At 51.7% G+C, this 246,125-nt stretch overlaps 2 protein-coding genes across 5 annotated transcripts; one reads left to right on the plus strand and one right to left on the minus strand.

The window, feature by feature from the left end:
• Positions 1 to 6,535: 6,535 nt before the first annotated feature.
• Positions 6,536 to 192,304, plus strand: EPHB2 (EPH receptor B2; the record flags this gene model as incomplete). Of its 4 annotated transcripts, XM_079698729.1 has the most annotated exons (17): positions 6,536 to 6,596; positions 70,745 to 70,809; positions 74,022 to 74,706; positions 150,135 to 150,290; positions 151,443 to 151,778; positions 166,470 to 166,594; positions 174,330 to 174,492; positions 177,029 to 177,137; positions 178,252 to 178,316; positions 185,323 to 185,445; positions 186,043 to 186,290; positions 187,251 to 187,466; positions 188,361 to 188,510; positions 189,564 to 189,757; positions 191,238 to 191,393; positions 191,943 to 192,045; positions 192,137 to 192,304. In XM_079698729.1, 17 exons carry the CDS (start codon positions 6,536 to 6,538, stop codon positions 192,302 to 192,304), a joined length of 3,123 nt encoding a protein of 1,040 aa, XP_079554855.1. The 4 variants fall into 4 exon arrangements, with proteins under 4 accessions (XP_079554855.1, XP_079554856.1, XP_079554857.1 ...); XM_079698730.1 differs by lacking the exon at positions 192,137 to 192,304 and having other exon boundaries at positions 178,249 to 178,316; positions 191,943 to 192,051; XM_079698731.1 differs by lacking the exon at positions 192,137 to 192,304 and having other exon boundaries at positions 191,943 to 192,051.
• Positions 192,305 to 211,445: 19,141 nt separating this feature from the next.
• LACTBL1 (lactamase beta like 1) lies at positions 211,446 to 231,875 on the minus strand (the record flags this gene model as incomplete). The annotated part of the gene is made up of 7 exons (XM_079720149.1): positions 211,446 to 212,427; positions 214,488 to 214,593; positions 218,914 to 219,152; positions 220,172 to 220,329; positions 222,378 to 222,487; positions 223,694 to 223,829; positions 231,855 to 231,875. The coding sequence occupies 7 exons, from the start codon at positions 231,873 to 231,875 to the stop codon at positions 211,446 to 211,448; spliced, it is 1,752 nt and encodes a 583-aa protein (XP_079576275.1).
• Positions 231,876 to 246,125: the final 14,250 nt, after the last annotated feature.

The raw sequence follows: 246,125 nt of genomic DNA on the forward strand, positions 1-246,125 counted from the left end.
CAAGATGAAGGAAATTGACATGTGTGCCATCAGCATGCTGTGGAGCTTTGGAGTGGGGGAGTAGATCTATGGCAGGATTCCTGGAGGAGGTGGTATGTGATGAGCTCTTTGGAGGATGGGGAAAATGTGGTCCAAAGTGAAGGTGAGTATGACAGGAGCGTGGAGGTGGGAAAATGGAGGATGCCCCTGGAGTCTTGAGGACAACGGTTTGGCTGGAGCAAAGGGGACCTGAAGGTGAAAAATGGGAGACAAGACTGGGTAGGTGAGCTGGGTCCTGTTCCCGAGGACCTTGAATGCCAGGCTAGGGCATTTGTATTTATTGCAAGGAGCAGCGTGGAGCTACCGAAGACTTTTGGGCAGGAAAGTAGCTCAATTGGAGATTTCGAGTTTCAGGAAAACCTTCCAGGGGTTGGAAAGTTAATAGCAGAGATCTAGAGAAAGGGGATGAGACTAAATAAGATCCACCCTCTATACTTTGCATTTAGTTTCCCTCTGACATCAAATAATTAAAACATCGAGCACTTACTGTGGTGGATAGACTATTATTATCCCATGTTACAGATAAGGAAACTGAGGCACAGAAAAATGGAGTGGCTACCCAAGGTCACAAGACTCCTAAAAAGTAGAGCTGGATTTGAACCTGGGCAGTCTTTCTCCAAAGCTACAACCCTTCAGAATGAGAGCAGGAAGGAAGCCCTACTCCAGAATAAAAATTCAGATGCCCTCCACTGCAGAAGGCTGGTCACAGAGTGGTGTAGAGACCAGGGGTCAAAAGTGCAAACCCAGGGGACTTCCCTGGTGGCCAGTGGTTAAGAATCTGCCTGCCAATGCAGGGGACGCGGGTTCGAGCCCTGGTCCGGGAAGATCCCACATGCTCGTGGAGCAACTAAGCCCGTGAGCCACAACTACTGAGCCCGAGTGCCACAAGTACTGAAGTCCGCGTGCCTAGAGCCCATGCTCCGTAACAACAGAAGCCACCACAATGAGAAGCCCACGCACCGCAATGAAGAGTAGCCCTCACGCAGCAATGAACACCCAAAGCAGCCAAAATGAATAGGTAAATAAAATAAATTTATATATATATATTAAAAAAAGTGGAAACCCAGGACCCCGGCACCTCCTGACACAGGCCACCTGGGTGGTGCTGCGCTCCTGGAGGGTGCATTCACTTCCAGGACCGCCAGGTGGCAGTGGGGAGACTGGCTGCTCGGAGCTGCAGCCCAGCCCAGCCTTCTCCAGTTCCAAGCCACAAAAGCCCAGGACTGGCAGTGAGGAATGAGGCACAGCATGGCTTTCAGGGCATCTGACCCTCCTGGTTGCTCCTTGCACCAATCCCCGCATCCTCTGTTCAGAGGGGCATCCAAAGCGGAGCTGGGATTGCAGGCACCCTTAGGTGAAGCAGGAAGGCACAAAGGTTTTATGGCCAGTCCTTACCTGGAATAGTACATAGCCAATAGCAATAGTGTTGCATGAGAGTCTTTAACAACCCAGGGAGATGCTCGCTCTACAGTGCTAGGTGGGGAAAAAAAAATAGGACACAGCACTGTGCATACAGCAAGATTATAGTTATATGCAAAATACTTGTGCCTAAAAAAATGCCTGAAAGGAAATGGATTGAAACATTAACAATGCCTCTCAGGCTGGAGAAATTATGGTAGTTTTTGTTTCCCTTCTTAACTCTTCTGTATCTTCTTTACTTTTACCAATGAGCATGGGCTACTTTTATCATAAGGTAGAAAAACTTTTCTTAAAAGGGATAGGAAAGATATTAGCCGTCAATAAGATTTTTTTGTCTTTCAACTGTCACCTCCTCCAGGAAGCATTCCATCTTTCTCCAGGCAGAGGTAGTGATTCCCTTCTCTGCGCCCCTGAAAGGTTTGAACAGTCTTTATAAAAGAGCACTTTTCACTCCGTTTGGTAATTATTGATGTCAATGTCTAAATCTATGCTATTCAATATGGTAGCCACTAGCCACTTACCACATGTGACTATTGAGCATTTGAAATGTGGCGGGGGTAAACTGAGAGATGCAGAAATATAAAATACACGCCAGACTTCAAAGACTTAGTATGAAAAAAGAAAGTAAAATAGTTCATTAATTACATGTTGAAACAATAATATTGTGGATATATTGGGTTAAATAAATATATTAAAATTAACTTCACCTGGTTCTTTTTATGTTTTTAATGTGGCTGCTAGAAAATTAACAATTACATATGGGGCTTGTATTGTATTCTATTGGACAGTGCTGGGCCCTGAGCTTCATGAGGGTAGATCTGTGACTGCCAGCACAGGCCCAGAGAGGGGAAGGGCCCTGTCTGAAGTCATACAACAAACTAGTGGCAGAACTAGAACTTGAGCCAAGTCTCTACTAAGAAACTCCCCCTGGCCTGGCACTGGCTCCAGGTGGGTCTGACCTACAATTGGCCATGTGCCTGCATCAGTCCTGCACCTGGGCAGGGAAGGGGCATTGGGACAGGAGTCAGAGACCTAGGTACACTGAAAGGTGACCTCTGTTCTCTCCAGGCTGTCACTCAGCATAATGCACTTCCCTTTCAGAAGCCCCTCCACCTTCCCCCTCTGGAGGAAAGTCTCAGGGAAAGTTGAGGGGACCCAGAACACATTAGCATCCCCTGGTATGGCTGAGATGAGGACACAGGTCCTGCTGTCCCCACTGAATCCGCAACACTGAGGGAGTCAGGACTGAAAGTGGCTTCCGAGAAACCACCTTGGCCAATGCCTGCATTTTCATTTGTAGCAAGTGGGGCTCAGAGAGGGTGGGTGCCCTGCCCAAGCTCACACAGCAAGTTAGAGAAGGGCATGGACATACCCTGGAGTCTCCGTCTAGGGGTATAGAGGCCCGGCCAGCCCCCTAGACCAGGAGGATGGTGGCATGGATTAGCACCCAGGCTGCCCGCGGGCCCTGCTGAACCACGCTCATACTGCTTCCTCTACCTCAGATCAGTTCATTCTCTGCTTATAATCCTTGATGGCTCCCCACTGTGTTTAAAATACAATCATGTTCCTCCTCCACCACCTAATCTCCTCCACACTCCCATTGTTTGCCATGCTTCAGCTGCTATTCCTAGAAGGTACCCTGTATATTCCCACCCCAGGGCCTTTGCATTTGCAGTTCCTTCTACCTGGAACTCTTTTTCCGCACTCTTACATGATGGACTCCCCGTCATCCAGCTTTCAGCTCTCATGTTCCCTCTTCAGAGATGCCTTCTCTGATCTCCCTGGCTAGAATAGCCCCCTCCTCTCAGTCACCAACTGTCCCATCGCCTGTTGTCTTCCTAGCACTTATCCTTATCTTAATTATCTTGTCCATATATAGGTCTTACACAGCAGAATGTAGGTTCTAAAAGAGCAGGGGCTTGTCAGGCAGGTCCACAGCTGTGTCCCTGCCTCCCCAGTAACTGGCCTGTAGGAAGTGCCCCATTAATGTTTATTCATCAAATTTGATTTAAAGCTGTCAGATCACTGAAGGCCTAGTTCCAGCTGCACCCCAAATTTGCCGTATGTCCTTGGGCAAGTACTCTTTTCCCTCTCTGAGCCCCAGTTTCCCCTTCTGAAAAGTGGAGCTCCCACTGCTGCCAGGCTGGCTGGCAGGATAGGCTGGTTGAATTAGCATCAGTCGAGTTGATGGGTGTGAACACTGCTTTGTAAACTGTTAAAGCGTGATTGCAAATGCCAGTAGCTGTTGTCATTAGACAAATGAAGCTTAAGCCGCCTCTTCCTCTGCTGAGGAGGGGATTGGGTCAGATGCTCTCTGGGGCCTCCCGCCCTGGGAGTATATTGTTCAGAGTCCCTGCACTGCCTGCAGGCAGCTCCCAGTCTGAAGGGGTGGTAGAGATAAGATGCAAATTAGAAACAAACAATCTGAGACACCAGCAATGGGCTGCTGTGCATGGGGCTAACCATCTCTCAGGAAACAGATAACAAGTGCAAACAGTCTGAGGGGGTGAGGCCAATGTCAATTAAAACTCTTGGTGGTGGTGGTGGTGGTGGGGGCAAATCCAAGCCATTAGCGTGGAGAGGACAACCAGGTGGAGTGCACAGCTGGGACAAAGGCACAGCTGAAGGCAGTTGCCACAGAGACCAGTGAGGAGGGGCCTCGCCAGACTGCAAAACCCAGCCACACTATGGGCTCCCAAATGGGGAATAAAATAATGTGTGGGGAGAAAAAGATGGGAGAGAAGGGGGCTTTATTTGATTATTATCACTATTTTCCTTTTTAGCCAGTTAACTGCCCTGGATTGATGTCCATTTAATTATATAATGTTGAGTGAGTCACTTCCGTCTTTAGGCCTCAGCTTCCTTACCTGTGAAAAGGGGATGTGGGAAATCGACAAATGACTCCCTGAGCTCTTTGTGTCCATGAAAGGCACAAGGGGGGATGAGTGTTGGGGTCAGACAGGCCTGGGGTTAAATCCCAGCTCTGACTTGCTGTGGGACCTTGGACAAATTGGTCCTCAATTTCATCAACTGAAAAGGTGAGCACCTACCTCATAGGGTTGAAAGATTAAGGGGAACATTGTATAAACAAAGCTTAGCCCAGCGCCTGGTACGAGGTCCTTAATAAATGCCACTGCTATTCTTATTTGGAATCAAAGAGGGAAATACCAATGGGGTGGGGAAATGGGGACAAGGGCCCCAGGGGATAGAAACACAACAGAAGTGCTGCATCCCCCCAGCACATTACAGGTGCTCACAAAATATTTCTTGAATTGGGAAAAGGTGGGGCACCTGGATGTTGGCACTGATGAGTGCAATAGTTTGGAGCCTCTCTGCCCAGGAGAGGGAGTCTTGCCCCAGGATGGGTCAAGCTCAGGGTCTCCCAAACCCTGGGTTCCCTGAAAAGTCTGAGAAGTAGGGACTAAAAATAAAGGCCAGCCACACCCCAGTGGATTTTGACCCTGGCCAAGGAGGAGTCTGAAGCTTAACAGGGGGCAACCCCCCACCTCATTTCCTATCTCTGCTCACTTCTGCTCTGTCTGCTTCCCAGGCAGTCTCTCCCAGCTTTCCTGGCCCACTTCCTCCTGGGGACCTTCCAGGTTGATGCCCATTTCAGTTGGACCCTTGAAGCTTCTAAAGATGACCCACTTTTCCAAACCTCAAGTGGGGTCTCAGAGTCTGTGGTGTCCTTTTCTTGGTGTGAACTGTAGGGTGGGCCTGAAGGGAGGGTATTGCTGGGACGTTTTGATAGTTTGTGGGACAAAGGGATGGGAGAGGTCTGGGTGGCATCGATTGAATTTAAACCGTCTGTTCCTCCACTGGGCACTGACACCCACTCCACAGGGCAGGAAGCTCCTGGTTAAGTCTTGTTTGTCAGGAGTGTGGCTACCAAAGGCAAGAGGCCCCGACTGGGTGATTCCTGTAGCCCCCCTGCAGCTCGGCCACCATCAGCCTCAGCAAAGCCCTTAATGATGATGGTGATGAAGACTGTCAGAGCAGGGATGGAACAAGGGGTTGTGTCCTCCCTGAAGGGACAGCCACAGCACAAAACCATGGCTGCACAGACAGGTCCATTCCATGGGGGCGGGGGTGGCTTCCCGAGACACCCCCCCATCTGCACCACCCCCAAACTGCATTGGGAACAAGATGAACAGAGAGAGAGAAATCCAGTGTACAGACAGAAGGGGCTACAGGGAGGGGCTGGTGGGCTCGCTCAGAACAAGGCAGGGAGGGTAGGCCTGGGGTCTGCCTGCCAGGGCCCGGCCCGCCCCTGCCAGAGTGACCCCCCCACCCCAGGCCCCAGTGTTAGCGCCAAGGCCCACTCTCCCAGGCGGAGGCCCCAGCCCAGCCCCAGCGCCTGGGAAAGACGCCTGTTTTGTTCCCATCTCCACACCACCCCCCCTTCTTTTTTTCATTCATTGCAGTTCGGTCCCTTTCGGAGCTGCAGGGACCCGGGTGGCAGGGCTGAGGCGAGGGGGGTGGCACTCCCGGCCCTGACAGGTAGAGCCCGCCCCGCTTTGGGCAGCCCCTTCCCCCGCCCTCCCCCAGGGTCCCCTTTCCCTGCCCCTGTCAGCCGCGCCAGACGCTCTCCGGCTTTGCAGCATTCAATAAAAATTCAGAAACATTTGGGCTGAAATCGCTGCTTTATCTGGAGGAGCCACAGCGCCGGGAGAGACCACTGCTGCGCGGGGGGAGCCCGGCGTCTCAGTCGCCGGAGCGCGCGACAGCTCCGTGCTCCAGCGCCCGCAAGGCCCCCGGGTGGCCCCGAGGACGCGGAGGGCTGGGGCTCCAGGAGCGCGCGCGGCCAGCTGGGGTCCCGGGCGCGCGCGGGGAGCGGCGGCCCGGCCGGGCTCCCCCCGCGCCCGCGGCTCAGGTGGGCCGCGCCCAGCGCTGGCGGAGCCCGGGTCCCCGTTCTGCCCGGGCTGGATGGCTCATTCTGCTGGCTGCGCGGTGGCGGCGGCTGTCTGTGCGCCGCGCCTCGCCGCTCCCCCCGGCCCCCCGAGCCCGGGGCGCGCGCTCCCGCCCGGGCCGCCCGGGCCCCGCGGCGCCGCGGCCCGAGGCCCCGGGAAGCGCAGCCATGGCCCTGCGGAGGCTGGGGGCCGCGCTGCTGCTGTTGCCGCTGCTCGCCGCCGTGGAAGGTGAGCGGGCGGGCGGGTGATGGGGGCGGGGAGCGGCCGGGCATGAGCGGCCGCCGGCGCCCACCTCCGCCCGGCGGCCCGCAAAGTTTGCCCCGGGGCTCGCGCCGGGCGCAGGTGGCCGCGGGGAGGTGTGTCCGGCCGCGCCGGGAGGCGCGGGCCCCACGGGCGCCCGGGAACGGCGGGCGCTGATTGACTGTGCCAGGAGGAGGCGAAGGGACCATCTTGCGGAGGCTTTGTAGCCAGCCCGGCGAGCGCCGCCCAGGGCCGGGGACTGCCCACGCGCGCTCGCCGCCCCCGGCCCGGCCGCCCCCTGCGCGCGGGCCTGGCCTTGCTCGGCACGGGGTGGAGGGGCGCTGGCCGCGGGGCCCGGCGCGCAGTTGGGGCTGGAAAGTTTGGCAGGGAGCGGAGGGAGGAAGGCACCGCGACTGGCTGGGGTGGGGGCTCCCGGTCCGCGCCCCCGGGATGGGGTCGGAGCCCCGAAGAGCGGGGACTGGCAGAGTGGAAGTGAGCGCGCCAGCACCCCGCTCTGGTGCCTGCCCATCGCCCGCGGCTTACAATGGGGTCCCCTCCCCTGGAGGACTACGGGGGGGGGGATGGGTCCGTGGGCATCTCTTGGCTGCGCGGGGTCTCCGGGCACCCCTGCCGGCCACCGCCCCGCTGGCGGCAGAGCTCAGAGTGGCCGCTGGAGCCCCGGGAACTCTCCAGCTGCCGCCAGGGCCGGACCAGATGCTCTTGCCATGTGTTGGCCTTGGCCAGGGTCTCTGGGCCGTCTCCCCATAGCCTCGTGTGTTGGTCCCACCCGACCCTCAAGGGGTCAGGGTGTCTGCCAAGTCTCCTGAGCCAGCTTGCTCTGGAGGGAAAGTTAGTGGGGTCTGGGTGTGTCCACCAGAAATGGACGAGCCTGTAGGGCAAGAAAGGAATATGGATAATGGTTCTCATGTGTACAGCTCTTTACAGTTTTCAAACCGCTTTACAGTTTATGAAGTACTTTGCACTATATGCAAAGTACTGTGGTTTACAACGTGCTGCACAGTTGACAAGGTACTTTAAGCTTTACAAAGTGCTTTCCCACCCACAGTTTTGTTGGATTCCCCAAAATAAGTCTTCCACGAAAGTCAGGTGGGTATGAATCTTACTTCCTTCTAGTAGAAAGGGAAACTAAGGCTCAGAAAAGTCAGTGTCTCACCCTGTGGTCGCTGGGTGATAAAAATAGAATGGGGATCTCAAGTCTCTGAAGCTTGTGCTCTGTTCATTTTGCTGGGTCTTCTTGTCCCTAAACAGGGTGACCTCTTCCAGGATTCTGCCACCATAGGACTGAGGGGTATCTTCATCTCGGGCCATTTGGGGATGATGTGAAGCCCCTTTCCTTCTTGCAGCTCAAAAACCCCAAAAATACAAAAACAAAAAAAACCTGATCGGACCAGGCATGGAGGCTGCAGCCTCTGGGAAAGGCGCAATGGGGGATACCGTGCTATAACTTTAGTTTCTCAGTAATGAGTGCTTTAGTGACCGCAGTTCAGGGGGTGGAGGGGTGTCCCTGGATGGCAGCCATAGTTTCTGGCACAGAGACAGCTGTCCTCTGGCTCCTGGAGGATTTGGCGGCTGCCTGAGGTTTCCCGGAGTGGGGCCACTGGGGCACCAAGGGTGCCACGGGCCCTGGGTGTGGAGTGCAGCCCTGAGGCCCGGTGCTGGTGGGAGCTCCCTGGAATATGGCTGAGGTACCACTTATTAGCTCTGGCTTTGGGGAAATGACTCATGCGTTGGCCCGCTATACATTGGGATGTTTACAGTATTATGGGGAGCTTGGCATAAATATTGCTATTCGGATTGTAGTCAGCGGTGCTGGAGGGGAAGAAAATTGGCCCCTCTCGTGTTGGAAAAGGCTTGGGTGTGTTTTTAATTACCGTGGGGTAGATGGAAGGGCCATGTCTGTCTGGTCATGGCCCTGGGAGGCAGTGGTCGGAATCTGGTGGGCTCTGGCCAGACTCGACCCAGGGCCCTGGACCCTGGACCCTGGACACAGGGCTGATCGGGTGCTGACGTCACAGGAGGGCATGGCTGCTTGGGCTGCCACTTGGGGGCAGGCTGGGAGGAGGGCTGTGGTCGGCACCCCAGACCTCGCTTCAGGCTCTTCCTTTGCCCCCTGGACACTAAGGAGTCTAATCCATTAGGGGTTAAGAAGGAGCTGGCCTAATGGAGAGGAAGGTCGTGCGAGGTGGAGGTCAGAGGCCCCACTTCTCATTTACTATGGGACCCTGGGCCGGCTCCCTTCCCTATAAGGGGGCTCAGCTTCTCTGGGTCTAAAATGTTCAACCTAATCTAGGATTCCATCATATGCACCCTACCTCCCTTCCCTGAGCTTCAGTTTTCTCATCTGTCAAGTGAGGGTAATCATGCCAATGATTAGGCGTGTTTGTGAGATTCAGACCAGATAATGGATGGCAAAAAGTCACCTTGAAGAACTGTGTGGCCTCTGGGGGATGGAAGATAGGGATGGAAGATGGGGATAGGCAGTGCTGTTCCTGACACAACCAGAAGAGACAGGATCCTCCCAGGAGCAGCACAGTCTGTAAAAACAGATCTGAAGCTTGGAGTGATGAGAGGGCAGCCCCTGGGGCTCCCAGTACCCAGAGACGTGTGGCCACCACTCCTGGCCCTTCCCCCTCCTCGTGCCCTGTAGTAACAAGGCTGTCCTGAGTGTTAAGGTCTAGGAAATCCCCAGCCTCTGAGAGAGGAGAGAGGGTGTGTGGTTTTTTTTTAGGGGGGGAGGGTCCCTGTGTCAGGATGGTGACTTCAGTATCTCTATCTCCCCCAAACCATGAGACCCTCCAAAGGAAACACAAGTCTGGAGCATCTGGCATGGGCACTTGGAGAGGATGGAAGTGCGCTAGGGACATGTCCAACAGAAGACCAGCCACTAGATGGAATCCAAAAGTTGAAGTCTAGAGAAAACCGATCTCCTCTGTACATTTGTTCTTTTGGTTTCCAAATATTTATGGAGCTTGTTCTCTAGCTGGTGTGGTGCTGGCTCCTGGCGCGGGCAGGGAGATAGGGGACAAACTGATGGGGAAACAGTTGGCAAGATATAATGTGGTATGTGTATCCCAAGTGCTGCCAGGAGGAAGTTGTAAACCACCTGGGAAAGCAGAGGCCGTTGATGGAAGCCGGTTACTTTGTCATTTATGGCTTTATTCTTTGCCTCATTTTCTTACTTCCCATTCTCTCTGCAACAGAACTTTGTCAGCCACCTGTCACATTAATGAACAGTGTTCCCAAAAGTTAAGGAGGTTATAACTTTGGGACTAAGAGGAGGCAAATTCTTTGCCTGGAAACAGCGTGTGTAGAGACACAGAGGCATGATGATTGGGTACTTACTTGGGTGTATCTGAGGGAGATGGGTGTTGAGGGCAGCAAAGGGGGATGAGGCTGAGAATGGAGAGCAGGGCTCGGATGGAAGGCTGAGGAGTTTGGACTTGATGCTGAGGGCAGTGGGGAGCCATTGAACGTTCTTGAGACATTGAGGGACCTGGCCAGATTTGTTTTTGGAAAGATCACTGGCTTCAGTGTGTGGGATATTCAGGTGAGCCAGACCCTGTCCTACACAGTCAAGAAAAGGCCAGCTTGTCTCTTCCTTGCTAGACTCTGAGCTCCCTGAGGGAGCTCATCTGGCTCATTTTTGTGTCCACAGTTGTGGTAAAAAGAGCTCCGTTCAAATGCCACCTCCCAGAGGCCTTCCCTGATTACCTCATCTAAAACAGGCTCAGTTCAGACACTTTCAATCTCTCCTGCTTTGTTTTACTTCAGAATACCCACTGCCATCTGAAATGGTATCAGAGATTTGTTGGTTTCCTTGTTTAGTGTCCATCTTGCCCACTAGACTGTAAACTCCAGGAGGGAAGAGGTTTTTGTCTGCCATGTTTGCTACGGCAGCCCAGTGCCTTGAACTGAGCCCAGTCACATAGCGCCCAGTAACGGAAAGACGTAATCAGCTAAGGAACGTTGAATGAATGAATGAAGGTTGAGTGAACAAATGAATGAACATATTATACTGTGTTATACAGTATGTATCCGGAGAATGATACAGAGATGGAGCAGAGAGTCATCTGGCTGGGGAGATGAAGGAAATCTTCCAGGAGGGAGAAGCATAGGGATGATGTGAGCAGGGGTCCAGAATGCAGGAAAATGGGGATAATGAAGAGATCAGTTCAGCCAGAGCTAAGGATTCAAATGGACCAGCAGCAGCTACGTGCTAGGTAAGTCCCCCTTCTTACAGGGGTTGAGGGAGCCTGCCTGCCCCTCCCCCTGCCATACACCTCTTGTCTCTCCCACTCCCAGCCCAGCCCTCTGCTTAGGCATTACCTATCTAAGACCCAGCGACCTTCAGTGGATTAATTTAGAATTGGTTTTTCTTTTATGTTTATTTCTCCTGCTTCTCATTTTTAAAGGAGGCTGCTTTCATGTATTCGTCTTAGCCAGGAAATCAGGGCTTAGATTTAAAGCCCGAATTCAAAAGCAAGTTGACTTCTTCATTCCTCCATCCATCTATATATTTTAAAAGAGTCACCAGGCACCTCCTTCATGTCAGGTGCTGGGTGGGAGAAGGGATTCCAGCTTTGGTGGGAAACAAGGCTGGTCAACTTCACTGACTGTGGAGTAGAGAAAAGGCACAGCCTTCTGGGCAGTCAGACCTGGGTTCAAATCCCAGCACTGCACACTGTGTGCCCTGGGCAAGGAGCTGGACACTGTGTCCTCAGGGGTTCTTGTGGACACCCACATAAAATGTCAGGCACGTGGCTATGTACAGTAGAGGCTGTTCTCAGCCCCACCAGGACCCTTTTCCTTGGAGTGCCTGTGGGTGTGGTCAGTGATGGCTGTGTCCTAATTTGCGCCGCCCCCGCTTTTTGGCATTTAGATTGTTCAGGCAACGAATCAGCCCTCTGTGTCTCCCCCAGCCCATCGCACAGGCTCCTAACTGCTCCTCAGCCTTGGGATGGTGACCCCGCAAGTGTGGGCAGGCCCGGAGCCCCATCTCTGCCTCCTTCTTCAGGGCCCTGTTGGGGGCAAATACTTGGTTCTTACAATGGCAGGGAACTGGGCGGGGGGGCTCTCAACTGGAGTCCACAGGCCTTCTTAGTTGTGGGGCTCTGGGGTCACCCTGAAATTATAATAGAACGTTGGATGTTAATGTGGATTTTCCAAGGAAGAGGGGCCTTAGCTTTCAGAAGATTCTCAAAACAGTTGTGAAAACACAAGCCTATACCCAGGCTCACAGTAGGGGGCTTGAGTCCTAGGTTGGCCCCGTGGCCCTGCTGCCAGCCCCCCTGCCCTGCTGCGGCCCCAGTCCCTCCCAGGGCATTGTCCTTCCTGGTGCCTTTGGCCCCCGCCACTTCATCAAGGTTTTGCATCAGCCCCAAAGCCAGGATGGGGGCAGGTTCTCTGGGCAGCTATGCTGGGTACTCAGCAAGGCCCAGGGTACCAGCTTGTCATCTCTGCCTGCCCAGAGCTCACCTGTGAGCTGGAGGTCAAACCCCTGCAGGCAGAGAGACCCCTAAAGGAAGGAGCAGATGGAGTTGGCTGGTGACAGGCCTGGGCTGGACAAGGCAGGGGGGCTGTGCTCCCTCAGAGGGTGGAGGGGTGAGACCAGGATGGCCTCCTGGCAGAGGTGGACCTGGCCTGCACCTCTGACCGAGGCCCCGTCCCATCTCGTGGCCTGGCCTGCTCGCCTGACTTAGCTGGAGATTAGGTAGATCCGGATCGAGGCCAGGGATCTGTATTTTTAACTTACTCCCCAGGTCTTTCCATTGGGCAGGCAGATTTGCCTCCCCCCCGACCCAGTGCCCTAAGATAAAACACAGGACTCCTGGGAAAGAGGAAGAGAAGCCTCAGCAGGAAACTGGAAAAGACTGAAATGCAGTGAAATCAATCAGTTAGTGCCCACCAGCCCAGGCTGCCTGCCTGCTGGTGAACGGAGGGAGGCTTGGCTGGGGGAGGGCAGGGCAGGGAAGAATGTTTGCACACCTCTCAGGGGTGGAGTGGGCCGTTGATCGTGACAGCACCTGGAAGCTTCCTGATTGGGATGAGCTGTCTGATAAGGCTGCCTTGAAAGCATTTTAGGGTTTTAGGGCCTTTTAAAGCAGGTGCCTTCCGGAGGGTGGAGAGGGGACACCTGTCTCCCCAGTGCTCCTGTGTCACCTGGGGGGCTTGCCTAGACCACCTCAGCCTGGGCCGTGAGCTTCCTGGAGCCATCTGCAGCCCCGCTGCAGTCCCCTGGGGGTAGGGGTATCCTCAGGGAAGAGACCTTGTCTGCTCTGTGGCCTCGAGCAAGTGATGTACTCTTTGAGCCTCAGTTTCCTGATCTGTCAACGGGAGATACTGCCTGTCAGAGGCTCGTGGTGAGGGTTAAATGAGGTCCTGTATACAGTGGCCAGCAGAGCAGCCTGACCCGCGGCTGTGCCCGTATTCATCAGTTGTCATTACTATGAAATGCCAGCACCCTTACTCCTTGCCGGAGTACTTGCTCCTTTCTCTGAAATCCCAGAGCCCTTCAGGCAAGCCCTGACCACTCTCTCCCTTGTTCCATAAACAGCATAGCCTGGGGGTTACAAGGATGTCTGGAGTCAGACTGTCCTTTACTTTGTGTCCTCTGGTCAGTTTACTTAACCTCTCTGAGCCCTGGTTCCGTCACTTCCAAAATGGGGATAATAATAGTTCTTGAGGTGGTGGTGAGGAACGAATGGGTTAATCCATGAAAGATGAAGCTGACAGACTGAATGTGTCCCTCATGTGTGATGAGCACGCAGTAAATATTAACGGGGGCTATTATTTTTCGAAACCAGTGGGAAACCGGATTCAGAGTAGGGGGACGTGGGTGCTGTTTTACTAGGGGACTCTCTCTCCAGCTCTCCCCCTCTTCACTTAACCCCAGGAAAAAGCCAAAGGTTCAGAGTTAAGTTCTGAGTCTATGTAACTTTTGCTGAGTAGTTGAAAGGCCCCTCTAGCCTGCCTCTCTGGTTCCCATCCAGGTTTTCCTCAAGGGTCCATCCCCACCCCAATTCAGCCTCCCTAATCCTAGGAAAGGGACAAGGTCTTCTATAGCTGTGCCCTCCTTCTTGGCCCTATCTGTGCCTGCCAGGCACCAACTTCCATACATGATAATGATAACAGCTCTTAGCTCTGCTAAGGGCATTGTATATGTCATCTCATGCAGTTGCCCCAACAGCCTACCCAGTGCTTTTACTATTATGCCCACTTTACAGATGTGGAAACTGAAGCTCAGAAAGTGACTAGCCCAAGGACACATAACTAGGGAGTGGGAAGCAGGGATTTGAACCCAGGTCTGGAGGACTTTGAAGCTCATGCTCTTCACCGCCCTTCAAGTGGCCTCTGGAATGTATCTCCTGGCTCAGAGGAAATGCTTGGCTCTGGCGAGGGTCTCCAAGGCAGCTATCCAGCTCTGACTCCATCAACATCCTGAGATAATGCAAGCGGGAGGGTTCTGGAACTCACAAACCTGCCATAAAAATGCAATCTCTGTCATAATGGTCAGAATAATGTTGTTCTAACTTAGACAAATCGGGTGTTAACTCATTACATTGTAAGGGGTGCCTCCACAGAGAACTGAGGCTGTGGAACGGTCACAGGGCCATTCGTAGCTTGTATTTCTAAACCCGTTAGCTCATCGGGTTTTCACAGCAACCCAGTAAGTCGGCAGGAGCCATGGGGCCCATTTTAGAGATGGGGAAACTAAGGCCCGGGGGGATAACACGACTTGCACAAGGTCAGTGGCCAGAGCAAACTTGAAGCCCAAGGCCAGTCTCAAGGCCCAGAGAGCGTCAATCCAATTTGAATTCTTAGCCAACATTTAAAAATCAAGAGAGTTTACAGAGAAATCCTGTTTCTGGCTTTGTGAAAAGTCAGACAATCTGGCTTCCCTAGGCCCACATTCCCACATGGCCACAGTTGGCTGGAGCCGAATAGTGGCTGCCTCTTCAGATAGAACACGTGAACATGGGGGGTAGCTCACCACCACCTTGCGTCACACATTTGTGCTACTTGCCTGGCTCCTGTAGGGTTCAAGTTTGCCTCCTAGCTCTGACCCTGTCTCTCTTGTGATCTGGGGTAAATTGCCTCTCCTCCCCGGGCTTCAGCTACCTCCTCTCTAAAATGAGGAAGTGGGACTCAGTGGTTTTGGAGGCGCCTTCCAGCTCTGGGATTCAATGCCCAGTACCAGGCTCCAAGCAAGGGAGGAGAGAGCTGGAGAAAGGACAGGGCTCTGCCCCTGGGAAGTGTATCAGTTATCCATTGCTGCCTAATAAGCCACCGCAAAACGTACTGTCTCAAAACAACAGTGATTTAGTATTTCTCCTGGTTCCGTGGATTGGCTGGGTGAGGCTGGGCATTTATTCTGCTCCATGTGGTGTCAGCTGGGAGCACTCCTGAGCTTGCCCTCAGCGAGGCTGTGCCGGAAGGTCTGCCGTGGCCTCACCCACATCTCTGAGGCCCTGGTAGGGAAGGCTGGAAGACCGGGCTCCCTCTCTCCCTCCTCAAGATCTCTCACTGCTCAGTAGTCTACACTGAGCCTTCCCTGGCGGATGGCTCCTAAGAGGGTAAAGCAGAAACCGTAAGACTTCTTGAGGCCTGGGCTATAATGTCACAAAACATCACCCCTGCGGTCAAAGCAGGTCACAAAGCCATCTCAGATTCATCCCAGGCTTCCTCATCCAGTTCAGGGAGAGGGGAAATACACTGGGCTTGATTTTCTGTTCCATCGTTAAAGGGAAGCGCCATTTCCTGCTAACGGTTTAACACACAGCATTTGCCTGTGCGTTGCCCATAGTCTTCAGAGCGTCTTTGGAGGTGATGTTCAGTGCCCCCTGCCCCCCGCCCACTCCACCATGTGCACACATCTCCTTGTGCTGTGGGCCAACCTGTGGTCCAGACTTAGCTGTAGGCCCCCTTCACGGGAGGCGGCTTTGTGTTTAGCGACGGCAGGTATAGTTGGTGGCCGCATGGGAGACAGTCTACCACCGGGACCGAGAGGGCAGGGACTCTCCACTTCACCTCGTCCCCTGCTCCGCCCAAGGCCTGGTGCATGATAGGCGCTAAAGAGATGTTTGTGCAGCAAAGGAACCTACAAATTAATTACAAATAATAACCCAAGTCATAGCTATTCAAGACCAGGCATGAGGAGGAGGCCCTGGGCTGGTGGGATTGAATTTGGAGGATGGGACCAAGGTGCCCTTGTGGCTTGGAGCAGGTCACATCGCCCCTCTGGGCCTCAGTTTTCTCCTTGGTAAATAGGGGATCATGATTTAACCACCTCAGAAGGCTGTTCCAGGGAGCAGCTGTGTTCTTCATTCAACCGTAAAAGAACCTGTAATGATGTGACTGTGGTTTGTCACTCCTGCCTTGGCCAGGGGCCACTATAGGAGCAGGGAAGCACTGGAGGAAACCTGAATGTCTAAAGGCATTGGTTGACCACTTGCTGTTAAACCTAAGTCTGGACTACAGGTTGGCTGAGAGCACGTGGAGATGTGTGCACATGGTGAAGTGGGTGGGGACCCAGCTCTGAGCAGTGCCTTCAAAGATGTGTTGAAGACCGTGGGCAACACATAGACAACTTTTATTGTCAAACCATTAAGCAGGAAACAGGGCTTCTGTTTGCTGACTGAACAGGAATCAAGCCTACACAGATAATATATTTTGTTCACTTTTCCTTTTAATTATATGTGGGGAAGGGGCATTTTATTTTATTTTATTTTTTAAAATATTTATTTTATTTATTTTGGCTGCGCCACATCTTAGTTGCAGCATGCGGGATCTTTAGTTGCGGCACGCGGGATCTTTAGGTGCGGCATGCGGACTCTTAGTTGCGGCATGCATGCGGGATCTAGTTCCCTGACCAGGGATCGAACCTGGGTCCCCTGCATTGGGAGCACGGAGTCTTACCCACTGGACAACCAAGGAAGTCCCTACACAGATAATATAAACACATAATAAATCATAAGAGTCCTTCTGATACACCTTAGCCTATCTTTTATTTTTAGAAACACTAAAAATATGTTTGGGTATGTTTCTTGTTTGCACAAGGGGAGCTGAATTATTATTTGGGGTCTAGTTTTGTTACCCAAAGTCTAAGTCTTATTCTTTTAGTAAGTGAGTTAAGACTGCTCATGTTTTTTGTTTTTTGTTATTTTTATATAAATTTATTTATTTTCATTTTGGCTGCGTTGGGTCTTCGTTGCTGCGCATGGGCTTTTCTCTAGTTGCAGCGAGCGGGGGCTACTCGTCGTTGCGGTGCACGGGCTTCTCATTGCGGTGGCTTCTCTTGTTGTGGAGCACGGGCTCTAGGCACGCGGGCTCAGTAGCTGTGGCTCATGGGCTCTAGGGCACAGGCTCAGTAGTTGTGGTGCACAAGCTTAGTTGCTCTGCGGCATGTGGGATCTTCTTGGACCAGGGCTCAAACCCATGTGCCCTGCAGTGGCAGGCGGATTCTTAACCACTGCACCACCAGGGAAGCCCCTGCTCATGTTTATTGATGTAACTGATATGTTTGGTCTCAACTCTGTTGTGATATTTTATAATATTGTGTATTTTATTTGCTGTGCTTCTTTTTCTACAAGATGTGAATTCTTTACTCTGGTTTATTTAAATACGTTTGGTATTTAGGAAGGTTTTTGATTTTGTTCTGGTGGTAACCTTTGTACTTATTCCTTCTTTCTTCTGCAGTGTCTAACCTGCTCTTATAGCATCCAGTGTGTTTCTTCTCTCTAGAATTTCCATTTGTGTCTTTTTTATATCTTTCTTGTCTCTACTGAACAGATTCAGTCTTTTCCTTCTTAAACATATTAAACAGTTATATTAAAATAAATAAATAAATAAATCCCAAGAGTCCTGGCCGGAGACCCCAGACTCACAAGCTGTCTGGGTTGTGAATGAGTGAGGTGAGCTGGGCGTTCAACAAACAGCAGTGCCCCTGGGAGAACGCATATCTTGTCTAAAGAAGGCAGGTGCTACCCACTCTTGACCGTGTTGCTGTGCCGGGATTGGGGCTCAATTTTGCCAGATCTTCTGGTTTGTAAAAAAATTTTTTTAATTAATTAATTTATTTTATTTTATTTTTGGCTGTGTTGGGTCTTCGTTGCTGCGCGCGGGCTTTTCTGTAGTTGTGGCGAGCGCGGGCTACTCTTTCTTGCGGTGCATGGGCTTCTCATTGCAGTGGCTTCTCTTGTTGCGGAGCCAGGCTCTAGTTGCGCAGGCTTCAGTAGCTGTGGTTCACGGGCTCAGTAGTTGTGGCTCGTGGGCTCTAGAGCACAGGCTCAGTAGTTTTGGCACACGGGCTTAGTTGCTCTGCGGCATGTGGGATCTTCCCGGACCAGGGCTCAAACCCGTGTCCCCTGCATCGGCAGGTGGTTCTTAACCACTGCGCCACCAGGGAAGCCCTGGTTTGCAAAATTCTGATGTTTATGGAAAAACTGGTTTTTAAATGTTTGCTCAGTTTATTCTAAAATATAGTCCTGGCCAAACCAATTCATGTTTGCTGGCTGGATTTGGCTCCCTGGCTGGCAGTTTACAAGCTCTAGTTGAGGTGTTGCGGGGAGAGAAGTAGTAAGGGTGTTGTTACACTCCATTTTACAGATGGAGAATTTGAGGTTCAGAGAGCTGAAGTGACTTGCCTAAGGTCAGTGAAGGTGTCAGAAATGCTGGTAGGCAGTGAAGGTGTCAGAAATGCCTCATAACCTTGGACTGGGGAGTCTTTTTTCCTGGAATTTCCCTCCATGGTTTCTGTTTCCCACCTTCCAGAACAATCCAGGTGCAGAAGCCCCTTCTTGCAGGCATCTGCCATGTTTGAAGGCAGAGAGCATGTCTTCCTTCAATTTCTTCTTTGAGGGCAGAGTTGGTGGAATGGAAGGCTCGTGGTCTTGGAGTAGAACCATGCCAGGTTGGACCTCTGGCTCTGATACTTACAAACAGCCTGACCTTGGCCCTTTTAACTTACCTCTTTGCACCTCAGTTTCTTCCATGGTAAAATGGGGTTAGGAAAGCTTCCTAGAAGAGGTGACTTCTAAGATGCTTAATAAGGAAGAGCCAGGCGAAGAAGTGGCAAGGCAGGCATTCCAGGCAATGGGACATCAACAAAGATCCGAATGGGAAGCCCGTGAGTGTGTGATGTATTTGGGGAGCTGGGAAGGGCCCTGTGTGGCTGAGAACAGGGCATGCCAAGCATTGGGGCGGGGTACAAGCTGCCTGGCCCCAGCAGGGAGAGAGTGTGGGGTCAACATTCCCATTATGGCGACGACATATGTCCACAGCACCAACTTGTCACTTGGCCTGAGTCCATGGGAAGCCGGAAAGACAAAAAGCATCTGAAACGTGTAAGTGGGGAGAAAGCGGCTTAGCGCACAGTGGGATGCGTCCGCCTGAATGGGGCTTCTCCACCTCTCACGGGGAGGCAGAGCCTGGGAACAGCCCTGGCCAGAACCCGTGGGGCCTTTCTGGAACCCACGAAAGGCTGTGGCCCAGGGAGTCTGTTCGAGTTGGGGCCCCGGCTGGTACGTCCTCTCCCCTGTCCCCATCAGTGTCAGCTGTCACTCCCCACGGCCTCAGATGGCAGCTCCTGCGGCTCTCGGGAGAACAGTCGAAAGCGCTCCTGAGATGCCAAGGAGGCCCTGATGCTGGGTGTCCCCTAGCCGCCCGGAAGCCCAGCCACGCCAGCAAAGTTCAGGACTCCCTTCTGACTGGCGCCTTCTGGAGTTGAAAGGGTTCCGATGAGGCCGGGCCCCTTGGCCTGGGTCCAGGGACATAGGCAAGGCAGGAGACGGCTGGGGCAAGATCCTGGACTTTGGAGACAGTCAGACTGTTTAAATCCTGGCTTCTCCACGCACCAGCTGTGTCACCTTGGGTAGGTCATTTCCTCCTTGGCCTTAGTTTCATCTGGAAAATGAGGATAATATCACCGATAAAAGAGATAATGTATGAAAAGCAGGTGTTTACCCAACCTCTCCTAGCCTCAGTTTCTCAGTGGTTTAGTGATTTATAAGAGTAGTGGTAATAATAACAGTAGCAACAAGCATTTATTGAGGGCTTGCTAGAGACCAGGAACTGGGTTTAGTGTTATTATTGCCTGCATCCTATAGATGAAAAAATTAAGGCTTAGAGAAGGTAAATAATTTGCCCACCGTCATTCAGCCAGTAATGGTGGAGCTGGAATCTAAATCCAGGCAGCCTGGGCTTCCCTGGTGGCACAGTGGTTAAGAATCCGCCTGCCAATGCAGGGGACGTGGGTTCGAGCCCTGGTCCGGGAAGATCCCACATGCCGTGGAGCAACTAAGCCCGTGCACCACAACTACTGAGCCTGCTCTCTAGAGCCCACCAGCCACAACTACTGAAGCCCGCGTGCCTAGAGCCCATGCTCCACAAGAAGAGAAGCTACTGCGATGAGAAGCCCGTGCACTGCAACGAAGAGTAGCCCCCGCTTGCCGCAACTAGAGAAAGCCCGTGTGCAGCAACGAAGACCAAAAATAAATAAATAAAATAAATAAGTTAAAAAATAATAATAATAAATAAATAAATTCAGGCAGCCTGACTTCAAGATAGATTGACAAAGAGCTGATTTCTTTTCTTTCCTCCTTTTTTTTTTTTTTTTTGGCTGCGCTGGGTCTTCATTGCTGCACGCAGGCTTTTCTCTAGTTGTGACGAGTGGGGGCTACTCTTTGTTGCGGTGCACGGGCTTCTCTCATTGCATGGCTTCTCTTATTGTGGACACGGGCTGTAGGCGCGCAGGCTTCAGTAGTTGTGGCTGGTGGGCTTCAGTAGTTGCGGCTCACGGGCTCTAGAGCACAGGCTCAGTAGTTGTGGCGCATGGGCTCAGTTACTCCGCTGCATGTGGGATCTTCCCCGACCAGGGATCAAACCCGTGTCCCCTGCATTGGCAGGCAGATTCTTAACCACTGTGCCACCAGAGAAGTCCCTCTTTTCTTCTTTTTGGTATTTCAAACATACAGAAAAATTTTAAGTAAAATAAACACCCATATATCCTTCACCTAGATTCAACATTTGTGACCATTTTGCCACATTTGCATCCCTCTTTGTATGGGTGTATGTGTATGTATGTGTATATTTTTTTCTGAACCATTTGAACATAAATTGCTGACATGGACAAAGAACTAATGTTGACTGGGAAGTGATCCATGTATGTCTAAGATCACTTTGCCTGGCACACAGGAGGGCTTGAATATTGGCAGCAGTTAGGAAGAATAGAATACCTACAGCCGACCAAGGGATCCCCCTGTTTTACCTTATTCAGTGCTCGATGTGGCCTAGGAGGGAACCGTTAGCGGTGTCTTCATTTTCAGAAGAAGGAAGAAAGACTCAAAGGTTAAGTAACTTACAGCAAAATGTGAGGTTGTGATTTACACCTGTGTCTACTTGACAGCAAAACCTGTCCCACAAAACTTTGGGGGCCCACTTTTCTCCCCATCAGGTTTACCTCTATTGTAGCCACCAGAGCACAAGCCAGGGCAGCATGTGGCAGCTTTGCTCCCAGCTGTAGTTGGACATGGCCCTTTCTCTCTGGGGATCGAGGGGAAATTATAGAGGCAGATGGACTTGGAAAAGTTGGGGACTGGCCCAGTGTTCACAGTTAATCAAGTGGTTATGAGGACTCAGGCCTTGGGACTTCTAGAATACACCATTTTTTGTTTGTTTGTTTTTTGGGTTTTTGTTTTTTTTTGCGGTACTAGGGCCTCTCACTGTTGTGACCTCTTCCATTGCGGAGCGCAGGCTCTAGATGCACAGGCTCAGCGGCCATGGCTCACGGGCCCAGCCACTCCACGGCATGTGGGATCTTCCCAGACCGGGGCACGAACCCGTGTCCCCTGCATAGGCAGGCGGACTCTCAACCACTGCACCACCAGGGAAGCCCCACCATGCTGTTTTATGTTGCCCCCTTGCCTGGGTACCCTTCTCACCTTCTTCCTCTGGCTAATTCTTGCTGCGTATTAAGACCAAGTTTGAGTGTCTCCTATTTGAAGCCTGCCCTGACCTCTCTGACCCCTCCCGCTTCTATGTGTAGTGTTGGACTGTCCTTGGTGACTTCTGTGTTCTTGGTGGCACTTTGTATGTACCTGTTTTATATTGCCTAGGTTAGATCATACTGGATACTGTGTCAGCATGTCTGGTTTACCCCCAACCATACTGAGAGATCCTCAATCATCCTGGTTGAATAGAGTACAGTTGGAGAACTAAATAGCTGAGCAGTTGGATGGTAGCTTGAGTGATTGATGGCTGGATGGATAGAGAATGAGGGCATGGATTGCATGGTTGGATGAATGATGGGCAGGTTGATAGGTGGATAAATGGATAGTGATAGAGAGATAGAGAGATAGATAGAGAAAAGGATGGTTTGATGGAGATTGCATGGATTGGATGGATGGAGGGATGGTTGGATGGTTGAATGGGTGGAGGGATCATTGGATGGATGGATGGATGGATAATGGCAGATAGTTGGTTGGATAAATGGATGGAAGATTGAACAAACACAAAAAACCAGAGCACATTTCTCAGATTCCCTTTGGCATCTAGACTGTGATATTTCCTTATTCTACACTTTCTGGACTTAGAAAGAGCTGGCAAACAGCACACTCCCCAGGTTTGGAGAAACCTTCTGAGACATTGACTGTGGTTTTGCCAAAGTTGCTGCACTGGGGAGTTCCAGAAAAGTTGGCCCCCAAAGTGAATTTCTGTAAAGTAAATCCTATTTTCCCATTGACTTGTCTCACAGTTTTGGAGCTGTGTTCCTGCTGTCAGGAGCTGGTACTCTCAGAGGCTGGTGGCAGGTGGGGGAAGAGCTTGAACCCCCAGGGGCATCAGCTGCTCTGAGCTTCCACTCACTCAACCTTGAGAGCAGCCTGATGCTGGCCAGGAGCACAGGAGCTTAGAGCCAGGGGAACAGATTTGGCATCTGGTCCCAGAAGCCTCAACTTCCAGTAGGATGCTATGCTGCTAGGCTCCTAGGGTAGCACACTCAGTCTCCTCCAGGCATATCTGTTTCCATTCATCTGTCCATACATCCTTCCTTCTTTCCCATAATCCTAGCTTCCTTCCTTCTCGCCATTCATCCATCCTTTTATTCTGTCTATCCATTCAACCATCATTTATGAAAGCCTCCAGGGTGCTGGGGGACATAGAGGGGAATGAATCAGAATTGACTTTCTCCTGTTAAGTTATATCCCAGCAGAGGGATGGGCGATGTCTCCTTCCTCTTCCTCCTTTTCCATCTCTTTCCCTTCCCCTTCTCTTCTCTTTCTCCTATTTCTCTTCCATTATCAACATCATCATCATAGCAGCCTCTCACCACTGAGTCCCTATTAAGTACTGGGTACCATACTAGCTGCTTTTCTGACACTTTCTCATTCCCCTCAATAACCCTGCATCATAGTTATTATCACTGATTTTGCCAATAAAAAAGCAGGTTCAGAGACGTTTGGTGAAGTGATAAATACTTGGGTGTAATGGAATTTGTTGAGTGCAAAGGGGAAATGTCTTCCATCCTGGGCTGGTGGAAGGCATATTTAGCCCAGTAGGATTTTTGACCCATGGTAAATGGAATGGAGGGCATTCTTAGCAGAGGGGACAGCTTGAGCAAAGGCCGAGAGGGATGGGTTTGTAGAAGCCACAGTGAATGAAACTGTGTGAAAGAAGGAAAAGGGAGATGAGGCTGGGGGAGAAGGTTTGAGCCAGGTAAGAGAGGCCTTGAGTAACAAGGCCTCTCTTGTGTTTGAACTTGATACTGGGAAGTTCCCTGCTGGGAAGCAGGGAAGGGTTCACGAAGATGGCCATGGGGGCTAGTGTGGGGGGAGGATCCAGAGCGGGGAGGGGCAGGCTGGGAGGGGTGTGTGTGGTCTGGCCCGGATTAAACCAGACCCTGGGTGCAGGCTAATCCTGCCCAGCCAGCTCCTCTGGTCATGGGAGGGGACAGGATGTAGGGAACATACTGAGGGGGGACCAGAATGGTGGGGACCATGGCAGAGTGAACATGTCAGGGAGGGCAGCTGCCTGGCCCATTGCTTCCCTCCTGGAAGCCCTCCAGCTTCTCCAGAGAGCTCCTGGGAGCCTGTCCGACCCCACCCGCTTCACCCCTTGGTGCCAGGGAAAGGTTGTAGACACCTTGCTGGGGCTCAGCAATTCCACAGAGCCTAGCCAACCCAGGCAGCACACCAGGAACGATCCCAGAATGCAAAATACTAGAGCCGGACTTGTGGGGAAACTGAGGCCCAGAAGGGGACAGCACCTGCCCGAGGTCACACAGGGCTGGTTGCAGGCCTGGAACTAGGTCTGCACCCGCTAAAAATCTTTCCAAGGGAGATAAAACCTTTAAAACCAGTGGCTCCCTTTTCTAGCTGTAGAGACTTGGATAAATTATTTAACATCTGCCTCTAGCCCTTTTGAGAATAAGATGGGATAAAAATAAATAATGGGCATCTAAAAAATGACTTAACCATTCTGACTTTCAGCTTGTCCTTCTGTAAAATGGCAATAATAATAACGACAAAAACAAAACATCATTTAGTCATTGTCCTCCCCGTAAGAATGTAAGCTTCATGAAGGCAGGGATTTTTGTCTCTTGTTTACAAGTGTCCGGCATGGTGCCTGGGACATAGTAGGTGCTCAGTAATCCATGAATGAATGAATGAATGAAGGAGGACTAGCCATCATGTATGGGCTCCCTACAGTGTGCCAGGCACACAGCCCTTTACATGTCGAATCCTGCTTAATCCTCACAACAACCCCATGGAGTAGGTATGATTATCCCCACTTTACAGATGGGGAAACTGAGGCTCATATGACTTGCCCATGGTCACAGGGTTCCTGGGCGATGGAGCTGAGATTAAAGCCCTGCTCTCTGTGGCCCTGCAGGCTGCAGGGCTGCACAGCTGCCGCAGAGCTGAGTGAACGCCGTGGTGTTTCTGGCACCTGTTTCAGAGCCTGGCCCAAAGCAGAGGCTGGATGTATGGTGTCCCTTGCCCCGTTCTCCCTGGTCCCCTTCCCTGGACCTCAGTTTTCCCATCTGGAAAGCTCCATGGATGGACTCTTACCTTCTCAGGGTGCTTGCACATGGACCACCCACACTAGGGAGGATGCTCCCACAGCTAATAACTCTAGATTGTCCAGGTGATTGTGACCAACCCCCATCCCAAAGGGAAAAGACCTGGAGGTTTCTCCACATTCCCTCCCCCTCCTGGGACTGCAGCACCTCCCTGGTCTCTTCGCTAGCTTCCCGAGGGGCCCCGAACTGGAGGCCAGACGGATCCGCCTGGATGGCAGCACCCGGAGGCCTTTTGGGAGGGGCGTGTTCCCCGCTGCCTGGCGGCGTCCGTCCCAAGGTGCGAGGCTCCAGCTGCACGCGGCAGGCCAGGCTGCTGCTCTGTCTGGAGCACTGCTCAGAGAAACAAACACAGCTGTGTTTATTCCAGAAATTACACATCCTGATAATCTGCTCACTCGGGATAATGCCTCCCAGTTAGGATCACAGGGGGAGCCATGCCGAGTTTCCTGAATTTCTGGGCAGATTTTAATTCTCTGTGACAACTGTGCTGTTGGGCCGACCTTGGCCAGCGGGTAGACCTCAGCCAGCGGGCACCAAGACACCTTTGGAATGTCCTGTCTTGAGGATGGTCGGCATTCTCACCTGGGCATGAGATGCTGGGAGGAGAGGACCTTTTGCCTTGACATCTCCAAATTGGGAGACTTGAGCCTGACCCGCCCCCACCCCCCACCCACCAAACCCTGGCCACCCTGGGACAAAGAGACACACAGACCTATTTTAGGAGAACATGACCTGGGATTGGATTTTGAATCTAATCATGCTATTTCTCTAAAACATTTCATGACTTCCTGTTGCTTTCAGTATAAAGACCCATCCTCCCCATAACCCAGAGGCCCTGCTTAGTCTGGCTGCTGCCCATTTTCTGGCTTATCTCCATCACCCACCTTGGTCTAGCAGTTCTACCCACTCTGGCCTTTCAATTCCTTACACTCCCTAGGCTTCTTCCCACCACAGGGCCTTTGCACTGGCTGATTCCTCTAGGCTGATTGCTTTGCTTGTCACCTGGACAACTCTCACCCATCCTCCACTTTTTCAGAGAAATTTTCCGTAAGCTCTCAATAGTTCCACAGGCGGATCTTTTACAGCAAGGGTCCCCAACCCCTGGCCATGGAAAAATTGTCTTCCACGAAACCGGTCCCTGGTGCCAAAAAGGTTGGGGACCGCTGTTTTACAGCATTTGTCAAAGTCATAATTGTAAAATAATTAATGTTGTTTCTTTGATCGTCTCTCTTTCTCTCCTACCCAATAATACACTCCATAAGAGGAGGAACCATGATTCAATTGCTTCATCGCTAGATTCCCGGGCCTGCCATAGAGCCTGGCCCATAGTAGGTGCTCAATAGCTATGTATTGATTGGAAGACCGAAGGAAGGAAGGAAGGGAGGAGGGTGGGTGGGTTCTCGGGATAACTGAAAGGAGGATACGCTTCTGTTTGTTCTTCTGGGTGACAGTTGGCAAAGTGCTGTGACATCCATCATCTCCCTTTAATTGAAGAGACTGGTATTGAAGTCCGCGGGGGCTTGGCAAGCCCCAGGGTGGGGGTGGGGATCCGAAGTGAATCAGACATCATGGGTCTTGCCCTCGGAGCTCGCACACTGGATGTGCACAGCCCCCTGGGAGGAAGGCCCACTGGGATTGTTCTTCTAGATGGACGGATGAGGCTTCTGCTACTCAGAAAGGGGGAAGTAACTTGGTGGGGCCACTCACTCAGTGGGTAAGTGGGGACAGACGTACACTCATCTGGTGGACTTCAAGTCTACTGACCCTTCCCCTCTTCTCTCTGGCACTCCGATGGGTGGTACCAAGGGGTCCCTGGCCTCTGGGGGCCTGCAGCCTGGTGCCTTGACATCCAAGCCTCTAACCAGCTGTGTGACTGTGGACGAATTACAGTGGGCCATGCAGACTGTCCTGCCCCGTGGAGCTTTCCTTCTAGTGGGAAAGACTGGAGATAGTATCTAGTGAGCAGGTTAGGTGTTGGTGATGCTAAGGAGAAAAATGAAGGGAAGGGGAGCCACGGTCCGGACTTGGCTTCTACCTTGAGCAAGATTCCAGCAGCTCAGGGTTTTGAGGAGGTGACAGGATCTGACTTGTGTTTAGAAAGCATTGCTCCGGCTGTGGTGAAGGGAAGAGACTGCGGGGGCACGAGCAAAAGCAGGGGACAGGGAGGAGCCTCTGCACAGGCCAGGCAGGTGGTAGTGCTCGGACTGAGGTGGTGGGAGTGGGAACCAGTCAGTAGATGGCCCTGGCTTTGCTGGTTTGTGGGAAGGTGCAGGGGTGAGGAAGCACCCTGCATCTCTCCTCGTCCTGACCCTTCACCCCCTCCTCCTACCCCAGGAGGCTCTGTTGGTGTTTGTGATGTGGAAGCATCTGTCTTGTTTCTAACATAAATTAATAAGTTATTGACAACTCAATCTCCTGGCAGCTGTGTTGGCAACTGAGGCATGTGCTGGACGGTTCTGGCTGGGGCTGGAAGGCAAGGGGGAGGGGGAGGGCCTGGCCTGGGTCCAGGTCCAGCCTTTGTCAAGACCCTCTGGGTGACTTTGCTCAAGTCCCTTCACCTCCTGGGGCGATGGTTCGTCCATCTGTAAAACGGGAGGATGAGACTTGGCACCTTCTGCCCTGGCCGCCATAACCTCATGGCCAGCTCCTTGGATCTACATATATTAAGCGCCTACTGTGTGCTGGTCTCCTTAGGGCAATACAGAGAGGACTGTGCCTTTTTGCCATCCTCAAGGAGGTCAGAGTCAAAGTGAGAAGACTGGGTTAAACAAAAGCCATGTGTTGGGCCCAGGATGATTAAATAATGCACAGCCACGGGCAGCCGACCAAGGGGCTCTGCAAACACACTTGCTGGGTTCAAGTCTTGGTGTCAGCTCTTACTAGATGTGACTGCCCTGGAGCCCCAGTTTCTGTATCCGTAAAATGGGGATAATAATAGTCCTATTGAGGTTGTGGCACATAGTAAGTGCTCAGTAAATGATCATCATTGTGTAGAGGGCAGGCACAGAAGGCAGAGCTGGGAATGCCTTTGTCCAGACTGTGCCCCTGACCCAGTCCACATCCAAGGAGATTGCCTGATCCTCGGTTCCAGCAGTCCTAGGGTTCACCCCTGGGTCTCAGGACCTACAGCACTGGGTAGCAGTGACCCCGGGAGACAGTGCCCTCTAAAAGAAAGGACTCGGCTCCAGGGTGCAATAGACCATTCGCAGGCTGTGTGACCTCAGGCTGGGACACAGCCTCTCTGAGCTCCAGAGGTGATAAGTGTCCCCATCTGTGCCTCCCAGGGTTGCTTAGGGATGAAACAAGAGCCCATTTGGAAAGGGCTCAGAGGGTGGGGCTCAGCTTCCTTCTGCCCAGATGCCAGTTGCCTCCCAGGTGTGCGAGCCAAGAGCTGCAGGGGCCTAGGGAAGGTGAGGGATGGGGGCGTGGATAAGGTGGTGCGCAGGCGCCTGGAGGTGGGAGGGAGAAGGATTTGGAGGAGGGGCTGGGAGGGGCAGAGGGCAGCTCTAACAGTTCTCTTTAATTTTTGAGAAAACCTTTCCCCCATCCTCATATAATTAAGAGTATTTTTTAAATGCTGTGTTGAAACAAAAATAGTCCGTTTCCATATGACCTCATTTCATTCCACGCCCCCCACGCAAACACACACACACACACACACACACACACACACACACGACTAGATTTTTAAAGCTGCCTTTAGTGCCTCTGCTAAAGGGTCCTTATTTTTGTGTAACAGGTAAATATTTAGGGACCCTCTCCACCCCTTTATGTTCTGATTTGTAGTTCGGGGCCTTTGACAGTAGCTGACATCACAGCTCTTTGCAGTTTACAAGGTGTGTTCTCAGGCACTATCTCAGTTGCTTCTCCCGTGGTCCTAAGGAGGGAGTGCATGTCCTCATGATCCACCACTTGAAGGTAGGACCATGCCAACTTTATCTTTTTATCAGCATTGTCTGGCCCAGGACGAGGCACGTTCCACATTCAAATTCAGTTGATGTCAGTTGAATACAGATAAAGAATGAGACCCATAGTACAGAGGAGGAAACTGAGGCTCAGAGAGGTGAAAGGATTTGCCCAGGTGGATTTTTCTTCAGATTCAAACGCAGGACTGTCCACATTCTCTGTGTGTTCCCCTGCTCAGCTGTCTTTCTAGTCAGCCCCTGCATTTTGAGGCTGGGAGACTAAGCGCCAAAGAGGACAGAGGACCTGTGCTGGGTCACACAGGGATCACGTGACCCACAAAAGTGTTAACACAAAGTAGGTTCACATCCTAGTGATTAGCATACCTGCAGCCTCACTCTGTGCTAATTACATTGCCTTGTTGAATCTATCACTTCAAGGCAAGACTGTTATTGTCTCGTTTTCAAGATAAGAGAACCTCTGAGAGGTTTAGTAACTTGCCCAAGGCCACACAGCCAGTAAGTGGCAGAACTGGGATTTGCATCCAGCATCTTCTGACTAAAACCCATGCTCAAGGCAACTACATCAGGCTGGCTGGACTTGGTGGGGACAGAGCCAGGAACCCAGGACTCTAGACTCTTGGCCTCTTGGCCTCCAAAACCAAAATTATAGCCAAGAAGCCATCCCCATGGGGAGCTCCTGCCCTGGGCCCCCCGAATCAGAGGCCAGCCTAGGGTGGGACAGGGGTCTGGTGTCTCTCTCAGGCCTCTCTGTGTAGGGGCTGGAGGCAGCCACTGCTGTGGCCTGGCCCATAGGGAGCCAGCCCTGCTGCCTCTTTAGCAGGGTAAGGTACCCCTGCCTTCTCACACAGCCCTGTACACTGTCACCTTTCACCTCCACAGTCCCGATTGAGCCCTGAAACATCCTCGTGAGACAGGCAAGGCAGGGAGAAACTTCAGTTTGAGAAACCGAGTCCCAGAGATATGTACACCCCAAGAGAGTGCTACAGGAACGTCAGTGTTCTTTGGCTGTGGTTCTTAACTTTTTTGGGGCCGTGAAGAGCCTGGAGAAGCTGACAAAACCTATGAACTCCCCACCCTCCCGGGAAATTGGAGACACACCTACACATACTTTTGTATATAATTCCAGGGGGCTCACAGTTTAAAAGCGTCTGTGGTTTTACTCTGGGATGCCGATGATGATGACATGCTACTTTGTGGCAGGCCGGGTATTTAATGCTTCACATACTTCATTGACTCCTCATAGCATCCCTGCAAGGTAGGGAAACTGAGGCTCAGAGACGGTAGCACTCCCTAAGCCTGTCCAGCAGGGATCTGAACCATTTCGGCCCAACCCTGAAGGTTGTGCTCTGGCCTGGGGGCATGGTGTTGCCGCATCCTTCAGAGGCTATTACCCAGAGAACCAGGGGCTCTGAGGAAGTTCAAAGTCCCTAGTTAATTTCTGCCTCTGGGAAAGGAGTGCTGGCTCACCCCCAGGGCCTGAGAGCAGGGATAGGCACCAAGACCAGCTTTTTGAGCCCCCCCAGGAGCTCCCACTTGGGTGCCCTTCTTCCACTTCCTAGGGGTTTGATTGGAGGGCCTTGCGGGGAGCCCCTCTCTTGGTTCTGTAGGACTGAAAAAATCTTCAGTTTAAACTGGACTCATTTGGCTTAAATTATGGGAGTTTATTTTCCCTGAAACTGCCACTCCCACCCCTGGATAGCCTCATAACTGTCGTAGGGAACTCAGAACTCTTTGGAACTGAGTCTGCGCTGAGGGCTGGGGGTGATGAGGTCACTAAACTTGGAGCAGAGCCTCTAGGCCTGTTTGCGCTTCATTAACAGCCTTGTGTGTGGTTAAGAGTATGGGCTCTGGGGTCTGATGGACTTGGGTTTGAATCCTGGTTTAGCCACTTACATGCTCTGTGACTTAGGCCGCCTTCCCTCTCTGAGCCTCAGTTACCCATCAGTAAAATGAAGATGATAAGATTGTCCAAAGAGGCACATTGCACGATGCCTGGGACAGAGGAAGTGCTTGATAAGGACAGCGATGGTTGGTCATAATTACTATTACCATTAGCAGGGCCTGTGTGTGTGTGTGTGTGTGTGTGTGTGTGTGTGTTTAAGGGAACACATTGCCCAACCTCCAAAGGTGTGCGTAGACGGGTCTGCAGGAGGCTGGCCAATGTTAGGCCTCCACTTCCTCCTTGGCAAGACTGTACTTGGAGGGGGGTTGGGTGAGGAACGAGCAAGCTGGTGGAGGTGGTGGTGGGTTGGGGGAGGCTGGAGACAGGGAGGCCCCTCTTGCTTGGTTGGTGTGGGGAATGGGGCCCAGGGGCTGGGCCCGGAGACACAAAAGCCTCTCCCCTTTAACTTTCCTCTCAAATAATTCTGGAGGCTGGACAAACAGTTCCTTGGGGCCCCTTCCCAGTACCTAAGCAGGGGCTCGGTTTAGCTGCCCCCCACCTTGGTCCAAACCCACCTAGGTCACGATGCTGGCCAGAGCATGATTCCTCGGGGGGGTGGGAAGGGGCCTGGGAGCATCAGTGAGGCCTGCAGGCCACAGTCTGGTTCCCATAGGCCCCCGGAGGAGGCCCCTTCACAGCTTCAGCACGAGGCCCTTCGGGGGAGGGGCAACCTCTGCAGCCCGAAGTGTCTTTGCGGCTGACACTGTGGCAGGGTCACCGTGCATAAAGGCGCTGCCCAGACCCCGGGCCCAGCCTGGAAAGGGGCTTTCTTGTCAGAGAGGAGCTTTTCTTCCCAGTGCACTGTGGGGCGGCGGCAGGGGGTCACCCGGCCTTGGAGGATAATGGAACTTCGCTGATGGAGACACAGGGCCCAGCCTGCTCCTCGTCCCCACCCCCCATCAGAGCTGGGGGGGAAGGGGAGGTTGGGGAGGCTGGTTGGCTCAGAAATCCTGGCTGCCACCTTGGCAATGGCTCTCTGGGCGGATTCTGAAGGGGAGACACAACCGAGAACTTGGGACTCCCCCCAGAGGCCTCCGGGTATCTGTGAATCCAGCCATTAGCCTGACTAGGAATCTGGGCCAGTCATTCCGTGCTTCAGGTTCCTAGTCTGGCTGCCTTGTGGATGTGGGGAGAGAGTATTCCGACCAGAGGCAGCATAGTCCTTTTCATCTGTGCTTCCCTTTCTCCCTGACCATTCCAGTTGCTCCCTGACTCTCTATTTCTACAGCCTGCACCTGACCTCAAGGCCTTACCCTTCCTCTCCTGGACCATCTCAGTGACCTCTGGACCCCACAGAGCCTCACCACTGAGTCTTCAAAACTGCAGCTCAGATCATATTACTCCCCTGCTCAGACCTTGGGCTCCTTGTCATCTAAAAAATCAAAGTCAAACCCCTTCCCCTGGCTTACTAGCCCACCTGCTTGGTGGCCCTGGCCCCTGTTGACCTCCCTGCCTGCCCTTGTCATTCTCATCCATAAACTCTTAGGTTTCATACATATATGTCATAAACGCCTGGGCCCCCAGCTTTTGTTCAGGCCCTAGTTGCCTATGATGAATGCCCTTCTCTCACTTTTCTGCCTAGTGAACTCTTGGTCATTCTTCAAGGCCCAACTCAAATGTCCCCTCCCTAGTATATCCTGCTCCTAGTATATCCCTAGTAGCCACCCTCAGCCCTTTAGCCACAATTTTTTTTTTTTAATTTGGCTGCACCTCTCAACTTTTGGGGTCTTAGCTCCCCGACCAGGGATCAAACCCGAGCCCCAGCAGTGGAAGCGCCACATCCTAACCACTGGACTGCCAGGGAATTCCCCATCAGCCACAATTCTTTTATAGATGACTTCAGAACACCAGTTATGGCTAATCTTGTTCACATCAGCTTCCCTCACTAGACTGGAATGTGGACTTTCTGATCTTATTTATCGTTGGGTCTCCAGTGCCTAGCTCAGAGCCTCTTACCGGCGGGCTCTCAAACCGATGTTTAATGAATGAGAGAATGAATGAATACACCGCCTGCCCATAAAAATAACTTCTTCCTCTATCCTAGAAGCTTTTACAACTCAGCGCGACACCCTCTCAAGACCTTGGAAGTGGGAGGAAGTGATCGTAATACACAGGCTGTTCCGATGCTTCTAAAACTAGGTAGAAACTGGAGGGAGATGGGAGTTGGGTCTCGGGCCAGAACAAGGTGGCTCTGTTATTGGCCCAGCCTTGAAGAGGTCTTTGAGTTCATGCCCTGCCTTGAGGCAGGACCTAACGAAACCATTTACAGGTGAAAAACACCAACTCACCTCAGAGATGAGAAATCCCCACTTTGGGGCTGGAAGGCTTCGTGGGGGCCCAGCCTGGCTCAGCCCCGTCTTTGTGAATGATTTACACGGATGGCTTTATTCACTTGGGAGTCTGGTCTTAGCTTCCTTCCCTCTTTCCCTTATCATTTTCTTTTTCCTGAATATGCCTGGCTCTGTCCATGTCTGTGTTGATGATCTTTCCAAAGCCAGGAAACCTCAAATGTTTTTGGGCCCAAGCCCTCAAGCATCAATTGTAAATAATGACCATGGTCATGAGAGTAACAGTTTCCATCTCTGAGCCTGCCCGGGTGCCAGGTGCTATGCCAAGCTCTCCTGGCACCTTACTCCATTGCATCTCCCTAACAGCTCCTTGCGGTGGGTGCTGCCGTTACCCATATTGCACGTGAGAATACCACGGGCTCCCAAAAGCTAAGGAATTTCCCTGAAGTCACCCAGCTAGTAAGTGGCAGGGCCAGGATTCAAATCTCCATGCGAGGTCCTGGTGCTTTCCTGTTCTAGGACCACACTGCCGCCATCCATCCGCTCGTTTATTCATTCAGTAGCCATTTATGGAGTGCATCTACTATTATGAGTCCTTTTGATCATTCCCAGCATTCAGTAAATGTCTATTGAGGGCCTACTATGTGCCAGCGCTCTGCTGTAGAGGTTTCCAGGGGAGATGAGACTTGGGGTTGTTAGAGAGGAGGAGAGGTGTTCTCAGGCTGTGATGGAGGAACCCCTAGGGCTGAGGTGCCCCCACAGTCCTGGAAAGGTTGGACCTGTGGCCTCGAGGTCCTGCCGTTTGCCAGGTTGGGGATAGTGCCATGGGGGCATCGGCAGTGAGCCAGCACGCTCGGGGGTCTTGGCTGGAATACTGAGGCACGCTTAGGGTTTTGGAGCCGGCCCCTAGAGCTGCTTGTCTTAGCTGCCACGTTTTCCTTTCTGCCACATCACCCCTCCCAGAGCCTCATTTCTGAAGTGGGCTGACCGGCCCTAGCCCAGCTGGTTATTCCGAGGCCTCAAGGAACGCGGTCGATCGGACGTAACCTAGTCTGGGCATTTCTAGTGTCACATATCAATGACCCTTGAGGCAGAGTCAGGAGAAACTGGTCCGAGCCCACCTGGCACAGCAGCCCAGCGCCCAGAGCTGGGAGAGGAACGCAGGCCACCCTCCCCCCCCCGCGCCCAGCCTGGCCTGGAATCAGACTCGGATTTGATGAGTGATTCATAACCTGACGCTGCAGAAAGTTGTGCCGGGCCGCAGAAGGGCTGCCCAGGGTTTGTGGTTTTGAACGCAGGGAAGAATTCCCTCGCCGTCTCAGGGTAGGATAACTTACTTGTTGAGAGAAACATTTTCACAAAATAAATCCTTGGAGAAACCAGGCGCTGAGGCAGGGAGGCCTGAGGAGGGATTATCTAAATAAACCCCGTTTTTGAAGCTTCAGGCCCAAATGATTTGCCTGAGCCTCTTGTTGCTTCCTTGTACTCAGCCTGTGGTCCCCAGTGACCCTGAGATCTTTTTCAGTGGTACCAGTGCAGCCAGGTCCTTTCCATCCGGGTGATGTCCCCATCATCTGGCCTTATTGGAATTCCCTTCAAAAGGTGGAATTCCCACCCCCTTTTGGGGGTGGGTGTCATGATTAGTCTAATCTACCTTTATTTTTTTAAACAAGGTTTCTCTCCATATTTTGCTCAGGATAGTTCTTCCTTTTGTGGGACTGTCCTGCCCATTGTGGTATATTTAGCACCCCGGTCTCTAGAACGTGAAATGCCAACAGCATCCCTCTCCCCCATGGTCGTTGTGCCTCCACAGTTCTCAGATGGTTGGACCCATGGTCCAGTCTAGCGGGTTTCCGTGGCACTGCTGTGGTGTCAGCAGGGAGCATGTGTGCCCGTGAGTCTCTGTTGTCATTAAAACAACCAAAACCGCCTCTACACGTTTCTGAATGCCCACTTGGGGGCACGGTGCCCAGCTGAGACCCACTGCTCTCACCACAGCCTGTGTCTTCCACACTCAATATCTTGCTGTTCCTTGCACTCACCCTGCTTCTTCTTACCGCCCGCCTTTGCTCCTGCTGTTTCCCGGCCTGGAGTGCCCTTCCTCACCCCTCCATTCTCGTCCGGAGGCCCACCCCCTGCCACTGCTTACCCAGGAAGCCCTCTGTCAAGAGCAGGCAGCACTCTGCTGGCTCCTCTGCCCTTGCTGCTGTGTGGCCTGGGACTGTTCCTGCAGCTCTCTGAGCCTCATTTTCCTCATCAGTAAGAGGAAGCACAGAACAAAACTTTCCTCCCCTCATTGTGGGGTGGTTCGTGCAAAGCTCTTAACTTGGCGCTCGGTCAAGTGTGAGCCGCCCCGCCGTGGCCAAGCCTTCCCCAGTTGTGCACGCAGCTGCTTTGCACCCAGCTCTGCTCCCCATGCCCCCAGCGCCACCCCCCCAGCTGGTGGAGGGGGCGGTCCCATCCTCCATGGGCCTCCTACTCAGCAACAGTGGCCTGGTTACAGTGGTGAGGAGGGTGCCCCGTGGACCAGTGGGTGCCGGCTAAAGGTGGCCGGTGGGGCTGGCTCTGGCTTGGACAGCCCCCCTCCCCGTGCCATCCTGTTACTCCATCTAATGTCTCCTGGGGATCTTCCTCCAGCGGCAGCCTTGGGAGACATCTCCTCTCTCACCCTGGGCCCGCTGGGACTTGTCTTCCTAACCTGACACCTCGAGTCCCCTCCACTTTATCCTCCTTCTAAGTAAAACCCCTGAAAACCGCGTTCCTGGAGCCGTCTGCTTTCCCTCCCTCCTGACACCTGGCTGCTCTCCCCCCAGCCCGCGCACCCCAGTCTCCTTCTTATCTAAATCCCAAGCCGGCTTGTCTCTCCTGGGGAGATAAGGGGATTCCCTCTCTGCACCCCGCCCCCACCCCTGCAGATACCATAGTTACACGTGACGCGCTCCTTGCCTGACACTTAGAATTTCTAACGCCTGGCGCATAGTAGGCACCTGAATACTTGTTGAGTAGATGAGTGGACTGTGTGGCCCATCTGGTCCTCCGTTTTGGAGATTTAGAATTAAATCTAAAAGCCTCAGGGAAGGCAGGATGTATTCGCTCTGAGAGCCTGGTTTTCTTCCCAGCAAGAAAACCCAGTCAATTTCTCACGTCCCTCTGTGGCTCAGCGTAGTAACAGCAACTACAAGAGAAACAAGAATGGTTAACCTGCATGAGAGCTTAAAACTTACCACGCCTTCCACGCCCATCTCAGGTGGGCTCCGTTTTTCTCCCTGAAGCTCTGTGTTGGTTGAGGCACCTGCCCCACTTTGTGGGGGGCAGGGGAGAGAGGTAGACTTAGGATTCAAACCTGGTCTGGGCCTTCAAGGCCCACACACATCATCACCATCCCACACCTTCTCTGCACATTTTATTTTCCTCGTAAACTCGTCCTATTACAGGTAGGAAAACTGAGGATCAGAGAGAAGGACTTGCCCAAAGCCTCCAGGTGAGTGGGAGGGCAGGGCCAGACCCGGGGCCCCTCCTTCTGGGGTCCGTGCACATCATCCTCCTGAAGGCTCGTGTGAGCCCAGGGGCCATAATGGTCTTGCAACAAAAGCTCAGCTCATGGTGTGGGCAAGTCACAGAGTCTCTGACATCGAGGCTGCCCAGCTGATCTAGGAGGATGCCCAGGAGACAGGCTGGAGTCAGACAACGTTTCTGCATTCAGGGTGGGCATAGGACAGGTCAGGAGTAATGGAGGGAATGTTGGTGGAAAGGGTCGGGGAAGTGACACTGGGAGCTGGAGCTCCACGTGCTATTCCCAGTTCCTGGGCCTCACTCAGATCTGAAGGGAAATGGGGTTTATTGACTCTCTATTCCAAGTGCTTTGAGGTTGTCTTTCTGGGCAGAGAGGATCAGCCCCCAGGTTTGCCCCAGGATCCTTCTGGGCAGAGAGGATCAGCCCCCAGGTTTGCCCCAGGGTCCTTGTTCTTTTTTTTTTTTTTTTTTTTTTTTTTTCTGGCTGCGCTACATGGCTTGTTGAGATCTTACTTCCCCAACCAAGGATTGAACCCGCGCCCTTGGTAGTGAAAGCATCGAGTCCTCTCGGGGGCGGGGCGGGTGGTTCTTGTTCCATTCCTGCTTTGACTTTAGCTACACTCACTTGGCTGTTCAGTTGCCAACAAGCCTTGATTGAGCACAGACTCTGTGCTAGGCATCATACTCTTGGGGATGCATTGGCTGTTAATGGTCACATAACCCACAGCTCACTAACCCATCCCTCTGCCCTGATAGGCTACTGACCTCCAATACCAGGAGACTACTCTTTCCATACACTTACTTCCTGTGAGACCCAGGCCAAAGTGCCTTCCCTTCTGAGCCTCAGTTTCCTCTTCTGTAAAATGGGATAGTCATTACTGCTTCACAATACATTTAGGAGGATTAAAGGAGATGGAAATAAAAAAGCTCTGAGTACAGTTCCTGGCACGTAGTAGGCCTCTTCCTACACCTCCACAAATGGTAATTACATCTGTTTCTGGACTGGGAGCCTGGAGTCCGGGTCAGTTATTAACAGAGCCACATTTATCTGAACCCCCAGATTGCCCATAGGAGGTCTGACAAAGGGTTTATAATTGATTTGTGAATTTGTTTCTAATAGAAATCACCCAGTAGTATTAAAAAGAATCAAATCACATTTCATTATTAACCAATAAATCACCTCTATCGAAAATATTAAAATCACCCCACGTCATGATTTCCCTAAGAAAAGACTGGGGCAGTGATGTGAATAAAAGCAGTCACATAACCCCTTTGGAAAACTGTTTTGCAGTTTCTGCTACAGCTAAACATATGCCTCTCCCATGGCCCAGCAGTTCCACTCCCTGTGAAGTATGTACTTAAATGAAGTGAGTACACATGTTCATCAAGGCAGGTCCCAGACTAGAATGTTTATAGAAGCTCTGCTCTTAATAGTCCCGAACTGGAAAAGGCCCAGATGCCCATCAGCAAAGACCAGGCACATACATTGTGGTGGATTCACACAATGGAATACCACACTGCAGTAAAAAAAGCACAAACTGCTGATAACATGAAGCACGATGGATCAATCTCAACATCATGACGCTGAGTGAAAGAGGCCAGGCACCAGACAGTACATACTGAATGGTTCCCTTTCAAAACTTCAAAACCAGGCAGAACTCGTCAATGGTGATGGAAATCAGGATAGTGATTGCATGTGGTGAAGGGGGTTAGTGATGAGGAAAGGACACGAGGAACTTTCTGGGTGGTAGTTACTTGGGTATATCCAGCTGAGAAATTCATCGAGCTGAACATTGACAATCCTGTCCACTTTACAGTATGTACATCACAGTTCAGTTAAAAAATAAAGAATCCAGGCTTCCCTGGTGGCACAGTGGTTGAGAGTCCGCCTGCCGATGCAGGGGACACGGGTTCATGCCCCGGTCCGGGAGGATCCCACATGCCGCGGAGCAGCTGGGCCCACGAGCCATGGCCGCTGAGCCTGTGCGTCCGGTGCCTGTGCTCCGCAGTGGGAGAGGCCACGACAGTGAGAGGCCCGCCTACTGCAAAAATAAATAAATAAATAAAGAATCCAAGCCACACCCCTCTCCACTTTGTAATAGTGTGGCCTTGAGTGACTGACTTCACCTCTCTGAGCCTCAGTTTCCTTCATCTCTTGAAGAGGGTGACAATCCCCACATTATGGGGTTGTGAGAATTTAATGAGTAACTACAGCCTGTTCCATACACTTACCTGTGCAGCGCCTGGCAGACATCGGGGGCTGGGCAGTGGGGGCCTCTGTTGACGTTGTCCAGTGGGGCCCAGGCTGGGTCTCAGACGGGTCAGCGGCTGTGAGCATAGGAGGAGCCTGGCGTCTGTGCGCCGGATGTGACTGGGGTGTCTAGCTGGCACTCGTCTGGTTTCTGTGACCATCTCCAGCTTATCTTCCAAAGCATGTCTCCCCTTCTCTACCCCTGCAAGCAGCCTGCAAAGTGGGACAAAGCAGGATCAGTTTAACTTCTCTGTATGTTACCAAGGCTTGGTGAGAGAGACCTCTAATCCTGTAATCATCCACTCTGCTCAAAATCTAGCAGTGACCAAGTGCCTGCTGTGGGCTGAGCCAGGGGCCAGGGTACAGCCATGGGAAGACCGTGCAAGATGCCTGCCCTCAAGGAATTTAGAGCCTGGTGGCAGAGCAGACAGTCATCCAAGAACGTCATAGACATGGGGCCACCACATCTTAGACGGCTACTCCGGCAGAAGTCGTAAGGGAGGATTGGATCTGGTAAGGAGGCCAGGGAAGGCTTCCTGGAGGAAGTGACACACAGTATAGCCTGAAAGATGAGTTGGGAGCTGACCTGGCTCAAAGAGAAGGGAGGGTGCACCAAGCAGAGGGAACAGCGAGAGCAAAGACCCAGCAGGAGTGTGGACTCCTGGTGGCTGAAAGGACATAGAGTGGCTGGAACTGAGAGGTGGGGAGGGAGAGGGGTGGCTGAGACCAGAAGGGCCTGTGGGTCAAGCCCCACCCTGTATCACCTCATACTTGGAGCAACAGGAAGCCCGCCCTTCCAGAGTTTTCTGCAGGGGAAAGATGAGATGATGAAATTGGCCTTTTTTGAAGAATAGCAAAACGACCTGATTGACCACCTACCGTGGGCCATGGTCCGCGCTAGGCCCTCCGGCCACACTCCTGATCCTGATGCCTCCTGCAGGGGTCTGCTCCCACCTTTCAAGATGGAGAAAGCAGGTCAGGAAGGTGTTAAGTGTTTTCTTCATGCCCTTCCAGCTGGGAGCGGAGGAGCTGGGATCCAGACCCAGCTCTGTCTGAGGCCGAGTCCACATGCTTCCCGCTGCGTCCTTCTGATCTACAACAGCCTCCGGGTGTAAAGCCCTTCCCTTCTCAGCCTTGCTTTCCTCATTTCTGGAAAGGGGTTAGGACCAGCCCTGTGTCCTTCCTAGGGGGCGTTGCCAAGTCAGATGAAATAAAGGATGAAGTGACACGTGGTCAGAGTGGGTGAGCTCCTCAGTCCAAGCCTCTTATAGAAGGGGAAACTGAGGCCCAGAAAGGAAGACTGGCTGGCCCCAGCTCACACAGCCATTAGAGGCAGGGCTGGGATTGCAGCTTGGGTTTTTGCACCAGCTGCTGCACACCAGGAACCCAGGTGGAGCAGTGGATCAGGCAGAACTGCCTTTTTGCTATGACCTCAGTCACTGGGCTGGAGCCCCCGTAAGGCAGGCTCGTGTCAGTCCATTCCTGGTCAGAGTGGCTGTGGCCCACAGATAGGCCCAAGCCAGGTTAATTGTATTAGTAATACCTAGATTATTAAGCACGTTAGATGCGCCAGACATTGCGCTAAAAGCTTTTACTGCGTGATGTTATTTAGTCCTTGACTTTGCCCCCCTGCTGATGAAGTGACTTGCCCAAGATCAGACTCAATCAAGGTCTGTTGACTCTGGACCAACCAGACTCTTCCAGGAACTCTTTGTTATCCTGGCAGGGCAAAGCAAGAGGGGCTTGGGATCCTGCAAATCCCATCTGTCCACACCTTCACGCGGGCCCAGCCAAGGGGTGGGGGCTCTGAGTGACTCACCCACTCGGGGGCAAAGCAAACACCACAGAGTGGCATGTGGCTTGTGAGCTGGCATTGCTAGACCCCCAGTCATCGGGGACCTCTGCCAGCAGGGGCGGCCTGCGGCAGAGTGGGCAGGTGAGCCGTCAGGATTCCCCTGCTTTCAGGGGACTCGGTGTGGCCTGTCTCGTCCCCCGGAATGAACTCTTTGCTTCCTTTTGTTAGTGGCATGTGCTGTGGAGCTGAACCTGTCTGCCAGAGGGGAAGCACAGAGAGGTTGGGCAGGCCCCTGTCTGCTACAGACGGGCTGTGTAACTCTGGGCAAGTCACTCCACCTCTCTGTGCCTCTGTTATGTCACTTGGCAAATGAAGGTAATAATTCCACGTGGTAGAGCTGTGCAAAGCCAACGAGAAAGCACGCATAAAGGGCCTAGCAGAATGGCATGGTGGCTAAGTGCTGGTGTGACTCTGGACCCAAATTTCCTAGTTCGTATCTTGGCTCCACTGTTCGCTGGCTACTTGAGCAAGAGACTTATCCTCTCGTGTCTTAGTTCCCTCATGTGTAAAATGAGGCAGATAATCTTATGTATTTCACTGGGTTACTTACTGTGAACGTTCAATGTGTTTCCACACATAAAGCTTTAATGCCTGGCCCAGAGTAAGCACTCAATAAGTTTTGCCTCTTCTTCTTATTTTCCTTCATCTTCCCCTCTCAACCTGCTTCCTTTCTCACTTAGGCTGCTGGGAAGCTCAAAGCAAACGTGGTTTCCTGATAACAGTCATTATCTTATCCCAGATTCATGGGACGGTTCTCTTTCCCTCACCTCTAGTGGCTTTCTGGATGCTCTTTTTACATAAATGTGATTCAAATGTCAAATATATTTTAAATTACAAACTTCCCTCCAATTCTTTCTGGAGCTAGCAGAGTATATAGTATTTTATGAAAACCAACAGGGTAGGCTACACATGTCATGGAGCCTCTTGTCTGTGAGCTCCTGCCTTCAGAGCCTGTCCCATTCCTTTGTACCTCTGACTTTGCTGGATATCAGCATATATTGGTACCCTGGAGAAAAGGAATGGAGGGCAGGGGCTGGGACATGTGTGTTTTCTTTGGAATCTTCCTCCCTCACACTGCCTAGCCCAGGGCTGGGCACGTCATAAACATCCAGCAGAGACCTGGTAGTGAACAGAGGGATACAAGGTGTTCAATTCAATTCCACGGGTAACCACAGAAGGTGTTTTTTGGTTGTCTGACGTCACAGATCCAGGCTGGCATCAACTCCCACTGAGGAAAGTGGTCCCTCCTGGTTCCTCTTGGAGAGGAAGCTGAGGGTTTGGGGCCCCAGATGGAGAGGGGAAGGGACACTACCTCCTCCCTGTCTCAGGTGGCTTAGGTCCCCTTGAGCCATTTCTGCATTCATTCATTCATTCAACAAACACTTTTTCAGCTGGACCTGCATGGGGCTCCAGCCCTCCACTGCAGGCTGAGGGTACTGACCGGAGTCCGTGGGTCCTTGCCCTCATGAACACCAAGAAAGACAGACAGAAGGATGGATAAGGCGAGAATGCATGAAGTGCTCTAATTACTGTAATCAAGACACATGGTTTAACAGAGGACTTTCCTTCAAATTTTGAATTTATTTATAACAACAACTATCCTTTATTAAGTGCTAGCTATGGGCCCAGAGCTGTGCTAAGCCCTTAACCTGAATTATCATGTTGACCCCCCCCACCCGTGGTAGGTAGTTTTCTCCTCATTTGGCAGATGAAGAAATGGAACAGACAGGGATGTGAGTTGCCCAAGGCAGGTCAGAAATGGAATTTAAAGTTCAGAATCTTGACTCTTAACCTTGACCATTTCCCACTTCCCTATGCAAAGAAATGGAGTGAGATAGTTTAAATTGGAGCCAACGGAGCAAATCCAGGCCAGGTGGTGGCTGAAGCAGTAGGAGGGTTCTCAGCAGGTAAGGGGCGGGAGAACAAAGGGGTGAGGGCAGAAGGGGTGCCGTGGACCGACCCTTCCATCGCATCAGAGCTCCACTCTCTTCCGGGAGTCCAAGGTCATCAGAGCCAGACTTTTGTATGTGCTTTAGTCCCGTGTTTACCAGGGTGTCCGACAGAGCAGACTCTGGGAGGAACACAGAAATGACATTAAATAACACTGAATCATACGGTAAGAAGGTTCCCCTTCCCTTCTCCTCCACGCCTGCTGATTACTCACAGTGAAAGTCTCTGTTTCCTGCCAACATGTCTCTAACACCTTTCTGACAGCCCCTAATCTCCCTTTTCAATAGGAAAAAGCAAGCCTCAGGCTTAGCCCCGACTAGGGAGCTGGAATGCCAGGGCACCATCTCACTTTCATTGTGCATAGTTTGCTTATGTATTTTTATTTAACAAACATATATATAGCACTTACAGAGTGCCAGTGCTTTGCAGGTATGAACTCCTTTCATCCTCATAATAACTTTATGAGATAGGCACCATTATTATCTTTATCTTACTGATGAGTAAGCTGAGGCACAGAGAGGTTAAGTAACTTGCCCGAGGTCACACAGTTTCAGAGCAAGGATTATGAACCCAGGCAGCTGGCTCCACAGCCCCTGTGTCTAAGCACCTTGCCAAACTACTTCTGGTACAGGAATCAGAGCTGGCTTTCTTCTAGTTACAGTAGCAGCTTGATTTTTCCTTTACTAATGAATTTATTTCAGTAAAAATAGGTGAGTCAATTTAAAAGTGAGGTGCAGTTCAAGTGGTTACATGCATACGGCCAAAGTCCTAAAAATACTTTAAGAATAATGGAAGTTTGAGAATTTCTGGTCCAGCCTAAGCTCTTTATACGCCAGATGGAAAGGTGGAGCCCGGAGGAGGATGGGACCTGCCCAGCGTCACACAGCAAGTGAGTCTGTAAGCTGCCTTGGCAGATGGGGCTGAGCTGTCACCTGCAGCCCAGACCCATCTCCTTCCTGCACTCAGGGCTGATGGGCACCAGACGGCAGGAGTCCTGAGGTATGCTCACCTGCCCAGAGGTGTCCGGTGCTGTAACAGGATCCCCGTTATCTCTGCTGTTCCCGGCACAGGTAGGCCCTCACCCTGAGGCCCAAGCCCACCTCAGCATTTAGGCCATGGCTGAGCTGACTTCCGTTACATTCTCTACCTGCTCTCCCAGCTCTCATTGCAGCCTGGGCAGGGAGCTGTCCTCATCCTGCTACTCACCTTCATACCTTTTCAGAAGGTTCCACACCTCTGCCTTGCAGAGACATGAGCTGACCTGCACTCAAATCCTGGCTCTGCCACATACCCACCTTCAGCAGGATGCTTAGCTCCTCTGAGCTTTGCTGTCCCCATGTGTAAAGCAAGGCTGAACAAGATCAAGGACATTGGCTGAAGGATGCATGAGGGGCGGTGTGTCTTCTGCACAGGAAGGCAGGAGCAGATGTCACCGCTCAGCTCCTTTTGGAGTCACCAAGCTGCAGGGCCACCTCTTTGTCCTGGAGGGAATAAGGCCCCATTGAAGAGAATGAGTTGGGGTTATCGTCCCCATCATAGAGATGAGAAAACCGAGGCCCCCAAGTGGGGCACCAGCTTCTTCCAAAATCAGGTGCTGGTCTGGAAGTCCACCCTGTGGGCCGTGGCCCCACTCCCAGGCTTTAGACCCTGGCTGACCACTGGCTCCCGTGGCTTTGGGTGGGTCGTTTCTCCCCTCTCGGCCTCAGTTTCCTCATCTGTCAAATGAAACCTACCGCGCAGGGTTAACGTGAGAGTTAAATGTGATGGATGTTCTCAGTAATGTCTGAGGCACTCTACGGATGTTATTTATGACTGTCTTTATTCCTTGTGTAGACAGGAAAATCACTGTGTGACACTCCTACCATGTAGACAGGACGTACACGGGAAGTAAAATCCCCTTTCCAGTAAGAGCCTCTGAAAGGGGCCTGGAGGAGCTGCATCCCCTTCATTCTTCCAGCCAACAATCTTTTTTCGCTCGCTACTAGGTGTGGAGGAGATTGCCTGAGCTCCAATGTGGGGCAGCCCTGGGTTTGCATCCTGGCTGTGTGACCCTAGGCAAGTCGCTTTATGTCTCTGAGCCTCAGGTTCCTCGTCTGTAAAATGGGAGTGATCATAGGACCTGCTTCTCCAGGTTGTCAGGGGGATTAGATGAGTCGATGTATGTGGAATGCTTGGCACACATCCTGGCCCGTGGTGGACGCTGTTCTTGTTGTCATAATTACTACACACAGGGTCCTCCCACCAGGCCCTCGCGGCCAAGTCGGGCAGGTTCGGCAGACGTCCAGGTCAGTCGGTCAGTCCCCATCCTGGTGGAGGAGGCCCAGGTACCACGCCCAGCCTGGGTGGTCAGGGAAGGCTCCCCTGCGCTGGGTGCAGGGGAAGGAGAGGGCACACCAGGCAGAGGGATCAGCACAGGCGAGAGCTCGGCGTCCTGAGAGGGGCCACGCTCTGCCTGTGTGTGGGGGAGAGGCAGGAGATGAGGCTGCTGAGTAGACGGGCCCCCCGGGGACAGTTTGTCGGGGAGCTTGACAAGGTTAAGGATCTTCCCCGAACATCCTTTCACTTCCTCTCAATAACCCGGCACGGATCTATCATCCCTGTATTTATCTAAACCCTTGCTGGACCCATTTATATCCTCAGCCTCTCCAGCTTCGTGGAGTAATGAGCTCCAGATGTGGTGAGGGGGCCCTCCCGAAACCTCTACCTCAAGCCCGGAGGGTGCCGGGATTGGGGGGCCAAGGGGAAGGACTTAGGGCCTGCTCCCCAGCCCTGGCTTCATTCTTACATGGGCCTAAGGCGTGGATTAGGGTGGGCCCCGGGCCCCTAGCGGTTCTGGGCTGCGGCGGGACCCCAGGTCCTGGGCCTGAGTGCTCTGTGTGCCAGGGCATCTACGGGCTCCTCACGGGGTATCCACTCCAGGATAGAGATGGGGCAGCTAGGAAGCTCTTTCAGCCCACAAAGAGACCAGAAAGGTCCCTAAACCAAACCAGAGTGTTCAGGCTTGAAGGGGCTCAGAAACCTTTTGTCCTGTGGTTCCCAGTTGTCAGTCCCAATTTCTGCCATCTCGAGCCAGGTTCTCGCTGTTCTTGAAATGACTCACTTTTCTACTTACTAGAGTGAATGTATTAAGAAGGAAAGCCCATATCCCTGCCATAAATAAAACACCAATATCTACTGACACAAACAGAAGGTAACTGTAACTATAAATACAGCAGAAACAGGACGGGGTGATTATGGTCCAGCTCGAGCCTGACGCTCTGTTAGCTGGGCTCCCGCAGAAGGGAGGGGAGCCTGAGATGGGTTTTAGGGGACCAGAGCGGCACAGGGAAGCAGGCAAAAAGGATGCAAGGGCGAGTTTCGGGGCTGTCACTGCTGTGGGCATCTGGGACTCGGTCTCACCAGGACCTGGTGTGGGGCTCAGGAGATGGACCTCAGCATCGCCACCGCCCTCACCGGTCAGCGTTACTCCTGGGGAGGTATTTCCTTGCCCATCCCTGTTTGCTATTTGCGAGAGGAAGAGGGCCCTGCAGACACTAGGGTGGAAGTGGCAGGGCCAGCGGGTGAGGCGAGGATCATGAGCCCCAGGGGCAGCTCTGCACAGGCCCTGAGCTGAGGCCCACTTGCCACTCTCTGTTAAAAAGACCAGTGCATTTCAGAGAGGTGTTGAAGTCTCAGCAGCCCCCAGTGGAGACTTTCTCTTTGAGGGATCAGGGGATTGAAGAGAACTGAAAAGGTGGAGACATTCTCGATGTACAACATTCTAGGATTCAGCATCCGGTCTCACTAACTCCTCTTGGACTTGCCCCCATGAGAGAACAGGTTCCAAGAAGAGAAAGGGACTTGTCCAAGGCACGTGGGTGCTAGAAAGCTTGGTTCTCCTTTCACTGCACTGACCTTCCTTCCCCAAATTCATTTTCACTCACCCTTACAGTTTTTTTTTGTTTTTTTTTTTTTGGCGTTACGCGGGCCCCTCACTGCTGTGGCCTCTCCCGTTGCGGAGCACAGGCTCCGGACGCGCAGGCTCAGCGGCCATGGCTCACGGGCCCAGACGCTCCGCGGCATGTGGGATCTTCCCAGACCAGGGCACGAACCCGTGTCCCCTGCATCGGCAGGCAGACTCTCAACCACTGCGCCACCAGGGAAGCCCACCCTTACAGTTTTTTAAAAGCAAAGACCAGGAAATATTTTTAGACGGATGCAGGAGAGGGGATCCCCAAAATTGAATGGGCAGGAGGCTACCTTCAGCCAAGCTATGGACTGTGGAAAGAACCAGAGCCTCATAAAGGCCCATCTGTCCCAATGGTCTCCCTTCCTCTCCATGCCGCCCAGTGCCTTCAGGGTGAATCTCTGAATTCTTGTTATTAGAGGAATGACACAGGACAGAGAGGAGAGCTACCTCTCTGGTTTTGAGAGGGCTTCCTGGGAGAGCTAGATGCACTGGGTTCAAATCTTCCTTCTGCCCCCGACTGGTCCCGTGACCTTGGACAATTACTTCTCTGCTCTGTGCCTCCGTTTCCTCGTCTGTAGAATGGGGGGAGAGGGGGAATAATACAGTGCCTATCTCATAGGAGTGTTAAGAAGATTAAATAAGGGGACACATGTAAATGCTTCCAGCTGTCCTGGCACAGCACTGCGTGTGTTTGCTGCTATTATTATTGATATTATTAGGCCTGAGAAGAAAGGAAGGAGACTAACATTTATTTAGTCCTTCTAAAGGGCCAAGCACTGTGCCTGCAATTTGCATAGTTCATTCTATGCAGTCCTCAGGACACCTCTAGGAAGGTATCGGTAGTTCTTTGTCAGGTGAGCAGTTAGGGCTCCGAGAGCATAAGTGATGTCTGGGGTCACACCTCTGTGGGGCTGCAGCCCACGTTCTGTCTGGATGCCTGGATATTCACTGCATGGACTTAGGCAAAGTGGCGGGGTGCGGACATGCAGTAAGAAGAGCTGAACCAGCGCAGCAGAGGGCTCCAGGGTGGGGATGGGAGACAGGCTGGAAGGGACGGCAGGGCTGGCTCAGGAATTCTGGGGGAAGAAGGTTGCACTCTCTCCCACAGGCACTGGGGAGCCACCAGCAGGCCACAGGCAGGGAGTGACATGATAAAAGGGGTGTTTGGGAAGGGTCTGCGCAGCTGCGGTTTCAGGATGGATGGACAGCAGAAGGGTCTGGAGAAGAGGCAGGAAGCTCAGCCCAGCGGCAGGACGGGAAAGGTCCCAGAGACACGCACAGGGCCCCTTAGTCAGACGGACCCCCGGGACCCTGGAGAAGGTCCAGCCGGATCAGGACCCAGGGCCTGAGATGCTGACTGGGCCCCAGAGACCCAACCTTCCTTCCCTTTGCCAGTTTTTGGCTTTATCTGGGAGCCTCCAAAGGGCGTCCCGGCCGCCTGTAGATTTATGAGGTGTGGGGGAAGCAGGAGGGGGTGGCAGCACAGGAGACAGGCCTGGAGGGAGAGGGGAGGATGGATGTTCTCCAGCCTCGGACGTTCTTTGACCCCACTTCCACCCCGTCACTCCGTCACCGTTGCTGAGAGCCTGCCCTGGGCCGGGCCGGGCGCTGGCACCTGCTGCCTCAGTTTCCCATCGCAGACACCCCGGGGGGGAGAGAGGCCACGAACGAGAACCTTCGATGTGAAGAGGCTGTCCCAACTCAATTCCCAAGCCGCCAGGAGCAAGAATGCACCGGCAGCTTCTGTACCAGGTCGGAAGATGTCTTTGAAACGTCAAGAGTAGGTTGTAAACAGTATGTAGATTATAAACAGTATGATTCCGTTTGTGACTTTCACAGGCATAAATGTGCATTTAGGCCTCTCTGAATACATTTTACGCACAGTGAAACGTCTAAATGATATCTAATTGTGACTGCCTCCGGAGAAAGAGCTGTGACTTTTCACTTTTTACTCTTCTGCGATGTTTCACTGTCTTATAATAAGCATATACTTTTTTTTTTTTCCCCACTTAAAAACTGTGTTTTTAAAATTCAGAGTAATGGCAAGGGGGTGATGTCAGGGAGAGAAGGGAGGGTCTTCTCCATGCTCGTGGGTGGTGGATGGGCTTTTCCATGCTCATTGCCAGGGCCTGAGGGCGCTCAGAGCTTGGGTCATTCTCTCTCTGCTGAGAGCCCTGCTCCCCCTCTCCGGAGACCCCAGCTTCAGTGGGGAGACCGTGCCGACCCACATGAAGACATGCTCTAGGGAGCATGGAGGTGAGTTGGGCCAGTCACGGAGGGTTTCCCAAAGGCAGTGGCCCTTGAAGTATGTTAAGATTTGACTAGCTGGGAAAGAAAGCTGAGCCTGAGTTTTCTCATCTGCGTAATGGTGATCCTAGTGTTATTAAAAACCAGACCGTGCTCACTATGTGTAAGCTATTATTTTTAAGGTATGGGGATCCCAAAAGCTGGGGGATGGCCCCCGAGAGCTTGATGTCCAGGACCCCAGCCTGTAAGGCAGAGGGTCAGGGAGGATTGTGTGAAGCAACACGGAGGGGAGATGATTTCTCCTAGGAGGGGGCTTCCTAGGCGGCTGGACAAGGGCAGGGAGACGGCGGCCCCTCGTAAGGACACCAGGCAGCCCTTGGATTGAGGACCCCCAGGTCTGGGTGTCCAGGGGCAGCTGGCACTCCTTTGCATGGGCACTGCCTCCCGAGTGGGGCTCAGGGACATCCACAAAGCAGGACACTATAGTGCCCATCCACTAGTTGGCTAATAAACACACCGGAAAATGGAATTAGACAATGAATGCTCCCTCCTCAGGGCCTTTGCATGTGCTCGCTCTTCTGTGTGGGACATTTTTTCCCCAGGTGCTTTTCCTGGCTCACTTCCTCACCTGCCACGAGGCACCCTGAAGGGCACAGCACAGCCACTAATCACCACCGACCTGAGCAAACCCCTCGGCCTCACTGAACCACAGTTACGTCACCTGTGAGATGACACTGACGCTTGCCTGCGTGCTGTGTGTCCCTGGCGTGCCCCGCACCCCGGCACCCCTTGGGTGTGGTACCTGTTACCCTTTATTGCAGTTAATGGTGGTCTGTCTGCCCATTGTCCTTCCTGTCCCCACCCCCCTCATTATCTGCATTGCCCTGGGGGCTGGAGCTCCTTCCTCTAGTGTGAGGCCGCATGCAGCATATACCACGGGCTCAGTGAAGGCCTGATGAATGGAATAATGCCCACGTTGCAGGACTATTGTAAGAAAAGCATGAGACGATGAAGGAGAAAGTGACGTGCAAACTGTGAAGCACTGTGCTGTCATCTTCGAGGAACCTTGGCCCATGTGGCCCATGGCCACACCAGTCACACCCTCCATGGCTCTGTCTCGGTTACCCTTCTATGTGTCCCTGAGCCTTTGGGCAGAGGATTCAAAGCAGTGCCCCCACCCCCACCCCTGCAGTGGGTTCTGTGACACACTTGAGAGGGGGTGTGAGGAGTTTTGTTCTCACACCTGAGAGGGGGGATTAGCAGTTCACCTTCCTTGGTGACAGTTGCACCCTCTGGAGGGGCCCCCTCACCAAGCCATACTAGGCTGATGGCTCCTGCAGCCCGTAGCCTGCAGAGGTGACTTTGGGCCCAGCTGACAGCAGGCCTGGGGCTGTGTGTAGGAAGGGGGCCTCAAGGATCTGCCCCAAATCCTACCTAGGCAACACTCTCTCTCCCCAGCAGCCAAAGGCTTATGCACTTTACAGTTTTCAAAATGTAGCCACGTCCTCTAATTTGCTAGAGATGCCAAACCTCTGAGGCAGGTGAGACAGATGACCCGACTATCCCATTTTACAGCTAGGAAAACTGAGGCTTAAAGACATTCATGCTTGGCTTATTCAGACAGAGCGTAATCTGACCCAGCCCTGCCCTCCTAGACCCCACAGTTTGGTGGAGGTGGGGCACTCAGAAACAGTTATATCTCAGTGGAGGGAGGGGGGACACACAGAAAGGGGGACTGAGGGAGCCCAGGAGGTGACCTTTGAGCCAGGCCCTGAAGGCTGAGCAGAATTTTGGGAGGTAGTGTGGGCTGGGGGAGGCTTGGGGCTGAGGTCAGTTCTGGGCCTGGTAGTGGGGGCCTGGTTTGTAAGGACAGGAGTGGCTGGTGTATGGAGTACGCGGGGCAGGCAGGAGCTGGGAGGGGAAAGGCAGGAGATTCATCCCGGAAGCCTGGCACATAGTAGGTTCTCAGGAAGTGTTGGTGGAAACGACCACCAGTCTCATTGGGAACTTCACCTGTGGGACAATCTTGAGTGACTTGTACTGTGGAATGGATGCTGCGGGCGGGTAGAGGCAGGGTCCTATTCAACAAACATTATGGATTTGCTTCTCAAAGATCCTCCTGCCCCACCTGTGCCCCTCTTCCCTGGCTCCAGGTGGCTCCCCCCTGTCCTCAGGGGGCAGCTTCTCACCCTTTCCAAAGCCGGAGCCCCCAGGAATCTGCCTCGCCAGCATGTGCCTGTGGTTCACACATGCCCACTGTCCCAGAGGGCCGATAGGACTGGGGGAGATGAGACGGAGGCCAGGCCAGCTGAGCACACCTGAGGGTCTGTGGTGGTCACTCCCCACTTTAGAATCCATTTTTCTCTCTTCTGGGGGCCTCTCCACTGTACCAGCTGCACCCCAGGAAATTGGCCTTAGGACCCTTATGATAGTGGCTTTGGGACAGTTATGACAGCCTTGGGAGGGTAGCAATGTCTCAGGTGAATGTAAGATGCTACTTTTGGCCTTTTCCTCTCATTCTCTTCACAACCCTGCAAAAGAGCATCCATTTTTTCCAGATGAGGAAGCTGCAACTCAGAGAGGTAAATTCACTCACCCAAGGCCACACAGCTCAGCCTGTGGTCAAGTCAGGTGGCTCCTACTGTCTCTGGAGCCTGTGGTCTTGCCAAGTTCAGGTCTGTGGGCTGATCCAGGCTGGCTGCCTCGATGTCACCCGGAAAGCTTGTTGAAAATATAGATTCCCAGCTGCCACTTGCCAGCCCGCTCCCAAGACTGATTCTTTCCATCTTATGGGGGAAGGGATAGCCAGGACTGGTGTTTTTAAAAGGCACTTGAGTCCATTGTAATGCACAGCCAGCTGCTACCCCGTGCCACCACCAAGCGGTATTAAAAGCAACACAAATTATGCAAAGAAAAAAACAAAGAGCTGAAAGAACACACCAGGACGTTAGCAGTGGTTGTGTAGGGGTGGCGGGACGATGGGGGGGAGATGATGATTATTTTGAACTTTACATTTCCTTCTGACTTTCCCACATTTTCCAAATTATCTTTAATGAGCATGTATTGCTTTTATAATGAGAAAAGTAAATAACAGAGCATCTGGACAGGAGCAATTTGGAAAGAGGTGAGAAAGAGAATGGGAGATGTGCTCACACAGACCTGGGTCAGTGGCCCAGCCCCGCCCCTTCCCAGCTACTGCACTCTCGGGCCGGGCACAGGATCTGCTGAGCCTCCGTTTCCTCATCTGTAAAATGGGAGTGGGAAAACCTCAAAGTGTGGCTGGAAGTGTTAAATAAGATAGTCCCTCACGGCCAACAATTGTCCTTCCTCCCTCCCTCTCCTTCACCTCTCTTTCCCTGGCAGTGACGCCCCTTACATGGGATGCCTTTTGCTGCCATGTCCAGTTGGAGCCGCATCCCCTAGTGTGGGCTACACCCTCATAAGCTGTGGGGCTGGCAGAAGCTTTGCGGGGGCCATCTCAGCCAATCCATTTTACAGCTGGGGAAACTGAGGCTCAGAGCAGCCTCAGGGCTTGGCTGCTGCTCCAGCTTCCCAGCCGTGGGAGGGCCGTACACGTGCTCACTGCACATCTCTGTCCCTGTAGGCGCCTTGCTCAGTGTGTGTGAGGGGCAGCAAGTCACCATCTGTGTTTTCCAATAAAAGAAAATGAAAATTGAAGCACATTAAAAATAGCTCAATTGGGATTCCGAGCAGGGCTCGGAGGCCTGCTGTGGCAGAGACGCCCATCCTGCCCCCTCCCACACCTCCCAGCCTGGCAACGATGCCACCAGGAAGTCATCTGAGGCGAATATCTCCTGGGAGGGTCCGGGGTGCAGTTCTGGCTTCCTAGCTGCTGGTGTCCAGGGTCTTGGGGTCCTATTGGAGGCCACAGAAGATGGATCTAGAGCCATATATCACCCTACTGGGCAGACTCTGGACCTAGGCCCCCAGGGACTTCAGCTGGGGCCCCCTGCCTCCTGAGGAGGTCACAGGAGAGATACCCTGTGGCCGAGAGGAAGGTAGGCTCTGGGGCCTGGAGACCTGGGTTCACACAGACACACACACACACACACAGACACACACAGAGTCACACACACACACACACAACCCCTGCACTGACTCACTGGGCCTTGAACAAAAGCCAGGGCCTCTGAGGGCTCATCATCTCCTCGGCCCAGTGAGGATCTCAACAGGCCGAAGGGGTGGCGTGGAAGTGGCCTTCTGAAGCCCCGTGGCTGGTTGCACATGAGGATGATTTAGGAGTTTCCTCATGGGGACGTGTGAGAGGACAGCAAGCTCTTAGCTCTGTGCCCGGCACAGAAGGGTCTCCATGAATGGCCGTGATGATAACTGTTCTCACTGTTATTTTCAGGGAAATGGGGATGTGATGACGAGCTGTAGGAAGCCCAAGAGAGGTCATGCGGATGGGAGAGGGCTTGCTTTGCACCAGATGCAGCTGCTCGCCTTGAGGAAGGCCTGGCATCCATCCAGGAGTGCTGGTTCCATGATTCCCAGAGCAGCTCTTCCTTCTCTGAAGGGTCCAGCTATCTCCAGGGCAACTGTGACCTTAGCTACCATGCTGAGACCTCTGTGAGTCAGACAGAGGGGCCCGATTCTCACCCCCAAGGCCCAGAGAGTGCTGGAGCAGGGGGGTCGCCCCAGGTCCCCCAGCTCAGCCTGCAGCTGAGGTCCACTGCCCAGTAGGTCTGTCAGATCTGAGTGGCCTGGGGTTGGACAGGGCACTCAGGGAGGGCCAGAGCTGCCCATGCTGGGCCTGTGCAAGCAGAAGTCAGACCACATCATGCTGGATGGCTTTGGGCAACTTGCTCTGAGCCTCAGTTTTTTCATCTGCAAAATGGGGCTGATAATAGTTCCCGTGCTTTGGGAAGATTGGGTCCTGGGCAGAGCTTGGCACATGGTAAGCACTAGATAGATGGTAGCCCCAAGAGTAGCCCACCCTCATCCTGCTCTCCTATCCATCCAGAACAGAGACTGTTGATGGACCTATGGGTGCCCAGTTACCTGGGCCCAACATCTGCCCTGCCAGAGCCCCAAGCCTCTCCCAGATGGGCACATGGGCCAGCAGGACAGGAAATGCCAGAGGAGAGGGCTCTCCTCAACCACAGCCATGAACCCCCAAAACTCCCACCACCGCCCTTTCTCAGCAAGGGGCTGGGCTTTTTCTCAGTGTCGGGGAGTGAGCATGTGGCATTCTTGAGGGTGGAGCAATTGCTGGGATGCGGGAGGTGACCGTGCTGGCTTAAAACAGCACAGATTTATTGTTAATGTTACAGTTCTGGAGGTCAGAAGTCTGAAATGGATTTCACTGGCTGAAATCAAGATGGTGGGGTGGGGGGGAGCAGGCTGCACTCTCCAGAGGCTCTAGGAGAGAATCTCTTTCCTTGCCTTTTCCAGCTTCTACAAGCTACCTGCATTCCTTGGCTTGGAACCCCTTCCTCCATCTTCAAAGTGCATCACTGCCACCTCCACCCCCATCCTCACATCTCGGCTCTTACTCTGACCCTCCTGCCTCTCTTAAAAGGATCCTTGTGATTAATTGGACCCACCTGGATAATCCAGGATAATCTCCCCATCTCAAGATCCTTAGTTTAATCTCATTTGCAGTCCCTTTTGCTATGTAAGGTAACATTCACAGGTTCTGGAGGTTAGGATGTGGACATTTTCACAGGGACCATTAGTCTGTCTACCACGGGTGGAAAAGCTGGCATCTGCCTTAGCCTCGACCAGAGGGGCCTAGCTAACGTTGATAATAATGATATCGTAACCTCCATTTATTATTTTTTTAAATAAATTTATTTATTTATTTATTTTCGGCTGTGTTGAGTCTTCGTGGTTGGGTCTTTGTTGCTGTGCACAGGCTTTCTCTAGTTGCGGCGAGCGGGGGCTACTCTTCATTGCGGTGCGTGGGCTTCTCATTTCGGTGGCTTCTCTTGTTGTGGAGCACGGGCTCTAGGTGCGCAGGCTTCAGTAGTTGTGGCACGCAGGCTCAGTAGTTGTGCTCGCGGGCTCTAGAGTGCAGGCTCAGTAGTTGTGGCGCATGGGCTTAGTTGCTCAGCGGCATGTGGGATCTTTCCAGACCAGGGCTCGAACCCGTGTCCCCTGCATTGGCAGGATTCTTAACCACTGCGCCACCAGGGAAGTCCGTAACCTCCATTTATTAAGTGACTACTTTGTGCCAGTTTGTGTAGAAATTTGAGTTATATTAACAATAGATAATATTTTACTGAGCACTGTATTTTGCTGAGCCCATGCACTGGACAGAGCGCTTTCTGGGCATGATCTCATTTATTGTCACGGCCACCTGCAAGGCAGGTACCAATGTGATTCCCATTCCACAGCTCACGGACCTGTGAACTGTCACAGGAAAGGAAGTATCTGGCCTGAGGTCCCTGGATTAGGAAGTGGGGTTCAAATCAAGATCTAACTTCTGAACGTACACTCTGCATTCCCCGTAAACACCACAGCCTATGCTGCTTCCCTGGCATTTGGACCCAGCAACACCTGGGTTCCACCACCGGCTCCCACCACCAGGCTCCCGCTCTCCTGCCCATCTCGTCCCACCGCCCAGCGTCTGCTCCCTGCTCTGGTGGCGGGTACCAGAACTGCTTGCTCAGTGTCAGCCTGGCCAGTCTGTGGTTCCCCCGGCAGGCACTGTGGCTGTAGGTGTGATGTGAGCGAGTGTGCTGAAATCAGAGCAGAGGACATGGGCAGGGGTGTTGAAGACCGCGTGTGGGAGAGCAGAGTGGGTGCGTATGCCTGACTAATCCTGCGTCTCGGTGAGAGGTGGGGGACTGGGAGCCAAACAATCTGGGCACCAGTTCTGGCCACGCCACTGAGTGGCCGATGCACAGGCTGGGCCCAGACCTTCCTTTCTGAGGCTTTTCATCTGTTGCATTCTGTCCCCCGCAAGGCCTTCGTAAGGCACCGGCCCACTGAAAACCCCACATCCACACCTGTGAGCACCGTTACTCTCTGCTCATCCCCGGGGCCCTTCCCCAGTTCTATCTTTCTCCCTCTCAACGAGCTTTCAGGGGCCCTTCTCTAGATCTGTCTCACCCACACACTGCTGCCTTGCCATGGGATCTCAGACCAATCCCCAAGCTGACTCCGTCTTTCCATCTCTACATCTGGTGCTATCTTTGTGCCTCAGCCCTTGGTGTGATCCTTTCACAGCCTCTGCAGGACAAGGAGCCTGCCCACCCTGGGACAGCCCCTCGCAGTCCCCCATGCTGGCCTGGTCCGTTCCCTGGGGCAGGGGCAAAGGGGAGAGAGGCCCCAGAACAGGAAGCCACATGTCCTCCGTGCTCATTCAGTCCCAGGCTCAGGGAGGATTCCTTAGAAACTCCCTGTTCGTGGCATCCCCCATCACGGTCTTCCCACCTCCCTGGAGAGCTCAGTTGTAACCAGAGGGAAATGGGACAGATAATTGCAACTTTAAATAAGGCCAAGTTAACGCTCCCTACCAGGCCCAGCAGGGGGGACTTTCTGAGCTTTAGTGGGAGGCAGCAGGAAGCCTGAGATGATGCTGAGAATCCCAGTGCTGCCACTAACTCCCTGGTGACCCCAAGCGAGTCACTGCCCTTCTCTGAGCCTCAGTTTCCTCATCTGTGAAATGGGGACCAAATGGCATCACCCATGAAAATGAGCTAGCACAGTGCCTGGCACACATAGTAGTGGGTACTCAGCTAGAAGTCAGGATGCAGCTGCCCATCCCACCCCACCCCAGAGGTTTCTCTGGGAGCTGTTCTCAGTCCCACTGGGCTCTGGGTAATGAAAGGTGATAAAAAAAATTGTGGTACTAACCTCTCCTGGGCTAAGCTGACTGTGCCAGGCCTGTGCTAGGAGCTTTGTATCCATACCTATGAGTAAGCCTTGCTGAGTGCTCCCATTCCCCAGAGGAGTTCACTGAGGCTGCAGACCTGGAGTGGGTATGGGGAGGATAGGGCCAGTGGGGAAGGGAGTGGGAGCACCGGTCAGCATGCGGGTACAGGACCACCCACCACACACCTTAACCCCATCAGAGAAGCATCCTATCCCAGTGCAGCGAGATGCTTGAGGTTCCAGATCCAATATCTTAATCAGAGCAGGAATTCCTGAGCTGGCTCCCAGTGTCAGCGTGTCTGCCGGGGCTACCCAAGGCTGCTGCCACCACCACCGGTACCATGGAATTCCTAGTGAACAGGAATCCCAGTGTGGGCCTGGAGAGCTGAGGGCTGATCAGGGCAGGGAGCTGGGCCTGACTGTGGCCAGTGGTCCTGTGGTCTCCAGCTCCCAGGTGGACCAGCTGAGTGGCCCAGCCAGCAGCTTGAGGAGGCTGCTCCTTGGTTCAGTTCTGAGGCAGGGCCGGCCCGTTGTGTTTGTGGTCTTGGCACAGACCACCTGCTTGTCATCTGACATGGCCTCTCCTTGTGCCTGCGGGGAGCTGTCTGCTGGTCACACTGGACACCAGGGGCCACCACGTTCCACCCAGCAGCCAACAGTGCAGGACTCCTGCCCCCATCTAAACACCAGGTTAGGAAAGGGCATCAGATACACTCTGGAAAATTGTTGCCCAGAGAAGGGGCATCTAACCCAGACTGGGAAAGTGGGGGCATGGTGTTGGTCAGGGAAGGCTTCTTGGAAGAAGAGATGCCTGACATAAGTCTTAAGGGTAAAGAGGACTTTTCCAGGTGAAGAAGGTGGGCAGAGGAAGAGGCTTGGGCCGGTAAAGGAGGCAAAAGTTCTAGAATGTTTAAGGGACTCTTCTTTCCTGCCCTGGGCTTCGCTTCTCCTGCTCTGCCTGCCTGCCATGGCCCTGTCTTTTCAGAGAAGGTGTTCCAGGCAGGGGTATAGGCAAGAACAAAGGCTCGACAGTGGAGACAAGAAGGCACGGGCTCTGACAGTGAACAGACTGGCCCCGTGGCATGGAGGGAGTCAGAGGCCAGGGCAGCCCACAGAAAGCCTTGCAAGTCAGGCCAGTCTGGATCGTCCCCTCAGGGCAGGTGATGGAAGAAGCTGCCTGGCCCATCAGCACCTGGTCAGCTTCCTAGGGCAGCACTGGCCTGGAGGCCTATAAAATCACAGGTGAGAAAGCAGGGCTCTGCCCTCCCAGGACTGTGGCTGACTCCCCCTGGAAGCCTTCTGTGACTCCATGGAATGATCTCTCGCACAGGCAAGAAGTCTCCTCTGCCATCCCCTGCACCCTTCCCAACACAGAAGCCCAGAAAAGCCCACTGCAGTTCATGTGACTGTCACAACCCACTTACTGGACCCGGCAGTGCCCTCCTCCTGACACTCCTCAGGCTGCAAAGGCACCCACAGGTTGTGGTGGGAAGAGCACAGGACTGGGTGTCAGGTGGCCTTGTCCCCTGTCCACTCCCCCTCTCTGGGGACAGCCTCCCGCTTCCGGATCAGACCTTGCCTGCTCCCTGATTCCATGCTGCCATGGAAGCTCCCACTTCCCAACCCCACCACCTGCTTCAACCCTCACCTGAGACTGTGGACTCCCAAAAGGCTTCTTAGGGTCATGAAAGGAGTTGGGACACACAGCCCAGAAATCAAACTCTACCTTCCTCACCACCTTGCAGGGGATCTTGGCCCACTAACTTGTCCTCACTGAGCCTCAGTTTACTTGTCTGCAAAATGGAGACTGCATGCCTCTGGAAGGCTTTGGGGAGGCTCAGATAAACTCAGATGCCCTTCTGGATGCCCCTTGCATGGCACAGTGCCTGGCGTAGAGTAGGTGCTCAATAAACAGTCTCCATGGCGATGGAGATGCTGCTGGTGGGGGTCATATTCCCTCGCCTCCTGGCCAGACTCCTCCCTGCCTCTGACTCAGAGAGCCCTTTCCTTAGTGCCTTCTCCACCCTAAGGACCCTTCATTTCAAGTCCTGTTCCTTCTCAGGCCCTTCCACTGTCATGAACCTTCTGTGCCGTCCTGTCATGAGCCCCAGTAGTGAAAAACTCTTGGCCCGCCTGGCTCTTTGTCTGGCATCGCCCCTCAGGATGTCAGGGACGGTAGGGAATGAACGGTAACTGATGATGAAGACATGGAGGCTCTGATCGTGAAAATGATGATGGGGAACAGGGGCACATTAGAAAACGCCCCAGCAGAGCTGTGTCTGCTTAATCACCCGAGGTGCCAGGTGTAGCTGGCAAGTGAGCCCAGGGACTGAGAGGGAGCAGGCGAAGTCTCGCTGAGCAGAGACGGTGCCCTGGGAGTTCTGCCACCGTACTGACGCTGCCACCGAGGGCCACAGGGGCAGAGCTGGAGGGGGAGTATTAGCATAGGAGGGATGCAGGCATTCTGGAAACAGCTCCTCTGAAACAGCAGCTGCTTTCAGAATGAGCGAAGGCTTTGGAGCCATCAGACGTGGGATGGAATCTTTGCCCCTGACCAACTGTGTGACCTGGGGCAGCCCTCTGCACCTCTCTGATCCCAAGGGTGCAATTTCCTCATCTATAAAATGGGTCGGTTACACCAGAGAATGCAGTGACACCTGAATCAGGCCACCCGCCTTCGATGGCTCCCTGCTGCCCTCGGGCTGGTCTTGGCCGTTCAGCCTGGCATCGAGGCTCTTTGTGGTGTCCGTAGTTCTCTTTCTCCCAGGACTTCCTCCTCCCTCTTGCAGCTCCCTGCAGGGGCCATGTTTGTCCTCTCCTCCCAGCCTTTGCACAAGCTGTTCCTTGTGCCCAGAACACCCTTCCTCCTCTCAGTTCTCCCTTTCCCTCATTCCAGCCTGGCTGTCTCCTGCTCAGTACCTTGGAGTTCAGGCCAGGTGTCACACACTGGAGAAGTCTCCATTGACTCCCAGGCAGGGTTAGGGTCCCTCCTCTGCTATGCAGTTATGTCTGTTTATGCTCGGGATCCCCCTTCCACACTGTGCAACAAGGGGTCACAGTTGGAGGTGAGGCTGGATCTGGGCCCGAGTTCTCATTCATTGGGTCCTCTGTGGGGTGCGATGGGCCTCAGCCATATCCATGTCTGATATGATGGGGGAAGCCAGGTCTACAGGCCAAGGGGGTGCCCAAGTGAAGGGCGTTATCTGGAGGCAGAGGGAAACCAGATTCAGAGGCATCAGGACAGAACCCAGGATGTCAGCCTGAGCAAGGGGCCAAATTCAAGGGTAGAATGTGGAACTTGGGAAGTCCTTGGGAATTGGGGGTGGGAACCATTAAGGGTTTAGAGTTTATCCCAAAGCAGCACATTTAGAGGTCAGTCTGTTTTTGATTTTCAGTACTTAGCACAGCCCTGGCACATAGTAGGTGTTCAATAAATGCAGTCTGGATAGATGGGAGGAGATAGATAGGTGGCAGATTTTTAGACATGAGTAAGTGATGTGAATGGCCAGGTAAATGAATGGTCAGGTGGATAGATGAATGAAAAGAGAGAAAGGACTGGTGGGAGGTTGTCTCAGAGGGAAGATGGATGGATGGATGGATGGATGGATGGATGGATGGATGGATGGATGGATGTATAAATGAAGAGATAGGCATGCAAATGGGTAAATAGCTAGATGGCTGGGTGGGTGGATGGCAGGATAGTTTATAGAGGATTATAAGGGCTGCATGGTTGGAAAGATAGATAGATAGATGAGTAGGTGTGTGGGTCAGTGGGTGAATGAATGAACAGTAAAACTACATGTGGCTAAATGCCCGACATCTTGCCCAGAAGCAGAGGTATGGTTTGGGTTCTGGGATTTGAGTTAATTGTCCTTCCCTGGGAGAAACCAGTGCCAGTGAGGCAAAGAGATCTAGTCCCAGCAGGTCTTGCAGCAGGCTTCCTAATTGACTCCAACCTGACAGTCCGCAGCTTGGACTTACAGTGGCCTGTGTCTTATTGATTTGTAATTTATACTCCACACACATCCAAAAGGATTTGAGGTGACGTATAATATTAAACCTGCATGCAACAGGACAGTTAAAAATGAAATGAGGGGGCTTCCCTGGTGGCGCAGTGGTTGAGAGTCCGCCTGCTGATGCAGGGGACACGGGTTCGTGCCCTGGTCCGGGAAGATCCCACATGCCGCGGAGCGGCTGGGCCCGTGAGCCATGGCCGCTGAGCCTGCGCATCCGGAGCCTGTGCCCCGCAATGGGAGAGGCCACAGCAGTGAGAGGCCCGCGTACCGCAAAAAAAAAAAAAAAAAAAAAAAGGAGAAAAAAGTGAGAGGCCACATAGTAGAGTGGTTAAAAGTGTACCTGGTTCAACTGGATCTGCTGCTTACTAGCTATGTGATGTTGGGCAAGTTGCTTAACCTCTCTGAAGCTCATTTCCCCCCATCTATAGGAAGTAAAGGAGCAAGAGATGATGGAAGGAAAGGAAGTTGGTTTAATGGGGGAAATGTATGCCTGATGATTGGATACTTAAGTGGGAAGCTTGGTATATAGGCAGGTAGATGAATGGGTGGTAGGTTATAGGGCGAGTGGAATGGTAGACGGATGGTGTAAGTGAGAGGGTGGATGGATGAATGGATAGTTGGATGGATGATGGGTGGATAGGTAAATGGGGACAATAATCTATCTCATAGCGTGTTACGAGCATCAAAGGAGTGACAGCACAGTCGTTGGCACTAAGTAAGTGCTTTGAATTATATAATATATGGAGCCACCTTGATAACAGTAACCATATTTCCTGGAGGAAAAATCCAGACACCCAGATGGTGTAAGCAGAAAAGAGCATTTGATGTCTGGGTAGGCTGGGGGGTCGGGGTGAGGTGGGGGGTATGTGACTTTAACAGAGGCTGAGGGCTATCACAGTGGTCCAGACTCTGCCCTGCCCATGTTGTACTCACAATCCAGTTGGGCTGATGAGTAAAAGTCTCAGGGCAGGGTGACAAGGGTGACAATGAGAGGTACACATAGGACTGTGGAAACCCCAGTGCTGGGGTCATCAGGAAAGGCTTCTAGGAGGGGGTGACATTTGAGATGGGTCTTGAAGGATGTGTATGAGTGTCCTGGGCAGGTCAGAAGGGTGAGGAATGTTGCAGGGAGAGGAACGCCTTGAGTGCTGGACTGCAGAGTGGGAGGTCTGTCCAAGGGGCAGAGGAGAGGTGCAAAATATTTAGCAACCGCTCAGAAGGGGTGCCTACTGTAAACACCTGGGGTGCCTGGGCTCCTGCCTCCCTTAGCCAGCCCGAGGCGGGTCCCGGAAGTAACTGCCTACCTGAGTGTGTCTCCTCTTCTTTAAAATGGCTATGGCAAGGGGGACTTCCCTGGTGGCGCAGTGATTGAGAATCCACCTGCCAATGCAGGGGACATGGGTTCGAGCCCTGGTCCGGAAAGATCCCACATGCCGCCGAGCAACTAAGCTCATGCGCCACAACTACTGAGCCTGTGCTCTAGAGCCCGCAAGCCACAACTACTGAGCCTGCGTGCCACAACTACTAAAGCCTGCGCGCCTAGAGCCTGTGCTCCACAACAAGAGAAGCCACCGCAATGAGAAACCCGCGCACCACAACAAAGACCGAAAGCAGCCAAAAATAAATATAAATAAATAAATTTATAAAAAAGTTAAAAAGCATTGGACAAATGCTGGCTGTGAGAGGCAGCCTGGTGTATCAGGAAGGCTCAAGGGCAATAGAAGTGAGTTCAATTTCTGACTCGCTGTGTGACCTTGGCCAAGTCACCTAACCTCTCAGAGCTTCAGTTTCCTTCTGTATAAAATGGGACCAGTAAGAGTAACAGGCATCCCTCAGGGTTGTTGTGAGGACTGACTGAGCTCTTCTGTGTGCAGGGCCATTCCCGTCCCCGCTTCCCTTTTTTCCCTTCCCCAGAAAGCCCTGGTGTTCATTTACCGCCCACCCTGCCCCCCAAGCAACCCCTTCCCAGACCCCCATCCATCATCCTGTCCTTTGTGGAGGTTAAGTGGGTCCCCAAGCAGCGAATCCAAACTCTCCCAAAGCCCCGGCCGCACAATGCGGCCTGCTGTTAGCGAGCACCCCGGCTGGCCCGGAGGATTGGGTTTCAGCCAGGCGGCCGGCGCTGGCGGATGCCCAGGCCAGCGGTGGGCAGGCGGGGGACAGCGTGGAGGAGCCGGCGTCGTGGGGACTCCTCCGGCCAGGCCTGAGAAAACAAGAACAGGCTCCAGGCAGGCAACCGAGGCAGAGAAGGGCCTCCGAGCGGCAGGAGCACGAGGAGGGGTATGTGCCGGGAGAGTCGCTGGGCAGAAGGATTTTACATTAGCTGGGTCCCCTTTCCGTGAGCCTGGGGGCGGAGCAGGGGGGCCGAGCCGGAAAAATACCATGCTGCCTCTTGGCAGATTTCACCTTATAAGATCCATAGCCTTCTCAGGGCTGCTCTGGCATCACCACCCCCTACTTGTTTGCTTTGGACCAGTGACCCCAAGACCCTCTTAGCCGCTGTTCCTCACCTGGTTTTCAGAGGAGAGGCCACGGGAAACCCAGTTGGGCTGATGGTTCAAATCCAGCTTTGCTGCTTTTTGGCTGTGTGTCTTTAGGCAGGTCTCTTAGCCTTTCTGAGCTCAGTTTTCTCATCTGTACAATGAGGATAACAGTGCAAGCCTTGCAGGGTGTGCAGAGTGTTTGCTCAAGACCTGGCATTGAGGGCGTGGTACATGAACGCTCTGATTTTTTCCTCTCCCATTTGCGAGGCATCATAGCCTGGTAGTTTCTGGGCTCAGACTGAACAGGTCCCATCCTGCCCTGCCCCTTACTGGCTGTGTGGCCTTGGGGGAGTCCTTGATCTCTCCAAGCCTTGGCTTCTCCATTACTTGCTCTGGGCTGTCAATGAGACAGGGTCAGTGAAGCCCACTGTCTTCCTCTGTGAGTGTTAGTGATTTTCACTGTTGCCTTCGTATGGCCCAGCCTTCGCGTTTTATAAAAACCTTTGCACCCAGTTCCTCCTTGGATCCTCTAAGCAACTCTGTGAGGTACACAGAGTGAGGATGTTGTGATCCCCATTTAATAGATGAAGAGACTGAGGCTCAGAAAGGTGAAGTGACTTTGCCAAATTACCTAGCTTATCAATGGCCTTGAACTTTTATCTGCTGATTCCTGACTGTGGCCGCCTCTTAGAATTCTAATGTGCGTTGTGGAAAGAATGCTCCAACTCCCAGCCATTGATAGCCCAGGTCTGGCCTCCAGGCTGTGGCTAGCATCTCACCAGGCTGTGGTGGGGTAGACGGGCTTGTGTTTGAATCACCTCAGCCTCATTGGCCCCACCAGGGAGCAGCCAGAGCTGCTGGGAAGGGTTCAGAGCAGCATCTGAGGCTTGGGTCATGTGCCAGGCTGATGGGCTGCCTGGGCTGTGGGCTGCTGGCCAGTCTGGGGCAAAGACCCCAGGGAATAGCTACGAGGATCTTCAGGCTCGACCATGTTCTCAGGGCAAACCATGTCACTACTCTCCTCTGGAACCCTCTATAGCTCCCCATTGCCCCATTTTGTATCTTTAGGACAAGATTCAAACTCCTTAGCTCCACATTTGAAGCCTTACAGGTCTGGCCCCATTCCAAGCTACCAGATCCATCCACAAAGCATTTTGCTCCCAATCCATGGGACAGACACTCTAGCATGATGCAGTGGTTAAGAACATGGGCTTTGGTGCAAGGCAGATGCAGCTCCACCACTGCCCAGCCAAGAAAACCTTGAACAATCTCTCCTAACTTTAGTTTTCCCATCTGTAAAGGGAGATTCAGTAAAGTACCTACTTTATCAATAGTTACGATGCCATGAGATAATGAATGGCAAACCCTTAGCCCAGAGCCCTGCATTGAGACCCAGTCCTCAGGTTTTACTGTTGCCCAAACTGCCCCTCAAGTTTCATACCTCCGTGCCTTTGATTCTGTCATGCCCTTTACATGGCATGCCCTTCCCCTCTTCTCCCAGCTCAAATGCCACCTCCTTTGAGATGCCTTCGCTGATTCCCTGGTCAAAGCTAATCCTTTCTTCCCTTGGGTCTCCTGGCTCGCGGCCCGGACCAGCTGTTTCACTCTGCCTCTCCCTGTCGAAAGTTCACATGTCAGGCACTAGTCTGGAAACTCCTTGAGGGAAGGACCTGCTCACCTGTTTCTGTGTCCCCAGTGCTCAGCACAGGGCCTGGCTCACAGGAGATAGAGTAGATGTGTGTTGAATGACCATGATCTTGTTACTTAACCCAGGAGAACTCAGGGACAGCTGCCAGGAAGAAAGAGCCTTTGAGTTAAGTTTTGGAAGAGAAGTTAGCCAGGCTATAAAGCTGGAAGGGCCAGGCATTCCAAGCAGGAAAATTGGGAACAGTCAAGTCACCAAGGCCCAAGGAAACATAGTACCTTCTGCAAGCAGAAGGAAATGCAGGATGGCTGGACACTGCTGGAAGTTAATTAGCTGGCCCAGCCAGCAGGGGCCTTGAATGCATTGTTGAGGAGCTAGCACTTTATCTCGCTGACAGTGGGAGCTCTGAAGGGCATTAAGCTCAGTTAAGACATGATCAGACATGGGCTTTAGAAACCTCACCCAGCTTCCATGTGCAGATCGAATATGTCTACTGTGTATCAGAACCAGTTCTCAGTGCTAAGGTTACAGTGGTGAGGGAAGCAGACACAGAACTCCCCCAGAAGGAGGACCCAGGGAGACTGGAGATCAACAGGACTCACGTACATGATGTCACTTAATTCTCACGTGACCCATTTTACAGATGGGGAAACTGAGGCCCAGAGAGGAGGACGATCTTGCCTGCAGTCACACACTAGAACTTGCCAGAACCAAGGTTCTAGCGTAGACAGTCTGCCCCACTCCCCTGCTGCCCTCCCCCCTCTTTCCCCTCCTGTCCTTACATAGGGCCATATACAGGGAGAGCATACAAAAAGTCCTGGTGTGTGTGTGTGTGTGTGCACGTGTGTATGTGTGTGTGTTTTAAGGCTGTAGCTGCAGCCTCCTAAAAATAACACAGAGGAAGAATGAGACATGTGGGTTCAAATCCTAGCCCTGCCTGTGAGCCTTTGTGCAGGCCGCTTCACCTCTCTGATGTCAGTTTCCACATCTGAAAAATGGGGCTAATAGTGTGTACCCCACTGGTTGCCATGAGCCTGAGGCGATACTTAGAGTGCCCAGCTCATTGCCTGGCACATGGTAGGCATTTAATGAATGTTCCTCCTCGTGTCTTTGGAACTCTCACCTACTGTCATTAGTGCAGATGAACAGTATCTGTGGCCCTAGAGAAGTATGACCCAAGAGGGGGGTCAGACAGAGCTGACCAGGGGTGGGTTGGGGAGCAGAGGGCGACCACCCACCCCAGCCTGAAAACAGAGCCCCGCAAAGCCACCCTCCTGTTGGCCCAACGCTAACAACTTCATTGTGTCTCCCCTTTTAGCTCAAATATTTCTGAAATGCGCACTGCTCATTCACACATAGCCAGAGGGGTCTTCGGGCCTCCCCGGCCTGTGCAATTGGGGCCTCCTGATTGCTTCCTTCTGTGCAGTCTCCAGGAAGCAGAGGGGGTGCGGGAGCAGTGGGGCAAGGGCCAGAGCCGCTCCCAGGGCCCAGACCCTGTTTTCCCATCAAGAAAGGCACTCTGGGCTGGTGGCTGGAGGCCCTGGTTCCAGCTTTCAGCTGGATGCTAAGAATCTTGTCCACAGAGCCTCAGTTTCCTCATCTTTCTACTGGGATTTTTTAATGGTCACTTAGAGCATCCAGGGCTTGGGAACTGGACATTTGCAGGGCTAGCTGGGGTGGGAGTGCCCAGAGGTGAGTGGAAGGGCAGTGTCAGGCAGGATGGGGGGTGTGGATGGCACCAGAGGGGCTGGGAAAGATGTGGGCAGGTGGGTGTGGTCCAGCAAGGGGGCCTCGGAGAGCCGCTAACCTTTACTGGGCGGTTCCTGCTCCAACTCTCCAGCTCAGTCCTCAGCTCCCATCACTCCCTGCCCCCCACACATCTATTCCCACAGACCATGCTGTTGTCTCCTCCGTACCTTTGCCTCTGTTGTCCCTTCTGCCTTGCACAACCTCCCCACTCAGCCTCTCCTAACTCCCTCCTAACTCATTCTTCAAGCCTTTATCCATGTCACTTCCTCCAAGAAGCTGTCCTTGCATTGTTTGTTTTCTTCTCCTTCCGTACCCGATTCCCATCACACACAGTACCCCATACACATTCCCGTTGCGGTCTTTGTCACATCATGTGGTGATTAATCAATCATCTGTGTACAACAAAAATGGCTTCCCCTGCACGCAGGATTGTCATTGTCACAGTGGGGATGGGGATGGGGACATTTCCAGCAGTTCACAGGCAGCTTGGTGGAGCCTAGTGGTCCCCAAACTGTAGGAAGTGAGACGATGTTAGCTAGTTTGCAGACGAACATTTTTAATTGTAATGGTCTTATGTTTATTTTCCTTCCTTTTATGGCCAGTGATATTGGTTTCCCATTTGTAATAATGATAATTTTTTTCCTCTTTAAAATGCACTTAAGAGAAAAAAAAAGAGTCAGAAGAAACTTTGTAATTAAATAACAGTGCAGGCTGTAGGTGGAAACAGCTGAAGCCATGGATGGTGTCCTGATGGAGCATGTGTTCAAGCCCTACAGTTTTAGGGGAGGGAAAGGGATTTCAGCCTTCAACTGAAGACCTACTAAGTGTGAAGCCCTGTGCTGGGTCTTGGGGCAGGTAAAGAAGGTGTAGAAGGGGAGAAGATCAGAAGGAACAGTGTGTGTGAGAGAGTGCCAAAGAGTCTGCAGCTGGAGCACCGCATGTGAATGGAATAGTTGTGTGACCTTGGGCAAGTTCCTAAGCCTTTGTAAGCCTCACTTTTCCCATCTGTAAAATGGGACAGTATCAACTATCCCTTGGCAGCATTGTGAGAATGTTGGTGAGGGTTTCTGGCTCCTAATGGACAGAGTCTCTGTCTCAGTGAACATGAGTTCTCTCCCTCTGTAGATTTTTGAGATCAGAGGAGCAAAGTCTGGGGTGTTACAGGGAGGAGGGAAGTGCTGGTGATGGAAACAGGGCTTGGCTTTTTGAACCCACCCAGGTTCCTGAGGCAAGAACTACTGACCGCAGATTCCCCGGGAAACGAGTTTGACTTTGGGGCCTGGTTTGAGAGGAACAAAGAGGAAACCAGGGCATCCCAGGAAAGCAGCATCAGACGGACCAGGAGGGGCTCCCCAGAGGCTGCGGCCCTTGAGCGAGAGGCTGATGTTTGTCAGATGTTGGCAAGCATGGTCTGGGGTGTGGCGGGAGCTGCTTGGACTCGCCTTCGCTTGCAGGGGCCACCTAATGAGCCCAAAGGAAACGGTGGGTGTGTGCAGGCACTGGGTCGGCCAAAAAGCACCACATTCAATCTAAGAAATAATAACTGCCACTTATTGATGATCTGCTTTGCGCTGGGCTGCAAGCTAATAGACCTTCCGTCTCCTTGCATCCTCCTGTCCACCCTCGGAGGGTATTACGGCCATTCTCCAGGTGAGGAAACTGAGGCTTAGAAAGGTTGCCTGTCGAAGGTTACAAGGCAAGTGGGTGACAGAGCGGGTATTGGAATTGAAGTCTGACCTCCCGACCCCAGTTGGTCTGCTCTGCTTAGCTGCCTCTTTTGCAGAGGGTGGAGGGAGGTGTCGACATGGAAAGGCAAAAGGCCAAGGGGAAGTTGTAGGGAGAACACCCCGGGGTTCCCTCCTGCCACGGCCCCAGGGTAACAGCTTTCCCAGAGGCAGCCTTCAAGGCAGAGCCCAGGATCAGCTTGGTGAGAAGGGAGCCCAGGAGGTGCCAGCCTTCAGTGTCCTTCCCAGGGGACATGCAAGCTGGACCCTCCTCTTAGCCCCTTCTTGCTGTGAACCAGCCTGCCCATGGACTTCCTGTCCTTCTGAGATCCTCCCCTTGCTGGTTCCAGATGTGGTGGGATGCTGAGCCGGGGAGGGCAGTGGAACCCCCAAGCCTGAGCTCCCTGGGAGCCCAGAGTTTGAGGACCAGCCTTTAGTGTGTGACTTTTGGCAAGTCATTTGCCCACTCTGGGCCTGAGTTTCCACCCAGGCGATGAGGATGTCAGTTCACAGGCCCTCCTCTGGGCTGTGGAATCCTCTAGTGCTTGGCCTCTGGGTCAGCCCAAGAATCCAGCCAAGGGGTGGGGCCACCTGCTTGGCGGCTTGCATCCCCCGCCCAACCCCTTTCTGGTCCCAAGCAGAGTCTCCTCTCTCCCTTGTTCCACACGGCTCCCAGCAGCTGTTCCTCGGGCCCAGGCAGAGAGCCCGGCTTGGCGCGTCTCTGGCTGAGGCCGATGAGAGAAAACAGGTTAAAAGTTCAGCCCTTGTTCTCTCCAGGAGGAAAAATCTGTAGCATTCGGAGTGTGAAAAGGAACCCTTTTTTTCAGCTCCAAAGCAGCACAATACAACTTCCCTCCAATTTGCCATCAGAAAGATGCCCTTGGCACTGGACTCCACTGTCCCTGGCACCCTCCTCCCCCCTCACCAGCCCCCAGTGCAAAGGGACACAGTGACCGCAAACACAAGCCACAGGCGGTCATGAGGACACTGCCACATCCTCTCTTGTCAGCTCACAGGTCTGACTGGGGTCGCCTCTGGCTAAACGCTTCCTTCTCTCCCACCCTCCCATCCATACCTCCCCTGCCCTAGTTCAAGACCTTGTTACTCCCATTTCGACCTTCACAGAGGCCTGGACACTGTGTACCCTGCCCCCACCCACTCTCTCTGCCTTAGTTCATCCAGCCCAGGCCATCAAACTAAGTGTCTAGAAGTTTATAGGGTAGGAAGCAGGAGACCCTCACCTCCCACTCTGCCACCAACTCCTGTGTGATCTTTAGGAAGTCTCTTCCCCTCTCTGTGCCTCAGTTGCCCTATTTCTAAAATGAGGCAGTTAGGCTAGACCAGGGATAGCATCTCAAATGGTGGGTGTTAGTTTCCTGGAGCACTGTGGTGAGAAGCATTGTGTAGCCACCGAGTGTGGGGATCGATTAGCGATGTGTCCTGGGCACAGAATTGGAGCATAGCAGCAAGCATGCCTCTCACTCACTCTCGCTGATCTAGGTGGTGTGGAAAGTCCAGCTGTGATCCTCTGGGTCTCTCCGCCTACCCTCGCATAACTATTTGTATTCATACCCCATCTCCACTACCAGACTGTGAACTGCTCCATGGTAGGGCTTTGCTATTCACCATTTTTTCCCTCAGGGTATCCAGTACAGTGCTTGGTACATAATGGGCATCAGGATATATCTGTTGATTGAATACTTGAGTAATTAAATCTTCTCAGTGCATTGCAGTTCAGTTCAAAAAGTATTTTGAATCCCCTGTGGCAGGAAGGGGGTAGAGGGAGGGGTGCTGAGCCTGATCTGGGGGTGATTGGGGATCTCTCTGGCCCTGTGGGTCTCCTTTGTCATTGGCTGTATGATTCTTTTCCTCCAGCTGCTGGAATAAGGGGAGGCAAGTGGGGCCTGGCTGGTTCAGAAGCTGATCTGAGTTTCCTGAACCCCCAGAGGGCAGGTGGTGATCTGGCCCCACTGGACACAGTGCTCACCCCTTAACACCCCTCCATCTCCAGGGCCCTATCCTAGGGGCAGAGTTGGCTGAACCCTAGGGGAGGGGGCCCAGGGATGAGGACACAATGGAGAACCCCAAGTTCCTGGAGAAGGGGGAAAGGTATCCCTCATAGGAGGTGTGGGCCAGAGGGCCAACGTGCGATAACTGATGCGGCTTGGCTGGGACCCAAGGGAGGCCCCTGTAAGGCCAACATTCCAGTTTCTGAGAATTTGATGCAAATGGAAAAGCGAACAGAACCCTAAGTCTGAAGTTAAAATTTGAGATTTCCTGAGGACTCTCTGAAGCCCATCCAGGAGACCCCAGATTAAGACCCTTCCCTACCAGTAAAGGAGCAGAGGGGCAATACCTAGGTTGGAGGGATGTGATTGGCTAAGAGGGTGGGGCATGACCATGTGTGAAAGGGCTGGAGTTGGACCTTAAGGGGTGGAGTCTAGAGGAATAGAATCAGATGATTGGCTGGAGTGTGTGAGTGGGCGGGATTATGGAGTGAGAGGCACGACCTAAAGGGAGGGTAGTCTATAGGGTTAGATCCAGATGATTGTTTGGAGCAATGGAAGTAGCCCTCTGTAGAGAAGGCCCTCAGGAGGTAGGTTCTTGGTGATTGACGGTGCTTCATAGGCAGCTCAGTGATGACTCTTTGCTGTCTCCACAGAAACGCTGATGGACTCAACCACAGCGACGGCGGAGCTGGGCTGGATTGTGCATCCTCCATCAGGGGTGAGTCAGTGGTCCTCAAACCCTGCCTGGTCTCCCAGGATACCTCGGGTTCTGCTGCAGGGCCCAGATGCCCCGCCTCCCCCGCCCCGCTGAATTCCAGCCCCTTCCCCTCCTTCAGGTCCCAGGGCGTGGCCTCTCATTGCCCCACCCTGCTGGTCCCCTACCATTGATGGAGTGCTAGTTACCATGACAACATGCTGGATGCTTTCAGACTAAACGGGAGGCTGAGGGAGTTCCCTGGCGGTCCAGTGGTTAGGACTCTGCGCTTCCACTGCCGAGGGCCTGGGTTTGATCCCTGGTTGGGAAACTAAGATCCCACAGGCCACACAGCGTGGCCAAAAAATAACAAACAAATAAATAAATAAAAGCGAGGCTGAGAAGTGGTACACACACTACCCCCATTTTATAGATGAGGAAGGTGAATTGTCATTTCCTGAGCACCCACTGGGTGTCGTACTATATCAAAGCATCTTTACATACATCATCTCCAGTCCTATGGGGAGGAATCCCCTCCATTTTACAGGTGCAGAAACTGAGGCTCGGAGAGCTATAGCCACCTGGCGGGGACCCTATGGCTAGTAAGTGATGAGGGCTCAGGTTTGCATCCAGGGCTGTGACTGAGTCTTCTGGGTCCCCGTAACACTAGGCTCCCCCTTCCTGAGCTCTTATCATCACACTGCCTTGGGTCCAGTGGTCTGAGCCCATGGAGGCTGTGAGCTTCCCAAGAACAAGATCAGGCACAATTTGAGATTCCTCTTTCTTCCCACAACAACCAGCTCAGCAGTTACATACAGACTGTGGGGTCAGACACTCCTGAAATTCTGTCCCAGTTCCGCCACTCACCAGCTGTGTAATTTGGGACCAGTTCCTTAACCTGTCTGAGCTTTAGTTTCCTCATCTGTAAAATGGTGATAATAATGTCTTCCTCATAGGACTGTTGTGAGGCTCTCCTGCAAAGTGTCTAGCACGGTGCCTGACATAGAGTGGGCTCCCAGTGACAGGTAGCTATAGTAACTCTCACCGTCATCAGTCAGTTCTAGTATCATTCCCTCCTCATCCCCCTGGTCTCTGGGGAGGGCTCTGGGCTCCCACAGCCCTTCCCTTCCCTTCCCCCCATCCCAGCTTCTCTGCTGGGACTCAGCTGCTGCCCCAAGGAGCTGCATCCCCCCACCCCCCTCAGGTCTGTGCTCTCAATAGGCAGGGCCCCAGGGTCAGGCCTCTTTCTGTGGCTCTTTCTTGTCACCAATTTTCCATCTGTGAAGGCGGCTGGGCGCACATCCCCACCCTGCCAGTAATGAGGCCAGGCTGGGCTGCAGGGCCCCCGGACGCAATTATTTGGGGTGTTTAGGCTGCAGGGCCTCTGCATGTTAATTAGAGAGAGGGGAGAAAGGCAGACTGCTCTAATTAAGTGCTCTAATTAAGTTCTGAAGAAGAGCAGTGATTGAAACAAGGGGCTGACTTTATCACATGGTGCCACCAAAAAAAAAAAAAATTAAATGCAACGTAGGGAGCTTCAGAGCCACCACTGAAGGAGTGGCTGGGCCAGCTCAGCCTTCCTCACGCACACTTGCCCTTCACAGCATCAGCCCTCCCTGGGCTGGCAAACACCACCCCGCCCTGTGCAGACTTGGCCTGGAGAATCTGAGAGAGGCAAAAGGACAAAGAACACCCACTTGAGAGTGACACCTCTCCCACCACTTGCCCCCGCCGCCCCCCAAAGTCACATTTGGCAGTTGGGGAAATAGAGGCCCAGAGAGGGGCAGTGACTTGCCTAAGGCCACACATCAAGTTAGCAGAGCTGGGACAAAACCCAGGACTCCTGGGCCACTGTTGGGTCCTCATGTTTCAAGACAGTGTGGGCAAGCATGGGTCTGGATCTGGGTCTGTGTCTGTGTGACCTGGGTCAGGTGACCTCACTTCTCTGGTCTCTACTCCATCATCTAAAGTAGAAATAACCCTACTTACCACATGTGATAATCATGACAAAGAAATGAGATCCTGTTACAGCACCCACCCTTGGCCCAGCATAGGTGAGTGGGGTACACTCTGCTGTTGGGTCTACCCCAGACGAAGCCAGACCAACACCAAGTGGGGCACAGGAGAAGGAGGGGACGGGTGGCCGATCCCAACAAGCTCTCAGTCCCACTGGGGAGACCAGACCAAGAGGGCCAGGAGTGCCCGGCACTTGTCCAGGCAGGTTGTCCCCGAGGGCCCAAGGGAGAGTCGGTGAATGCGAACACTGCAGCTGGAGGGAGAGCCCACGGCAAGAGGTTCCAGGGGATGGACAGAGAGACAAAAGATGCTCGAGGGGCCACAAAAGTGTGAACAGAGGCTCAGCCTGCGAGTGAGCTTGGCCTGTGAGCGTCTGTGGAGGGAACATGGCCTGTGCCCTTCCATTTCCAACTTTCCATGGCCCTGCCCAGCCCCTTCCAGCAGTGGAGCTTGGGAACTCGCAGCTGGGTGAGAGCCCAGGCTGGGGCCCAGTGAAGCGCCGAAGTGCGGACCCCAGGTGGGAAGGTGGGAAGGTGTCCCTCCAGGCACTGTCTTAGCCACTGAAGGCCCCAGAGCAGAGCTGCTCTCATGGGGGAAGGCCTTGTCTTCCTGTTATGGGGGTGAGGGCTCTTCTTCCACTGGACTGGGAATCCCCAAGGCCAAGGACTGTGTCTCCCTGATCAAACAGGGAGCTCCCGGCAGGCAGAAGTCCTGTGTCCCCCATCAGACTGGTAGCTCCCCAAACACAAGCTCTGTCTGCTTTCAGACAGGGTGGGCCTCTCCCTGGTTTCCCTTCCAGGTGGGAGCTTCCCAGGAACAGGGGCCACGTCTTCTTTATCAGATTAGTTACCCCTGGGGGTAAGGGTCACATCTCCCACGTTGACTAGGGCAATACCAAGAGCAGGGTGTGTGCCCTTCCCATCAGATTGGCGTGTCTCCCTCATAGACTAGGGGATTCCTCAGAGCCAAGGCTATGTCTCCCCCTCAGCTTAGAGTTCTCTGATGGTAAGCATCATGTCTCCATCATCAGACTGGAAGATCCCTTAGGTAGGGTCTGTGCCTCCCCCATTAGACTAGGAGGCCTCTGATGGTAGGTGTCCTGTCTACCCCCATCAGACTGGAGGATTCCCTAGGGAAGAGTCTGTGCCTCCCCTCTTAGACAGGGTGTTCCCTGGGGCTAAGCACCTACCTCCCCCACCTGACTAGCATTTCACCCGCAGTGGGAAGAGGTGAGTGGCTACGATGAGAACATGAACACGATCCGCACGTACCAGGTGTGCAATGTGTTTGAATCGAGCCAGAACAACTGGCTACGGACCAAGTTCATCCGGCGCCGTGGTGCCCATCGCATCCACGTAGAGATGAAGTTCTCGGTGCGTGACTGCAGCAGCATCCCCAGCGTGCCTGGCTCCTGCAAAGAGACCTTCAATCTCTATTACTATGAGGCCGATTTTGATTCGGCCACCAAGACCTTCCCCAACTGGATGGAGAACCCGTGGGTGAAGGTCGACACCATTGCCGCCGACGAGAGCTTCTCCCAGGTGGACCTTGGTGGCCGGGTCATGAAGATCAACACCGAGGTGCGGAGCTTCGGGCCCGTGTCCCGCAGTGGCTTCTACCTGGCCTTCCAGGACTATGGCGGCTGCATGTCTCTCATCGCTGTGCGTGTCTTCTACCGCAAGTGCCCCCGCATCATCCAGAACGGCGCCATCTTCCAGGAGACTCTGTCAGGGGCTGAGAGCACATCGCTGGTGGCTGCCCGGGGTAGCTGCATCGCCAACGCGGAGGAGGTGGACGTGCCCATCAAGCTCTACTGTAACGGGGACGGCGAGTGGCTGGTGCCCATCGGGCGCTGCATGTGCAAAGCGGGCTTCGAGGCCGTGGAGAATGGCACTGTTTGCCGAGGTAAGGGCCACAGCGGGGCAGGTGCCCCTGCAAGTGTGTGGAGGTGGTGTTGGCTGCAGACTTGAACCTGGCAGCTGGGAGGGGAGGCTGGTGAGCACAGAGGCCTGGAGCTGACCACGAGGCCCTCTGTGGCCAGGGTTTCCAAATCTACAGCCGTCGTTCAGCTTCTTAGAGGGAGGCATTAAACAGCACTTCTTGAATGGTGGTATGTGCACGTACTACAGGGGGTCTGCAGGCTGATTTTAGTTGAGGATAAATGTTTCTCATTTTAATTATTATGTAATGATGGCAGGTGGCACTTTATTTCTTCATTTACAAAAGTGATATGGTTTCCTTTTTAAGAAAATGTATAAGTCATAGTAAATAACATTTATAAGAGAACCTTCATTGAGCTTTTGCTGTATCAGTCAGTATAGGCCAGGCCACGCTGAAGTGACAAAACAATAAAAGTTTATTTCTCACTTAATGCTACATGTCCATTGTGAGTCAGCTTGGGATTCCTCCCTCTGGGAGCCAAGCAGATGGAGGTGCCACCATTTGGAATGTTGTGATCACCAGGGCAGAAGGAAGGAGCAAGTGACAGATTGTATATGGGATCTAAATCTTCCTCTCCGGAATGGCTCAGACATCACTCCTATGCACGTTTCAGTGGCCAAGGCAAGTGATGTGGTTACTTCCAATTCAAAGAGATGGGGAAGTGCAGCTCCACTGTGAGCCAGCCCTCCTGATTAACATTTTTACTGTGTGCTGAGCACTTTACATGTCTAACTCATTTAATCCTCACAAGAACCCTATGAAGGAAAGTGCCATTTTATAGGAAGAAATCACAGCTCATACACAGTTCATACAGTGAATAAGTGGAGGTAGCACAGAATCTTACCCAGGTAATGTAATTCCAAACTACCCTCTTAACCACTGTGCCCCTTAAGTTAATTTAAAGAAAAATATTAAGTAAACAGTAGTACAGGTAGTATTTGATTATGGCCAAGAGTCACAAAGGTGCTGTGTAAACATAAGAAGTTGTACGAGGTACTGCATGGTGGTGAGAAGGCTGGGAAGGTAGACAGACCTGGGTTCAAATTCCAGCCCTGCCGGTTACTAGTTGGATGTCCTGATCCGAGTTGTGAAACCCTCTTTCATAGGGTAGTTGTGAGGATTCAAGACCTTAAGACATGTAAAGCACTTTTGATGGCTTCTAGTATACAGTAAGAGGTTAATAAATGTTAACTAAATGAGATGCTACATATAAAGCCCAGCGTGGCACAGGTTCTCTGCAATGTGAGCTATGGTGGTGATGGTGGTGACGTAGGAGACTTGAAGCCTGCTTGTGCCACTTCCTCTTGCCTTCCCAATTGGAATTGGGTCCTGGGGTGTTCCAGTTGCCAGGCTACGAGTTTGGACCTTTTCCAGGGGCCTCGAAGAGCCAGTTAAAGTTTAGCCCAGGGTAATTGCAATGATCCTCACCTTTAAGAAATTTTGTCGCATCCACCATCTCCACGGCTCCTCCCTCCAGCCCTCTGAGGCAGCATTTTAAGGGTCCTGGGAGGATAAGTGGGTGTATAAGAGACAGGAGCAGTGGCCTGTGGGGAAGCTGCTGCAGTGATCTCAGGTGGTCATGGCTGCATGGACTGGGCGTCCACAGTGCTGGGGAAGAGGAGGGGTGCAGTCAAGGGATGTTTTGGCAGTGAATCAGATGAGATGTGGAGACAGATTGGAAAGGGAGGAGGGAGAGGAATCAGAGGGAACCAGGAATTCCAGCTTACAGGGCTGTGATGGTCTTGGAAAAGAAATGGGGGCATTGGGAGAAAAGGCTGGTTTCTTAGGGAAGACAACAAATCTGGTTTCCTTTACTTGAGTGTGAAAGCGCATAGCCCTGGGACATGGCAGGGCTGAGACAGGCCATGGGGAACAGAATCAGTCACTCATTGCTTATTGGTTATTCACTCATCAACCCTGTGCCTCCTCTGTGTCAGACCTTGTGCTAAGCACCAGGTAAGACAGAAGAGAATCCAACTATGGCCTTGCCTTCTAGGAGCTCACAGTCTAGCAGAGGAGACCGACTGTAAATGAACAAGGGTGGGAATGCATTAGACTTGTTTTAATAGGAACTGCTCAAGCTGAGGTGGGCACAGAAAAAGGGAAGGCTTCACAGAGGAGGTGACGTTGTAGCTGAGTCTTGGGAGAGGTATACCTTAGCCAGGTGGCCCAGTCCTTCTGGAGGTTGGATCAGCATCAACAGAGACCTGGGGACATGAATCAGTGTGCCTCATTAGGGGGACTGGTCAATTGTTTGGTGTGACTGTGGCTAAGGGTTCAAGGAGAGATGTAAGAAGAACTGTGGCTGGAGTGGTGCCCAGATGAAGAGGTGTATTAGTTATCTATTGCTGCATAACGAGTTAGCCCCAAATTTAGCAGCTTAGAACAACAAGCATGTATTTATTTATTTATTTATCTATCTATTTATTTATTTATTTATGGCTGCATTGGGTCTTCGTTGCTGCACAAGGGCTTTCTCTAGTTGTGGCAAGCAGGGGCTACTCTTCGTTGCAGTGCGCGGACTTCTCATTGCGATGGTTTCTCTTGTGGAGCATGGGCTTCAGTGAACAACAAGCATTTATTATCTCAGTTTCTTAGAGTCAGGAACCAGGCATGGCTTAGATGGGTGCCTTTGGCTCCAGGTCTCTCCTGAGGTTGCAGGCAGGCTGTCGGCTGGGGCTGCAGTTTCATCTGAAGGCTTGACCAGGGAGAGATCCGCTTCCACGTTCCCTCATGTGGTTGTTTGCAGGCCTCAGTCCCTCCCACATGGGCCTCTCACACGTGCAGTGGCTTCCCCCGAGCACATGATCCGAGAGAGGGAGCGTAAAAGAGAGAGCACCCAAGACAGAAGCCACAGTCTTTTTATAATCTCATCTCAGAAGTGACATCTCATTACTTCTGCTATATTCTCTTCATTAAAAGTGAGTCACCAAATTCAGTCCATGCTCCAGGGGAGGGAATTACACAGGGTGTAAATGCCAGGAGGTGGGGGTCCCTGGGGCCATGGCAGAGGTGGCCTGTCATAGGATCAGAGTCTGAGCTGCTTCTTGCAAGGGGTGAGAGTTCGAGGTAATGCTGGGGCAGAGTGTGTCCAGCGCTGGCTTCCCCCCTCCCCCCAACCCCCGGACGAGGACCAGCCCAGCCCAGCTGGCTACTGGATGTAAGTGGAGGCCAGTCAAGGTGTGATTAATGAGCTCAGGGAGCCAGAAGGACACCAGCTGCTGCTGTGGCATGTGTGCAGCCACCCAGATGTGGGGCTGCTTCAGCCCAAGTCCCACAGGCACCGGCCCCGCCAGCCCAGGACGTGTAGGAATGATGATTATTGCTCACATCTGGGTGGTTGGCAAAGTGCTTTCCCCATCTCCAGCTCAGGGATTCTCAGCCTTTACTATGCCTCAGGATCCGCTGGGAAGTTTATTAAAATGCAGATTCCTGGGTCTGGTGCAGACCTCTTCCCCAGGCCTGGTTCTGTGCCTCTGAGGTAGGGCCAAGAATCAACATTTTTAAACAAGCAGCACTGATGCTCCTATACCAGGACTATTAGCTCAGACACACAATGTGTTAACACATCCTTGGCCAGACCAAGCAGGACTCAAGGCCAGCCCCACCACCACCCCAGGGAGCATCCACCCTAAAGGGTGGGAGGGGACATTAGCAGAATCTCTGTGAGGGTGTGGTTTGGAAAGATCCATTTAATCTTGAAACAACATGATGGGAAAAGAATCCATTGCTTTCTCAGAGAAATACAAATTAGAGAAAACTTGACGGTGGGGGTGGGGGACGAGGGGGACTAGGTGAGTCCTCGTGGGGAATGGCAGCGATCCCAGGGGTGGGCAGTGGTGGCTAATGATGGACTGGGTGTTCCCAGTGCACTTGAGTGGTTCATGAAACTATGGACTAAACTGACTCAATCAGACCAACTTCCTCTAGTGCCTGTTTGTTGTGTGCAGGGCACAGTGGGGAGGGGAGGGGCTCGGAAAAGCCAATTAACCCCTCAACAAGCATGTATTGGGTACCCCCTGTGTGCCATTTAGCCCTCTAACAGATATTGATTGAGTTCCTTCTCTGAGCTAGGCACATGCCAGTGCTAGGGAACACAGATGTGAACAAGAGGGACACGTTCACTGCCCTCCCAGAGTTTTGGTCTGAGTGGGTGGATGGGGGAAGTTGGAGGAAATAAAGTTAATAAACAAATAAATAAAGTAGTTATAAACTGTGAGGAGTGAAAAGTAAAACATAGGGTACAACAAAAGAGATCAAAAGGAGGGTCTGCTTTAGCCAGGTGGTTCCGGGAAGGCTTCTTGGAAGAGGTGTCATTTGAGCTGACTGAGGCTGTCCTGGGATGGCTGGAGGAGAGCACCTGAGAGTCACGGTTTGGCTTCAAGTGGCTCCTGGGCAAGCAGAGCATTCAGACACAAGGGAACAAGGCAGAGCATGGTCCTTCCAGAAATGAAGTCTATCCAGGCAAAGTACTTTGAGAATACGAGGAAGAAGGCATCTTTTCCGACTGGGCATCTGGGAGGGCTTCAAGGAGGAGGTGGCATTTGAATTAGGCCTTGAAGAGTGAGTGGGATGTGAATGGGTGAAGGGAGGGGAGGAATTGTAGGTCGAGAAACTGCATGAATAAAGGCCCGAGGTGTGACCGTATAGGGCATGTTTGGTGGGTGTCCAAGGCCCTGGTGGGTGCAGGGCTGGGGCACGACTTTCTCCTTTTCATTCATCTATTCATGGTTCATTGAGTGCCTAATCTGGGGCTGCACTGGTCACTCAGACACCAGGTGGGAGATTCCTGGGACTTCCTTCAGAAGAACTCTGCCCCCTTCCCCTACCCCAGTCCCCAGCCTCCTCAGGATCACAGTTCCCACTGGGGCTTGCCACCAGCTGATTTGCTGGTGGGGGGTGAGGGAGGGGCAGGAGAGTGGCCTTGGAATTCCTCCTCTGCAGCAGCTGCTCCCACCCAAGCCCTGAGTCTGTTTGCCTGACTCTTTCCAGATGTTTATGGAATTGATTGTGAATGTGTCCCTGCCTCAGTTTCTCCAAGTTTGTCTCTGTATCCCTATTCCCCTTGGTCTCTCCTTCCCTACTGAAGCCCCTACTTGCTACTCACTGCCCATCAGTGGGAGCCCCCAGCCCAGCAACCGCGGGGGACCCTGCCCTCCTCTCTCCCCATGGCAGACGTGCGTCTATAACGGATCCAGAGACAGTTCCACAGTGAGCGTGATTGCCGTGATGCTATTGGGGTGTAATGGGATTTTTAATGTTTAGCTTGGACAGGGAGAGGGACTGCAAGCCAGCGGGTTAGGGGGGTGAGGGGGTGGGAGGTGCTTGCACACACATGTTGATCCGCTGGCTCCAACTCAGACTTCCCAGTTCCCAGCTGCCGGGCTTCTCCTCCCAGCCTCTCCCTCTCCTCCCCCTGCCCTGCTTGACAGCCCCTAACCCTGCTCTCTCCCCCCACCCATGGCCTCTCCTTGACCTTGGCCATGGAGACCTGTTTCTTCAAACCCCAGCCCTGCCTCTTGCTAGCTGTGTGACCTTGGGCAAGCAGTGGACCTTCTCCTGGTCTTTGTTTTCTCATCTGCAAAGCAGAGTAAACAGATGCACTGCTGTGCAGAGTAAATGAGAAAATACCTGGAAAAGTGTTAGAAAAATAAGGACTTTTACAAACACTGTCTTTCGCCTGTGGACTTTTTTTTTCTCCTGATGAGCTTTTTTATTTTGAGGAAAAAGCAACTTTTCCTTATCACAAAAGCAATACAGGTTATTTGTAGAATCTTTAGAAATTACTGATAAGCCAAAAGGAGAAAATTAAAATCACACAGAGAGTAACCACTGTTAACAGACTGGTGTGGATCCTTCTAGGTGTATTTAGATGTATTTAAACATATTGATTTTTTTAAAAAGAAAAAATAGATTCCTTCTGAGAATACATGAGGATTTTTGACTTATTAATATTTTGTGGGCATTTTTCCATGTCATGTTGGATCATCATTTGGGAAGGCTCTTAGAATTCCATAATAGATAGACGTACCATAATTTATTTACCAGTTCTCTAGTGATCCACATGTAGATTGCTTGCAGTTTTTCACTATCTTAAATGCTGGCATGGACTTCATTGTCCCTCTGCCTTTTTGCACTGCTGCTGGCATTTGTGTAGGATATGTCTCCAGGCACGGAATTGTAGGGTCAAAGGGTATGTACTTTTTTTGAGCTTTTCATGCACATTGCCAGATTACCCTCCAGAAAGACTGGGCTGAATTACCCGCCTGGCAGCAGTCTTCAAGAGTGTCTGTTTCCCCACATACTCACCAGCATGGGATATTATGCCTGTGGCTTTATTTTCTATTTCACTCCCAGAATCCTGTGCCTCCCCAGCCAAGGTAGGGAGGGGCCAGGGGTCCTCTCTGGGCCCTCAGGGTTGGATCCTGGGCCACCCTCAGGGTGGCCTCCTTCCCACCCTGCTCTCAGCTCCAGCCCTTCCCACAGAGGCCGGACCAGTGGCCCAGATGTGTCTGGCAAGCCTCTGGGGGTGGGTGTGGTCAGTCTCCGGGTGAGGAGGAGGGAGGCATCCAGCTGGCAAGGCCTGTGCTGGCTGGGGAAAGGGGTGTGAGGGTTGGAGTGCTGGGTGGGAGGAACGGCCCAGACCCCCGCACAGAAAGTTCTGCTGCTTCTCTTCAAGGGCAGGGTGGAGACGCCCAGCTTGGGGAGGGGGAAGGGTGATAGATAACCCCTCCAGACCCCCAGGCTCAGGCCAGGGCTGAGACCACACAGGCCAGCCTTCCAAAAAGGGGATTGGATGAGGACCCTGGCCAGTACAGGCTATTCAAGTCTTTGCTCTTAAAAATTAAAAGTACCCCCTCCCCACTTCCCCTTTTCTATATGCTCTCAAAGCATCTATTTTTGTTCACAACTATCTATCCATCTCTCCATCCATTAATCCGTCTGTTTGTCCATCTATCCAGCCAGCTGGCCAGCCAGCCATCAGCCATTCACTGAACTCCAGTTTCTGGTTTTTTGCTTCGTGGAGAGATCAGGTGATATCTTCATAGAGGACCAAGAAGCTAACACACAGTGAATAACACTCCTCAGGCACCTGCTGTGTGCCAGTCCCTGGACCAGGTGTGGGGACTGCAGACATGAGGAAGGCCCTTCTTGCCCTCATGGAGCTTCCAGTCTGGTAGAGGGGAGTTGGCTCCATCTGTAACTGTAGCCTTGGGGCACTTAGGAGGGAGTCAGGAGAGAGCTGGGGAGGCTTCCTGGAGGAGGAGCCATTTTCCCAGGGCTTTGGAGAATGGGAGGAGGTGGAGGCAGGAAAAAGATAGTCAGAAACGATACTGATTTTTTTTTAACCCTGGCCTCTTGCTGACCCCCAGCCATCTGGGGGAGTGGGGTACTGGAGAAGTATTCTTAGCCAGGGGAGAAGGGTAGAGGGCCTGCCAGCACTCTCAAAGGGCTGAATGAGGCAGAGGCTGAAAGGATCCTGAGAGCATTGGAGAAGGCCAGGGCAAAGGGTGAAAGGTACCTCTTGTGTGCCCAGCTCTGTGTTATATACCCTGCTCCACTATCTTATTGAATCTTCCGTTGATACGATTAGGTCCATTTACAGACGATGAGACTGAGGTCCAGAGAGGATCAGTGAGTTTGCCAAGGCCACACAGCCAGTAAGTAGCAGAGGCAGAATATGAACCCAGCTTTCTCCAGCTTGCTGGGACAAGTGATTACCCGGGAGTGAGTGGATATCTGAATATACTCTGCCCTGCCCACCTCCCCATTACCCAGGAGCCCCTGAGATGTAAGAAGAGTTTGACAGATACCCAGCTGAGGGGCTCACGTGTGAGTCTGTGAGACCTCAAAGAAAGGAGGGGGCAACCAGAAGGGCTTCCATGGGGAGGAGGGAGGCTCACGGCTGAGCCTTGGAGGACGCGTTGCTTTCATATCAAGAGATGTAGGGCAGGATGGAGCACAGTCCCAGGGCAAAGGCTCAGGGGTGGGGAAGCCCCCCGTAGGCCTCCTCTCCTCGTGCCAAGCCGTGAGATGGCCTCGGGGAAGGAGGCCCACCCACCCCTGGCTAACCTCCGGCCAGAGAGAAGAGTCCCCCCGGCCCCCACGCGACATTTACCAAGTGCTCACGTCATGCTCCCTTCCTGCCCGGTTACCTTCTGGAATCCCCCCATCAAATTTGAAAACTGAGACTGAGGGCCAACTGTCACACCCCTCATAGTTGGCAGAGGCAGGTGTGCACTCTCGTGCCTCCTTCTGATCTCCTCTGCTTCTTGGAGGTGTCAGAAAGGCTTGGTAGCAGGGCCCCCGTGCTTATTCCTATGGACCAGGCAGCTCCCCACTCAGTGTCTCACTGACTCCCAGTCACCCTCGGGGTTAGGTATCCTCATCCCTATTTTACAGAAGAGGAAACTGAGGCTCTGAGAGGTGAAGCAGCTTGTTTGTCCAAGTTGACACAATTAGGAAGGGATAGGATTTGAACTCAGGTCATCTGACCCTGGAGCCCCAGTGCTGCCCCCTCTCAGCCCCAGACTGGCCTCGGACCCTGAAGGCATCAGGTTGATGGGTTTGGTCGCGGGCTGCCTCCAGAACACTCTGGCAGGACCATAAACAGCTGGGGAAGTTCCCTCCCTCCAGCGGCTGCCTTTTCATCTGGCTGGGCTTCGGGATCTGGCGAGAGAAGCCCGTTTATTGAGGAAGTTTATGCATTTAACAGTTTAAGCCTTTCTAAGCCTGTGGTACAACAGGATTTGGGAGCTGTTAACAATTCTGTGTGGTTAAGAGATTTTCATTGCTCTGCGGCAGCTGGCTCAGGCCCCACAGGCCCTGTTCTGGCCTCCACCCCGCCCTGCTGGGCACCTCCTCCCTAGGACCCTTTGTCCTCTGCCCCCATCCTGCTGCTTCTCCCTGCTCCCCCTACTCCTAGTGTCTAGGTGTGAGCTTTGACCTCAGAGGGGAACCGAGGCCCAGAGAGGGAAAGGGAGCTGCCCAAAGCCACACAGCAGGTAAGAGGCTTGTACTGAAACCTGCCTGGCAAAGCTCGAGTCCCTTCCCACACCCTAGACTGCCTTCCTTGGGTAAGGGGGGTGGTAGGAGGACATTATGTTGCTAATTCTGCACTGGCAGAACTTATAACCCCTCTAAAACCAGCATCTGACCTCTACCGAGGCTTTGGAACAGGCCGGGGGTGGGGTCACTTGCCCAGATTCACTCACCCTGTCAGGTACAGAGCTGGAATCAGACCTCAGGCCTCCCGAAGTCCTAATGAGAATTCTCCACACTATACCAAGCAGGGTTTTTTTTTTTTTTTTCCATAGCCTGGCGGGGGGTGGGAGGGATGCCATTTGTAATTATAATGTCTTACATATGTACAGTATTTATTTACTTACACTCTGCCTCATTCCAGAAAAGATTAGAGGCTGCTTTTGTATAGCATTTGGTCTCGCCCTGTGAGATACTTTGATCTGAATGATACCCACATGAGAGAAGCAAGGCGAAGGTTATTAGCACCATTTTAGAGGCAAGGAAAACTGAAGCCAAGAGGGGACCAGACTCTCCCATGGTCACAGTGTACTTTGGTGGCAGAGCTGGGACTTGAACCCAGTGCTCCGGCCTCCTAGGCCCAGGGTCTTGCTGGGGCCCCTTGTGATGTTCAGTCAGATAGCCCCCGTCCTTTGCCTCCACCTCTGCAGGAACGAGACCCCAGCGTTCCCTGAAACGCCTTAGTCTCCATCCTAGGTGGGGAGAGGTGGCCTGGAGGAGCTCCTGGTAGCCCAGAGGACACACGGTTTGTGTGAAGAGGAAGGTGTGGGTGGGATTGGCAGGATGTGAATCAGCCCCCGACAACCATACAGATAAAGGAGCCCCCCGTGGCTGGCGGCCCAGGGGTCACCCTGAGGGGTGGGCCGCCCTTCGGACTCCTACCCTCTCTGGTTCCTCGGGCTCTTTGCTCCTTCACCAGGCCTTCCCAATCTTTTTCCATGGAGCCCCATCCATGGAGGCTGGATGATGCTGTTGTTTTCATCACTGGGATTTGTTTCCTGATCACGGTAACCCATCTGCCCAACCCGTCGGCCAACCCAGGAGAGGGTCACAAACACGCAAGCACTCCCACGTCACTGGCATCCAGACGCAGCACATGAACTTCATCTCTTGTCCCCTGCTCCCCACCTCACCCCAAACGAAGGGGCCAAGGCCACTGATCACCAACTTCACACTCATAAAAACTGAGGCCCAAAGACGTTAGATGAAATGGCTTATCCAGAGACCCAGCAATCAAACTCAGGGTCCCTGCACCCCACTCCCTGTACCTCCCACTGGACTCCGATTATAAATAACAGAGACCAGAGCCCAGCGAGGTAGGGACGCACATTGGTTGAGTGCCCACTGTGCGCCAGGCCTTATGCCCTAGGCTTGGTGTAGAATACTGGGTCCCTGTAGTCCCCAGAAGTTGGGTACAGTTGTTATTTTCATTTTATAGAGGAGGAAGTGGAGGCTTAAAGAGGTTAAATAACCAGCCCAAGATCACAAAGCTAGTGAATGGTAGAGCCAGCAATGAAATCCAAAACCTGCTGTCTTCTCACTGGAATGTTCGTACGTCTCATTGTGAGTAAAATTTTTTCACAATCCTTATCTCATTTGTTTCTCGACAACCCTAGGAAGTAAGAGAGATATTATCCCTGTTCTTTTTCTTTTTTTTTTTTTATGTTTATTTATTTATTTATCTTTGGCTGCGTCAGGTCTTAGTTGGAGCATGCGGGATCTTTCACTGCTGCTCACGGACTCTTCTTTGCAGCACGCGGGCTTCTCTCTAGTTGTGGAGCACGGGCTCCACAGCACGCGAGCTCAGTAGTTGTGGCGTGCGGACTTAGTTGCTCCGCGGCATGTGGGATCTTAGTTCCCCAACCAGGGATCAAACCCGCGTCCCCTGCACTGGAAGGTGGATTCTTAACCACTAGACCACCAGGAAAGTCCCTATCCCCGTTCTTCCGACAAGGAAATTAAGGCTCAGTGAGGTGAGGTGCGCTGCCCAAGGCTCACCGCTAAGAAGGGTCAGAGCTAAGACTAGAGCTGGGTCACTGGGTCGGTTTGACTCTGACACCCAGGCTGTGACCCTCCCAGCCCCCTTGCTGCTGATTCCTGTTCTGAGACCTCTCTTGAACCCGTTTATATCAGACCTCTGCCCTATCATTCCACTAAATCTGCTCATAATCAAGGCCATGAGTGACACCCATGTCGCCAATTCAGCAGTCAGTTCCCAGGCCTTGGCTTCCCTGAGGAGTGTTTATCAGAGTGACCACTGTCTCCTGGTGTCCCTTGTGCCTTGCCGGGTGCTTCGTGGCCAGTTCCCACTCAACTCCCGCCTCTCTACCTCGGAGGCCCCGGTGCTGAGTCCTTGGCCTCCTCTTCTCCCTCCCTCCCTGGGTAGTTCCATCCAGGCCCTCTCTGGTCCATCTCCAGCCTGGACCTCTTCTCTAAAGTCCAGGTTCACACACCTAACTACCTAGTGGACATCTCCACCATGCTTCCTCCCTGTTCCCTGCCCTGCAGCCAGAGGTCCCTCTAAAATGTAGACCATGGGAATTCCCCTGGTGGTCCAGTGGTTAGAACTCAACGCTTTCACTGCTGGGGCCTGGGTTCGATCCCTGGTCGGGGAACTAAGATCCCACAAACCATACAGTGTGGCCAAAAAAAAAAGTAGGTCATGTCCCACCTCTGCTCAGAACCCCCCGAAGCCCCTCGTCTTACATAAAGCAAAAGCTGAAAGGGCCCACAGAGCCCTCCGTGGTCTGTTCCTCCCCTCTCTCGGACCCGTCTTTTCCCATTTCCTCCTTGCCTTCTCCACTGCAGACCCGCTGACCTCCATGGTGGTTTCTTCTGCCTGGAATGTTCTTTCCTCAAGTATCTACATTGATGGCCCTCTCACCTTCTTCAGGTCCCTGCCCGAACGTCACCTTTTCACCAAGGTCCCCCATTGCCCTAATTTTCCAAAGGGTGCATATATAGTCACACGCACACCTGTGCACATACACACGCACACCTGTGCACATACACACGCGTGCACACAGCCCGTCCCCTTTCCCTGCTTTACTTCTCTCTGTTGCCTTTGCTGCCATCTGACATACTGTTTCTTTGTTCCTTACGTACTTGTCTCCCCAGCTGAAATGCAGGCTCCATGAGGGCAGATGTTTCTGTTTTGTCCACCAGTGTGTCCAGTTTCTAGACTGATGTTTAGCTCATAGAAACTACTCCATAAATGTTAGCTGCAGAGACCCACTCACCCCGGTTTCACACCCTGTACCCTCCCAACCCTGATGTGAGCGATGATGCTAACAGAGGCCCTTGGAGAAGCCGAGGGCTCTTCCGGCTCCAGAGGGACCAACTTAGCCAGGATGCATAGCAGGTCTGTCTGTGGTTGGGACAGGTGTTTCCAGGCATGGATTGAGGGTTCTTTCTTGGGACTCAGCATTTCCTGTAAAAATCTTAAATCCAGGAGCTGGGGACCTCAGAGAGCATCTTTCAGTCTTCCTTGTGTTTTCACATCAACAGACATTATTTCCAGCTCTTGCTCCCTTGCCTGCGCTGGCCCAATGGTGTTTGGACTCCCTGCATGGTCGTCCTAGACCGGGGCCTGCTGGGGGACCCAACTCTCAGTAGGAGCCTGGGGGAGCCCACCACAGGCCCGGGCCTGTGCAGACGCAGAGCAGGAGGAGACACCCAGCCCGCCGAGTCTCTGATCTCAGGTTCAGACCCCAGCCCCATTGCCTGACTTACTTGAGTAGGCCTTTGCTCTGAGCCTCAGTTTCCTCACTGTTAAATGGGGCCTGTAGTCCCAGCCTCACAGGGTTTAGAAGAGGCCCAGAGGAGTCACGGGAGCTCAGAAGATAGGAGAACGGTGGGGAGTGGAGGGGGTGCTCCTGCTTCAGGAAAGAATGTTTCTTGGGTTGGGGGGCGGTCAGCAGGCAGTGCCCTGGCAGTGCACCTAGAGAGCAGAGCGTGTGTACATGATTAAGGGGACCGGGGGTTGGTTGGTAATCCCCTCTCAGTTACAAGCAAGCCTGGGTACACAGCAGGTGCCTAATACATGCTTGTGGCTTGGCATTGTTTTAACCAGACAGGGTGCTTTTATTGAGCAGCACAGAAGCAGCTCCCAGAGTCAGGGTGCCTGGGTCCGAATATCGGCTCTCCCACTCACCCTGGGACCCTGGCAGAGCACCTCCCCACCCCACCCCATCTCTGGGGCTCAATGTCACCAGCTATAGAATGACTCTTAGGCACTAACAGCCTCTGATTCTGTTCTTCCTGGTCCTCACAGTGCCCCTCAAGAGGCCAGCAGGGCAGCTGTGACCAACTGCGACACCAGGACAGTGACCCCAGGTTACCTGCCACACTCTAGCGCCCTCAAGCAGGAAGGTTTAGAGATGTAGGTAAGAGCCAGTTGCCTAGGTTCTAATACTGGCTCTGACATTTACTAGCTCTGTGACTCTGGGCAGGTGACTCACTTCCCAAAGCCTCAACCTCCTCATCTAAATAATGGGTGTAATAATAAATGGAATGTTACAGGTGAGTTGTGAGGACTCAGTGCGATAATCAAAGTAAAGCACTGAACCCAGCACCCAGCATGTGGCATGTGGTCAGTGCTGATCATAGCCTGGAACTTGCTATCTAAATGCTCAGGGTTGTTACCATCCCGTTTTGCAGATGAGGAGACTGAGGTTCAGAGAGAGCAGGTGACTTCCTTTGCTCCAGGCCCCTCAGCAAGTAAGACCCCTTAACCCCTGTTGTCCAGTGGAGCATGAGCAGAGGGCTAGGTGGGACTTGGGGGCCAGTCAGAGCTATTTCCCGCCTCTGGCCCCCGTGTCCCCGGCAAATTCTGGGCCCAAAGCCTCACGTTATGTTGGCTCCTTCCAGGGAACCAGACTCAAGCTTCTTCCCTTAAAGGCGTCACCATCTGATTAGCAACATTTTAAAGACCTGAGAGTGGTCGCTGGCCTTTTTGCGCTGCCTGGGCGGGCCATGAAGCTTTGGGAGCCCCACATCCGTATCCCTGGCAACTGCAGCCCTGGGCTGCCCTCCCCCCACACCCTGCTGTCAGTGCTGTCTGTCTGTGGGAGCTCCCTGGAGGCCTGGGAGGGATGTGCACACACGCGTGTGCTGGGTCAGTGCAGAGCATCCGCGACACATCTGCCTGTGTGTGTGCACTGGCCCCGTTAGACGTGGGAACGTGTGTGCTGGGCCTGCTGGGAGTCTGTGTGCCCGTATGTGTAGAAGTGTGCCCACTGACCCAACATCCATCCACGTGTGTGGTTGGAACATCTCTGGACATAAGAGCATGTGCGTACATTTCAGGGGTGGGGCCTGTACGTGCCCTTGCCCACGCAGTTCACCCTGGACCCCACTGTGAGTCATTACTGCCTTTGTGTTTGTATGTTCCTGTGTCTGTCTGACCTGTCCCAGCACATGTGTGTGCAGGGAGGAGCATACTCATGCAAGTGTTGGATCGCTTGGACTAGTGCCTGTCAAGGGGCATAGGTGCCACAGAATGAGTGTGTGCACCCATCATTGTATAAGGGGATCCCTGTCCTTGGGTGTGTGTGTCCTGGGTCAAGTAGGTGTGTGTATGTTTGTGCATATCCAACCACAAGGAGATCAAGCCAGAGTGTATATGTTCATATATATATTGTACCAAACCAGATGCACATGCACTTGGAAATGAGTATTTGTGAGCCTGCGTATCTGTGGTGCACTGGACCCACCAGTGGAGTATGTGTGTTGGCGGCAGGGGAGGGTGGGGGGGTTACACACATACACACACTCACACACACACTTTCTGGGGGCCAGAATGTCAGGGCCATTGATTTTCTGTCTCTTAGAAATTCTCTTTGAGGTCCTCTTCGTGTCTCTTTCATGAACCAAAGTCAGTGGTTCCAACATCCTTAAAGCAAATCGGGCCCATTTTGCAGCAAGCCTCTATCCTTGGCCTGCCTGCCTTCCCTGCTGGCTGTGTGCACAACACGTACATGCAAAATGTGCTTATGATTTACAGGAAAGCATGGGGGGGCCCTGGAGGGGTGCGGTGATGGTGCTGGCCCGGGGTCAGTTCTTCACCAGGCTCCGATATTTTCTAGTCGGTGGCCTTGGGCATTTCCCTCACTTCCCAGAGCCTCCGGTTTCTCATCTGCCAAAGAGGCCCAGACGGTGGTAGAGACATGACCGCAAGGCCCTGCCCAGGCTGGGATCGTCATTCCTCTCATATCTGTCTGAGGTGTTTTGTTTATGCAGCACTTTTGCCTTCTTCCTGGGGAGAAAGGCTGTGTCTACACGAGACACCAAAGCAGGGCCAGTGGTGGACAGGCCAGCAGGGGAGCCATGGTGCTTCTAGGAGGAAGGGAAGGGGCACACTTGAACTGTGCCGCCCCTCCCCCGTGCACCCCCTCTGTGTTATCCCCACTCCACAGAGGAGGAAACTGAGGCCAGAGAGCTGCAAGGGCCTGCACGAACCTCCCAGGGGGCAGCAGGGGACAAGCCAGCATCGGGACCCAGGTCCAGCCAACTCCTAGGCCTTCCCGAGCATTCGGAGAACGCTTCCTAGAGCAGATGGGAGCGAGAGGTCAGGCCTCGAAGGATGCCCATTCCCCATAGCAGGCTGGATGGCATACAAGCCCAAGGCACTGCATGAGCAGAAGTGAGGAAGCATGAGGCGGGAGGAAAGCAGGCCCTTCAGCCCCCGCCTCCCAGGAGCCTGCTCTGGCTCTCCCCGCCCTCTCCCCGCCCCGCGCCCTCCAGATGGGCAGCCCCTCGCCCGAGGTCCCTTCCCGCCCCTCGCGCTGCAGTCTTTGTGGCCCGGGAAGAATGCCTCTCTTTATCTCCCGGACGCCCCTTCCCTTTGATTCTCCTCTCCCCAGCGTTTCTGCCAACCTCTGCGTGTTGGGAATCCAATTAGAGGAGCGGACAGAGAGAGTGACAGCCGCACCGAATCCCGGCTCGGCCCCTCTGAGCACGCCCGGCGGAGCTGCAGGCAGCACGGGGCCTGCTTGTCATGCTAGGCCCAGCGCTGGGCTTTGTGGGGATTAGCTGCGGGGTGGGGGTGGGGTGACGGCTCTCCCGGGGGGGCTCTCCCCAGATGGGACCAGAAGTGATGCTGGTGAGTGTCACATCCCGGTGAGAGTGGAGGGGGCCACTCTGCTCTGTGTGGAACCCAGCATGGGGAAGAGGGGGGAAGGTGCCAGGAGGCAGGGTGGCCTTGGCCTGGAGTGGACTACCTTGGCCTATAGGGGATGCTTGGGGAAGTGATGGCCCAGCCCAGTCGGGTTGTTTGGTTCCAAAGCTAGACTCAAGCAGAGCTGGCAGCCAACCTCAGGTCTACCTGCTGTCGGGGAGACACCTGAATTTCCACCTAGGAGGGGCCGCAGGGGTTCATGTGCTTGCAGGGCTGGGATATTATCTTGATGCTTCATTTGCAAAATACTTTACATATGATTGGGAGGGGAAACCCCAAGGAATGGAAAGGAATGGAAAGACACCATCACTGCATGATGGTGTCTGAAGAATTGCCCACCACAAGCTACTCCTTGGCCTGGCCGCGAGGTTAAGGCCAAGACCCTGCCCTTACACTCCCACCACCATGAAGTTATCCTCCTGGTTTACTGCCAAGGAAAATGAGGGTCCCAAGGACAGAGGTCCAGTCTGAGGCAGAGCTAGGATTTCTCTAACCCCCTCCTACCCCCGGGTCACCCTGACCCCACCCCCAACTCCTAAGTGGGGAGAGTCCCCGATGCCCCCTCCCCAAGGAGGGATTTGGTGGCTGAAGAAATGGATTTCTGGACCTCAGGGAAAGCAGCAGCCTCATCCCCAGCCCCAGGGGCACCAGGCAGAATATGGGCCAACAAATGCCCCAGTCTCTCCAGAAATGGCTGGAGCCTACAGTGCACTGGGCCTTGTTCTAGGCCCAAGCACAGAGAGGGATTTGCATCCAACGTGGCTTCCGCCTCCAGGAGCTCACAGTGATGGTGTATGTAAAGGGGAAGCTCAGGACCGTGAGGACCCACAAGGGACACGGGGAGGTGGGGATGGGACCACACGCAGCCCAGGTGTCCCAGCGGGCTTCTTAGAGGAAGCTGCACCTGAGCTGAGACCTGGAGGACAAGCAGAAATAGCTTGAGGAGGCTCCGAATATTCTAGGCATGAGAGGCAGGGCAGGTGTGGGGCTTCCTGGGGAGAGGCCCCTGCCCACCCTCATCCCCATCCTCATTCCACAGCTGCCTGGGCTGGGCAGGGCTGACCCACCTCCTACCGCAGAGCCCCAGAGGGGCTGCACAGCTGTGACTACCTCCTGGGCCTGGCAGGGTTGGCAGCTTTGGATGCTCAGCATCTTCAGTAAGAATCATCACGGAGGTGGGACGGGAGAGCCAAGGGAGGCCACGGTGCCTAAGAGCACACGTTAGAGAACCGGGCCTCTTACATACACTGTCTCCTCGGATCCCACATCAACCCAGGGAGCGGGAACCACCACCCGTGAGAAGATGGTTCAGAGAGGCAAAGGGGTTGCCCAGACTCAGAGAGTCTGTTAATTTATGGGACCAGCGTTTAAACTCAGGACCCCCATGGACCTTTCCCAGCACTCTGGGCTGCCACAGCCAGTGCAGATAGGAGTTGGTTGGATTTATGTTTTCGGTTCTCCTGTCCCAGCACAGTGCCTGAGTGGTGGGTGGGTGGGTGGGTGGGTGATGGCTGGCTGGCTGGCGAAAACCAATCAATCAATTGACCAGTTCTTCCTTACGTGTTGCCTTTTTAAAAAATAACAAATTGGCACTCATCCCCATCCTGCCACTAAAGACCATGTTAATTATGAAGTAATCTTTCAGCTCAGTCCTCGTGAATACAAAATGAGGAGGGTGTGTAGACCCAAGAGAGCAAGGAAAGACACCCTGATGTGCTTCCCACACCTGCCTGGGCCTGAAGACTCGCTCAGTCACACGGACCCACTCCCTCCCTCACAGCTGATGACCCCCCCAGGGACCACCCCCTCCCCACTCCCCATCTTTCCACTTCCAGGTGGAGGCCTCTCTGGGCTCAGCCCTGGCCCTGCCCGCATGTATGCGCCCGCCTCTTCCAGCCCCTCTCCTCCCTCCTTCTGTCTCCCTCTCCCCTCCTCCTGTGTTTTCTTTCTTCTTCCGTCTCTTGGTTTCTCTACCTTGATGGGGCTTCAGGTCTCTGTCTCACCCTCCATCTGACTGTCTGTCCTCTGGGTCTTCCCCTCCCCCTCGCCCTTCCTCACCTTTTCCCCTCCGACCCTAAGGAGATCCCTTGCCCGTCTTGGACTCACCCAGGGCCTGGGTGAGCTGTGGGCTGGAAAAGTGAAGCCCTTCTCCTCAACCCAGATACAGGAGTCAAGCTGGGGTCCAAAGGCAGCCCCCCAACCTTCCCCCGTAGAGAGGGGCGTGGTGCACATACCCAGGGCGGCTGCCATAGTCTGCTCACCTGCCGACCCGTGGAGTCACCTGGCCAGGCCGTTTGTTTGCTGCCCACACACCCTGACTGCCCACCCGCACGCCCACCCCCCACCCAGGTGAGGTCGGGGAAAGGCTACAGGTTCACGCAGCCCTGGGTCACATTCCCTCCATGCCCTGAGCAGGTGCCTCCACCTCTGAGTCTCAGTTTTCTCATCTGTAAAAGGGGACAGGAGACTTGGCCTGGAAGGGCTGTGTGAGGCTCGGGTGTTCTGCCCGACACAGTAGGTGCTTGGGAATGGCCGTGGAAGACAAAAGAGAAGAGCAGGCTCTACCCTCAGAGGACTCACAGCCCAGTGGAAGGCAGGTGGCTGGGAGAAGTCACCCCTTCAGGCTCTGGGGAGCTGGTAGAGCCGTGATCAGAGTCCATTTGCCCCTGAGGTCAGTACATGAGGGCAGATGGAGGGGCCAGGGTCAAGGGTCACAGGGAAGAGGTCAGCCTCAGTCCTGAGTGACTCTGGGGCCAGGCCTTAGTGGGAGCCACTGCTGGGGATTCAGCCTAAGGCCTGGTCAGCTTCGAGTTTGTCAGTCAGTCTAGGGGTTCTCGAGCCCCCGTGGTTGGCCCCCCTCCTTCTCGCCAAGGCTAGAATCCTGCAGGCTTGGGATAAGCCACCCACCTCCGGAGCCCACATCATCCACCCATCATCTCTGTCCCATGCTGGCCACAGGGGGCCTGGCCTGTTGATTCTGAAGGGACTTCAGTGGTGCCCCGGTTTAGCATGATCCCATTTGTGTGTCCTTGAGCCACACCCATCCTCTGTGAGCCTCAGTTTCCTCATCAGGGCCTTTGAATAGCTTAAACAAGGGGCTGCGGGCCCAGAGTGGGCTCGGGGTAGCCGTCTCCCAGCCTCCCGCAGTGCTCCCTATGGTGGAAATTCCAGACCTGCCCCTCCCCTTATGGCCCAGCTTGGGCCCTCCCTTTCAGGAGCTGACCTCCCCTCCCACAGCCTGAGAAGTCCGGCCCCAGGACGCTCTCGGCCTCTGCCCGCTCCCGCCACCTCCCCCCCCCCCCCGACCACCCAGCCCAGCCAGCTGGGTGGGAGGGGATCAGAGGCTGTGAGTAGCAACCTCCCTCCCACCCACTGGACCCAGGGTCAGTAAGCCGTCGAGCGTGGGAGGGGGACAGAGACTGAGATTCTTTGGGGTGGGGGTGAGAGTGAGAATAAGGCAGGTGTGTGTGTGCATGCGTGCATGCGTGTGTGTATGTGACTTTGTGTGTGTGTGAGAGAGAGAGAGGGATTGCCAGTGCATATGTGCCTTCTAGGGGGGCTGCAGATGTGTCTGAGGACCCGGGAGGGTGAGCCTGGGGAGAGAACACAAAAGAATGGCGTGAGCTGAAGAAGCTGCCCCTGGGTCGGAGGCTGAGCCTATTTGTATGCAGCGGGAGGGGGAGCCCAGCAAGGCCCGCTCTTCAGAAGAGCCTCAATTCCCAGGATGCTGGAGGGAGCACTGCAGAACCCTCCCTCACACACCATCCTGCCCAGCCCCAATTGTTCAGGTGGGGAAACTGAGGCTGGGGAGCCGCATGGCAAGTGAATGGCACAGCTGGGACTGGAACCCAGCCAGCCTCCCAGACCAGGGTTCTTCCCATCCATTGAGTGCCTCTGGGGGCTGCAGCTAGGTACAGAGTTGGATGTACGAAGGAACGAGTAATGACCGTTGATGTTTGTCAAGTGCGCTGAGCAAACATTTTATGATAACTCAGTGATCCTCACACAACCTGTAAAGTATGTGCCGCTTTTATCATCCCCATTTTACAGATGGGAAGACTGAGGCACAGAAAGGTAAAGTAACTTGCTCCAGATCCTACAGCTAGTAAGCAGCAGAGCCAGGGTTCAATAACACGCCAGCTGGCATCAGAGTCCATGCTTGCAGTCACCGTACCATGCAGCCTCTTTGAACGTAAAGTTCTTGAAACACAGGGACTGTTACGTCTCTGTCCCTCCGGTTCTGAGTGCTGGCCCGGCACATAGCAAGTGCTCAGTGATGCTTACTGAGAGAGTGAATGAGTGAGGGGCTTCACCACGAAGACATCTTCCCAGGCCCCAGGAGCCCAGCTCCCTCAGCACGGTCCTACTGCGTGTGCGTGGCCCCTGCCCCCACCCCCACCAGGCAGGTGTTGGCTGTGCCCTCCTTAGGACCAGGCCCCGCGGGGACAAAGCCGGGGGCGCGCCTGGGCGGCCCAGCCCCAGCTCAGGCTGAAGCTGCTAACAGGCTGGAAATCTCTTTTGTCAAAGCCTGTGCTGCCTCCAACCTCCTTTAATTAAAGACAATTAGTGCTTTCAGCCCCTCTGCACAGCTCAGCTCCCCTGTTTGCAAACACACAGCTGCTGGAGCTTTGTGGGCCCCCCTCACTGCCACCCCCAGCCCTGCTTCCCCAGAGGCACACAGAGGTGCCTTTATTATCAGCACTCAGGCTGCAGCACCAAGAGGCGGGCGCCTCTGCTCAAGGAAAGGGTGGGAGCGCTTCCCAGCAAGGCGGGGGAGCGAGGAAAGCCGAGGACCCTGGGGTGGCCTGGCACACGTGGGCCGTGGGTCTCACTTTTTGAGGAATAGCCTGTGGGTGCCAAGTCCAGCAAGTCCTTGGAGGGACTTGCTGCCTCCTTTTCTCCCCCTCCGCTTCTTAGAATTCGAGCCATCCATGTGTTTTCTCCCAGAACTTTGTGTCTGACTTGGGCACCGCAGGGCACAGATGCTGGCCTGAATTGCTCCCTAAGAAGGAAGGAAAAGGGAGAGAAATGGCTTTTACTGAGCACCTGCTATTTGCTGGGACCCTAGCTAGACTCTGACTGCACAGCATAATTCTATTATAGATGGAGATGCCAAGGCTCAGAATGGCTCAGTCACTTGGCCAAGCACGACTAGGAAACAGCAGAAGCAGCATTCAAGACGAGGCCCTCTGAGCTGAGCATACTGGTTGGATCTAAGTATACTAGGAGCCCAGACTCTCAGAGTTCAAAAGGTCATCTGGTCCAGCTCTCCACCTGCCTTGGCCCCCATGGACTGAGCCTGTGCCACATGCCAGGCAATCTTGGGCCCCTCTGGGTGTCGAAAAGGGCACAGACACAGCCATGCCCTCCAGGAGCTCGTAGTCGAAAGGAAGCTGCCATGAACAGACCCGTGCACAGTGGCAGTGCCCTGTGATAGCAGAGGGCTTTGCAGACTTCTCCGGCAGCGCAGAGGTGGGAGTGGCTGTTTGCAGGGAGAGGTGGAAACATTTGAGCTGGTGCTCAGGGATGAATAGTTATTCTCAAAAAAGAGGACAGTGGACAAGAGCATTCTAGGCAAAGTCCAGGCATAAGAGAAAAGCCAATTTCAAGAAAGGTGAGTAGTTCAGGCAGGAGAGGGATCACTGTGCCTGCTGTGGTTAAGGGGAACAGGAGCCCAGGTGGGCTGAGTGACTAGTCTAAGGTCACACAGCAAAATAGTGCTGGAAAGCGAGCCTGACCGCCCTCTGAATGCAGTACTGCAATCAGCCAATGAAGGTCTTCCCCACTGGACTCTTGACTCTAGTGGGAAACCGTGTCTGTTTTTGCTCACCTTTGTAGTCTGGGGCCTTGCCCAGTCCTGACCCAGGCAGGAGCTTAATAAATATCTGCTGAGCAAATGAAATGTCTCAGGAAAGGCACGTGGGAGGCTTGCTGGCCACCACTCTCCCTTCCCAGGCCCAGGACAGACATCATAAATCCTTCACCACACTTTTCCACTCAGTCCAGAAGGACTGCAGGCAGACTCCTTGGGGCTGGCATGTGTGATGAAATGTATGTGTCACTGAAGAGTCAAGTCCAGGCTCACAATTGCAGCTGAGAATTTCCAAGTAAGATGCTTCCAAATGGAGAGGAAGGTATAATAATAATAGCTAGGGGCTTCCCTGGTGGCGCAGTGGTTGAGAATCTGCCTGCCAATGCAGGGGACACAGATTCGAGCCCTGGTCTGGGAAGATCCCACATGCCGCGGAGCAACTAGGCCCGTGAGCCACAACTCCTGAGACTGCGCGTCTGGAGCCTGTGCTCCGCAACAAGGGAAGCCGCGATAGTGAGAGGCCCGTGCACCGCGATGAAGAGTGGCCCCCGCTTGCCGCAACTAGAGAAAGTCCTCGCACAGAACCGAGGACCCAACACAGCCAAAATAAATAAATAAATTAATTAATTAATTAATTAATTTAAAAAGAATAGCTTAACATTTACTGAGTGATATTCACATACTAGGCACAGTTCTAAGCTCTTAATATGTAAGTCCCACAACACCCCATGACATGGGTATTTTTCTTCTTCTTCTCGTTTTCCAGAGGGGGAAGTTGAGGCACAGGGAAGTTAAGTAACTGACCCTAGAGCACACATCACTAATTTTCGGGGCCAGAATCCAAACCCAAGGAACCTTGCCCCAGAGTCACGCCCTCAGTCGCTATGCCGCACTTCCTCTCCTCCGCTGGCGAGGGACCTCCTGGCCCCCAGAGCTGGCCACCCCGAGGGCTGGTGTGCATCCAGCCTCGCTGTGAGGCCCTGGCTTCCCCCCGCACAGTGGAGACCCAATAGCTTAGAGCCAGCAGGGCCAGGCTGGGCCTGGGATTCATCTGTCTTTCGGCAGCTCTGGGCCCACTTCCTTCAGCCTGGACAGCTTCCCAGTGGTGCCGCTGCAGGCCCTTTCAAGTCCCCTGGCACCCCCATCCCCACTTCCTGCGACCCCTGGCCCTGGCCTGACCCGCTCCACTCAGTTTCCCAAGATGAGTTGCAGAAGCTGCAGGATCTGTGTGCAGAGTCGGGAAAATTAACGAGCTGCTCCCCAGCAATTGGTGGTTTCCAGGCACCAGCTGGCCTGGAGTATTTGCTCGGCACCCTCAGAGCAAGACAATTAAGTGGAGCTTAGGCTGGGGTGCAGAGATGAGTACAGATCAGACGGAAACCCTCCTAAGATGTTTTTCCAAGGGATCAGTGCCTGAGAATGAGTTTCCAGGGAGCTTGGGTCTTTATTCATTATTAGTGTATTATATAGTAATATGTATATATATAACATATATGTATAGTCATTCATTTTTGTCCTTACCTGGGTTACCGTGTTGAATCCTCACCTTTTCTCTGCAAGGTAGACATGGTTATTGTCATTTTACAGATGAAGAGACTGAAGCCCAACAAGGTTAGGGGACATCTCACAGGTCACACAGGGGAGCTGGGATTTGAATTCAGGTCTGACTCCAAACTTCTGCTTCTTGCCATAGAATAGGTCTCTTTCCTGGCCTTTGAATGTACGTAGCACTGTATTAGGCACCAAGCATGAGCCAGGAGCAAGAGCAGATCCAGTATGTGCTGTGTACCTACTCCATGTCAGGCACAGAGAAGAGTAAGAACCTGAGACCCCTTTCCGGCCTTGGGAAGCGCCATGTTAGAGGTATGTGCTGTACAGTGCATGAGCCCAAGAAGATCTGGCCATCTCAAATTGGTTCTGATGATGGGGCAGGGCTTCATGGAGGAAACAAACCTTGTTTGGGGCTTTGAAGACTGAACAGGAGTCTGCCAGGTGAAGATGGGCCAAAGAGCATTCCCAGGGGAGAATTCAGCATGGACACTACAGTGCTTTGTGTGCTAGGGAAGTGTTCAGAGTTCAGTCTGGTGTTTGGTAAGATCGTTGGGTGGGGCAGGAGGCAGAGAAGACAGTTGGGACAAATGACAAAGGACCTTGAAGGTCTGGCCAAGCAGGTTGGACTGGGCAGCTCTTGTGGGGACCTGGGTAGTAGCCAAAGAGAAGAGGCACAGGAGGTGGGAAAGGGAGCCTGATTGCCGATGCCATCCTAGGGCACCCCTCACCCAGTACCACACTGCAGGAGTTCCCCATTCCTCCGGCCCTTTCTCCTGTTCCCTGGGCCTCATTTTGATCTCATGGTGGCTGGCGGGGGGAGCAGCAGCGGGGCCCAAGCTGGTTGCTTGTTCACTGAGCCACCTCCTCCTTGCTGTCTTCCAGGAGCTACAGATCCACCTGTCCTCTCCCAGCCCTCAAGTCAGGCAATTACTCACTCACTCTGCAACCTGAGGCAAGTCACTTCTCTCTGGCCCTCAGTCTCCCCAGAAGTCTAAGACGGAACTAAACCAGAGGTCTCCAATGGCCCTTAACCTCTGCATCCCAGAGTTCCCTGAGAGAATGAATGAGGAAGCTCTGCCTCGTGGATATTTCCCAGTGGATGGGGATGGGGGCAGGAAGTTTGGGGACTTCCCATGATGACTGTCCCCAGCAGAGCTGTCAAGGCAGGAAACTTATCTTCCAGCCTCTCTGCCTCCTGTCCCACCCCCATCCAGGCCCCTTCTTATTCCTTGTCACCCTATCTCCCCTGATGTGTCACTTAGTCCCCGTCATCCCACCTCAAAGCTGGGAAACCTCAAATGGGGGACGTTCAGACATCCTGATGCACCGAAGAGGGTACATATTTGGGCAGGGGCTCTGGCAGCCCCAAGTTCCCTCCCCAAACCCACTCAGTCCACTGACAGCCCCCGAGTGGCCTTTTATTAAAATGCCCTATTCCCTGCCTTTGGGGTGAGGTGACAGGACCTAAATTAGGGAGTCAGAAGAAACAGTGTCTGGCCATAGCTTGAAAACCCACTTGCTGTGTGACGCTGGGTGAGTTCTTTGGCCTCTCTGAGCCTCCGTTCTCTCATCTGTACAGTGGGGGGGTGCGGGAGTAGATGAATGCTTCTTAGCCCCAAGAGTATATGAGAATCACCCGGGCCCCCAGTCCCATTTCTGATGCTGTTGGTCTAAGGAAGGGCCCAGCCATCCTGTGCTTGAACACTGCTAGCCTAGGAGATCCCTGAGGGCCAAGTTCAGCTCCAACACTTGTGAACTCTGCTTTTCCATTTGCCCCACGTCTGACCCCTCGCACCCTGATGACCAGGACCACAGAGCAAGGCAGCGTCAGCCCCATTAGCCCTGCCACACTTGGGATGTCCAGGCCGTAATGTCATCTTTTCCCCTCAGTTTCACTCTCAGCATCCCTGTCCCCAAGCCAGTCTGTCCTTGTGGGTGGCCTGGGTGAGATAGAGGCTAAAAATAACCCAGCCTGGGCACTGGGAGTGGAGGGTAAAAACGTGTCTTTCAGAATCAAGGAAGTTGGGAGCAGGGGCTGTGGAGAGTGACGTGATCATAAAACACATGAGATGGTGTTGCCAGTGAAGGCAGGAGGGGACTTTCAGGGCCAGCCAACAGGAGAGAGGGGTGTGGCACTGAGGTGAGAAAGGTCTTCCAAGTCCCTGGATCGTGGTCTCATCCCCACTGAGCCTCAGTGTGCTCACCTGTAAAATGGGTGGGTGTGAGGATTAAAGGAGGACTGGGGACCAGCCCGGCATCCTTGGGGCTCCATGAACAGAAGCTGATATTGATTTCCATCGTAGGTGGGAGTCATGTTCTCCTCACCCCATCTGAGACTTTGCAAGCACCCTGCACCCAGCAGGAGTTTGATGCGTGTTGGTAGAATGGCCAGATTGATGGATTGGTGGATGGACAGACTTGATGGACAAAGGGATGAGTGAATGGCTGCAGACCGCACTCACTGGGCACAGGCGCTGAAATCTACATTATATGTTTTTCTTCTATCACCCAAAAGCCCCCAGTCAGCTGCTGACATCTAGTACCCTTTTGTTTGATTGTTTGTAATTTATTATCATTAGGCATATATGTTATGTACTTAAGTTATGGTTCAACACTATAATCCATTATAGTTCTTTAATTAAAGTCCATCACCTACCCAGTGCTTTGCTGTTACGAAGCACATCCACGCTCATCAGCTCACCGCCTCATCCTCACAATAACCTGTCAGGCAGGTCCTCTTTTCCAGGAGAGGAAATCCAGGCTCAGAGAGATTCAGTAGCTTGTCAAAGTTACTGACATACATCTTGTAAGTGGTAGGGCCAGAATTCAAACCCTGGGTCTTTTGTGTTCAGGGGCACTGCCTGGTGAAGTAGATCATTCTGGGTAGGGCATTTCAGATAATTTGGAGCCTGGAATGAAGGTTTATTTAAAGGAGGCGTCAGGGGTGGGATCAAGAAAAATGGGTTGAAGTCGGGCATCAAAGATTAGAGACTGGGGGTGGGGACAGCTCGGTGCCAGTTCCAGGGTGCGGCCTGGCTCCTCGTGAGGGCCTGAGGGGCCTGTGCCACAGGAGGGTGACCTCCACTCTGCATTTGAGGTGCGTGCTGGTGAAGAAGAGCGGGAGAGATGGGAGGGCCAGCCGGAAGCAAGGTCAGCAGCAGGCATCATAGGCCTTGGGGGATGGGTGGGCATGCCCAGATTTTCCCAGATGAAGTGCATGAGTGCCGGCATCCCTGTCCCCTGGCCATGTGAGCCCAGCAAGTGAATTCACCCCCCTGAAACTTGATTTCCTCCCCTGCAAAATGGAAGCTTCAATGGGAGAAGTCAGGGAGCCTTCACGTCCAGAGCCCTCCGCAGAGAAGCACACAGGGCACCATGGCTGGTCTCCTGCCAGTTACCAGTCTTCTACTCTACCCTCACAACCTCCACCCCCCACCCTGAAACATGCCCCCTGGCACTCCCTAGACCACACCCCTAGACCTGAGTTTCAGAAGGGATCATCACCACGTTTATTCGTTTGTTCTTATTTATTCATTGAGGACCTGTTGAGTGCCAACCGTGAACTTGGCTCAGTGAAGATAGTAGAGCATAGTGTCAGTTATTCAAGCTTACCTGGGAAATAGGTAAACAGACTGTTGCAGTTCAGGGCGCTGAGTCCTGTAGTGCAGGTGGACATTAGAGGGTGCCGTGGGAGCAGGAGGAAGGGGCCCCTGACGCTGCCAGGAGGAGGTGGCCCTATGCACCTATGCAGGGGTGATGCTGAAAGGCAGGGATAGGGGGCAAGTGGAGGGAAACCAGCACCTACTTTGCACCATGCTGTGCCCTTTCTGTCCATCTCAGTCAGTCCTCCTTGCAGCGCGTCTTTGTAGCCTCCTCACGCCCACTTTAAGGGTGAGGACACTGAGGCTCAGAGAGGTGAGTGCACTTGCTCAGAGTCACACAGCCAAGAAGCTGATTCCAGCGGAGGTGCATCTATTTCCAGAGTTACCATGGTAGGGTAGATGGGCCTGAGTAGGGCCCCTGGATACTGGGAGGAAGCAGAAGCATCAAGCGCAGCAGCCCAGAAACTGTGTTCCCCAGGCCAGCTGAGGCCACTGGCAGCTGTGGTTTACAAGGCATGGGGCTGGCCTGAGATGTTTTGCTTCACAAATGCACGCCGGCTCATCTGGGGTAAGTTTGCGCCTTTATGAGCGTTCTTCAAAAGCCCAGCTCGGCTCTGTGCCCGTCACCATGGAGACGGCTCTGGGTGGCTGAAAGCGGCCGCCCTCTGTGGCCACGCGTGAAGGCTGCCAGGTGCTGGGGCCGGCGCCACGCTGGGTGGGGCACCCACAGAGGCCTTTCCTGAGGAGATAGATGCTTGTTGAGGGCAAGGAGTCAGGGGTTTAAATCCAGCGCCCATGGAAAGTGAAGAGGTCGAGTCCACTTCATTGGCGGCAGAGCTCTGTGGGCTGGGGGCTCCTCTCTCAGCCCCCCCATGTGCCTGCTTCCCACCCCCCTGCCCCACCGCTCTCCCGATGAAGCAGTGATTTTCCCAGCCCACCACCCTTGGAATCTGGACAGCTAAAGCCGGGTGGTGGGAGGGCTGGATTTGCATCCCAAAGATGGGCTGCACACCCACAGCCCTAAAACTCTCACACAGAAATCCCATTTTGTAAATGGCCCAAGGCCCGGCGAAAGGTGATTGGCCCAAGGTCTCCGAACTAGGTAGAGGCCAGGTGAAGCCTGATCGCCCCCTACTCTGAGCCCAGTGCTTATGGGCCACCAGGAGGCAGACCCAAGGTGTGGCTGGGCCCCACTTCAGGCCAAGGCTGGGTGCAGCCAGCCCGCATTTGGAGGAGAGTTTGCGGGCTGGGAAGGCGGCCTGAGCCCTGCCTTGGCCCCAGGCCCTCCTTGGCTCTCAATTTTGGTCCAAGTCTCAAGGGCTGTTTAAAGATTCCAAAGGCATTTGAACATTTTGGAAGCAATTTGTCAGTCCTGGAAGCTGTTTGGAAGCTCCAAAAACTATTTAAAGGTTCCAGAATCTGTTGCGTTTGCAAAGACAGATTTCCAGAGTGGTTTGAGGTCCCGGCTGATGTCCCCGAGGCAGTGTTGGGGCCTGGGGCGGAAGCATGCTGAGAGCCCTGGGTAGCACTGGAGGTGGAGCTCCTGGCAGCATGAGCTCCCAACTTGCTCTCCAAGGACTGAGCCTGGGAAGCCGCCAAGCCCCTCAGGACATCTGCTGTTCTGAGGAGCAGAAGGTGTGTGGGTGTTGGCAGCAGGGGGACGGAGTTTCGAACCCAGCTTCACCACTCACAGGCTGTGGGACCTGAGACCAACTGCTTAACCTCCCTGGGCCTCCTTTTCTGCCATCTTCTGCAGGCCCGATTGTCCCCCTCCCATCTTGTCTCAGGCATTTGTTGGATTAGTCAGAGAACACTCCCGTCTAGGGCTGGTTAACACTTTCCCTACTGCTCCTGGGTGTGGATTTGGGGGTCTGTATCTGGGTGGAAACCTGACCTGCAGTAATTGGCCTGCCAGCCCTCCTCAAACCAGACCATCCTGACCCTGAGGCCCAGCCCTGCCGTGTCTGGTCATGGGGGAGGAGCCATGGGCTGAAGCCCCGGTTGACCAGAATGCCCATACCTGCCTAGGCCCCCGTGGAAAGTTCTCTCTGGTCAAAGTCCAGTCCTGCCTTTGCCCTTTCCATACATCATTGCCGCCCCTGGCATTTTCCCCTCTAGTCTTTATCATTGGCCCAACTACTCTATCCCCACCCACTTGTACCTTTTGTCTCAATTTGCTATTCCCTCTGCCTGGAATGTCTGTACACACACACACACACACACACACACACACACTCTGTACACACACACACACACACACACACACACACACCATTGGCCCTCATGGATCCCCTTGGCTCCTTTCTAGCCCCCATTGCCTTTTTCATGTCGCTGACCAGAGTGGTACAGTCCGGATCTGTCACCTCCTGGGCTAAAACTCTTGCTACCCAGTGACTCCCCATGGCACCTGTATGGGGTTGGCCTGGGGTGAGGAGTCAGACCCCAGGCTCGGCTAGGCCTCTGCCCCATACTGTGACCTGGGGCAGGCTTGTGGCTGAGCCCTCTAAGCCTCAGTTTCCCCCTCCATGAAGTGGGAGTGATAAATCATGCTCTGCCTGACTCCCAGCGTTGTTGTGAGGGTCAAATGAGATGATGCATAGGAACAAGGTATAGAAACTCTAAAGTAAGGGGGCGGATGGTGGCTGAGTGATTTGCCTAAGGTCATCCTGTGGAGTCGGGGGCCAGTAGGACCTTAATCTTCATCCAAGGCTCCTACAAGGGTATTGTTGAGGGCTTCCTCCCATCGGAACCCCAGACCATCCAGGGGGCCCCTCGGAGAAGTTTTACTTTCCTGCAACTCCCTGACCCACTTGCAGAGCTGCAGGCGGGCAGGCTGCCTCCCAGCTGGGACCATCTACCGGCAGCCAACTGATGCGCTAAATGCATCACGCCTTCCTGGGAGACAGGAAGATCGATACCGCTGTGGACCGACAGCTTCGCTCGATGCCATAGCCAGCCCCCAAGGGTGAGAATGGGCCAAGAATAAATAGAACCAGGCCTGCTCCCTCCACAGGGTCAGTCCAGGCCAGACCAGCACGGGTTTGTGTGGCCACCTGTGGCATCATCATCATACCAAGCCATATACATGTGCTGCGCTCTAAGTATTTTTAGCATATGAACTCACTGGATCATCCCAACCACCCTGTAAGGCAGGTGCTGATAGTATCCCCATTTTACAGATGAAATGTGACCCAGAGAGGTTTAGTGACTTGCCCAGGGTCACAGAGCTAGAAAGTATCCCACCAGGATCAGAACTCACACCTGCCTGCCTCAGAGCCCATGCTGTTGGCAAGAATATGCTGCTGCTTTTTTAGTCGTACAGAATGCTCTGCGGCCCACACAACCACAGGCTCCTTCCCTCTCAGAATGCCCACTTGAGGCCTCGTCCCCAGCCCCCTCTGTGCTCTGGGCACTGGGGCTTTGGCTCCTGAGCTGCATTTTCAGGGCTTGGCATGTGCTTTGGCCAGGAGCTCCTTGGCAGGTTGGGGGAGGCGCCTACCCAGCAGGTACCCATGCTCAGCTTCATTCTGCCAGAGCTCAGAGCAGGCAGGTCTAAGGTGGGCCTGGCCCCCACGGTCACTCTGGCCATGGGAGACTCCCTGGCTGGCATGAATCCTCAGGGGGCCTAAACCGTTGGCCTAGAGTGGTCCCAGCCTCACCGCCTGTCGGCCAAAGATGACATACCCATAGCCAAGCATGGGCTGGCCCGAGGTTTGGCCAGCTCCACACCTTACAGGCAAAGCAGGAGAAACCCCAGCCTCAGGTGGGGTTAGGCTGGAAGGTGGGACAGGTGTTCAGGGCACAAGATGTGGAGCTACAAAGTGGGCCCAGGCCTATGATCTTCTCCCTAAAGGGCAGCTTGACTGGTAGGAAATGTGTGGGCCTTGGTAAATCCTGCTGGATGCCTCCTAGCTGTGTGACATTAGATAAGACACTTAACCTCTCTGAGCCTCAGTCTATCACCTCTCTTTCACTTTTCTCCGAACCACGTGGTCCGTCTGCATTCAGGATCATTGTGCTCATCCCTTCTCTCCCTGAAGCCCAGTACACATGGCCAGTCCCCCACTGGCCTCCCTCCAGCCCGCCCCCAAGTCATCCTCCAGCCCTCCCTCACCCTTGTGCCTTCCAGACAATCAGATACCAGATCCTGTCCATTTTCCCTCTAAATATCTGCGTAGTCACTTCACCTTCTGGCCTCACTACCTCCCCGCCCTGGTCTAGGCCTTCTTTCTCCTGAATTTATGCAGCAGCCTCTTAACTGCCCCTTGCCTCCCCCTTCTCCATCAACCCATTCCCCTAAAGCAGTTCCAGAACCATCTTTCTAAAATGGAAATCTGGTCATGTTGTGAGTACCTAAGATGCAGCCTCAGTGCACACAGGATAAACCTTCAACTCCTTCCCATCCTAGAAGGCAGGCCCGTCACCAGCTGGCCCTACCACCTCTTGCCTTAGAAGCCCTGCACCTCCAGTTGTACTGGATGCATGAGCTCGGGCTGACCTCTGAGGCTTTGCACACGCTGTTCTCTTGGCCTAGAATCCCCTCTGTCTTCACCCAACCCCTCACCGTTTGTCTGACACCGTCTATCCTTCAGGTCTCAGTTTTGACAGCACTTCTCTATGAATCCTTCCTTCGCCACGACTTCCCAGGACTGGGATGGTTGGCCACCCTGAGCGCCCACACCCCCGTCATAGCAGCTTTCACTCTGAATTGTCATCATCTATTTACATGTCTCCCGGTCCACTAGTTGGGGGTCCCCATTTCCAGACTCAGAGTTGGCCCCAGTAAGTGAGAGTAAGGGGCCCCCCACCCCAGACCCTCCCGTCCCAGGTAACCTCACCTCTCAGCTCACTGGACAGCTAGGCAAGGTCTAGTCCCCACTTCCCCAGGGCTGCACTGTGAGCCTTCAGGCCAGTGCCTTCCCCTCTCTGTGCCTTAGCTGGCAAGGATCTATAAGAGGCAAGTCTGAGCTAGATGGCTTCTCAGGGCTCTGCCAGCTCTACAATTCCACAGCTCGGCCTCCCAGCAGAGGCCCCTCTCTGCTGATCTTTGTGCCTTTTCATTCTGTCTCAAAACTTCGTCTCCAGCCACCGCTTCTCACAAGCTCTGTTTTGGCCTCTCTGCAACACTTCTCTCCCTCTCTGCCCCCAGACGTCCTGTGAGGACTGAGACCTCCTTTATGCAACTCCAGATCCAGGTCGAAGGGCAGGCCTGGAAGCCGCCCCAGTCCCTTACCCATCCTCCTGTCATGGGACCCGCCATCTGCACAGCCCCAGTAGGGCCATTAACTAACTATGAGTCAAACGAAGCTATAAATAAGTAAAGGGACGAGGGTCCCAGGGGGGCTCAACCCCAGCTGGCTGCCCCGTCTCTGGCCAGGTCTGGGGTCTCAACTGCCCCAGGACGGACTCAGCCTGACAGATCTTGACGTGTCATCACTGTCCCCAGAGAGTGATGCGGAAATCACCAGGCCTCTCCGGCCCCCATTAGTGTCAGTAACTGCCAATCAATTTCCTGGGATCCTGGTGGGGAGAAGGCCCCTGGGTGTCTCTGGTGGGGAAGCCGCCTCTAATGGCTTTTATTTGGATTGTTGCAAATTGATTGGGTTTTTTTTAAATGGAGCTTTGGTTTTTTCCCTTGCATCCTAACTACCCCCTCAAGGCCCCTTAGGCCAAAAGATGAGTGATGGTATGACTTTACTCCCCGGAAGAACTGAGACCAGAGCTGGTCATACCCGCACCATTCATGTATCCTCCATTCAACAGACACTTCCTGAAGCCACAGCCACGGCTCCCATTTCCCTGGTACTAACCCCACCCCACGTCCTTCCCAAGGTTACCAGGTTGAAACCTCACAATAACCCTCATGTGATTAGTATCACCATCTCCAGGAAAAGGTGAGAAATGATGAGGCAGCCTCAAAAAGGTAACACGGCTTGGCTAAACTCACAAAGCTACTAAATGGTGAAGCTGAGATTTGAACCCAGCTCTTTCTGGCATCAAAGCCTTGGTTTTCCTATTCTTACATGTACCTTCCAAAGTGTCACATATAAAGTAATGGTGGTTCCCTTAAAAGCTATAGAGCTACAGGAGTTACAGCTTTCATGGAACTCCTAGGGAAGGGATTAGCTGATGATAATAATAACGGCAACAACAAAAGCAGCTATTATTTACTCAGCCCTTAATTATGAAACAGAGACTATGCCAATAGTTTTAACATCTGTATTTCATTTCCTCCTTAGAACTGCGCTGAGAAGATCATATTATTATAACCATTTCATAGGTAGGGAAGCCGAGACTCTGAGGTCAAGTGACATAACATAAGATCACTCAGACTGTTAGTGGTAGAACTAGGATTCAAACTAGGTGTGTTTTAATCCACAGCATGCATGTTTCACCAACTGTTTCAGTTTGGATTGGAAGTTACACAAAACCAAATAAGAGTGACTTAACCACGATAGGAGTTTATTCCTCTCTCAACTAAATGAAGTCCAGAGGTAAGTAGTCCAAGGCTTCTTTGGCAGCTCCATGATCACAAAGGTCCTAGGCTCCTTCTATCTTGATCTCAGGATCTAATTTGGCTTCTAGAGCTCTAGCCATCACATCCACATTCCAGCCGATTGGAAAAAGGAAAGGATAAACTGACATGCACATTTCTTTTAAGGACACTTCCTAGAAACAGTTCCTACCATTTTGCTAACATCTCATTGGCCAGAACTAAATCACATGACAAAACCAATCTGCAAGACAGGCAGGAAATGTAGACTTAATTCTAGGAGGCTGTGTGCCCAGCTAAAACTCAGGGACTATTATTCAGGAATGAGAGGAGACCAGCTATTGGGACGGTCGTCAGTGACTTCCATTAGCATCACTCTAAGCTGCCCTCCTAGATATATAGAAAGAATTTTCTAGTGCAGTCTAGTAAGTCACCAGCCTGGCTTTCTGGTATCTCAGAGGAGGAGCCTGAGGTCCAGGGAGGGGAGATGAACAAAACCTGGAGGAGAACGAAGTTTAGAAGCCTGTCTTAGTAACAAAACTCACGCTCTTGGCACATCTCTGTCCCACCGACATTCTGAGACCTTTATTCTGGTTCGTGGATTATTCTTCTCACTTTCTCATTTTCCTCTCTCCCTTTTCTGGGCCTCATGTTAGTGGCACTTTGGGGCTTCTTTTAACCCATGGATTGAGTAACAGAGGATCTGATTCCATTCCCAACATCGATACTAAAGTCTGACCTTGGTTGTTTGTATTCTCGTCTGAGGACCTTGAAGGTCTTTCTTGCTCTGACAGTTTATGAGATAACTCGGAAGCTAAGGGTAGCTTTTGCTTAGCAAATGTAACCCTAGTGCCAGTAGAGCCGTATATTCCTTGGCATGTGAGGCTCAGAGGTGACACTTGTGGGAGAACTGGGCACTTGTGGAAGGGGTGATGGACAAGGGATGAGAGGCAATGGATAAGGTCCTTGGATGATGCTAGGAGGAAAGAATAATTTTTTTTTTTTTTTGGCCGTGCCACACAGCATGTGGGATCTTAATTCCCAGACCAGGGATCAAACTGGTGCCCCGTGCAGTGGAAGCACAGACTCTTCACTACTGGACAACCAGGGAAGTCCCAGGAAAGAATCATCTTTGTTAGGCATTTACTCTGCACCAATTACAGTACTAAAATAAATGTGAATACGTTATATCTTCTTATTAAACACAATGACTCTTAGATGAGGTTAAAAATTAGAATAAAGCCAGCTTCCTGCTCTTTAAAAAAGGCACATCTAAAGCAAAATGATGGAGGATTAAAAATAAAGGCATGGGAAAAGGCCTACCAAGCAAGGCTAAAAGTAAATTATTAAATAAAGGCAGGGAATGAAAGCAGAAGTGGCAATACTATTATCGTCTCTATTTCACAGTTGAGGCTCAGATTAGTAAGGTGACTCACTTAAGGTCATGTTGCCCCTAAAAAGACAGAGGTGTGATTTGAACCCAGGTCTTTCTCTCTCCTAAATGTGTGCTCCTCTAGGAATGTCTAGTTGCCTCCAGGGAAGCCAACCAGTGGGGTAACCTTGACCTGATGGGGTACTGAAATGCAGCCGGGTCCCCACCATCATAGAACAAACCTGCAGCAGGCGAGAGTAAAAGGAAGGCTGAGTTGGCCCGTAGTTACTTGCACTGGGCAAGGCACGCACAGCCTCTGCACCAGAGCCTGACTCCTGCCTGCTGTGCACTCTCTGGCCTGATCTCAGCTGGTTCCAGCACAGCTCCAGGCCTAGAGCCCACAGAGGCTTCTGCCCCTCCGTCCCACTTCCCAGCCTCAGATAGCGGCTAGGATGAGGGAGGACCTCTCCCACAGAGCCATGTGGCTGAGGTTCATGTCTGGAAGGGAGCTCCCTCTGCCTGGCAGAGGACAGCAAGCCCAGGGCCCTCAGGAGACAGTCTGGCAACAGTCAGGGCCCAGCCCCAAGCTGAAAGCCCCTGAGGCCTGCTGTACCCCAGCCAGTCCCAGAGGCAGGTCCTCGTTGTTTCATAGGAAGAACAGGGCAGAGGACCTGGATTCAAGTCTTAATTCTATCACATCCACTGAACACAGCAGGATCCAGACATGTATCAGCCAGCCCCATGCACACAGTCCCCAGAAAGCACCCTCATCCGTCTCTCTCCTCTAAGCTTTGTGCACACAACAGATCACGCAAGCAGAGGTTAGCTGGCCTCCCCGCAGCTAACCCTGCCCATCCTTCACAACTCAACTTGGGTATTACCTCCTCCAGGAAGCCTTCACTGGCCCCTCCTCACTTCCGTATTATACTGTACAGAAACACCGGGTTTGGCATTCCATTTTCTTGTGAGACTCTCCAACCATCATCATGAGGAGTGTGGATGGACTTTAAGGAGGTTTGTAAATTCACTAAGATTGTCCACAAACTGTTTTCTGTGTGTGCATGTGTGAATTTGGGGGAATAACAGTAATAACTTCCATCACATTCTCTTGAGGATCACTGCTCTAGACTGTGATGCTCTTATAGTTAAAAACTGTGTCTGTCACTATATCCTTGAGTGTTATGTAATCAGCAGGTGATACAGTAAATATTAATTGAATGCATGTTGGGTGAGTAATTTGATGGATGACCTTAGGAAAGTAACTTCACCTTTTTTGATCCTGGTTTTCTCATTTGTAAAATGGGGTTAGAGCAGAGATTCTGCTCTCTAAGCTTTTCCTCATTTCTGTATTTCTCCTCTACCCTAGTACCCAGCACAGTGGCTGCTGACACATAGTGGGTGTTCAGTAGATAGGTATGCGAGGAATGGACAGATGGGTGATTTGGTAGGTAAATGGAAGAATCATTGTTTTTATGAATGAATGGTGGTGAGTGAGTGAATGGGTGAATGGCTGCTGTATGCTGAGATTCAGCAGACGTATTGGTAGGTTCGTTGGACAGATGGATGACTCAGTGGATAGGAAGATTGGTTGATGGGTGGGTGAATAGAGTGAACAGATGGATGAATGTCTAGATGAATGAATCAGCAAAGGGAAGCACTGATATTTGGGAGGAGGGAGACAAGCAGGTGAGTTTTTGATGAAAGAATCAGTAGATAGATGAAAATGATGAATACATGACTAGATGGATCATAGATGTATTTGTGCGTGAATGGGTAGGTGGATGGATGGATGGGAGGGTGGATGGGTGGATGGATGGATGGAAATTGTACACCAAATCTTTATGTGTGATATAGGGATTATGGGATACTTGGATGGATGAACTGATGGACAGTTGGATGGCTAGACTGATGATTGGATGAACTAAGGGATGGATGGATGAAAATTGTACACAAAATGTGTGTGTGTTTGTGCATATGGGAGGTATAGAATGTGTGGATGGAGGGACTAAAGGGTGGATGGATGTGTGGACAGATGAATGGAAGGAAGGGAGGGAGGGAAGGACAGTGGCCTCCATCTAACCCAGGCCAGAGAGTGATGAGGCAGAGACAGAGGGTTTCCTGTGCATAAGGCTGACTTGCAGAGCAGATACGCCACCTTTCCTCCAAAGCCTCTGTGCGTGGGGCCCCAGCTGAGCTCTTCCTTCCCATGAGTCCAGGGTCTTGCTGGCAGTGCCAGTGCTCAGAAACTGATGTAGGAGGGAGACAAAGGGAGTGGGCAGGTACCAGGGCCAGAGGGAAGGAGGGAGGGAAGATGGGTGGGGGCTGGGGCTGCCATTGGGCAGCCGCCCCTGTTTACTCAGCTCCGGAATGAAGCCCCGGAGAAGGGCTGTTCATATTTCTCTCTTGAACAGGGAGCTGACATTAATGAACAGCTAATTAACATCTTGGAGTGCGATGGTTCCAGTGTCAGTGTCCCTAATTAGTCTTGCGCTAATCTGCTTTAATTAACTGTCCCTGTCGTGGTTTTAATTTAATTTTCAGCTCCAGCCCAGGATGGCAGCCCTGTGAGCATTCTGTCCCAGGGCACCCGTGGCCAGGGCAGGGTGGGCTGGCCGAAGCCGGGTTCCCAGGGGCACTGCCAGGCAGCCCCAGGTTGGGCAGAGCTGGTAACAGAAATCTTGCCTCCTCCCTGGCCCTGGGGGCAGAAAACTTGGGGACAGGACACTTTCCTCCCCATCTCAAGGGAACATTCTCAGGCCACCAGTTGTTCCCAGAACATTCACGAGTCAGGAGAAAAGTCTATGACTGCCCCTTGGGCTCAAACAGCCCCATAAACTGACCACACTTTCTGGACATGGGCTCTGGGTTCAGATGGATTCGTGTCCTAGTTCTGGTGCTTTCTCGCTATGTGGCCTTAGGAAAAACACTTGCTCTCCCTGAGGCCCTGTGAAATGGGGCTGATCATCTAGGTGTGGCACCCTGCCCCGGCCAAGGATGCGGTGAGTTCAGAGTTGATCCGCACGCCCAAGTCCCCCATGGTCGGGGCAGAGCAAACACTGTGACAGCCGCCCTTCAGTCAGGAGTGGAGAGGGCTGCGGGAGAGGGGCGGGTTGCAGGGGGAGCCTGTATCAGGGGGTGAAAAGGGCACGGGACCGGGAGTCAGGATACCCAGGTCCCAGTTCCAGCTCTGCTACTATCTCTAAGTCTCTCAACCAATCTGGGCTTTCTGTCCCATTCCCACGCATAAGGTGGAAGAGGAAGGTGAGCAGAGAACAGGATACTGTCTGAGGGCCACCCCCGCCCATGCTCCGATGGGGATTGGAGAGTGGATGTGCAGGTGGCTCAGAGAACCCAAATCTGGAATATGAGGTCTAAGTGGGAACTGGGCACTGGGGCCAGTCTGGGGGTCAGGTGAGGCCTCTGCATTTTGCAAGGTAAAGTAGGCATTACCAGGGAGGATACAGCTGCCTTGGTTACAGGGTCCTGCTGCAGGTGGGAAACAAATCCACATGCCTGCTCCAAGGCGGGAGCCAGAGAAGCAGCTGTCAAGATAGACAAATGAGGATCGTCTGAGGGGAAGCGGGCTGGCGGCAGAAGATGGGGAGAGGAGAGCCCAGAAGCTGAGTCAGGACCCCTTGTCCAAGAGTGCAGGGAGCTAAGAGTATAGGGCAGGGGTGAGGGCTGAGGCTCGAGGAGTAAAAAGGCCCTCTCTGAGGCATGGATGCCAGCAACCCTGAGGGCACTGGGGAGCCATGGCAGGGTTTTGAGCAGGAGTGTGGCCTGATCCGGTGATTGGCCGCTGGCGGGCAGTGAGTGAGGTGAAGTGAGAAGACAGAAGGCAGGAAGGGCCGTGAGGGGGCTGCCATCTTACTCAAGGTGGTACAGTCTCGCAGAGGTTGAACAGGCTCAGTGAGACTTCCAGAAGCAGTGAGCTAATGTATGTAAAATGTGTGCTCTTTAGAAAAGGGGGGGGGGTGCACCTCCCTTTCCCTATGGCCTTGGGCTTAATGAATATGTTTGGAGTTTCTTTGTGACACCAGCTCCAAGGCTGTATCTCACGCTTTCTTAAACCGGGTCTGCAAACCCCAGGATTTGGGGGGGAGGGCGGTTTCTCAGGTGTATTTTCAGGGCTCCAGGAATTCTGAAAGAATCTACAATTTCTGTGTTTAGATTTTAATGCTGATTCCGAAAAAAAGGAAAAAACAAAACAAAAGTTTGACCACCTCTAAAGCAACACTGATTTCTCAGTGGTTTCACAAAGGGGAGCATCCTTATTTCCCAGCCTGATGTCTGAGGTCTGGAGAGAGCCTCCAAGGTCCGCAAAAGAACGTTTCTCTCTCCAAAGAACCCGAGCCTGAGAAATGCTGTCAGACCCGCCTTCCCCCAGGACGGCGAGCTCTTCCAATATTGGATCCATTTTTGGATCATCTCAGCGTCCCCACTGCCCGACTGAACCCAGGGAAGGTTTGTGAATTGAGGTGAATTCTCTCTCTGGATGCCCCACAGGCCCCCTCCCCCTGCCTTTGACCTTCAGTTGATCTTTGTTTTCAGTCCAGAGGAGCCAAACCAGTTTTTCCTGAAATTCTCAGTTAATTAGTGTGGAATTCAGAGCTCCAGACCACCACCCCCACCCCCAACACACACACACACACCTCCACCCACACACTGGTGCACAAAACTATGAAAGGAGGAAAAACCTCACATTTCTCTACTCCTGTCCCCGCCCCATGACAACCCTGCATAGTTCCCCAGATCCAGTTCAGACCATGCCACTGCCAGAGAGCCCTCCCTGATTTCCCCAGATGAATATATCAGTCAGACCTTGGAGCCCCTGGAGCACATGCCCCGCCCTGGGCCCAGGTCTTCTCTTGCCTTGTGTTCATAATCACAGCCAGGAACTGGACTGCTGGCATCTGTGTCCCCTACTCCCACCCACCCAGTGCCTGGCTCATAGCAAGGGCCTGCAGCAGAGACTTACTCCTCACCCCCAGGCTGGTGGATAGACATGGTCCCTGAGCTGTATTCTCCACAGAAGGGCCAGTGGCCGCCAGCCTGGCCTCTAGCATGGTAGTCGTGGCAGTGGCTTTGCTGTCCATCAAGCCTGGGTTTCAACTGCAGCCCCACCCCTGATCCACTGGTGACTTTGGGCTGCATCTCTTGTCTTACTTTTCTCATCTGGAAAACGGGTAATGATAGCACTTAACCTGTGGGGGCTCTGTGAGGACTTAAGTGAGGGAATCCATGTAAAGTGCCTGGGACATAGTAAGTGCTCAGTAAAATGAGCTGACGCCAGTGATGGCGGTGATGAAGTGCCAGAGCCTTATGCCAGAGCCCCTGCACCCCCCGGCATCTAGGGGCAGAGACGCTCACACAGACACAGCATGGAGTTAAAAGAAGCCTAGTTCTCAGTTTAGGGGTCGGTCCTGTATAAGAACTGCTGACCCTCCTTTTCCCTCTCTCACTCCCACCAGGAAACAGCTAGGCCAGGGCTCAAGCTACCGCAGGGATGACCAGCTGAAAGGTGACCAGACCCCTGGCCTTGTCCCACGGGGCTTCAGCATCCACACACATACAGAGATCCACACACCAGGGACATGCACAGAGATACCCACACATACACATCCATGCGTGTACACACACACACACACACACGCACGCACACACTCATAAGGAGAAGGAGGCCACTTTTGATGACTCCTAGGCAAATGCAAACATTGCAAAGCAGGAGTAGGTGGGGCAGACAACTCTGCTGTGCCGCTTCCCCTGGCTCCCTGGGTGGGTTTCAGCCACACCTGCTCAGTTCCATTAGAGCCAGAGATCTTTGTCTGCGCCCGAGGCGGGGATACCACCAGCGTCTCAGCTCTGTGGGGATTTGGAGGGACTGCACGGTGGTTTGACTGTTTCTGCTTTGGAGCTCATGAAGGGGTGCACATGCCTCTCTGTGCGCCGTGGTGAGATGCAGCAGCAGAGCCTGGGCTGCTCCACATCCCTTCCAACCGTAGGGGCAGAGAAGCAGCCGAGGCATCCAGGAGGCCTCCAGAAGCCCCATGCCTGCCACCCCCACCCCAGAGCTCCCTGGGCCCCTTCTACATCGGCGCCGATGAGCATTTAGTTGCCCCAGTCTGTGCTCTCGCAGGACGAGGCCAGAGGGTCCAGACTCTAAAGAAAACAGAAGGACCCTTCTGAAGGAACTGTGTGTCTTGCTAGAACCACCAACAGCCAGGGGCTGGCTGTGGGGGAATGTCACGAGGTCAGACAACCCAGGCTCACGGGCTCCCAGGATGTTACAGTCACCACCTGTTATGGCCACAGAATTGTGCAGTGTTAAAATCACAGTCAAGCAAGAATGTTCAAATGATTCGGGCCTAGAAAGGTTATAATCATAGAATTATAGAATGTTACAGTCATTCAATTATAGTAGCGCCAAGAGGAATAAGCACATAGAAGGCTAAGAAGCAAGAGTTTGAGAATGTTGCAGGCATAAAAAGGTCATAATCATAGAATTATAGAATTTTATAACTGTAGAATATTAAAATTTTAGCTTTACAAGCAGGAGTTTTAAATGTTACAGCCATGGAACTGTGGCCTGTTACAGTAAACTCACACACACATATAGAATATGCACTTGTAGACTGAGAGGCAGGAACTGTAGAATGCTGTATAGTACAGTAGCAGGATGTCACAGTCAAGAACTGTAGAATATTTCAATCTTCAGGTGTTATAATGTCATACTCAAGGATCAGAGAATGTGAGAGCTGGAAGAACATTTCTTCCAGATAGATTGTGCCGGAGACTATGCAAAGCTTGTGACGTCAACTAACTCATTACTTCTCACGACGGCCCATGAACCAGGCCACTCCAAGATGGGCAGGGAGGGCTGGGAGGCAGAAGCCACATGCAAGCCCCCCAGGTCCTGGAGTCTCGGCAGGAAAGGTGGGAGCAGTTGCCTGGGCCTGTGCTGGGCCCCTCCCCACCCCCAGCACAAACCCAGAGGAGAGAAGCACAGGGCAGTGTTTCTCCTTTTGTTAACTCACGTCTTAGGGGCCTGCTGGATCAGCTTCCTGGGTGTGGGAAGAAAGCCTGCAGCCTCGTGGGGTCAGCTCTGCAGGCCCCACCCAGATTCCTAGCCAGGGTGTGAGGGGCCATGGGTGCATGATTCCCAGAAGCCTTCCCCCACCTGCCCTGACCCTCACCTGCTTGTCTGGTGCACGGGTGACCATGCCGATTTTCACCAAACACCCTTCCTTCATTCTGTCAGTCGTCATTTTCAGATCACCTTCTGAGAGCCAGGCCCTATTCTGAGCCCTGGGCAGATGGATATGAAACAAGGCCCCTGCCCTAAGGAACAGAATCATGGGGCTATTTGTGCTATGGGGTCAGAGCAGGGAGAAATGGCCAGGGCAATATGGAGACCTTCCTGGAGGAGCTGGGTCTTAGAAGTAGGCAGAATTGGTATATACAGGTTTCCCCTGATATCTGAAAGTAGAGTGTTCCTATGAAACCTTTCATAAGCTGAAATGGCATAAAGCAAAGAAGCAATTTTCTTTATCAGAAAAGTGAAAATCCTCCTCGGATTTGTTTCTTTTAGCAAAAATAGGTACTAATGTTTGTCTTTCGTAAAAGTAAAGTGGCATAAAGCGCCCTTTTGAAAAGCAGGAGATACCTGCGTGGGGACGGTGGGAAGGGCATTCCGGACAGAGGAAGCAGAAGGAGCAAAGGCCCGAAGGCAGCCGCGTGTGGGATGTGTTCAGGAATTATCAGAGAGCTTTAGTCGGGCAGCGCGAAAGGTGCCAGATGATGGACGTGGGGCGGGAGAAGTGGGTTGAGGCACTGGGCCAAGGCTTTGGGAGCCAGGCTAAGGAGGTTGGGATTTGTAAATGGTAAATGGCCGGGCAAGTTCATGACGATGCTTGAGTTTGACTGGCAGGACGGGGGGATGAGGAGCTTACAATTTGCTTTCCCTCCTTTAGAAATGAGAAACTGCAAATTCCTTCCCAGGACTGGTGGGCCAGCCCCGGGCTGGGTTCCAAAAACACAGAGAAAAGGCTTTCGCGGGAATTCCAAGGCTGTGTAAGGGGTGCTGGCTGCATAGCCTTTGTCCAGGGAGACTGGCAGCAGACAAGGCTCTGAGGACAGGGGCCGGGGAGGTGCTCAGGCACTGAGCGAGACCCACGTGGGGACCCCACAATTCCTTCTGCTTCTTCGCAGTGTCTGTAGTAATCTTCTCAGAGCAGGAGGCATGAACACCAGGAAAAGGGCCAGACAAGTCTGCGCTCAAATCCCAGACGGGCCTCATATTGCTGAGTTAGTTGAGCAAGTGACTCAGTTTTCCCATCTGTAATATGGGACTGATAACAGGATTCCTGAGAGGGAATGGATGCCTGTCCCCAGTAGGTTTGCAATTCATGTTTGTTCCCCTTATGCCAACAGTCTTAGGCTCAACAAGAAGCATTTAGTCCAACCACCTATTTTACAGGTAGACAAACTGAGCCTAAAAACTACAGCAGACATCTCAGAGGTAGAACGGCCAGACGTTTGGTCACCTGGAGGTGGGGAGCTAGGTGAGTTCAATGTTGGCTGTAAAGTGTGAAGGCCAAAGTCTGAAACTGGGATGACAGGCTAGGTTGCAAACCCAAGGCCTCCCTGGATAAGCTCATCAGGCGCTGACTGCGGCTTTGAAGGTCCACACTGGTGGCCTCACCACAACACCCTGTCAAGAGGCAGGGCAGCAGCTCCACTGAGGGTGAGGGGCAGCAGCTCCACTGAGGGTGAGGAACGGCTGCAGGGCTGGCGGTGGGTATTAAGCAAGGCGGTTTCAGTAAAGCTCCTCGCAGCGTGTCCTGCACATAGCAGGTGTCCAGGCTCTGGGAAGGATGATCGTCAGGGTGTGTGAGCGCTGGATACAAACCAAAACTGGGATGGGAGTGACTGCCCCCTGCCAACCCTACCCTGCAGAGTGGCAGCGTTTTGCACAAAACCTCAGCTATAGACACTACGCACCTTCTTTAGAATAATAACAGTTGTCTATGCAAGAAATAGTTATTGAGTTCCTACTATGTGCCAGGCAACCTACTAGGCCCTTTGCATGAATCATCTCATTTAAACCCATCAACCCTTATGAACAAATCTACTATTATTTCCTTTTTACAGACGAAGAAACAGGCTCAGGAAGTGTTTTGCCTAAGGTCAGACAGAGCAGGGCGGGAATCCAGGGCTTTCCGAATCCAGAGCCTTATCCCTACACCACACCACACTGGCATAGATATCCAGAGCTGCCGACTGAGATGTTTGAAAGGGTAGGTCCAAAATGAACACTGAAATCAAATCCCCGTGGTAGCTGTTGGTGGGAGATGCTTACCTGGCCTCCCTCAGGAAGGTGTGAAATGTTGCCTCCCCTGGGCTCTTCAAAGGCTCAGGAGGGGTTGTGTTAAGCTGGGCTGGAGACAGAGGGCTGACCGTGGTGGGCTCCAGAGGGGGCTACACCCCACCCCCACACCAGCCAGAGGCAGCCAGGGTTCCATTAACCTGATTCTCTGCCCCACATAAACCTGCAGAGGGAGCCCCGGGAGGGAGGGGCGCTGGAGAGGGGAAGAATTGGGCTTCCCCAGGCCCCCAGTGGAGCAGCCAATGGCATCAGTTTCCTTTCTTGCAGTCCGGGAGGGCCTTCGAGGCCCCTGGCTCTTTGAGGAGGGAGTGGGGAGAGGGATGGAGAGCCAGGAAGCAGGGACAAGGGAATCCAGGCTAGGGAGCACGGCACAGGCCATCAGAACACCGAGCCCTGAGTCGCAGTTCCTGTCCCGCCCCTGCACATGGCCTTGGACAAGTCACATCACCTCTCCGATCTTTAGATTCCTCCTTGCTAGTAGGGGCAAACCGATGCCACCTCTTCATGTTGCTGGGCAGACTAGCAGCACTGTGCCTGACACATAGTAGGTACTCAGGAATGGTGGCTGTTACTGTTGCCATGATTTTATAATCTTGACCCCTTCGCAGCTTGCCAAGCACATTCACATCCATTTTCTTGTTGGAGTCTTTTCTCTTAATACTTCTTCAAGGAGTGTGAGGATTCTTATGAGAGAGGTTAAGGGACTTACTTAGAATCACACAGCTTCTAACTTTATCGTGATTGTCACAGTGAGCCACCCCAGCCAGGCCACTCATCTTCAGTCTGTGCCTCTGTCAGGATTCAGGTCAAGTGCCTCTTCCTCCAGGAAGCCTTCCTTGATCATACAGTCTGATTAAGTACTCCTCCTCTGTTCTCCTTCAGCCTTCTGGACTTCCTCCATCAGAGCACTTATCAGCTATTGTCACAATCATTATGTGCCCCCAGCTAAGACTCTGAGGGCCCCAAAAGAAGGAGAAGGAGCACAATAAATATTTTGGTAATGACTGCCGCTGCTCCCACACAGAGGGGCATGCAGGTGTACATAGACTCACGTATAAGTACACAGTTGAGCATATACACAGTTATGCACATGTGGGTTGGTGAGTACATATGTGCACAGACAGAGGGTGAACTTTCTGGAACACAGTAGATTAAGCTGACATGGATGCCTCCATCTCCCCACACATACACAAAAAAATATTAGAGATGATATAGACATAGCTTGGAAGAAAGGAAAATCTTTGGGTGGTTTTTTTTTTTTTTAATTTAGGGGATTTTTTTAAATAATAGGTGGAACAAAAATAGACATAAAATAGAAGATAGGAGGAATAAGATTGGAGAAAACACATGCTAAGATGGTTTGAAGGTAGATGGGGATGTCAGTTAACTGACTTGGTTGAGTCAAATGTGCCTGTTAAAAATGTAAGGGTGCAATCTTGAGGACTTTATTGTCGGATCTTCATTGGTAAACCCCTTCCCAATGACAGCACAGTGTGTACTCAGTTTTGGAGCATGGAAAATACATGTACTTGTTTTCTACCTGTAGTTTGGATATATAATTGACATCTTTGTGCTTTGGTGTTTTTCAAAAATGTTAAGGCTGTAATGAGGAGTCACATTTACAATCATCAATATATTCTCTACAATGGATATGCTCCCTTAATTAAATCATGACGCTGGAAAAACACACCAAAAAAAAAAAAAGTAAGGATGGCCGTAAAAGACTAGACTACATAACTCTGAGCCAGTAGAGGAAGTAAAAAGGCATAAATAAAATCAAGTCAACTCCACAGAAGGCAAGAAAGGAGAAAAAAGTTTTAAATGGGTGATAAATAAAACCCATACTGTAAGGTAGTGTAGATAAGTTCAAATATATTAGTAATCACAGTAAATGAAAATGGATTGAACTCAACTGTTAAAAATCAGAGATTCTTGGTTTAAATGGGGGGAAAATGTCCAGCTCTGTTTACAAGAGACATACCCCAAAGACAATGATGCACAGAGGGTTAAGTAAAGGGATAGAAAATGATAATGATATATCAGCAAATATTCTCTATAATAAAACAGGTAGGGCTTCCCTGGTGGCACAGTGGTTGAGAATCCACCTGCCAATGCAGGGGACATGGGTTCGAGCCCTGGTCCAGGAAGATCCCACATCCGTGGAGCGACTAAGCCCGTGAGCCACAATTACTGAGCCTGCGCTCTAGAACCCGCAAGCCACAGCTACTGAAGCCTGTGCACCTAGAGCCTGTGCTCCACAACAAGAGAAGCCACCGCAGTGAGAAGCCCGCACACCTCAATGAAGACCCAACGCAGCCAAAAAAAAAAAAAAAACAGTAGCAAGATAAATATCAGGGAGTAAAAAGACTTTAAGACAAGAAGCATTACTGAGGACAGAGAAGGTCATTACTTAATGACAAAATGAATAATTCACCCAGAAGATATAATAATCCTGAACTTGCAGGCACAACAGTCTCAAAGCACTTTAAACAAAACCAATTATCTGCGAAAAGAAATTGTCAAATCCACATTCTCTTTTAAATCGAAGTATAGTTGATTTGCAATGTTGTGTTAGTTTCAGGTGTACAGCACAGTGATTCAGTTATAATCTCTATATATTCTTTTTTGGATTCTTTTCCATTATAGTTTATTACAAGATATTGAATATAGTCCCCTGTGCTATACAGTAGGTCCTTGCTGTTTATCTATTTTATATATAGTCGTGTGTATCTATTAATTCCAAACTTCTAATTTATCCCTCCCTCCCCCGCCTTTCCCCTTTGGTAACTATAAGTTTGTTTTCTATGTCTGTGAGTCTTTCTGTTTTGTAAATAAGTTCATCTGTATTATTTTTTTAGATTCCACATATAAGTGATATGATAGTTGTCTTTCTCTAACTTCTCAAATCTACATTCTTAGTGAGACGTCTTAGGATAGCTTTCTCAGAAATTTATTGACTAAGTAGACACAAATTATTAGGTTCAAATGACCTAATTAATAAGTACCCTATTCCCAACAAGTAAAAACTGCACTTTTTTTTTTTTTTCTGATTACGCACACAGAGAGGGTCATACAGACACGCAGAACTTCTCCCAGGCATATAAGCACATAGGGACAGAGAGTGACAAGTATGTAAGCACAACTGCAATTAACATCCACAAAGACACCCAGAAATAGGAGCGGGTCTGGTGGCCAAGTGTTTGGCTAACTAAACATTTACCTGGTGCATGACCTTGGACAATTAGATACCTTGTCTGAGTCTCAGTTTCCTCATGTGAAAAAAAAGCAAATTAGCAGTCAGGAAACTGTAAAGATCCAGGGAATTCATATACAACTCAACTCTGCTGTTGTAGTGTAAAACCAGCCACAGACAATTCATACAAAATGGTTATGGCTGTGTTCCAATAAAACTTTATTCTCAAAAACAGGTGGCAGGTCAAATTTGGCCCCTGGACTATAGTTTGTCAGCTCCGATGTAGATAATACCATTTGCCTTGTCAGGATTAATGATGACATAAAGAATAGTAATTGAAACAAAGCATCTTACACAGAATGAACTCGACGAATGGTCTCTATCGTGAAATAAGGACATAACACGAGGGTATGGACACACATATATGTGCATGTATGTACAAAGGCCCAGATGTGAAGATCTGTTTGCATCTGGATATATAGAGAAAGACTGAGGTGTCCATACGAGCATATTTTGTGTATACACAGACATCCATGTGTAGGCAAATCATCTAGAAAATGGGATAATGGAACATAGACCCCATTGGGTTGTGAGGATAAAATGAGGTGATGCTTGGTGTGCAGCCTGGCGCGTGGCCGGCACTCAGAAGTTAGCTTTTATTATATATGGGAACAGGTTCTGGAGACACAGCACACGTTCACACACGTACCCATAATGCAATTTTTGCGAGCTTGTTTCCAAAGGAAAGCCGGGCTAATGAGGAGGTCGTCTTCGTAGCCAGCAGGTGCCCAGAACAGCTCTGACGGGGATGCAATTTAGCTTTCTCCTGAGATGTTGGACATATGAGGAGAAAGGGTGTTTTAATCCCTTGTCACGTCTCCAAGGGCTGGAGGACATGTGCTGAGTTGGAATTTTTCAACTTCAGCCTTTTTTTTTTCTTGACACATCCATCCCAGAAACATCTGTGAGATAAAACAGAGAAGGTCTTATGAATTCAGCTCATACTCGGCCTGTGCTCCCACCCTGGGCAAGCGAGACATGAATCACCGGCCTGGGGGCCCAGCAGCCCTGCAGAGCAGCCTCTCCAGCAGGGCCCTGGCCTTTCCTGAGTAGCTGCTTTTGATTTCCCTGAAGCCTTCTGATCGCCTACACTCCACAGAACCTGTGTGTCCGAGGGGAGGCGTGCTGAGAGCTCAGCTCGTGCGCTGGGGTTGGGGGGTCAGCCACTCATTCCCCGGGCTCGGCTAAGTCCTGCTCTGCACCAGCCACTCGGGGATGCAAAGATGAAGCAGACAAGGAGTCGAGGCCCCTTGATTGTCCCCATTTTCCCATTATTTGAAAAGACCGTGGAGGAAGACCGCTATTGTGGTTTTGTGATAGGTGCCTTACTGGCATGTTGATCCCTAGAATATTGTGCGTTGGAAGTTTTTATCCTGCAAGCAGCGGGGGAGTGCATGGGCCGCTGCTGGGTCAGGGATCAACTGGCTAATGTCTTATAGCCAGCCGTTAATTGAACGTGACCTTCTAGGGGCCCTTATGTGCCATCCTGCGGTCTTGGATTCCATGATAGTTGAAAACCTGAGCCCTCTCGGCCTGGGCTCACATTTTGTCTCACTTCTTCTGTGTGCATCAAGAAAATGCATGGATTTCAGAGCTGTGGTGCCCCCTTGGCCTTCTATAACTTGTACCCAGGACCAGGGAGGGCTGTGACCGGCTCTCTTGCTCATTTCTTCTGTCTAGTGAACAAACCCATGTTGGGTACCTGCTATGCTGTAGGCCCTGTGCTGGGCACTATGGCAGCTGAGAAGCATAAGACAGAACCCTGCCTAGGGACTTCTCTGGCGGTCCAGTGGTTAAGACTCCACACTTCACTGCAGGGGGCGCGGGTTTGACCTCTGGTCAGGGAACTAAGATCCTGAATGCTGCACAGTGCTGCCAAAACAAAAACAAAAACAGAGCCCTGCCTTAAAGAGCCAGCAGTCCCAGGGCACCAATAAGAAAGGCAGAAAGCTTTTCGTGTTCTCAAAGAAGCAGGCCAAGTCAATGGGGGTACGGAGGTGGGAAGAGAGGCTTGTAGTTCTGGAGGGCTGGGACAAGACCAGGGGAGGCGTTACAGAGGAGGGGGCCTCTGAGCTGGATTTGAACATGAGGACATGGGGACGCTGGGTAAGCAAAGGCATATAGGTGGGAAAGTGTGGAGTCATTCAAAAGATGTCCCAACCTGAAGGGGCTAATTATTGTCTATCTCCCAGGTGTTGTGAAGAAAGCAACCGAGGCCTAAAGAGAGGAGGTGGATTTCCCATTGTCAGAGGGGCCCTTGGGATCCCCCAAGTCCCTGTCTGAGACCATTTCCACAGTCAGGAGCGAGAGCCTCACTGGGGTGACTCCATTGCACACACGGGCACCGGCTTTCTCTGCTCTGGTTAGCTGTGCTTTGGGGTGGAGATGATGTGATGTTTACAGTGTCACAAGTTTATAGGAGCTGCTCCTCCTGGCGGGACAGGGTCTCTGGAAAGAGGGTACAGATGGGGGGAAAAAAGAGTTTCTCTAGTCCAGAAGTATTTGTCTCTAGGTCCATTTTACAGGTGGAAAAGTTGAGTCACAAGAGACCAAGTTAAATACCCAGGGTTGTAAAGTATTTAGAATAAGATGAAACCAGGCTTGTATGGAGCAGGAGAGAAGGAAGAGGGTGGATGCCAGACCAGGCCTAGCCATTTTCCCGTCTGTTCCCAGATCATCCCTGTCTTCCTAAGGACAGTTCCAGACCAGTCCTTCTGGGCGGCTGCTTCTGGTTAGCTTCTCACCTTAGCTTTCCCTGCCTCATTCCCAGAATCCTTAGCAACAGACAGGCAGTCTGAGAGGGGCAGGAATGCCCCCTGCCCTTGGTTGGGCCTGGTGCCTGTTTACCCAGCTGGTGTGAGCCCAGGCTGAGGTCATGGAGAAGACCTGGGAGGCCTGTCGTCCAGCTGGTGCCCCACTGCTCAGGTCTTCTGACCCCTTCTCTCCCCTTCAAGGTCCCCCTTCAAGAGGTGGCCCAAGGTGGGGCTTGGCCTCCTGGGAGAGGGGAGCTTGGCTCCTGTTACATCCCCTTCATGTCTTTGCTCTTTCATCTTTCCCGAAAAAGCAGAGGTGGCTGTGAGGAAAGAGGGAGCGCAGTGGAACATAGGAGCTGGTTAGTAAGGTGCAGGTGGCCAGAGCATGGGGTTTAGAACCAGAAGACCTGGTGCATCCCAGCTCTGTGAGACCTAGCAAATCACGTGCCCAGTCTGAGCATCAGTGTCCCAATCTGCCAACTGAGGGCGATGGTCACCCCTCCCTTGCCAGAGTCCTTGAGAAACTCAAATGCAATAATGAATGTGAAAATGCTCTGTGGAGTCAAATGCAGTATGGCTGCTGGTTGACGCCATTGTTTGATTGATTCAGAAAGGTACATGCAACTGACTGGGTGCAGGAGCGCTGGCCTAGGGGTCAGACGACCCCGGGACTGGTATGGGCACTATGTGGCTCCGGGCACGAATCTTCACTTCCTCATATTGAACTGGGATAATAGGTCCTCTTCTCCCTACGGGGTCTCACAATAACCAAGGAAGATTATTCATCCAACTAGCATTTACTGAGCACCTGCTGTGCACTAGGCTCTGGGCTAGGCTAGCATGTGGCTCCTGTCCCCAAAGAAAAATCATACTAGAATAGGATGTGGGACTCAGAATCCTAGAGTGTCAGATATAATTGAGTTTAGTCTCTTCGTTTTACAGCTGGGAAAAACAAAGCCTTAAAGAGGACCATAACTTTTTCCAGGATATCAGAAATGAGGAGCACCTGTTGCCACCCCTCCTGAATCCATGTCAGGCATTGCAAATCAATCACAGCACTCCTTCCATTAAACCCGATGCTACTTCAGGATCCTTCTCAACAAATGCTCCAGGCAGCTACCAACCAATTGACTGAAGTTGGAGGGTGAGACGAAGCTATTTGCATACCAGCCCTAAATCCTAACCGTGGGCTTGTCCAAGGCCATTTGGCCAGAATTAGCAATGCTGGGACTCAGATGCAGGTTTTCTCACCCACTCTGCCTCTCCATTTATTCCCGAAACCAGCTTTTGTTGAGTAACCACCCTCTGCTCAGCTTTGTACTAGATTTAAAGATGAGTAAGCCCTGCTTACAGGCTCACAGACTGGTGGGGAAGAAAGTCAAAGGGAAAATAATTATGATCAGCACTCAGCGAGCAAACAAATGACAACCAGTGAGTTCCAGTATAGGGTCGAAATACATTGGGCTTCTCTGGGGATGAATGACATCTGTGACCTATGAGATGATGTGAGGTGCATAGGAGGGGCCATTGACCCTGATGAATGGTAGCTTGCAATGCTGAGAAGGGGCAAAGATGGAACTTAGGAGGAGTGGCTTAGGAGGTGGTAGGAGAAATTTCTACCTGCACTGGCAGGTCCCTATTGAATGCACCCATCATACCCTGCACTCCTTCACTCAGGACCTCATCGTGCTGCTCATTACTTAACGCAGTCAGTCTTCCCCAGCTAGACCAGAAGCCCTGATAGGGCAAGGACTGGGTGTCTTTTGTTACCAGCTGGGACTTGAACCTAGTCCTGGCACAGTGACTGCCTGGCTCACAGTAGGTACTCAGAAAATCTTGGATGGATGGATATATGGATGGATGGGTGGATGTTCAGTCATGCAGCCTCTCTAAGCCTGTTTTCTCCTCTGCAAAACAGGGGAAATGGTGCCAACCGTATCAGGATGTTGTAGCAACTAAATAAGATGATGTGGCTAAAAGCCCTAGAACAGTGCCTGGCATTCAAAAAATATTCATTGAAGGAATAATGATGACTGTTTAAGCACAAGTGCAAAGACACTCTCGACAGATAGCTCCTGACAAGTGCATTTTGCATACTCTCTGCCAGGATGCTTAAAAGAGGAAGGAGCCTGGGACATGACTGTTAGAAACAAAACCCAGCAGTTCCCACCAGGACAGTAAGAGCTCGCTTGGGAAATCCTACACGTCCTTAAAAACGTGGAAGGACAGAGCTTAGCATTAACTCTGTGCAGACTCACCTTTCTAAGCACTTTATACATATTAACTCATTTACCCCCGACAGTGACCTTGGTGGTAGGCGTTATTATTACCCCCATTTGTCATCTGGGGAAACCGAGCTACAGAGAGGTGAAGTAAGTTGCCCAAGGTCACACAGCCAGGATGTGGTCTGATTCCCAAGGCCACTCTCTTAACCACTTGAGAAGCTCCCAGTCCAGTGGAAGAGACAGAGCTGTACTACTGGGTAGCAGTTACCAAGGGCAGGGACTGTATCTGGCAACTTTCTGTCCCGGCGAGGTGCCTGCGACATAGCAGGTTCTCAGTCAGTGTCTGTGGAATGAATGAGTGAATAAACAAACAAATGAATGAATGAAACTTAGAGCAATGTGCCAGGCTCTAATCATGCTATTAGTAGACAAATGGCAGGGGTTAGTGCCTAAATCACCTGAGTGACCGTGTCATTTCTCAGTGGATGTCATGGTCAGTTTTCTGGGGTTTTTTTTGCGGTACGCGGGCTTCTCACTGCTGCGGCCTCTCCCGTTGCGGAGCACAGGCTCCGGACGCGCAGGCTCAGCGGCCGTGGCTCAAGGGCCCAGCCGCTCCGCGGCATGTGGGATCTTCCCGGACCGGGGCACGAACCCGTGTCCCCTGCATCAGCAGGCGGACTCTCAACCACTGCGCCAGCAGGGAAGCCCAGTCATGGTCAGTTTTAAAGCTCACCTAATACATGCGCTTTGCTGTCCATTCCTGTCTGTCACTACCCACTAATGGCCTTGTCGTTTATCCCTCCGATCTTAACCAGAGCCCTCTGCTGTCACTTCTGTCCTTGTAGAGCAGGAGGGAATCTGGGTGGCAGAGAGGGCCTGGTGCCAAGGAGACCATGCTCGCCTCAAAGCTGGAAGTGGAGACTTTGGCCCGGGCATCTGTTTGGCCCTGGGCAGTCACATCCTTCTCTGAGCCTCGCTTTCCTCATCGTCACGAAGGGGATAATAATCACACCCCATCACGGGCTGTTGTGAGGTGCACCCGTGGCCACGCTTAGGAAACAGAAGTAGGTTGTTCTGGAAAGTTGCGATTTACAGGCTGGTTTCAGGAGCAGATGGGTCAGTCTTGAAGGCGGGAGCGGCAGGAGACCATGGGAGGTATGAACAGCAGCCCAGTGTCCTGTCGGCCCCACAGTCCACCTCCCCTCCCGGACACGCTGCCTGAACTGTCCCCATTTGATGAACTCCCGGGATGAAGGCCTCGTGTCTTCCAGGAGGGAGCCTGCTTTGGTGCACACAGGTGCTGTGTACATTTTGACTCCCTGGCAAAGACACATCCTTGGCCTCTCCCAGCGTGAGTTGAGTTCAGAGGGAACGAGACGCAGCTGGGGCAGAGGGCAGATGCCAGGAACTGGGCAAGATCTGAGACCCTGAGCAGGGGTCCTACGGGGCCTTGGGGCAGCTCGGGGAGCCACATGCCTGGGGCTGGGTGAGGACAACAGGAGGACCCTAAAAATGGAGCAGGGAGCTGCCCGGAGCAGCTTTCTTCCCTTTCAACTTTGCCAAGGAGCAGCATGGCCACGGGCTCCACACGGCCCAGAGAGGAGGTGCTGCCAGCCCCCCCGGGCACCTGTCCCAAAAGCCTAATTACAGGCTCTCTATGGGCAGTCAGCTCGCTGATTGAGAGTCCTTGGGGAGAAGGCGCTGCTGAAACAGTGAAATACTCGGAAGGAAACACTGTTACTCCTTCGCAGAAGCAGAAGGCTCTCACCCCTCATGTTCACGCAGGGCTCTACGGGGGACAGAAGAAACTGCTGGCAGGTCCTCATTAAATCCAACCTCCTCTCTCCACCCTCACTGTCACCGCCCTGTCCAGCCACCATCATGTCTGCCTGTTCAAATCACAGGCCATTTCACAGCCCTGCCGAACACCCTCCATGGGTTTCCCATCTCCTTTCTGTGTCCACGGGCCCGAGGCTCAGTCTCCCACTCTTTTCCCCCTGTTCACACCTCTCCGGCCACAAGGGCCTCTGCACTCCTCAGACACACTAGGCTTCTTTATTTACTCCTGAGGAAGGGCCTTTGCACATGCTGTTCCCTCTGCCCAGAATCCCCTTCCCTGTGCTCTCCCCATAACCAACTCCTTCATGTCCTTCAGGTCTCAGCTCACATCACCTCCTCAGAGAAGCCCTCCCTGACCACCCCAGCTAGAGTTGTCCCCCCACTCAGCACCCTCCAGCACATCACCCTGTACTTATTTGATACCTGTTTATTATTCATATTCCTCATCTGATTGTAAGCTCTACAAGTAGGGACCTAGCTTGTCTTGTTTGTGGCTGTGTCCCCAGCAGCTAGAACAATGCCTGGCACATAGTAGGGCTTCGTGTCTGTTGAATGAATGATCCCTACTAGGAGGGATCTGTAATGCAAGCAACGTTTCTTTTTCTTTCTTTCTTTCTTTTTTTAACATCTTTATTGGAGTATAATTGCTTTACAATGGTGTGTTAGTTTCTGCTTTACAACAAGTGAATCAGTTATACATATACATATGTTTCCCTATCTCTTCCCTCTTGCATCTCCCTCCCTCCCACCCTCTCTATCCCACCCCTCTAGGTGGACACAAAGCACCGAGCTGATCTCCCTGTGCCATGCGGCTGCTTCCCACTAGCTGTCCACCCTACGTTTGGTAGTGTATATATGTCCATGCCACTCTCATTTTGTCACAGCTTACCCTTCCCCCTCCCCATATCCTCAAGTCCATGCTCTAGTAGGTCTGTGTCTTTATTCCCGTCCTACCCCTAGGCTCTTCATGACATTTTTTTTTCCTTAGATTCCATATATATGTGTTAGCATACGGTATGTGTTTTTCCCCTTCTGACTTACTTCACTCTGTATGACAGACTCCAGGTCCATCCACCTCACTACAAATAACTCAATTTCTTCTTATGGCTGAGTAATATTCCATTGTATATATGTGCCACATCTTCTTTATCCATTCATCTGTCGATGGACACTTAGGTTGCTTCCATGTCCTGGCTATTGTAAATAGAGCTGCAATGAACATTTTGGTACATGACTCTTTGAATTATGGTTTTCTCACGGTATATGCCCAGTAGTGGGATTGCTGGGTCGTATGGTAGTTCTGTTTGTAGTTTTTTAAGGAACCTCCATACTGTTCTCCATAGTGACTGTATCAATTTACATTCCCACCAACAGTGCAAGAGTGTTCCCTTTTCTCCACACCCTCTCCAGCATTTATTGTTTCTAGATTTTTTGATGATGGCCATTCTGACCAGTGTGAGGTGATATCTCATTGTAGTTTTGATTTGCATTTCTCTAATGATTAATGATGTTGAGCATTCTTTCATGTGTTTGTTGGCAGTCTGTATATCTTCTTTGGAGAAATGTCTGTTTAGGTCTTCTGCCCATTTTTGGATTGGGTTGTTTGTTTTTTTTGTTATTGAGCTGCATGAGCTACTTGTAAATTTTGGAGATTAATCCTTTGTCAGTTGCTTCATTTGCAAATATTTTCTCCCATTCTGAGGGTTGTCTTTTGGTCTTGTTTATGGTTTCCTTTGCGTGCAAAAGCTTTTAAGTTTCATTAGGTCCCATTTGTTTATTCTTGTTTTTATTTCCATTTCTCTAGGAGGTGGGTCAAAAAGGATCTTGCTGTGATTTATGTCATAGAGTGTTCTGTCTAGGTTTTCCTCTAAGAGTTTGATAGTGTCTGGCCTTACATTTAGGTCTTTAATCCATTGTGAGTTTATTTTTGTGTATGGTGTTAGGGAGTGTTCTAATTTCATACTTTTACATGTACCTGTCCAGTTTTCCCAGCACCACTTATTGAAGAGGCTGTCTTTTCTCCACTGTATATTCTTGCCTCCTTTATCAAAGATAAGGTGACCATATGTGCATGGGTTTATCTCTGGGCTTTCTATCCTGTTCCATTGATCTATATTTCTGTTTTTGTGCCAGTACCATACTGTCTTGATTACTGTAGCTTTGCAGTATAGTCTGAAGTCAGGGAGCCTGATTCCTCCAGCTCCGTTTTTCATTCTCAAGATTGCTTTGGCTCTTTGGGGTCTTTTGTGTTTCCATACAAATTGTGAAATTTTTTGTCCTAGTTCTGTAAAAAAATGCCAGTGGTAGTTTGGTAGGGATTGCATTGAATCTGTAGATTGCTTTGGGTAGTAGAGTCATTTTCACAATGTTGATTATTCCAATCCAAGAACATGGTATATCTCTCCATCTATTTGTATCATCTTTAATTTCTTTCATCAGTGTCTTATAATTTTCTGCATACAGGTCTTTTGTCTCCTTAGGTAGGTTTATTCCTAGATATTTTATTCTTTTTGTTGCAATGGTAAATGGGAGTGTTTTCTTAATTTCACTTTCAGATTTTTCATCATTACTGTATAAGAATGCCAGAGATTTCTGTGCATTAATTTTGTATCCTGCTACTTTATCAAATTCATTGATTAGCTCTAGTAGTTTTCTGGTAGCATCTTCAGGATTCTCTATGTATAGTATCAGTAAAGCTGTCACTGTTAACATTTCTAAGGTCATGCAGAGAGCAGGAAGCAGAGACCCAGGTCTGTCTAAGTCCCCACTGTGACGTCTGTGTTATTAAAACAGGGGTTATAATCCTTGTTTTACATACAAGAGAACAGAGACTCAGAGAGACGTGCTTCTGTGCCTAGAGACCTCAGCCAGGAAGAGTTGGGGCTGGGATTTGAACCCAGAGTGCTGCTTTCTCTACAGGGACAGGGCTGACAGGAGGCCTGGGCAGCTGGGAGGCTGGCCAGGCCAGGCAGTGGTCTGTAATGCAAGGGGCTTTAGGGATGGACAGAGGCTGTTTGGTTTGGCAGCAGGGTCCAGGGTGCAGGGCACATCCCCAGAGAGAGCAGACCACAGTAATAATAATATCTAATTTTTATTGAGCACTTACTGCACGTATGGCAGTGTTCTAAGTGCTTTATGTATATTAACCATCGTTTCAACAACCTTAGGAGGGAGGTAGCATTATTATACCCATTTTGCAGAAGACAGAACTAACCACAGAGATGTTATGTGACTTATCCGAGGTCACCCAGCTAGAAGTGGTCCATCTGGGTTAAGCTCGGGAGCTAACCACTGCACTGTACTGCCTCTCTGAGAAGACAAAGCCAGGCAGGGCTTCAGAGCCCTCAGGTTCAGGAAGGGGCTCCAAGCCCAGCAGAGTAAATGAAGCCTGCAGCCTGGGGCCACCAGATTCTGATCCTTGGGACCCTGACTGATCCCAGTCCCTTGAGACTCTAAGTCTGGTCAGATCTGGAGGCTGAGTCCAACCTCGGTGCAAGGTGCCCAAGCCCTGGAGCCAGGCATCGGGGGTGAGGTGGATGCCAGCTCTGCGATCCCCCTGCTGCGTGCTCTTGGCCAGCACAATCTACCACTCTGAGCCTCACCTTCCTCGGCTGTGAAACAGGGCCAGGAGTTCATCAGGATGTTGTAATGGGAGGAGAGGAGATGACGGACATGAGCCAGGCTCCACCCAGCCTGGAGCCCGACCCCTCGATGAGCTAGCAGTGGGTGAGGGAAAGCAGATGGCTTCCATCTCAGTTTAAATCCCTGCTTTGCCCCTCACTGAATCAGTGATGTTTGGCAAGAGACTTACCCCTCTGCCTTATCCCCTGTAAATGAGGATAATTATAGTATAACTTGAGATTATATAAATTAATCCACATAAGGTACTTAAAATAGTACCTGGCCCAGAGTAAGCGCTAAGTGTGAGCTGTTATTTATCAGAAGATTACAGATGTGAAAATACTAGTTCTGGCCTCTCTTGTAACCAAGGAGACTCTCTCCAACTGGGTTGCCTTGAGGTCAAAGTAAGTTAGGAAGCTATGCTCTCAAACCCTCACTTGGTGACAGCGTGGGCTTTCTCTGCAGGCTGCCCGTCCCAGAAGTTGCCTCCCCTCTCTTCATCTCCAGTTTTCTCAAGGATTAGAGTCCTTCCCTCTGGGTGCTAGAACTAAGTGCTTGTCAAGTTTATGAGCTTTCAGAGCTGCTTTTAGTGACAGCCAGGCCTCCCCATTTTATAAGGACTGAGATAAGAGGAGAGTTTATGAGATTAGAGGGTTGTCATCATCCTCTGCTTTGATGTCTGTCTCTCTCTCAGTTTCCTTCTCTTTTACAAAACCAAAGCACAAGGTGGGAACAGCAGCTCCAGGCCCCATAAACACACTGTTCAAATAGAGGAGACATTTAGAGGAAGGTCGAAGTGCCATTTAAAGGTGTTCACTCTAAAATGACCCTGGGCAATTTGTCATGAAGTGTACCGGCTGCTAGCAAAGATCACTTGTTCTGCAAATCTGGCTGTTGGCTCATAATTTTCAACTTTTGACCCGTTAAAATTGAAAAGGTGTGGGATTTTTGTAAGCTTTTGGGATAGGAGTGTTTTAAAGTAACTTTTAAGGAAGCCATCTATCTTTGGGAAGGTTTGGGATCAGTTAGCCTTGAAGGGCCCTAGTGAGCAGCCTAGTATCCCCAGGTCCCTGCTCTGCCATGGGGGACTTTATGATCCAGGAATGTTCCAGTCCAGAGACTGAGCAGGCTTCTTCCTGATTCTCTGTGGGTTCACAGGCTGTCAAGCCATAGGCAGAGCTACTTGATCTGCAGGCAGTGGGCACGGGGCATGGGTAGTAGGCTCACTGCTGTCCGCCCCTGCCTGCCTGTCCAATTTCATATCCTTTACCCCTGCACTCACAGGCTCAGGGTTCCAGCTGCAGGTGTCATATGTCCACACCTTTGCATGGGCTATTCCCTCTCAGCCCAGCATGACCCTCTTTTCATTCTTTTGTCTTGTCCTTCTTTATCTTCCAAGACAGCTCAAGTGTTTACACCTCCAGGAAACAACAGTGTTGAGGTCCACTTCTGTGGGCTCCAAGGCCCAGCACTCCTCCCCCCACCCCACACGTCCCCTGGCACTGGTCACGCTGTTTGGAAACTGCCTATTTACTTGGACATCTTCCCCACCAGGCCGGGAGCCCATTGAACCCTGGGTTCCTGGGCCCAGCCCAGGTCCCAGCCTGGAAGAGGTGAGGCCATGAGATACCTCGTCTTTGGACTCAGAGGTAGTGCTCCACTGCTCCCCTCCCAGCTCTGTTACTGGCTGTGGGTGGATTAGTTATCCTCACAAAACCTTAACTGTCTTCTCTATAAATGGGAATGTCACTAGTACCTGCCTTATAGGATTGCTGTAAGAATTGTTGATGAATGTACACTCTACAGTATTAACTCTGAATTTTCCCTACAAGGTAAGTCCTATTGATAGACCCATTTTCCAGATGAGGACACTGAGGCACAAAGAAAAGTTAGGTAACCTGCCCAAAGTCAGTGGTGGAGCCAGGGTTCAAGGCCAGTTGGACCCTGATTCCAGAGCCTGTACCCCTAACCACGGTGATGCACAGCCCCGCCTCCATAACTTCCATGAAGCCATCAGCCTGCCACATAATAGGTGCACAATAGATGGTATGAATGGTTGTTGTCCATAGCTCAGTTCATTTTTAATGATGGAAGAGGTGGAACTGGTTTCAGCAAAGGAGGAAAGGTTCGAGAACTAAGGAAAACAGAGAGGAGATGGGTCAGAGTTGAGACAGGGGAGTGGGTCAGCTGAGGCCAGAGCAGGAGGGCTGCAGTGCGAGGAAGTGAGGGCCCGGGCAGGAAGGTGGGAGGGAAGGACTGAGGGCACACGGCTTCCATTTGAGCACTGGCACAGGACCACCACTGGCTTCCCTGCTTTTAGAGAATAAAAACCCAGACTCCATCAGTGACCATATACAGCCATTGTGACGTAGCCCCAGGTCACCTTTCTTGTGTTGTGTCCCCACCTTTCTCCCACACAGCCCATGCTCCAGCCACCCTGCCCTCCTCCTCACCCCTCCATGCCTTTGCACACACTGTTCATCTGCCTGGAAAGTCCTTCATCTCTTCTGGCCCTGACGGACTCCTACGTATCCTTTAATACCCAGTTCAACTGGCCCTTCCTCTGGAAAGTCTGCTTTGATATCCTAACTGATCATAATGACTCCCCCCTTCTAGACAGTGATCATCAAGGCCAGGGACTGTCTTATTCCACTCTGTGCCTAGTACCCAACAGAGGGCTGGGCACAAGGTCATTACTTAGAATGTTGGGCTTTTTTTACTGAATAAGTCTGTCCTTAATTGAGGGCAGGCTATGGTGAGACCACACACGTGATCTCACATCCCCAGTATACAGGAGGGCTAGGACATGGAGGTAGAAGCTGAGCAAGGTTAAGGAGAGAACTCATTACTTCGCAGAGATCCAGGCAAGGGAATGCTCCAGGGCAAGTCAGGCTCCAGAACTCTGCTGTGTGCCTAGAAAATGCTGCCTGGAGACTTTGAACCTGGGACTCTACTCCAAGCCCCTCCAGCACCATCCAAAAGTGACTGCAGATAGAAAACCAGCTGGACGCGTGAGATATCCTGTCCACTATCACTCATTGGACCTCCTTAAAACGTGGAGCTCAAAACTGACCCTTCCTGAGCAGCAGGGAGGGTGCTGGGCTGTCACTCTCCTTCTACTCTTATAGCCTAAGACCACATTGGCTTTTTCAGCAGCTTTTGGCTTATGGTCAACTCAAACCCCCAGATCTTTTTCACTGGGATGGCTGCCAAGCCACATCTTGTGCATTTGATTTATGGCTTGGGTTCGCTGAGGCTCACTCCTGCTCCCCAGAAGCCGACAGGAGAAGGGCAACGGTTTCTGTACCCCTAGGAGGGAGAGCGACTGCAGGCTTCCCAACCCAGGAGCCTCAGTGTGAATGTGGGCAAGCTCCCCGTCTCCCTGTTTGTGTTTCTTTTTTTGTCGTTGTTGTTGTTTTTTGTTTTTTTGCGGTACGCGGGCCTCTCACTGTTGTGGCCTCTCCCGTTGCGGAGCACAGGCTCCGGATGCGCAGGCTCAGCGGCCATGGCTCACGGGCCCAGCCGCTCCGCGGCATGTGGGATCCTCCCAGACCAGGGCACGAACCCGCGTCCCCTGCATCGGCAGGCGGACGCTCAACCACCGCGCCACCAGGGAAGCCCTGTTTGTGTTTCTTAATCCCTTCTCCTTGAGGCACCAAATGCTGGGACCTCTTGAATGGGGTTTTCATTAGCATTCAAGTCACAGGCCACCAGGGCTTGAGCAGACCAGTCTTCTGGGTTACTGGGGGGAAGCACAGTAGTTCTGGAAAGCACCCGGAAGGGCAGAGAGAGAGGGGCAGGTGTTGGAGGCCAAGGCTCCTAAACTTGGCGTCCATGTGTCCTGGGGAAGGCAGTTCATTGCTCTGAGCCTTATTTTCTCATCTGCAGAACAGGAGTGACAAATCCTGACCTCATGGCATTCTTAGGACAAAAGTGCCCAGGCAGCAAGTGCCTTCACAGACATAGTGGTGTCTGTCTGGGGTCAGAGACAGCTGGGGCCAAGCAAATGGGTGTCAGGCACTTGGTGATGTCCTGCTCTTACCTCAGTACATGGAGAGGAACCGAGGCCCTGAGTCTGTACCATCTTTGCAAATACTGTTCCCACTCATTCTTCTCCTCAGGGATTGCCTTTTAAATGCTGCCTTTCCAAAAGGCCTTTCCTGACCACACTCCCTAAGGTGACCCACTGTGGTCCTGCCTCAGCCCCCACTGTCTCCTTCATCGCCATCGCAAATCGAGTAAGAGTATTTGTGTCTGTCCACCGCTTCTTTCCCTCTGTTGCTCTCACTAGACCCTCCGCTCCATGAGGGCGGGGACTGCATCTTCCTCGCTCACCTCTGTCCCCTCCGGCCCCAGCACATGGTCGGGACACGGTGGAGCGTGGACAATGACCATCAGGGACTTCAAAGATGTTCCTTTGGACCCTGGCTGCAGACTCTGTGTGCAGCGAGCTAGGGGATGCGTACAGAACCCAAAACAGAAGCATGTGTATCTTTCCCTCTGCCACAAACAAGGTCACTTCCCCTCCCGGGGCCTCAGTTTCCCCAGCTGTAAAATGAGAGACTGAACTAACTCCTTTCTCTCAAGTCCTTCAAGCTCTAAAAGACTCTTAAGTCGACACAGGAAGGGGGAGGAAATTACATTGAATTGTATTGCCTGTTGGGTTGAAAAAAACAACTTCTGCCAGGAAATCTCTCTTACTTTGTCACTTTCTCCACTGGCCTGGAAAACACAGCCCTGCACAGGCCCAGGCCTGCGGAGCCCACACCGCAAAAAGTCACAGGCCCCCTCCTGACCTGGGCCCGGGCAAAGGGGGCCCCTGAAAGGTGTATGGCAGCTGCTTCCCGGGGGGTCCTGGGGTTTGTTGCCTTAACCGAGCTCGCAGAGCAGGTAAAAAATTCCAGACATGTTCTCCACTGACAGCTAATTGTGTCCTTTATTAATGACCATGGCTTTCTTGGGGCAGGTGGGAGGAGGTAGGAGCCCAGGGGCCTCCCTCAGGTGGAGCTGATGACCACGTTTCTGGATCCCATATAAGGGGAAGTGCTCCATGAGGTGACCCTGAAAATGCACCCCCCGCCCCCAGCTGGAGAGGAGAGGGGGCTTTCCCAGGCTCCCCAAGCCCCAGTAGGGGCGGCTGGCGCCAACAAGATGATGCAGGGATTTTGGAATCTGGCGGCCCAGGTTCTAGGTCCTAAGCTGGCCTCTCAGAACACAGCACCAAAGTCCAGTGGATGGCCTGAAGCAGGGATCCACAAGGTGGGGGGTGGGCTATGGCCTGCAGGCAGCTTGGGAGATGCTCCCAGCTCCATCCGGCCATCACCCCCCCTCATGGCATGAGGACCCGGCCTGACAGGCCCTTCCTCAGTGACCTACTACACCACCTGTCAATACAGCAGCCAGATGTGCCGGGGGACTCAGGCCTGCCCTGCCAGATGTGTCAAGCTCTCAGAACACACCCGGCTTCCCCTCGAGCACATCGCGATTAGTATTTAACACTCGCTTTTCCAGCATGTGTGAGTCCTGAGGATTACAGGCTGGGAAGCTCCGCCATGTTGATCCAGCTTAAGGTCTGGGGGCCTGGAGCCCACTGCTTGTCAGTGGGGCTGTTTTCTCAAGGACCCAGTGAAGACCTTTACAAGCCCTGTTGCAGTGATAGCCTCGAGCTGGAGGGAGGGCTTTTGTGGAGCTTTATTTGTTCCCCATTTTCTCACTAGGATCCCATGTTAGCCTGGGGAGGAAGGTAGGGAGTACGACATTAACCCCAATTATAGATGAGGGATGTGAGGCTCCCAGAGGGATGTAGTGACGAAGTAGCTCAGCTAGGACTTGAACCAGGCAAGGGAACCACACATACAAAGGCCCTGAAGCTAGAGGAGGCCTGATATACTCCAGGACAGCCAGGAAGCTAGTGTGGCTGCAGTGGGGTAGACAAGAGGGAGGCTTCTAGGAGGTGAGTTCAGAGAGGTAAAGGAGATACAATTACAACAAAAAGAATAAAAGGCCTAGGGATAGATTTAACCAGAGAGGTAAAGGGGGGCTTTGTAAGCTATTTTTTACTCCAGGTGAGGTGGGAGCTGTGGAAGGGCTTGGAGCAGAGAAGCAACACACCACTGATTCCTGTTCTCCAGGTTCCCTCTGGCTGGTGTGTTGAGAGCAGGTTGCAGCCAGGGGAGAGTGGGGAGGTGGGAGGGCAAGGGCGAAAGCCAGGAAACCAGTCGGGAGGCTACTGCAGTGAGCTGACAGCTACTGCGCCTCTGACCCTCTTTCTTCCCTTCCAGTCTGGGTATCAGGACTCCTGGGCTGCAGCCCCAGCTCCGTCAGCCACTAACTTGCTGTGTGACCTTAGGCAAGTCACTGTCCCTGTCTGGGTCATGTATTCTGTAGTCATGAAATGAGGAGCTTGGACCAGAAGATCGTGAAGGTCCTTCCGACTTCCAGTGAGTGACCCAGACCCCACCTGCTTCTCCAGGCTTATCTCCCACCTCTCCCAGACTTGAACTTCATGCTTCAGCGACCCTGAACTATTTGCAGCTACACACACACACACACACACACACACACACACACACACACACGCACCATACTACTTCAGGCCTCCGTGCCTTTGCACTGGCTGCCCCTCTGCCTGCACTGCCCTCTCCTACCGGCCACCCTGACTGGAGGGCCTGTGTTCTTCAGCAGCTCTCAAGCTCGCTGGCATCTCCTGCACAGCCTCTCCCTGACCCACCCCCGACACACACACCCCCCACCTCACGCCACCCCGCTTCCTCAGTGTTCCAGGGCACTTCCACAGGCCATGCTGTTCTTTAAGAGACAGTTGATGAAGTGGATGTGGACTCGGAACTGGCTTCAAATCCCAGCTGCATCTCTGGAGTTGCCTAATGTTTTTGAGCCTCTGTTTCCTCTGATAATTATACTTCCTACTCGCAGGGTCAAGGTGAGGATGCAGTAAAATTGCAAAGCATGTACGTAACCCAGCGCCTGGCACATGGTAACTGTCTGGAATCTGGGAAGCCAGATTCCAGCTGAAGAGAAAGGGCCGTCGCGTGAACAGGGGTGGCGGCAGGGGGGTGGGAGTACCCTGGACCGTGTGGCCCCAGATCCCTGGAATAGCCCTGGTCAGGAACCCAGGACGGCCTCCAGTAGCCCCATGACCTGAGGGCACTCCTGTCCTCCTCTCCGCTCACCTCCTCCATCAGGGTCTGGTCAAAGCTGCCTGCCCGGCAGACACACCACACTTAGAAACGTCCTTAATTGCTTCACCGTAGTGGGGAGTCACCCTGCAGGCAGATAATTAAAAAGTTCAGAGCTTGATTAATTGGGAGGAAATTGGAGGAATGGGGCTGCCTGCTGGGCGGGCGGGAGCCCTCAGCCCCCACCGTGAGGACGGCAGGAAGGGAGGTGGGCCAGAGCCGGGACTGGGGGCCTGACGTAGTATCCAGGGGCTGGTGAGCCGGGAGTAAATCGCCCTTAACCCACCTTCATGGCCGTGGGGTTCAGGGTCTGGCTCCCGCAGACGTCTGTGAGCTCGCCCCTCCGCACCTTGGAGCCTTCTAGCCTGCTGTCGAGTGAGGTGTTACAGAGGGCCTGCTCTGGGCCAGGCAGTGAACAGGGCAGGCACGGGGGCTGCCCTCATGGAGCTCACACTTGGGCAGGTGGGATGGTGGGAGGTGGGGAGACAGACGTTAACCAAATGCCAAGAAGGATGAAGGGAGGATGCCTTGAGAGCCCGCTACTGGGGGCCCCGGATGAGCCCTGGAGCCTCTGACATGGTCCAGAGGCCTAGAACACAGCCTCCGGTCCGCACACAAGCTGGGTGACCTTAAGCACAAGATTCCACCTTTGTCAGACTCAGTCAGTCAGTCCACAAACACTTCCTGAGACCCCCTGTCCATCACCTCTCAGCCAGACCCCGGGCACCCACTGCCACCGGGCTCACGGCCTTGTGCGGGGGCAGTCACACCTGTATACTCATGCAGGAGCAGAGGTGAGGGGCACAGAAGAGAGGCCCTAAACCCGGCCCTGGAGAGGGTGGCATCCCAGGAGAAGGACCCAAAGGAGCTGGAGCTGAGATGTGAAGGGTGAAGAGGAGTTAGCCAGGCTGGAGCTGGAACCGCGTAGCAGGCAGAGGTGACACTGAGCACAGCCCGTTGGGGAGCCGGAAGCTGCCTCCTGTGACCCGAGCCCAGAGCACGGCTGGGAGGCTGTGGGAGCTGAGGCCGGCGAGGTGGACCCTGACGGGGAGGCTGAAGCGGGCGGGATGCGCCACAGGCACAAGGGAGCCACTGAAGGGTCTTGAGCAGGGAAAGGACTTAGCAGACGGCCGTGTGGAGGCTGGCCTGGGGGAAGCCCTGGGTTCCCCTCTCAGGCGAAGAGGAAGCGTGTTAACACAGCTCCTGCTGCTGCCTTCTGACTTCTGTTGTCCTGCCAGCTGCTGGCAGGGATCCACAGAGCCCGGGTCCCAGCAGGGGCAAGTGGGGGGAGCCTGGGCTTGTGGGGGAGGGGGACAGGATGACTGACATCCCCTGGGTGGTCCCAGTAGGAGCTGCCACAGCAGGGGGGTGACCCTGAGGCACTTCCTGGACTTAACCTGGAAGGGCAGGGCCCCCTTGAGGGAGGAAGGGCTGGTCAGGGAGGGGCCCCCTTCATCAAGCTGGAACACTGAGGGCCTCGGAGGCAATGTGAGAGCGTGGACTGTGGGGACACAGGCTCTGCCCCTATGTCTCTGAGTGACTTTGGACGAGGCACTTCCTTTCTGTGAGCCTCAGTTTCCTAATCTCTAAAATGGGGATACCACCTCCTACTGCACAGGGTGATTGTGAGGACTGATGAGGTTATGGGCTCCGGAGGCTCCTGGCCCAGCACCAGAAGGCACACGTAGACACACAGTGATCAGAAGCTCCTCTTTCCAGCCCAGGAGCTTGTCGCCTGCTTCCAGTGTGGCTTTGCCCCTGGCACAGATCAGCACCCTTGCCCAGCCCAGCTCAGGGGTACTGACTATACTGGCTTAACTTCAGCAGCAAAAGCAGGAAGCGTGCAAAATGCAAAAGACACTTTGCATGAGGGAGACCCCAAAACCCCACCCACTCAGCCACAAGAACACCACAAGCTCAGCCCTGACAAACACTCAGCATAAGCCCCTGAAAATACACAAATCAGTTCTTCCACAGTTCAAGGAGAATGCAGGGCCCAGGGTTGGGTGCCTGAGCCTGTCCACAGCCAGAGTCCCAAGGCTGGAAGAGGCCACAGAGATGGTCCCAGCCACAGCTAAAGTAGGCAGGAAGTGGCCTGGACTCACAGAGCAAGGGGCTGAGGGGCAGCCGAGCCCTGGCCTCCCCGCTCTGGGCCTAGGACTCTTTTCTCTGTCCAAACTCCTCTCCCCGACCCACATCCAGAACTATCTGGAGATCCCAAGGCAGGAAAGTAAGCCAACTGCCCTTCAAACCTGGCACTGCTGAGCCCAGCACCACTCCCTGGCCCCTCTGCCCACAGTGGCCAACAGTCAGCCCTGGTTGAAGACAGGTGTGCCAGCCTTTTGCTCAGTTGTAGCCTCTAACAGGCAGGGCCTGGGCCTTTTGTCTGCATGACTCAGTGCCTAGTACACAATAGGGGCTTAATAAGCACCTCTTGAATAAATTCATAACTCACCATCTCCCCAAATGGACCCACACTCCTGAGGGCAGGGACTACTTCTTCTTTGTCTCTCTATCCCCAGGTCTTAGCACAGAGCAAGTGGTGGGCCAAGAAATAATGTATATAATAAAAGCAAACACTTGCATAGCCCTTAATATGAACCAGGCAGGCACTATTGCAAGTGCCTTCTGTGAATTAACTCGTATAATCCTCCCAGCAAATATGAGAGCAGTGTCATCATTCCCCCCATTATACAGACAAGGAAGCCAAGGCACAGAGAGTTAGGTGACTTACCCATCGTCACACTGTTAGCAAGTGGCAGGCTTGGGATTCCGCCCTGGCAGCCGGCTACACAGTTCATGCCCAGGTTCAATTTCATCAAGCTCTCGGGAGTGGGAGCTAGACTGTGGTGAGCCTGCCTCTACTCAGAGCCACAGACAGAGCCCTCTGGTCTACAGGACCCCCCAGGAAGATAGAGGAACTCCTTGCCCACCCTGGAGGCCTGGCACACTGGGCCTGACAGCATCTGAGTCCACTGTGGCACCAGTCATTCTGGGGCTTAATCCGGAGTCTCTGGGAGGCAAAGGGGGAGCACAGCCGCAGGCCAGCCAAGGAGGCTTCAAGGATCACCCGGTGCCAATTAGCAGCCCTGCCATGCCAGGCCCAGATGGAGCCCTGCCTCGGCCTGACTCATGGCTCATTCGGTCAATTATCACCTATCCCCGGAGCCCAGGGGGAAGGCCAGGAGAAAATCTGTTTCCCCATAATCCTTTCTCCTCCTCCCGGCCAACTGCCATCCCTGCCTTCGGTTGCCTGGCTAAGGGCTCTGGGCGTCTGCAGAAGGCAGGTGCTGGTTGGCTGCTTTGGCTCCAAGTCCTGGGTTTGGGGCCCAGGCTTTGGCTCTACCTTGCTGAGTGACCCCAGCAAGCCCTGTCCCCTAATTAGCCCTGACAAGATGGTCTCCGCTTGTGTCTCCACTCAGCAACTTGATAATTTTGTGTCCTGGAACCACAAAGACCTGGAGTCAAACCTCAATTCTGGGGCTTCCCTGGTGGCGAAGTGGTTGAGAGTCCGCCTGCCGATGCAGGAGACACGGGCTCGTGCCCCGGTCCGGGAAGATCCCACGTGCCGCGGAGCGGCTGGGCCCGTGAGCCATGGCCGCTGAGCCTGCGCATCCGGAGCCTGTGCTCCGCAACGGGAGAGGCCACAACAGTGAGAGGCCCACGTACTGCAAAAAAAAAAAAAAAAAAAAAAAAAAAAAAAAAACCTCAATTCTGCCATTTAGTAGCTGCGTGACCTTGGAGCATTCACTTCACCCCCTCTGAGCCTCACTTTCATCATCTGTAAAATGGGGGTGATAATGGTACCTACTTCCGTGGGTGGTCATGTGGATTTAGTGAGAGAACCCATGTAAATCACTTGCACTGGGCTTGGCACCCGGAAAGCACATAAGTGGGAATTTTTATTGTCCTTGCATGCTGGGTGAGTAATAATACCTAACATTTATATAGCGCTTGCTGTATGTTCTAAGCACTTTATGTATGTTAATTTATCAAACCCACAGCTCCTGCCCTCAAGTTGCTCACTGTCCAGTTAGGAAGACACACCTGCCTTCATTCGGCAAACTGAATTAACTGAGCACTTACTATGTGCCATACCCTGTACTAGGTACTCGGGGTGTAGAGATTAAAGCCCCAGCCCCTAATTAAACCAGGGTTCTGTGGGTGGTTACGTGTGGGTGAGGTCCAGTGGTGGGATGGGCTGTTTTTTGCTGGCTTGGATCACAGGAACTGACTCTGGGCATTTTTTCCCAACTCAGTGTTCAGTTATCTCAGATTGGTAGCTTGAGATTTGCCCTGATGGGAGCATTTTCACCATAGAAATTGGCAAACACAGCAAATCAGGGCTTCCCGCCCCCCCGCCCCGCCCAGCCATTTACCAGCACACAGCCGTCCATGGAGTCTGAGTTGTGTGCTGTAGAGAGTGGAGGGCAGGCCTCCCAGAGGTGCACATGTCAGATTCACCAATCCAGCAGGGCAGGAGGATGGTAGAGAAGGACCTTCAGGCACAGAGAACAGTGCGTGTGCAGCCAGGGCATCCAGAGAACTGCCAACAGAAGAGAGAGGTGACAGATGGGGCTGAGAAGCATTCAGGAGCGTTGTCTGGGACTGAGGGCGTTTCTGGGATGCAGAACTTCCAGTTTGAAAACTGGGGGCAACTTGGTCACCCTGGTGGACAGGCTCACGGGAGGACCCGTGGGGAGAACATTGAGAGGTGGAGAGGGATCTGAGCATCAATGCAGCCTGGTGAAATTGACATGATAACAGCGGTAACAACCTGGCATTTACTTGGCCAAGTATTTTCTACCCCACTTTCTCATCTGATTCTCACAAAACCCTGTAAGGGGTATATTCGTTCACTCAGCAAATGTTTATTGAGCACCTGCTATGTTCCCACTACTCTGCCAGGAGCTAGGGAACCAATGAGAACCAGACAAACCCAGTTCTTCTTTTCCTCTCCAGGTACTTCCAGTGCAGGGTGAAGACAGATGGCACACAAGACAGACATAATTGTTTTCTAATACAATTACAAATTGTGATGAGGCTCAAGGAAGGAAGGAAAGGAAACAGAGACTAAGACTGAGGGGAGTGGCAGGAAGGGGCAGGAAGACCCCAGAGCTGCCCTTGCAGGGCTAGGTGTGCGCATTCATTCTAAGTATGCGGGGAGCCCCTGGTGAGTGTGAGCTCTGATTCATTCTCATCAGATCACTCCAGCCACTGCGGAGGACTGGCGGGGAGGCAGAGGTGGAGCAGGCGACCCATTCAGAGGCTCTGAGTACATCTACACCACGCAGGTGTCATCAGCTACCTTCCCGGAGGAGGAGACTGAGTCTCAGAGAGGGCGGGAGACCTGTCTGAGCCCACACACCTGTCAGAGGTGCAGCCACCCAAGTCTGTGACTTCAGCTCTCATTGTTTTCTTACCACTTCTGTACAGGAGACTCAGGTGTTGGCAGGATGGGGTGCCTTCCCAGCTGAGAAGCTAAGAGCAGCGTGACCCCTGGGCCCCTGGGCAACGTGGACAGGGGAGCTGCCCCGGACCCCTCTTTGTGGGAGAAGAGGTGGCTGATGGGAGCTGAGGCCCTGGCACACCCTAGTCACTTAGTACACCTGGGATCAGAATCTGCCTCTGCTGCTAAAGAGCCATGTGTGTCTGCTCCTCTCTGGCCCTCAGTTGCCTCAAATGTCAAACAAGGTAGCTGAGCTGGATACTCCCAGCTCTCACTACACCCATCCATCACTTACTAGGTACCTGACCTTGTAGTCACAGTTTACAGTCCAGCCAGATCATTACAGATTTGTAAGTAATGAAAGTGGGCACCTCAACCCTTTGTGGGGGAAGACTTCCTGGAAGGGGGTGTACCTTCACTGTCTTAAAGGGGTGTAGGCGTTGGCTTGATGACAAAGGGAGGGCATTCCAGGTAATCAGGGCAGGAGAGACACAGGCCGGAGGTGTGTGTGTGAGCCTGGGCGTCACCATATGTGGTTGACTGTGGAGCATCGGGCACAAGGCTTGGGGCGGTGGGCACTGAGGGGGGCAGGTGCCAGCCTTGGGGTCCTGAGTACCCAGAGGAATTTAGGGAGCTCTTGTGGATTTTTCTGAAGTAGGAGTTTTATTGTGATGTAACTCACATACCATACAATTCACCTATTTAAATTGTACAATTAAGTGATTTTTAGTGTTTTCACAGAATTGTGTAACCATCACCACAGTCAACTTTAGAACATTTCATCACCTCAGAAAGAAACCCCGTACCCATTAGCAGTCAGTCCCCATTCTCTGCTCTCTCCAGCCCCTGGCAACCACTAATCTACTTTCTGTCTCTATAGATGTGCCTCGTCTAGACATTTTCATATAAATGGAAGCGTACACTATGTGGCCTTTGTGTCTGGCTTCTTTCATGAAGCACACAGTGTTTTCAAGGTTCATCCATGTTGGAGCATGTATCAGTGCTCCATTCCTTTTTATGACCGAATAATATTCCATTGTATACCATTGTGGATTTTTAAATGACACAGAAAGGTTTGTGCTTTAGAAAGCTGGCCCTGGAGCATGGGCAGGAGGAGGCCAGATGGCCATGAGGGGCTGAGGAGTGGGTGGGAGGAGCTTTCTGGATGCCCACAGGGGTGGGAGGGCCGCAAAGAAGAGCCAGGACTGGGCCCTGCTGAGGAGGAAAGACCTGGTAATTGATTGGCTGCAGGGGGTAAGGGGAAGGACGAGGCACCCAGGGTTCCCGGTGACCAGGTGGAAAGCGACACCACTTCTCAAGACAGAAGAGCGGGTTTTATGAAGCACAAAGATACAAAAGATACAGAAAGCGTAGAATGCCCGGTGGGAGGGCCGAGTGGTGGCCGGGCAGTACACCTAGTGGAAAGGCTTCTGGAAGAGGCAGCCTGGGGAGTCAAAGAGGGGCCAAGACATGGCGATGGGAGAGGACAGCCGGGAAGGTGGTCCAGATGGAGGGGCTGGCACAGCGTGGAGGGGAGAGTGGGCAGCCACCCACCAGCCAGGCCCGCAGAACCACCAGCAGATGGAAGAGACGTGCTAAGCTGGGCAGGCTCTCGCCTGAGAGGGAGCCAGGAGGATCCCAGTCTTGGGACCAAAAGCTTCTGGCATCTATCAGGATAGTCCTAGACCCTCACAGAATCCCTGTGTCCCCATTCTACAGCAGAAGAAACTGAGGCTCAGAGAGGTCAACCACTCAACTAGAGCCAGGGCTGCAGCCTGCGTGTCTTAACTAGACAGTGCCGAGATGGTGGGCTGCCCCTTCGTCCAGCCAGCAGGGAGAGGTAGGTCCCCAAGAGGGAGGGCAGGCAGGAGGACTCCGGGGCTCCAGGGCCAGCACGGCAGAGTGCAGAGAGCCCTGGACAGGCGCCCAGAGCAGAAGCTGCCAATCCCTGCCCGGCACTCATGGACTGTTGGCCCAATGCAAGTCTCCTAAAGGCAGAAGAGTGTGGTGGTTAGGGAAGTGGCCTCTGCAGTCCGACCACCCGGGATCCAATCCCAGCTCTGCCACCGTAAGCCCACATCCTCGGAAAGTTGCTTCACCTCTATGCTTTCTTTCCCCCATCAGAAAAGGAGGGTGACAACATTACCTCTGTCATAGGGCTGGGTGAGGCATCGATGAGTTACTATGGGTTAAGTCCTTAGAACAGTGCCAGCATTTAATAAGTACTCAATAAACGTTGTCCATTTCATATTTACACTCTGAGCCCTGGTTTCTGTACCATGGATGCCCGAGGCACTCACTGCCATCCTCTTCTTTGGTGTCACCATAGCCTGGTTGGTTGCATCAAAGTACTGTCTTTTCCTTGTCTGGCGGCTCCTTAAGGACTGGGCTGAAGCCAAGATCTTCTCCGAGATCCTGGCAGGGCCTGGACAGGGTGGCATCAGCCAGGGCTGCAGGGTTAGGAAGGGTGCCACCTTCTGGAAACTCCCTCCAAAAGGCAGGCAAAGTAGGGCCCCAGGGGGGTGGAGGATTCTGTTTTCTAGCACCCCAGGGGGAACTGTCCTTGGCTTATTTACTGAGACTTCCCTGAGATTGTAACTGCAACCCCTGGGCCAGGCACTCTTCATCACATACAATCCTCATGGCTACTCTATGGGGTAGATACACTCTTACCGATGAGAAAACTGTAGCTCAGAGAGGTTGAACTACCTTTCTGAGGTCACCCAGCAGACTGGTACGTGAACCAGATAGAGTTTAATAATGCCAGGAATTGTTTAGGCAGTTTTGCCTGAATTAACCAATGTAATCCTCATAACAACTCTAGGAGGTAGGTACTGTTGTCCCCATTTTACAGATGAGGAAACAACTTAAGTGACTTGCCCAAGGCCAGATGGCAGGGACAGATTGCTAGGATGGGATTTGCTAGGCAGCCTGCACACTAACCACCATTCCTCACTGCCTTTCTACTTATGTGATCCCCAAAGCCCAAGCTCCTTCCACTTCAGCAGGCAGCTTCAGGAAGTATTTATGGAGCGCCTGCTCAGTGCCAGGTCTATGCTAGGCACAGGGGAAGGAGCTGTGGTTCAGACAAGGCTCCAATCCTGGGGGAGCCGAGGGCATGGCCAAGAGATCCCCTTGATGAATAATTATGGCAGGGGGGTAAAGTACCCTGAACTCAAGTCATGTAAGACCGAGGAGGGCAGCGTCTCTGAGGCTGGAGCTGGTTGAGGAGTTGGGAGGAGGGCGAGTTCCTAAGACTTGGACTTGCAAGATAAGCTTGAAGACTGGGCCTGGAAAAATGATTTAGAGAAATCTGTGTGAGCCATTTACATGAGGAAACTAACGCTCAGAGCGGTGGAGTTGCTTGCCAAAGGTCACACAGCACATGAACATGGAATGCAATCCAGGTGAGAGCCCCCGGCCTGTGGACAATTCAGCTACATTTCATCCCAAGGAGGAACTTGTCCATTGGAAAGCTCTTCCCTCTCCACCTCTCACTTACCTCTTGCTTGATCCCCCACCTGAGGCACCACAACAGAGCTGAGATTATGAACCCCAGTAAGCAGAAGAAGGCCAAGAAAGGGGCAGGGCCTACACCCCAGGCCTCCTGATTCCCAACCCAGGACCAGGAGGAAGGGAAGGGTGGATTTGCACATAGGCCCACACAGGAGTGGTCACCCTAAGCCCTGAGCTTTAGAGCCTGAATCCAAATCCTGAGCATCCCCCCAGAGCAGGGACGAAGTCCAAAGCCCATGGGAGAGCCCAGATTGCTGAATGCCCACCAAGTGTAAATACTGCCCTCTCCAGGCTGTCCCTGGTACTGCATGCCCTCTTTATTTCAATAAATTGATCAAACACCTGCTATAATAACAGCTCCTATTCCCTGGGCACCTGTACTTTGCAAGACCTCATGCCATGTGCCTTACACACTTATGCCAAGTGCTCACAATAGCCTGCATAAATGGATCTTAACATCATAGTTTTCCTAATAAAGAAACCAAGTCTCAGAATGGTTAAGCCACTTGTCTGGGCCACACAGCTAGAAAAAGGCCAAAGCAGCAGACTCAGGTCTGTCTGCTTCCAAAGCCAGAGTTCTTTCCTGCTCTACCACATCACCTCTCTACATGCCCCGTGCTGTGCTAGGACTTTTTTTTTTACTGTAATCATCACAATCATCTGGAACCCAGGAATCTAGTTACAAGAATCAGGGCCCAGCCAGCCATTAGTAAACAAGACTAGGCCATGGGCACTGCCCTAGACCTCTGCAGAGTCTTGAGACTAAGTCAGGATTGGTCCTAGAAACTGTAGCACAGCCAACCTGGAGTAGATAAAGGATGATTGCTAGGGGCACCAGTTGAACCCATAGATAGCTTCAGAGACAAGAAACCAGGTAGCCCGAAACCTTCTGGGCACAGCTAGGACTGCCATGTTGGGGCCTGGAGACCCCCAAGAGCTTCAGGAGATGGGGTTCCCCATCAGTGACACTGTGTGGCTGCTCTGTGATCCTGTGTGGCCACTCCGTGATCCTGTGTGGCCACTCCGTGATGCTGCACCGTCCTTCCAAGCCTGTGGCCTGAGTCCTCGTATGGTTTCCCCAGTGATTCTCCTTGTCTTCTCTCCAGGTTGCCCATCTGGAACCTTCAAGGCCAACCAAGGGGATGAGGCCTGTACTCACTGTCCCATCAACAGCCGGACCACTTCAGAAGGGGCCACCAACTGCGTCTGCCGCAATGGCTACTACAGAGCAGACCTGGACCCCCTGGACATGCCCTGCACAAGTACGTTCAGGGCCCCAGAAGGGCGACACCTGACCGAGTCCCGAGGCCACCTGCTGAAAAGCTCAGAGTGAGGGTTGGGTGGCTCTCCGGCTATAGTTTCCTAAGTGAGGAGCAGCCAATTACCTGGTGGGAGGGGAAATGGAAAACTGGCTGGAAAGGACCATCCTGGGGTAGTCATGCTGCCAACATGCAGACACCACAGAGCTGGCATCTGGCTCCTTATCCCCTTCTGCTAAGTCACATGGAGTATGAAGTCAAGGTCTTGATTCACAAAGGGACAGAGAATGGGAAGTTGGCAGAAGAAGAACCAACACAGGTGGTGTCTGTGGTAGAAAAGGCTTCCTAGTGTTCTTTCCTGGCAGCAGCTGCCTGAATCACAAGCCAAGATTCTCCAAGAACAGGGTGACTGTGAGGGCAATGTCACAACCCTGTATCAGACAGGAATGGCAGTCAGCTGCAAGTAGCAGAGAGCTGACCCCAGTGGCTTAAACCATAAGGATTTATTCTCTCACATAATAGAAACCCAAAGATAGGCAGCCCTGGGGGTAGTGTGGTAAATCCATGAACTTCCCTGAGACCCAGCACTTTCTTCTGCTCTTCCATCCATAGCATGTGGTTTCTACCCTTCAGGTCACATCATAGTCCAACATTGCTGCTGAAGCTCCAGCCATCACACACATTCTCAGCAGCAGAAAGAATGAAAGGAACAAAAGGACATGCTACAGCTGTCTCTTTTCTTAAAAAAAAAAAAAAGTCCTAACCAGCAATTTCTGTATATCCCGGGCCAGCACTTAATCACAAGAGGCTGGGAAATAAAGTCTTTAGCTGGAGGTAGTTGCCACCCTGAATAAAATTGGGTTATAAGCAAAAAGGGGAAATAGATATTGAGTGGATATAATCCCCAACACAAAAAGACTATCCCTAGCAAGGAACACCAAGGAGGGTGGAGTCCAGGGAGAAAGGTTTAAGCAGATGTGTGTACCAGGATGTGAGTTATATTCTAGAAGCCTGTCTGTTGGGTGGAGAGGAGAAAGGATTTGGAGGAAACCTTTTGGGAGGCCTAGGCTGGAGCCAGGGCAGTGGGCACAGAGGGATCTCTTGGGGAACGTACCCCCAGAGCCCCCACTGACCGACACCTCTCCCCCTCCCCAGCCATCCCCTCCGCACCCCAGGCCGTGATCTCCAGTGTCAACGAGACCTCACTTATGCTAGAGTGGAGCCCGCCCCGGGACTCAGGAGGCCGTGAGGATCTTGTCTACAACATCATCTGCAAGAGCTGTGGCTCCGGCCGGGGCGCCTGCACCCGCTGTGGGGACAACGTGCAGTACGCACCCCGCCAGCTGGGCCTGACCGAGCCTCGCATTTACATCAGTGACCTGCTGGCCCACACCCAGTACACCTTTGAGATCCAGGCCGTGAATGGCGTCACCGACCAGAGCCCCTTCTCACCGCAGTTCGCCTCTGTGAACATCACCACCAACCAGGCAGGTAAGCACTTCAAATGCAAGCGCCCGGGGCAGCTCTGCGCCATGCTGAGCCAGATGGGTATCCTGCCAGCCCTTGTTAAAGACTCCTTCACATCTGTGGAGTGCTTTCCTCTTTTCCAAGGCTGTCCGTGTGATCCAGCCACCTGGGAGAGTAAGTGTTGCCTCTCCACTGTAGTGGCATATGTAATAATTGCAGGCATTTGTTAAGCATGTGTTATTGAAGGTGAGAGTAAAGCTGCTGTAACAAAAGGGCCCAGTGTTCGGTGGCTTAAAGAACAGAGAAGTGCATTTCTCTCTCATGTAAGAGTCCAGGGGTGAGCAGTCCAGGTAAGCAGGGTAGCTCTGATCCACTTGGAGATTCAGGGACCCGGGTTCCTTCCGTTTGGTCTCACCAGCCTCCATGCTCCTTGTCTGCTTGGTTGAAGCTGAGTTGCAGTTTTGTCTGCGCTCTAGCCTGCAGGAAGGGGAGAGACAGAAGACCCAGGGTAGCGATATGTTTTAAACAAGGTAGGCAGAAGTGGCGCCCATCGCTCCTGGGCTTGGTCCACTGAAAAGAACGTGGTCACGTGACCTCGCCGAGCCACAGAGGAGGTTGGGAGATGTAATCTCTCCCAGCCTAGCTCAAACCTCCATCACAGCAGAAGGTGGGGAGACAGACTTCAGTGGACATCTAGCAGTTTCCACACATGCTTTCTCTGAACCTTCAGTCCCTTCCAGTCTAACTCCACCAAAACTCCTCTCCCCAGGCTCATCTGTAATAATCCTTTCTGTGACCCCATGTGGCACCCCCATCATCTGCCCTCTTTCCTTTACAACCAAAAAAGTTGCCAAACAATGCAGTCTCACTACCTCCCCCCATCCCCTCTTCACTCCACTGCACTCAGGCTTCCGGCCCTACCTTTCCACCAAAGCCACTATCCTCAGGGTCACCTGGGACCTCCAGATGGCCAGGTCCAGGAGACGCTTTCCAGCCTCAACCCCACCCAAGGGCCATGTGAGATTTTCAAGGACCTTATGGTTCCTGTGGTTCCTGCAGAAGACTCTGTGGTTGGCATTGTGAGTGTGCCCCCCAGTTGTTCACTCAGAAACCTTTGCCAAGCCCCTGCTGTGAAGCGTGGTCTGGGCCCCATCTAAGTAGAGCCAAGGGAGGTCAGGCTCCAGGACAGAAAGTGAATGGGCTGCCCAGCTTATCTTTCGGATGCCAGGTGGGGCCCACACAGTAAGCACTCAGGGCATCCAGAGATGGAGCTCCAGGAAGGCTTCCTGGAGGGGGCAGGATTTGACCTGCAGTTTGAAAGACGAACAGAATTTTGAAGGGAATGATAGAAATAAATGGAATTTGAGAAGGAGGAAGGGCATGCATAAGGACACGGAGGGGCTCTGCCTGGCTGAGGAGTGCTTTCACACATGACCTCACTGCCACCCCCCGGCCTCCTGGAGCAGGAGGAACCTGTGTCCTCATTTCACAGAGGATGCTCAGAGAAGTTGAGTCACTAAGCTAGGCAGGGTGCAAGGCAGGAATTGACTAGGTCTAACAGACTCCAGTGCTCAGCACAGTCTACGGTGCATCCAAGGAACCATGGACTGTGGGTCTGATGAGTGTGCGTGTGTGAGTGTGCATAATTGTGAGAATGTGTGGTGTGTCATTGGATATGTCCGAGTGACCATGTGTTTGTGATTGCACATGACTGTTGATGTGGCTTCTCACGTATACGTGCATTTGTGAGCATGGGTGTGTCTGAATCAGAGGAGCATGGCGGGGGCTGTGTCTGAGCTTGAGTTTGTATATCTGAAGGTGGCTCAGCCCGTCCGTGTGTTTGTGTGTGGGAAGGAGTGTGGTTTTGTTTATCAGCGTTCGTGGTGCTGCTGGGCTGAGAGGGTGCGGTTACGAGCATGTGCTGCGGCACTTGCAGGCCCGTGGGTGCATTTAAGCCCCCCTCAGGTTGGGGTTGGGTTGGAGCTGACTCAAGGAGGGCAATCTGAGAGAACCCTCCAAAGCCAGCAGCTGTTGGCGAACACACCTGGCAGATTATGAAGCCTCAGCTGTGAGTCTCTCCAGCTTGACAAAGCTCTGAGGGATCGAAGCCAGGCTCCCAGTGGGGGTGGAGGCGAGGGAACTCTCTTCACCTGGGAGGAGCTAGAATTCCCCAGAGCCCTTGGAGTTCTTTCTCTAGCTGTGGAGGCCTCCCCTGCATCCATTTGGGAGCCCTGAGTGTCAAACTGCCTACTTAACCAGCTCAGCTTATTAGCAGCAAAGGCTTCTGGGATGGACCCCTCCTGTCTGGAGCTGGAAGTTCCCAGAGAATAGAGAGATGGGGCAGAGTGGAAGTGAGGGCTCCCAGAGAGGAGGGTGCAGGGGGAGCCCTCAGGATTAAAAGGCAGAAGCAGTGAGGAACAAGCCCTGGGTTAGGAACAGGGGACCTGAGTTTGAATCCCAGTTTTGTCATTCATTTGCTATGTGACTTTAGTGTATTGGTCAGTTACTGCTGCAATGATGCTGCATAACAAAACCACCCCCAAACCCAGTATTTTACAATAATAACATTTATTTTCTCACTCGCTAGTCTCTGGGTCAGCTAGGGTTTAGCTAATAGGCACCAGGTCCCCTGAAGTGGGCAGAGCTCCAGAAGGTGGGCTGGATTCAGTCTGTTCCATATGTCTCCTCATTCTCCTTGGACTAGCAGCCCCCCAGGCTTATTTCTCTTGTGGTGAATGATGTGAACACAAGTAGCCGAGCCAAGCCAGGCCACATAAACCCATGCCATTGCCGGTGGCACAGTCATCCACAGTGAACACACCCTGCAGGGCTCCTTGGCAGAGAGTGTGGGTGCGTGATCGTGTTACAATAGAGGCGGAGCTGAGATCACCCATCCAACCTATCACACTTGAGAAAAATCAGTTCCTCCCTCTGGGCCTCAATTTCCCCACCAAATTGTGCATCAGAACTGTATGAGAGCTTTTTCAGAGCACAGGTCCCCTGCCCCCACCCCAGACCTGCTGAATCAGAACCCCAGGAATAAGACCTGGGAATCAGCATTTTTAACAAGTGGCTCAAGTGTTTCTTAGCATCAGACAAATTTGGGAAAGTCGGGTCTAAGTGAGTCCAAGCCCCTGTAAGCCCTCAAAGCCCTGAGGCTTTCTGGGTCATAACCACCCTTTCCCCCTCCTCTTTGGTCCAAGCCCCTTAACAAGCCCCCCTCTCTCATAGATGCCCAGAGCCCAGATGGGGGCTGTGCGGCCACACACACCCTCACCGCACTATCCCCCTTTGCCAGAGGAGGAAACAGAGGCCCAGAGCAGTGGAGTCATTTATGCGAAGTCCTGCTACTAAGTGGGCTCAACTAGGATTTAAACCCAGGACCATGAAACTCCAAGTCTACACTGTAGAAAACACGGTTCCTGTCATGGAGATTTATGCCCTGGTTGGGAAGATAAGACACGGACAGAGTGTACATATTGGATGGCATAAATGAGGACCCAAGGAGGGGTCTGGGAGGTGAGGGAGATCACAGGCAGGAGAAATCATTTCCTCCTGGGGAATGGGAGAAAGGCATGCCACGGAAGGCTTCCTGAAGAGGAGGCATTTGAGCTTAGCTCTGAAGAATAGAGAAGCTTCTAATAAGCAGAGATGGAATCGTGCGGAGAAGAAGGTATCCTAGGAGAGGGAAGTACAAAAGGCAGACTGGAGGGAGAGTTCTCCTTTCTCCTCCTCCAAGGCACCAAGCTTCCCTGCCACAGGGTTTTTGCAAATGCCGTTCCCACTGCTTGGAATGCTTTGCCCCTTTCCCCCTTCCTTTTTTTTTTTTTTTTGTTTTTTTGCGGTAGGCGGGCCTCTCACTGTCATGGCCTCTCCCGTTGTGGAGCACAGGCTCCGGACGCGCAGGCTCAGCGGCCATGGCTCATGGGCCCAGCCGCTCCGCGGCATGTGGGATCCTCCCAGACCGGGGCACGAACCCGCGTCCCCTGCATCGGCAGGCAGACTCTCAACCACTGCGCCACTAGGGAGGCCCTCCCCCTTCCTTTTGACCTAGCTTATCTTCATTGACCTTCCTGACCTGGTCACATGCCCCCAGCACCATGGCCCTCAAGTTCCCGTGGCTGAGATCTTAGCTTCATGTCTTTGATCATTTCATTCCTGTCTCCCCACCATCACCACACACTGGTTCACAGTGAGTCTCCTTTCCCTCACTGTGGTTCTCCTGGAGCCTAGACAGGGGCACACCACAATGTATGCTTGGTGAGCAGTTGCCGAGGGGTCCAGAGAAGCATGGAGTGAGGTGGGGTGTGGAGAAGTACGATGAGGCTGGAAAACAAGACTGGGGCTTGATTTCCAGACAGATGTATTCAGTGCTCGGTTTTAATCGGACCCTAAAATTCAATATATAAATATCTAGCTCATGGCCTTATAAGGAAAAAGTATTTCTTTTGGACAAGTGACTGGGCCTTGTTCGCTATCCCTTGGCATTCACCAGGGCCAGAGCTGTCGTCTGACTTCATAAAGCCGTCACGCTGCCTTCGAACTATACTCCGCCACTCCAGAATGCCTTTCCGCCCTGAAGGGCTGCACCTCTGCCTGGTCCCAGGGGTGGAGGAAAGGGTCTGGGCTTTGGAATCAGGCAAACAAACCTGGCTTTGAATCAAGCCTAGCTGCTCACCGGCACTTAGCCCCAGACAAGTCACTCAGCCTGCGTCCGATCACATCCTCCTATGGGCATGACCACCCCCTCTTTGTGGGATGCTGTGAGGCTTTGAGCTCATGTTCTCAAGGTACCTCACAGGCTGCCTGGGATGGCAGGCACTCAAAAAGCAGAGATCATTCTGTATTCACTCGAATCATACAGTAGCTCACATTTGGCAAGTGGTTTACTATTTTTGCCAGATACCAAGTCCTGAATGATGAATCTCCCCAACCTGAGTGGGTTCCATTATTCTCCTATCTTACAGGTAAGGAAAGCAAGATGTTAAGAGTTAAATGACTTGCCCACCAGGCAAGTCACGGGCAGAGCCTGAATAATTACATCACTGCTTACTCAGGGCCCAGTGTTGGCTGGATCCAAGCCTTCTGCACAGGTAGGGCAAGCTGTGTACCTAGACCTGCCACACCACAGCCTGGCTAAGCAAATGCAGCCTTTGGGGCCACCCATACTGACTGACCAGTTAGGAAGATCCTCTGTCATCATGTCCTAGGGGGTCGTGTGGGAAAAAGAGGCATCAGTGCTGAACTTGACAAGCTCCGCCCTCATCCAGCACGCCCCTTTCCAAGCTATGCGAGCAGGCTGTCTAGGGAACCTTACTTCTCTGAGCCTTAGAGTCCTCACCTTCAAAATGGGCATGTTTCCATTATCCCAGCTTTGCAAGACGGTTGCCAAGTTAGTAATAATGTGGACAAAGCACCGAGCACAATAGATGGCAGCTAGACTTAAAAATGAAATCAGGGGCTTCCCTGGTGGCGCGGTGGTTGAGAGTCTGCCTGCCGATGCAGGGGACATGGGTTCGTGCCCTGGTCCGGGAAGATCCCACATGCCGTGGAGCGGCTGGGCCCGTGAGCCACGGCCACTGAGCCTGCGCGTCCGGAGCCTGTGCTCCGCAACGGGAGAGGCCACAACAGTGAGAGGCCCGCGTACGGCAAAAAAAAAAAAAAAAAATGAAATCAGAAGGTATGTTAGTTTCCTATTGCTACATGCCACAAACTTAGCAACTTACAATGACTCGCAGTTCTTATCTTACAGTTCCGTGGGTCACAAGTCTAGTCTGGATTTCATCAGGCTAAAATCAAGTGTCAGCAGGGCTGTGTTCCCTGCTGGTGGCTCTAAGGGATGACCTGTTTCCTTGCTCACTGGGGTGTTTGCAGAATTCAACTCCATGTGTTTTTAGGATTGAAGTCTCTGATTCCTTGCCAGCTGTCAGCTGGGAGGTCCCCTAGCTCCCAGGGGCGTCTCTCCGGTCCTTGCACGAGGCCCTCCTGCATCACAGAAGCAGCAACAGGGCGTCGTGTCCCCCTCACGCTCCCGCTCTCTCGTCTGACTCTCATCTGGGAAAGATTCTCCTCTTCTAAGGACTCAAGTGATTAGAGTGGGTCTACCTGGATAATCTGGGATAATCTCCCATCTCAAGGGCCATAACCTTAATCACATCTGCAAAGTCTCTTTTGCCATGTAAGATAACGTATTCACAGATTCCGGGATTAGGTCGTGACATCTTTGGGGGCCATTATTCTGCCTATCACGTGCACACGTAAGTCAAAGTACATCAGCATTCATCCAGTGCAAACACCTCCTTTTATAGAGAGCAAAACCGAGGCCCAGAGAGGTTCCTAAGTGGCTGCCCGAGATCGTACAGCAGGCCCTTGGCGGAGCTGGTCTCTAACACCCTCGCCAGGTGTCAGAGTCTCTGTCCATGACACCACTCCACGTGGCTTTCTCATGGAAAAACGTTCGACTTTCCAAAGCCCTTTCTGCCAGCCATGTTCTCCTCTTATCCTTTTGCCCTCCTGTGGAGCGGGCACACAGTGGCTGGTCTCTAGAACTGGCATGATCATGTACTCATCTACTTGTCTCCCTGGGAGCGAAGAGGATCAGAGAGAGATAGGACAAGAGGGCCCCCAGTGAGGCCCATGCCTGGGGAAAGGAAGAGAGAGGGAGAGGGCACGTCCCTCCCTGGGCTGAGTGCTCTAAATGTGTCTTCCTCTTTGATCCTCCCAAGCGTTCTTCAGGGGAGGCACTGCCCGCCTAGGCTATCAGCTACGATTGGTTCAGCTTGCCTGTAACAGGAAGAAAAATAACAGATAGCCGCTGCCACAGTAATGCTGTTTAGCAATCAACCGCAAAAGCAATGGCGTAAAAGCAAGAAGCACTTATCTAGCTCGTGAGTCTCCTGGTCGGATGGGTCTTGGCGGGGAGCATTCGTGTGTTTGCACTCCAGCTACTCTGGGTTGCTCAGCAGCTCTTCTCTTCGGACTTTGTCAGGGCTCTATTGCATGTTTGGGGTTGAGTGCGGTGGGCTGGTCAGGAATGGCCCTGGTGGGGACAACTGGGGCAACAGCTCTGCTCCATGTATCTCAGCCTCCAGCAGGTCGGCCTGGGCGTGTTCTCGTGGCCATGGCGGGGCACCTAGACAGCTGGCAGATACATGTGAGGGCTTTTTCAAGCCTCTGCTTATATCGTATTTGCTTATATTCTATTGGCCGGAGCAAGTCACACGGCCAAGCCCAGAGCCAGGGTCAGAGGGTGATTACACAAATTACAGGGCAAAGGATATAGAGACAGAGGCAAGTAATAAAACCAGTCTACCATAGTCGCTTAGACCAAATTGAGATTTATTTTTCTTATGTGTAAAGGATGTCAGAAGACAGGAATTAGGGCAACTCCATGGACTCATTAGGGATCCATGCCCTGAGGGGGAACGAGGCACACAGAGGGAAGCTACTTCCCCAGGTCTCAGCTGGTGAAGAGATTGGAAGCTCCCCCAGGGCTCGCTGGGGGCAGCAGGGCCCCTGACCACCTGCTCCCGCCACGGAGCAGGCCCTGCCTGGCCAGCCTCCCCTAACCTCTCGACCACAAGCCTCTTTTGTGCTTGCTCCCAGGGGCTCCATCTCCTAGCAGGGGTCACGGGGCGCCACTGATCCCATCCCCCGGCCGGTGTGCCCGGCTGGTAATTGAAAATACCAGAATTCCCTAAAGACCAACTTACAGGGAAACCTGACACCTCAGGGTGGGCGGCGGGCAGCAGGAGGGATGGGAGAACATCCAGCTGTTCCCTTTTCTCCGCCGTTAATCCCCCTGGATTCCAGGAGAAAGGCCAGCCCTGCTTGGCCCTCACTGGCCCGCCTTGATCATCTTCCCAGCAAATGCCTCCTCCTTGCCACACCCAGGGTTACGGGGCTTATGGGATCAGAGCCTGGGTTAGCTGCCTGTAACCCAAGCCTGCCAGCTAAGCCCGCCAAGCCCAGACCCCCATGGCTGTGGGGGACCTGCCTCCACCAACAGCTGAGCGCCCAGAGCCAGGGCAGCCGGGTGGGTGGTGGGTCAGGGGAGTCAGCCAGAGCCGGACCGAGTTAGCTTTGCAGCAGCCCTCTGAGGCCCACTGGTTTCAAGACCTCTGTGGTCAGTCTGCATCGGCCGCAGACAACGGAGGGGAGAGGAGATGCTGGACTTTGGTGGGCCTGGGTTCAAATCCCAGCTCCACTGCTTGGTAACTTTGGGCAAGTTACCTCATACTTCAATGCCTCCGTTTCCTCACCTATAAAATGGGTATAACCGTAATACCAGCCTCTCAAGGTTGCTATGAATGTCAAATGAGTTAATTGACGTAAAGCATTTGGAAAAGTGCCTGGTGTAGAGCGAACAAGGAATTGTCAGGTGTTAGCTGTGGGGCCTTCCCTTTTTAATTTTTTAAGGCATCATGGGGCATCCAGAGGTTGTCCAGATGACAAGCTTGCGTTTTAGTTAAGGAACAGGTTGCCACCCCTGCTGCAGTCCTTCTGTGGCCCCCCAGTGCCTTTGCGACAAAGCAACTCCTCGGCCTGGAGGTCTGGCCCCCACCTGCCTTGGCAGCCCCATCCCTGTGCCTGTCTTGAAACTACTTGTACCACTGCGTCAAGACTCTGAGTCCATGGGCCCTGGAGGAATACTCTAGCCTGGGCAGATGAGAGGGGCAGTCTTGGGCAGAGCTGGGCTGGGAGAAGCAGCATGGTGGGTGGAAAATATACTAGACCAGGACTCAGCTGATCTAGGCTCTAGTCCCAGGCCCACCTCTACCTGCTGTGTGACCTTGGACAAGTTACTTCCCTTCTCTGGCCCTGAATCCACTACTCCTCAAAATATGGGCCACAGGCCAGCAGCATCACTATCACCTGGGAGATTGTTAGAACTACAAATTCTCAGACCCCATCCCAGACCAGCTGAACCAGAATCTCTGGAGGTGGGAGGAGGGGCCCAGTAATACGAGTTTTAACAAGGTCTCCTGGTTATCTCCTTACTCCCACTCAAGTCGGAAAAGTCCAGTAATCTATAGGGACACATGCTACCACTTTCACCTCCATTATTGGGAGGTGAAATTGCAGGGAGAGGTGTGGAAGGAGCAGCTTCACCCCTGCTTGGGACTGGATCACCTTGGCCGAGTTCCAAAACGGGGGCTTGGATCCAGGAGCTCCACACCAAGTCCAAGTCTCATGGTTTCTCCACTGCCTAGTATGGTGCCCAGCCTGGAGCAGGCACTCACTGGGCTGAAACAAATATGCCTTCTCCATTAGACCATGCCCCCTGGAAGGCAGAGACCCTGCAAGGTTCCTCTCTTGAGCCCCAGCACCCAGTATCATGCCAACATCACAGTGACTCTGAATTGAAATTTTTTTCCAGCTTTCTTGAGATATTATTGACATAGATCATATGCAACTTTAAGGAGTACACTGTGATGTTTCGATACACATGTATATTGCAAAATGATTGCCTTAGTAAGGTTAGTTAACACCTCCATCCCTTCACATAATTACCTGCGTGTGTGTGTGTGTGTGTGTGTTGATAATATTTAAGATCTACTCTCTTAACTTTCCAGTATATAATACAGTATTGTTAATTATAGTCACCCTGCTGTAAATAGGTCCCTAGAACTTATTCATCTTATAGCTGGGAGTTTTTACCCTTTGACCAACATCTCATTTCCTCCAACCCCCAGCCCTGAGTAGCATTCTACTCTATTGAAATATTCTTTTTTTGGGGGGGGGGGTGGTACGCGGGCCTCTCACTGTTGTGGCCTCTCCCGTTGCGGAGCACAGGCTCCGGACGTGCAGGCCCAGCGGCCATGGCTCACGGGCCCAGCCACTCCGCAGCATGTGGGATCTTCCCGGAACAGGGCACGAACCCGTGTCCCCTGCATCGGCAGGCGGACTCTCAACCACTGTGCCACTAGGGAAGCCCCTCTATTGAAATATTCTTAATAATATCTCCCTCCTGATGGTGCTGGTCCACACTTAAACCTTTGCCTGCATTTCTCCTTTCATCCTCACAGCATCCTTGCCAGCTAAGGGTCCCCGTTGGACAGGTATAGAAACTGAGATGTCACAGACCTGCCCAGGAGCCAGGAGAGACTGTAGGAAGTTGCATGCAGGTCTGTCTGATTCCACCTCTGGGCTCCCAGCCACTAACCTAGACTGCCCTTCTGGGGGCTGGATTGGAATTTCCTTAGCTGAGCATTCTACAGTTCTCAGCAGGAAGCACTAGGTAAATGCACGTAGTAGTGGCTTAATGAGAATACTCCTCACCTATCCCTATGGGCTCAGTGCATGTCTGATGCTCCACAGACATGCAGTGGCAGCACACGCCCCCCACGACATACATACCCCTCCCACCTTGGAGAGAGATCCCAGCATTCCAAGGAGCCTTGAAGATGACCTCATCCAGCCCCTCACACCAGAATTATCCTCAGACCCTTGGAGGCAGGGTCAGGGCATATCCCTCCTCGAATCCCTAGTGGCTGAGTTTAAAGCATCCTCACTGATTTTCCAGTGCGTGTGAATGCGCACACAAGAGCGCACGTGCGCGCACACACACACACATACACACACCCCCTGAGTGGTCACACTGCCCTGTGTTTTGTCTGAGAGGGGCTGAGAAGCTTAGGGGAGGCCTGGGGGCGGGGTGCTTCCTGGGCCAGCCGGAAGGGTAAGCCCCCAGCCAGGATCCCCCAGATTAGCCCAGATCTGGGAAACTCCAAAAGGGACTAATTTTGTTGTTTTCAACGGGGAGCTGACTACGACAGGCTGGAGAGAGGGACAGACAGCCCGGGCCTCACAGAGGAGCCAGGGCCGCCAGAAGTCCAGGAGAACAAGCTCTACACAATGGTGGCTCCAGAGGGAGGGGTGGGGCTGGGACTGGAGACAGGGTCAAGGAGGGAGGGGACAGAGAGTAGGACCAGCTCTGAGGGACAGCAGGGAAAAGAGCTGGGGCAGGATAGTTCAGCTTCAGGCATAGCTCAGCTCCTCACTAGCAGTGTGACCTTGGGGAAGTCACCACACCTCTCTGAGCCTCAGTTTCCTCTTCTGCAAATTGCAGCTATTAACCCCCATCCCACACTGTTGTTGAGAGGATCAAACAAAATGACGCAGGTCAGCTGCTCAGTGCACAGTGGCCAGTGCCTAGTGATACCCATGAACACTCACAGCACTGACCACGTGCCAGGCACCACACTGAGCACCTGAAATGCTTTCATTCATCTGTCCTCACAACAGCCCCCAAGGCACGTTACCATTAGGCTCACTTTACAGATGAGGAAACCAAGACCCCGAGAGCTCTGACCACTCCTCCACAGGGATCTAGCAATTTCCTCATTAATTTCCGGTGAGCATTTACTTGGAACTGGGCTGACCGCATGGTAACCAGGGCTGCGCTGGCAAAGAGCCTGAGCCACCAGGTTCAAGGGCTAGCCCTCCACTGCCTTGCTGCATGAGCCTTGAGCAGGTCACTGAACAGCTCCAAGCCTCAGTGTCTCCATCTATAAACTGGGGATGTTAATAGCCCTCAGCTCATAGGGCAGTTGTGAGAATTCTGAGTTACACCTGTGTTAATAGGTATTGAGTACCTGGAAGAGGGCTTGGCACAGAATAAGAGCTCAGTAAGTGTTAGGTCAGTGGCTTTTTCCTTGTTATTATTATACACATACACACAACCCTGAAAGCCCTTCAAGTGACTTCATGAAGCATGAGAATATGTTGCCAGTTACTATCTATGTAGCTTCAGGCAAGTCCCTTTACTGTGATTCTCAGTTTCCCCATCTGCAAAATGGGCTGAAGGAGGTCTGCTTCACAGGTTGTTGTGAGGATTAAATGGGTGCATGTGTATTGAGGACATAGCCCAGTATTAGCAGGTGCTCAATAAGCAGTGGTTGGTGGGGCCCCTCCTTTGGATTGGGTCTTCTTGATACCCTGGCAGGGAACAAGGAAGACAGAGTCTCCTTGTTTGACTAAGGAGGAAACTGCTGGGAGCCGGGTCCCTGATCATCCCAGGAGGCCCACTGTCCCTGGCAGGGCAAAGAGCCAAACTGAGGGACAGGCAGCCCTCCCTTGGGGGGGGGGGCGTGGCAGAAAGAACAGAGGCTCTTCAGGGACACCTAGGCCAGGGTCCAAGTCCTTCTTCTGGGTGCTGCCACCCCATCTGGGGTGACTTGGGCCAATTTTCCACAGCTCCTTGGGGTGCTGGAGGGAAGCCTAGACCTTTTCGGCTCACGCTGGCCCCTGGGCTGATCCAACTCCAGGACAAGGGCTAACCAGGAAGGACAGGCAGGGAACATTTGAGCTGCAAGATCACAGGGATCTTCCAGCTGTGCCCATGGTGCACAGGAGGAACCAGGTCCAGAGAGGGGAGTCACTTGCCCAAGGTTGCCCGGGCAATTAGTAGCAGGCCAGAGAGCAGGGCCTGGGTCTTCTGACCAATAGACAGCTCCCTCCACGCTGGGGACAAAGGGACAGAGACAGAGCAGGAAACAGATGAGGATCTCCAAGCACTAATCCTCCAGGATCCCCTACCGGTCCCTGATCCATGCTCATGTCAGTGTGGTCAGAGCCCCTAGAAAGCAGGATTTAGGTGGGAGGAGAAGGGTCAGCCTCAGCCTCCTTCAGGAATCACCGTGATGGTCAAGGCAGGGCATCCGCTTGTCATGGACCTGCCCAGGAGCCAGGAGAGACTGCAGGAGGTGCTCCTCTCACCCTGGGGAGTCCTCAGCCCCTCCTGGGACCATGAAAACCTCAGGCCCAGAGAGGCAAGGGGGCTCTGCTCCAGTCACACAATAGGGAAGGACCGGGTCAGGACTCATGGACAAACCCTTCTCTGGAGAGTGGCAGACCTGGGTTCAAATGCCGGCTCCCCCACTGACAGGCTGTGTCATCTCAGGAAGCCCTGTGCTGCTCTGAGCTTCAGGGTCTGCAACGGTCGGTGGGGCTAATACTGCCCCCTCACTGACAGTCAGCTCAGGACACATACGTGTGCAGGGCCCAGGGCCATGGCCAGTACGTTGTAGGTGCTTTGTGCAGGTTTGTTTCCTTTGAGAAGAAGGCAAAAAGCACAGGCATGGGTGCTCTGTGAAAGAAGGAATCAAGGAAGGGGCGGCAAGCTTGAACTCACTGTGACCGTGGGCAGCTCACAACCCCCTCTGGACCTCAGTTTCCACACCTGTAAAATGAGGGGATGGGACTAAATTATTTCTAAGGGTCCTTCTAGCACTAAACACAGCCTCCCCTGACTTTTTTTTTTTTTTTAATTTTTGGCTGTGTTGGGTCTTCGTTGCTGCGCACGGGCTTTCTCTAGTTGCGGCAAGCGGGCGCTAACTCTTCGACGCGGTGTTCAGGCTGCTCATTGCGGTGGCTTCTCTTGTCGCACAGCACGAGTTCTAGGAACACGGGCTTCAGTAGTTGTGGCATGCGGGCTCAGTAGCTATGGCTCACAGGCTCTAGAGCGCATGCTCAGTAGTTGTGGCCCACGGGCTTAGTTGCTCCTTGGCACGTGTGATCTTCCCGGACCAGGGCTCGAACCCGTGTCCCTTACATTGGCAGGTGGATTCTTAACCACTGCGCCACCAGGGAAGTCCCTCCTCTGACATCTTGTCTCCTACATCTAACCACCCTCCATGAGGGCCCTAGCAACGCTGCTGGGGGGGATGGGTGAAATCCCATAACATGCAATTAACCATTTTAACGTGTACAGTTCCGTGGCATTTAGTACATTCACAGTGTTGGGCAATTACCCGTACCCAGCATTCCCCATGCTCCCTCCTCCAGCCCCTGGCAACCACCAATCTGCTTACTGTCTCTATCACCTTACCTATTCTGAATATTTCATATAAATGGGACCATACAATTTGCATCTGCCTTTCACTTAGCATGTATTTGAGCTTTATCCTCATTGTAGTGCACTTCATTAGCACTTCATTCTCTTTTATGCCTAAATAATATTCTGTTATATATGTATACCACAATTTGTTTATCCATTCATCTGTTTATAGACATTTGGGTTGTTCCCACCTTTTAGCTGTTGTGAATAGTACTGCTATAAATATTCATACACAAATATTTGCTTGAGTACCTGTTTTCAGTTCTTTGGGGTATATGATTAGGAGTGGAATGGCTGGATCATATGGTAATTCTATGTTTAACTTCTTAAGGAACCACCAGACTGTCTTCCATGGTAGCTATGGATTTATTTTTATATATTTATGTTTCGCAGTCATTTTTATTCACTGCAGTATCCCTGCACATAGGAGGCACTCAATGCACATTTGTTGAAGGAATGAATGAATCTCCCACCGTCTCTGCTTCCCTGTCCCAGAGCCCCGTCACCATGTCTAGGGTCTGTATGTCCCCTGCTTCAGTAGAATGTAAGCTCCAAGAGAGAACGAATTAACATTTCGTCCAACCCACTTGGGGCCAGACCAGAGAAGGGGCCCAATGCATCTGTCTTGACTTGATGTGGCTGAGCTTCCCCAGGGATGGCTGGAGTTGTCAGTGTCTGTAATCTGAAGGTGCCCCATGAGAGCAGCACCTGCGCCCCTGCACCCTGTCGGCTCCCCAGGCTGGCTGTGTGGCCTAAGCTAGATGCCTTCCCCTCTGTGGTCCCACAGCTCTCTGTCTGGGCACCTTTGAGGCTGGGCCAGAAGCTGCACCCTCTCATGCCCACCCCTGACCCCTGACCTCTGACCTCTCTTCCAGCTCCATCGGCCGTGTCCATCATGCACCAGGTGAGCCGCACCGTGGATAGCATTACCCTGTCGTGGTCCCAGCCCGACCAGCCCAACGGCGTCATCCTGGATTACGAGCTGCAGTACTATGAGAAGGTACTTGTGCTCCTGGATGCTCTCCCCACTCCCCCCTCCCGCAGGGCCCCCTTCCAGGTGGGTTCTGGGGTTCTGCCATCCCGCAAGACTAGGCAGTCTGGTGAAGCAGAAAGAGTACTGGCCTCAGCTCCACTCCTGCCCAGCTGTGAGACCTCAGGCAGTTGCCTTGACCTCTCTGAGTCTTGTTTTTCTGGTCTAGGGGATCAGGCCACAATCTCAGTAAAATGCAGTGGTCACAGCCCTTTCCCCACCAAGACCCCTTTCATCTTGATTTTGATGGGCCTGATGTTCTGAAAAAAACGGTTTTCCCAAAAGTTGCTTTTCTTAAGTAATAATTAGTCATTTACCCATTCTGAAGCAGAGATTTGAAACTGCTCAAGAGAGCTTCTGACAGGGTGAGAGGGTGGAGCTTCCTCCCCATGTTGCTCTGATTCCAGCTAAAACACTTGTTTTTGTTTGCCTGAGTGCCCTTTGTATGTATGGGGAGAGAGTGATTTCTCTTTGAGCTTTTAAATCAGACCTTTATTACTCCCTTCAGGGACCCAGGGTTGGAAGCCACTGGTGTAGAAGAAGGAGCATTGGACGAGGAATGAGAAGCTGTAGGTTCAAATCCCAGCTCCATCCATAACCAGCTGTGTGACCTTGGGCGGGCATCTTTCTCTCTCTGAGCCTCAGTTTCCCCCTGTGTCAAATACAAATGAGACCACCTCTCTCGCGTGGCGGCTGTGAAGGTTAGGGAGAAAAGGCAGGTGTAGTGCCCAGCATTGCCTGGCCCTCAGCAGAGACAAGTGTGCTTTCCCTTCCTCCCTCTTCTGCGCTGCCTGCTTCTCGGTGGGCAGGAGCTACATGATGTAAGGCCAGGTGAGCTCAACACATCTGAATGTGGGGTCTGCACTGTACAGAGACAGCAGGGGACAGAGCAGCTGGACATCAGAGGCCCAGGAAACTCTCTCTTTGGGATGATGGCATTTTTAACTGCTCCCTGAGGCACCAAATAGCCACAGAGACTGTCCCTGGGGAAGGGATCACTGGGCTCCCATTCAGACTAGGTTGTAAATGACTACAGGAAGTACATTAGTTGAGGGTAAGCCCACTGGGAAACGGAAAAGGATGGAAAAGCTCTCCCTAACGACAGAGAGGAAGAGATGGGGAGGCATTTCCAGCCAGCCCTGCTGGGGCCCACGTTCTGAGGCCCAGCCCAGCCCAGACCTCCCACTGTATTAACCCCTGGATCGGCCAAACTCTGGTGAGTCTCAGAGGTTCAGCAAACACCTATCCAGCCTCACCCAGCTGGTTCGTGATTGCTTCCTTGCTCATCTCCTCGTCTAAGCAGTGCACTCCTAGAGACCAGGGGCCACATCTGTCCCGTACACCACCTGCTCCCAGCGCCCTGGGCCTGGCACCAAGGAGACACTTGATAAACATTGGCTGAATAAATAAGTGAGTGAATCCCTTCCCGTGGCCTTGGTAGAGAGTGGAGACCTTGCCTTATCTCCGCTGTGTCCCTCGCCTGGCACACAGTAGGTGCTTGAGGTGTTGTTGGACAGCCTGAGCTGGGATGAAGTGAGGGGGCAGCAACTCCACCCTCGCTGGGCGCTGGAGAGCCTTAAAGTAGCTGGGCACCCAGGATAGCTGGACCAGCTGCTCCCAGGCCCAGGAAGCCCCAGGCTTTGCAGAACATTTCCACCCGCTCTGGCAGGGACAGCTTAGCAGCTCAGAATTAAAGGAAAAAAAAAAAAAACTAATTAAGAAGCTTTATGATTAAATGAAACTGAAAGCATTTGTCCCCAAAGATGGGAACGGAAATGAGAAATCCCGGCGCGGGTCCTGCCTACGACCCATTTCCTACCGAGAAGGGAGGGGCTGGAGAGGCTGTCGAAGGTGTGAACCAGGAGGCAGCTCTGTCCTACTTTCTGCCGCTACCCGGGCATCCCCAGGCCCCTGCCAGGGGTGGCAGGACCAGCATGCCCTGCAGCAGCTATAGTTATCACCTGCTCACATTTCCTGAGTGCCCACTACGGGCTGAGCACATCACCTCTGTTACATCATTCATCCTCGCAGCAGTGCTATTTGTCACACTGGACAGAGGGGGAAACTGAGGCACAGGGAAGTTGTATAACTTGTCCAAGAGTACCCAGCTGCTAAGTGGAAGACTCCACCTGGCCCTCCTGCCTCCCAGTTTTCTCCCAGGGATATTCTGGGATGACTGTTAAGAGGTGGACAAGAACAGGCCCTGATGGAGAATTGTAGGCACAAATGGCAAGAGAGGGGCAGACCTGAGGTACAGCTGTGATGAGACGTGGCCTTACTTCTGTCAGCCCCTCCTCCCAGGGCCTGGGTGCAGAAAGAGACAGCTTGGCTCTGCAAGTGGGCAGATGGACTCTGGTTTGTTCAACATTCATTGTCATCAGCTTTGGACTGGGCTGCTGGATGCCAGGAATACTCAGAGTAACCAGACATGCCTGAAGGCCTCAGGGATTTCACAGTCCAAGGGAAAAGACAGGTTCAGACACAAATAGCCATTAGACAAGATGTGCTACAGGCCACAGAAGGGCCAGCAAAGGTTTCATGGGGGCACCGTAATCCTGGCATGGATGAGAGGAAATCTTCATTTAGGTTACATTTGAGCCGAGCCTTGAAAGATGCTAGGAGTTAACCAGACAGACAAGTGATGAGAGCAGGGTCATTCCAGATGGCAAGAACAGCATGTGCAAAGGCCCTGGGGCAGGAGTGTGCTAGCCGCATTCAGGGAACAAAGAAGGCGAGAGTGGCAGGAGCAACCAGAACAAGGGAGGGATTGGTAGGGGAGGAGTTTGGGGAGGGAGGCGGGGTGGGGTTGTGGTGGGACTTCCAGGCCGTTAGAGTCTGGATTCAATTTAATGGAGTATGATAGGAAGCCATCAGGAGATTCTGGAAGGATGTGATCTGACTCCTATTACTTTAAAGATTCCTACAACTTGCCATGTGGAGAATAGACTGCAAGGGGGTCCCAGGGACACGCTAGACCCAGCACAGGGCTCTTATGGGACGCCAAGAGAGAAATGATGGTGGCATGGAGTTGGAGGGCTGGCAGCAGAGATGGTGAGAAGCTGACAAATTCAGACAATATTTTGGAACTCAGGGGACCAGGGAGATGTGAAAGATGACTCCCAGTGGATGGTGGTGCCTTTTCCTGGGGGCCCATGTGGGTTTGTGATTTGCAGATGTAGGTGCAGTGCTTGCCAGGGGTAGGGAGATGTAGCCAAGAACAGACAAGGGAGAGCGCAGAGGAAACACAGAAGTGGAAGGATAGGATCCAGGAGAAAGGCAGGATTTAAGGAGAGAAAGAAAAAGTTGTTGATGAAAGTGTCGGAGAAGACACCAGCAGAGGGTGAGCAGGAGAACCAGACGTGGCTTCTATCCCTGAGCTCTGACATCCCAGCCACCACCTCTACTTTCCTGAGTCAGCCCCACCCTTGGGGAGGGAGAGCCGGGCTGCTAGTGGTGAGATTTATTTCTGGTAAGTCCACAGCCAGCTCTTACCCAACACTCCAGCATCCTCCTGGTGCCTGCAACTGATTTCTTTAATGAATGCTCCAGATCCTCCCAGGTAGGGAAATTAGGAACTGAGCCCTGCAGTCCCCTGTGGGTCCCACCTCCCAGCATCCTTCCCACTCCTCCTTTCCTTCTTTAGAAAGGGTTCTTTTGGAGCAGGCTCTCCGTTTGGCCTTTCCCCAGCTCCGCTGGGATTTCCCAGCCTGCCCGGAGCCTGGAGCTGACAACCACTTTGCTGGAAGGCTTCTGGATGCCGCTGACGAATGGTGTTAGCCAGACCATGGTTGGCCATTTCCATTGGTTCTGGCATCCCAGGGGAGGTGGCCTCCTTTGGCAGCTGCCCTGAAGCACACAGGTTCACGCTCCCTTTGGCTCCCCAAGAGCTCAAGAAGAGTCATTTGTGAGGCGGATGGGCCCTCGTAGGCCACATCGATTTATGTGTTTATTCAACAGAAACGTCTACTTGGCAGAAGTGTAGGGACAGGATATTCCAGACAGAGGGAGCAGTGGTTGGGGGAGGAGGGAGTGAGCTATGAAAGTCCAGGCTGCATTCAGGTTGTAGCCCAGTGGACATGGAGTTGTATCTACGTGGAGAGGTTTGTCACTCATTCATTCACTTTTGCAGTCACTCATTCATTTAATGACCATGGGTGAAGGCCCACTCTATCACGTGTTGATGATAAAGTGATGGTGGTAGCCTACATTTACTAAGTCTTTAGGTGTCCTAGAGACTATGGTAAAAGCTTTCCCCCTTTTTTTCCTATTAAATCTCCACAATCACCCTGGATGGTACATAGTGGTGTTATCCCACTTTAGCGATGAGAACACTGAGGCTGAGAGGGCGCAAGAAATGCAACCAGTGCCTCACTGGTCCATTGGGTAAGGACCTAAACTGAGCACTAGTGGATTTCGTACTAACTTTCTTCCCATAATCTGTTGGTGCATTTTAATCTTTATGCAGATCATGGAACTTCAAAGAGAGGGGAGAGGGAAGGGAATTGATGGCTCTCGAGCATCTCCAGTGTGCCAGGCACTACCTGATCAAATTTTATCTTCACAACAACCCTGAAAAGTTGGCATTTATTGCTCCATTTTCCGGAATAGAAAACGGGCTCAGGGAAGTGAAGGGTCTTTCCCAGGGTCACAGTGCAAAGAAGTGGAAGAACTGGCATTTGAAATGACTTTCAATCCCCTGCTCAGTCCTGTGCCTAGCTTTAGAGAAGGGATCCACTCAGGTTAGTGCCTAAATTTCCCGAGGCACCTATGCCACCAACAGTTTCCTCCCATCTCCTCATACAGTCAGAAACTTAAAACTTCCAGCCTCTAAGCGGGCAGCCACCCAGTCTGCAGAATCCAGTTCCCCTTTTCAAGCCTGAGCCCATCCCATGCTGGACAGCGGCACCTAGTGGCCAACTCTGGGACTGTACCCCAGGTTCATAGAATGAATAGTTTAACATTCATTCATTCATTATGTCAGTAGTTAGTGAGCACATACTATGTGCCCAGCCTGGGGGTCCCAGAGATGAACCAGACAAGGTCCCTGCCCCAAGGAACCCACAGGCTTAGAGAAGACACATTTATATCAGAACAGTGGGTGGGAGAGGAGACAATGGACCTGGCAGTCTCTGGCAGGGACATCTGGGAAGTCTCCCCAGCCGAGGCAATACTTGTGCTGAGTCTTGAATGATAAGTAGGGAACTGCCAGGCATATGAATAAAGAGTATTTCAGACAGGGGCTACAGCACTTGCAAAGGCTCAGAGTGTCCAGGTAAGGTCGGATTGCCAAATAAAATACAGGACACCAGGTTATATTTGAATTTTTTTAAATATATTTTTAGTATAAGTATGTCTCAAAGAATGCATGGGACATACTTATACTAAAAAATTATTCATTGTTGAGCAGAAATTCAGATTTAGCTGAGCATTCTGTTTTGTTTTGTTTTTTTCTAAATCTGGCAGCCCTACCAGGGAAAGGGGAAGCAGTTGCATGTAGCTGGAGCCTGGAGGACCCTGGGGATGTGGCAGGAGAGACTGGCAAAAGCCAAGTCATGGAGAGTCTGGAATGCCAGGCTAAGGAGTACAGCCTTCGCCCTGTGGCCGTTGGCAAAGGACTTTGCATGCAGGCCCCTATTCTTGGTACAGGGGAACAAAACACAGCCCCTTCCTTCCGGAGTTTACAATCAAGGGAGTGAGAGGAGCATGGGCCTAGGGTGACGGGACATAGCCGAAACCAGACAGCAAGTGCTCCAGGGCTCAGAGGAGGGGAGGCACATCTGGCGAGGAAGTCAGGGAGGCTTCCTGGAGGAGTAGGCAGGTGATTTGGCTCAGGAGAAGAGACTGCCTATCCGCTGCTGCCCCCACATTCCAAGCTCTTTCTCACCTCCTTGCCTTTGCACCTGCTGCTCCTTCCCAGGAACGCCCTCCTGCTTCTTTGCCTGGGTGACTTCTATTTGTTCTTTAAGATTCCGTTCCAGTTGCCCCCAGTCTCCAGGGAGATTTCCTTGACGTCATCTGATATCCCCCACCCAGGCCAGGTCACTTGCCCCTGAGCTCACTGCGCTTACCCTACCCGTGTAAGCATTTCATACGTATTAATTCATTTCATTCTCTAAACCCTTTGAGGTAGCTATTATTATTATTATTATTATCCCCATTTTACAGGTGAAGAAAAGGAGGCAGAGAGAAGTTAAGGAACTTGCCCAAGGTCACAAAGGTAGTAAATAATAGAGTCAGGATTTGAACCGAGAAAGTCTGGCTCCAGTTCCCTTTAACCTATACACTATAATAACATTGTAATTACATTATTACAGTGTAGTTGTGTAATTACATAAGAGGATTGTAGTTACAATTATTATCTGTAATAACATTGCTCACACTGAATTTAATTGTTTCATGAGAGTTTTCAAGGGCTCTGCGTACCCGGGCATGTATAGGATTAACATTGTGCATTAAATGCACATCAGGTGTATTAACATTGTGCATTAAATGTGCAATCAGGTGTGCATTTTTCTACATAAGGGTTCATAGCTTTTCATCGGTTTCTCAAAGGGGTTCATGATCCTCAAAGGGTTAAGATTTCCCCACCATTTGCTTTACTGAACTGAGCTCTCCAAGGAGGCCAGGGCCTCTGCTTTACCTCCTGTGGGTCCCTAGTGCCCAACCCAGGGCCTAGTGCAAAGAGGGTATTTGGGGAGGGTTTGCTGGGTAGCTGACAGACACCTGAACAAGCATCATGTAGGCTGGTAAACATCTGCATCAACTCAAGCACTTTTCCACTCCCACTGCAGCAGCTGAATCTTTGTCCTGTCCCAGACTCCTCGGGTCACCCTGGGCAGTGATCAGGTCAGAACTGGCATTCTTCTCTCTCAAAGGCATGGGTATTAGAGGCGGCTCCATGCAGGAGACTTAGTTTGAGTCCCAAAGCAGCCACCAACTGATGCATGTGACCTTGAGCATCATTTTCTCTTTCTGGGCCTTAATTCCTGCCTCACTCAAATGTGCTGAGGCTGAAACGGGGTCCATCTACTTAATCCGTAGAGGCATGGGACAGGAAGAGGGATGCAGAAGTGAATAAGTTGGGCCCTCTCCCTGCTGTCTCTAAGAACTCACAGTCTAGTCTTCAGGGTCTGCATACAGTGGCCACTCAGCATATGTGTATTAGTCAGCTGTTATTGAGATGATGCTGCAGAACAAACAATTCCAACAATCCAGTGGCTTACAACAACAAGTGGCTATTTTTCTTGCTCATAGGTTTTTGTCTGTGGGTCAACTGAGGTGGCGCTGCTTCAGCCTAGGAGTTAGGTCAAGGTCTTCTTCACAAGTTTCTCCTTCTGGAACCAGCTGTTACCCAGGTTAAGCCTCACCATGGCAGATGGCAGAGGCATAAGAGACCAGGTCAAATCAACAAGCACATGTAAAGCCTCTACTTGCATTACGTCCTTTAGAATATTCCAACAGCCAAACCAAGTCACATGAACAAATTCAGCATCTGTGAGGCAAAGAAATATGCTCTGCCTTCTTTTGTAGGAAGTGTTGCAAATCATATGCAAAAGGTTTGGGTATGTGATTCTGTTACAGGAAAAGAGTGAATAATTTGGAACCACAGATGTTTGTCCAGTAGCCAGACCTGCCCCAAGTGGCAGGAGTGGATGGTGGACTCTGGGCTACAACCTCACTAACTGTTTTCTCTGTTCCTCGGCAGGAGCTGAGTGAGTACAACGCCACAGCCATAAAGAGCCCCACCAACACGGTCACTGTGCAGGGCCTCAAAGCCGGCGCCATCTATGTCTTCCAGGTGCGGGCACGCACCGTGGCGGGCTACGGGCGCTACAGTGGCAAGATGTACTTCCAGACCATGACAGAAGGTAAGCAGGGTCCAGAGGGCAGGAGGAGGGTGTTGACTCTACAAACAGAACAAGGACCACCTCCTATAAAGTGCCTTTGTGCAAATTAGAAAAGGCACCCCCTCTTCTAGATGTCAATTCTCCCTCCCTCCTGGGTGAGAACATTTGTGCACTGTACAAACTGCACAGCCATATATAGAGGACTGTTTCTGTGGCCCGGAAAAGATAGGGACTCCTCCGTTACCATCATGTCCTTTCCCAGGACTGCTGGGAGCTCAGCCCCAACTTGCAAAGCCACTCTGAGCAAGCCAATTCCATTCCCTGGGCCAGTTTCTTCTCATCTATAAAATGAAAGTATCATATTCCATCTGAGAGAGAAACATTTTATCCATACATTACTCCAGTGACTTGCAGTTGGTTTGAGAAGAATTCTGAAGCCACATCTGAGCTCATCAGGGAGAAGTGCAGGGATGGATTAGTAATGTCTTCCCTGGGCAAGAGAATGGAAGGTTGTAGGCCATGTGCTTTGTGTCTCCAAGTTTGGGACCACATGGTCTCTAAGCACCCTTCCTGCTCTAATAATCTTTGAGAAGCAGCACAGTTAAAGAATGCAGACTCTAATGCCTGACAGTGCTGATTCAGCTCTAGCTGTGTGGTCCTGAGTAACTCACCTTACCACTCGGAGCCTCAATTTTCTGATCTATAAATGGGGATGATAACAACTAACTGATTATCATCATCATCATCAAACTAGGGTCAGGATGGGGGATAAAGGTACAGGCCGTAGCACAGGGTTGGCACTACATCTCACGTGCTTAGTGCTCACCAAACAGTAGTTAAGGTCATAGTTGTCATTGCTGTGAGTCTGGGGGCCCTTTCCCCAACCAGCCAAACTTCAGAGCAGAATACTTAGGACCAGACTTCAGTATCCCTTCTTAGCATCTGCTTCAACCACTGGGCATGGGCCTCAGCCTTTGCCTGGTTGAACACTTCAGAGGCTCCTGGACCCCTGAATTCTTGTCTTATCACAGAAATCCTCCCTTATAGCTCCACCATGTCTTCTAGTACTCAGCCCCTCTGGAAAATCCCCCTTCCTCATGGCCAGCGTCTTTCACCTCTCTAGGTCCTCTTGCATGTTGGATGAGGGTCACTGACCTGGGGATTGGCGAACTGCCTCAAGATCTTTCTTTATTAATTCAACAAATATGTGTTGGTTCTAAGGACCCACAAATGACCTAGTCCCTGACTTCAGTAAGCTCCTGTCTGGTCATGGAGGCAATGAGTAGTAGTAATAATAAAATTTTAAACAATGAAGATGTTGATGACATTGAGAATGCACCGAATGGTTTCCAAGAGCCAGGGCCAATGCTGAGCACATTTTACACATTATCTCACTTAAGCCCATGGCCTTGGATCAAACAGACCTGGGTTCAGATGCTGGCACTGGCCACTTTCTAACTGTGTGACCTTAAGCAAATCACAATTTTGCTAAGCCTTAGTTTCCTGATCTGTTAAATGGGATAATTGTAGGCAGTACATCATAGGACTATTCTGAGAATCACACAAGATGCATAACATACTTAACCATGACAGACACTTAAGACACTTAAAAACAATAATAGTTAATATTTACTGAGCGCTCACTATTATGCTAAGTCCTTTACACAAAAATCCAATGAAATGGGAATTATTCTTCTTCCCACTTTACATATGAGGAAACTGAGCCATAGAGACGTAAGTCACTTTACCAGAAATCACACAGATAGTAAGTGACACCATTGGGACTCAAACCCAAGGAGTTCGGCTTCAGAGTCTGTGCTCTTTTTTTTTTTTTTTTTTGCGATACGCGGGCCTCTCACTGTTGTGGCCTCTCCCATTGCGGAGCACAGGCTCCGGACGCACAGGCTCAGCGGCCATTGCTCACGGGCCCAGCCGCTCCGCGGCATGTGGGATCTTCCCGGACCGGGGCACGAACCTGTGCCCCCTGCATCGGCAGGCGGACTCTCAAGCACTGTGCCACCAGGGAAGCCCGAGTCTGTGCTTTTAACTGCCTCTGTATATGTGTCAGATAATTTTTTTTTTTTTTTTTTTTGCGGTACGCGGGCCTCTCACTGTTGTGGCCACTCCCATTGCGGAGCACAGGCTCTGGACACGCAGGCTCAGCGGCCATGGCTCACAGGCCCAGCCGCTCCGCGGCATGTGGGACCTTCCCGGACCGGGGCACGAACCCGCGTCCCCTGCATCGGCAGGCGGACTCTCAACCACTGCGCCACCAGGGAAGCCCCAGATAATTATTATTATTGATTTTCATATCAAATTGAGATGCAGGCATTATTGTGCCCATTTTATAGATGAGAAATTGAGAGTTGGAGCAGTTCCCGGACTTGTCCAAGGTTACTTGTGAGGGAGTGACAGCCAGCTCTCCACCCGAGCATGACAGATGCTCTGCCAGGAGCGGAACAGACCTGGGATCCAAGGAGACCCAGTGTGGTGGGGATGCAGGGGGTTACGACCCCCAGAGCCAGGCTGAGAACACTGTGCTGTGCTTTCTCCCCAGCCGAGTACCAGACAAGCATCCAGGAGAAGCTGCCCCTCATCATCGGCTCCTCGGCAGCTGGCCTGGTCTTCCTCATTGCCGTGGTTGTCATCGCCATCGTGTGTAACAGGTGGGTAGTGACCCCCGGCCTGGTCCAGGCCTGGCTGTCCAAGAGGGCTGTCCGCCCATTCTGCCATTCCTGAATAGTGTCTGTGAACAGAGGGGACAGGAGGGGCTCGGGTGGCCTGGAGACCCACAAGTGGCCTCCCACTGCCTAAATGGCCACCGTTGGCAGTCCATCCCTTTGAGTCAAGCATTGCCCTGGACAAGTCCACTATTCGAGGAGGTGGCACATTGAGACACTAATACTCCAGCATGAAGGGACGTCTCAGAACAGTGGGTGGGAAAGGCTGCAGGATGCCGGGAGCCAGGGATGGTGGAGAGGGAGTACCAATCACCCTACTTTCTGCTCTAGTAGAAGCCCCTTCATGAATAGGGCCATAAGCAGGCTGAGGAACTCGGGTAAGCCCCACCCCTGGCTGAGGTGGCTGGAAGGAAGGGGACACAGACAGGAAGAGGTGCAGGAAAGGGCATCCCAAGTGGCTGGCACAGCATAGGCAAAGGCAGGCGATGGGACCGGTTCCTGGACTTCTGCTGGGCTTAATGCAAAGACTCTCCCTTCTTCCTTAGAGCTCCCCACTTAAGAACAGACTAGGGCTTCCCTGGTGGCGCAGTGGTTGAGAGTCCGCCTGCCGATGCAGGGGACATGGGTTCGTGCCCCGGTCCGGGAGGATCCCACATGCTGTGGAGCGGCTGGGCCCGTGAGCCATGGCCGCTGAGCCTGCGCGTCCGGAGCCTGTGCTCCACAACGGGAGAGGCCACAACAGAGAGAGGCCCGCCTACCGCAAAAAAAAAAAAGAACAGACTAGGTCATAAGGTCAGATGGACAGAAGCCCCTGAGTTTCTGGGGCCAGGGGCCATGGCCAGACATGACTATGCTCTTTGAAAGGGGCTCAGCTGGAGAGGGGACAGGGGAAATCGTGAGCCTGGACTTGAAGTGGGAGAGGTGGCAAGAGCTGAGTGGGACCAGGGCGGGTGAGGCTGCTCGGCCAGGGGCCAGCAGGGCGTCCTCTGGCAACGGGGTGGTTTCAAGGGCCTGCCCACCCTCTCCCTATCAGCTACTGTGGCTCCCAGCTCCCTGGGCGCCTCCAGGTGGCTCCAGCCCTTTGCTCTTGTTCCAGAAGACGGGGGTTTGAGCGTGCTGACTCGGAGTACACGGACAAGCTGCAGCACTACACCAGTGGCCACAGTATGTATACCCCAGTGGGGCCAGCACCCCGGGCCCTCACTGTCAGTGCCCAGCAACCTGTCCAGCCTTCTTTCACTGTCTCCACCCTTGCTGCGGTCAGACTGTTGCCCAGCGGTTCCCCGAACAAACGTACACATGCCACTCCCTCTGCCTGAAGCACTCTCCCCTCTCTTTACCTGGGTCCCTCCCTCTCCCTCAGGCCTCATCATATACAGACCCCTCTGAGAAGCCTTCCCTGACCCCACCCTGGATTTAGGGCCCTCATCTGTGCTTACACTGCGCCCCCCTACCTGGCTGCGCGGTGACCTGCTTCCTTTCTCCCCACCATTACGCTGGGGGCACGTGGGGACCTGAAATTTTCTGACACTCACCACTGCTTCCCCAGCGCCAGCTGGCAGCCCTGCACACAGCAGGCACTGGGTACAGCCTTGCAGAATAAACACAGGAGATGAGTGAGATGGTGAGAAGCCCAGGCTAGAGAAGGGAGGCAGGAGGCCCCCTGCTGTGCCTGCTCAGTGCCTCCATTTCCTGTGCCCTCCCACCCCACCTTCAGCCAGGTCTGGGGGCACGTGAGCCACACACTCCCAGAGCAGATGCCCCTCCTGGGGAGCGGGTCAGAGAGAAGAGCAGGGCAGAGATTCCTCTCCATCTGACCCTGGCAGAACCAACAACCTGTGCAGGGAGGGGACATGTGGGTCCTCGCTTCGGTTCACTCAGCAAACAGGAATTCCAAATGGGCTCAGTGGGGTACCGCAGGGCTCCTCAGTTGGCCACCAAGTAAGGGGGGGTCATCAGCACATCGCTTCATTTGTCACGTATTTGTTGTGGCCCATTATGTATGTCAGGCCATGCTCTTGGTGCTGGGGACACACAAGTAAACAAACCAAATATCCCTGCCCTGGTGGAACTTATCTCCTAGTGGGAGGCACAGGGAATTTTTTAAAACACATGCAATAAATGAGTAAAGCGTATGGTATATCAGAAGATGAGAAGTGCCATGGGAAAAAAAGCAAAGTAGAACAGGGTGATTGGGAGCTGCAGGGCTCAGCGCTTCATTTTTAAATAGGGGGGAAGGGGTGGGCCTCAGCGAGAGGGCTTCCTCTGAACAAAGGTGCAGAGGGGCTGGGGGAGCGAACTGTGTAGAACCTGAGGGAAGAGCATCCCAGGCAGAGGGAATAGCCAGTGCAAAGGCCCTGGGGCTGGAACGTGTCTGGCAGGTTCAGAAACAGCCAGGAAGCTAGTGTGACTGGAGCAGAGTGAGGAGACAGGAGCGGGAGGTATGAGGGGCCATGACATGCAGATTCTTATCAACCGTTGCAGGACCTTGGTTTTCATTCTGAGTGAAATGAGAAGCCTCTGGAAGGGTCTGAGCAAAAGACTGATGTGCTCTGAGTTACAGTTTTCACAGGATTTCTCTGGCTGCCATGTGGAGAATGGACTGAAGGGGCTAGGCTGTGCCAGGCAAGGACAGAACAGGGACCGTGAGGTGGCTGCTGGGATAATCCAGGGAAGATATGATGGTGGCTGGACCAGGGTGGCAACGGGGGAGGTGGTGGGAAGGGGTTGGACTCTGACACACTTTGAAAGTAGAGCCACCAGATTTGCTGCAGGATTGGATACAGGGTATGCAAGAAAGAGCAAAGCCAAGGAGTTCTAGATCTTAAGCCTCTGGGTAAGACTTAACTTGAAGTAAAAGTTCCTGGGCTTAAAAATCATTTTAGACATAAAGCTAAAAATAATTAAACCATTGAAATTTCCAGAAGACAATTTAGGTCACTATTTAACTGATATGTGGATGGAAAAGCACAAAACCAATGGAAGGACCATAAGACAAAGGTGGACAAATTTAACTACACAGAAATGAAAATCCACCTGTATGTTAAAAATAAAAGTCATAAATTCCATCACCCCATCCTACTCCCCAAGTAATAAAATCATGATCGTAGATGTAGCATAAACATACTGTGTTCTGTGTGCCAAGAACTCTTTTAATGCTTAATGTGTGTTTATTCATTTAATCCTGATAATTTCCCACTTTGAGTATGAGGAAACCAGGACACAGAGAGGTCCCACAGCTGTGCAAGGCAAAAACTAGGGTACAAACCTAGGGTGTCTGGCTCCAGAGCACACACACTTAGCCACGCTGTGCTACCTACACCCTTCTGAGCTAGAATAAGACAGGCTCACATGCTCCGTCACCTGGAACCATTTGGGAGCATCACTATTTAGAGGGCGAGTCAGTAACAAGGAAACAGGTGACAGCAGGGATTTGTTTTCAAAATAGACCCCAGAATAGAACGTGTTGTTCACAGATCAACACATTCTCAAGCTCAAGCTCCCACGCCCTGCATCTGAGCAGGATTTTGTTTTTTGTTTTTTTCTCAAAGCACTGCCAGCCCTGTGATCGCATATCCACCAGCAACCCTCTGTGGCTGGGACAGAGGAGGAAGCTGAGGCCCGGGTATGTGTGTGATGGCTCAAAGTCACCCTCACGGGCTCATGTTTTCCATCATTCAGCAGGTGCTGAATGAGTACCGAGGGCTATGGTGCCTGGATGTGGAGCCAGGGGGACTCACCTGGTTTCTCAGCCATACTCTGCTACTGGCCAGCTAGGTGACCTTGGGGAAGCCATCAAACCTCTCTGAGCCTTGGCGTCTTTATATGGGAAGCAGTAGGAATGATACTTTCACAGAATTATGAGGATTAAAGGATTTAATGGATATTAAAGTGCTTTGTAATAATAATATTTAACAATAGCCAACTCTTCATGATAACAGTTAACAATTATTCAGTGCTTTCTATTTGCCAAATACTGTACAAAGCCCTTTAAAAAGATTCTCATTTAATCTTTGCAACCCCCTTACAAGGTAGGGGATTTGTTTACTTATTATCTCCATTTTGTAGATGAAAGAAGTGAGGCACAGAGAGGTTAAGTAACTTGCCCAAGTTCACACAGCCAGATCAATACAGTGGTTGATCTTGAATTCAAACCCGTAAAGCAGCTTATTTGTGACCATTATTACTGGCAGATCCAGAATTCAAATCCAGGTCTCTGGATGCCTGGATCCTCCTTCCCTCATCCTGAATTTCCCATGTGGGTTCAGGATGGCAGTTGGTGACCCTGACAGTCATAGATCATCCAAGAGTCCAATATTTTCTGAAGACTCTTGCCTGCAGGGGTCCTCATCCAACTTCAGTTCAGCAAATGCCCCTCCCGGGAGCCAGGCCTTGTGCAAGGCTCTGGCCACAAGGAGCTTACATTCTATCCCAAGACACAGGCTGGGGAAGCACCCAGAGCAAACTGGTAGCCTGGCAGTTGTAAGTGTAGATTTTACAGCCTGGATTCAAACGACACTTCTGTCATTTATTAGCTGTGTCCATGTCCCCTTGGACAGGTCATTTAACCTTTCTTATACCACAGTTTCTTCATCAAAAATGGGGGGGATAATATTATGTTGGACCAAATGAAATTGCCATTTCTGTAGGTCCGAAGCAGTCAAATATTGGCAGTTTCATAGAGCTCAGCTTAATAATACTATTTACCTGGGAAGATTGTTAGGGAGGATTAATTGGGCCGATGCCTATAAAGTACCTAGAAAAGGGTCTCGTATGTGGTAAATCCATGCTAAACTGTGAGCCAATATTAATGGTGAGGTGAAACCAAAGGGTCACCAAAGCAGGGATGGCTGTGCTCAGAGCCGTACATTCAAAAGCGTTTATTAAGCACCTACTTTATACCACCTTCACGTATACTCCAGAGAAAACATTCTAGAGCAAGAGCCCACAACTCGGGGTTCACAGACTCCTAGAGCTTCCAGGGCCTGTGAACATTCCAAAATTATATGCTGACTATGGGCATGTGCACATACACGTGAATACTTTGCCAACAAGCCGATTCATAGCTTTCATCAGGCACTCATGACTCCAAACAGGTGGAGAGAGAAAACCAGGGCACGTCAATGAGTAATGCTGTTATTCTTCCAGTAAACATCTATTGAGCACCCTCTATGTGCCAGGCCCTGGGATTTAGCAAGAACGAGATAGACATGGCTTCTGTCCCTCTGGGGGAGAGAGGGTAAAGCAAGCCCTCACAGGCAGGAGAGTGTTCCAGAAAGGGGTGGCAGGAGGCTGTGGGCCTGTGAATCTGGGAGCCCTGATACAAGGTAGAAAAGCCATACAGACATCGGTGGGAGTGGGTGTGGAGACAGGGCAGCAGGAGCCTGAGGAGAAGGCATTGGCCTCCACTGGAGAGATCCAGGCAGGCTTCACAAGGGAGGTGGCATTTGATCTGGACACAAGGGAGGAAAAGGGTGTTCCAGGTTGAGAGAACCACATGAACAAAAGCACAGAGGCAAGCAATTATGAGGTGTGTCTGGGACCTCTGGGTAAATAATTCCTTGTGCTGGCATATAGAGGAACAAGGGAGCTGTAAGTGGAGCCCCTCATGGAGCACTTGGAATGCCAACTGAAGGCATGCACCTCTGTCCTGTAAGGGATAGAGAGCCCTCCTGACTAGCACTCCTGATCAAGGCTTGGGACGGCATCTGATTGGTTGGCAGCACCCAACTAGGCTTTGAGCTCCTGCCGTGCTTCTCCTTAGCTCCCTGAGCTGACCCGTTCCTGTCCTTCCTCCCCGGCTGGCCCGGCAGGAAGGGCTTGCCCCAGTTCTGTTGGGAGGGAGACTGAAAGTCAGTCGCCAAGAACCACAGGCCAGACACTGAGTCTGGGCAAAAAGAGCATCTCCGGGGAGCTGATGCACCCTCTCTGAGGAGGGCTGACTTGGGGAAGGAGTCACACCTGAGTACTCTAGGAGGAGGACGCATGGACCAGATCTGGGTGGATTTCCTCCAGGGGCAGTGAGCATGGTGATTAAGAGTCCCGGCCCTCAGCTCAATTCTGACAGACCTGGGTTCAAATCCTGGCTGTGCCATTTGCTAGCTGTGTGGCCTTGGGCAGATTGCTTGGCCTCTCTGAGCTGCAGTTTTCTCACATGTGAAATGAGAATAATGATCCCTTCCTCCAAGAGGTGATGGGTGGAGAAGAAGAGATTATGCATATAAAGAGCCTGGCACAGTGTCGTGCACAGACAAACAGCTAAGAAAGTGGAAGCTGGTATTATTCTTCTTCTATCTCTATCATCTGGATTCTGTCGTCCGACACTGAGTGTCTGTTATGTGCAGAGCGTTATACAGTATGGCGGGGAGAAAGGAATGAGAACAAAACACGCACCCATCCCCCTCTTCCCAGGCTCCCACAGTCTAAGACGGTGGTTCTTAACTTCTTTAGGGTCTCAGACTCCTCTGAGTCTGCTAAAAGTTTTGGATCCTATGGCCGGAGAAACATAAATATGCATATGTATGTATATAAAATTATAAGACAGAAAAATCCAGAAAAAAAATCTATACTCAGGGATAGATTTTTGGAGAACTTTTACTTTCAACAATATATATTTACATAAATTTTAAACTATTTATAAGGAGCATAAACTACTTTTCTAATTCGAAGGGACAATAATAATAAATGCATTCCATTTCAGCAGCCCCACCAAACCCATCCTGGGACTGCCAAGTGGTTCACAGACCCAAATTAAGAAAACCCTGACCTAAAGGGCTAGACAGACACCCACACAAATAATCCAAAATAAGAATAATGTATTAGAGCAGCAGTTGGCAAGCTTTTCTGTAAAGGGTCAGACAGTAAATATTTTAGGCTCAGCAGGCCTTATGGTCTCTGTTGTAACTGCTCAACTCAGCCACTGTAGCGTGAAAGCAGCCACAGGCAAAGGAATGTGTGTGGCCGTGTTCCAATAAAACTTTATTTATGATACTTTATTACAAAATGGGCAGTGGGCCATTTTGCCAACCCCTGTGTTAGAGGTTCCAGCTCTTGGAATACTGGAATGTCTGAATTAGAGGCTGAGAGTGGTCAACTAACATGTCCAAGATCACGCAACTGAGCAGGGCTGTGGCCTCACTCACCAACCAGCCAAGCCTTGCTACGGCCCAGGGACTTCAGCTCCCAACTCCCAGAGCTGCTGCCTCCAAAGTCACAGCTCCTGAAGCCGTGGGAGGATGTGGGCAGGGAGCTGGGGAGCCAGAGGGAGGCCCAGGCTGGGTGAGGGCCAGATGGTCTGGGAAGTGGAAGACTAGTTATCTGGGAGGGGGAATGAGGGATAGATCATCTTTCCCTTCCTTCAAAGCATTTTGCTGACTCAGTGCTGGGGTCAGAATTGGGTCTTTAACAACCAAGTTACAGTCTTCCCTTCTGCATCAAAAAGTAAAAATCCACATCAGATGAGGAATCAACTTCATATGCCCCATGTCCAGCCTCACACTGAGCACCAGGGAATTTGAGATCCAGAAAGGTTTAAGACTTGGCTAGCGGGGGGACCTGGAAGGTGGGCCCAGGAGCCATGATTACTCAGACCCTTGTGAGGCAGCCCTTCCAGTGCCTGAGAGGGCTAAGGCAGCCAGGAAGTCTCCTGAGGGGAGAGGAGGCTTGAATTAGGCCTTGAAAGGCAGGGAGATCTCCTTAGCAGAAGCCCAAGAACACGGTCTGTTGCCTGCTCTTTCTATATTTTTGTTCCATTTCTCTCTCTTCCTTCTTGACTTCCTCTTCCTTTACTTTGCACCCCCTGATTGTCTATCACAAGAGTGATAAGCCTATCTATCCGTTCATGCCCACACTCATAACAGACATTGTTAATCAATCTTGACAGTCTTTTAACTGCTCCAGGAAGCCATTATTAATCAATTAGAGTTGGAACAAAAACTAGAACCTATTTGCTATCCCTGCTGACCTCTCTGTTCCCCTCACCCTTCTACTCAGCTCAGTGCCCATGTGCTCACTGAGACCCAGAGAGGTCAAGTGAAATGCAGGGGCTTGCCCCATTCCTACAGGGGCCACATGGGAGTGTACCTCCCTCCACCGAGGGACTGGCTCTCACTTTTCTATCTGTCCACATCTTGTGTCTGTGCACATGACTGAGCCTGGTCTTCTGTCCCAGTGACCCCAGGCATGAAGATCTACATTGACCCTTTCACCTACGAGGACCCCAATGAGGCAGTGCGGGAGTTTGCCAAGGAAATTGACATCTCCTGTGTCAAAATTGAGCAGGTGATCGGAGCAGGTAGGTAACTGGTACCCTCTCAGGTACCGTGACCTCAGCCACGGGTCAGGGGACCACCCCAGTGTGTACTCCTGGGATAGAGGGCAGGATGTGGGGCAGGAGCATCAGAGGACCCTCCAAGGCCTGAAGGCTCAGAATACCCAAGGTGGAAGGGCCCTCAAAGTTCGCCCAGTAAAACTACTTCATCACCAAATGAGGAAACTGAGGCACAGGACTGGGAAAGAACTTGCACATCACATCAGAGATTGAGCTAAGTCTGGAACCCAGATCTCTGGACTTAGTCTAGTGCTTTGTCCTTCCCACCATTCATCCCAGGTCCCTCGCTCCATCTCCCCAGGTTCCCCTACATCCTTACCCCACACCCAGCCAAATACCACAGGACGGCCATGAAAGGTTTCCTCTTACTCCCAAAGGTGGCTGAGACTCTTCTGGGCCCTTGCATTCTATAAAGGGGTTCTGTGTCTGGGAGGATGAGCTGACCACTGAGGAGGAAAAGCTCCTGCAGGTCCCAGGAGCAGAGGTTATAGGGAACAGGGAGGGAGGTGGCACTTCCACTTGGTAAGTGACATCCTGCCTCTTTTGGTGTGTCTGTCCCAGGGGAGTTTGGTGAAGTATGCAGCGGCCACCTGAAGCTGCCAGGCAAGAGAGAGATCTTTGTAGCCATCAAGACGCTCAAGTCGGGCTATACTGAGAAGCAGCGCCGGGACTTCCTGAGCGAGGCCTCCATCATGGGCCAGTTCGACCACCCCAACGTCATCCACCTGGAGGGTGTTGTCACCAAGAGCACACCTGTGATGATCATCACTGAGTTTATGGAGAATGGCTCCCTGGACTCCTTCCTCCGGGTAGGGGAAGCCAAGAGTGGTGGGGCAGGAAAAGGAGTGGTAGGCATAGCTTTATACTGTCAGAGCCTGAAATGGTCTTGGAAAGATCTAGGTCAAGAATGGCTTGCTTGCTGCCACTTTCCATTCCTTTACCCATGCCAGGCATTGCTAATAAATCCCAGACTCTGTCCCACTAAACCCAGAAGCAATCTCAGAATCCGTCTCAATCCAGGAAACCACAGTGAGTTGATCAGAGTTTGCATACAACCTGAAATCTGTTCCCTCCAAGCTCTTAGCCAGCCTTCTCATTATGCACAAGAGAAAACTGAGGCTCTAAGAGAAGTAGAGTTTGCCCAGTGTCACCCAGAGGGTCGAGATGAGAGCCAGGACTGGAACAAGGTTTCTTGACCCTGAGTCCAGAGTTTTTACCAGATTTGGATTTTCCCAAAGCTGTACAGGGAGAGAGTTCAGAGCACAAGGCCAACAGAGGAAAGTTTCTAGGCCCCCCAAGAGATCACAGTCAACCAGCTAGACAAAGAGCACTAACTAGGAATCAGAAGTATGCCATCAGACTAGGTGCTATTTAATAAATATTTATTAAACACCTAGTACGTGCTAGGCACCTTCCATGCACCTTCTTGTTGAACTCTGACAGCCCTAGAAGGTGGGTGTTAGTTATCCCCATTTAACACACAGATGAGGAAACTGAGACTCAGAGAGGTTAGGTCACATGTCCAAGGTTGCACAGCCAGCAAGGGGCAGAGCCAGAGTCAAACCAGCTCCAGAGTCCATGTTCTCTCCACCACCCTGAAACTGGCCTCTCCTGGGCCTCCCTGAGGTCTCTTGAGCATCTGAGTCCTTCCCACTGAGAGCCCAGGCCAGGGCAGCAGGGTCCTGCTCCGGTTTCCCATTCTGAGAATGCTCCAGAGATCTGACTCATGCTCTTCCATTTACTCTGTGTTTCCTCCACTTCTCCCGAAGCAAAATGATGGGCAGTTCACAGTCATCCAGCTGGTGGGCATGCTGCGAGGCATCGCGGCCGGCATGAAATACCTGGCAGACATGAACTACGTCCACCGCGACCTGGCGGCCCGCAACATCCTCGTCAACAGCAACCTGGTCTGCAAGGTGTCTGACTTTGGGCTCTCACGCTTTCTGGAGGACGATACCTCAGACCCCACCTACACCAGTGCCCTGGTAAGATGGAGGCAGGGAACAGTGGAGTCACAGGGCCAGGGAGGAGGACGAATATCCATCTCTCCCCGCAATACGTTTTCACCAACACTTGCTCATGCTGAGCGCTGTGCTGGGCCCTGGAGACATAGAGACATAAACCATGTTTTCTGCCCTCTTGGAGCTCACAGATTGGTGGACACAGATGTCCAGAGCACCAGAGAGTGACGGGGCTGTGAGCTAGACACCAGCCTTGGGAGGCAGAGGAAGGCTTGCCAAGAAGGAGTGATAGCTGAGCTGAAAGCCAGGTGCCAGTAAAAGCTTGTCAGATGCCGTATTCTCATGGGGAGCTGTGACTGAAACACAGGCTGTCGGGGAAATTGGTGGGCACCCGTGCTGGAGAAGTAGGCAGGGCCAGATCGCGGAGACTCTTGACTGCCCAAGCTCAGGACTCTCTCCCGAAAGCTGTTGGGGTTGTTGAAGAGTTTTAAACAGAAAGGAATAAGACACAATCCCTAGCCTCAGAGAGCTCAGAGGTGGTTCAGATAGAGCCAGGTAAGTAGGCAAATGATATGAGTACTGCTCTCTGTTGAGAAGTGCCTGCTGATGGAGAGGTTATGGCACACAGTTGTAGGATTGAGAAGCATGAGCAACTCTTTGGGACTTAGGGAAAGATTTGCAGAGGGACTTCAAGGATGAGAAGGAGATTACCAGATGGCAGAGTGGGAAAAGGCACTTCATGCAGAGGGGAAGGCGTGTGCAAACGCCTGGAGGTCCAGAGCAGCGAGGTGAGTCCGGGGAACAGTAAGATACTTCGTGTGATTGTGCAGCACAGGGCACAGGGTGGGGAGCTTTGTGAGCAGAGGGCATATGAGGGTAAGCCTCCCACCCACTAACCCTCCTCATTCTGTTCCCCAGGGTGGGAAGATCCCCATCCGCTGGACGGCCCCAGAAGCCATCCAGTACCGGAAGTTCACCTCGGCCAGTGACGTCTGGAGCTATGGTATCGTCATGTGGGAGGTGATGTCCTATGGGGAGCGACCCTACTGGGACATGACCAACCAGGACGTAAGTCTCCAAGGGGATGGGCAGAGCCTCTCTGGCCAGCCAGACAGGAGGGGAAGATCCAGAATTTCTGGCCTTTTGCGTGTCTCTCGGGGGTGGGAACAAGGTCTCTGAGATCCCAGCCCGATGTTGGTTGATTCAAACATCTGCACGGGACCCTGGACTCTCCAGGGGACTCAGGAGTAGGAAAGGCCTACCCATCCACGAACCAGCAAATCTTCAGGATGCTGTCACCTGTGGCCGACCCTGAATGAGACCATATCTGCCCCTCAGGTGTTCACCACCCATATGGGAGACAAGACAGTTATTCTGGGAACCAGATGTAGTTATCAGGTGCTATGTATGATCAGGTACTAAAGTGGAGGAGGCAGGTGTCCAGCCCTGTAGGTGTTGGAGCAAGGGCAGTGTGGGCAAGATCAGCCAGGAAGTCTTCACAGACAGGTGGGACTCACACAGTAGTGGGACTTGGAGACGCGAGGGCTTCCAGTGGAAGGGACAGCCTGTGCAAAGGCCCAGAAGTGGGATGATGAGGGGTCATGTCGGGGAGCATGGAGAGGAAAGTTGATCCGAAAGGTCGATGAGGTTCAATAATGGGGTGTTGGAAAATCGATCCGAGGAATTCTGATTTGCAGCCACGCCAGAACAGGGAATGCTTGAGCAGGGAAGGTACCCACAGTCAAGCTGGGCAAGATGAATTTGGCCCTGGGGGCAGGAGAGTTTGGAGAGGTGTTTGGGCTCCTTTCCCCGACAGGAGAGCCAGGTGGGGTTGCCCACAGGAGGGTCAGCCTGGTGGACCCTGAGGCAGAGGGTATCTCAGGGTGCTGGGTGGGTGAGTGGGGGGAGCAGAACACCCAGCTGCCAGGCCAGACCGAGGCCACAGATGGTGGGAACCCGGATGAGGCACATACGGGGGCCGCCTCCAGGGAGTGGAGGTAGTTGCCACGGCAACCAAGCAAGTCTGTCCTGCCATGTACTGGGGGCAAGATGGGCCAGGCCAGAGGGCAGATGCTCTTACCTCACCCACCCAGCCCCACCGGGCCCCTGTGTTGTCCCCAGGTAATCAATGCCATAGAGCAGGACTATCGGCTGCCACCACCCATGGACTGCCCAAGCGCGCTGCACCAGCTCATGCTGGACTGCTGGCAGAAGGACCGCAACCACCGGCCCAAGTTCGGCCAGATCGTCAACACGCTGGACAAGATGATCCGCAACCCTAACAGCCTCAAAGCCATGGCGCCCCTCTCTTCCGGGTACCGCCCCACCTGTCCCGCCCCTTTTCCCAGTTCTGCCCTGGCCCCACCCCCTCTGGTAAAGCTGAATTGGGATGGGGAAGGACAGCACTAGTGTTTGTTGGAAAGATGACTACCTTGGGGTGCAGAGTGCAGGACACAGACTATCCTGAGAAGGAGAAGGAAGCCCAGTCTGGTAGAGGAAGCATCTTTTAAAGTATGGTCGGAGAGGACAGCTTTTAAGAGATATCGTCAGAATCTTGGTGAATAGATTTACTCCTCACTCAGTTTCCTCCTCCACACTTAAACCTGGACCCTCTGACTCGCATGTGCAACCTCCTCGACATGGCCAGGCTCACACACACATGCATGTACACGCACAAATATAGTCCCGTGCGTGTATGTGAACATACAGCTGGGCACAAACGCTCATGCTTGTGCTCACACACAATCTCACACACATGGAGACACCCATTCTCAGGCTCTCACACCTACACACGTCCACAGGTCCTTGAGCACACACGTTCAGAAGTACATACTCACCACACAAACACATGCACGCACGCCCCACACTCGGGTTGCCATCCTTGTATCAGAGAGACCGGCTCAGGAGGTGCGCTATAGCTCCAGTGATCCTGTAGCTTTGCTTCTCCCACTGGTCCCAGGGCGCCCTCCATCAGGTCTGCAGCCACCACTGCCTTGCCCGGGCAGCTTCAACAGGCCAGCCCTGGCCCTGCACACTCTTACACTTCAAGACTCTTGATCACACAAGGTTTCTGAGGGGCGTCCGGCTAGACGTCCTCGGGGTCCAGGGCTGCCTGTGGCCAGAGACTCTCTGGGCCCAAGTCCTTCCCCTGCCGAGTTCTTAGGGCCAAGAGATTTTCGTGTTTGCCTCTGCCCGTCCCTCCTCACCACGACCCTGCATCAGCCACTCCTGATTCTTCAGATAAAAATCACTCTGAGCTTTTAGCCTGAGGGTCACTTCACACCTCGCCTGCCAGGAAGTCATTCCCACTAGCCCCACCAGCTCTGTCTGGACTTTGGAGAGGCAGTCCACAAGATCAGCTTCCTGTAGCACAACCACGGTAGAGAAGGACAGAATGGCATCAGGGGAGGAAACAGCAAATACTCAGCACAGTTAGTCCAGCTGAAATCCCTCCTCCTCAAAAGAAGAAGCATGGCAAAGCATCTCCCGCCTCACCACTGTGGTCCAGCCTCTCCGCAGTCCCTGTAGAGGCTTCCCTAGACTTTCCAGGTAACCCCAGCTTTGAGTCCTGCACACACTCACTCTCGCCTACTCACACATATGTGTGCACATTTACGTGAGTTCAGACTCACTCCTGCTCTCACACAGAAATGCTCACATACATACACACTCACCTGCGTTCACACACATGGATGCACGCGTGCAGGTACCCACATAGCCTGCAAGTGTAGTGCTTACCTTCACCCCCAGGTCAGCATGTGCCCTGACCGTCCCCGTTGCCCACCCCACCCCCAGAATCAACCTGCCGCTGCTGGACCGCACGATCCCCGACTACACCAGCTTTAACACAGTGGACGAGTGGCTGGAGGCCATCAAGATGGGGCAGTACAAGGAGAGCTTCGCCAATGCCGGCTTCACCTCCTTCGATGTCGTGTCGCAGATGATGATGGAGTAAGTGCCCAGCCGCTTCCACCCACTGCCATTAGCCCCCCTCCCCACCCATCCCTCCACGCGGGGGGCTCTGGAAAGTGAGGAATAGACAGTGTCCCAGCAGGGATATGGGGGACCAAGGGGCAAGACGGCCAACACGGACTCACATTCATATCAACACCCAGGTCTCCTGCCACCCACTGGCCGCGACCTTGGGCAAATCACAGAACCCTTCTTAGCCCCAGTTTTCTCTTCTGTAAACTGGGGAGTGGTAGGAAGATGAAAGGAGATATAAAGTGAATGACTGGGTACTTAGTAAATGCAGGTTCCCTTCTCCTCCCCCGAAGCAGAGGAGACACGTGCACCTAGGCGCCCTGATTCCTAATCACGGGCTCCTCCCATCTCAACGTTCACTCACTCCAGCTCCAGACGCCCACCTATTCCCCCAGGCCCTTCACCCCCTCCCTTGCCCTCTCCAGCAGGAAACCCCCGGAAAAGCCCAGGCAGCTCTACCTGGAAAGAGACCCTCCACCCCCGCATTCCCCTAACACACGTGCTTCTCTCCCAAAGGGACATTCTCCGGGTTGGGGTCACCTTGGCTGGTCACCAGAAAAAAATCCTGAACAGTATCCAGGTGATGCGGGCACAGATGAACCAGATCCAGTCTGTGGAGGTTTGACGTTCACCTGCCTCGGCTCACCTCTTCCTCCAGGCCCCGCCCCCTCCGCCCCACATGCCGGCCCCCGGTTCTTCGTCCACCGCAGGGTCAGCCACCTGCCAGGAGGCCACGGGCCACAGGAAGAACCAAGCAGCGCTCCAGCCATGAGACGTCACCAAGAACACATGCAACTTCAGATGATGGAAAAAAGGGAATGGGGACAAAAGAAAATAGATCCCGGGAGGGGGCGGGAAATACAAGGAATAGTTTTTAAAGAGGATTCTCATAAGGAAAGTGATCATTGTTCTTGGACGAAAAAAAGGGCTTGGGAGATTCATGCAGTTTGTCCAATCGGAGATCAAAAGCAGTTTCTCTCCAACTCCCTCTGGGAAGGTGACCTGGCCGGAGCCAAGAAACACTTTCAGGAACACAAATGTGAAGGGAAGAGACGGGGGCCACACTTCTCTCCCGTCCCCGGGGCTGCTCTTCCAGGTCTCACTCTACAGCCACGCGCCAGGTGGATGGGCAGGCGACAGGCCGCCACCCCCGGAGCCGCTCTTGGAAAATCCAGTCCCGCTGCCTCTGGGCAAACAGAAGAATTTTTCGGTCTCTGGAGAATATTCTAGAAACTCCAGTGAAAGAGACTTGTTTCTCCTGTCAGCTCCCGGGGCTGAAAAGGGACTTTTGTCCTCCTGGGTCAGGGAGAACGTGGGGACACCAGAAAGGTCAGCCTTCCTGAGGTTGACCATCCCCCTCCCCCCGGTCTGCAGCTCCACATCCACGTCACGTGCACAGCTCGGCGGCCATGGCCCAGCTGGGCACCCGCTCCTGCCAGTCCACACCTGGAGGACTGATGCTGCAATGACTGCCATCAGCTACGACTGCCACTGAGAAGGATTGCTCCTACATCTGGGTTTGTTTACAGCCATTTGTGGACTCGGGGGTATTTTGGTCAGGGGTGGATTTGGTTTGGGGGGGCGGGGTTTGTTGGTTGGTTTTTTTTTTTATGACAATGAAGTGACACTTTGACATTTCCTACCTTTTGAGAACTTGATCCTTCTCCAGGAAGAAGGTGCTTTCTGCTTACTGACTTAGGCAATACACCAAGGGCGAGATTTTATATGCACACTTCTGGATTTTTTATATGGTTTTCATTGACACCCTTCCCTCCTCCCCCCTGCATAGAGTTCCCACCTGCTGCCAGGCCTCACCAAAGCCAACTGCCACAGGGCCATCTGGGCCATTCAGAGACTGAGTGAGATTTGGGTGGAGGGTGGGGGCCGAGGTGGAGGAGCATCCCACCCCAGGACTGTTTTTGAAAGCAACAGATTGAGGAGGAGGAGGAGGCTGCAGGGCCAGAAGCCTCTGCCCACATCTCCATCTCCTTCTGTCCCGGTCTATCCAGTACTTTCCAGGCAAACAGGCCCCTTCGAGGTTCCTGAGTGCCCTCGGATGGCCAGAACCCGGTTTTGTCTCTGGGAGCCTAAACCAGGCTGCATCCGAGGCCAGGACCCAGATCATTCACTGTGATATCCCAGCCCTCCAGAGCATCACCCTCGGACCATGTGCAGGTGTGCTCCTCCCCTCCCCTTCCAGGAAAGCATGTGATTTCTCTCCCACCTCTTTCCCTCCACCAGACCTTTGCCCAGGTCTGAAAGTCTTGGCCATGGGAAAATAATCAGCCAAGGAGTCTGGCCACAGACTCTCTCCTATGAGCAAATGCAGCTACCTGAGCAGAACAATCGGTTAGTGAACTGAATGGAAATAAACACTTTAGTTAGAAAATGACCCCTGTTCTCTGTCAGTTCCAACAGAGACCCTGGCACCTTTGGGACATGTCAAGTGACCCATGATGCTCTTCTAAGGGACTTTTCCTACCTCAGGGTTCCAGAAGGCCCAGGGCTGAGAAAACACATGGAGGACACCAGTGGTCCATGTCGCCTTTCTGGCTCTGGCTTGTCAAAAGCACAGGCAATGAAAGAAGTGAGTCGTAAGTGGCTCAGAACTTGGAGTCTGATGCCCTGCGGATCAGTGTGAACCACTGCAGGACACATTAGGAGCAGGGAGGTGACAGCAGTGCACTCGCTCTTTTGGGCCAGAGAAAGGGGGCCCAGGTATTAAGTGAGCTGTGATGGCGGCAGCGTGAGGGTCCCGGAGAACCCATGGATCCGCAGTCAAAGCCACAGGTATTATCACCTTATCCTGGTCAACTCTAATTATCCTCTGAGCAGATGGACTTCTACTCACGTACAATCAAAATTCTTTGTGTGGAAGGAGGAGGCTGGGGAGGGGGAGCCAGGGACGCCACATCTCAGGACCTTTCCCTTTGTCCATGGGAGGCTGACCAGTGAGAAAGATTCATGCCGCAGGTGGTCACCTAAAGGCCCCTCAGTGAGAGCAAGCATCCAACACGGACCAGCCTGTCATCTGTCACTCACCTGTTCTCAGAGCCCGAGATGCAAGGGGAAGGAAGGGATTAGAGGGGAGCATGGGCCCCCCCAGGGGGAACAGCAGAGCAAGCCACAAGGAAGGCATTGGCTGGTTTCCCACGAACTGGCCAGCCTTGGCCCAGCCAGCTGCCCTTTGTGCCCCAAAGATGCCCAGCACGGGTGGCAGCTGTCCCGACACACAAGGTCACCTTCTGGAGGGAGCTGCCCTGATGCTCTTCAGATTAACTCTGTCTCCTCAGCCCGTCCCCCCAACTGCTCTGGGGCCCCATAGGGGGCTGGCAGTCGGTGCTTCCTGTCAGATGGCTTCCTGTCCTAAGCCGCTAGGCTGGTGTCTGCTAGCCAGCACGTCTGCCCATCCACCCTTCAGGTCCTGAGTCCTCCGTGGTCCTGGGCCTCCACGTGCCTGGTTCTCAAGAGTTAGGGTGCTACCCAAACCCTCTGTCTCTACTTCAGGGTAACAGACAGACATCGCTGTGACTGTCCCGGGTGCAGGCAGATGCTCACCTCTCCCCGCTGCTGGGGCAGCTCCCCCCGCCACCTCTTGCTTGCTTCTCAGTGGGGATGGTGGGCCATGCTGCCAAGCGCCTTCCACTGATGGCTGCCTGCTCGCCCGGGCACACGGCTCTGAGCCACCCGCTGCCTGGTTACTAATCCTTTCCTGGCTCAACCTCCCCAAGTGCCAGCCCCCACCTGCCCAGCAGTGTGAGAGGAGTTTCCGGCCGCTCTGCACACAGTTGGTACTTGAGGAAAGAAAGCTGCCTTGCAAACATGGGCCAGGGCACCATGGAAATGGGGACCAGCTGCTCTGAGAGGGTGTGACAGGCAGATCTTCACAGCACCAGGCTGGGTAATAGAGAGCCATGCTGTCGCCCCCGCTCCTACTGCCCCAGAAGCGCCCCCAGATGGGTCAGATGGGTTACTGTTGATGATCAGCAGGCCTCTTCCTGGGGGATGATGCTCTAAATGTCTTATCAACCGGTAAGATGTGGGCAAACCAATCAGAATAGGTGATGGCCGTAGTGCTACACCAAAAGGCCCCAGAGTAGGGGCTAGGGTGGCGGGGGCAGTCGGGGATACTTAGGGACTTGGGCCGGTGGCTGTTCGCTACCCAGTGGTGCCTCCTGCTCAGATGGCATCAGCTGGACTTTCCCCATCATTTCTGGTCGGTCCCTCTCAGGGAGCTCTCTGCCACCCCCTTGTGTGCACTCACTAGCTTTGCGCCCCCCTCAGATCAGGGGCTCATCTCCAGAAGACTAGGAGCCCCCGCCCCGTGCCAGCCCTTCCTCACCCCTGGCTGAAGCACAAGCAGCAGTCATGGCCCCAGACCACTGCCCACCCCGGTGCTGGGCCCTCAGCCACTTCTGGCTCTCCCCTGAGCCCCTGAAGTTCCAAATGGTACCAAAGGTTGGATGACTTGTCCGAGGAAATAATGTAAATGCATTCGAAGGTCAGGATGAGGCATGATGCTAGGGAAAAAGCACACTGCCACCAGAGTGGCAGCTCTGACCACTAACTTAAGACACAGATCTGGGCAAGCCAGCTCCCCTGAGCCTCACTCTCGCGTTTGTAAAATGAGAGGACTGGACTGGGTGAGCCAAGCATGCGAAACACTTTGTACACTGCGGCCCTGCGAGGGGGTGCTGGGGGAGAATGGGCTCAGAGAGAGGAAGTAGCTTGTTCAGGATTCCATAGCCAGGAAGAGGCAGAGCAGGGCTGTGTCTACCTGCTTCCAATGCCCACTCCACCACACTCAGATGACACGAAGCACCTGATGTCTGGATGCTGGTTGGTAAGAGAAGGGAAAGAGGAAATGGGCTGGGATTGTCACGGAGGGCTTCACAGAGGAGGCTGTCTTGACAATAACAGACGTTGAGAGAAAGGTCACTCCAAGTGGGAGGTGCAGTGTAACCAAAGATGCAAAGGGCAGAATGGTTAGCAGTTAGGAGTCGTTTCTGGATGGACCGGAGCAGTGCTGGAAGGCGGGGGCTGGTTTAAGGGGAGGTTGAGGCAGTTTGGACACGATGCACAGTGCAGCCACAGCAGGTTCTTGAGAACAAGAGTGGCAGAGTCAGCCTCAGGTGCTAGAAGGAGCAGTCGGTTCGGCCATCAGATGGGAGCAGGATGCCTCACAGCTCCCCTTCTCCCCCGGAGTGGGGAAAAGCCCCCTGGAGAAGCCCTCATTTATTCCCGGAGAACCCAGGCCCTGCTGCTTCCTTTTCCATCCTCACTCACTGACGCAGATAATCCAAAGAGTCATTTCAGCTGCTTGGAACAGCAGGGTTGGATTTTGTGCTACCTGATTCTTAATTCAGCTGCATTCGCCTGAGATGCCCACCCCGTTTCCTCCAGGCCAGGCACTGAGAGAGCTGCCACTCATGGCCAGAGCGGAGTAGACGTGGGTGGTGGTAAGGGCACGGGAAGGCAGGCAGAGCCCCACGGGGGGCAGAGCGGAGTGATGAAGCGAACAGGGCTGGGGGCTGGGTAAGTGGTATGCAAACTGCTCAGGAAGCCCATCTCTGCCCCATCGCCCTGGCCCTGGAGAGATCACCCAGACATGCTGTTGGAAGGGGGCGGGGTCCTGCCCTTTTCTGTAGTGTGTTATGCTGGGGAACCCAGAGGGAGGTTAGGGAATCTCACCACACATGCATGCTCCACCTTGCCCACCTTGACCCAGCCTCCCATGAAATGGCTCCTACCATAAAACAGCATGGACTATGGCCTCGAAGCTGGCCAGATTCCCCTTCAGGGAAATCAAAGGAAGTGACTTGGCCTTTGTTCTGTGACACAAGAAGACTCAGGGACTCCCCATCAGAGGCTGGTCTCAGGAGGCTGATGCCACAGCAACTGCACTAATCGCTGAACACTTAGCCTACACCAGTCCCACGTGCGGGACCCTATGGGTGTCACCATCCCCACTCTATGAGTGAGGAATCAGATTCTCAGAGGTGATTCCCAGAGGATTCCAGCCAGGCCGTGTGCCTGCTCCACCCTGACCCCCTAAATCAGAATAGCCAAGGTTGGGCTTAGGAGCCCCTGTTTTTAACAAGCTCCTCCAGGATATTCCTCCAGACACTGAAATTCTCTCTTCACTTCCCCCACGATGAACTGTGCCCTGATGTCTGCAGGGAGAGGGTCTGGCGTAGACAGGGATTAGGAGAAAGCAGGACATCGTCAGATAAGATGCCCAAACTCAGACATGGATTAGGACCCATGAAGTGGGGGAAAGGGCTGACCCTCAGGAATGTATTGAGCTAAGCTTTCAGGAAAATTAGACCCCCCGCCTCCCCAGACCCAGAGTCTGTCTGAGTTTAGCTTCACAGCTTGAAGGCTGCTTCAGGAAAGCTGATATAGCAAGAAGGAACAGGAACCTAATACTTCACAGAGGCCCAGCAGTCCTCCCAGGGCCACCCTCTGGAGACCCCACAGGCCTCAAGGCTATGATCCAGGTCTGTTCACTCAGCACCTGGCCAGGTGGGCCGGACAAAGGCAGGGTGGGGCTTCCAGCTGGACCTGGAGCTTCATATAACTCCCTGCTACCAGCCTCTGCTACCCAGACTAAGGCACGGCTTTCCCTGGAGGAAGAGGCAGTGAAGGTCCTGTGTTTACTCAGGGTCTAATGGCCCCTGCTGGAGGAGGGGAAAGGGAGATGGCAGAGGGAGGAGGTCAGAGCCAGGCCCACATACACTCTGGGGCCCTGCTGACTCTGCAAGAGTCCAAAACTCTAACATTCCATGGGTGAAGATTCCAGCAAAACCTCATAATTCTAAGATTCCAACAGGATTCCATGTTTTTAAGATTCCACTACCATATGATTCTATGCTGCCAATTCTTGAAATTTCAAGTCCCATTGTTCAAGTCTGATCCCCAAACCTGAGGGTCCCAGCAGTGACAAAGCACAAAGAGCAAGAAAGAAAGAGATGGGGAGGGAGACAGCTAAAAACAAATACTAACAACTCCATCCTTTGAATCTGAATCACCTCCTTCTGAGTGTGATGGTGGATTTCCCTCCCTGGTAGAGGGGTAGAATTGCCCACACCTGGCCCTCCCAGTGGCCGGGGAGCTGACTACCCCAGGCTGCAGCAAAGCCCCACACAGCCCTCAGTGCCCACTGGCTGGTGGGCTAGACAGCTCAGTTCAGGAGCCTAGTAGGGGCCCCAGTGGCTCAGTTTAAGGAGGGACTCATCTGGGGTGGACACCCCCCACCCCCTTAGAGAGGAAGCTGCAGGGCCAGGGATTTGCTGAGGAATCTTTCCCAAGCACACCACCCCCCTGTTCAGAACCCAAGTCTTAACACTGGGAAGCCATAGGGTCTTGCTGCAAACCCCAGAGTCAGGTGCCTTCCCTCCAACAGTCAGGATGCAACTTCCGTGACCACACAGTCCCTGCCTCCATACAAAGGACCCCCTCACCTCCCAGCTGAGACCACTGCCTATGGAATCTGGGAGACCAGCTGAAAGAGGTGCCTCTGGGTTGCTCAGAGCCTGGTAATCAGTCTGGCTGCTTTCCCCTCCGTGGACAGGGACTCTGGTGGGCAGGGGGCAAGAAATTGAGCCCCTGAGGTTGGCCTGGGGTAGGACCGGCAGGGACACTCACTCACAGCCAGCCTCTTTCGACTCCACAGAAGAGCAATTCCTGGTTGGCCATGCCCAGCCCCAAACCCTAATCATAGCTGCTATTTCTTGAGTGCCAACAGTGTGCAAGGTGCTGTGCTTAACTTCTTATACACGGTGTCTTGCTTAACCCTCACACAGCTCTGTGAAACAGGTACAATTATTATTCCCCCTCCACAAACTAGGAAACTCAGAGACGTGTGTGGTAGCCTTCCCAGGTCACACCGTCAGCCAGTGGTCTCTGGCCCAGTATCTGCCCTCGTAATCACTATGCTACGCCGCTACCTGTGGTCCCCACTCAGCCCCGCCCCACTGTCAGACCCTTTGCCAATCAAATCCAGATCCCCAAGGAGCACCCTGTTTGGGGGCACTCGGACACCCCCTCTGAACTTGGCCTCCTGAACCCGCTGTCTGAGCCATGGGCAGTGGGTGTGGGCACCTGGACTGCCCACCGCCGAGCGGTTCACTCTAACCTCGGCCAGAGTTCACAACTGGGGCCCGTGGGGTCTGGTGTGGTTTCACAGAACTCTGTTTCTTCTGGTCACAAATATGGGTTTTCCTGACAATGCTGGGGAGTCAGGGAGGGACGCAGCTGGGGCTCTGTTGGTTGTGGGTCAGCCCTGGCTCCCGGGACCCCCACTGTTATGACCGAGGAAATCTCACCAACTGGCTCCATGAGCAACCCTGAGCCTGTTACTCCAATGCCTTTGTAGGAGTATTTTTAGCAGAACCTTTTTTTTCCCCAAAATAAATGTGAATTGCAAAAATTATTACTTGGACTCACAGTATTTTTTCTCCCTGAGGTTCACCAGGGAACAAACAGGAGCTCCTAAAGGTCCTCAGCAGGTTTCTGAAGAGTGACTAGGAGTTTTCCAGGGCTAAGGATGAAGCCAGGGTTGGGGCTGGGGTGGGGACTTGGCCTGGGGTGTTGAACTCGAGCAGTAATTCCTAAGTGTTCTAAGAACATTCATTCATGTTTAAGAGCTCGAGCTCTGCTGTCAGGGGGTCCTAGGATTTGAATCCCAACTCTGCCATTAGTTAGCTATGTATCCTTGGAGAGGGCACATCATTGCTCAGAGCCTCATTTTCATGTCTGTAAAATGGGGCAATAATGCCTAACTCCTGGAGTAGAGGTGAGGATGAAATGAGATGAAGCCCGTCAAGTGCTCAGCACTCACAACCGTTAGCTCTTAGTATTTTGCCGGGAGGAAGCAGGGCCCATGTCTGTCATACACTCTGCTGTGTTCTCCACAATGAGGACAAAGCCTGACTCATAGCAGGCTCTCAATAAACGTGTGTCAAATTCAAGAAAGGGGATTTGGGGGAGGGTTCCATGGTCAAATACGTTAGGCAAATTCTGGGCTTGGGCAAGTTGATCAGATTTCTTTACTTCGGGATATTGCAGAGCCTTAACTATGCCAAAAGCACAATGTGAATCTCTAAAAAAGTGTTATCATTTGCAGGGTCTCCCCTTGTGGAGGGAGCAGCTCTCAGTGTCCCTGGGAGTATAATTGGAGAAGTTCCCCAGCGTCTGGGTACTGCCCTGGTGCTCAGAGGGAGAGCGGTGCTGAGGCTGAAGCTGGGCCCACAAACATGTGGGGGTAGATGTCAGAGGGGAGGGTAGTGGGAGGTCTACCTGATGGCTTGACATTCAACCAGGGAGAGCATGACAGACCCTACCTTGCAAGACCTTTGTGAAGCTTAGATAGTTAACGGGTGCCACAGTGCCCAGCAGAGAGCCTGGCACATAGCAGGGGCTCAGTAAGTTACTCCCTTACTGCCCCCAGGAGCAGCCCTGCCATACCGGTTGGGATGGAAGGCAGGGGGATGGACTGAAGGGTGAGCTAGGCCTCCTTTCTATGGAACCACTCTGCCCCCTGGGGGCTGAGGCTGATAACAGGCCAGACCTGAGCCTCAGAGGAAGCTTGGCATCCTGGGCTGGTGGGGTGTGGTGACGACTTGACTCTCTGCCCCCTGCTCCCCACCCCAGCGAAGGTCCCGGCCAGTGGGTGGGGACCTAGAGGCACAGTGATGGGGCAGAAAGCAGAGACGTTGAACCAAAGGTTATCCCCTTACCAGCTGCCCTAGATGCCTCTTCCCAGCTCCCAACTCCTGACTTAATAATACTGTGTCTCGGGTCCAGGATGTTGGCTCCAGAATTTCTCTACAGTAAGAACCCAGGAGCAGCCAATCTGGTTGGGATGAGGAACTAGGAAATTTCTCCTGAGGTTGTAGTTACTCGGCCAGCATGCTCTTTATCCGCAGATCTCAAGTTTATCGGGCATGGCTCGGGGAGGAGGCAGCTGATGGAGACTGCCACCCCCGGCACCACCATCCACACTGTGTCGCTGAGTGCCCAGAGCCACCAGAGAGGCGTATTACCAGGGGTGTGCTAGTAAGTGTGTACCAACCAACTCGCCAAGCATACTTCAGGAATGCTGGCTGACACCTCTATTTGAGTCAAGGAGTAAGATAAGAGTGAAACAATGGGGGAGGGAGGAGGGAGGAGGGACAAGACAGGGGAAGGGGATTAAGAGATACAAACTGCCAGATATAAAATACATAAGATACAAGGATATAATATACAGCCCAGAGAATATAACCAATATATATATATATTTTTCGGTACGCGGGCCTCTCACTGTTGTGGCCTCTCCCGTTGCGGAGCACAGGCTCCGGACGCGCAGGCTCAGCGGCCATGGCTCACGGGCCCAGCCGCTCCACGGCATGTGGGATCTTCGCGGACCAGGGCACGAACCTGTGTCCCCTGCATCGGCAGGCGGACTCTCAGCCACTGCACCACCAGGGAAGCCCTATAACCAATATTTTATAATAACTTTAAATGGAGTATAATCTATAAAAACATCGAATCACTGTGTTCCACACTTGTAACCAAAATAACACTGAAAATCAGCTATACTTCAATTTTTTTTTAAGTGAAACAACGAAGGTTTATGTTGGAACTTTTCTCGCTCCACAATGCCATGGATGACTTCTTTACTGAATCAGATAATAGTTTTCAAATACTGGAAGAATATTTCCTCAGTTTTTTTGTGCTATTCACTACGTCACAGTTTTCGATTTAATCTGCATTAACATGTTATCCATTACTTTCTTAGGTCTGGACAATCAACACAATGATAAATAAATCAAGCCCTGATGGGCAGCAACTGCCATTTTCTACAGTGTAAGTGGCCATCAAGGTCAATTTCAAACTACCAGTGTGAGTCACTGAACAACAGACTTTGGAAGAGATGCTCAGTAACGTATCTTTTTTTTTTAAATAAATTTATTTATTTATGGCTGCGTTGGGTCTTCGTTGCCGTGCACGGGCTTCTCATTACAGTGGCTTCTGTTGTTGCGGAGCACGGGCTCCAGGTGCGCGGGCTTCAGTAGCTGTGGCTCGCAGGCTCTAGGGCACAGGCTCAGTAGTTGTGGCGCACGGGCTTAGTTGCTCCGTGGCATGTGGGATTTTCCCGGACCAGGGCTCGAACCCGTGTCTCCTGCATTGGCAGGTGGATTCTTAACCACTGCACCACCAGGGAAGCCCAACATATCTTTTTTATTTTTTGGCTTATGAACAGAAATGTGTTTCTCACAGTTGTAGAGGCTTGCAAGTCCAAGATCAGGGTACCTGCATGGCCCTGGTTCTGGGGAGGGCTCTCTTCCGGGTTGCAGACTGCGAACTTATCCTTCTCATTGTGTCCTCATGTGGCAGAAAGCAGAGCTCAGCAACACATGGTTACATAATATTTCCAAAATTCAGATACAATAGATGTAAATAACCTCAAGAATACAAATAACAGTAATACATAGTAAAATAATTAGGAAGCGATTTGTTTTGAGTGTTGTCTTTGTTTTTAACACACTTTATGCTATTGTAAATTTATATAATTTTTAATGATGGCATTGTTTAATAACTGCTTCACAAAATTCCTGAAAATGTAACAACTGGCTCCAGCACTACCCTGGGCCCTTGTCCTGTTTTACAACAGTAGAAACTGAGGCTCACAGAGATGGGGTGTCTTAACTGCTCAAGGTCAAGATGAATGGGGCTTGGTTGGGGTAACACCCAGGTATATTTTACTCTAAAACTGAGTTCTTTCCACTGTTTCTTAGATTTTCAAACTCCCTGCTCAGGAAGATCTGGAATCTTCTCTCTCCACACCTTTTCTGCGTTCCTAGGGTACTTCAGCACAATATACAGAATTTCCTCTTCCTCCTCCTCCCTCTTCAAAACCAATCCTGAGGCTGGACCCTCCCCTCATACTATTCCAGGGACACTAAACCCTGGAGACTCTGAGGCCAAAGAAGGAGACCTTAGGTCCAGGGGAGAATGAGAGATGTCCAGCCCAGCTGGCACAGGCTCGGGTGACCTGCCCCAAAAAGCTCACCCTTAGCTCACACCTCTAAGTGGTAGAAAGAGCTATGGGGCCCTGCAGAGCTGTGATGGAACCCCACTGATAAACTTGTGACCTTGGGCAAGTCACTTCACTTCCTGGAGTAAAATGGGGCTTATAATCCCTACCCTCAGGGTTGCCATGACAATTATCTAAACACTGCCTGACTTCTTTCGCAGTTTCCTTAAATGGTGTGATTGAGTGGATGCCAGGGAGCCCCACACTTGTCCCTGAGGCCTGGAATTCCATCATAAAGGGTCGCACCTTGGGTTTTCAGCATTGCCTTCTTCCAACTGTTCTTTTTAATTCCATTATGCTTGGAGAAATAGGTGATCAATTCCGAGTGCCCTCAAGAGGGAGTCTGTTCAGGCTTCTTCCCTGACTGAGGCCCTGGGATCTTCCCCTCTTCCCTCTCTCTTCCTCCTGTAGGTGGGAAAGCTGTGGCATGGCCTCCCTGGCACGAGGTCCACAACCAGAGGTCCTGGCTTGGGTCTTCCCTTCATGAGTCTTCATCTTACCAGAAGGGAAATCCCACCATATTATCTGAAGTCCTTGTAGGTCATTCTGAAAGGCTCATGGTTCACTGCAACCAGCCCTTAATGTGTCTGTCCCTGACCAGTCTTGACCCCTCCCAGCTGCCCACAGTGACCACTAACCATAGGCCAGAGACTGACTGATGGAAGATGCCAGATGACTTGACCTTCATTCTGGCTCTGCCACTATATGCCTGTGTGATCACAGCAAGTTGCTTCCCCTCTCTGAGCTTCATTCTTCTAACAGCAGACTTTTTTTTTTTTTTTTTCTGTACGCGGGCCTCTCACTGCTTTGGCCTCTCCCGTTGCGGAGCACAGGCTCCGCACGCGCAGGCCCAGCGGCCATGGCTCACAGCCCCAGCCGCCCCGCGGCATGTGGGATCCTCCCGGACCAGGGCTCGAACCCATGTCCCCTGCATCGGCAGGCGGACTCCCAACCACTGCGCCACCAGGGAAGCCCAGCAGACATTTTTTGAGTGTGTTCTCACGCCAGGCACTGTGCCGGGAACTGGGTTACATACACCCGGGAGCAGGAGAGACAAGGTCTCTGCCTTCGTGAATTCGACAGCCCTTATTTAAGCAAAGAAATGGAATAAAGGCAAATTGTCACAAGTCCTTGGAAGGAAACCAGCAGGTGTTCATGATGCCAGTTGGAGAGGGCAGCAGACTTTAGACAGAGCAGCAGGGATGGTTTCCCGAGGGAGAATTTGAGTAGACAGCTAACCAATGAGGAGAAGGCAGCCACGTGAAAACCAGCGGAAACAGAAATGCGACAGGCCCCCCGACTCCTCACCATGGAAGGAGACTTCAAACGCTGCAACTCGCAGCCCTGAGTCCCAAGGAGGTGCCCAGCAGACCTTGTACAGGAGAAAAGGGAGGGCCTGGTGGGCTGAGCTTCGCCTCCACCTCCAACTCCACCTCCTCCAGAATAATTCTGCTTTTAACTGTTTTAAAGATTGGATTTGGATGTTTCTGAGACAAAAATGATATAGCTGAGGGCTTCCCTGGTGGCGCAGTGGTTGAGAGTCCGCCTGCCGATGCAGGGGACATGGGTTCGAGCCCCGATCTGGGAGGATCCCACGTGCCGCAGAGCGGCTGGGCCCGTGAGCCATGGCCGCTGAGCCTGCGCGTCCAGAGCCTGTACTCCGCAACGGGAGAGGCCACAGCAGTGAGAGGCCCGCGTACCGCAAAAAAAAAAAAAAAAAAAAAAAAAAAGATATAGCTGAAAGATACTCAGAAACCACTAGAAACTCATCTCACTCGTGATGAGATGATGGCGAAGAACTCTTCCAGGTCTAAATCTTAGGCTCTCTGCATTCATGACATAAAGGGTGACTGCTAGGGTCACAGAAGAGGGAGTGAGAAGCCTGCAAATGCCCTTGGAAGGACGGGGCAGGGCAGGCAAACCTCTCGTCCATGGCTACATGAGCGGTGATTCTGGAACTCAAAGAGCCCCTAGTTGTGCAACCTTGAGTGGGTTGCTAAACCTTCCTGGATCTCAGTTTCCACCCCCTTGACCTGCAGGTGTATAAGTTTCCTGTTGCTGCCGTAACAAATTACCTAAAATTGCTAAATAAATTTAGTGGCTTAAACTACACACATTTACTGTCTTACAGTTGTGGAGTTTAGAAGTCCAACACAGGGCCCACTGGCCTAAAAATCAAGTGTCAGCAAAGCTGTGTTCTTCCTAAAGGCTCTCGGGAAAAATCTGCTCCCTTGCCTTCCCACCTTCCAGAGGCTGCCCGCACCTTGGCTCCCGGAGGTGGGGGCGAGCTTGTTCCTTACATGGGGTGAGGGTAGGGATGTGTCCAGGGGTTGGGCCAGAGGGGTGGCTTAGGTGTTTTGTCCACCCCTCTAGTGGTGTTGTGTGCAGGGGCCATGTTCAGTACCCTGCTTTTGCTCCCAGCACCCTGTTTTTGCTCCAGGCTCTTCAAAAGTGACAGTTGGGTTTTTTGATCTCTTTGTATCTTTTGGGTCCAGAATTTGCCCCAACTGCCCATGCATGCAGTTATTTTTAGTCCCATACAGTTTCTTTGTATTTTGCTGCTCAAGGAGAGGTGTGTCCAGGTGCAAGCATTGCAGCACTGCAGCAAAGGGTCCCAGGTCCCAGCCTGTCTCACCAATAACCCAAGGTAGTGTCCCCATCTCAAGATCCTTAACTTAATCACAACCATAAAGTTCTTTTTTATCATATAATGTTAACATTCACAGGTTCCAAGGATTAGGATGTGTACATTTCTGGGGGGTCATTATCCAGCCTACCATAATTGAACTTGATCAGAATTTAAAATTTTTGCTCTGTGAAAGGCCCTGTTAAGACAATGAACAGACAAACTACAGACTAGAAAATATTTGAAAACTATATATCTAACAAAGGAATAGTACCTAGAATATGTAAAGAATTCTCAAAACTCAACAATTTTTAAAATCCAATTAGAAAATGGACAAGACATAAAGAGACATTTCACTGAAGAGGATATACAGATGGCAAAAAAGCATATGAAAAGATTTTCGATATCATTAGTCATCAGAAAATTAGAATTACAAAAATAAAAATAGTAACAATACCAAATGCTGGCCAAAATGTGGAGAAACTAGATCACTCATACATTGATGGTTGGAATATAAAATGGTACAGCCACTCTGGAAAATAGTTTGGCAGTTTCTTTTTTTAAAAAGGTATCATTCAACCATCAGTTGCCCTCCTGGGCATTTATCCCAGAGAAATAAAAACTTATGTTCACACAAATACATGCAAACAAATGTTCAAAGCAGCTTTATTCATAACAATCTAAAATTGGACAACCTAGATGTCCTTTACCAAGTGAATGGTTGAATAAACTGTGGTGCATCCGTACCATGCAACCAACCACTACTCTGCAACAAAAAGAAACAAACTGTTGACACTTGCAACAACTTGAATGAATCTCCAGAGAATTATGCTCAGTGAGAAAAAAACCCCAAAGATTACACACTGTGTGACTCCTGTCAACAGAAATAATCAATAACCAATCTGTAATAAGAATAAAGGAAAGGGGGCTTCCTTGGTGGCACAGTGGTTAAGAATCCGCCTGCCAATGCAGGGGACACAGGTTCGATCCCTCGTCCAGGAAGATCCCACATGCGGCAGAGCATCTAAGCCCGTGCACCATAACGACTGAGCCTGTGCTCTGGAGCCCGCGAGCCACAACTACTGAAGCCCGTGCACCTAGAGCCTGTGCTCTGCAACAAGAGAAGCCACCACAATGAGAAACCCATGCACCACAAGGAAGAGTAGCCCCCTTTCGCCGTAACTAGAGAAAGCCCTCACGCAGCAATGAAGACCTAATGCAGCCAAAAATAAAATAAATAAACTTAATTAAAAACAAAAAAGAATAAAGAAGAGTTTTATTTGAGCCAAACTGAGGACCAAAGCCCAGGAGACAGACTCTCAGGTAGCTCTGAGGAACTGCTCCAGAGAGCATGTTTTTCAGCGCAATTTTATATCTTGTCAGAACAAAGAACATCAAACATGACAGGGGTACATTCCTTCAAAGTTTCTCCCAAAATACAGATTTGTACATACATAGGAAGTCAGTATGGCCTTGGTGCCTGGGGAGGGAGACTAATCATCGAAGAAGTAGTAGCATTGACATCCCAGGAAGGGAGGCATTTATCTCTGTATTCAAAACGGAATTCTTTACTTCTGGACAATGCAACCTTTTCTTTAATGGTTAGAGGAAAGCAACAGTGTATGTTTGATAAGCCACAAAGACAAGCTAAACCATGTATGTATAAGCCAGAATGACTTTCCCATACCTCAATATGTGAAAATTTCTTCCATCACTCCATTGATATAATATTCTTGAAATGACAAAATTACATTAATGGAGAACAGATTGGTGGCTGCCAATGCTTAAGGACAGGGTGGGTTGGTAAACAAGTGAGTGTGGCTAGACAAGGGCAACAGGAGGGATTCTTGTGCTGATGAAAATGTTCTGTATCTTGACGGTATCAACATCAATAACTAGCTTATGATATTGTACTATAGTTTTTTAAAATATTTATTTATTTATTTGGCTGCACTGGGTCTTAGTTGCAGCACGAGGGATCTTCGTTGGGACATGTGGGATCCTTAGTTGCGGCACACAGGATCTAGTTCCCTGACCAGGGATCAAACCCAGGCCCCCTGCGTTGGAAGCACAGAGTCTTAACCACTGGACCACCAGGGAAGGCCCTGTACTATAGTTTTGCAAGATGTTTCCATGAGAGGAACGTGGATAAAGGGTACACTGATTATTTCTTACAGCTGTATGTGAATCTACAATTATCTCAAAATCAAATGTTTAATTTTTAAAAGGACATGCAAAATGCAAGCCCAAATTTTGTATTAGATTTATCAGGCATAAGACTCCTCAAAATTTTTAAACTTTTGCCCTTCAAAAGACATCATTAATACAAGGAAAAAGTGGGACTTCCCTGGCAGTCCAGTGGTTAAGACTCAGCACTTTCACTGCAGGGGGCACGGGTTCCATCCCCGGTCAGGAAACTAAGATCCCGCAAGCGACGTGGTTTGGCAAAACAAAACAAAACAAAACAACCACAGGACTACAGTGAGACAGGACTTCACAACCACTAGTGTGACTGAAATTGAAAAGACTGGCAATGCTAAGTGGTAGCAAAGATGTGGAGACATGGAACCACTGCATATGCTGGCAGGAACATAAAACGGTACCAGTGCTTTGGAATACTGCATGGCGTCACACCTAGATATTTACCCAAGAGAAATGAAAGCATGTATTCACACACAAAAAAGACTTATACAGGAATGCATTTTCATAAAGCCCCAATCCAGAAACAACCTAAATATCCATCAAAAGGTGAATGGATAAACAATTTGGTGGCATATCCATACAACTGAATACTATTCAGCAATCAAAAGGAACAAAATATTGATATACACAAAAACATGAATGAACCCCAAAAACATCCTTCTGAGCAAAAGAAAGCAGACACAAAAGCCTGCACTATATGATTCCATTTATAAGAAATTCTAATCTAAAGTGACAGAGTAGACCAGTGGCTGCCCGGGCCTGAGAGCAGGGGAGGGGACTGACTGCAAAGCAGTAGGAGGGACGTTTAGGGGATGATGAAACTTTTCTATATCTTGATTGTGGTGAGGGGTATACATTTGTCAAAATCATCAAAATGTACCCCGATAATGTGTACATTTCCTTTTATGTAAATTATAACTCTATAAGGTTTTTTTTTAACATCTTTATTGGAGTATAATTGCTTTACAATGGTGTGTTAGTTTTTGCTTTATAACAAAGTGAATTAGCTATACATATACATATTTCCCCATATCTCTTCCCTCTTGTGTCTCCCTCCCTCCCACCCTCCCTATCCCACCCCTCTAGGTGGTCACAAAGCACCGAGCTGATCTCCCTGTGCTATGTGGCTGGTTTCCACTAGCTATCGATTTTACGTTTGATAGTATATATAAGTCCATGCCACTCTCACTTTGTCCCAGCTTACCCTTCCCCCTCCCCGTGTCCTCAAGTCCATTCTCTAGTAGGTCTGCGCATTTATTCCCGTCCTGCCCCTAGGTCCTTCATGACCAGCTTTTTTGGTTTTGGGGGGTTTTTTTTAGATTCCATATATATGTGTTAGCATACGGCATTTGTTTTTCTCTTTCTGACTTACTTCACTCTGTATGACAAACTCTAGGTCCGTCCACCTCACTACAAATAACTCAATTTTGTTTCTTTTTATGGCTGAGTAATATTCCATTGTATATATGTGCCACATCTTCTTTATCCATTCATTTGTCGATGGACACTTACATTGCTTCCATGACATGACTATTGTAAATAGAGCTGCAGTGAACATTGTGGTACATGACTCTTTTTGAATTATGGTTTTCTCAGGGTATATATACCCAGCAGTGGGATTGCTGGGTCGTATGGTAGTTCTATTTTTAGTTTTTAAGGAACCTCCATACTGTTCTCCATAGTGGCTGTATCAATTTACATTCCCATCAACGGTCCACACCCTCTCCAGCATTTGTTTGCAGATTTTTTGATGATGGCCATTCTGACCGGTGTGAGGTGATACCTCATTGTAGTTTTGATTTGCGTTTCTCTAATGATTAATGATGTTGAGCATTCTTTCATGTGTTTGTTGGCAATCTGTATACCTTCTTTGGAGAAATGTCTATTTAGATCTTCTGCTCATTTTTGGATTGGGTTGTTTGTTTTTTTGATATTGAGTTGCATGAGATGCTTGTAAATTTTGGAGATTAATCTTTTGTCAGTTGCTTCATTTGCAAATATTTTCTCCCATTCTGAGGGTTGTCTTTTCGTCTTGTTTATGGTTTCCTTTGCTGTGCAAAAGCTTTTGAGTTTCATTAGGTCCCATTTGTTTACTTTTATTTCCATTTCTCTAGAAGGTGGGTCAAAAAGGATCTTGCTGTGATTTATGTCATAGAGTGTTCTGCCTAGGTTTTCCTCTAAGCGTTTTATAGTGTCTGGCCTTACATTTAGGTCTTTAATCCATTTTGAGTTTATTTTTGTGTATGGTGTAAGGGATTGTTCTAATTTCATTCTTTTACATGTAGCTGTCCAGTTTTCCCAGCACCACTCATTGAAGAAGCTGTCTTTTCTCCATTGTATATTCTTGCCTCCTTTATCAAAAATAAGGTGACCAGGGCCTCCCTGGTGGCGCAGTGGTTGAGAGTCCGCCTGCCGATGCAGGGGATACGGGTTCGTGCCCCGGTCTGGGAGGATCCCATATGCCGCGGAGCGGCTGGGCCCGTGGGCCATGGCTGCTGAGCCTGCGCATCCGGAGCCTGTGCTCCGCAGCGGGAGAGGCCACAGCAGTGAGAGGCCCGCATACCACAAAAAAAAAAAAAAAAAAAAAAAAATAAGGTGACCATATGTGCATGGGTTTATCTCTGGGCTTTCTATCTTGTTCCATTGATCTATATTTCTGTTTTTGTGCCAGTACCATACTGTCTTAATTACTGTTACCTTTGTAGTATAGTCTGAAGTCAGGGAGCCTGATTCCTCCAGCTCCATTTTTCTTTCTCAAGATTGCTTTGGCTATTTGGGGTCTTTTGTGTTTCCATACATATAAGGTTGATTTTTAAAAGACACAATGCTAGACCATATTCTTAGATGCGACAGACATAAAAGTACTCCGTCAACTCGCTATTAAAGTTTCTAAATGCTCACTAAATTTCTGTAAACTCTTCCTCTCCCACGGATAACAAACAGTTCGCCACCGGCTGTGGCCCACAGACCACACTTTTGAGTAGCATGGCCCTATCCCACTTTGCCAACTCTTTAGTTCTTTAATAGACATCCCTGCAGCCTTACCTTGCAGAACTAGGATGGAAAGCTGCCAGGCGAGAGAAGGGGAGGCTCTGAAGAGAGCCCGGGGTTACTGGGTCTTGAATACCGGCTTGCGAGACAGCCGCAACACCCGGTACGTGTTGAGGCCCGGCACGTCGAAACCGGGGGAGAGCCCGTGGTGGTCCAAGGGGTAGAAGTTGACGAGCTGCCCGTGCTGGGCCTCGAGGGACAGCCAGGAGTCACCCAGCGGCAGCGCGCACGGAAACTCGCGGGCCACATGCAGCTGGAAGACGCGGCCGCGCAGGTGGCGCAGCGCCAACGTGCGGAACGCCGGGGGCACCAGCGCCTCCACGCGGGGCCCGAACTGGCGCAGGCGCAGCTCGCCCGCCGGCCCGGCGCGCACTTCGTAGAAAGTCAAATTGGCAAAGGTGAAGTAGCCGGCGAAGGGTCGCGCGCTGGGCGGCGGAGCCGGGCTGAGCGTGGCCTCACGAAGGGCCCTCTCCATAGCCGGCAGGAGCACGTCGTAGGCCTGAGCCACCAGGTCAGGCCCTGGCGGCCTCGGCCCCGCCAGGAGCAACACGAGGCCCAGGCGCAGCGGCGGCACCAGGGAGAAGGTGGCGGCGTAGCCGTCCAGGTCACCGTCCTTGCGCACCACGCGGTAGCCCTGCTGCGCATGGAACTCCCACGGTGTGCCAGTCTCGTTGGCGAAGTAGGCTCCCGGGCAGGCCAGCAGCGGCGCCAGTAGTGTCTTAGCCGCGTCAGGCCGCAGAAGCCGCTGGGGCCTGCTGCCCAGGAGCACCATGGCCAGCTTGGCCAGGTCAGCAATGGTGGAGTACATCTGGCCCGATGGGCGGTACCAGCCCAGGTCGTACAGCGGCGCCGGCCGCCCGCTGCCATAAAAGCCAGCTGCCAAGCGGGCACGCACAGGAGGTGTCAGATCGAAGCCTGTGTCTTCCATCCCCAGAGGTTCCAGCACGTTCTCCAAGATCCAGTGCTGGTAGTCACCCTGGGCAGTGTGGGCTGCCAGGACATGGGCCAGAAGCGAGAAGGCCAGCGTGCTGTAATGGCATCTGGAAGAGGAGGGGTGGAAGCTAGGATGCAGCCTAGGATGGACATCTCCAGGCCCTAAATAAACCCTTCCCACCTGCTCAGACTGTCTGCAAAGCCATCAGAGTTTCATTGGACTGGCTGGACAGGGAAGGAACCTGCTTCACTGCATTGGAGATGGTCAGACCCAGCAGAGACCTCAGAGATCACTGAGTACAACTCACTATTCTACCTCTGGAAAAAGGAAGGCCCAGAGAGGAGCAGAGAATTGCCCAGGGTCACACAGCAGGTTGGAGAAGACCTAGGCTTGGCAATGCACCTGGGAAAGTGGTAAAACAAATCTTCTTGGTCCTTTACATTTTAGTATAATTTTCTTTATCAAATGGAAAACTAGAGTCTCAGACTGGTAGGTTCGGGTGGGGGGATAATGATAGTGATCATTTAGCCCATGGACAACAAATAGGAGGCAGGATTTCACCCCTCCCTTGCCAGACATAAATAATCCATAAGAAGTCTCTTTTCTTTCCCAGAGCAGATGCAGTTTCAGAATCTCTAATAAAATAGTGACTCAGGGGACTTCCCTGGTGGCTCAGTGGTTAAGAATCTGCCTGCCAAGGCAGGGGACGCGTGTTCCAGCCCTGGTCTGGGGAGATCCCACGTGCCGAGGAACACCTAAGCCCATGCACCACAACTACTGAGCCTGCGCTCTAGAGCCCGCAAGCCACAACTACTGAGCCCGTGCACCACACCTACTGAAGCCCACACACCTAGATCCCATCCTCCACAACAAGAGAAGCCCACCACAATAAGTCCGTGCACCACAAGGAAGAGTAGCCCCCGCTCGCCGCAACTAGAGAAAGCCCTCACACAGCAACGAAGGCCCAACGCAACCAAAAAATAAATAAAATAAAAAATAAAAATAAAATAAAATAGTGCCTCAGGAAGGCACAAGAATGGGTGAAAATGCACAAATCCTTTTAGATATTCCTGAACTCTAGCCCAACCTCCTTTTTCTTACAGATAAGAAAGGTAAGGTTCACAGAGGCAAATGCTTCCTCCAAGGTCACTCAGGAGGTTAGTGACAAAGCTGGAAGGAGGACTCTAGCCTACAGACGCCTAAGTTTTACCTGGATTCTTTCTTCCCTAAGAGAAGTGGGGCCTCAGGTTCAGCATTTGGAGAAACAGAGTGGCAAATTTGGAAAAAGAGTACTGCCGGGGCTTCCCTGGTGGCGCAGTGGTTGAGAATCTGCCTGCCAATGCAGGGGACACGGGTTCGAGCCCTGGTCTGGGAGGATCCCACATGCCGCAGAGCAACTAGGCCCGTGAGCAACAACTACTGAGCCTGCGCATCTGGAGCCTGTGCTCCGTAACAAGAGAGGCCGCAATAGAGGCAAGCGCACCGCGATGAAGAGTGGCCCCTGCTTGCCACAACTAGAGAAAGCCCTCGCACAGAAACGAAGACCCAACACAGCAAAAATAAATAAATTAAAAAAAAAAAAAGAGTACTGCCCAGGTCCTGGAAGGGGACATCTGAGGCGGGGGAGTGCCACTGTCCTCTGTCCAGCTCCACAGCCCCACTGCTCCAGAAGCTGGGCTTCTCTGTTCAGTGGCTGGCTACACCAGCTATCCACTCCCTATCTCATCAGCATCCCATTTATTTCCAGCACTTGGCAAAGTCTGTATTTATCTTGTTTATCTGTTCACTGATAAGAATGATCACTGTTCACTCAGAAGAATGCAAACTCCAGGAGGAGGGACCCGGTTGGATTCGTTTGCTGCTATATCTCAGTTTAACATATTCCAAGCACAGAGTAAGTGTTCAATAAATGTTGAGCTGATTAATGGGAAAAACATGAGATTCAAACAGGACTGGATCTGGGCCCAGCTCCCTGCTGCCTTGCTCTGCCATCCCTCTATGGTCCTCAGTCCCCCCAGCTGTGGAACAGGGGTTGTCATCAGTGATCTGCGAGGTCTTTCCTGGCTCTGACCACCTAGGATGAGATGACATAGGTTCTCTCCCAGGAGGGGTATGTCACCTTGTGAGGTTCCTAACATTGGTAGGGCATCAGGGCTCACTGCTCACCTGGTTCCTGGGTCTGCCACCAGCACATCATCCTTGAGCAGGTTCAGGGCCTCCTGGGTGCTGCCCCTCCACAGCAGCGAAGTGGAACGGAGCCTTCGGGGCAGCCCTAGGGAGGAGCAGCGGTCAGACCTGCTGGGTCAGCTGATGGTGGGATGATGGGCCCTGGCTGTACCCCCTCCCCCACCTTCCATGAGTTGAGAGATAACAACAAAATCACCTTTAAAAAAAAAGCTCTAGCATGGACTCTAATCCTGCCTGTGTTTCACTGGGCAAGCCATTTAACCTCTCTGAGCCAGAGTCCCCTCATCTGTAACATGAGGGAAATAATTGCTATGTCATATGGCTGGTGTGAGGATTTGGTGAAATCAAATGCTTAGCATGGTTCCTGGTCATAGTAATTGCTCAAAAAATAATTGTTATCATCAACCATAGATATTTGATTCCATAGAATTCTTGAGGTCACTGCCCAAATAGATTTTGTGGAACTGGCTGCTCTGGCCACTTGGAATTTTCTGTTTATTGGATGTGACAAGTATTGAAGGGATCACAGGATTAGGATTCTTCCCACCCATTCACTCAACAATAGTGTTCAAGCATCTCTTTCGTGCCAAAGACTGTTCTGGGTACTGGAATTCAGTAGTGAACAAAACAAAGTCCCTGCCCATGTGGAGTCTGCATTCTAGCAGAGGAGACAGCCAAGAAGCAAATAAATATTCATGCTGTGGAGGGAAATAATTCCATGTATGAAAGGAGGGATTGTTATTTTATACAGAGTGGTCAGAGGAAGGCCTCACAGGGTAGGTGACCCTTGAGCAGGTGAGAACTCGAGGAGGTGAGGGAGAGAGCCACACAGCTCTGTGAGGAAAGAATGTCTCGAGCAGAGGAAAGAGCAGGTACAAAGGCCCTGAGGCAGTAATCTGTTGGCATGTTTGAGGATCAGCAGGAAAGAGCCAGTGTGGCTGGCGAGGACTGAGAAAAGGGGAGACTTTGGAGGTGAGAGATATTGGGGTGCAGGCACCAGATCCTGTAGTGTGCTATAGGCTAGTGCAAAGACTTGGCCTTTTCTCTGATTGGGATGGGGCCACTGTAGGGTTTTGAGCAGAGGAGCGATGTGATCTGACATATATCAAGGTTGCTCTGGCTGCTACGTGAAAACAGACTTTGGGGGGCAATGGCAGACACCAGGAAGCCTGTAAGGGGACTTGCAAAAATCCATGTCTAAATGCTGGTGGATTGGATGAGTGAGGAGTGGTTGGATTCTGGACATATTTTGATAATGGAGCCAACAAAATTTGCTACTGGAGGAGATGTGGAGGGCGTGGGAGTGAGAGAAATTAGGGATAACTAACTCCAGGCTCTTGGCCTGAGCAGCTGAGGGATGGAGTCCCAAGTACTGGGTTTAAATTCTGACTCTAACACTTCTTGCTGTGTGGCCCAAACCATATGCTTTACCTCTCTGAGCCTCTACTTTCTCACCTTGAAGTGGGCTGAAGTACCTGCAGTGATTTCCCTGTGAGGTGTTACAAAACTTAACTAAGAATGGATGAAAAGCTCCAAGAATGGGAGAAAGCTCTAGATTAGGGTGAAGGTCAATCATAAAAGATACTGGGAACGTATAACAGAGTCATTCAAGCAGCTGTATGCTCAACTGGTGGGCTTTGGGACACGTAGGGTGAGCTTTTTTGTTTGTTTTGGGGAGGTTGCATTTTTCTTAATTTATTTATTTTTATTTATTTTTGGCTGCATTGGGTCTTCGTTACTGCATGCAGGCTTTCTCTAGTTGCGGCGAGCGGGGGTTACTCTTCGGTGCGGTTGTGGGCTTCTCATGGCGGTGGCTTCCTCCTGTTGCAGAGCATGGGCTCTCGGTGCACAGGCTCAGTAGTTGTGGCACATGGGCTCAGTAGTTGTGACTCGCGGGCTTAGTTGCTCCACAGCATGTGGGATCTTCCCGGACCAGGGCTCGAACCTGTGTCCCCTGCATTGGCAAGCGGATTCTTAATCACTGCGCCACCAGGGAAGCCCGTGTAGGGCGTTTTTAAACTGACCACAAACACAGAGCCCTGTGCTGAGTCCCTTGGGTACAGCTGAAGAAGAATCCACAGTGTACCCCTAGAGGGAGCCCTGGGGTCAGGTTATAAACAGGAGTGTATTTAATAGGAGGCTCATGGAGCAAAAGCCTCAGAGCCTCTCACCTGTGTGACGGCTTCCAAGGCCTGTATCCAAGTTTGAATTCATAATATTGTATTTTTAAAGAGGACCCCCAAATTATATCTATATCAGACCTCCATAAACCTAGGTCTACCCTTGGCTGTAATAACCAGAGCTACATTGACAAGCACCTGCTGTGTGCCAGGTACTCTGCTAAGTGCTTGACATTCATTAGCACATTTAATACAGCAAAATACCATGAACCAGTCCTTTTACAGAGTAAAACAAGGCTCAGAGAGGTTACGTGACTTACCCAAGATCACACAGCTGGAATTAATTTCAGTGCTCATGCCCTTAGCCACTAGGCCGCCCTCCCCCAAGGCTCTGATCCTGTCCTGCCTGGACGACTTCAGGAGGTTCCATTATCTGGCAGAGCCTCAGGTTCACCATCTGCTAATGGGAGTGCTAACCAGCCATGTCCATAGACTGAGACCTCAGGCCTGAACGCACTTTGTAAAATGGTGAAATAGTAGGCACTTATGATGGATTCCTACCATCTAGAGTTGATGGGTTGGTGACTGCAAATATGAACAATAGAAGGCATTTTGGGGTGGTGCAGCTGGTGCCTGCCTTCTCCTCCTAGGCTGGGTCAGTCACCATGCAGCACAGCCCCCCTCCCACCCATTCCTGCCCAATTCCTGTTCACTGGCTTTGTCTTCCAGTATCCCAGCCTGCCCTTCCCCTTCCACCATGTAGATTTCATCTTGGCTTGTTAGTACATCTTTTATTATCATCATTATTATTATATAATTTGTTTTTAATAACTAATTCATTTACATGATTCAAAAGTCCAAAGACACCAAAGGGTATACAATGAAAAATTTTCCTCCCACTCTTCTCCCCAGCCACCAAGTTCCCCTCCCTGGAGGCAGCCCAGTGATTCAGTCCCTTTCCCTTCCAAAAATATGTGATACACATTTTTATATATATACCTGTATATATACACACACACATAATATATGTGTATATAAATATATGTTATATAACAGGTACATTACAAATGGATTATACATATACATTCATATACATATATACATTATATGTGTATATATTATTTATTCATATGGTAGCTACAGTATATGCTGTTATGAGCTTTTTTACCCACTTAAGATTGTATGTGCATCTCAGTACACAAGGAACGTTATTACCCATTTTTTTAGGGCTACAATAGTATCTGATTGTATAACTGTGTCATAGTTGATTTAGTTACTCCCTTATTTATATTTAGGTTGTTTCAATCTTTTTTTTTCACTATCACAAACAGTGCTGTAGTAAATAACTGTGTACATACCTCATACCGCACATGTGTGAATACATCTGTAAGAGAATTTCCTAAAAGTGTAATTGCTAAGTCAAAGGATATATACATTTTTGTGATAGGTATTACCAATTGCCCTCCACACAGGTTGCACCAATTTTTTTTTCTTTTTTTTTGGCCGTGCAGCACAGCACGCGGGATCCTAGTTCCCCGACCAGGGATCAAACCTGTGCCCCCTGCAGTGGAAGCACAGGGTCTTAACCACTGGACCGCCAGGGAAGTCCCAAGTTGCACCAATTTAAATTTCCACCACTGATGTATAAGAGGGCCTATTTCACCATAACTTCACCAACTCAGTACACCCACCATCATGACCTTTACCAATCTGATAAGAGGAAAATGTCTCTCAGGAGATTTAATTTGCATTTATTTTGTTAGGAATGAGGTTGAGCATCTTTTAATATTTTTTAATATTCTTAAGAGCCATTTATATTCCTTTTCTGTGAACTGTCTGTTCTGTTCCTATACTTTACCCATTTTTCTGTTGGGTTCTTGGTCTTTGTAATGGTTTATATATTAAGGGAAATTAACGTATAATTGTAGAATATATATTATATTCAAATTATATATAAAATACATAATTTATAGAATTGTCAACAAATATTCACTTGTTGACTTGTTGTTGATCTAATAAGCAGATCTTGACCTGTAGCTTGCTTTTGACCTTCCAACAGCTCCTCATTTGTCCACTTGACCTAAATTCCCAGGTTTCACCTCAGTTTTTAACTCACCCGATCTTTCTACCCCTGGCCCACCACCCAGGAAGGATGAGAGGGAGCTATGGCCAGTTCAGGAAGCAGAGCAGAGAGTGGGCCCAGCCTGGCTGGATGAGAACCTGCTCCTTGGTTCCCCTACCTGAAATGGTTTGGGCTGAGCTACATTAAGTTCAGAGCCACTCACCTGAGAGCTGGCTGGCCATCCTTCGGAGGGTGACGGGTGAAGGCCTTGGGGCTGGGCCCACCTCCTCCAGACCATCCATCAGGCTCTTTTGTTCGGGGGCTGATGCCATGCCCAGTGGGTTGTTAATGGTGAAGGTGCCGGCGTACCGCTCCAGAGGGTCATCTAGAGAGGCCACGATGCCCTCCTCCCACAGGCGGTACAGCATCAGCACGGGAAAGATCTTGGAGATGCTGGAGATCCTGGACAATGTGGGGGGCACAAGGGTGCAGAGGGCATCCTGTTGGCTTCACAACCCACCTCCACCCTGCACCCCCAGCCTCCAACTTTCTAGTATAATTAGGAAAGCACTGAGTCCACCCTTATTCAGCATCTCAGACAGAAATCCACCAGCCTCTGTAGAATGCTTTTGGGATGCTTGAGAACTTACCAGGGGCAGTGGGGCTGGGCCAGATGGACACTCTCGAGCACCTCCCCCATGCCAGGCCCTTCACCAGGCACTTCCCTCTCTGGGACAGACCTGGGTTAGGATCCTATCTCTGCCTCTCACCAGCTGAGTTGCCTTGGGCAAGTGCTAGACCTTTCTGAGATTCCGTTTCATTGTCTGTTTTATGGGTTGTAGAAAGGATCGAACAAGACTGTGCTTGCAAAGTGCCTGGCAACACACCTGGAAGGTAGTAAGTGCTCAGTAAGTGATAACAAATATAATTGTTGCCCTGTGCCTGGCACATAGCAGGTGCAGTGTGAATGGAAGCCCTGCAATCCTCACAGTATCTCAGGGAGCAAATGTGTTCACTTGGTGCTGTGAGCTTTGAGGATCCTACAGGCAGCACCCAGGAGGGGAGACTCTGGGTGTGCAGCAGATTGTCCCAAGTTGCTTCCATCTGGGCCACCGCTGCCAACTGGCAGAGACCCAGGTCGAGGGCCCAGGAACTGGTTACGGTTCTTTAGTGACACGTGGAAGGGGTTTGGGACATTCGTGGGACATAAGGGGGCCTTTTCTAGTTTGGGAGGCATTAGGATAAGGGCTCTCCAGAAGAGATTCCTTCCTGACTTGTTACCACTGTGGTGTGACGTTAGACACTCACTGGTCCTCTCTGGACCTCAGTCTCCTCATCTATAAAATTGCCAAGACTTAATAAAGGACCCTGGCAGCTAAGACCCCCAGTCATGATTCTCTTGAGTCCCCCTACCTCCTAAGTCCCCCTTGTCCTACCACCCTTCGACCCCTCCACAAGACCCTGGTGGTCCCCCAGCTGACCGGTACATGGTGTACTCATTGGGGGGCCCAGAAGCTGGGTCTGAACCATTCTTCCTCCCAAAGTTCCCGGTCCAGAGGACAGTGTCGTTGTGGATGACAACTGCAGACATAGCAGCCAGGCCTGGGGCAGACAGTGCCTGGCGCAGGATCCTGTCCACCTTGGAAGAGAAGAGCGGGTGGCTCAGAGTACAGGTGCAGAGACTGGCCCCTCTCCCCACCCACAGGCCCCATGTGGTTCTGTACACCGTGCCATTCACGTACCACACCTTGTACACAGCACCCCCTGCCTGACTCCCCTCCATTCTCTCCCCCTAGTGGTTGGAAGGGAGCCCAGTGAGCCTCCAGACCTCAGGTTCTCAGACCTTGTCCCATGTGGTGGGGACCCCACCCAGCTGCAATCAGAGTAGATCCCCTGGAAACTGTTCTGTATATAAGTTTTCCTCATAAGACTTTTGTTCAAAGAAACATTTCCTTGAAAATACGTAAGAGGAAGGAGGGGTTAAAACCCCTGATTTAATCAAACCTGTGTCTGATGCCCTAAAAAACCTCCAACAAGCTGAGTCTGACCCCCTAGTGTTGGGGGATTCAGTATTTATAGAGGGCTCCTAACACTGTCTTTGAACATTTATTGAAAATACCTCATTATTTTCAGTTATGTAGTATAATGATGGTGATTAACAGCTAACATTTACTGGACATTTACAACATGCCAGACACAGTATAAAATGATTTTCATACATTGTCTCACTTAATCCTCATAAGTCATTGCTTATTTCTCCCCATTTTACAGGTGAGAAAATTTGAGATATGAAGTGACTTGCCCCGGTGGTTAATGGCTAGTGGAATCAGGATTAGAACCCTAGGCTAACTCCAGCACCTCCTTGCCAAGAGATTTTACATTCCCTGAATTGAGCTCAGTCTACCTGTAGTTTCCACCCCTGCACTAACTTTGCCTCTCTGTGCCTCAGTTTCCTCCTCTTTAGCTAGGGATTCACAAGGTGGTAACATAGAGAAGTTAGCACAGTGCGTGGCATGTACCAGGTGCTCACTAGAAGGCTGCTATGGTTATTATTGTTGCTTTATTTTTTTTTAATTACTCTGACCCCTGGGAGCCAAATAGCACGCTTCTGCTCTCTCTCCTTCACAAAAGCTTTTTGTGTATTTGCAGGCAGTGATTATGTCTCTCTGCACTGGCCCACGCCTGCTCTTATGTGGACACATCACCCTCCTTCCCTTCAGCTGTTCCTCGGATGAAGTTTCAAACCATCTCCCACCACCACCACCAGGCTGCTGCACATACACTTCTGATCTGTGTCTCCTAAGGTGAGTGACCCAAGTGGGTAGGGTCTGAATGGCAGAATGGCACAGACAAGAGCTGGCTGACAGCCCCCTCTAGTGTTAAGCCATTCTGCAATGGTAAAAGTTGTGTTGTGGGGTCTTTAATAATCTTTCAATGGCCTCTGTGATCCTCTCCCATCTCATCTTTCTCCACCCCCACTTATGGCCCCACCAGACTGAATTTCCTCTCTGTATATGCCTCATACTGACTCTGCTGCCTCTGGGCCTTTGCACACGCTGTTCCCTCTATCTAAAGCACACCTTTCACACCCCCAAGCTCCCTCATTATACACACACATATCCTCTGGGTATCTACTCCTTGTTCACCTCTCAGTTTAGACACCACTTCCTCCAGAAGCCTTCCCTGACCCCAAGTCCAGTTCCTTTGTGTCACCATGTACCCTAAACTTTCTCTAACCTCACTCTTACCCCTGTGTTATAAATGTTTACTATCTTGACTGTTCCAAGACTAGTAGCTTCTTGAGAGCAGGACAGTATCTTCTCCTGCCATAACCCTGGTGTGTAGCGCAGAGTAAGTGCTCAAGAATTATATGTTGGGAGGCATGCCTGGTGGTCCAGTGGCTAAGACTCTGCACTCCCAATGCAGGGGGCCTGGGTTCGATCACTGGTCAGGGAACTAGATCCCACACGCTGCAACTAAAGATCCCGCATGCATGCCACAGCGAAGATCCCGTGTGCCACTACTAAGACCCAGTGCAGCCAAATAAATAAATTAATTAAAAAAAAGAAGAATTATATGTTGAATGAATGAATGAATGCATGCCACTACCAGCGCAGAGGATATGCCCTCCCCTTCATCAACCGGGCCTAGCCCACGCAGCCAGTTCTCTCCTGGATCATCACTGACCTTTTTCAGGGCCTCCTTCAACACGGGGAGGGGGTGGGCCAGGGGCACAGGCTCAGGGTGCTGGGGACACATCCTCATGGGGGCAGAAGTCACCTCTGGTCCCAAGGAACCTGGAGGGAACATCACATGGTGAGTGGAGGGCAGAGATCAGGTTAGTAGTCTAGGGGCCATCGCCCACTGGGTCTTCTCCCACTTCTGGGTGATCTCAGGAGGCAGTGGAAGGTTTAGAGAAGAGTGGTTCTTGTACTCTTGGGGGGTTCTCACACCCTTACCACCCCACACTATCCTTAGAGGATGCAGGGAGGTCTGGAGGCCGTTGTGATGGTCTCACAGGCTGAATCCTGCCCTGCCCTTCCCAGGTCCACACCTTCCCCCTGCGGTTCCAAGAAAGCCACACACCTGGACAAAAGTAGGATGGGACTCAAACCCTAATGCCCGGATGCACAGCTCTGGGGATGAAATGAGTTGTTCCTGGTGGTTTAAGCCTGAAGCCTAAGTGGGGCCCTGAGTCCACTTCTCCACCCAAATATATAATCAGAACTGGAGAAAGGGGAACAGTAGAGACGTGGCTGAGCCTGCCCCACAGAGCTGGAACTTGTCTAAGTCTGCTGACCACATGGAGGGAGGAAGCTCCTCATGCAAAGAGAGAAGGGCTACCAACAGGCACCTGTGGCCTGATTGGTGTCTCGAAGGCCAAGCAGCAGGTAGTGAGTGTGGGACTGTGCTGTCTCCTCTTGGGCATGCTCTGCCCTTTGCCCCTGGCTGCCCATGGCTGGTACCTTGTGGTGAGGCTGTGCCATGTGGGAGGGCTGGCCCTAGGGCATGAGCCTGGCATTACCAGCAGTGGTGGTTCATTTGTTGAGCCTTGACCAGCCCAGGATGGAGAGACCAAGAAATGGCAGCTGCTGTCCGTGGACACGTGGACATGTTCCTCCCGGGGTCTTAGATATAGCTGGGGCAGTGCCTTTAAAGGGAGGTAGGGCCTGGAGATCCCACCTTGGGGGCCAAAGGAAGAGCAAGAGAAACACTGTTTTCACTTTTGGGGGGACCCTGAGTTTTACCCCTGGAGTCGGTGGCTTAAGGAACCCCCAGTGGTATTAGATCCTCAGTTACTACAGAAGGGCATCGAGGTGCAGAGGGGTCACATGACTGGCCTGAAGATGCACAGTTAGTGAGAGCTGGAGTCAGAATGGACGCCAGAGCTTCTGAGTCTGAATCTTATGGTCCTCCCTCCTGCCTCAGATCAGGAGTGGCAGCTCAAAGCCCACAGGGACCTCCAGGGATGGGGGGAAACTCAAGGATGTTCCTGCACTCACCGGTCTTCAGCTTGGGGAGGTAATACTGCCACAGGAAGCAGCCAGTCATGAGCACAGAGAGCACGAAGAAGAAGCTGCAGGAAACTGGGAAGAGCCACTTCTTTTTCACTTTCAGCAGGCTGAGCTGCCGGCCAGCCTGCAAGGCGAAGGACAAAGCACACCCCCAAGGGGGTCAGCAAGAGGGAGGAGAGAGGGACCCCTGCCCTGGCCCCTCCTATGCCTTAGGTTCCCCCAGACATCAGGAGAGCCCACAGCTTGGGGTAAGTTTCACACCTGTAAAACCAAGGGCCTTCCCAGTATTGCCCCTTCAACAGCTCTGCCCCATAGGTACCTCTGCACCTCTGTGCCTTTGCATAGCCTGTTCCCTCTGCAGGGTGTGCCCTCTCTCTCCTGTGTACTTAGTGGAACCTCTAAGACGAGCTGAAATGCCACCTCCTCCATGAAGCCTTCCCCAACTCTCCTCACCCAAGTCCCCAACAGGGCAGTAGGCACAAGGCTCCGTTGTGGTGCAAATCCAGCTTTCTCTCTAATACAGTTGTTCTACAACTGTTAGCTGATCCACCTTACGGAGTGTGAGTTCTCCAAGGGAGAGGCCACTTCCTCACTCTCTGTCCTCCATGGCCTCTGGTTTATCCTGGTTGCTCGGTACATGTTGTGGGTCCTGAGAACACAGGACAAGTCTTCCCAGGAGACTCGCTTCGACCCATGCCTCGCCAAACACCCGCTTTCCCAAGCCTCCACCAGCGGTGTGTTCTTGCAGCGGGCCTGCGTAAGGCTCCCAGTGTGTGGCTGGTGTCTCCCAGCTGTGGCTGGTCTCATCGCCACGCCCCCCATGTTTCTCTGCCAAGTGAGTATAAAAACCGTTGCAGTGAAAAGGACCTGCCTGGAGAGCTCAAGAAAGGGTGGAGCTCAGAGAAATGGGGCCTTTTCCTCAGACAGGTGCAGGGGGCTGAGCAAGTGCGGCTTGGGAGGTGGGCGAGGGCAGGAAGCAGGGAGCACAAGACGACGAGACCAAGGCCTAAAGTCCAAGAGAGGGAGGAGGAAGAGGCCGCGTGGGGAGGTGGCAAGGAATCTAAAGAGAGAGTGTGTGTGGCAACCTGGCCCCCAAGAAGAACCGTGTATTCCCTCACAGCCAACTTAGAATCCTGGAAACACAGTACCACCTCCAGTTAGTGTCCCAGACACGGCGCTAAAAGCCTTTTAAGAGGCGCATCATGGCACCCTGTGAGGTAGGTGCCCTTAGTGCCCTGATGTTACAGATGAGGCTCAGAGAAGTTAAGTGACTTCCCCAGGGTCGCACAGCTAGTTGCAGAGCTAGCATTTGATCTCTGTCTGTGGCCTGCTCAACCAAAGTTCTGGAAGAGCCTTCACAGTCATTTGTTGAACCTTCTCATTTCCAGGTCGGCAAACTGAAGTTACAGGAAGGAAAGGACTTGTCTAAAAAATAATAAACATCATATGTTGAGTGCCAGGTTTAAGCCTGGCCCTGTGCTATTCACATAACAGGTATTATCTTACCACATTTCATAGTCTGTTCATGAAGTTGGTTTGGGAACTTTCATTTTAGAGGTGATAAAATGAGGCTCACAGAGGTTAGGTGACTTGCTCAAGGTCACAGAGCAAGGCAGTGGCAAAGCTGGGATTCAGATCCAATCTGCCTGACTCTCCACCTTTATGTCTTAATGTGTCATGTCTCTTTTGAACTATCTTCATTGCTGCTGTAACCTAAATTGTGATGTGAAAGGACTCTTCCCTGGTCTCCCCTAATCCTTCTCTGTCCCTCCTAGAGGGCCTGCAGAATGAGAGAACTGGGAAGGAATTCAAGATTCAGGACCCTTGTCCCAGGATTGAGGGCCCTGTTTCATTTATTCATCCTTTCAACAACTCTATATTGAGCATCTACTAGATGAGAGGCACTGTTCCAGGCCCTGGGGGCTCAGCAGTGTACCAGTATCAGAATTCCTGCCCTCGGGGAGCTAGCATGCTGGTGTTTAAGGCCTAGCTCTCCTGGCCAGCCCAACTCTGCACAATCTCTCTGCTGTGCTCAGTGGCTGACCTGTGCTCAGGGCGTGGTGAGGATTTGCTGAGTGAGTGGGTGAGAGTAGTACAGATCATCAAAGAGTGAGAATCAGCCAGCTGCTGGAGAGCTGGGTCTCAAACTCGGGCCTCTGAAATGTTCAGTCACAGAAGATACCCTTGCAAAGCAAAACCCACATTCAAATCCAGGATACATCACCCTAAGACCCATAAAACCTTTGGCAACTCCCAGTTTCTTCATTTGTAAAGTAGGAAAGGTAATACCCTTGCAAAGTTGTTTTGAGACAAAAAACATAGAAAGCACCTGTGTGAGGGGCAATATTCTAAGGACTTTAATGTATATTATACACATTAAATCATTTAACTCTCACAATATCCCATGAGACAGTATTATTATTATCACTAGTTTACAAGTGAGGAAGCTGAGTGTCACATATGCTAAGCCATTTACCCAAAACCACACAGTATTATGTGGCAGAACTGGACCTTGAACCCATACAGGGTGGCTCCAGAATCTGGCATCCTTAACCACTAGGCTATCTCTACTGACCCTGGTGAATGAGATGACATATGCTCACACAAAAATGTGTACTTGAGGGCTTCCCTGGTGGCGCAGTGGTTGAGAGTCCGCCTGCCGATGCAGGGGACACAGGTTCGTGCCCCGGTCCAGGAAGATCCCACATGCCGCGGAGCAGCTAGGCCCGTGAGCCATGGCCACTGAGCCTGTGCATCCAGAGCCTGTGCTCCACAACGGGAGAGGCCACAACAGTGAGAGGCCCGCATACCGCAAAAAAAAAAAAATGTGTACTTGAATGTCCATAGCAACATTATCATAATAGCAAAAAAGTGGAAACAAACCAAATGTCTATCAAATGATGAATGGGTAATCAAAATGTGGTATATCCACTGGAATATTATTTGGCCATAAGAAGGAATGAAGTAGTACAACATGGACGAACCTTGAAAACATAGTAAATCCAGCCACAAAAGGCCACGTGTTATATGACTCCATTTATATTAAATGTCCAGAATAGGCAAATCCATAGAGACAGAAAGTAGATTAGTGGTTGCCAGTGGCTGGAGGTATAGGGGAATGGGGAGTGACTGGTAAGGGATAGTTTTCTTTTGGGGGGTAATGAAAATATTCTAAAATTGATTGTGGTGCTGGTTATACAACATTGTGAATATGCTAGAAACCACAGAATTCTACACAAAATTGGTGAATGTTATGGTATGTGAATTATATCACAATAATGATTTTTTATAATAGTACCTACTTGTATTCAGTTGCAAGGATTAAATGAGTTAATATTTATAAATCACTTAGAACAGTGCTGGGCACATGGTAAACACTATATAATGCATTAGCTATAATTGAATGCCTACTATGTGCTAGGCACTGAGCCAGATATTAGAGATATACTGATAAACAGGGAAAAAATGTTTCATACCCTATTGGGGATTACACTTTTCAGAGGAGGTGGGTATTAACCAAATCTTGCATTCACTATTCTTTCCCCATCTCCCTTTCCAAGGGCTCCTCCTTCCCCTCTGTCCTACAAACATAGTGTACCTGGCTTCCCTCCTCCTCTTTCCTCAGTACACACACAATCCCTAGGTGACAAATTACCAAATCAGAAGTGGAAGAGGGCCACCACTACAGATCCTACAGGAAAGTATTGTGAACAATGTTATGCCAATCCATTTGACAATTTAAATGACACGGACAGGGCCTCCCTGGTGGCGCAGTGGTTGAGAGTCTGCCTGCCGATGCAGGGGATACGGGTTCGTGCCCCGGTCTGGGAGGATCCCATATGCCGCGGAGCGGCTGGGCCCGTGAGCCATGGCTGCTGAGCCTGCGCATCCGGAGCCTGTGCTCCGCAACGGGAGAGGCCACAACAGTGAGAGGCCCGCGTACCACAAAAAAAATAAATAAATAAATAAATAAATGACACGGACAAATTTCTTGAAAGACGTAATTTCCCCAGGTGATCTCAAGGCACAAGGATACCAGCCATGTGCTAATGATTACTGATTCTACAGCTTCTGCCCAGCTCTCTCCCCTGAACTTGAGACTACCATTTTCAACTGCCTACCAGATATTTCCACCTGGAAGTCCCCACACCTCTGAAACCAACATACAGGGCAAAACTTGCTTATCTTCCCTCCTCCTCCTTCTCTAATATTTTCAACATCACTTTATGGCACCTGCTTCCACCAAGTCACACAAGCTAGAAATTTCAGGGTCTTCCCCTGGTCCCTCCTTGCCCCTCAATCCCCACCCCCAGCCATTCACCAAGCCCTGCTGGCCTGTTAAGTTCATGAAATATTTCAAGCATAGAGAAGAATAGATGGAGAATATAATGAGCACCCACCATCCAACTTTGTTAAATCTTAACATTTTACCGTATTTTCCTCATATTTAAAAAATACTAGGGACTTCACTGGTGGTCCAATGATTAAGACTCCGTGCTCCCAGTGCAGTGGGCCTGGGTTCGATCCCTGGTCAGGGAACTAGATCCCACATGCCGCAACTAAAAATCCCACGTGCTGCAACCAAAGATGCTGCGTGCTGCAACCAAAAAAAGGGAAAAAAAAATCCTGCGTGACACAACTAAAGACCTGGTGCAGCCAAATAAATAAAATTTTTAAATAATAAAAAATTTAAAAAATTTAAAATACTATGTTACTTATTTAGTCTGTTGTCTATTCATCCCATCCCATTAGAAAACAGGGACTTTTTTGGTTTCATTCACTGTACTATTCCCAGTGACTAGAACAGTCCCTGGAACATAGCAGTCCCTAATAAATATTTGTTAAATGAATGAATGCATGAAAATAAAACATTGTAGGTAGAGTTGAAGCCCTCTGTCCCCTTTGCAGATCTCAGTCTTCTCCCCCTCTCCCCACATGTGACACCCATTCTGATCTTGGTGTTTACCATTATCATGCATGTTTTTATTCCTTTACTATGTGTTTATGGATCCATAAGCAACACATAGTATTGTTTTTCACATTTTAAAACTTAAATAAATGACATCCTACTGTATTATCCTCCTTCAGCTTACTTTTTTTCCAATTTGATACATGTAGTTCTGGATTATCCATTTTAACTTCTATAGAGTATGCTGGGTATGACTATACTTCATAGTGTAATAGTTAGAGCATGGACACTCTGGGGCCAGGCTGCCTTAAAGACGTGAGTATTTTATACATTTGAGTTGGGAGTGAAATATCTGGGTGGTAAGATATGGCCATCTTCAGCTTAACCAGATACTGTCCAGTTGCTCTCCAAAGTTGTTCCAATTTATACTTTCACCACCTGTGATTCTCATTCCTCCTTTTAGTTTGCATTTTCTTGATTACTGATAAGGCGGTGAGTGTCTCCAGCACCAAGATCTTGGCTTTGATGCCTGCAACACCTGGCACTCCACCTGGCTCTGGCAGGTTCTCAGGAAGTATATTTTGAACTTTATGTTGTCCTGAAAGTTGAAAGACTTGGGTTCAAATCTCAGCCCTACCTCCTGAGTCAGTTATAACTCTGGACAAGTCCCTTCCCCTCTCTGAACCGCCACTTCTTTAACTGTTGGAGAGGGCTGGGTTATTTACAAAGAGTTTACTTTTACATCTGGAAACCTCATTTGACTTCAAAAGTATCTTCCAGCTATAGAATTTAGGGTTCACATTAAAGCCATTCTTTTTTTGTTTTGTTTTGTTTTGTTTTTGTTTTTGTTTTGCAGTACATGGGCCTCTCACTGTTGTGGTTTCTCCCGCTGCGAAGCACAGGCTGCGGAGCACAGGCTCCGGACACGCAGGTTCAGCGGCCATGGCTCACGGGCCCAGCTGCTCCACGGCATGTGGGATCCTCCCGGACCGGGGCACGAACCCACGTCCCCTGCATTGGCAGGCGGACTCTCAACCACTGTGCCACCTGGGAAGCCCTAAAGCCATTCTTTATTCATAATTTCTAAAGATCGGAAAAGTCCCTCAACTGGTGAATGAATAGACAAACTATGGTACATCCATGCAATAGAATACTACTCAGCAATGTAGAGGAACAAACTATTGATATACTCAATCATGCGGATGAATTTTAAATACATTATGCTAAGTGAAAGAAGCCAGACTCAAACGGCTACAGACCATAGGGATTTTCCTGGTGGTCCAGTGGCTAAGACTCTGCACTCCCAATTCAGGGGGCTCAGGTCAGGGAACTAGATCCCACTTGCCACGACTAGGAGTTCTCATACTGAAACTGAAGATCCCACATGCCACAACTAAAGATCCCACATGCCTCAACTAAAGATCCAGCATGCAGCAACAAAGATCTGGCATGCCACTATGAAGATGTGGCCCGCAGCAACAAAGATCCCATGTGCTGGAATTAAGACCCAGTGCAGCCAAATAGATAAACAAATAAATTTAAAAAACATTTTTTAAAAAAAGGCTACAGACTTTATAATTCCATTTTCATAACACTCTGGACAAGGCAAAACTTCAAGGACAGAAAACAAATCGATGGCCACCTGGGAGTAGGGATGGTATAGACTACAACAGGGCAGAAGGGAATTTGGGAAGGTGATGAAACTGTTCTCTATCCTGATTGTGATGGTGGTTACAGGGCCATATGTATTTGTCAAAACACATGGAGCTGTACACCTAAAAGAGTGAATTTTAATGCATATAAACTGTACTTCAGGTTTTTTTAAACGAAGCCATTAAAGATCCCGAGAGCATTAGGTTGTCTCCACCTGGGTGTCAGAGGAGTGACACCAGACACAAGTCTGTGCCTCAGCCGCAGGAGTGAATGGGGAGGCTCTCTGGCATTGCCGTGGGTTTGTGTGGGAGGGGAGTAAGAAGGTGCCCCTCTTTGAGCATGAGCAAAGGGCCACTGGGGCAAGCCCTGTGAGGGTGCCCTGGTCGAGGGCAGCCTGATCTCACTTAACAAGTACCTGTGGCACAGCATCATCCTCTCATTTTCAGGAGCAGAATGAAATTCACAGATATTCGATGACTCAATGAGGTCATGGGCAGTGGATGATGGAGCTGGGATTCTAGCCCTGTCTATGCATCCCCCCCACCCCAACATGTGACTGGGTTCTCTGCATCCCCAATGTGCAGCCCTCCTCTGGGGCCCAGCCTCATCTCATGTCTGTCTCCAGTCTCAGAATTTATTCCAATAGACACAAAGGTGGGGTCAGTATTTAATGTCGAAGGTGCTCACCAGCTGCTCATATTGGCACTTGCAGATGTCACTTGGCATCTCTCCCCTCTCTCTTCCCAGCTGGAAAACGCTGGCGGAGGGGTTGCTCAGGGAGATCCAGGCTCTCCCAAACCCCACCCATAACGCGGGTCACCCAGCTCCTTCCCCTGGTGGTCTGCAGCCCAGAAACCTTCACCTTTTTTCTCCTGACTGGCCACTCTGGGACAGCACTCCCTGTCCAGTCATTCATTCAGAATACAATCTCCAGGATCTGGCTGTGTGCTGGGCACAGTGCTACGCCCTTTGGCTAACATCTGTCCCTCATGGAGCCGGCAGGATGGTGAAGAGGTCAGACACAAGGGCTCTGGGGCCTGGGACTTGATTCTGGCTGTGCCCTTATTAGTTGTGGACCAATGACTTCCCCTCTTTGAGTCTCAGTTTCCTTGTCTGTATAATGAGAATGGCCATCATTCCTACACCTCATAGAATTTAGATGAGGGTAAATGAGAAAATGCATGCAAAGCCCTTTGAAACTAGCTACTCACAGACTGGTAGCTAGTGTGGTCATAATAATTTCTCTGGGAGAGAGATGTAAACCAATCATGTCAGAGGACTCTGGGGGCTCTGAGGTACCCATGAGCTCAGCCTCGGGGTGGGAGGGGGAGGAAAGCTTCATTGAACAGGTAGTTGGGGATGAGTTGGGGGCACTCCAGTCAGGGCCCTTGAGACAGAAAAAAGAAGAGGATCTGTTTCTGGTTTGTTTTGAGAATTTGATGAGTTAATACACAGCAAACACTTGAAATGGTTCCTGGCCTGCGGTACAAACTCTAGAAACGTTAGTGATGACAATGAAGGTGATAGAGGGGTGATTTATGATTTAGGTCAATGTTTGAAGCAAGCCTTTGTGGGGCTATGCCTCACCTGGGTCTTCATTCTCTCCATGGCGTGGAAGATTCCAGCCCCTTGAGGAGTCAGCTCTATAGCCCAGGAGACCCTGTGAACAGGAAACTGAGTCAGTGCAGTGAAGGCAAAGAGAGGTCCTGGAGGCTGGAAAAGAGAGGAGGGGGCTGGAGAAATGCAAGAAGACAAGGATGGGGGATTTGCACCCAGAAGTCCTCGCTGTTTCCCGGACACTAATGCATCTTCCCATGTTGTTTCCCCATCAGACTATGAGGTTTTCTAGGGTAGGGACCATGTCTCCATTTCATGAAGCTCCACCTCAAAGGCAAGGGGAAACAAACTCAAAAAAACCCCAACTGTACAGGTCTGCCCAGTCTGTCCTGATTTCAGCACTCAAAGTCCCAGACCCCTCAGTCCAGGGGAAACTGGGACAATTGGTCACCCTCCCTGCCATTGCCTCTGCTTCCAGCTCCTCCTCCTTCTTCAAGCCTCAGAAACAACCCTGTCAGACCCGTGGGTGCTTGGTCCCAACTCACCCTCTTCTGGAAGACTCAGGAAGGACGGGGCAAATCAGACCCAGCCATGGTTGGCCAGTGCCTCTGGGAGCCCCCGTGTTCCAGGGGACAGGAATGACATCCTGGGTTCTGAGGCGCAGGCTTCACCCAGGCTCCCCAGGGGCTGGCAGATGTGGCGCCTGATTTCCCAGCGCTAATCCCTCCGTGTGTCTTACGCCATAGGGATTAGTTGCTGGGGTCCCCGAGCAGCCGGGAGGGGGGCACATCTGTCAGGGGGACTGTGTGGTGCCACGTGACCCAAAATGCTCCAGGCTAGCGGGCAAATGTATGCTCTCTCCAGAAGGAGTGTCTGCCAAGCCCAGTGTGCGTGGGAGAGATGATGGGAACTGCCAGGAAACAGCCTCGGCCCGACCCACAGGCCTCCCAGTCCTGCCATCCCCCACACCAGCTCCTCAGCTACCTCTGAGGAGCCCTGGGCTCCAAAGAACACAGTTTGAAGACCACTGGGATCAGCCTAGTTGTTACATATTAGGATAACTTGGTTCAAATCCCAGTTCTATAACTACCTGTGTAGCCTTGGGCAAGTCAGGCCCTCTTTGATTTTTCATCTATAAAATGGGGATGATATCTATGTTATTGTGAGGATTAAACTGCAATGTGTATGCAAAGCAGGATAGCCCAGGACCTCGCACCTAGTAAGGGTTCTGTTAAGGTTAGCTTCTTTTTATTTTATTTATTTATTTATTTATTGACTGCGTTGGGTCTTCGTTGCTGCGCACGGGCTTTCTCTAGTTGCGGCGAGCGGGGGCTACTCTTCGTTGTGGTGTGCGGGCTTCTCATTGCAGTGGCTTCTCTTGTTGCGGAACCTGGGCTCTAGGAGCACGGGCCTCAGCAGTTGCAGCATGCAGGCTCAGTAGTTGTGGCTCGTGGGCTCTAGAGCACAAGCTCAGTAGTTGTGGCTCACAGGCTTGGTGGCTCCGCGGCATGTGGGATCTTCCCAGACCAGGGCTCAAACCCGTGTCCCCTGCCTTGGCAGGAAGATTCTTAACCACTGCGCCACCAGGGAAGTCCCAAGGTTAGCTTCTTTTTATAACTTGGGTTTTATGCCACAACTTTAGAAAGTCACTATCCACTGATTTTAGTTGGCACAAAAGAGAAAATATATTTGCCTTCTTGGCACCAGATATGGCTGCACATTGGAATTACCTGGCGAGCTTGTAAAAACCACTAGTCTGGATCCCACCGCCCCAGAGGTCCCCAGGGGTGCGGCCCAGGGCATCACGATTTTTTGAAAACTCCTCAGTGTGTGGTTAAGGTTAAGAATCATTGCCCCAGACCACTGTGTTTCCATCTCATTCTAAATGAATGTAGGAATAGCCTGGGCATCAAGTTAAACTGCAGGTTCTGAGTCAGTGGGTTAGGGTGGGACCTGAGAGTCCATTTCAAACAACTCCATTCTGGTCTGTGGACCACAGTTTGAGGAGCAAGCCTCCTCTGCAATTCAAGGATTGCGCCAGCTTCTACTTCATTATCTCAATAGGACATCACAATTGCCTCCCAGCCACCCTGTGGCTTGAATTATTCTATTTTGCTTTATGCTCAGGGTCAAGTATGTGAATGGTGGAGGCAAGACTTCTGGATCTTTTTTTGTGTGTGTGGCTGTGTTGGGTCTTCGTTGCTGCACGTGGGCTTTTTTTTTTTCTCTAGTTGCGGTGAGCGGGGGCTACTCTTCATTGTGGTGCGCGGGCTTCTCATTGCGGTGGCTTCTCTTGTTGCAGAGCACGGGCTCTAGGCACGCAGGCTTCAGAAGTTGTGGCACGCGGGCTCAGTAGTTGTGGCTCGCGGGCTCTAGAGCACAAGCTCAGTAGTTGTGGCGCACGAGCTTAGTTGCTCCACGGCATGTGGGATCTTCCCCAACCAGGGCTTGAACCCGTGTCCCTTGCATTGGCAGGCGGATTCTTAACCACTGAGCCACCAAGAAAGCCCAGACTTCTGGATCTTATTCTGTATCCCCCAAGGCCAAAAATCTGGGCTGACCCGGAAAAGGGGCGTGATAAATTAGAGAAAGAAGAGATCTGAGGAATTTTGTCCAAGCTCCACATTGTATGGCTGGTGAAAGAGACTGTGAGAGGGGAGATGAATTGCCAAGGTCACACAGAAAACTTAGTGACAGCAATGGAACTGGAACCCAGGTTTTCTTTCCCATTGTAGCTGGCTGCTTTGTTCATCTTTAGTGAGGCTCTGAGCAGGCTGGGCAGCCTGCCTCTGGGTCACAGATTGAATGCAGACAGTGTGCCCCATATAGATGTTTACTGCCTTCTGTGTTACCCCCTGTGGTCTTCACAACAATCCCACGAAGCAGGTTTTATTCTGTCCCCCTTTGACAGTGAGGAAACTGAAGCTCTGAGAAGTGAAGTCCCCCGGAAGTGGCAGCACTGGGATTCCAACCCACGAGTCCTCTCTGCTTCCCAGACACTAATGCATCTCCCATGTTGTTTCCCCATCAGACTATAAGGTTTTCTAGGGTAAAGACCACGTCTCATTCTGGTTTGTGCTGCCAAACCAGGGCTAAATATCTGAATCAGTTAATCCACTCCAGGGTTCTGCATCTCTGCTGACAAGGACCCTCACCCCCAGGACACCAGCTCCTCTCTGGGAGTTCCTCCCTTGCCCCTTTCCCCAGCCCCAATGCAGCCATTTCTCTCCACCCAGACCAGCCCCTGCACTACCAAATTTAGCCAGACCAGAATCCATATCATGCCATAGAGGACAATGGCCACACAGTGGCACCAGATGCCCACATGTAAAAGCTTCCAGCCTCCTGGAAAGGATCATTTATTTAATCACGGAATGCTTCTCTCTCTCTAGGCATTTGTCCAAGGGCTTTCCATCCATGCACCAAGATAATCCCCGCAACAACCCCATGCATTCATTCTCTCTATAGATGAGAGATCATATTAGTCATTTGCTTAAATAACCTTCCAAGGCTGCCCACTGCTCTATGGAAAAATCCAAATTCTTACCTGCATAGTCTAACCCTACCCGCTGGACCCTTGAGTCAGAGTGCTGGGATTCAAAACCCAGCTCCACCACTTAGTATTTATGTGACCTTGGTCAGATTTCTTGGCTTCTCTTGGACCTCAGTGTGCTGATCTGTAAAATAGGGTAATGAAATAGAACCTACCCCCTTGGGGTGAGAGTGAGGATTACATGAGATAAGACACCTAAAGCACACAGTAAGTGCACACAGTAACCACTCTGATTACCATTAGACTTGGAGGGCTCCCCCTCACAATCCCATGAATCTCTCCTCTCTTCCCTTTTCTCCATCTCTCCTTCTCCCCACTTTTTTTTTTCTACTTTTACTCTCTCCCCTGCCTCTTCACCTATTCTAGCAGGGACAGCATGTTAAATAGTATATTAGAAAGCAATACATGCTATGGAAAAATAAGTAGAGCCAAGTAAGGGGAGGTAGATTATAGTATTAAATTGGGCGGTCAGGATGGCCTCCTTGAGAAAGAAATGTTTATCAAATCACCTAAGGGAAGTAAGGGAGTTAGGTATATGGACAACAGAGGAAGAGAGTCCATGGTAGGGTCTTAGGGTGAGAGTGTACAGAAAAGCAAAGAGGCCAGTGGCTGATTAAGTGAGGGACAGAGTAGAGGCGAGGTGGGAAAGGTAGCTGGGGAGCCAGGTCATGGAGAACCTCCCGGGCCACAGGAGGGACTATGATTCTCACGCTGAGGGAGGTGGGAGCTGTTGCAGAGTCTGGAGCAGAGTGGCATGACCTGACTTTTTTTTTTTTTAATAAATTTATTTATTTATTTATTTTTGACTGCGTTGGATCTTCGTTGCTGTGCACGGGCTTTCTCTAGTTGCAGCGAGCGGGGGTTACTCTTCGCTGTGGTGCGCGGGCTTCTCATTGCGGTGGCTTCTTGTTGTGGAGCATGGGCTCTGGGCATGTGGGCTTCAGTAGTTGTGGCACACAGGCTCAGTAGTTGTGGTTCGCGGGCTCTAGAGCACAGGCTCAGTAGTTGTGGCACACGGGCTTAGTTGCTCTGCGGCATGTGGGATCTTCCCAGAGCAGGGCTCAAACCCGTGTCCCCTGCATTGGCAAGCAGATTCTTAACCACTGTACCACCAGGGAAGACATGACACATTTTTAAAGGAGCCCTCCGGCTTCAGTGTTCAGAGCAGACTAGAGGGCAAGGGTGGGAGCAGAGAGACCAGGGCCTTGTTCCGCTGAGAGATGGTGGTGGCCTGGTGCACCCAGGCAGGGAGAATATCCAGACTCTGCATATGCTTCAAAGGAAGATCCAATAGGACTTGCCAATAAATTAGAGCTGGATATGAGAGAAGAAGAGAGGAGTCAGGAGCAGCTCCAAACTTTTTGGCCTGAGCAACTGGAAGCTGGGAATTGACTTTTACTATGAGATGGGGAAGCCTGCAGGTGGGAGGGGGTTTGAGCGGAGGGACAGAGTTCAGGATTGACCGTATGGATTTTGAGATGTCCGAGTGAAGGTGTGAAAGTAGGCAGTTGCACATTTGAGTCTGGGACTTAGAGGTCTGTAACGAAGACACAATTTAGAAAATCATTGACATGTAACAGGAGATGATATTTAAAGCTATTACCGGGCTTCCCTGGTGGCGCAGTGGTTGAGAGTCCGCCTGCCGATGCAGGGGACGCGGGTTCGTGCCCCAGTCCGGGAAGATCCTACGTGCCGTGGAGCGGCTGGGCCCGTGAGCCATGGCCGCTGGGCCTGCGCGTCCGGAGCCTGTGCTCCGCAATGGGAGAGGCCACAGCAGTGAGAGGCCCACGTATCGCAAAAAAAAAAAAAAAAAAAAAAAAAGCTATTACCAAGGGAGTGAGAAGGAGTAAAGAAGGGATCTGAGGACTGAGCCCTGAGGTCCAGGAGAGTACTGGGTGAAGTACTGAGTACTGGGTGAAGGTGAATATCACAAAGTCACGCAGCACAGGTGCAAATGGGACTTTACTGGAAAAACTTGGAGGCAGAGGGTCAGCCATTGAATGAGGCATTGGGTTGTCCGTCCAACCTCCTGTCATCATGTGGAGAGAGATATGGGGGTCAGGGCATAGCTGGAAACGTCCTGGAATGTGCTCCAGGAGAGGGACCCCTCATCCCCTTCACTACTTTTTTTGGCAAATGTGAGGTCAGTCTTGCAAGTAAAGAAGACGAGGTCTGAGCTCAGGTACCAGGGGAATTGTTTGCCGTGCTGAGGGCCCCTGGAGACCCCAGGGGAAGTAGAGACCATGTGGAATCATTTCTGCTTTGGGAAGGGAGGCCCCTCTGGAGCCCACCTGCTATCTCACTTCTAGGAACCTGGAGTGAGTACCCAGGGTCTTCCAGTAAAGTCCAAATTGTTTTTCCAAGGTCCACCCCCCTGACCTAGGGGCTCCTGAAACATAAGCCTGCCAAACGAGCATAGAAATCAACAAGGGGAGAAATCAGCTGAGCTTATAAGGCACTTCCAATGGTGTTGGCAATGCTGGAGGAGACATTAATGCTAGAGGGAGGCCTGGAGTAATAGTACAAAGCCCATTGTGGAGGCCTGAGCCATCTGGCCATGGAGTCTGTGCCAAGCCTGGGGAGAGAGCCCCAGGTTCAGATGGAGGAGTGGTCTGCAGGCATTGGACTTGCTCCTACAGTAGCTGCATGAGCTTCTTGACTTGTCTGAAGGTGTTAACCCAGAAGCAGCAGGAGATATTGGCCAGTGAGTGTGGTTACTCCCCTGGTTGGCCAGCAAATAGTCCAAAGCTATGTGGTTATATCCTCAGCTAAGGATTCATGATAACCTTGACAATGAGAACTCTGGCTGTCCCCATAGTAATTTCCTTTCTATGGTTCCACCTATCTAGGGGAGGAAAACCTGCATAAAATACGGAAACCCATGTACTTAATACCCAGGAGTGTCTTGTCAATGGTACCAGAGGCTGGTGCTGGGAATGTTGCCTTGCCCACAGATCTTGGGTTATTATGAAGGTTGATATGCGGGTGGCATTATGTCCAAGGAGAAAGCAAGGAAGGACCTATATCTAGAATACAAAACAGTTTTGGGGTTACAAACCACACTGCTCAATATTCTTCCAGCTGGCCTCAATGTTATCCATGAAGAGGATGAGAACATGACTGTGAAGGCCCAAGGCACAGCAGCTGGGAGCAATGTCCTTGCCATTGTCAGAGAGTGAGATACCAATAAGGTCTCCCATAGCTGGGCATGGTGGGAGGGGGTAGGAATAGTATATTCAGTACTGTGACAGGTTCATGTCACGGGCCCTGGCCCGAGCAGCTGCTCAAGGCTGTTTAGCATTGCCTGTTCAGATCTGGAAGAAGAGGAGACCCCTCTTCCAGGGGTCTCCACCCCTGGAGACCCAGTCTATTACCCCTCCACCCCAGTCTATTTCCTGAGATTGCTTGCCTATGTTCTTGCTAGATTTGCTGGGATCTGTCGTGTGCCTGGGATGAGCTAGTTGATCTGTCCTTTCTCAGAACACTTACCTCCATAGGAACCCAGGAGTCACCATACTGCCTGACACATCAGGGGGACTTGTTCCCCTCCTAGGTGCCCACAGAGGATGAGGGAGTGGCTAAGGTAATTGCTCCTTGAGCCAACCATACCAAGGCTCATGTGTACCCACCACCTGCAGGTGGCAAGTGTGGAAGAGCAAGCGAATTCCATGTGGACAGATGGAGGGCAGTGCCGTAGAGATAATTCTATCATCATATTATATCATACCTGGGAATTCCAGCACATGAAAAAGATGCTCATCAGAGCCTTAAGAGTCTGGGTTCTACCTGCTTGGTGGAAGAGAACAGTCACCCCATGTACCTAGACCATGTTCATTGTAGTCAGAATCCATGGCAATTGTGAACTAGTCAGATCCAAAGGTCATTGTGTCACTTTGAGCCACCTTGAGCCACAGGCCAACGTTCCTGACAAGTAATACACATTCCGTGAGTACCAGTGACTTCATAGGTCAAATGAATCCTCACTGGACTCCCTCAAACCGCCGTGATAGTTTCACTGTTGTGATAGGTCCAGGCGTGCATCTAGTGAACTAAAGTGGTTATGATGGCCACATAGTCTTAATCAACTTTTTCATTCCAGATGCTCTCTTCAAGATGCAGTGCCTTACTGTGGGCTCATTCATATGTCACATATAGATCGAGTTTGTGGCTGAATTGTTGTATCCATCTCCACAGCAGGGGTTACCATATGGACATTCTCCTAATGGTCCCGTTTTGGGTGGTCCAAAGGCCTGGTCATACAGCAAGACCATTAGCAACGGCCCATGAAGCTGTGTAAAAGGGACTATTTACAAAGGTGTGGGCAGGCTATAGGGAACCCACAAGTGTGGTGCAGTACCCCTGGGCTGGTAACTGGGGGGATGCTACTGCCCTTGGGCCAAAAGGGAACTGGAAGAAGGTCTTGTAGAGAGAGCCTCCTCTGTGATGACCCAGCCAGCCTTAAACCAGCCCAAGGCAACCCCACAAGAGGCATAAGCATCCCAACCTCCTCCTTCCCTCTCATCCTCTGCCAGGGATCCCTGTCGGCCAAACTCAACTGGAAGCCACAAGGTAAAGGAACCTGATGATGCAGGTTGGCCCCCTGGCAGAAAAGGCAGAAGGATGGAGAGTGGGCCTGGAGGGCAAGTAGAAGATACAACACACAAGGGAGGGTTGCGATTTTAGATAGGGCAGTCACAGGAGTCCTCACTAGGAAGGGATCATTTGAGCAAAGGCCTGAAGAAGTGTAGTAAGTCATCGAATCCTCACAGCAATTGATAAGGCCATTTTATAGTTGAGGAAACTGAGGTACAGCACTCAGCTTATTCATCATCCAAGATCACACAGCTAAGAGCTGATAGAGTTGGGATCTAAAGCCAGGGAATTTAGCTCCAGGTATCCTGCTCTAAACAAAATAGGATATAGAAAAATCATCATAAAATGAAAGGGCAGAGAAAATGTCAGGACATATAAGACTGTGATTGACAGTCATAGATGTTATTTATTGAGCACTGACTGTATACGAGCCACTGTGTTAGGTGCTATGAGGGGGATATATAGATGAACAAGATGCTGTGTTTAGGTTTCCCTGGTGGCACAGTGGTTAAGAATCCGCCTGCCAATGCAGGGGACATGGGTTCGAGCTCTGGTCTGGGAAGATCCCACATGCCGCGGAGCAACTAACCCCATGCGCCACAGCTACTGAGCCTGTGTGCCACAACTAATGAAGCCCATGCGTGTGGAGCCCGTGCTACACAACAAGAGAAGCCACCGCAATGAGAAGCACATGCACTGCAACGAAGAGCAGCCCCCGCTCACCACAACTAGAGAAAGCCTGCACGCAGCAACAAAGACCCAACGCGGCCAAAAATAAATAAATAAAATAAATAAATTTATTTATTAAAAAAAAAGATGCTGTGCTTGCCCTCAAAGAGTCTATAATCTAATTGGAGAGTGGGGAGGGAGTATAGAAACATTTACAAACCAAATCCCAGCAGATCGTCATACATTCTATCGTAGAATTACAGATAAAATGCTGGGAGACCACTAAGGAAAGAGACTCTTTACAGCTGGGCTGAGGGAAGCTTTCCGGAGGTGGTGGCTTTGAAAGAAGCAAAGAATTGTAACAGCAGAAAGGGGAAGATAAGGGATTCCAGGGGAAGAAACCATGTGAGCAAAGATGTGGCTGTATTTGGGGGATGGCTGATCACCTAATTTGATGAGAGCGCATGAGCCTTTTGCTTAAGAGAGATGATTTTAAGTGGGACACCAATAAGGCATTAAGCCACACTGGATCCCACAGCGAGGCAGAGACTTCCTTCTCAATTCTCCTTAATAGAGAAAAGTCTCAGCTGAGTGCTGGCATATCTTGCAAACACTAACACTCACTAATCTCCCTTTTTTAGTTGTTTTTTGTTTGTTTGTTTGTTTTTGCGGTACACGGGTCTCTCACTGTTGTGGCCTCTCCCATTGCGGAGCTCAGGCTCTGGACGCACAGGCTCAGCGGCCATGGCTCACGGGCCCAGCCGCCCCGCGGCATGTGGCATCTTCCCGGACCGGGGCACGAACCCGTGTCCCCTGCATCGGCAGGCGGACTCTCAACCACTGCACCACCAGGGAAGCCCCATGCATTTCTCTTTATACCACTTTATACCAGTTCTCAGTGGGAGGCTATTTTGCCCTCCCCTGGGGACATTTGGCAATGTCTGGAGAAGTTTTTGGTTGCCACAAGAGGGGTGAGGAGTGCTATTGGCATCTTGTGGGTAGAGGCTAGGGATGCTGCCAAAAATACAGCATTGCACAGGACAGTCTCTCATCACAAAGACTTATCCAGCCCCAAATGTCAATCGTGCAGAGGCTGAGAAATCCTGCCTTAATGTACTTTCACTATACATAGGCATCCATAAACAAGGCAGGATATTGTTTTGCATGTTTTTTAACTTTACATAAAAGACGTCATTGGCTTCCCTGGTGGCGCAGTGGTTAAGAATCCGCAGGGGACATGGGTTCGAGCCCTGGTCTGGGAAGATCACACATGCCGCGGAGCAACTAAGCCCGTGAGCCAAAACTACTGAGCCTGCGCTCTAGAGCCTGTGAGCCACAGCTACTGAGCCCACGTGCCACAACTACTGAAGCCTGAACGCCTAGAGCCCGTGCTCTGCAACAAGAGAAGCCACTGCAATGAGTAGCCCCCACTCGCCGCAACCAGAGAAAAGCCCGCGCGCAGCAACAAAGACCCAACACAGCAAAAAATAAAATTACTTCCCTGGTGGCACAGTGGTTGGGAGTCCGTCTGCCGATGCAGGGAACACGGGTTCGTGCCCCGGCCCGGGAGTATCCCACATGCCGCAGAGCGGCTAAGCCCGTGGGGCGTGGCCGCTGCGCCTGCGCGTCCGGAGCCTGTGCTCCGCAGCGGGAGAGGCGGCAGCAGTGAGAGGCCCGCGTACAGAAAAAAACGTAAATAAATAAATAATAAATTAAATTAAATTTTTAAAAAGACGTCATAATCTAGGTACATTTCTGCTGTTTTCATTATTCAATTTTAGAGATTTATCTACCTTATACATGTTTTTAAATTTATCCATTTTAATTTTTCCCACTTTAAAGCAGTTGTTACTGTTGTCAAAGCATGTTGTCATCAAACACGAAGTAGAAGAGCCTGGGATGGGCCCTATTCTTCAGCTGAGGCAACTGAAACTTTGTGAAGGAAGTGCTTTGTCCTCTATCACCCAAGAGGGAGCTGCAGAGCAAGGTCTTAGGCCAGAGTCGGATTCCTTAGTCTTGCCGCATTGTCCTGACACCTTCCCTGTCTTCCCACCCCCCAATCTAGCTGCGACTATCCCATCACCCTCAGCTGAAGCTAAGGTCCCTCTTGCTCACCTGCTGGGGCTCTGGGGGCGTGGGCTTGAGTTCTTGACCAGCCAGTTGCTAAGCAACAGCAGAACGAATAGGAACACAAACTAGGCTGGCTTATAGCTGATCAGCCAAGCCATCAATGCTCCTATGGTGCCTGAGGAAGCAAGTGTCCCGTGGAGATTCCTAAAAAGAGACATTAGCTCCCCCAGCATTATGGCTTGGAAGCATCCAGGCCCCAAGGCCCTGCCTGTCTCGCATCTAGGACAGTTGCCCTCCATGACAGGAGTCATGGCTGCCCCCTCCTCTGAGTCATAACCAGCCCCCACCCCCAGCTGCCACATAACAATAATATTAACTCCTCCTAGGTCTTAAGCAGCCACTATGTGCCAGTCTTTGACAGGCAGTTCACAAGCATCATCTCATGACATCCTCACAACAGCCAAATGATGTAGGCTTTCATGATACCTCAGTCATTCAACAGTACTTCTGGGCCTAGTCGCTGGGGATAAAATGGCCAGCAGTACAGAGCCTCTACCCTTGTAGAGAGAGAGACAGCAAAGAAAAATTATCCAAAACTTGGAAATAAGGCAAAAAGATTTCTGCAAGCTCATTCACAGTCATATTAGGATATTGTCTAACTGGCCCATTTGTTTGTCACCTGATGCTTCAGGGGAAGGAAATTTTATTGGGTTTAATGTTTAATATTGATTAGGGTCCTGACTCTTTAAAGTCAGATGGAAAAGTTGCTCCACCAATTTCACTTGGGTATATTCCCAAAAATTGAAAGCAGGGTCTTGAAGAGATATTTGTATACCCACGTTCATAGCAGTATTATTCACAAATAGCCAAAAGGTGGCAGCAACCCCAAAATCCATCAGCAGACAAATGGATAAGCGAAATGTTGTATATACATACAGTGGGATTAGCCTTAAAAAAGAAGGAAATTCTGACACATTACAACATGGATGAACTTTGACAACATTGTGCTAAGTGAAATAAGCAAAAAGCAAAAGCTATTTGATTCACTTATATGAGCTATCTAGTGCGGTCAAATTTATAGAGGCAGAAAGTAGAATGGTGGTTGGCAGGGGCTGGCAGCAGAGGGGAATAATGAGTTGTCATCTAGCAGGTACAGAGTTTTACAAGATGAAAAGGGTTCTTGAGATTGTTTGCAGAACCATGTGAGCGGATTGTTTGCAGAACCATGTGAACGGACTTAACACTAGTGAACTGTACACTTAAAAATGGTTAAGATGGGGCCTCCCTGGTGGCGCAGTGGTTGAGAGTCCACCTGCCGATGCAGGGGATACGGGTTCGTGCCCCGGTCCGGGAGGATCCCATATGCCGCGGAGCGGCTGGGCCCGTGAGCCATGGCCGCTGAGCCTGCGCATCCGGAGCCTGTGCTCCGCAACGGGAGAGGCCACAACAGTGAGAGGCCCGCGTACCGCAAAAAAAAAAAAAAAAAAAAAAAATGGTTAAGATGGTAAATTTTATGCTATATGTATTTTACTACAATTTTAAAAATTAATTTAAAGTGAATTAAATTAAAAATTTTTAATGAATTAGTTATTTCTGGGAAAAAATGGATAAGTTGCAAATGATTTTTGTTTGCAAATAGATGCAAATGAATTCTGTCTGACAGAAAAGATAACCTCAAAGTTTACAGTTTTATGGCCTTGTAGGACATTATTTTTTTTCTTATTCAACTTTGCAGTCTCATTCCAGCATGCTGTGTTCCACTGACCAGTGACTATATTATCAGTTTCTCATATTTTCCTTTGACCCATCTTTATCATCCTGCTGTTCTCTCAAGAAGGAGTTAAGGGACTTCCTTGGTGGTGCAGTAGTTAAGAATCCACCTGCCAATGCAGGGGACACGGGTTCGATCCCTGGTCCGGGAAGATCCCACATGCCGCGGAGCAACTAAGCCCGTGCGCCACAACTACTGAGCCTGCTCTCTAGAGCCCACAAGCCACAACTACTGAGCCCACGTGCCACAATTGCTGAAGCCCGGGTGCCTAGAGCCTGTGCTCTGCAACAAGAGAGGCCACCGCAATGAAGAGTAGCCCCTGCGCTGCAACTAGAGAAAGCCCGTGTGCAGCAACAACACTCAACGCAGCCAAAAATAAATAAATAATTTTTTTTTAAAGTTAAAAAAGCAAAGAATGAATTAAATAAATCTTTGACATGTGCTCACTATTTTGTATGGGAGTTCTTTATGTTCAAATGTAAATTTTAATGATTATGTTATTCTAATATATTCAATTAGTTGTCACTTGTTGGGCCTTAGGAACCTGAGATAAACACTTTTTAAAAAAAATAAATTTATCTATTTATTTTTGGCTGCCTTGGGTCTTCATTGCTGCATGAGGGCTTTCTTTTTAGTGGTAACCAGGGGAGGAGGCTACTATTCGTTGTGGTGCACAGGCCTCTCCTTAATGTGGCTTCTCTTGTTGTAGAGCACAGGCTCTAGGGGCGCGGGCTTCAGTAGCTGTGGCACATGGGCTCAGTAGTTGTGGCTCGCGAGTTCTAGAGCGCAAGCTCAGTAGTTGTGGCACACAGGCTTAGTTGCTCCGCGGCATGTGGGATCTTCCCAAATCAGGGCTTGAACCCATGTCCCTTGCTTTGGCAGGCAGATTCTTAACCACTGCACCACCAGGGAAGCCCAACACTTTAAAGTTAAATCTTTGTACACATACTTAAACATTTCCCTAGAATGTTTTCCTGAAAGTAGAATTGCTGGGTCAAAGGATATGCATATTTTTAAAATCTAATTTTAAATTTTATCAAACTACTAAACATGCAAGCCAGTCAGATAGAACTACAGGGTTTAAAACAAACAAGTTTCCATCTCTTATCTCATCCCTTCCCACCCTCACATTCTACGACTCAAACAACCAATTTCAACTCTTTTAGCTATTTCTCCTGGTATTTATCTTGATATATCTGAGTAGTATGCTTATACTGTTATTTCTGAATTTCTCAATTTTGAAATTATATACTATCTTTTCATGATGGAATCTGGGCATTTAGCTCCGATGTAGAACCGCCTCCATTCCCACTTTGTCCCCTCTTCTGTAAACCCCTCTCACCCCTCTCCTCCACAAACTTTCTCTTTCCTCCTTTCTCCCCATATAATTCTATCCCTTTGGTTAAAACAATATTCATTGTTTATGTTATTATAGACATGTCAGTGTAGTTCACAGCTGAACCATGTGTTGTATTATGATTACACTTTCTTTCTGGCATAGCTTTTAGTTTTCCTGAACTTGTCTCTTTTCTTCTGTTAGCTTAGTTTAAAAAAAAAATTCAACTTCTTTGATGTAAAATCGACATAAAATAAAATACACCTATTTTACGTGTGTAGTTCAATGAGTTTTGACTAATGTATACAC

The sequence above is a fragment of the Hyperoodon ampullatus genome (assembly GCF_949752795.1).
Source record: "Hyperoodon ampullatus genome assembly, chromosome: 2".
Classification (NCBI taxonomy): Eukaryota; Metazoa; Chordata; class Mammalia; order Artiodactyla; family Ziphiidae; genus Hyperoodon; species Hyperoodon ampullatus.